Source organism: Adiantum capillus-veneris, chromosome 27, assembly GCF_014529385.1.
Source record: "Adiantum capillus-veneris isolate H3 chromosome 27, ASM1452938v2, whole genome shotgun sequence".
Classification (NCBI taxonomy): Eukaryota; Viridiplantae; Streptophyta; class Polypodiopsida; order Polypodiales; family Pteridaceae; genus Adiantum; species Adiantum capillus-veneris.
In genome coordinates, this window is record NC_140957.1 from 114035308 (window position 1) to 114323665 (window position 288358).

Sequence of the window (288358 nt, forward strand, 5' to 3'; positions counted from 1 at the left end):
ACTATGGTCATGCTATTTTCCACTAGACACAAGTTACTAGACCATTAAATGTTACATCAACTTTTTCACATAACCACATGAGATAACTAATTTTTATGTATGTATGTGTTTCTTACATGGAGTACCAATAAGGTAATAAGATAACCTAAAAATGACATTGTTTGGCCTTAAGTTCATTGGATAGTATCGGTAATGGGTCTGCTACTTTTTTGATACATGAAATATTTGTTGCGTATTTTAGTAAAGCCTCAAACCTTTTGTGGAGGATCTAAGTAAGAGATGGCATATACTAAATGTTTTGAAAAATTTTCCAAATTATGAGAGATTCTGCTAGATTTTGGTTATATACTTCAATCAAACGATTTTTGGTAAGGTATGGATGTTCATACCCTAAGAATTGGAGAGCTTAATTTCTACTATACTTAATCCTAAATTGATAATCCAATTTATCCAAAGTTTAATCAAATGATTTTTGTCAGAATATGGATTTTAGAACCCTAAAAATGGGACTATAGTTAGGGTTACCTATCCCTTGATTAATAAGAGCCCTAAAATATTGGGCTACTCTCCATTTGACAAGTCAGTACAATAAATAAAGTTTGATGGGTTAGAATGATGTACATGAGACATTCTACCCCTACGGACAAGGGTGTGCCTTAAACGTACCCTTGACTTGTAGGATCAGAGTATATTACAGTGACCAACATGATATATGGTCTAAAACTAGCTTGATAGATCAACCAAAAACATGAAAATCCAAGTACATCTAATCCATACTCAATTCATATTGCCATATTTTCCTCCTACAAGGACCCCTTTATCGGACAATATTTTGATACTCTCATATCAAACCCCTTCACCACATAACATATGACTGATGTATAATCAGTGAATCTCTTTCTACAAGCAACATGATATTTTTTGGCAAGTAGCACGAAATTTTTAACGAAGATGTTAGTAAAGCTTTGCAATTTCTAACCATACTTTCCTACAATTGGTGTGGATAGGTCCAATTAGTGGACTGTCCTCCACCAAGCGGATCTCTCCTCTAGGATGGGGAGGGCCACACAGACACACACACACACACACATACACACATATTTAAACTAGAAAATCCTTCAAATTCTCTGGTTGGATAAACATTTTTGGTGAGCCTTGCTCTACATATATGGGCTTTGCCACATGTAACCCCTTAAATAACTCCACTTTTTCTCTCTTTTGACCCTTCAAAAAATGTTGTTCTTTTTTGTATGTGCACGCGTGCACAAACACCCACACACAAACAAACACACACACACACTTACATGGATGTTCTTTAGTGTGGATTACTTGCATGCCTACATGGCAGTCTACCATCTCAGATGTTTTCTCCTATTTCAAGAGCTATTCTTTAATGCCCATAATATGGTTACTTGGATGATGCAAAGCTAGAAGCATAGACTTACATGATTACATATACATGCATGGAGGCTTGACATTTAACACAAATTTTGTGTCTCTTTCTCTTTTTGGTTATGAAAAGATTCTCTCTCTCTCTCTCTCTCTCTCTCTCTCTCTCTCTCTCTCTCTCTCATTGAGAGAAACATAAGAATTCCTCTTCCCTGGCCATTGCACAAATTTTAAATCCTCACCTACATGGTACACACAATCTCAGGCACATGGTAGGGCCTAGCAGCATGGATATGGTCTTTAACATTGCATAAGAAATGAAGGGAGGGAAGGTGTGCCAAATCTACTCACTTAACTACTTACAATTAAATCAAAGCTTTGTTCCACTTTCTCTTAAACTCTATGAAGAATGCTTGTTGATGGGGGCTTTCCCTATTTGGATAACCATCAGATTGTCTCCCTGTCTCACTCTAGCTTGTGTGTTCTTGTTCACAAGGTGTCATAACCAACTCTTGGTCCACATTATGGCAACACAAATCACCCTCTCTTCCTGCAGATAATAGTGAACCCTAAGTACTTCACTTCGTGGGATTACACATAGTATTATCAGATGTTGCAATGGCAAACAACAACAAAGATGCACGATCTCATGGAGGAAACCCGACAACACACAAGAAAAATGTAAACGACAATAGGTAGATGCATTGGCACCTATTTAGAGTTTTTTTAGTGATTATGCATGTTGTATTATGATACAAAGTTTTTTTTAGTGCTTTCATGTATACTCTGGACGACAAGCTCTTCTCACTAGAAATGCCTAATGTATTTTTACTATTTAAACTTGTAATTGAAACTTTACTCCCATACATAAATTTCAAATCTCACTCTCAAATTTGTGAAGAAGTTTTAATCAACTTGATGTCTAGCAAAAATTGAATAAAAATGATACTGTGGATGGATAACATAAAAATGATACCTTTTGGCCTTGGTTTCATTGGATCGTACTAGTGATGGGTCCACTTCTTTGACACATAGCTATTTTTTACATATGTTATTTGTTGTTTATGTTAATAAATCCTTAAATCTCGCATAGAGGCTCTCATGGAGAGATGGCATAAAAATTGGTCGGAATTACAAATAAGACTCTGTCCAATTTTGGTCAGAATGCCTACATTGGTCTTGCATCAATGCTTTCATTGCACAACACATTGTCTCACCTCTCTCACATAACCACACAAGATAACTAACTTGTATGTATATATGTTCCACTTATGTATCCATACATGTACCAATAAGGTACTAAGGTAACCTAAAAATGATTTTGTTTGGCCTTGACTTCATTGGATAGCGAGCTTTTGGTTTAAATTTCACTCAAGCAACATTATACCATTTTCTTGTTAAAACTAGAGAGCTCTCAAGTGTGGAAGCTCCCTGACCATTGACTCTCTCTCTCTCTCTCTCTCTCTCTCTCTCTCTCTCTCTCTCTCTCTCTCTCTCTCTCTCTCTCTCTCTCTCTCTCTCTCATGCAATCGTTCTTGACCTAGTAGACAACAGTTCACTCTTTTAATCATAACTTCTTCATCCAAACTCCAATTTGGGTGATTTATAGCCTCAATCAAATAACACAACACCCTCTCCACGTTGATGTAAGAGCAAAAAGTTTTAGAGTTATGAAAGGATTTTTTGTAGAAATTTTTTTGAAGTGAATAGGTTTGGGAAAGTTGACTTTCATCTCTTATTTTATATACAATGTCTTTTGGCACTCACAAGGGTTTTTCTTGTTTAACAAGATCCACAACCATTGTTGAAAATGGTCCAAAAACTCCTAAGTGTGGAGATAGAAACACAACCACTCAACCAACAACATCAAAAATCATGATCATGGCATACTTGGTTTCATTGCAAGAGACCATAAACAAGAAATGTGAAGACTTACGAGCACTTGCAATGGCGAATGGCACATAAGGGTTCTTGTGGTTGAGGATGAGAATTTGAAGAGGACACTTGAGATGCAAACAATATGTTCGATGCAACCTGAAGAGGAACCCAAGGATAGCAAATGTTCTCGTGTGGACTTGAATGCTTTGAAGAAGCACATGAGTAAAGTGGAGCATGATCATGTAATGAAATATGAGAAATTGACACCATGATCCAGGATGTATGCGGCATTAAAATTGTATTCACACGCAACTCTTGGACTGATGTATATAGTAACAATGTGGCTCCTAATTCCTCCCTCATGTAAGCTATGGCTCAAACAAAGAATGTTGAGAGTTGAAGGAATGGGAGAGATGTTCCAAGAACATTGTTATTTGTGGCACGGGATGAGAGTGCCCACACTTCTCACTTTCATTATTTGAATCCTAGAAAGCTCAAACACATACCCTATAACCAAAAGAATCCACTTGGCACCACATCTAAGGCTTTGACACCTTGTCCAAGCATGTACATGTACGCGACTGTCCACATGCAACATGACCTTTTTACATATGTACATTGTCCATTATACTTGAAACCCAATATTACATAGTCAAGTCTTCCAAATACATGTATTTAAATTTGTATGTACACATGCACATGCATTTAATTTACTATTTCCATGCAAAAAGAGGTTTATCACCACAAAGAGACCATGACTAATACAATATGGAAATAAGCATTGCAGTCTGAGTATGATTGCATAGCAAAGAACAAAACAAAGAAAATCGTGGATTGAACACCAAAAAATAAGGTCATTGACAACAAATACGTTTAAAAAGTCAAACACAAGGCCAATTGTTCATTAGAAAAGTTAGTAGGACAAGGTGTTTCAAAAATTGAAGGGTTTGATGTGAAATCTTTGCTCCCACACGTAAAATGACCACTATTTGCCTTATACTTGCTCTTGCTGCTATCTTTTATTGGGTTTTTTTTTCAAATGGATATAACATCAATTTTTATGAACGGACTTCTCAAACCTTCTCAAAGAGAAGGTTTATGTAGAACAGTCAACCAAGGTTTGAGTTTCCCCATCCAAAAGGGAAGGTTTGCACATTGAGAAAATATTTATATGGCCTATATCAATCACCAAAAGCATGTTATGTCAAGACTGATAGGTTTTCTATAAATCAACAAGTCATTGTTATCTTGTATATAGATGACTTATTATCACAGGTGATCATGAAGAGCTCATTCAACAAACTCAAAAGAGTTTGAGTTTTGAGTTTGAAATGATAGACTTGGGACTTTTACATTATGTTGGCAATCCACAAAGGGCATCTTTATCTCTCACCAAAAGTATACAACATAAATTTTAAAAGCATTTGGGATGATGGATTGTAAACCTCTGAGCACTCTAATGGAGGTGAATGTGAAACTCCCCATGGATATTTCTTCTCCCTCAGTCAACATCAAGAATTACATGAAGCTTGTGGGAAGTTTGATTTTGTTATGTAATACTAGACCAGACACTTGTTTTGCAATTGGTGTTTTGAGTAATTTTTCCAACTAGCATAGGACTATCATTAGAAGGTAGGCATACATGTTGTAACGTATATCAAAGTTACTTTGGAGTATTTGCACAAATACCCTAAATGGGTATTGTGACTTTGATTGGGCAAGAGATTGTGATTCTATAAAGTCAATTTTTGGATATTGTTTCTCACTTGGTGTTGGAGAGTTTTCTTGGATTAACAAGAAGCATCCAATCATCATTATTTCTTCAATAGAAGTGGAGTATAGAGCTGCTTATTTTGTAGCTTGTGAAGTAGTTTGGCTTAGAAGAGTTCTCATGGATTTGGGTGTTCTTGTTGATTCAACCAAAACAATTCCATGTGACAACCAGAGTTGCATGGTGATTTCCATAACCCTATCTTCCATACCCACAAATCATTGAAGTTCAATATCATCACGTCCAAGAGCTTATTGAGGATGAGATTATGGAGCTAGATTATTTTCCTACTACAAATAACTGTGCAGATATCTTTATCAAAGATCTAGGAAAAGACCAACTATTGTGACACCTTCATTGACTTGAAGCTAGAGCACAATCAACATAAAGCATCTTTGGTTGTTCATTGAGGGAGGATGTTAGTATACATGAAATGTCCACCTATTAGTTTTTTCCATTAGCATGTATGTTGCATAGTTTGTAAGACTCCTATATGGAGAGAAACAAATAGTACACATATATTTGGTGGATTCGAGCTTGCATATTGATGAGTTCTTTACTTGTGTTTGTGGATGGTACTGAGCTCATTCAAGATCCAAACCTTGAAGGAATATACTTAAATATTCTTGGGATATTAGGTCCTTTATACATGCCATTAGTAATATGGTGAATGGTCAATGATTCTTGGGATATTAGGTCCTTTATACATTCCATTAGTAATATGGTGAATGGTCAAGGACCATAGACTGTGGGCTACCATAGTCAATACCACACATGCACACACTTATCTACCATCCACCCATAGCACTATATAAGGAGTCCATCTCCATGAATCATGGTGTCTTACATTGAAGAATAAATAGCCCCTTATATTACTGTCTACTAGATCTATCACTATAATAAATTGAAAGCGCATGGGTGGATGACGCCATCAATTTATAATAGTGCTAATCTAATCTTTGATTTTCTGCTAGTCTACTTTACATCATATCTCTCTCTTCTCTCCTTGCTATAAGATCCTGTTTTGTTCTATATTTCTTACATTTTGCACTTTTAGGTATCCATGTATAGCAACATGTGGGCCTATGGACAACATATTCGGGTCAACAAAATTGATTATGACTCATAATTCAAGCTTCTTTCATTGGTTCATCTTTTAGGAAGAAATCATATGCAAGTGCAAGAGACACAAACCCTATCAATGATGAACTTGGGTAAGTGGAAACCATAGTTGATATTTTTGGACTAAAGTTTGGTATTAACAAGCAGTAATATTAATTTATAGATATACAAAAATGTTTGTCACTACTAACTAAAAAGGTTTTTCCAAGGAAGTTTTTATATCGTATTGGAAATTGATTAGTTTTATGTGGAGTATAAAGGGGCTAGATCCACAATGAGACAAGAGTTATCTAGTTTTTGGTCAGTCAATTCTTTGAAATCACTATGAACAACACAAGAACCATAAATTTTATCAAAACATTGTGCACATGATTTCTTCTATACTTTTCCGAATTCTCTTAGTCCTTGGAGGCAAGTTGTGTTTGTCAATCCTCAAGGATGTGAGATGCTTTACACCGCCAACAAATCTTGGATCTAAAAAATATTTCTCTCTCTCTCTCTCTCTCTCTCTCTCTCTCTATATATATATATATATATATATATATATATATATATGGATATTTGATACATGAAGAGCTGCAAGAATCAATGAAGGACAATGAAGAGATTGAATTAATCATTGATCTCTTTCCAAGTTTGATTGAACCCTAAAGGCTAAAGCACTACAAAGCTAGGTTGCATGATACATTATTTGCAAAAACAATTATATGCAAATAGTAGGCATAATAATACGTTTATCCATATTATTTGATGACACATAATATTTTTTAAAATCTTTGTATATTTACTTACATGTCAATATGTACAGATATAGATGGTTGAAAGCATGGTTTGGTGGTACAAGAATTGTACCCATTTGGATGTTTGCCATTTTGGTAGTTGTAGGGTTCTTGGAGGAGGGAACTTGCATTTGGACTTTTTAAAGGTTACATTTTAAAAGGTACAATTCAAAGATTATAAGACTGAGTGCAATCATGGTTTAGCAAGGTATAGTACGTGATAGTGGTCACACGTTTGGGACTGATTTGAACTCTCTCTCTCCCTACCACGCCCACGAGCACTCTGCAGGTTGTTCACAAACACCTTTGCCATAGCCCCCCTTGTGACCTTTCCTTCCTCCATTTCCCTCTGCCAGCATGAGGACACTAGCCCGCAAATGTGCACCTAGAGCCACACCCAAAGCTTCTGAAGAGAAGCAGTCTAGGATGAACGGGAGTTCATTCAAAACATTTAGTAGCAGCCTCAATGAGTGCAATTATGTGCAATCAAACAAGCTAGATGAAGACAAGGTCACCACCACAGGGGCCCATGAGGGAGTAAATGACCACAAGGAAGAGTCGGACCATGAGGTGCTACCAGACCAGCAGGATGTTGTGGGACGCATGTCTAACCTCACCATCCTATCTTATTGCAGTATTAGTGAGAACCACGATTAATTTGTCAAACCATGGGACGAAGCTGACTCGACAAGTGCATAGAGGCTACAAGAGGTTGTCAAGCTCTTGGAAAACAACTAACAACTCGCATCTAACTCAAGCTACACTCAAGAGACTGAAATCACCAAAAGCCAATCGCTCATCGGCAAGCAAATCACATCCGTTACAACATCAAATGACATCCAAATGTAACGAAACTTCTAGGACAAGTTTATAAGACCTAAGCACGCATGCCTATGGCCTCAAACCCCACTTTAGGTCAAGTTCCAAAATTGCGATTATTAACAGCAGTGGATTTTTGACCTACTCGTTTTCGACCCAGAATGCATCTAAATGCTTAGCAATGATGCCCCAATACCCCGCCTATGCTTAGTTTTTGATTTGAAAGTGTAAATTCCTAGTTATGATGAAATTAGGTCGCAGGTCAGCGATGCCAAAAGCTACGAAATACTGTGAATGGCTTACATCAATGCGTAGAGCTCTTACCTACGGTTGCAATGCAACAAACGCATTCGCAATGTGACAACCGGGAAGGGAGTAGGAAGCGCGAGAAGGAGAGAAGTGAGCGCCGTTAGCTCACGCTGTGTGTTTCTTATCCAAAAAACTTACAAAAATTGGCTTTTATACCTTAGCCAAGGTTTTTGGGTGGTCAAAATTGATAATCTAGAGTTCTACCAAAGCTGGGAATTGAATGGCTGATACAATTTGGAAGCTTGTAGCCCCGGCTCATTAATTACAAGGTCTATCAAGAAAACAGGAGTTACAATATTCCCGATTTATCAAAATAATAATTGTTTTTACAAGGAGAACTCCAAAAAATGGTGTCCACGTTAGCTTGCTGCTAACATTCCCCCCCTCCTCGCCTGTGTCGTCCCTTGACACAACTTTATGGGCTGAGGTAATCTTCGGGTTGACGGCGGGCGAGGCGGTCCTTCAATGCTTCTAGTACTTTTTCATATTTGATTTTGCGTTCTTTGTCTGGCACCTGCAAAAACTGGATGGTGACTTTGTTTTTGAGTTCTACTTCCGAGTAGCCGACAAACTTGGCTGTGAGGTTACTTATCACCAGCGCAAATATTTGCGTTCGCCAGGTGAAAAATCCAGTGTAGAAGGCCTCCTCAAAAGCTAGCATATTGTGCGATGGCAGAAACATACATCGGGCGTAAAAGCCATAAAGAAATTCCTCTGAGGGCTGCCCACTTAGATCATAGCATAGGCCTTTGTTTCCTTCAAAAAATGAGAGCCATGGGACTCCTGTCTGCTCAGGATCATTGAAGACTTGTACGCAAGTAAGTAGCATCCTGCAGATTTTGTAAAGCATTGTGCAGGAGAGATCTGGCAGACTTTTGAATAATGTCATGGCACCCGTTAGGGTTTTCACCATGTATTGTTCTGTCGCTTGACCTCTCTCGGGAGCTAGCAGCCTGGGAAATTTCATCCACGTTGGTCTCTTCTTCTGCAGTGCTTCGTGTGCTTGTCATGTCCTTACTCGAGGTACAAGACAAAATGTTGGATCTTTCTGTATGGCCGCAGGTGCTCTCGTGAACAGAATCAAGTATCTTGGATTCTTGTTCAACCAGCTTAGCCGACACTTTGGGTGGTCTTGATCTGCACCATCTTCTTGCATATCTCGGTATAATCTTTCCTTTACCTTCAAGAGTTCAACCTTGATGAGAGGGTATGGCAAGGATTGTTGGTGCCATTGGGCATTGATTTGATTGGGAGTGAGCTGTGTGACGTTGACAAAGTGTAAAACTCTCAACTCCCAATCCATAGCTGCTTTCCACTGCTCATCTACCTCCAAGGCAATCTTCTCCTTTAGTGCATCTTCTTCAGCCTTTGACAGCTGGGATTTGAAAATCTTCTTCCCCACTCGGCTCTACTATAGATTGTGTCTCAAAGTCATCAAAATAAACCGAGGGAATTTCCACTTGGGGCAGCTCTAAAGTGCCTTCCTCCTCCAGTGTGTCTGGCTTTCCATCTCTAAGGAGTTGGTTTACTCTTTTCAATTCTGCAATCTCTTTAAGGAGCTCCTCCTCTCTTTGGACCCGCATGAGCGCTAGGTATCTGCGTTGTGACTGCTCTAGCTTCAACTCTAGCTCTAAATCTTTGTCTTTCTTTTCAAGTGCTTTATACACCTCATATGTTCCCTTGATTGAGGCCACGGCTGGATTTTCTCTTAATTGCCGCAAGAAATTCGCCTGATCATTAATCCTTTGTTCCGAATACTGCAATGATGCGTTGGCTACATCTAATTGTACTTGAATCTTTTGAGTGGACAGAGAAGTGGTGAGAAGTTCATTTGTCACTTCTGTCAACTGTTCATCTTTCATTATCAGATAGCTTAGTCAGGAGGTCACCCAACTCCTCCATTTCCTTTTGTTCTGTCTCGTGCTATTTGATGTTGTTCTGCTTCAGTCTTGATCTCTTGTACTTGCCTTTGGAGATCTGTAATTGTAGCCATTCTGTCGTCGAGCTCGCCTTGAAGAGCATCGATGACCATTTCTAATTCTTTGGGCTTTAGTACTGCGGTTAAAGGCTTCTGAGTGAAGTTTCTCCGTCATGATTTGCATATGCCTTGCATACTTGTTCACTTGTACAGTGACTTCATCATTGGACTGCCACTCCTCTTGTCTTGCTAGTTCGGATGTGCCGATAGCCTCTTGTGTTGCTTCTTGCTGTGTTGTTATTGCTGGCGTTTCTATAGAGGTGGTTGCTTCTCTTTTGCCATCCTGAGGTTTTGAAACCTCGACAGCAATTTCTGGCTGAGTGGAGACATGTTGTGTAATCTCAACCCTTATAGTTTCTTCAGTTGTAGGCCTTCCTACCTTCGCAATGTCGGTTTTTTCCTCATGTATAGTGGTTTGCTCCTTTTCTTTATCTTCCTCTTTATCAATTTCTTCTTCCGGCTTGTGAGTTTCCTCGGCTATCTGTTCTGGCTCTGGTTCAGCTTCCTTTTCTTTATGTTGTGCGGCGTGGTCATTTTGTTGTTGATCTTCTGTTTTGTGGGTGAACTCAGACTCTGTTGCCCTATCAGTCTCAGCCTCTTCAATGGTCTCTTGGCCTAGCGGTGATGATGGTGGAGTGGGCATGGGTTGATCCTGTTGCTCCGGCGGCAGTGAGGCGGGTTGGGGAGATTCTTGGCTTTGCTCTTGAGTAGCCGGTTCTTCATCTTTCTTAGCCGCTTCTTCAGCTTTCTTCACCGCTTCTTTCGCCTCTTTCAGCTTCAAGGCCTCTGCCTCTTCGTAGATTCTTTCTAAATGATCCTTGGGATCCTCGACCTCTTTCCTTGAATGATGTTTCGTTTGCGGTCTCTTCAAGCCGGTAGGTACCCACTTTTCTGGGTCTTTTTCTTGCGCTTGTCTGGTGCGCTGATATGCCTTTTTTTCCCTTTCAAATCTCGCTTGCTTTTGATCTGGCTCCTCTTAATGAGCAGCCACAGCTTTTCGCTTCATTTCTTCCCTCCTAGCTCTTTTTTCTTCGTTGTCAGAGCTTTCACTGCTATGCTGCTCGAATGAACTGTCATCGGATTCATCACCTAATTTAAATGATCGCTTACCAGATCTTGTAGATGGTGGAGCTGCCAAGATCCATGTGTTCTGATCCGGGGTAGGCGCAAGGTTGTCGGTCATGCCGATGGCATGATAGGCTATTCTGGTCAAGACTTCAAGTGCACCCAAGTAGGTTATCTTCCCCTCCTTCTTGGTGGTCTTCAATGTTGTTAACACACTGCGTGTGGTTGACTTCAGAACTTGTGTAAAAGTCGTAGCCACGGCATGATTTGGTGTAGTGTACCTTGGTGGCCTTTTCGCCAGGAAATGGAAATGTTGATGGTACAGACGGGCTGGCTCTTCCACCTGCTTGTGGATGAGATCGGCAAATGTAGCCGCAGCTGTTTCCTTTGTAAATGTGCCCCCGCTGCTTTCCTATCTCTTGCCCGCATAGTCATCCCTTCAGTGGGCAATCTGAGTGCCTCTACCACTATTTTCTTTGTAATCACAACCTCTACCTTATTTCCTTGGTTGTCTGAGATTTGAGCAGTTCCGTCTTCCTTGATGGTGGACAGAAGCTCATAAGCCTTCTGAAAATCTACTCCGCAGGGCTCCTATTCATAGAAGTGTCGGAGTCCCAACCTGCGATTAGCCTCTTTGGTTTCTGGCTTTGCTGCGATGTCATAAACCTCTTTGGGCAAGATCTGCAACTCCATCGGATGCCCTTCTTCACTCTTAAATCTGCCTGTGAAGACCGTGGTGTGGTGTTCTTCTAACTGCAAAGATAAGATGCCTTTGTTGCCTTTACTGACGCGGGGTCCAGTTGATACGGTGGCAGTTCTTGCAGTTTTTTCTTCTGGTTTAACTTCTTCTTGGCCTTCTCTGTGGCTTGCATTGCTCCTGTTCAGTGAATAGAGTGCAAAGTTAGCGGAGTTGTCTGATTTTTCTCCGGAATGTGCTTTTAGACTGAAATGTTGATAATTTGGTCCAAATTGCTTCAAATCAATTTTTGAACAAGCACAGATGCATAAAATCATGCACGAAACAAAACTGTATGGTCAAAACAAAAATTTGTATCCAAAGTAAATAATCGTGATTATTTACAGCTGAAAAAATTTCTTTTTTTTTTGCAATTTTGGCTTTATAGGCTTGAAGTAAGTGCCAATCACATGCTCTGAGGGAAATTTGGGCTCATTTGGATGTACAGGGTGAAAATGGTACCAGATTTTGTCTTTAGGTCTCTGAAACAGTAGATATAAAGGAAGAAATCCAAATTAAATCAAAATTGGTTAGTGGGCTTATCGACACAACATGTACTTTGGATGTATGATGACAAATTTTCAAAATTGCCCCATTTTGGCCAAAAAGTAAATAATCGCGATTATTAACTTTTCTTCCCAAAATGACATTTTTTGGCATAGACTGGTTCTAGGCATGGTATAGACCTTGGGTATGAATTATGAGGTGATTTGGATCAAGAAAAGTTGTTCATAACCCAAATTTTTGGCTTTCACAGACTTCTTTGCGTTTTTTGGCATTTTTGCAAGTAATGGGTGGTCATTTTGGCTCATACTTTATTTTTGGCATGTGATAGGTGTATACAAATGATAGGTGAGGTGAATTGATAATTTCCATGCAAAAATGTTGCAAAAGTAAATAATTGTGATTATTTACAACAGTGACAAAAACTTTGCAATTTACATAAATTTTGACCTAAACATGTTTCATACACCTAATACAAGTCAAAAATTGAATTTAGTCAAGTTTGGTCATGCCAGCATCACTTTATGCTCTGTTGACTCTAAAAACCGTCTTTTGTGACTACTCTGTCTGTTGGATTGGTCGGTCAACTTTGAGGCTTTGGACTTGTCCGTAACATCATCATGAAGCTACCTGTCCAATACTGGCTCATTTGGAGTCAGTTTGGCTTCGTATGTCAAATTTGACGCTTTGTAACCTTCGAGCTATTTTCCACTTTTCGAGGGCTTTACTCGATGGATTTCTCCAAACCAATCATATACATTGTATATGAGTCTCATTAGCAAGCCATCTGTGGGGTCAGGTCGGAACTCTGGCATTTCTCAAAAAACCCTAATTCTCTACTGAGGACCCCCTTGACCCCAGTCGAATGATCATCTGATGGTATGGAATAGTTCTATTATGTTAGGGCATGTTGTGGTTCAAATTCCATCCGATTTGGTCAAGCTGGCAGGTCGCCATGGTCACTTTTAGGTCGTAGGTCTTCGTACACTGCTCGGCTTCTAGGGTTTTTTCTAGGGCTTTAGACTAGCTACCGGCCGTACAAAATGGATCATTGATTAGTAAGGAACTTACCCCTCATGTCTCGTGTGAGACGGCGCTGCAAAAGGTCAACTGTGGGCTCCGAAAATGACGCGCGAAAGAAGCCGAAATGCCCTCTCTAGAAAGCTCCAAGTGGAAATGAAGTGGTTTTAGCCTAAGCTGGATATCTATACCTGGACTTCCCGAACCAAATTTCCCCAAATTCCTCCGTTAGTCCTATTAGGCCATGAAATCTATGTTAGGCTCAAAAATTTTCCAAATCGGATTCCTGTAGCTCATTCTGCAAAAATTTTGCAGAAATAGGTCTGGCCACCTAATTTAGGCTTCCCACTTCCATCTTCTAATTTCGTTGAAAATTTTTGTGCTTGTCCACCTTGTCTTTCTGATCACTAACGTGTCTTCCATTTTTCCATCTGAGCTTTCCTGTTATTTATTATTAATTTTTGACCTTTTTATTTAAAAAATCAAAGAAAATAGAGAAATGCTCTAAAAGAGCAAGGTGACAATCCAGTAATTAAGAAAATCCTTTGAAAAACACAGCTTTGTTGGATTTCTCCATTTTTAAACCTCCTTTTCAACAAAAATGATGAAAAATACGCAAAAAATGACTATTTTTATGATTTTCTGATAGTATATACACTATTTACACTCATCGGAAAGATATTATCAGTGAATCTTCCCTTGTTGATGAGTTATAAGGGCATTATTAGGTAGTTTTGCAAAGTTAACATGAAACTTTTTTCCTCCCTCTTCAAACATTGCCCTTAATTACTTAGTATCTAGTAGTATCCTTCCACCCCTCCTAGATGGCCTTCTTCGGGACGACTTGTGTGCATGGGTTGAACAATTGTGTCTATGCATAGCTGTGATTGGCTCTACCATGATATGTAGATCAATGAAATTCAACTCAACATGTTGTGCAAGAGTTGGGTCTTGAGTAAGTAACTCAAGGGTTTCCGATGTCGAGGTTTGTTGTTGATGTCTTCCAAAGAGCAAATCGTGTAGCCTTTGTGCTCTCTGTTTGATAGTACCATCAGGGTGTTTAAGCTCGCTTATTGCTTGAGCTATGGGGACCATTTTAGACGGTTGTTGAGCTTTTTCTCACCACTGGTAGCTCGATCTGCTTGGTGCATGGTTCTTGAGAGTCTGTTTAGACTTAACTCGCCTCTATTTGATTGGTTTCACGTTGTGTGGAGAAGATAAGTGCTCCTTTTTCTTCCAAACATTTTTCATGTTAGGTTCCTTGTTCATAGATGGTCGATTCTGTGCTTGAATCCTTGGAACCGTCTTCTGTTTCTCTTTTGAAATTTTAGACACCCATATCTGATTTGGTTTATCCACAAGTTCTGCTTTTGGTACCCAAATTTGCCTGACTCCTTGCATGCTACGTGTAGCATTTGTTTGTCGAGGGGATGGAGAAGATTTACTTCATGGATTGGGACTCGGATTGTATCTTTTCCATTCCTCTTTGCTGGGTGCAATAGGAACAATGAGTTGCCCTCCTTTAAGTGATAGCTTTAGTTTATTTGTATCCCAATCTGGTACTGCTTTGTATGTACGCATCCAAGGAATGCCAAGAATCATCGCCTCATTCATGTGTTCATCTGGCAAGCATACAAACTGATGCGGACATGAGCATCCATGTACTACCACGTTCAAGTTGACTACTCCCAACGTTGGAGTTGGGTTCTTGTTGCATCCTTTGATTGTCGTTATTCCTGCGGTCAATGCTTGACTTGTTGCTTTCTTGTATGTGGAATAACTGACTGCATTCACTCTAGCTCGTGTGTCTACCAAAGCATTGGTGTTATGATTGTTGAGTTGTACTTTGATGCGGAGATCCATTCCATCTAACCAGTCGTCATTTGTTGAAACTACATCTTTAGGTAATTCCCATTGTCGACCATCTATTTCCAAAGTGTTGATGGGAATCGGTATCTGTCGATTCTTGAGAGCAGCTTTACGTTTGAGTGCTCGAAGTCTAGCTTCCTCTTGGGCTTCATCAATACCCTGATGTCGCTTCATCTTCCTTTGTTTGGCTGCATGCATTCTCTCTAGCAATTCATTGGTTAGTGGCAAATTGTATTTCTTTAAATGACATCCACTAATCCAATTAGCCATTGGTTCACCATCGATGGTTGACAATTTTACTGCTCCACTTGGAGATACATCTTCAATAATAAATGGTCCATTTTCCTTTTTCTTAAACTTGGGAATGTGTTACTTAAGGGAATAGACTAGAACTAAGTCCCCTTTCTTGAAAATTTTGGTAATTAAGTGGGAATCAAAAAACTATTTTTGTTTCCTCTTTTGTGCATAGATATGAGCTACAGCAGTTAGCCTTTGCTCATCTAGATTTTCCAAATCTTCAAGTCTTTCTGACAATTCATGTCTAGTCCACTCAAGAGTCTGTGCTACCCTTAAGGTCGGCAATAGAAATTCTATTGGCAGTATGGCATCAAGACCATAAACAAGTTTAAAGGGTGTAGCAATTAAAGCAGTTTTGAATGAAACTCGATAAGCCCATAGAGCTGCAGGGAGATTCATTTCCCAGTTGGTCCCATTAGGTGAAATTTGGACTCACAAAGGGGCCCTTTAAGGAGTTTGAATTTACCTCTCTCTACCAAAATGGGTGCATGGATAAATTTTTGCAAACAAACTCCAAAGTTGGCGAAGGTTTGACAGTTAGAATGTCCTCTTCAAACTCTATCTACTGATATACAGCACGACATGCGATTCCTCATATTTTAGAAGATTCTTTTTTTATTCACTTAGATTCCGACAGAGTTGTCACATCATAGGTGAATCAAAAAAAGAATCTTCTAAAATATGAGGAATCTCATGGCGTGCTATATATCAGTAGATAGAGCTTGAAGAGGACATTCTAACTGTCAACCCTCCGCCAACTTTGGAGTTTGTTTGCAATAATGTATCCATGCGCCCATTTTGGTAGAGAGAGGTAAAGTCAAACTCCTTAAAGGGCCCCTTTGTGAGTCCAAATTTCACCTAATGTTCCTGAACTAACCACTTTGGTCAGTACCGAGCTAAGAATTTTATTCGTATACTCAGCCTGTCCGTTTGCTTGTGGGTGATAGGGAGCTGATTTGTTATGGATAACCATAAACTCATTAAGTAAATACTTTATTACCTCGTTGAGGAAATGAGTTCCCTGATCAGTGACAATCTCTATTGGTAGTCCATACCTTACGAATACATACTCATATAAGAATGCAGCAGTGGTTCTAGCATCATTCCTTTGAGTCTCTTTAGCCTCAGCCCATTTGGTCAAATAGTCCGTAGCTACAATGATATATTGAGCTTGGGTTCTATAAGTAGGCGGTGAGGTGGTCCGGGGCGGGCAACAAGAAGAGCGGCCTCTAAACACCCTTCGAGGCTCCCGTGCTGCTCAAATGGGGCTGGGACAAGCACAATCAGAGACAACAACAACCCACAGCCAGAAACCAAACAAGAAAAGGGGCACCACCTAGTTGTAGATGCGAACAAGGACGCACGTGATATCTCCTTGTACTCAAACGCACAAAGAGAGGGGAATGCAAGATAGCCACACACACCAAACACAAACATTCACTACGCCAGAGAGAGGTAAAGCGCACAAATCAACTTGAGCAACTCAGTCTTAGCCTTAAAGACTAGATGCACACAAAGCTTGATGAGAAATAGAGAGACAACACAAAACTTGACCTTGTTGCCAATACACAAATTGTCTTAGGGTCACGGGAGCCCTCTCACCGAGCACCCTCTTACAATTGAAAGTTTTGGCTAACAATTCAACAAGCCCTCAAACCACCAAGCATGAAATGGCACAACAAACTTCAAGGACAATATACCTTCAACCACCTGATGAGCCAACTTATCAAGTCAATTTGGAGAGAAGAGTCGTAGTTGAAGCATACAATTGCACCCAAAACTATGAATCTTATTTATGGACAGGAGTAGGCTACAAGTGTGATTGCAGAGTATAGTATCACTCCACTCCTCTAGATGGCATAACTAACTTCAAGCTTCTCCATGCACCTATGTGTAGTGATGGAATAGAGCACTCACAATGCACACACTCTACACAACTAGGCTTGAAGAGTGGTGTGTTATGTGTTGAGAATGGTGTCGTGTAGTGTGATCATGTGATGATTTACAAGAGAGACAAGGGCTCTATTTATAGGTTTTAGAAGCCCCGATTAGGATTAGGCCTAATCAAGTTTATTTGAAGGAAAAAAAGATTATACATATTTTATTTATTTTTTTAATGAGGGTGGGTCTCTCTTGTCCTTTGAGTCATATGGATATGGGCTCAAGGGAAGAGAATTATTTAGGATGAAAGGAGAGAGGATTGAGTGAATAATTTGGGAGTGCCTACTCTAGTAGAGGGTGCATTTTACAATAAGGTTAGTGGTTAGTAGTTAGTAATTATCACTAAAAAAATATTTACAAAATCATTCACCAAATGGTGAGATATATGATGAGAAAAGTTAGAGAAGGGATGAGCTTGTAAAGAGAGGTTGAAGCTTTGGAGAAGTTGACATTCACCTCTTTACAACACCGGAAGAAGAAGCAGTCAGCATGGCGAAGCAGCGCGTGTCGATGAAGCTATGTTATCTTCAAACCTTGGAAAATTCATGATAAAAGCCTTCGTTTGCAGAGGTTATCCTTGGATTTTTGCTGATTTTTTGAAGTTCTTTACAAAGCTGAAGAGAGTATGGTAATATGGACATATATGTAAAGAGAAAGGGGGGCACATAGGGTGTAGAAATGGAGGATAAAGGCTATGGAGGTGTGAGAGATGTGGCAATGGTGAAGAGGGTCAATTAGGACATGGGAGTTACAGGTTTGGGAGTGGGAAGGAGAGGGAGGAGTGTGTGTGAAAGAGGAAAATGATAAAGTGGAAGAGGGAGTGTGGCTGCATAGCATGGGCAAACTGGGGTCCACCAATAAAATCATAGCTCACAGCTCGAAGCTCAAAAAAATATGAAAAAATTTGAGGCAAAATTTTAGCTCATGAGCTATAACTTTTGTTTCTATCACCTTTTCAAATTCGGGGAGCATGTGATCTTTAAAAATTCAGCAAAACCGACTATTTTTTCCACTGCACAAGGTCCTTGTGAGGTCCTTCTTTGGATGATTCTTTTAAATACCTCCAAGAGTGAGCTCCCCATGGTGCATGCATGCATGCCACATACCCTTGACCTTATTTGGTAGGTCTATAATTGAAGATATTGTTGAGATCATGATATAAGTGAATAGTACAACTAAGAAAATCAAATATTGAGGGGTCTAAAAAAATATGTACATGTCAAATATAAATAATATAGGTGGAAAAAATATAAAGGGGTCAAAATAAATCTCTCTCATTATAAGTCTACCATAAAAATATGAATATTTTTTATGGTCTAATTTATGAGAGTAATAGAGAATAGATGTAGGATGGAAAAAATCACAATAGTGAAAAAATATACACATAAATAGAACTAGTTTTTTTGGATTTTTGTTAGGATGGAGTTACACCAAAAATAAGATAAGCTTGCATAAAATTATTTTTATATGGAATAAAGAGTATGCAAAATGGTAAGAAAAAATATGGTAATGGTGAGTCAATGTACATAGTATAAATAACACACACCTAAGTATAAATATTTAAATAAATACCAAAATAATTTTGAAAATTCCTGATATTTAGGCCCTATATACAATGAAATATTTACACACAAATGGGCCATAATATACTTATTTTTTTATTTTATTTTATTTTTTTGGCTCAACTAGCTCAGTGACTAGCTAATTAAGGGTTTTTAAGAAGATATGGGAAAATTCCCCTAACTCGCACACACCTATATACAGTGAAATGGTAGGGATAACCACAGTGTTTGGATGATTTTGGTAGGGTGGGTTAACTCACTATGGCAATTACTGTTAGGAAATAAAACGTAGCTATATAGATTTTTGAGTAGATTACTTAATGGAGAGAGATAGATTTCACACACAAGAGATTATAGAGTAGAGATAGAGAGAGAGAGAGAGAGAGAGAGAGAGTACACACGATATACGTGGTTCACCCAATGTGGGCTACATCCACGGGAAAGTAGCCACTCAATGGCTTTAGCACTTCAAAAGAAGAAGTAGTTTACAAAGGGATTAAACCCTTGATAGAGCTCCCGCCTTGCTTCACTCTCACCACCTCACAATCACCTTGTTGCATCAACTTCACACTATGAAATGTGTGTAGAAATGGCCTCCTTTTATAGGCCAAAAGGGCTGCCCTCTCTTATGAGAGACAGCCATGTGTAGCCGCCCTTGTGCGAATAAGTCCAAATCGGACCCTCCAATCCACCCATGTGTGACCGCCCTTGAGAAGACAAGTTCGCTTTTGAATTCGGCCACCGGCCACCGGCCATTGACTTCCGACCACCGCCACCGGCCATTGACTTCCAACCACCGGCCATCGGCCATTGACTACCGGCGACCGGCCAACCAACCGGTTGTTTTCCGACCACTTTCCGGCCACCGTCCGGCCATAATATTCCGGCGAAAAAAAAAGTCTCGGGGGCCTCCGTCCCCGAGGCCTCTAAAGTTGCCCCCGATTCTTGTCCGTGAAAATTTTGGTTTCCGGTGAGTGATTTTCCTTCACGCACGATGGCTTCTCCTCATAATGGGGGCCTTACAAATGTGCGCTTTTACCACAGAAAATTACAAGGGTAAATCAGGCTCCATACTTAACAATCTCCCACTTGGAGACTGATCTCCAAACCAAACCTGTGACTTCTTTCCATTTTGGCTTCTTATCCTTGAATGCCGATTGAAGATGAGCAAAAGCTCAACTTCTCCTTGTTGACCACCTTTGTAAACATGTCTGCAGGATTTTCACTTGTATGCACCTTTCCTAGCTTTAGTTGTCCCTCTTCCAAAAGAGTGCGTATGAAGTGATATCTCACCTCAATGTGCTTTGTCCTTGAATGAAAGGCTGAGTTCTTCGCAAGATGGATAGCACTTTGGCTATCACTGTACAACACACAATTGTCTTGTTTGAATCCAAGCTCTTCTAAGAATCTGTGGAGCCACAGAATTTCTTTGCTTGCCTCCGTCATTGCTACATACTCTGCTTCCGTGGTAGAAAGTGAAACCACTTTCTGCAGCTTTGAAGCCCAGCTTACTGCTGTGCCTCCAACCGTGAACACATAGCCAGTAGTGCTCCTTCGAGTATCTTTGTCACCTGCCATATCTGCATCAGCATACCCTTCTAGAAAAATATCAGTTCCTCCAAAATACAAAGCATTTGTTGTTGTCCCTTTTAGATACCTAAGTATCCACTTCACAGCTTGCCAATGCTCTTTACCCGGGTTGTCCATGAACCTACTCACAACTCCCACTGCATGTGCAATGTCTAGCCTTTTCCAGACCATAGCATACATTAGAGAACCTACCGCTGCAGCATATGGAACTTTAGACATATAGGCTATCTCCTCTTGTGTCTTTGGACACATATCCTTCGTTAGTTTAAAATGACTAGCCAAAGGTGTAGAAACTGGTTTTGCATTTTGCATTGCAAACCTTTCTAGTACCTTCTTGATGTAATCTTCTTGAGATAGCTTTATTGTCTTCTTCGTCTTGTCCCTTGATATTTTCATACCAAGTATCCTCTTTGCAGCACCTAAATCTTTCATTGAAAAAGATTTAGACAGCTCCTCTTTTAGGTCTTTGATGTCTTGCATGTTAGCACTTGCAATCAACATGTCATCAATATACAACATTAGGATGATGAATTTCCCATCTCCCGAATTCTTCGTGTAGACGCAGTGATCGGAGCTGCATCTTGTGAATCCATGATCCAACATCCATCGATCAAACTTCAAGTACCATTGTCTTGATGCTTGCTTTAAACTATACAAGCACTTCTTTAATCTACAAACCATTTTCTCCTTACCTTTTACTTCATACCCCTTTGGTTGAAGCATGTAGATTTTCCTCCTCTAATTCACCGTGAGGGAATGCCGTATTTACATCCATTTGCTCGAGATTTAGATCATGAGCAGCCACAAGGCTTAAGACAAGCCTAATTGAGTTCATTTTTACAACAGGAGAAAATATTTCATTGAAGTCAATACCTTTCTTTTGAGAAAAACCTTTTACCACAAGCCTAGACTTGTACCTTTTCTTCCCACCTTCTTCTTCCTTCAGCTTGTACACCCATTTGTTTTGAAGTGCCCGCTTACCTTTAGGCAACTCAACCAACTCCCATGTTTGGTTGCGATGTAGTGAGTCCATCTCCACTTGCATGCTCTTTGTCCATTCTTCTTTGGATTCATGTTGCATAGCTTCTTCATATGATTCCGGCTCTCTAGAATCTGAGATCAAGAGATGGTTGAAGGAAGGAACAAACCTTTCTGGAGGTCTACTTGCTCTTGTAGATCTTCGGGGAATAGGTTGAGGCTCCTCATTTGGTTGACGTTGTTGCACATTGTCACCGTTTGCAGTCCTTGCGTCTTCACCGTCCTCAAGCTCCATGTACTCATCACCTGTTTCTTTTGTTTGTTTCCTTTCCAAGTAATCTTTGTACATATTTTGTTCGTTAAAAATTACATCCCTACTCCTTAAGATTTTACCATCTTTAGGATTCCATCTTTAGGATTCCATAGGCGATACCCAAAGTCTCCTTCTCCATAGCCAATGAAGAAACACTTTTTGGACTTTGCATCTAACTTTGATCTTAGGCTTCTATCTATGTGCATGAAAGCCTCACACCCAAACACTTTGAGAAATACATAATTCACCGGTTTACCTGTCCATGCCTCTTCTGGAACTCCCCCATCCAATGCCGTTGAGGGTGACCGATTGATTAAGTACACAGACGTACTTACAGCTTCCGCCCAAAGCTCAAGCGGTAGGCCTGCATGTAGCCGCATGCTTCGTGCTCGTTCCATGATTGTCCTGTTCATCATTTCTGAAATCCCATTTTGTTGAGGTGTCCTTGGGATTGTCCTTTGCCTCCGAATGCCATTGCTAGCACAAAAGCTTTCAAAAGCTTGGCTGCAATATTCGCCTCCATTGTCGGATCTGAGGCATTTAACCTTGGTACCTGTTTCATTCTCCACAAAGGCTTTCCACCTTTGAAATATGGAAAATACATCGGATTTATTCTTCATGATATAAAACCATGTTTTTCAAGTCGCATCGTCTATGAATGTTACATAGTACAATGAGCCACCAAGTGATGGTGTACTTGCAGGACCCCAAACATCAGAATGAACCAACTCAAGTTTTTTATTTTTTCTTTCATTTCCTGATTTTTGAAATTTTACCCTCTTTTGTTTACCATAAACACAATCTTCACAGAACTCTAAGTCCACTTCTTTCAAACCTGGTAGAAGCTTCTTTGTTTGAAGGATTTGCATTCCTTTGGCACTCATATGCCCAAGTCGATAGTGCCACACCGCACTGTCAACTTCTGTAGTTGCTGCACAAGCTGAAGGTTGCGTGCCAATAGTACACAAGTAAAGTGTACTGACTTTTTCTCCCTTGGAAACCACCAAAGATCCCTTTGAGATCCTCCACCGTTTGTTTCCGAATCCAATGTTGTGACCTTCATCATCCAATTGTCCTGTAGAGATCAATTTTTTGCGAAGAGAAGGAACATGCCTAACATCTTTAAGCTTCCATTCATTTCCATTAGCAGTTTTGACAGAAACTGTACCTTTGCCAACAATCTCACAAGCTTCATCATCTCCCAAGTATACATACCCAAAATTACCTTTGGTGTAGTCTTGGAAATGTTGCTTGTGTGGTGTCGCATGGAATGAAGCCCCGGAATCTACTATCCAGGAATTAGACACATTGTCTAATGAGAGATTTAGAGCATCTTGCTCTACTTTACCTGCCACATTGGCCTCCGATGTTGGCTTGTTGTCTTGAGACTCTGTCTCCTTTTTCTTCTTGGACCAGCAATCCTTCTTGACGTGGCCCTTCTTGTCGCAGTTCCAACATTCAAGAACTGACTTTGTGCGTGACTTGCTCCGCCTTGAGCGATCACGACCCTTTTGGTTTTTGAACCTCTCCTTAGGCCTTCCTCTTGTTTCCACTGATAGTGCAGCACTTGATGATTCTCCTATGCTTATCCTTCGCATTTCCTCACTTAGGAGAACACCCACAACATCATCAAACTTAAGAGTATTTGTTCCAGAGATAGAATTACTTACAGCCATCACAAGGCTGTCCCAACTATCCGGTAGAGATGATAGTATAAGGAGAGCTCGCACTTCGTCATCGAAATTGATTTTCACTGATCGAAGTTGACTTATGTTTGTGTTAAAGTCATTTAGGTGTTCTGCAACTGAACCATTCTCTGCCATCTTTAGATTGAACAAGCACTTCATAAGAAATACCTTATTGGATGCCGATGGTTTCTCGTAGAAGTCGTCAAGTGACTTCATCAAGTCCTCCGTGGTCTTCATCTCCGAAACATTGAAGGCCACCGTTGACGCCAAGCTTAACCGGATTGTTCCCAGTGCCTTTCGATCAAGGACAATCCATGCTTCATCTGCCATTGTTGCGGGCTTCTTTGCAAGACCGCCTAGTGGAAAATAGAGGTCCTTCTGGTAGAGATAGTTTTCAATCTGCATCTTCCAATGTTGGTATTTTTTGCCGTTGAACTTCTCAATCTTGAGCTTCTCTTCCTCCGCCATAACTCCCACTCAATTCAAGGAATCCTTTCCTTGAGATAATTTAGCTACGAGCAAACCTTGCTCTGATACCAGTTGTTAGGAAATAAGACGTAGCTATATAGATTTTTGAGTAGATTACTTAATGGAGAGAGACAGATTTCATGCACAAGAGATTATAGAGTAGAGAGAGAGAGAGAGTACACACGATATATGTGGTTCACCCAATGTGGGCTACGTCCACGGGAAAGCAGCCACTCAATGGCTTTAGCACTCCAAAAGAAGAAGTAGTTTACAAAGGGATTAAACCCTTGATAGAGCTCCCGCCTTGCTTCACTCTCACCACCTCACACTCACCTTGTTGCATCAACTTCACACTATGAAATGTGTGTAGAAATGGCCTCCTTTTATAGGCCAAAAGGGCTTCCCTCTCTTATGAGAGGCAGCCATGTGTAGCCGCCCTTGTGCGAATAAGTCCAAATCGGACCCTCCAATCCGCCCATGTGTGGCCGCCCTTGAGAAGACAAGTCCGCTTTTGAATTCGGCCACCGGCCACCGGCCATTGACTTCCGACCACCGTCCACCGGCCATTGACTTCCGACCACCGACCATCGGCCATTGACTATCGACCACTGGCCAACCAACCGGTTGTTTTCCGACCACTTTCCGGCCGCCGTCCGGCCATAATATTCCGGCGAAAAAAAAGTCTCGGGGGCCTCCTCCCCCGAGGCCTCTAAAGTTGCCCTTGATTCTTGTCCGTGAAAATTTTGGTTTCCGGTGAGTGATTTTCCTTCACGCATGATGGCTTCTCCTCATAATGGGGGCCTTACAAATGTGCGCTTTTACCACAGAAAATTACAAGGGTAAATCAGGCTCCATACTTAACAATTACGGAAAGCCGAAAAACGGCTATCATTAGCCCTCCCCTAGGATGATGGTATCTTCATGTACCATCATAGAGCATCTTTTCCAAAGAGAATGCTTCAGAGTCCTTGACGAGATCTTCATTGTTTGGCCCCTCAGAATTTTGGCTAGAGTTACACTCATGCTTCATGTAACAATACTTACATGAGACAGCTGCCCTTTGACAGATCTTTGGTAGATCCTTTGGTAGAAGGCGACTCAAATAAGGCTTCAAGCGATACCCGTTTACCTTCCTGGAGTGCTCTTTCCCATTCAAGTCCATAAGTTAATAGTAACTTGAATTGAAAGTCTTCTTAACTATTTATGGCCCTTGCCATCTAGTTTCAAATTTGGCATCAAAACGATTATCGAGTCAATTGTCATACCTTAGCACAAGATCTCCTTCATTGATGTGTTTGTCCTTTAGTTTCTTGTCAAGCTTCTCCTTCGCCTACGTAGCTTTCCTCTTGTAGCACTCGTATGCTGCTTCTCTTTTCCACTCAAGCTCAGCTAAGGTAAGAAGTCGATCCATCCATGCTTCTTGATCATCTTGTGCTGCTTTGCCATGAAGTCGCATTGTTGGAATGTTGAGCTCAATTGGTTGTAAATCCTCTTGACCATAGACCATGTGAAATGGTGTAAACTCTGTGGCTTCCCTATATGTGGTTTGATACGCCCACAAGGCACCATCCAAGAAGTCATCCCACAACTTTGTCTTGTTTCTCACCATCTTTCTAATGATGCCTGCAATGACACCATTAGCTTTTTCTACCAGACCATTGGATTGGGGATAGTAGGGTGTACTATGACGATGTAGAATGTGAAGTTCTTCACAGACTTCTGTGAGCAAGCCCTTTCTAAACCCTGGACCATTATCAGAAACAATCTCCAAAGGTGTGCCAATTCTACAACAAATGTGAGTGTAGACAAATTTGCTCACTGTCCTCTCATTTACCTTTGCCACACTTTGTGCTTCCACCCACCTAGTCATATAGTCTACAGCCACTAGAATGTAGAGTTTACCATTTTTTGTCCTAGGGAGAGGACCCATAGCATCAATGCCCCACTTTTCAAAGGGTCCATTTTCAAGCACGATTTGCCTTGGACCATAAACCAATCTTCTATTCCCATTTACCTGACAATTGTGACAACTTTTACACCAATGTTGGACATCCACATGCAGACTTGGCCAAACATACCCCGCAAGCAAAATCTTCTTCACAGTTAACTCTTGGGCAAAATGACCACCACATGCCTCTTCATGCAAACCTTTTAGAATGGCTGGAATTTCCTTGATAGTTGGTACTCTTCTGCACACTTGATCCTTCCCTCTTTGATAGAGAGATCCTTCTAGAAAGAGATACGCGCTTGCCTTTTTCATGAGTCTCCTCTTCTGAACCTTCGTGAAGTCTTGTGGAAACTCACCCTCCAAAATGTAGCTAATAATGGGAGTCAATGACTCCAATCCCTGGTATCTCAGTTGCTTGACAGTTGCTGCCACCATGATGACCTGCACTTCTTTCTCAACACATGTGACTGCTTGTTGTGCAAGTAAATCGGCATCTTCATTTTGTTTCCTAGGAATATGATATAGTTGCACTTCTTCAAACTGATTAAACAATCTACGAATGGCATGAACTTTTGTCCTTAGGCTTTCATTCTTGCATGCCCAAATGCCTAAAATTTGCTTCACAATGAGAAGTGCATCCCCTTTTACCATGAGATGTTGTATACCTTGGCCAATGCATATCTTTAAACCATGAAGTAGTGTGTCGTATTCTGCTTCATTGTTGCTAGTTGAACCTGGTAGATTGACCTTCTCTTTCATGACCACCTCCCCACTTGGGTTGAGCAACACTAGCCCTCCCTCTGCTTTTCCTATGGCTCATCGAAAAGCTCCATCAAAGAACAAGGTAAAAGCATTAGGAATACTTTTAGGTGGTGGCAATGGTAGGGTCTTTACTTCAAGCACCTTAATCTCCTTCTCATGTACCCTATAAGTAAGGATCCCTGACAATTGTGCACGCACACTATCTTCTACCTTGAAAGAGTATTGGAACTCTTGCAATTCCATAATCCACTTTGAGATCCTAGTGCTAAGATTCATTTGAGATGACACCCAAGGAAACAAATTTTCTGCAGTGAGAATTACAAAAGGTTTTGGTAGCAAGTAGGATCTAAACTTTCTCACCGCAAACATGAGAGAAAGCATCATGAGTTCTGCCTCCATGTAGCCTCTCTCCAAAGCATATCAAAGTAGATGGGTCGCATCCGGGTACTATGGGGATCTTATTGTAGCAAAACCGCTCCAATTGTTTCTTTCCCAACACTAGAGCTAACAAAGAATGTGTACTCCCAACAAGGGGGCATGAGTGTTGGTAGCTCTGACAGGATGACTTTAATGTTACAAAAGTACTCTTCAAGCTCATAAGACCATGCAAATTCTACTTGTTGTGTCAACTTTTGCAAAGGATGAAGCAACTCCGAAGCTAAGTGAATAAAGCGTGACATATACTTCACCTTTTGAATGAATGAGATGACCTCTTTGAGATTCTTGGGTGATGGGAGCTCAATAAGAGCCTTTGCCTTTGAAGGATCCACCTCAATTCCTTTATAGGAAACCTTGTGACCAAGCAAGATCACTTCATTCTCACCTATGTGACACTTGTCGGGGTTGAGTTGACCTCCCATGTCGTAAAGCTTCTTTAAACCTTCTTCTACCCTTTGTAGATGCAATGATTTTGAGCTATAAATGCAGAAATCATCAATGAACACCCTGATTGACTTTCCAAAGAATGCTTGAAACACCATGTTCATAAAACGTTGGAAATTTGCAGGAGCATTTGTCAGTCCAAATGGCATGACTCTAAAAGCATAACAACCCCAAGGAGTGATGAAGGTTGTTTTTAACTGATCTTCCAATGCGATACCTATTTGAAAGTAACCTGAGTAGCCATCACACACAGTGTACTTCTCATGACCAGCTACCTCATTTAGCATCTCGTCATGAAATGGGAGGGGAAAGTGATCTCTTTTTGTTGCCTCATTGAGTGGACGGTAATCCACACACACCCTCCACTTGCCGTTTTTCTTAGGAGTGACACAATGGGAGAGACCACTCTGAATTCTCCACTGGATAAATGAAACCTACTGCTAGAAGCTTTCTTACCTCCTTGAGTAGAGCCTGCTCCTTGATGACTCCTAGCCTTCGTAGCTTCTGAGCCTTAGGTGTGGCCTCTGGCTTCAACTCAATTTTGTGTTGAACAGCATCTACTCCACGCACATCGGTGTAGTCTTTAGCAAAAATCCTAGGAAATTTCCTTAACACACCTTTGAGATCCTCTCTTTCATCCTTTGTAAGTATTGTAGATAACATACCTTCTAGCATTCTTTCATCTTCCACTTTTTGGTTCTCTTGGGAACCTACCTCTTCCAAACCTGGGCAAGAGGTCTCTTGGTTGTTTGTCTTAAACCTTACCCCCATGACTTCAATGGAAGACTCCTCTTCAGTAATGCTGCCGCTACTTTCTCCTTCTGAAGTGCTATCGGTACAACCTTCCTCCGTGTCACTTTGAGATGATTCTTCATGGAGCTCCTCTTGGCGTTGCTCCTTCATGTCAAAGACAACCTTCTTATGATTGTCATTCCTGCAAATTAGCTTTCCACTCTCCCAATCTTGCAAAGCTCGCATTTTCATTAGCCATGGTCTCCCTAGGATAAATGGATAACCATTTTCTTTCGTAGACATGACATAGAAATCCACTGCCTTCTTAATGCCAAAGGCCTCCACAGAGACATTTTTACAAATGCCTACGCACCTAGCCTTGCTATTGTTTTCCATTTTGACTTTAATTTCAGGTGTCTCATGGATGTGCATGCCTAGTCTTTGCATGAGTCCTTCTGTCATGATGCAAATTTGTGCACCCCCATCCACTAGACCTTTCCTAATCAATCTTCCTTTGATGTAGCAATCTAGCACAGGTGTAATATCCTCATTCATTTCAGCATGTGCAATTTTTACAACAGGCACACTCTCTTTTACCTTTCTCCTAGTGCTAACTGCCTTTGTTAAATCCCTCCTAACTTGTGGGCATAATGCAAGAAACTGAGGCCATGAAATATCAGGACCCTTACCTCTCATGTCTTCCAATAGGTTGTATGGAGCCATACCATGTCCAAGAGGGAAGTCTTGGAGGTTGATACGACGTCGAGTCCTCTTAGCTTCCTTGGTCTCCTTTGCCTTCTTTTCTCGTCCATGGTCACTTTGTGATGTAACCCCTTCTTTCTCCTTACCTTTTCCTCGGCCATGCTTAATTCCATTTGCTTCCATGTCAACCTCTCTTGAATTTGTCACCTCTATCACATGCACATTTGGGTCTGGCAAAGGTGGAACTCCTTCTACCCCTTGTGGAGGTGGTCTTGCTCCATTTGGCCTTTGTAGAAGCCTTGGTTGTTGACCAGTTCCTTCACCTGCATTCATCACTGGGTAATTCAAGTTAGGTCTCCCTAGCTCCCCACGGGGCCAAGGACAATTATACATCCCATGTCCAGACTCTCCGCAATTCCAACATTGCAAGACTCTCCTAGGTCGTGGATCTCGCTCTTCAGACTTCTTTGCTTGTCCCTTTGGACCTACAGCTTGTGCAAGGTGAATTGACAAGCTGCTTAAAGATTCATTTAACTTCTCGATCACTTCCGCCGTTACCTCTGAAAGCTCCCTAGATGTTGATCTTGTGACTTACCTTTGGGTCTAAGACCTTCTATTGGAACCTCTCCCCTTAGGTACTTGAGTTTTCTATATTTCTCAACAGCCCTAGTTTCAGTTGCATCAAAGGTAGAAGGTGCACCCGCCTCAACTTTTATCTTAAGGTCAGGAAAGAGTCCGGCTATGAACCTCTCCTTCTTTAGGAACTCTGCACCATCACCAGGGTTAGCAACATTTCTCACCCATACAGCCCAAAGACGTAGAAACTCTTGCTTGTACAAGTAGTAGTCATCTATGTCTTTTTTCTTATGAGAAACAATGTCTTGCCATAGTTTTTGAGTGTTTTGGGGATCAAAGAAGTATTTCTTGAAACGATTCAAAACTTCTGTGTAATTCCCCTTAACTTCCTCACGCAAAGAGTCAAACCAAGTGCTAGCATCTTTCCTAAGGACCACCTCAAACATTTCTACACGTTCTTGATCAGTTACTATCCTCTTGATAAGGCAAGACATCTTGAAATTTGCCAAAAATAATTATGCATCCTCTCCAGGCTCTCCAAAGAAAAGAGGATATCCAGACATTTGGCATTGGCTCTCCATTGAATTGATTCCAAAATGACGCACGTTTTTGTTTTTTCAATAATATTTTCTAAATTGCAATCTATTCTACAACAAAATAAAAATATTCACATCAAATGACCTATGATAATCAATTAGAGGTAGGATGACAAGGTTTGGTGACGCGAGAATTCCTCCTACTCTTTGGGCACCAAACATGAACACCATACGTTGTTAAAAATGGATTTTTCTACTAATTGCAATGTTTATTCTAATGTGTGGAGTGAAATGAAAGGGGAAAACTTCTATTCTTGGGCCATTATCCATTGTCTATGCATGACCTAATGCTTTAAAAAAAACAAAAATATAAACGTCCAAACTAAGGTCGTACCTATGAGAGGCAAAATAAAAGGATTTACTGAAGCGTTTATCTCGGCCAACCTAAGAGGGCCCAAAATTCTACGAATTACTCGCTTAAATTGCAACTTAGTAATAACAATTATGTGTACCTTTTGCCTTGCAATAGGAATGAAAGGATCATACAAATTTTCGTGATTCATGCAAACTACTTGACTATGCTAAATGTTGAATCTACACAAAAAAATACACAAGCCGTCCTCAGTGGGGGCACCAATTTGAGGCGGTCCGGGGCGGGCAACAAGAAGAGCGGCCTCTAAACACCCTTCGAGGCTCCCGTGCTGCTCAAATGGGGTTGGGGCAAGCACAATCAGAGACAACAACAACCCACAGCCAGAAACCAAACAAGAAAAGGGGCACCACCTAGTTGTAGATGCGAACAAGGACGCACGTGATATCTCCTTGTACTCAAACGCACAAAGAGAGAGGAATGCAAGATAGCCACACACACGAAACACAAACATTCACTACGCCAGAGAGAGGTACAGCGCAAAAATCAACTTAAGTAACTCAGTCTTAGCCTTAAAGACTAGATGCACACAAAGCTTGATGAGAAATAGAGAGACAACACAAAACTTGACCTTGTTGCCAATACACAAATTGTCTTAGGGTCACGGGAGCCCTCTCACCGAGCACCCTCTTACAATTGAAAGTTTTGGCTAACAATTCAACAAGCCCTCAAACCACCAAGCATGAAATGGCACAACAAACTTCAAGGACAATATACCTTCAACCACCTGATGAGCCAACTTATCAAGTCAATTTGGAGAGAAGAGTCGTAGTTGCAGCATACAATTGCACCCAAAACTATGAATCTTATTTATGGACAAGAGTAGGCTACAAGTGTGATTGCAGAGTATAGTATCACTCCACTCCTCTAGATGGCATAACTAACTTCAAGCTTCTCCATGCACCTATGTGTAGTGATGGAATAGAGCATTCACAATGCACACACTCTACACAACTAGGCTTGAAGATTGGTGTATTATGTGTTGAGAATGGTTGGTGTAGTGTGATCATGTGATGATTTACAAGGGAGAGAAGGGCTCTATTTATAGGTTTTAGAAGCCCCGATTAGGATTAGGCCTAATCAAGTTTATTTGAAGGAATACAAGATTATACATATTTTTATTTTTTTTTAATGAGGGTGGGTCTCTCTTGTCCTTTGAGTCACATGGATGTGGGCTCAAGGGAAGAGAATTATTGAGGATGAAAGGAGAGAGGATTGAGTGAATAATTTGGGAGTGCCTACTCTAGTAGAGGGTGCATTTTACAATAAGGTTAGTGGTTAGTAGTTAGTAATTATCACTAAAAAAATATTTACAAAATCATTCACCAAATGGTGAGATATATGATGAGAAAAGTTAGAGAAGGGATGAGCTTGTAAAGAGAGGTTGAAGCTTTGGAGAAGTTGACATTCACCTCTTTACAACACCGGAAGAAGAAGCAGTCAGCATGGCGAAGCAGCGCGTGTCGATGAAGCTATGTTGTCTTCAAACCTTGGAAAATTCATGATAAAAGCCTTCGTTTGCAGAGGTTATCCTTGGATTTTTGCTGATTTTTTGAAGTTCTTTACAAAGCTGAAGAGAGTATGGTAATATGGACATATATGTAGAGAGAAAGGGGGACACATAGGGTGTAGAAATGGAGGATGAAGGCTATTGAGGTGTGAGAGATGTGGCAATGGTGAAGAGGGAGAATTAGGACATGGGAGTTGCAGGTTTGGGAGTGGGAAGGAGAGGGAGGAGTGTGTGTGAAAGAGGAAAATCATAAAGTAGAAGAGGGAGTGTGGCTGCATAGCATGGGCAAACTGGGGTTCACCAATAAAATCATAGCTCACAGCTCGAAGCTCAAAAAAATATGAAAAACTTTGAGGTGAAATTTCAGCTCATGAGCTACAACTTTTGTTTGTATCACCTTTTCAAATTCGGGGAGCATGTGATCTTTAAAAATTCAGCAAAACCGACTGTTTTTTCCACTGCACAAGGTCTTTGTGAGGTCCTTCTTTGGATGATTCTTTTGAATACCTCCAAGAGTGAGCTCCCCATGGTGCATGCATGCATGCCACATACCCTTGACCTTATTTGGTAGGTCTATAATTGAAGATATTGTTGAGATCATGATATAAGTGAATACTACAACTAAGAAAATCAAATATTGAGGGGTCTAAAAAAATATGTACATGTCAAATATAAATAATATAGGTGGAAAAAATATAAAGGGGTCAAAATAAATCTCTCTCATTATAAGTACCATAAAAATATGAATATTTTTTGTGGTCTAATTTATGAGAGTAATAGAGAATAGATGTAGGATGGAAAAAATCACAATAGTGAAATAATATACACATAAATAGAACTAGTTTTTTTGGATTTTTGTTGGGATGGAGTTACACCATAAATAAGAGAATCTTGCATGAAATTATTTTTATATGGAATAAAGAGTATGCAAAATGGTAAGAAGAAATATGGTAATGGTGAGTCAATGTACATAGCATAAATAACACACACCTAAGTATAAATATTTAAATAAATACCAAAATAATTATGAAAAATCCTTATATTTAGGCTCTATATACAATGAAATATTTACACACAAATGGGTCATAATATACTTTTTTTTTCTATTTTTTTGGCTCAACTAGCCCAGTGACTAGGTAATTAAGGGTTTTTAAGAAGATTTGGGAAAAGTCCCCTAACTCACACACACCTATATACAGTGAAATGGTAGGGATAACCACATTGTTTGGATGATTTTGGTAGGGTGGGTTAACTCACTATGGCAATTACGGAAAGCCGAAAAACGGCTATCAGCGGCTATATCAGTCCAACAAAATCTATAGCCCATTTTGAGAAGGCTCTAGCCCCCATCATTGGTCTTAAGGGCATACTGTCTACCCGTGTTGGCATTTTTGCTCGTTGACAAGCATCACACCTTCGAACATATTCTTTGGCATCTGCAAAAAGTGTTGGCCACCATATGCCTGCCATCAAGATTGCTCTTGCGGTGGTCTCACTAAAAAAGTGACCTCCAGCTAATCCAGCATGTACTTGTTCTATAATCGGAATATACTCGTTCTCATTTGCACAAAGATGCAAATGTTGATCCTTATCTCTCCGATACAATTGGTTCCCAATAAGAGCATAGTCTCTTGCTTCCGTTTCAATTTCTCTTTGACGGCGTTTACTCATATCCTCGGGAAATGTTCGGCTCGATAAGTAAGTAACCAGATAGTTACTCCATTTAGGAACAGGTGACATTTGAAACAATGTTACATGAGGAATGGGTTGTTGTTCCTGACATTGAGGGCAATTTCTTACAAAAGATCAAACATCTCTCCTCATAGTCGGCCAAAATACTCCAAGTCTTAAGATTCGTTGCATAGTTTGGTCTTCTTCAAAGTGAAGTCCTACTATGGTAACATGTGCTTGACTTAAGTATTGATCTCTTTCTTCAGGATTAATGCATAAAAGCAATATTCCTTCCCAATTTCTTTTATTTAGCCTCCCAGCTAGTAATTGATACGTAGCCGATTGCTCAATTAGTTCAATTGTGATAGGAAGTGGTGAATCCACTTGATCTATTATCATTAATGACACGATTTTTTCCGCCCATCTAGGTATCATTTCCACGGAGAACAAACAGGCATCTGGTAGATCATCTTCTACCCCTTGAGGTGATTCCCCTGAAACAATCCTAGACAAATGATATGCTCGTTGATGTGTAGTGCCTTTTTTAACAACCACAGTAAAATCAAATTCGAGAAGAATGATGAACCATCTCACTATTCTTCATGTGTTGCATGGCTTGTTGACCAAATATAACAAGGCTTGGTGGTCCACAAAGAACACAAACTTGTTGGCCAATAGGTAATGTCTATACTTTTTAACGGCATAGATCATTCCTAGTCCTTCTCCTTCATTGGTGGTGTAATTCTTTTCTGCCATATTCAATTGTCGGCTAGCATAAGAAATGGGAAAGACAATTTTTCCATCTCCTGGTTGGGATAGTATACAACCAATAGCAAAGTTGGAAGCATCTACATGTACGTGGAATACCTTATCCCAATCGGGTGCTTTCAATATTGGAGCTGAGGTGAGAGCTTGCTTAAGTTTCAGGAAGGATTCTTCACATGCCTCGGTCCATTCAATGTGCATAATCAAGCTATACATGGGTTTTGCAATTATAGCATACATGTAGATGAACCGTCGGTAATATCCACAATGCTCCATGAAGGCTTGTACCCCTTTGACTGTTGTTGGTCTAGGCAAATCAGCAATGACATGAATCTTTTCAATATCGGTGGCTATGCCATTTGTAGACACTATATGTCCAAGAATTTTCCCTTGTCTTCCCATGAATGTGCACTTTTTCGGGTTTAAGAAAATCCTGTAAAGCCTGCATTTTTCGAATACCTTTTTGAGGTGTTCAAAATGATCAGATCGGATTGATGGATGTACGCATAAATCATCCATGTATACTTCCAAAAATTTCCAAAGATACTCTTTGAAAGCATGGCTCATCAATATTTGAAATGTGGCTGGAGCATTAGTTAACCCAAACGGCATAACCCGATAGACAAATATACCCCATTCTGTTGCAAAAGCAGTTTTGTGCTGATCTTTTGGGTCAACCAAAAGTTGATTGTATCCCGAAAAGCCATCTAAAAAGCTGTAAGCTTCTTTTCCTGCCACTCGTTCTAAAACGTGCTCAGTTATCGGAAGAGGAAAGTTGTCTCTAATGGTAGCTGCATTCACTTTTTTTATATTAACACACACTCGTAATTTCCCATTCTTCTTAGGTACTACCACAATTGGGGACACCCAATCAGTGTGTTCAATTTCGTAAATGAATTCAGCTTCCTTTAGTTTTTCAATTTCTTCTTTGATATTCCTGGAAAATGTATCATTATAAGTGTATGGTCTTTGTCTACTTGGTTTCGCGTCATCTCTCATGGGTATGGTATGTTGGCAGATTTTTGGATCAACACCCTTGAGATCTTTGTAAGACCAAGCAAAGATATCTCGATATTCCTTTAGCAAACTTAACAAAAGCTTTTCTTCTTCTTCCGTTAAGTCATTTGCAATGTAGTCCGGCCTAGGCTCTTCTCCTGGTTCAGCCAAGTCTACCCTTTTAGCGTTTTCAAGTCCTTCATAAGACTCGCCTTGTTTCCATATTTCCCTAACAGGTTGTTCAATTATGATTTTCCGATCTTGGAGAGTATACTTTTTGTAATGGGATGGAACGTGCATTACATCCTTCCCATCTTCTTCCGTGGTTTCCATCTCTGTGGTGTATATCTCCTTTAGAGCTTTTTTCAACTGTTGATATTTCTTTTTCTGTTCGACTCTGGTGATGAGTGTTTTTTTATTCTGATGTTCTTCTTGAGTACCCTTCCTTATTTTTCTCGATGTCTGAGACATTTTTGAGTTTTCGTTCAAAGGATATCTGCCAATTATTTTGTCTTTGACACAATCTTTAGCATCTATCTGCATCAAGAATTGTGTTTTTCTGGAGACTGATGGCATAGGTCGTGCTTTCACAATTTTAGTGTCCCTCTTTCTTCTATACCATTTTTGTCTTCTTGATTTCTGGTTTGGAAAGTCAAAAACCTTTTCCTTCCTTCCCCTTAAGAGTAGTTGAGCTCTCGTATGTTCTTCTTCGGATCCCGAATCTTTAGAGGTAACTGAGTGTTCATCCAACCCATCAGTTGCATCGTAATAGAGGTCAGAAAAGACTTGTTGAGCTTTCATCAAGTCCTTAGTTTCCTCATCCTTGTTTGTCTCGATGTTAAGGACTGACATCATTTGGATGGGAATTATGTTGTAGCCATCCTCATTGCAAAATTGAGTAGGCATAGACGTATTCACACATACATCCATTGTCGCTAAGATTTGAGTCCACTCGAATGGTTTGAATAAATGCTCTAGGAAGGGTTCAGGTATGTAGGCTTCGTTTGTACAATCTCTTTCTAGGATACATTCCTCTCGTCTTAAGCTTCCATTTTCTGAAGCTCCGCACATCCAAATAGGAGTGTCTTTGTTTAGCCATGATGGAAGTTTAGTTTCAACCGAAGAGACTGAATCAAACTCTTGAATGGGTGTTTTCAAGATGTCTCTATTGGTGTGGTCCTTTAGATTGACTCTTGTTATAGATCCCACTTGCTATAAGTACAGATAGTCGTTTTCCCAATCTTGGATAAGCTGTACGTGTCGCATGAAAGGTCTTCCCAATATGATTTCATATAGTTGAGTTTTTTCCCAAAGTCTACTATGGCAAAAGTGTGTTGATATTCAATTCTACATGAGTTGACTATCACTTTTTCTAGTAGCCCTAGTAGTCTTTCAATGTGTTCGTCAGCCAACGGCAATTTCATTCGCGTCTGCCTAATGGCTGGCTGTCCCCTGGATTCCCATCCTGCTTTAGTGGCTATGGTTATGCCAGCTTCACTATCCAATATTGCCATGGTTTCAATGTCATTATATTTCACTGGGAGGGTAGTTTTTCCTTCTTACCCTTCATAATATTCTCCGACCTTGTTCATAGGAACTGATCGAATCTCCTTGTATTCCATTTCATTTTTCGAGTTTCCCAAATTCTTAGAGATTAACCCCGTTATCCCCACCTTTTCTAGGGTTTTCTGTAAATCATTCCATAAGTATGGCCTGAGTTTCAAGAGTTCCCCCAAAGTGAGAGTGCATTGGATAGATGTAGACACGATTGAATGAATGTTTTCTACTTCTAGGGTCAATTTGGCTCTTTTGACTTGAGTGGTTTTGCAAATGATAGATTCATCTTTGTTATCTCCTAATTAAGAAGGTAATGTTTTTCATGTCATTGGTTTAGATATCCTTGAAGCCTCTGATCCGCAATCCCCGTATAAGGATTGTATATCCAGGTTTATATCATATGGTAGGTTATCCAACCAGACTTCCTCTATAGGAGCTGACTTTAAAGTTAGGCTCCCATCATTAATCTCCCTTACCTTTTCCCATAAGTGTCCTGGCCAATCTGCTTCTATGAATGGAATTCCTTCTAAGGCATCTTCACTGCCCAGCACCAAGAGCTTTGGTTCATTTGTTTCAAGGTGGGGTTCTGCCACCACATCGGATTTTGCTTTCGTTTCTTCTACCGCAAGCTTTTCCGGTTTTGCAATACTTTCAAGCTTGGGTTTTTGTTTATCCAGAATTTCCTGGGTGATTCTTACCAAATTTTGATAAGCTTCCAGCTTAGCTGCTTCCATGTTTGGAGATGGATAGTTTTTCCATCTGTTTTCCATGTTTTGGCCTGCTTCTAGTCCGGCTTGGTAGGCTTCCAAGGCAGCATTGATAGGCTCAAAAATTTTATCAACCAGAATGGATCCTCCAGATTTCACGGTTGTTTCCTTAAATTCACTGCCCGTTTCTTTCAACTTGTCCTGGGCTAGAATTTTTGCTTTCTCTTCGTTTTCAACCCATTGTTTTTTTTTTCTCATCTCATATATTTTTCTTCTACTTCTTTTGATTTTTTGAGAAGAAACTTTTGTATTCTCCGAATCATCAGAGGAATTGTGTTTCTTTTTCCTTGCCTGAGCTCTAGTGATTACCTTGATTGGAACAATCGATTCGCTCTCTGATGAGATACTAGGCATCACTTGGACTACGTTGACTATAGTTTTTCCCTTGTTCAAAGGATTCTTAGGACAATCTTCCCGAACGTGTCCTCCCTTTTTGCAACATTGTATGCAATAGCCTTCAATTGGTTTGAGGTTTTTGTCAGGCTCTGGACATTCATTTTTCCAATGGTCATCAGCACCACAGTTATGACAGGTTCTTGTTTTGGGCTTCATCATGGGTCTTCCCATAGGAGGTCTGACACCTTGATTAGTTACATAATACATTGGTGCAAGCTCTGGTGGAGCATAAGTCATGGTTTCCTCCATTGGTGGTGGTTGTGGACTATACCTATCTCCCTCTACCATTACGGTAGATGGACTAGGCTCTGCATAGGGTGTAACAGGCACTAATGCTTGTTCATCTATGACCCTTCTGAGTGCATATATTTTACAGGCACCGCATTATGTCCTGGATGAGGAGGTTGTTGTCCCAACACCGGTTGAGGTCTCTCCATACCCATTGGTGGTCTTTGAACTTGAGCCATATTAGGCTGATATATGTACATGGGTTGTCCTTGTGGCCTCATGGGCACGTACTGAACATTCCCATCATACTTTGGTCTGAAGTAGCACTTGTGGGTCTCGTGGTTTTTCCATTTCCCCTTGATTGCACACCATTTTTGTGGCCTAATTGGTTGTCCCTATGGGGATATCCCCTGTCGTGGTCCTCTCATAGGTGCCTTTTGCATATTGTTCATCATGTCATTCTTTCTTTTTAGCATATCTTCTATGGCAAAGAGTGGTGCCGCAGCAGCCGTTCCCACTTGTGCCGGTTTTGTGGATGCAATCTTGTCGCTTTGGTTATCCTTCGGGATGTCCTCTTCATTAAAAATCTCACAATTGTCTCCTAGGTTGATAGCATCAGACACACACGCCTCTAGGGTTATATGCTTTTTACTATAGAGTATAACATGAAGTTCTTTGTTTAGCAGTCCCTCCAGAAATAATGAAGCAAGTCGCTCCTCTGCAAGTATCTCCATCTCTGGGCATCTGGCAATGTATTGTTTCATTCGAGTTGCACAATCCCTAACAGACTCACCATGTTTCTGTTTAAAGCTATAGATTTGAGCTACCGTATTATGTTTAATCCCCGTTTTAGAACAAGCAGCTACAAATCCTTGAGCTAATGTATTCAAATCCATGATTGACCTTGGTGGAATGTTTTGGAACCATGTCAAAGCTTTTCCTTCTAATGTCATTCCAAACCCTTCGAATTGAGTATGGAAATCGAATATACGCTCCGCTCTTAGCACTTGCTTGAAGCTTGCTAAGTGGTCATATGGATCCCCTGATCCACTGTATTTTCTGACTCATTTTTGGAAATCATATGGTCTGACACGTCTATTTGGTTCAACTCCAGGTCTTCTAGGAGTTGGTCCTGTTCCGAGTCCTTCAAACCAGTCTGTCGGAAATAGTGACTCATGTAGCCCTGGGCTGGCCTTAGTGTCACCCGTTTTTCTTCGTGATGAGGTGGTTTCTGGTTTCTTCACATTACTCTCAAATGATCTCTCACGATATTCGTCTCTTGGAGTGGTTTCTGGTCCTTGACCCAATATCCAATCCCGTATGGAATACCCCTGGTATTTGGTTTGTTCTACCTCCTCAGGAGTGATCATAACAAAGTTGTTGTTATAACAATCCCTAAACAAGTAAGTTGGTAGATCCGCAGATCCCTTATCTTTGATTTTGAAGATATAGATGATCTTCATGGCCGTTAATTGTCCTGGTCTAGCATGAGAAGTCCACAAGAGATCTTTTATGTTTCTATCTTCCCAACAATAGACTCCGATCCTAGGATTATCTATACTAAGCCGTTTCAAGGGCTTCAAATCTACTTGATCGTATCCCTCGAATTCCAAAGTTGGTGGTCCTTCTTTTGTTGACATATCTGGGATTATAGTGTTTACTTCTAAGCCCCATTTGTCTACCATATCAAGATTTTCAACTTGTACATATTGAGTTCCGTTTCGATCCATGTACATTTTTCCTTGTTTATTGGCCCTAACTTCTTCTTCGAACTCAATACCATGATCATCAATGCGAATAGCATACTCTTTGTTATGATCCAAGTAAACCTGGGCTCCATGACGATTAGTCTTGTAAAAAGAGAGTATATGCTTATAGCGCATTGTCGTTCCAGTTTCAGAGTGAGTCGAGTAAGAAGACATTTCGGATGTTGAATCTGAAAAAGTGTCCGAGACTTCTTCAAGAATTGTGTGTAAGGAGTTGCCTTGATTTACGCTTTCTTCAGTGGATACTCTTCTGGTGTTTTCTCCAAATAGGCCGTGATTTCCAATTACAAGATCGGATCTAAGGTTTATAGAGACTTATGAAGCCCTGGATAGAGTACTCACCTTAGGTTGACTTGTCGTCAATTTCCACTTGACTCAATTGCAACTTTTTTTCAAGCCATTGACTTCTCGTCTGCAACCTGATTCCTGTACAAAATTTATCAAATTAGTTATTTTTCTATAAGGACAGTCGAGCTCTTGAGAACTCCAATGATTGGTCTCTATATTTCACTTCAATTCGTGCTATGAAAGTCAAAACTTTGACTTTTAAATTTAGCTTAGCAAAATCAAAGGTTTAATCTACAATCTGTAAACTCAGTGTATCTGTACCAATTTTGATCCGATTAACACCAAATTTCTAGTGGCCTTATTTTATGCTGGTCTAACACTGTTTAATCTACAATCTGTAAACTGAGTGTATCTGTACCAATTTTGATCCGATTAACACCAAAATTTTCTAGTGGCCTTATTTTATGCTGGTCTAACACTGTATAAGCCCAAAAGTCAAATTTGAAGTCTCTGGGTAGCAGAAGTAAATAATCGCATTTATTTATTTTTGTCACTTTTTTGCATTTTCTGGATTGGTTTGGCAAGTATACAACTTGTTAAAGCCCTTGGGCAAGTTTCAACAAGTTTGGACAAAATTTGATCAAGTTTACCCACTGTTCCGTGTACGCAGACTCTGATTTCGAGAATCTGGCTTAGGTTTCACTTTTGGGGTCCAAATTTCACCAAAATTGATTTGTGGGGTCCAATTGATGTGCTTGGCTTTGTGGTATACTCAAATTTTCAAAATCACCAAGTTTGGAAGCAAAAGTAAATAATCGCAATTATTTACCTTTAACAAATTTTTGCAAATTTTTGTCCCAACTTTGACACAGATCTATTAAGCACCTTATGTTAAGGTCGCTAGCCAATTCTCATCAAGTTTGGACAATTTTTGGTCAAATGGTCATTAATTATCTGTCCGCAGACTAACTTTGCAATTTTTGTCACAGTTTTCACTCCAGTGATTCAAATCTTACCAAATTTGGTTTGTAAGCTTATTACAACATGGTAAAGCCACTATATGCCAACTTGGTCAAAAAAGTTCAAAAACAAGGTAGATGTAAATAATCGCAATTATTTACTTTTGTCAAGTTTTTGCAAGTTTTTGGTCAACTGAGCATATACACATGTTTATCACCTCAATATAAGCCTATGAATCAATTTTCACCAAGTTTGGATAAAAAAAATTTCTATTCACACTCAAGATTTAAAAAGTCATTACAAACTTTAGTTTCACCCAATTTTTTACCAGTTTAGTGATCCAAATCTCTTGGGCCTTTACAAAAGTTGTTTGTACACATGAAATGAGTCAATGATATGAGCCTTGGCCAATTTAGAGCAAAAAGTTAATAATCGCGATTATTAACTTGAGGCTTGAAATGAGCTTTTTTTTTTGAAATTTTCTCAAGGACAGTCCTTTTATGATGTGTTTTAGACCTATTAATCAAGTCAAAACTTAGTTTGGCCTAAAAAGTCAAGAAAAAGTAAATAATCTAAGTTTTGGTCAGCTTCTTGAAATTTTTACCTCGAAGTATCCTTGAGCTTACCCACTGGTTCATACAGCTTTTAGGCTTACTCCCTAGTTGGATTGAGTGAATTCGAGTCTTTCCGTGCTATTTCTAGCCGTAGACCTAAAATTCTGCAACCTTACATAACAACTCACACTTGATTCTTTCAAAGAGAGCAATGCTATGAAATCCACCTCGGATCCTACTTACCCTACTCCTACTTTCTTATGCAATGAGGTTGTGGAAAGTGTCCACCAACACTCATTTTCTTGTGTTTTTTATGTTTTTCAGAGTCTTGATCTTAAGACTTTTTTCGTCTACCAATCATTCTCCAAATCCTAATCTAAATCTACAATCCTACAATCCTAAAGGTACTCAGCAAGTACGATTACTTCCAAGCTATCTCTACACAGCAAAAGACGACAATCTTAAGCTATGCGGTTTCTAAAAAGAGAGTTTTACTCTAGGGGAACCTAAAGGAAGTTAAAGGACAATTACACAAGACGCTCGTGTTTTTCCCTAGTTTAGGTCTCTTCGATCCCCGGCAGCGGCGCCAAATGTGGGACGCATGTCTAACGTCACCATCCTATCTTATTGCAGTATTAGTGAGAACCACAATTAATTTGTCAAACCATGGGACGAAGCTGACTCGACTAGTGCATCGAGGCTACAAGAGGTTTTCAAGCTCTTGGAATACAACTAACAACGCGCATCTAACTCAAGATACACTCAAGTGATTGAAATCACCAAAAGCCAATCGCTCATCGGCAAGCAAATCACATCCATTACAGCATCAAATGACATCCAAATGTAATGAAACTTCTAGGACAAGTTTATAAGACCTAAGCATGCATGCCTATGGCCTCAAACCCCACTTTAGGTCAAGTTCCAAAATCGCGATTATTAACAGCAGTGGATTTTTGACCTAGTCGTTTTTTACTCAGAATGCATCTAAATGCTTAGCAATGATGCCCCAATACCCCACCTATGCTTAGTTTTTTTTTTGAAAGTGTAAATTCCTAGTTATGATGAAATTACTGTGAATGGCTTACTTCAATGCCTAGAGCTCTTACCTGCGGTTGCAATGCAACAAACGCATTCGCAATGTGACAACCGGGGAGGGAGTAGGAAGCACGAGAAGGAGAGAAGTGAGCACCGTTAGCTCACGCTGTGTATTTCTTATCCAAAAAACTTACAAAAATTGGCTTTTATACCTTAGCCAAGGTTTTTGGGTGGTCAAAAGTGATAATCTGGAGTTCTACCAAAGCTGGGAATTGAATGGCTGATACAATCTGGAAGCTTGTAGCCCTGGCTCATTAATTACAAGGTTTATCAAGAAAACAGGAGTTACAATATTCCCGATTTATCAAAACAATAATTGTTTTTACAAGGAGAGCTTCGAAAAATGTGTCCACGTTAGCTTACTGCTAATAGATGTAGACAAGGACCACCTTGACAAGGACCAGCAGGATATAGACAAGGACCAGCAGGTTGGAGACAAGGACCAGCAGAATGGGGGCAAGGACCAAAAGGGGGAAGTAGATGATGACAAGTCGCTATCGGAGAAGAAGGATGGAGACAAGGATCCCATTATAGAGGTGGATGATAGTGGTGTGAGCAAGGAGCTGCTTGAGGAATGCTTACCTCCTGATGATGCAGTGCACAAGGCCCAGTTTCTGGGAGACAAGGACCCCTCTATAGGGGTTGATGTTAATGAGCATACAACAGGTGATGATGACGCTCCTCTAACAAATATATTTTGTATCAAAAAGTAGCTCTCTTGAGTGCGTGTTCCTAAGACCCATGCGTGCAAGATGTAATGCAAGTGTTGTGCCACATTGTATTATCGACATTATTTCATCCATTTGTTCTGAGCCAAATATGCCTATTACTTTTTAATGTTTAATGAGAACTTATATGTTTTTTGTCTCTTTTTTCTATTCTTGTTTGTTAGGGTTCAAAGCTTGGTGGTTAGATGAGCCTACTGTTATAGGCATAATGCTCCAAAAGATCTTCTTGCATCAAAGGGCAGACTGATTATTCTTGATGTCAATGGGGTGGTCTTAAAGAGTTGGTCTAGGTTACCAAAAGATGAATGGGAACTCAAGCAAGTGTTACAAGGAACACGTGTCAATAATTTATGTTTTTGTAAGTTGAGGTCAGCAGGTGCCCAAGATTTCTTGTACGTATTGGCAGCTCGAGCAAGCGTTATGATTTGGAGTTGTTGCATGAAGCCTAAGCTGATGCAAATCTTGAATACTTGCTTCCCAAAAGTTATGAAGAACCCAAAATGCATAAAAGGTAATGTAACTTGCAATAAGTGAGTAATAATCTGATGTGCAGCCTTGCTTTGATTACGTTTTATATGATTTCTTTTGTATGAGCAGACATATTTTCTCAGGAGGATTGTGATATTTGGCGGGATAGTTTAAAATGTGTTCCGTGTGTTGACAAGAAATTCTGGCAGAAGCCTGTTTTCTTGAAGAAGTTGCGAATAGTGTGGGAAAAATGCCCACAATTCAACGCTAGCAACACGTTCCTTCTTGAAGACACCCGCTACAAGTCTTTGAAGAATGATTATGACAATTGCTTACCGATCCGTTCTTTTGAGCCAGGAGTGGATCCCAAGGGTTCCTCGTATCTCACCGATATAGTAGAGCCTTGGTTAGTTGAGTGGATCAGAGATCCCTACCCACTTGCCTATTGCAAGAAAGACCCATTGTTTGATGTTGAAGATGATTTGTCCCCACTGGTTGCTAATTATTTTGTAGAGATGGAAGGCTATTCGTATCTGTTTGACCCCCCAAATATAGTCCCAATTGGCTACTAATGTTCAGTATCCAACTGTTAATATTACTATTATTTGTGGTAATTTTGTTATTTTCAACTACTTGCAATGTGTATTTTTTAACTTGTTAACTTCAATTTGGTCTTCTTGGGTACGTTTTTGGTACTATACATGTTAGGCACTGCAACATTTGGTTCTTTAAATGTTTGGTACTATACAGTAGCAATATACAGTACCAAGTTTGGTACTGTGGACATTAGCCATCAAGAGAGGATGCACTAAAATATCATGCAGGTGGGTTAGAGTTGGTGCAGTACTAGTTTTGGTACTAGGTACTATTTATCTTTGGTACTCCCACATTTGGTTCAGTAACTATTCTAAGTTATTGGGATAGGATGATTAACCCAAGTTATTCTTTGGTACCTGCTATCAGAACACAAAAATAGAAAGAGAGGAAACTCAAGAGAAACAAAAAGACATTAGGCTATCAAAAGAAGTACATGGTTGAGTTTTTGGTAATAAACCCAAGTACTGTAAGAGATCGTAATGGAAATCTATTGGTGCTTTCTGCCTCTATGTTTGGTATTGTTTGCTACATGATTAGTTCATCTTGATCACTCTCATCATCATATGACATGCTATTGTATATGTTTTCATAAATTTCAGTAGATAACCTGAATCTATTTTGGCATCCAGGGATAGGCTCCATGGGAAACCGTATTGCTCTTACAAGGTGTGAGTAGATCATAACTAGAGGTGTATGATCTAGAAGGCTGTATGTATCAAAACTGCCTTCAACTTGTCCATAGTACAAGCCTTCAACTACTTCCCCCCTCCTAAAAATTTTGTTGTGCCATGCATCCGTTTTTCCTTCACTGTCTAGTACATCTTTTTGGTGCATTTGATCAAATAGAAATCATGTCCTTTCTATGTTGCCTTGACTGCAAAATTGTCACTAATTGACAACAATTCACACAAAAAGTCAGGGTTCCCTTCATACATCGGGAGGTTAGAGACATTTTGCATTGGCAAATTGAAATCAGAACTGTTATTTTCTTCGACATCATCATCTTCATCACTGCAATGATCGTTGGGTTCCAATAATGGTTGGACTATCAAATATTTCCATTCTTCTACATGTTGTCTGTTCTTGCATCTTCTCCATTGTCCACAGGTACATGAATCAGAAAAACATGAGAATGTCCAATATCATAGAGCACATGGATTATCTTGTGAATATCCATCAATGCAATGAAATGATCGTGAGCCTGTAATACACTGACAATCCCATTGGACATCGCATCGCACATCATTCTTGGAAACTAGCCAAAAAACTCTTTGTGTACTAGATCTATGTTGAAATGTTCCACTTAGATAGTTGACTACATCGGCTACAGATTTCATAGGCCAGCCATCTGGTTTCAACTCCTCATGAGTGAGGGTTCTCTTTATGACTGCCCCTGCTCCATCGTGCTTGCCTTTTCCATGTCTTGATGCTGAAAAGTTATGCATCATCTGCAGACCTGTCAATCGATAATACCTAGCCACAAAGTAGAAAGTCTTCGTGCTTTAAACTCAGATGCTGCACCATTTGACCACACCCAATGACATTTTAAATAATGGCCTTTCTATTTTAACCACTTGTCATGAAGAATAAAACAATGCTACACAAATAGAGTGTCATGCAACATATCATCAGATATGTAAAAATGTAGTGTCTTTTCAACACCACCTCCTATGTTTCTCACATAAGTAATGTGAACAAGTATCGTAACCTGATTAGACCACCAGTGCATGGACTGTATCTCATTTTGTATTTTAAATCAATAATTCTTGTCAAAGTTGATGATTGAAACAACAACATCTGATGGAAACTTGAGTAAGCACTCTTTAAATTGTTGTGCCTGCCATCGAAAAATGTAGTTATGCTTGATGAATCTCTTAAGATGAGATGAGAATAGGTCAATAAAAGTAGAGCTTCTAATTCATTGCACTACCAAGTCCTTTCTTTTCTTCTCAGACCCACCTGCATCAACTTGCCCAATTGAAACATCTGTGAAGATCTTCACAATGACCTCCCCACTATCCACTGAACCTTGAGGCAATTGTCTTTGACATGCACTCAATGGCAAAACTTCCTCATCATCTTTAATCTCAAGACGCTAACTAGCTACAGCAAGGTTTCTCCAATGAACACCCAAAATACATGTTATCCTGTATGGTTCATTTGTGTTGTGCCATCAGTATTATTCATTACCATCGTCAAAGAAGATCTCTTCAAGAAGAGCTCACCTGTTGAGCGGGGCACCTTGAGTTGGCTGAGGGTGTTACAAATGTTAGATAGAAGAGTGCTTTCAACATTAGTTGTTGATGTTTGCAGATCCTTAAAAGTAGGATGAAGCAAGATTTGTTAGAATAAGTCTGTTTGGATACTTCTTGTAAGCGCTAGTGTCTGCATGTGTCAAAACTTTGCCATAGCTGAACAATTTTCTTTCTTGATTTGGCTTCATCCATTAAAGATGGATCTTGCAACCTACTGCTTTCTTTTTCTTTCCTTCTCTGTTCTCGTTTCTTAACAGCCCAATACTCACGCATAGAAGCGGTGTCCATACTGTGAACACTGGCATTCCTCTTCTCCATAGTCCAATCCCTATTTAGGCAGTCTTGCACAGTAGTCCAATCCCTGTTTGGACAGCCTTTCTCATTCACCATGCCAAGAGGAAGTAGTTGTGAATTCCATGCCTTGAGGATTATCCATGTTTATGCAGCCCTGCATATTCTCCATGCTAGGATAACCATTTGTATTCTCTGGTCAATCTGTGAAATTCATGCTGGAAAGAGTGTGGGTAGTGTAGAGAGGTAAAGAGCTACAACTACAAAATCGGCTATGTTGTGAACGAGGAAAAAAGACACACACACACACACACACACACACACACACAGAGACCATGACTCGTCTATAATCATTACACACGACTATGCTGTTACAAACCAAACATTTTTTCTTTTACATAAATGAATTCCCCAAAAAAAGATAAAAATGAATTTCACAATAAAGTAGATAAAAAGTTTCCCAAAAAAGGCTAATTTTCTACCCAAAAAAAGTAGTCTACTTGACAGTTCATTTGTACCACCAAACCATGCTTTCAACCATATCAATAAGGTATGAATCATTATGTATACGAATTGATACCTTATTGATTGATATAAAAATACTATAGAATTAGAAGTTTTTCCCTTTGAAATACAACTCACCCAATTAGTGCAATGTAGAGGAAAAAAGTAAAAGTTTCTAATTTTGATGCTTTGAAAGTATCAAGAGTAGTTATTAAATGTTTACCTCCAAGCTTACCTGTATTACAAATGGAAAAGAGCTTGAGTTCTTTCTATTTTTAATATTCATAAAAATAGTGATAGATTATGATGAAAATTTCATCATAATCTATGTCTATTTTTGTGTAGGTTTTAGAATAAGTCTACATATATCAAAAATAGAAAAGAGCTTTAGATCTCTCTAAAATAATAGTGATAGATTACGATAAAAAATTTATCATAATCTATCTATATTTTTGTGTAGGATTTAAAATAAGCCTTCATATATATATAAAATAGAAAGATCTCAATCTCTATTTTTGTGTAATGTTTAGACATATCAGATAACCTACTAAGTGTTGTTATTATAAAGTGATTTTAAGAGGCATTTTTTTGTACATAGAATTAACTTTTATATGGTAGATTTAGAAATAAAAAGTGCATATACTCTTATTTCTAAATAGGCTAAAAATTATTTGATTGTTAAGTACATAGAGTTTATGGAAAAAATTTAATTTAAAATGTATTGATCAATAAGTTTATCAATCAATATACAATAATATTATGTGAAACTCATGGATGTTTCAAGTATTTGTGAATAATATCATATTATTCGTATTATTTTTATTATTCAAAACATTTTATGTAGCACAATTGCAAAGAAGAGAATGAGCATTATGATTTTCAAAAGAATGAGCACTTGGATCCATCGATAAGAACAAACTTTCCTAATTTAAATTTTTTCATTGATACATTTGAAAATTCCTAAGACCAGGTGGACTGAGTGGGGAGTCTTGTGGTGATACCATTGTATGGCTACTTGAGGTTTGACTCCCCATAGACTCGGTTTTTTCTTTTAGAATAGTTCTTATCATGAGTGCTCTTCTTTGGATCTCAATTTGTTCTCCATATGTGGTTAATGTAGTTCTTTTCCTCTTATAATAGTTGGCCAATCATCCACTCACAAACATAATAGTTTAGGCTTAGTCTAGCAATATGCCAATATTGCTCAACCTACTGTTGGAGAAGCATATGCTTCAAACCATAGCTTGATACTTTATTGGTTAAACCATAGATAATACTCAATGATCATAAATATGTTAAAGTTTAGGCATCTCAAGTGAACTGCCCAATGTGATCCCATTATTTAGTTTGGCTTTTAGGTATTTATTTTACATATTCAAAGTCTTGGGTAGGGAAATTTATTGGGATTTCTAGATTAGAAACCCCTTGCCTCCATTGTATACACATTGAATTATTCATTTCCAAGGATGATTAATTCAAGAGACTCTCTCTCTCTCTCTCTCTCTCTCTCTCTCTCTCTCTCTCTCTCTCTCTCTCTCTCTCTCTCTCTCTCTCTCTCTCTCTCTCTCTCTCTCTCTCTCTCTCTCTCTCTCTCTCTCTCTCTCTCTCTCTCTCTCTCTCGTGCTCACTCCCTTGGTCTCTACATTTCCGCATCCTTGACTTTGACATGGTATCAGAGCTTCTTTGTGATCCCTGAAGGCCTTGGAGTAGAGGAGCAGAGAAGAGTAGAACGCCGTTGACACCCCTTCCCTGATGGCATTCTAAAACGTTGGTTGTTTGCAAGTACCCCAAGCCGGCGTCGGTCTCCCCCCACAGTGCTCCTGCGAGCGTTTCAAAATGCTCAATCGTCAGCCCCTATTGTCCCCTCTCCTGTGTACTGAGACGCTGCGTGCCTAGTTGTGTGTTCCTACTCAGCCAGGTAGGCCAACTACCCTCCATTGCCCATGCGTTTCAAAACGTGCACTACAAGGCAGCAAGAGCCAACAGTGATACCATGACCCTCCCTTACTCCTTGCGTTTTGAGATGCCATCGTGTTCAAGGTGCCCATCGTTTTTTTTTTTTCAGCGTTCTAAAACGCTATTGGCCAGCAAGTAAGGGGCATCAAGGTGTGTAGAAGGTTGAAGCAGGGCCCATCCTTTGAGATTTTGGCTCCTTGTTTTGGTTACTTGGAGCCCAAGAGAGGGGCATTAGAGCAGCCCAGTTTTGAAGATGAAGGAGGCAAGACTTTGGAGGGGTAGCAGAGGGAGTGGAGCGGCATGGCAGAGGTGAGGCAAGTGGGGATTTTATTGGCTTGGTTTGTGCGGCCAGCTGTGGAGTGCGAGAAGGTTCCCAGAGTTCTAGATCTTGCAGCTTCACCATGGCCCCACCTTGCTCAAGTGCCAGTGACAAATCCAACGGGAATAACTACGCTCATTGGAATTTGATTATCTGGCTTTGGTTCTCATAGAAAGGGTTATGGGATGTTGTCGAGGGCTTGAAGCCTCGTCCCACACAGGATTCCCACAATAGTCTAAGTGTCCCAGGAGATGAATCATTAAATATCAAAGGGAAAACATAAGAGCATTTTGACTAAGACCAAATAAAAAATTATTCTCCCCTAAACCATGTAAGGTCAAAGTAAACAAATATATCCAAACAATATCCTCTTGGGCACAATTTAATGCAGGCAAACAGTGCCACCACCATCATGAAATTATCAAAAACCCTCCTTTTTCAATTCCAAACAAAGCATTGCTTGCTAACAAACTAAGGGGACGGTCAGCAATGTCAAGGCCACAACCTAAAATTATTTAAAAAAAACCTTCTTCGTTTTTTATATAAAAAACTTGTAAAACAAAACATAGCTTGCTGAGAGACCAAGGGGAAGGGGTAGCATTCGCTCAATCAATCCCCTGTATTTATACTTCTCCAAAAAAAAACCAAAAAACTATTTGCACAGCAGTACATTAATCGACAAGCAACAAATTTTTGCTTTTAAAAAGAACATTTTTATGCAGCAAGTGCGGCACCAACGTGAGTGGTGGTTGCATTTCAACTAGTTCCATAGTATGTGATAAGTCAAGCGACAGTGCAGCAATAAGGAACCACCATTCACTCACGCTCTCTCTTTACAGAACAAACACACAACTGAACACAAAAAGGATAATGAGGGGAAAGGCATCTCACCTACTTTTTTAGCATTTGGAGGTAGTGGTCCAATAGCAATTAAGAGGGCAAAGAATGTCCTCCAAAAATTGGTTCAGCATCCAACTTCTAAGGCATAAGACTACACAGGGTAAGGTGAGTAGATTAAAGTAGCTAAGATGCTTAATACCTTAGAGACAGGTAGATTGTACCAAGTAAGCAAACCCAACATAGTCAACGCAGGTGCTTGTAGGGATCCCCCTGATGAGCCACGAAAAGCGTCATAGGCTTATGGGATACACAGTGAATGAGGTGAGGTTGATGCCAGATATGCATCAAATTTTTAGGTACAAAGTCTGAAAGAGTGAAGGAGTGGGCACTCTACTCAGTGGCTCGAGAGGGGGGAATGGCATTAAAGACCATGGTACATATTTATATCTAATTCCCAAAATTACCACATTGTTTTTTACTAAACCCTAAGGGCATGTGCCCACAGGGTAAAAAAACTAGCCAAAGTGTATCTTTCCATTGCCCGTTAAATAGAGAAATCTGCTTTTACCTAGTGCCTTAGGACACATGCCCGGGGGAGGTTGGGTTGTGGTTAGGATTGGGGTTGGTGGTGGGTTGTGAGGGGTTGGGGGTGCTGGTTGTGTGGCCCGGTTTTGTTATGGTTTAGGGTTGTCATTTGAGGGAGAGTTTTTTTTTCCAACTAATAAAAAGACCCTTTTAGATTTTTTGGAGAAGGGTTTAATTTTAGTCTAGCCCAGGGAGTTTTTGGAGAGGCATTCTTTAGCTAAATTTATGAAGTGTCAAGTTCTAGTTAGATATCCATAGTAGTGGTTACTTAAGGGTATTTATTCTTAAGATACAATGACCAATAGTCAACTTTGTAAGTGTTGGTTATAGTAAATCTAGATGCATCTCTTTCAAGTTATATGACAAGGTTTCCACCCATAGGTCAGGATATATAGTAACCAAGGTGCTTTTTTGTAGCTAGATGGATGAAGTGAGTAGGTTATTTAAGTGTCAGTTGTGTGGCAGGAGGCATCATTTTTAGTTATATGAAGGGAGAGAGAGAGAGAGAGAGAGAGAGAGAGAGAGAGAGAGAGAGAGAGAGAGAGAGAGAGAGAGAGAGAGAGAGAGTGTTGTTGTTGTTGTATTAAACTTAATACATATACACAAAATAACATAACGTTCAAAAGACAACTAGCTTTAGATAACTGGACAATTATTTGTACCAAATGACTCAGTATTAGATTCATTTTGTACAATACAGTAAGAATGAGGTATCATTCCAATAATTCTATACAAAAGAAATGGATTTGTGGAGGTCATCCAGGTAAAAAATAGAAGGGGTCTTCAAAGTCGGATAGCACCTAAGCTAAACCAATTTTCAGTAAAGATCTTATTCTCACCCACATCCATATAAACAAGACAACAAATTTGTTAGCCTTGAATACATATGACACCTGCATCCATATAAACAACACAACAAATTCGTTAGCCTTGAATACATATGACATGTGTCAAAGCACCTAATATTTTTTATCCTTGTCTTAATTTTAAATTAAAATAACTTAAACTGTTATCCAAAAAGTTTTATTTGTGACTAGATTTAGAGTATATAATAATGTAAATCATCAAAAGTCCATCACCCCTTCTGATGCAAGTGGCTATACTTGTCTTTAATGTGTACTAAAGCAGTAAGTTTTGTTTACAAAATATGAACCAATCATAAGTAAGTTTGCTTATTTCAATTTTGAAGTATCCAAGTTAAACCACATTCTCCAAGAGACATCTTCAAGATTTTTGCCAGTCAAGTTCATCTTGCATAATTTTCCAGTATTTTATGATTATAGAAACAAGGTTTCACTGTCTTTCTAAGAATTGAATCATATAGATGCGGTGTAGTTATTTTAAAAATTAAATCCATATCCTTCTCCCAAGAAAATCCGTTTTGAACTCGAAGGTGCTAAAAAGGATCATGCTTTATATCATGAACAGTTAGTGTGATAAATGTATTTCAAGCACATCTAGGACAATATAGATCATAAGAATTACACAAGCCAATCTTCTCCAATGTTTCACAAATCATATCTAGAAGAAAAATAAATGTCAAAGTCAAATATTCATAAGAGAAACAGTTCAAAAATATAGCCATATGAAGCAAAAGCTCCTCCCATAATAACCATAATGTAAATCAGAGAAAGGAACACAATTAGTTGAGATTCCTAGAAGCAAAGGGTCAGAATCAAGCAAAGACCTCAAATCTCAAATTCCTTAGCAAAAAAGTACCAGATACCCAGGACCAATTAAAAAGGTATGTCCCAACCAAGCCAAAATCACAAAGTATGAGACAGTCTCAAGTAATTGTCCTTATTTCAAGTTTTAAGCTAAACCCACATTCTCCAAGTAGTATCCTCAAGATCTTTACAAGATCTTTTCAAAAGCATCCTCAAGATTAAGAAAAATTATTCCCAACCAATTAAACAAAATGGATTTGAGGCAGCTGGGAAAACGAAAAACCGATCATCTTTTGTGCCTAAGACAACAAGCCCCAGCTAATAGCCAAATAAAACCTTTCTTGACCATAAGGCACATCAATATTATGCCAATTGCACAATATAGACAAAGTTTGAAGGGCAACAAACCATTAGATAAGTAAGCTAAATTAAGAGGGACTCAACCATCAAAACTCAGCCTAGACTACTCTGTAAGAAAAACCAAAAACCAGCGTCAGAATCCACTTGACTCTTCACCCAATGCAAGTCCAACATATGCACTTTACTATCCTCAAAAAATTCAATCATATGCACTCACTTCCCATCAAAACAGAAGGATCAATCACATGTGAGAGAACAAAACCAGTAGAATAAAGAATAATGTGGAAAAAACTAGCAAATCAAAACAGAGGGATCAAATGCGAGAGAACAAAACCAGCAGAATAAAGAGTAATATGGAAAAAAGTCATTAGATAGCACATCATCTATATAAATTTAATACCAAAATACCATATCAAAGTCAGAAAGGTCAAGATCCAATAGACTATATTTTATAGAGTTTCCTTCTCTAAACAAATCAGTAACTAGTTAGGCATTAGACCTATAATCAAAGAAACATAGAGAAGCGTCACAACCCGCCTTGCTAGTTCGGAGCAAAAGCCCAATCAAGTGGGGATGAGAAAGATTTTTCATGTAAAGAATAGTCCAGAGATTAGTCACCCAATTATCCAAAGCATATTTTTTAGAAACATGAGATGTAGGACCAAAAAGAACACCAATATTTAGAGAAGTCGGGTCAAGCCTAGTATTGAGTATAGTCTAGGTGAGAAAACATCGATGATTCTACCACATTCTAAACAGGTTAGGTACCAAGATCACATACATTTTTTTAAGCACAAATAATCCCATCAGTAAAACCCACCATAAGAGACAAAGTTCATACTATTCTACCCAGATAAGATTGATCATATGTAAAGCCAAATTCCAAGAATCATCTAGTCAAAATCTAGATGTTGAAATAAAATGAGAACCGTGCAGGCTAACTTTCATAATTTGTTTAGAATAATACCCAACTAGTAGAGTAAGATGAGTAAGGCCATCCTTCTTATCATTTTGGCCAATACCCAAGAACTTCTTCTTCTATATCATTCAATCTTTCCCAATCATCATAGGTTCAAAAAAAATCAAAAAGGTAAAAAATTACTCAATTCATATTAGCAAAGCACAAAGTAATTATTACAGTAGATTGCTAGCAGGTTTATCAAGCAAAAAAGACACATCAAAACCATAAATTTGAACTACCCCAAATCAAATATATATGCTATAGAGGAAAACTTATGAGAAGAAGAGGTGCCAAAGTGCTCATCAAGAAAATATAATGAACCTTCTCTATCTCTCATTCTCATGTAAACCAAAGAATTCAAAGGCTAAGTGAGGGATAAAAATACCTCACCTTAAGTAGAGGTTGAGATCCATGTCAAGACCTGACTGCCCACTATAAGAGTGCCCATCTCTAAGCAAGGTACATAGCATTAAGTGGTACCCACCAGGGAAGGTATGGTCCTATAAAAAAAATAGGACAGGAATCGTGTGTGTGTGTGTGTGTGTGTGTGTGTGTGTGTGTGTGTGTGTGTGTGTGTGTGTGTGTGTGTGTGTGTGTGTGTGTGTTGGATTAAATTTAATACATATACACAAAAGAACATAACATTCAAATGACAACTAGCTTTAGATAACTGGGTAGAGATTTGTACAGAACAACTCAGTCTTAGATTCACTTCTGTACAACATAATAAGAATGAAGCATCATTCCGTGATTCTATACAAAATAAAAAGAGTTGTGGAGGTCATTCATGTTGAATCAATAGGGATTTTTGAAGTCCCCCTAACAAATTAAGCCAAAAAACTCTTAAGTAAAGATGGAATTCTCAAATGCATCCATATAAACAAGACAAAAAATTCATTAGCCTTGAATACGTATTACAAGTGTCGACGAACCTATCAGTTGTTATCCTTGTCCTTCTTAAAACTTAACTATTGTCTGAAATATATATTGTTTTTTTACAGTTATGTGGATTAGAAGTTCATCACCCCCTTCTGATTCAAGTGGCATAAGAGTTATTAAAAAAAAAAGAATGAATAAAATTGGGTTACCAGATTTTATTTTTAAAGTATCTAGATAAGCATGAAAAATAATTTTTACTGTTAAATGGAATAGAAGTCCACTACCCCCTTCTGATTCAAGTGGAAAACTTAGGACAAAAGCAAATTAGCTATCCAATCAAACAATAGTACCATGGGAGGTCAATTAGCAGCCATCATTTCCATAAAAGTAGATTATCAACATATAATATAATGTATGTTAATCCTTTAAACATCTATGGTGAAAATCTAGAATATCAACCAAAAAAGTAGATTTTGTATCCAACATACAAATCAATATCTGCTTGAGAGGATGATCCATGTCAGTAGTTCAACATCACAAATATCCAAGCCGGGTCCAAGCCAAGCTTAAACCTAAAGCAGTACCAAATAATCCAAATGACTATGCATATAAAATCAAAGAAACTGCTTGCATTCTTCACCCGCTCTTCAAACCTTAGTAAAGGCATGAGAGATAAGGTTATGAACCACGTTGAAATTAAGGTTTAAGCTAGTAATAATATAAAAGACCAAAACTAATGAGAGAAAATATGTGCAATAAGTTCCATAGCAGTCACCCATAGCAGGTATTGATCATATCCATGGTGAAATAGTTCACACTGGATACAACATCCATATCCTCACATCAACTCAAGCCAAGCAAAACCCACATCGGGCCATTTGAAAGTGTAGTTGCACTCCTTATCAAACAAAATATGCCCATGCCAAAAAGATAACATGTATAGCTATTTGAATGAGTATTTTTAACAAACTGCAAAAGCGTATCAGTAATCATCCAAGGTTTTAGTTCTAGTTTTTGAAAAAACCAACAACTTAATTGTAGATTAAACATCCATTTCAGCTATACATTTTATTTTGACATCCTTCCAAGCAAAATATTCATTATCCTCACACCAGGTACTGGGGACTTATTGCAGCAGTCATTAGGTAATAATTATCACACTTATCAAATCATCAAGGCCTAGCATTCACCCATAAGATTTTGCCTAGGTATTTTAAAATATAAAAAAGAATCTAATTCTCAATTAGACATTGACTTATTTGTGTTTCTTCAAAAACTATTTAATCAATCATATTTAACAGTATAAATAGTAATGTAGCATATTCAAAAGTCCAAAAAAAATTTAACACCAATTAAACACATCAGTAGGATACCTTGCAAGACAAAAAGTTAATTGCAAAACAACCTAAGCAATAGTAGTTTTTTGCATGATGTCCATGCCGACAAACTTGTTAACCAACAAAAAGGCACACCGACCATCTTTCTCAAAAGAAATTCATGACAATCATCAGGAATGCCCCACCCTTTTTTTTTAAGTGTTCAGCCATTAAACAAAGTGAAACACGTCAAGTAACTAGGCTAAAAACCTTAGAAGTTGCAACAGTTTGCTTGACAATTTCTAAAATTCAACTTTTAATCCACCAGAGAAGCACACGGCAACTCTTACTCTCGTATAAATTTTTGAAAAACAGCAAAAAATCAAGGCTAAGTAAGGGAGTTAAACCCCTCACCTAGTTAAATAGGAGGTGAGTCTACATATGAAGTGGCCTCTTCCCTGCAGAACATTCAACCATGCCCGGCTACAAAATCTCCACCAGATCTTGATATGAAGTCTTCAAGGTATGCTCAATAGGTAAGGACTCATGTCGGTACAGGTACTCACAATGGGAAGGGCCTTATGTTGGTACAAGGGAGAGAGAGAGAGAGAGAGAGAGAGAGAGAGAGAGAGAGAGAGAGAGAGAGAGAGAGAGAGAGAGAGAGAGAGAGAGAGAGAGAGAGAGAGAGAGAGAGAGAGAGAGAGGTGACTAGGTAGGGAGGGATCAGCAAACGAAGCTGGGGGTGTAGAGGGAGATGACAAAGGGAGTCAAGAGGGCTGACAGAGTAAGGGCCTACTAGCGCAGGATATGCCAGGAACAAAATATGAAAAGCAAGAATGTTTTGGGGCAGAGTCAGAAAAACACTTGGCTCGATGTAGCTTGTAGAAAAAATTATCAATACAATTAGTACATTATATTTACAGTGGTGGTGGGTGGTAGTAGGAGTTCTCACAAAAAGAGCCCCAATCCAATATCTTAGTCCTAGTAAGGTGGGTTTCCACCAGCAGGTCATGGTACACACCCAAAAACCATATGCTAATCAGCTTCACTAGGCAGATTTTCCCATCAAGACACTACGAGTTAAATGCTCAAGATGAGCATCCACGAGACATTATAATCGTCTTCTCCATCCATAAATTATAAGCCAACTATAGTAGTTATAAGATAGTAGGCAGAAGCAAGTATTTAGTATAATCATATTGATTGATACAAACAGCTGGCAGATTGTAGTTGGATGTAGCAATCAAAGTCAAGTGAAGCAATCATATCCATCAACTCCATCATGCATAAAAAAGCCAAATTCTCTCATAGAAGCAATAGCAAATTAAATACACATGGTAATCACCCAGAAAATTGTATCTATATAAACCATTAATTCATGCACTTAGGTCAGGACTAGAAAATAGTTTACCATTAGCGAGCAATTGAGTCCTACTTAACAGGGGTAAATCAAGCTCGTGTGTTTGTGTGTGTCAAGGATGATGCAATCATAGCCAAGTATTGTGTGCGTGCGTGCGTGTGTGTGTGTGTGTGTGTGTGTGTGTGTGTGTGTGTGTGTGTGTGTGTGTGTGTGTGTGTGTGTGTGTGTGTGTGTGTGTGTGTGTGTGTGTGTGCGTGCGTGCGTGCGTGCGTGCGTGCGTGCGTGCGTGCGTGCGTGCGTGCGTGCGTGTGTGTGTGTGTGTGTGTGTGTGTGTGAGAGAGAGAGAGAGAGAGAGAGAGAGAGAGAGAGAGTATCTTTGAATCACAAACCAAATATGCAAAGGATACTGTGATTACATCAAGATACTAGCTGGTCAGCAGAGGGGAAGGGAGACAATAAAGCTATTCGAAGGGGGAGGCCAGTTATCAAAGGGGCACGAACCCTTGTCTAAGCATGATGGATGGGTTGAAGACCATCATGACGAGGGCAGGGCGCAGAGTCAAAGTAGAGGCCTGATTCTTGTTGAGCAAAAATGGGAGCCTCTCATTAATTGAGTGAGAGTTTTATTAAGGGAATAATCCCACTAGACATGCAACACATAGGGTTTAGAGTATAAAATAATCCTAATGCTTTAAAATCAAGGAGACCACATGTCCTACTATGATCAGAGCATCTGAAGACCCCTTCAACCAAAGGTAGAAAGTGCAAGGTAAAAACTCATGGTAATCTCTCACAAGACAGTATAACTATCAACTCCAATAAGCATAGCATAAGCCAGGTTTACCCCAAAGTCTATCCTCAAGGTATCAAACAAAGGACATGTATGTACAACCCCACACCACCAAACCTCATGTGGAGGAATGAAGTATACTTAGATGGATCTAAGAAAAAGTACACATTCACCATTGAGGAAAGTGCAAGGTGGTGAAGATTCTTAGTGATCATCCCCAAGACAATATAACCAAAAGGTTACTTCTAAGGTTCTTCACATGCTTAATCTAGGGCTTGATTTTAAAAAAACTTATGACAATTCATTTTTTGGGTTTAAGGACTTGATAGTTTGAAAGTTGATAAGGTTCATATAATCTAGGCTTTAATTGAGTTATTTTGACTTACATATTGCTCTATTGAAGGGGGTTGTAAAAGTTGCACAAACCCTGTCTAACTAAGCTTTGATCTTCAAAAAAAGTTCCTATGCTTCGGGAAAAGCTCCACATCATGCTAGTTGCATCAATTAACCCTTCTAAAGTTGAACTTTTCTTGATCCGACCTTTCAAGTCTCAATTTTTTCTAGGTAGCCCTTTCTTTGACCGCATTGCTGATTTGTACTTGGGGATTGAAGTAATTGCCTCGTCACACACTCTAGCAAGTTGTTGAGCCTTTCTTGAGCTCATACTGCATGGTCACTTATTAGGTCATACCCAATTAGATAGTCATAGTGTACTATCAAAGAAAGCTTGCACTCAAATAATTCTTTCTATGGTCGACAAGTACCAAGAGAACTTCCATCTACATGCTAGTAGGATTTTGGACATTCAGAGCAAAGATTTTTTCAACATTTCAATATCAAGGAAACTCTCTCAAGGCACCGAGGAGAAGATTTTTTTCTCGTATTTTCTTCGTTTTTCTTAAGGGGTTACAATTACTACAACTATCACAAATACTACAAGGCAATACAAGTGGAATATGTTACATGTTTTTGTGTAATTCTCATTGATTGTCCTTGTCGGTTGGTGCTTTTCCTATCATTTCAAACCAAACTGAGTTCTTTTTATTGAGAAAATTATAACTCCTTATGTCATTGTCATGTGTCGTAGTTATCTATAGCTATGTACATGATACTCATGATCTATGGTGATGATCTTCTATCAATTGCCTTCTTGTAAAGGATTAAGACATCGTCCAATGTATTCTAACTTGTGGCAGGACCTCTTCTCACTCACCATTTTTTTCCCTTACAAAGATGGGAAGGATATATTAGATAAGCTTAATGGCTATGGATTCCAAACATGGAAAGTCCAAGTCAAAGGGTGTGTATATATGTATATATTACCTAATGTAGGAGGGGATTTGGGGATCCAACACCACAAGAGGGAAATACCCTTGCACCTCATGCATCTTCAGCCCTATTTCAAGCCAAGAATGAAAAATATTTGGGCATCCTTGTCACATACCTTGATATTAATTGTGTGCATTTTTTTAATGAGGTCTCTTCGCCATATCATGATATACCACAGAACAATTTTTGAGCTAAAGTCAACCACTCTATAGTGTCCTTGAAGACGAAACTCTACAAACTTAGCAATGAGAAGACATCTCAAACCTCATCAATCAGCTTAAGAGCTTATGTATTCATAGGCTGTCTCTAACCAAACTCAAGCGGTGAATGACGACAAAGTTGTTCTTTTCCAAAGTGCCCTACCAAAGGAGTTTGACAAGATTGTCACTATGTGCAAGGAAAAAACCCATCCCTAATCTTGGAAGAAGTCACCATTCATTGCATCAAGAAAAGATAAATATTGACAAAAGGAATGGCCAGACCCAAGGAAACCAAAAACTTGTCATTTCAAGGTCAAAATTCAAAAAAGGCTGTCTTCATTGTGGTAAAACCAATCAACAAAGTAAAGATTGCTTTCAAGTCAAGCCTTGCCCTCACTATGGAAAGACTAAACATCCACTTATGGACACGATTTCAAAATTAAAGGGAAAGATTTGAATAAAGCCAAAGATTAAGTGAAATTCAACCACATTGACAAAGAAGAAGGTACCACCTCCTATGTAAAGGGCGATCAACATCCAAACATATTGTGAGCACTTTTGCTTTATTGGATCCACTTTGTTGTGCCAACTCGTCTTTTAAGGGTTAGTTTCTAAGTTTTTCTACCGGTTGCTTTGAATTGGAGCTATTCGAAAATTTCAATGAAGTATGTAACCATGTAGGATTTGTACTAGTGTATGAAAGGGAACTTTATCGTTTTTCTTCCTTTGTTGAACCGTAGAACATGTAAAACACCTTGTCTAGGGTCCCTTGTCTTGCTATGTGTCATTCCATGCCCCTAGGTTTAAGGGGAACATTGTTGGCACTAAACCTAGAGTTATGTTCTTTACTTCCTAGTCACTATGTTTAGGAAACAAGCATGGTTGTAAGCTTTCTAAAAGTTAAGTCTTGAGTCCACAAGCATCAATCTAAGCACCCAACTCAACCCACAATTAACTGCCTAAATCAAAGACAACATGCCTATAAAAGAAATATATGCAACTCTGTTTATGGATGTGTAGGTTAGTCCTTTTGTTTACAAAATGATCAGTATTGTATTTCCCTCCATAATCTACTTCATTTATCAAGGGGGGTATTAGCATTCACAAGAGGTGATGATTTCCACATCCTCATGAGTACATATGTGGGTGGGACACTCTGTCTTTGCTTTGCACTTCAAAGTTTGTATATCCTAAATGAGTTGCTGGGTTGATTCAAATACATGCAAAGTCAAAATGAGTAAATACATTGATGTTTACATCACATTATTTTGGCCAAGAAAATAAGAGATGTAGAACAAATAGGATCAAGTACCAAGGAGAGTAGGGAGAGATACGATGCAAAGTAGATTAGCGGAAAACTAAAATTTAGATTAGCACTATTAAAAAGTGATGGCATCATCCACCCATGCACTTTCAAGATAGAGCTTAAAGGTGACATAGACAACTAGAGCTAGTAGGTAAGAATACAAGGGGATAGTTATCCTTCAGCATAAGATGCCATGGTTCATGGAGATGGCCTCCTTATATAGTGCCCCGGACCCCAAGGTGGGGCTCCCGAATTAGTTCCATACCATCCACATTCACAAATAAAGACCTCCTCAACATGCACGCTGGAATCCACCAAATATATGTGCACTATTAGATTCTCCTCATATGGGGGCCTCACAAACTATGCAACATACATGATGGTGGAAAAAATTAATAGATGGGCATTGCAGGTATACTAATAGAGAAATTGATGCGCTTCCTTGTTTATCTTTGCACATGTGATCAAGGTCAATGGAAAATGACATCGATAAATGTGGCTTGCAATCTATCAAAAGTGTGATTTGCTAATGCTTGCATGGGAATATCAAAGCATTTGGCATATCTCTACCAAATGAGATATGCAAAATTCTCTCTAAAACTCATTCAAGCAAACGAAAACCTTGTCACCCAAATACTTTATTTGTAATTTTGTGATCTTTTTCATCAATGGAGGGATGATAGTTTAAATCCATGCAAAATTGTCAAGAAAGTAAGGCAATATGTCTATTGTCAAAATCATACACCCACAACCACAACCACAATCAATGACCTGTAGCTTACAAGCACTATTCATTCATATATCAAAGAAGAGTAATAATTAAACACAAGACAAAAATGTGGAGAAGAATGCACACTTTGGAAACATTGCACATGCTTTTCACATGGCATAAATTTAAATATTAGATTAAAACAATGTCACTAGACCAAATGTCATTTTTTTGAAATACAATTGTGCAATTAGAAAAGCTTGGAGTGTCAGTACAAGCCTTTCGTCACACACAAATATTTTGAATTACCTAAAACTCAATTCATGCAAAGATATTGATAGCAATTTTAATGCATTGTTGGCTTTTGATAACCAGCCTCACATACAAGAATACTCTACAAATAATTTTGTCTTATGGAGAAGGAAAAACCAAGCAAGCTCGCAAAGAATAGTGTTAGTGGTAGTGACTGATTAAACAAAGCGACCATGGAGTGTGCGAAAAAGAATCAAACACGTAGAAAGATAATCATAAATCCAACAACAACAAATAATATTTTATGTAACAAGGTAATACATCACACAATCATGATCGCAATGTTATCGCTTAATATGAAAATCAAAGTATTACTAGAGTGTGGGTATCAGCTTCTAACACATGCAAAGAATCCTCTCCACAACTTGCTGATGGGAAGTTACATGATGGAGTGAGAGTATCTAGAACTCACGCAAACACATTCTTCATATCATTTTGGTTACTCATGTAGTGTGAGTACGTGCCACTAGCACAAACAAGAGCAATCTTATTCTTGATCATTCCAAATCTAATCTCAATGTGAGATAATTTCTCTTAACACGCTATAACCAATAGTCGTAAGCATTGAATGCCACCAACCCAGTTTGGAAGTATGAGTCCGATCCTTGAAAGCGACCAAAATAAGGACTATATCCCTAACTCTACTCCGAAATTGTGAGTACATTCCAACATACATAGAAGCAAATTCTACACTCCCTGAACTATTCCTAGAACACACACACAAACAATGCTGATTTTCCTTTATGTCTCAAGCACAGCAAAAGCAATGTGTTGAACATACATCAACAACTACAAGAAAAATACTAATACGAATAGAAATTTTCCTGCATTGCTACTATGTTACTCTTTGCTCTTGAAAGATAAAGCTCCAAACTATCAACCAATTGCAAAATCAATAAAAAGGCTTTCAAAAGCACCATAAAAATTAAACCCTTGATCGAAAGACTTTCAAAAAAAAAAGGCGTTTTGAGTGAAAGCACCTTTTCATTAGGGAGGAAAGATGCAATACATTTTATAAAAAAATTGATTAGTCTTGAATAACACGGATGAATATTCCAAAGTTGGTTATTCATCCAAAAATATGATACTTAGAAGTGGCATGGATACCGTCTTCACGTGGCATTAGAGTAGTTTCGTAGGCTCAATGAGAAACATTTTTGTTCATAAAGGCAGCCATGGATTATCTACATTATTTGCGCCACAAATCATCTTCATCGTCTCACTTGCACCAACTAAGTGAAAGTCACAAATGACCTACAAAAGAGGATCACAAAGACTATGTGTGAACCACTAATTCGTGTCCCTCTTTATAGAAATGAAAAAGCAAATGTCAACCACCTCTCTTGGTGGCCTACATGAACAAACACAATGCTAAGCTAAAGCTTCTCTTTAAAGAAATAGGAAGAAGGAAAGTTTTCCATTGTTTACTTGTTAATTGAGAAGCTTTATCCAATGGTCCATAGTTTATCCCGGGATTTCAATGCTTTATGAAGAGGCCAACAAGGATGATGGGGCGGGAGGGGGGGTATCTAACTCTACTAAAATTGGTCAATTTGAGGCTCATGGGTAGGGTTTTTGCTACAAGACAAAGGAATGTCTCCCCTAGCAAGACCTTGCCATAGACAAGGTAAGAAAGGCACCTCAAGTATTAGTGATAGTTTCATACATGTTGAGTGGACCTTACTTATTGTAGAAGAAGGGATTTGACTACTATATCTAGGACCGATCCCAAGTTTGTCCAAGAAACCATGGTTTCGTACATGGTGAGTGGACCTTACTTATTATAGAAGAAGGGGTTTGACTACTAAATCCAAGACCAATCTCAAGTGTGTCCAAGAAACTAATTGTGGTTTCCTATGAATGCTTGCTACTTAGGCACATTGTGTGTAACTCACTTCTCAGAAATTCCTTGAGGATCCAATATTTATGCTTGCTCACAAATGCTACCTTCCACAAATCATAATGTTCTATACAACAATCAATACATATTACAATGTACCCAAGATCTTGGTCAATTTTGCATGTTGAGCAATGAGTTTGCCACCACTATCGATTTGCGATAGTTTGTTCATCGGTCATTTGTTTTTAATAGATTCTTTAAGATGCCTTTTAGGGAAGATGAGTAGAAAGAATTATGTTTTGTCAATTTTTGGAATCAATCTTCATGTCCCTTGGCTTCATTGGTATTGCTTCCCACTATAGTGATGTATGCACATTCCTCCCATCGAAGGAGATGCTTGCCACTCTATGTATGGGTTTTAAACATCATACTATATTAGCGAGTTAAGCCAAAAAATTGCTTTCAATATTTTTTATTGCACAGAATCATGTATATACCGTACAAAATATTACAAGTTTTTATATGGTGGAGGCTGACACTCAATGTTTATAATGTCAACTTATGATTCAAGCCAATAGAGCGTTTCACGCTTATACATACATAAAACAAGTGGTAAATCACGAGGTCTAGCTGATGGTAATATAGTGGCGGTTAAAGTAGCTCAAGATGCTTATAATGATAGTTTGTCTTCATTTAATTAGTGTTATCCTAAGCACGAGACAAGAAAAGGGGGGACCTTAGAATTCAAGACACTTTGTCAAGAACCATTAGGCTACCCTATATTTTTAGCGCACTCTCATTCTCTCTTTATGGAATAAATTGATTATGATACCACTTATAAATTCACAATTTGGTAATGTTCTTGTTTCCCATTAACTGGGACATCCATACAATACGGGGGTATGTTATGTAGAAAATGTTGGAAGGGCAAGGTGCAATAGCATGGAGCCAAAGAAGAGCCTAGTGGAGCTAAATATTAAGAGTTACGAGTCTAAACTCCCAAATGGCACAACTACTCCTTCCATGCCTATGTGCAAAATTCCTCTAGATCTTAATGGCAATGTGGTGATAGTGGTGGCTCAAGGTAGGAGATTGAATGAAATTCATGAGGGCCAACGAACATCTACATTAATTATGGCCTTCAACAAATGAAGAGGTAAAAAACAAATATTCTATATCTTGAATCATTCCAAATGTGCATCTTGAAAGTGGTAGGGAGAGGTCCGTTAGCGATCTTTCCCTACAATATTTGCAACCATGTGTCAAAAAGTGCATGCTTCTAATATGGAAACTCATGCATTTGAGCAATAGCTTGCACTAGAGGTGTTATCAAACATCTCTAGGTTTGAGAGAGAGCACAACTTGCGTGTGAAAAAGGCAACATGCACTAAAATCCATGAGGAAAGGGGAAGAAAGCATACAAGCAGTATAAAGGTATTTGGGGACCTTATAAATTTCACATTGCATATACCTTGGGTTCAAGGTGCAAAGCACTTATAGATGACTTGAACCTAGACAATATCTGGAGTACAATTTTTGCACAATAGGAAAACCTTAAAATTTGAGTTACCACCATGATCATGATTTCAAGCATTGACAACTGAGGGAAAATTGCTGAGATTTACAGCCAAAGAATAGGCTTGTGCTTTTCAAAGATAGGTTGACTCTAGAATTGCTTCAATACTATCATGCCAGGTGGTATGCTTATGTTATGTACATATCCACTAATTGTAAGGTTGTCTCAAAAGCACAATGTGAGCTTGCTAGCAATCCAAAGGGCATCATCTCCTAGAATGTGTTGGTTACAACTTAAAATGAGGCATGGCTTGTGCATGCTTGGGATGTGTTGCTATCCATTGATGCTATAGAGGCATACTTGGTGCTTCAAGAAGTCTCTTGTCTTAAAGAAACTCTTTCCTAACGCATCAATTGGTCTCTCAGAGTAGAAGATGTTAGATCTAGGATTACAGATGGTATTGTGGGCTTGCAAGTCAAAAAGACATTCTCTTTTGTCAAAAAGAGTACCATCCAAAAACGATGCGAGGGTGTATGGGGAATTTTTGGAACATGGGAGGTATTTGGGAGAATCCACAAATTTCAGGGGTATTTTGGCAATTTTCCCTCCTTCAAATAGATGTAGCATAAAGACATCATTCATGCATGTAGTGATTGGTCATGGCTTGGGCTTCAATTTCACGTGAGTTGATTGTGCTTGGCCTTTCCCAGTATGCTATACACTAAATAGCCTCCATCATCTTCCACACCTTCCTCAACCTACCCCCTTCCCAATACTCACTCTTGGACACTCCTCCATGTCTTGCTTCATGCCTTCACATACTCGGAGTAGAGAGAGAGAGAGAGAGAGAGAGAGAGAGAGAGAGAGAGAGAGAGAGTAGTAATGAGTGAGATTGCTGGCCTAGATACTGAAAAAAAGGCAAGCATTTAAGTTTGGTGATGAGCTGGGCAAAAGCTCAGGCCCAAGCAGTGGACCTTAAGAACCAAAGCCTGGTTGCCAGGTTGGTGATGACCAGTTCCATCTCCAGCATGGAGATGAGGCCTCGTGTAAAAGCTGAGCAGCTGTTCTCCCATCATTAGCAGCTATCCAATGCGAGCTACACCAGATTCAGCAGCAGGGAAAGCTGCCCGGTTCGCCTTGTTGAGTCACCCAATTGCTGCCCCTCATGGTCTGCGTACAAGCAATTACTAAACTTCTTAGGCCCAAAGAGCAGCTCAAGGTAGCAAATACAGAAAGCAAGGCTCGCAAAGCATGAGGATGCATAGTGATCAAAGATTTGTGTGAATATAAATTGTGCTGATTCAAGTTTGCACTTCAAAGAGATTCGTCAAAACAGAAGAGCTCTCATGGTTCGATGATGTAATCTCCTGCCCTTCACTTGCATTCAAACCTTCACTAGCATACTGTCCTCCATCCTTAAACCAATCCTCCGAGGCCCTCTGTTTCAGTCGCCGCATCTCTGCAACCATTTCTGGGGTCTCCATGCAAATAACACGCTGTTGTTGCCTCGAAGGTCGATCTGCAACATTAAATTTGTGACCATCTCGAGATCTCTCAGGAAAGCCTGCCCATACTGTCACCAAAACCTAGTTAAGTATCTCTCTCTCTCTCTCTCTCTCTCTCTCTCTCTCTCTCTCTCTCTCTCCACACCCCACATTGCACACACTATTCTTGATTTTCTAGATAACACTCGCATCCCGAGAGGCTCCCAACATTGAGACCGTACCTCCCCAAGATTTTGCAACTGCGATGATTCAAGAGGGACAGCTCTTGGGACACTAACGCATCAACAAACCAGGAAGAGCACATAACTACGATGGCCAACATGAGGCCAAGCTCAACAATTTAGAGAAGAAGCTCATGAAGATGATCACCAAAATCCAAAAAAATGGCCAATAGCAACCTCAACACCACTAAATGAGAGTTCATCACCCACATCACCAAGCTGAAGGGCGAGGCAGAGACAAGGTTGAAGGAAAGAGCCACCTTGCAAGACGAGATTGACCTCCACAAAGGATCTATGTCCCATCCCTATGTGATGGACCAGCGAGGAAGGGGAAATTACCGAAGTCAACAAAACATACCATCAAACAAGAATTGACTGTGGTCTTCTCTGCAAGCGTTGAAGATAAGGTGGAAGCCAAGAAGGATGGATGAGCAGAGGTGGTTTAAAAAAACACCCGCAAAGAGGTAAGAGGACTAGCCAAGGACCCTATCTTCCTAGATGATGACCTCACACGGATGCAGACAGAGCATAGACCGTTATGTATGCCAAGAGTCTTGCATGCCTTAAAGAGGGCAAGAGAGCTCTATATCGCGAAGGCTGTCATGATTGATGGCAAGGCGGTCTAATAGAGGCTCACAGTCTATGAGACACGACACGCAGAGCTACACATGGTGTGGAACTGCGATGGAGCACTATTGACACACTCGGAGATTGGAGGAGGCGATGGAGGGCCAGACATAATACTACTTGCAGAGACAGGCGGGAGCCCAGAGAGGGGGTTATCTAGAGCACACGGCTACCAGTGGAGTTATACACCTAGAGTATCCAGCATAAGCCCAGATTCACCCTCAAAGGAAAGTGCAAGGTATAGACTCATGGTAGTCACCCACAAGAAAATATAACCATCAGCTCCATCATGCCTAGTATTGACTCAATACTACGACATCCCCACTAATGTTGTCAGTGCCCAATAGCGAGTGGAGAACTAGGTACCAATATATGCTCGCACACCACACACTTTTTTTTGTTTTTTGTGTAACACTTAATTTGAATTATCGAACTTTGTTGAATGCACTGCTCGCTACTGCTGCTCGCCCCCCCCCCCCCCCCCCCTTGCTGTTGCGCCATCGCTCTCCTCCCCCCCCCCTCCCTCCCCTCTTCAGCTTGAGGAGCTGCACACGGCTCTTAGGGCCCTCCCTCGTGGTAGCTGTCCAGGTGAGGATGGGCTGACTTTCAGCTTCTTCTTGGAGTACTGGGACCTGCTTGGCCCAAATCTTTGTAGTGCCTTTCAGTACATTCTGCACACAGGAGTGATGCCGGATAGCATGAGTGAGGGCCTGATTTACCTCATTCCAAAGGAGGGTGGCTCCTTGGATGAGATTCGACAGTGGCGTCCCATCACCATTCTCAACTCAGCCTACAAAATTCTTGCCAAGGCTCTGAGTTTGAGGATTCAGCCACTTTTGGAGAGCCTTATACATGGGACTCAGACAGGTTTTGTCAAGGAACGCAGTATCCTTGACAACATCTTCACTTTTTGGGAGGCTTCTGCCCTTGCACGGCTCCGTGGGGAGGACCTTGTGATTCTTCTTCTCGATTTTGAGAAGGCATACGACAGAGTTGACTGGGACTTTCTAGAGGGCACGCTACGCAGGATGGGCTTCTCAGAGGCTTGGATCAGAGGGGTGTCAGCTTTGTACAGACAGGCCCACAGTCAGGTGCTTTTGGCAGGAGGTAGAGGTGAGCGCTTCATGCTCACACGATCGGTCAGACAGGGTTGTCCTCTTGCCCCCTTTCTCTTTCTGTTCTATGCGGAGGCGATGAGCAGATTTTTGGTGTCACAGCAGGTTGGTTTGAGGGGCTTAGCACTCCCTATACGGGGAGATGAGCTTCTGGACGCTGAGTTTGCCGATGACTCAGCCTTGTACTTAGAGGGCCAGGAGGCCAATTTACACAGATGTGGGCAGGCTTTGGAGACCTTCTGCTGTGCATCGGGCACACTGATCAACTGGAGAAAGACAGTGGCTTTCTCAGTTGGTAGTGCTCCTGTGCCAGATTGGATGCCAGGAGAGGGTTTCAGGTGGATTCCTCCAGGGACTGCAGTTCGGTACTTGGGTTGTCATTGGTTTGGATTTGTCCCCCGAGCAGCAGATTGCTCCTCTTCTCCTGTCCATCAGGAGAAAGCTGTTACATTGGAGCTCAGCACGACTTTCGCTGGCTGGTAGAGTAGTAGTTGCCAACCAGGTGTTGTTGGCGACTATGTGGTACATCACTTCTTGTTGGATCTTCTCGAGTTCTTGCATCAGCCAAGTAGAGAGGCTGATCAGGAACTTCCTTTGGTCTGGTCGCGACACTCAGATTGCCCGAGCCAAGGTGGCTTGGTCGGTCATCACACTTCCTTGTTCTCAGGGAGGGCTTGGGATCATTGATCCAGCACAGCAGAGCAGAGCCCTTCTTGGGAAGTTCGTCGTCAGAGGACTTCTTCCAGGCGAGGAGCCCAGGAAGGAGTTCTTGTTGCAGAGGCTTCGTGCCAGGGTGCCTCAGGCAGGAGGCCCTTGGCAACCTTCGACCAGATGGATCTTTACAGAGTTGTGGCGAGTTGGTTTGAGCAGGAGAGTGGAGGACCGATTCGCTGTGAGTTTGCTTCGGTCTTGGGAGGAGCTATTGCGGCGTGGCCTAGAGCAGCGACAGCCGACGTGCACGGAGGAGCGCCTACGGCAGCCCCTCGTCTGGAACCCCATGGTTAGCACTCAGAGAGGCCACTTGGTTGGGAGTAGGCCTCATGTTTCTTGGGGTCCCATGGCAGCAGGTCCAGCGCGCTCTCTAGGTGACTGGCTAGAGTTCACGGGTTTGTCAGAGGAGGTGCAGGTTGTCCAGCTACAGGGCATGAGAGGGGTTCAGAGCATGTGTCAGGACATCTCAGAGTCAGTTCCAGCTGATTGGCTCACGCCTCTCGAGCCAGTAGCACCCCGGTGGATGGGAGCCTTCACACGACTGGAGGTTCTCATTTCAGTCAGGGCTTGCTCAGAGACTGTCCCAGCCCTGTTCTTCGAGCTTCAGGGTGGGGGACGATTACAGAGAGTTGCAGTAGAGGCCCCGCAGGTAGCAGAGTGTTGTTTCCAGAGGATCCGAGTGGTGGGCATCTGTGGGAGGACTTGCGTCATAGACCCTGACCCAGCAGCTCTTGAGATAGGACACTGGAGGCTATGGGCTTGGGAGTGCTGTCCACTGGCACGAGTACAGTGGGATCCTGGTGAGTGGCTATGGAGGGACCCATTCTCTTCTGCAGACCGCCCAAGAGTCCCTTTCTTTCAGTACACTGTTCGGCTTGGACGTCATATACTTGCAGCACAGAGAGAGGCCCGCCCCGCTGCAGCACGTCATTGGCAGGAGGAGGGTCTCACAGTTGAGTTCTTGGCAGCTTTTTGGCAGAGGCTGTGGGACTCCAGACAGCCGAGGCGCGTCACCTTGTTCCTGTGGTTGTTTGCACACAGAGCCACAGCAGTAGGGAGCTGGCTTGTACATAGTGGTCTCTCGGCCGCATGTACAGCCTGTGACCAGTTGGTGGAGAGTCAGCGACACTGTCTTTGGGACTATCCCTCGGCCCAGCAGGTGTGGCTATGAGTTCTTCGGCTGATGCCTGCCCTCTCCACGGCTCGACAGTACACTTGGGGGGCAGCGGCTTGGTCCACCCAGTGTTACCAGGGAACGGACATTTCGGGCCTTGGAACGCCGGAACGGAGTTCCGGCCGGCCGGGATTTTCTGGAACGCGTCAGAACGGAACGGCGTTCCGGCTGGAAACTGTCACCGGAACGGGACGACCGGAACGGGACGACCGGAACGGGACGACCGGAACGGGACGGAACGGACCGGAACGGCCGGAACGGCCCCAACGGCCATAAACGGCAGTTTTTGAAACTGAAAAAAATGACTGTTAGGCAGCCAACGGCCATTTTCAGCAGTCAAAAAAGTATATAATGCCCCCCTCCTCCCCCATTCTTCACACACTCATCAAGCCTCAAGGCCCATTCTCCCTTGCTTGAGCCTTGCTCTCAACTCTCAAGCCAAGCTCATTCTCCCTAGCTTGCTCTCAACTCTCAAGCCATAGTGTGGCGCCGCGGCATGCCTCAAGGCTCAAGCTCTCAACCTCTCTCTCTCTTGGGCTAACTTCTAAGTTCTAACCCTCAACTTTCACGGCTCAAGGCTCAAGCTCTCACGGAATCAAGCGGCAAGCCTCTCTCTCTCAATCCCTCTCTCCCTCTCTCAAAGTTCAAGATCAAGCTCTCTCTTTCACGGATAATCCATCATCCATGGCCTCTTCTTCTCGTTCAACCCCCTCCGTTCATGCGGGCAACACTCAAAAGGCGAAGGAATGGTCGTGGTGGGATGAAGTGACCTCGGAGGGCACCTTGTCGGCGGCGGGAGGTTCTCGTGCATGGGGATGCAAGCTATGCTCTTACACGCGGAAAGGGGGGCATGACAAAGTGAGGGCACACTTTCTTCGAGTGCCGGGACACGAGGTGAAATTTTGTGCCAACGTAACCATCGAGAAGAGGAAGGAGCTCGAGGAAAAGGATCGGCAATTCAATCATAAAGCCAAGCCGGCACGCAAAGGTATTGATCCAAAGACCTTCATTTTCCCTTCTTCCTCTCTACCCGGTGTAGGTGTTGGTGCATCTTCAAAAGGTCCAATTCGTCGCCAAAAGACCCTTACCACCTCTTGGGACCCAAAGAAGAAAGAAGAGGTGGATGCGGCCGTGGCCCGATTCTTCTATCACGACCATATCCCATTTGTCGCAGCGAGGTATGTACATTGTTTTATGATTCATCAATCTTCTCTCTCATTTCTTCCGTTATCGTCGTTTCCACTTTTTTGATACTAACCTCTTCTATGTTTGATCGAAATAGGTCGGAGTATTGGAAAGTCATGGTGCAACAGATAGGAGAGTATGGCACCGGCTATGTGCCGCCATCTTCAGAGGCTCTCCGAACCACCTTGCTCGATCGAGAGAAGGCTATCGTGGAGCAAGCAACCCTCAACATTCAGTGTCTTTGGGCAAAACATGGCGTTTCCCTCATTGCTGACGGGTGGAGCGATACAAGGAAGAGATCTATCCATGGTCTCGTCGCATACTCCAGTCGAGAGATGTACTTTGTGCACTCTCATGATGCCACTGAGAGTGGCAAGTCCGCCGATGTCCTCTTTGCAGAGTGGACAGCGGCCATAGAAACCATCGGTGAGCAACACGTGGTGGCCTTTGTCACAGATGGGGAGGCATCAAACAGGGCAGCAGCAGCTATCATAGAGGGCCACTATCCGCATGTGACAGTGTGCTTTTGCATGGCACACTGCTTGAACAACCTTCTGAAAGACATCGGCAAGCTAGACTGGATTGCTCCAGTCATTGCTGATGCAGTGAAGATGGTTACTTTCATCAACAATCACAACTTGGTTCGGAGTGAGTACCTCAAGAGGTCGGGCGGCAAAGTGCTTCTAAAGTATTCAGATACCCGCTTCGCATTCAACTTTCTTCTTGTACGCAGGCTGTCTGAATGTCAAAATGCGGTCCGACAGGTCTTCATCAGTGATGAGTTCACCACCTCCCCCTATGCAAAGACAGTTGCAGGGATTTTGTGCAAGGATAAGGCAGAGGATCTTGAGTTCTGGAAGGAGCTCAAGAGTCTAGATGCACAGGTAAAACCGGTGGTTCATTTGCTTCGAGTTCTGGATGGCATGGATCCTTGCATTGGCAAGATTTATGAGGCAATGGACCGCATGATTGAGCAGCTTGCACAGCTTGAGCCGAACGCAGAGCGATATGAGGAGATCCATGCGCTTTGCAGCTCGAGGTGGAATTCATATGCCTCTCCTTTACACGGGGCAGCGTACATGGTGGATCCAGAGTTCCAAGGTGCAGGGCAAGAGACAAATAGGGAAGTCATGAACCAATTTACAGAGATCTTAAACAAGATGGTTCTAGACAGAGATGGGCGATGCATTGTCAGAGATCAGCTGAGACAGTACAGAGAGATGCGGGGGTCATTTGGCAGTCCAGATGCTCAGATTGATCGCAGGAAAATAGGTTCAGTGCTTTGGTGGGAGGACTATGGCTATGATGGCCCTGAGCTTCAGAGATTGGCGATCCGTATTCTCAGCCAGTCAGTTAGTACCTCATGCTTGGAGCAATTGTGGAGTACCTTTAGCCACATTGCTTCCAAGAAGAGGAATCGGCTTGGAGTGGAGAAGGCTAATGATCTTGTCTTCGTCAGCGCAAATTTGAAAATGCTTTGCAAGAGTACAGACAAACAGACAGATCCTTTTACACAGTGGGAGATGGAGCAAGAGGCTTCTCAGGCGGGTGGAGATGCACATCCACCAACACCAGGTACTTCATCTGTGGCTGAGATCGAGCCGGACCTAGACCTCGATGATGAGGAATGGGAGGATGTGCATGATTTACAGCCGGCTACTACGGATTGGGAGGCATCTCAGGCTAGTGGCTCTTGAGTCTTGAGTCTTTGCCATTTATCCACCTTTTTGTATGGCTGCTTGAGCCTTGCCCTCTTTGCCATTTGTAGCTACTAGCATCTTTATGGTATTTGTCACCTTCAGTCTTTTGGTATTGTGGTCACTGAAGTCTGGTTTGAACTTTGCCCCCCTTTGGTTTTTTTGTAGCACCTTGGCCGCTGGCGGCCCTTGAAGCTTGTTACTATGTTAGCCATAATTAATTCCAAAGTGTTATCTCTGACTACTACTCTTGCAATTATTTGAGAGCATTGTGTATGTACTATGGGCATTGTGTTTGCTCATTGTTGTTCATCTGGCTATGTTGTTCATCTGGCTATGTACTCTGGGCGCCTCACATCCCAATCAAGTCATAATAAGGTTAAATGGTCTTCGAATCGTGTTTTTTGTGGGTATTAGAGTCAAAGGACTCTAATACTACTTGTATTCAAACACATAACGCTAAAAAAAATAATATTTGGGTGTTTTTTTAGCCTGCCGTTCCGCGCCGTTCTCGTTCCGGGCCCATTCCCGTTCCCCCGTTCCGCAGGGAGGCCCGTCGCCGTTCCCGTTCCGCGTTCCGGGTAACTCTGGGTCCACCCTCACGGGCCCGGCACTTCCGTTTGGGCTATCTTCCACCAGCAGGATGATAGTGATACAGGGGGGTCGACCTACACTCCAGCATGCTACAGACCTTACTCCACAAGAGTGGAGCTGTTAGGGAATAAAGGCCTAAGTGCCTTGTACTTATAACTTATAAGTTAAAAGGACTTATAAGTGAGGGGGCCCAAGTGTGAATGGCCCCCTAGTCACTTACTCATATACTCAAATGTGAAGCCCAAAAAGACTAGCGTGACTTCTCCCAATTTTTTGACGATCTCTCTCTCTCTCTCTCTCTCACGTCCTTCTCTGCGTGTGCTTCTACAGCGCCTCTCTCCTCTTCTCCTTCACTCTCATTGCATAGGACAGCAAGTGGGCTCTCTCTCCTGCTCCCCCACACATGGTATCAGAGCTTTAGGGTTTCCAAGAGAGCCATCTTCGCAACACAGATCAGAATTCTGTTCTTGCTCGCTGCGGGAAGGATATTCAACCGTTTTCGATCAACTCTGTCGCGAAGGGATCCTCTCACCGTGTAGAATCGACCTCCGGTGACAGTTTCCCCAAAATTAGGGTTTCAAAAACTGGCGAACAGCAGCCTATTTCTGCTGAAATTGACCAATTTCGGGGTCAATTTGATGCAATTTCATTAGGGCAAGTCTCACAGGTCAATCTTACAGGTGTTTCCACCAACGAGGTTCTGAAAATTCAGCAAAACAGGTGTTTACAGGTCTGATTTTTGCCCTAAAACAGGGAATTTCAGCAAGCAAATGATGTATACACCTTGTGGAAACCTTTGGTAAGGGTTTGGCAGTGAATGTACGCTGTTTTGGGGTGATTTCGCGTGAAATTTGCTCGCTGTTTTTCTGTAACAGCAAGCTGTTTTTTGCCCGATTGCGCACATTTGGGCGTGTTTAGGTCGGCAAAACAGGGTTTCAGTGTTTGCAATCACTCAGAATGGCTTCTAGCAGTGAAAGTGGCAATTTGTTGCACATTCGCAAGCTTGAAGGTGCCCATAACTTTGCTATATGGAAGAAGCAATGTTATAATGTGATGTTGCAGAAAAAACAGGCGAAACCTATTAAGTTACAGGGTGTGAAACCGGTTGATATGGAGGTTGAAGAATGGGAAGAAGTGGACGAGTTGGCTCGCTCCACGATCATGCTTTCGGTGTCTGACAATTTACTCTTCAATGTAGAGAATGAACAGACAGCATGGGGCATGTGGAAGCGTTTAGACGAGTTGTATGCACAGCAGAGTGCTGCCAGTAAAGTGTATTGGCTTAAGAAGCTTATGGATCTCCGCATGAAGGAGGGCACGCACATGTCAGTGCACCTCAATGAATTCAATTCTATTTTCAGCCAACTGACAGAGCTGAAATTCACGATTGATGAGGAGTTCAAAGCTACTTTTCTGCTATGCACATTGCCCGAGAGTTGGGATGTATTCCGGACAGCTCTTAGTAACTCAAGTGCGTCACTTAAGTATGCAGATGTAGAGAGTTCTCTCTTGATGGAAGAGATGAACAGGAAGAACACCACAGGTGGGTCTTCTAATGCATTGCACTTGAGAGGCAGGTCTCAACAGAGGGAGAAATCTGACAGTAAGGACAGGGCACGCAACAAATCTCGTAGGAAAGATGTTGTGTGTCATCATTGTGGAAAGAAAGGGCATTATAAACGGGAATGCTATGAGTGGAAGAAAGAGAAGAACAAGGGTGCTAAAACTGATGCAAAGGACAAGGGAAATGCCAAGAAGAGCACTGTGTTGATTGAGGAAATCAATGTTGCTAGTAGCTGTGACAGTGACAGCAGCACTGATGTACTCAATGCCTCTTCTGTGGATGCACATACCCTTGCTATGGGTTCTGATGTGGACATGCATACTTGGATTCTTGATTCAGGTGCCTCCTTTCATGTAACACCTCATAGGGATTGGTTTACACAGTACTCAGGTGAGGTGCAGGGCACTGTTTATTTGGGAGATAACTATGCATGTGACATTGCAGGTATTGGCAGTGTCCAATTTTCTTTTGCTGATGGTATGACTTTTGTTTTGCACAAAGTGCGTCATGTGCCACAACTCAAGAAGAGTTTGATTAGTACAGGGCAGCTAGATGATGCAGGCTATCACACCACTTTTGGTGATAGCAAGTGGAAAATTTGTAAAGGGGCCCGGATTGTAGCCAAGGGTTGTAAATCGGACACTTTGTATCCTTTGCATGTATCTAGTGTGCATGACCATGTTGTCGCCGTAACCGAGCAGCCAAGTGTCTCTTTGTGGCATGGCCGGTTGGGACACATGAGTAAAAGAGGAATGGAAACTCTGTCTCGTTGTGGTTATTTGCCGTGTTTGAGGTATGCTGATTTTTCTCATTGTGAGCACTGTATTTATGGTAAGCACAGTCAAACACCGCACAAAAGGTCACTTTCTTTAAAGTCTGACAGGTTAGACTTAGTGCATTCCGATGTATGTGAAATGCCACAGTTGTCCTTAGGGGGAAAGAAATATTTTGTCTCGTTTATCGATGATGCTACACGTAAGGTGTGGGTGTATCCAATACGTGCTAAAAGCGATGTTTTGGATACTTTCAAGAAGTTTCTTGCGTTTGTTGAGAATCAAACTGACAAGAAGCTTAGGTCTTTGCGCTCAGACAATGGGGGGGAGTATGTATCAAAAGCATTTATTGACTTTTGTGCTACTAAAGGTATTAAAAGAGAGCTCACGGCTCCTTTTAATCCCTCTCAGAATGGAGTTGCAGAGAGGTTGAACCGGACTATCCAAGAGAAAGTTCGGAGTATGCTGTCACATGCTGCATTACCTCATGGTTTTTGGGCAGAAGCTGTACAAACAGCTATTCACTTGATTAATCGCTCACCTAGCAAGGCTTTGGGTGGAAAGGTGCCTGAGGAGGTGTGGTCTGGCAAGCCACCCTCATATGCACATTTAAGAGTGTTTGGTTGTGAGGCCTATGTTCACATCCGGAGTGAACTGCGCACCAAACTAGAACCAAAGTCTCATAAATGCATTTTCCTAGGATATGGTGAGGATGGTGAAATGGGGTATAGATTATGGGATCCCGCATTACGGAAAATCATACGCAGCAATGATGTCATCTTCAATGAGAATTGCATGCACAAACAGCCCACAAAGGTCGAGGAAGTGCGCCGGGTTGTTTTTCGTGAAGATGTTACATATGGACAGCCAAGAAGGCCCAATGTTCAGCAGCCTTTACATGCTGAAAATGGTGCTGAAAATCAGCCATTAGCTGCTGAAAATCAGCCCCAACAAGTTGCCATTGATGCACCACAGGTAGGGGAACAGGTTGATGCTCCTAGACCGCCCGTTGTTGCGATGCAACCGGCTGAACAGCCTGCTGTTTTTGATGGTTTACAGACTGAAAATCCACCTGTTATGGATCATTGGGTGCGTAGATCTACTCGGGTGACAAGGCCCCCCGATAGATATGAACCGTCTTTGGACTATGTCATGCTTACTGATTGTGGTGAGCCCTCTTGCTATAAAGAGGCTATGCAACGGGAAGACAGTAAGAAATGGTTCAAAGCAATGGTCTCGGAAATGCAGTCTTTGGAGAAAAACCATACATGGGACTTGGTTGATTTGCCTAAAGGGCATAAGGCTCTGCCATGTAAATGGGTTTACAAGACCAAGGTCACATCTGATGCTTCTTCTAAGTACAAGGCACGTTTGGTTGCTGAAGGATACAAGCAAAAGCATGGTGTGGATTTTGATGAGATTTTTTCTCCTGTTGTAAAGCTTGCCACATTACGTCTTGTTTTAGGCCTGGTTGCTTCTGAAGATATGGAGTTAAAGCAAATGGATGTCAAAACAGCGTTTTTGCATGGCGATTTGCTTGAGATGATCTATATGATGCAGCCAGAAGGTTTTGTGTCAAAGGGGCAAGAGAAGAAAGTATGTAGACTCTTGAAGAGCTTGTATGGTTTGAAACAGTCTCCCCGTGCATGGTATCACAAGTTTGATACATTCATGAGGTCTCAAGGATACAAAAGAAGTAATTCTGATCACTGTTTGTATATCAAAACGGCAAGTGATGGATCTCTTCTATTGCTGATTTTGTATGTTGATGACATGCTTATTGCGGGTAACAATGTCACGGAGTTGGATGCATTACAGCAAAGCTTAAAGAATCGCTTTGACATGAAGGATCTTGGTGATGCTAATCATATTTTGGGCATGCGTATCTCTCGAGATAGAACCAACAGGCGTCTGTATCTATCTCAACGAGATTATGTTAATAAGGTGCTACATCGTTTTCATATGGATGGGGGAAAGGCACTTGGTACTCCGCTGCCTCCATATGTACAACTGACTGCACATGACTGCCCAAACACAGATGATATGCGGGCTGAAATGGCCAAGATTCCTTATGCATCAACCGTTGGCAGTTTGATGTATGCTATGGTTGCTACACGTCCGGACATTGCATTTGCGGTGGGAGTGGTAAGCAGGTACATGAGCAATCCTGGCAAAAAGCATTGGGAAGCAATGAAGTGTATCTTGAGATACTTGAAAGGCACTAAAGACTTGTGCATTTGTTTTGGGAAGAGTGAGACATCTGTGCATGGCTTTACACATGCAGATTTTGCTGGACATCCAGATTGCAGGAAGTCTACCTCTGGATATGTGTTTACATTCACAGGAGGTGCAGTTTCTTGGATTTCTAGACTGCAAAAATGTGTTGCTTTGTCTACCACTGAGGCTGAGTATGTGGCTGCCACTGAGGCATGCAAAGAAGCTTTGTGGCTCATGCGTTTGGTAGAAGAGCTTGGCATTAAGTCACCGGTTCCTGTGCTACACTGTGATAGTCAGAGTGCTATTATGCTTGCAAGGAATCCTGTCTTTCATGCCAAGACAAAGCACATAGAGGTGAAGTATCATTTTATCAGGAGTGTGCTTGATGACAAGAGCATTACACTTGTCAAGGTGCACACAGATGACAATCCTGCAGATCTTTTGACCAAGAGTCTTCCAGCAGAGCGGTTTGCATATTGCCGACAGATGATGGGTGTTGGATGAGTAAGTGCATGATCAGCTGATGTATTATAGTTAGTTGATTCTTTGATCTCCCAAGGTACATTGCCTTTAGGTGGGAGGTTGTTAGGGAATAAAGGCCTAAGTGCCTTGTACTTATAACTTATAAGTTAAAAGGACTTATAAGTGAGGGGGCCCAAGTGTGAATGGCCCCCTAGTCACTTACTCATATACTCAAATGTGAAGCCCAAAAAGACTAGCGTGACTTCTCCCAATTTTTTGACGAGCTCTCTCTCTCTCTCTCACGTCCTTCTCTGCGTGTGCTTCTACAACGCCTCTCTCCTCTTCTCCTTCACTCTCATTGCATAGGACAGCAAGTGGGCTCTCTCTCCTGCTCCCCCACAGGAGCAGTGAGAGCGGAGTGTTGGGAGCTCATCAGCGGCCTAGCTCTCTGGTTCATCTGGCGGGCCCGTTGTTTCCGCATCTTTGAGGCTCGCCTTGTACCACCAGCAGAGACTGTTCGTGACTTTTGGCTAGAGCTGATCCATACTCTCAGAGGACAGCTTGAGGGACTACAGGGCAGCTCCGACCGCATGCGGGAGCGCCCCGAGGCTTTCCTTCGTCTCTGGCGCCCTGGGCCGTTTTACTCCATGGTCTAGGGGGTGCTCAGATGGCACTACTGTCCACCTGTGTGGCTTTTCCCTCCTCCCATCTCTTGATTTAGCCCCATTGTATATATGCTGTTTTTTCATTGGGAGAGTCTCCCCATCATTTTGTTGTAGCCCTCTCTTGCAGAGGTGGATGTAGCCCTATGGGCAGCTTTCATTAACTAATAGAAGGATCTTTTTCTCGGAAAAAAAAAAAACACTTAATTTGAATTCACCACAGCATACAAGCACAATTTAGCATTCACCTTATCTCAGACGCAGGCATTCAAATAGGATTGCATACACATCTTTACTGAACTTCTTTGAGACCAATCGTTCAAGTTTCGACTACGTTATGTCAATTCACATAACGAGTAGCTCCGACATTCAAAATCCTTTCAACACACACACGCGCGCGCGCACATACATCAATACAAAGATTTGCATACTGAGTTTCCTCCAGAGGAAGTGTATGCGTCACAATATTTCCTGAGCCTCAGGATCCTTTACAAACGAGAGCTACAAGGGAGAATACAGATCGTACCACAGGATCAAGATGCCCGCTTAATGTGGATGAGCAACTTGTTTGTCGGAAAGCAACCACAAAATTCCTTAAAGCTGGTAGAACCCAACTTCACCCATATGCTGGCCCTAGCGCACAAAACTCTTACCTCAATTTGAAATCTACTCTGACTATAAAATATTCCCCACTTGGAGTACCCACTCGGTGACGCACTAGGAATGCCCATCACTTAGTTTCTCTCTCTCTCCTGCGCGCTGCCTCCCCTGCGCGCTGCTCCCTCCTGCGCGCTGCCCACCCCTGTGCGCTGCTCCCTCCTGCGCGCTGCCCCTCCCCTCTGCGCCGCTCCCTGCACGCCAAGACGGCCAGCGCGCTACCTCCAGCCCATCCACTGAACACACACACCCCATCCCCATCCCCTGCCCGCTGCCCCCTGCTCTCTGACCGCCTTTGCTTACTGCCGTACCCGTAGCCATCTCTCTCTCTCTCTCACACACACACACACACACGGATACATACCCACACACACACTACACACATACACACATACACACACGTTGAGTGCTCTCTTCCCCTTCTCCCCTCTTCTTCACAATATGAAGAGAGGGTAGCTACGAAGACAACCATGTCTTCCCCCATCATCAAGACGCCGACACCGACAACGAAGACAACGTCCTTCATGCTCACGAACAAGAGGCTTGCACAACTGGAGAAGGACATGAAAGAATGGCGGATGGGGAGAGAGATATGGAAGGAGGAGAAAGCCACCTTCATCAAGCTATGGAACGAAGAGAAGGAGGACATGAGAGCGGAAATCCAAAATCTCAAAGAGGAGAAGGAGAGAAGGGAACGGGAGAACGAGAAGGAGAGGGAGAGATGGAGGAAAGAGCAAGAAGAGATGAAGGCACAAATCGATCTCCTTCATGCTTCCATCACATCCCTCACCCCCGAGGAAGGAGAGATTAAAGAGGAGGCTAAGGAAGCCCTCAAGGAGGAGATCACCAAAATCTCAGCGCAAGCATTGAGGACAAATTAGAGGCCACCAAAGAAGGATGGGTCGAAGTGGTCAAAAAGAACATCAAGAAGGTAGCAAGAGAGGAAGCCCAAAAAGATGAGGTACTCATCGTACACACAACCATCGAAGAGGAGAAGATGCGACAAGCTCGCCGTCTCAATGTGCGAGTGACCGGCATCAAAGAAGAAGGGTCTACACCCGAGAGCGATGGGAAAGCTTTATGCAAGAAAGTGGGATACAAGGAAGAAGAGATCCCTTTCTCCAAAGTTTGGAGAGCCGGCAAAGATCCAAAGAAGAGAGCTCTCATCCTCCAATTCGCCTCCGAGGAGTCTCGAACTTCCTTCCTCCGAAAGAGGGTCATCTTGAGAGGGATAGAAGGCCCCCCGATTTAACTTGATGATGACCTCACAAAGATGCAACAAGATCACCGTCGCGCGTGCATGCCTCGAGTCCACCAAGCCCGCAAAGAAGGGAAGAAGGCAGTATATCGAGATGGTAGGGTTATCATTGATGGCAAGACCATCGCATAGGGACTCGCGGCCTGTGGGACACACGAGGAGATTCATGTCACGGTTTGGAATTGCAATGGAGACCTATGGACACACCCAGAGAGACTTGAGGAGGTGATGAGAGGTCGAGACATCATTCTACTTACAGAGACACACGAGAGCCCGGAGAGAGGGTTACCACGGATACATGGATTCCAGTGGGAGTCTCTACATCGAGGATGTATGCACCAGCACACCACTCGCGGCTCAGGAGGAGTGGCCATACTCTTTAGACAGGGGCTTCACAGCAGACTACAGATTGTTGCCCGGGACCCACAGGCCCGCTACATGTGGATTCGCCTCGAGCTCTCACGAGACAGGATCGTCTACATTGCCCTTTGCTACTTTGCTCCCACAGGCTCCAGATTCGCCCCTATTGAGCAGGAGTCACCGTACGCATGCCTCACGGAGGAGATTATGGAGTACTCCACACTGGGTGAAGTCTTCCTTATGGGAGACTTCAATGCTCGTACGCGCAGTGAGCAATGTGAGGCATATGACCATGAGGACCCAGAGGCACTACACACTCTAGATGAGGAGGCTACTATGAGAGATACAGCAGACAGAGCTCCAGTCACAGCCTACGGACGACATCTACTTCGACTTGGCTCCCAGCACCGTCTCGTTATTTATAACGGGATGGTCCAGTGGCCCACCTCAGGGGGCCTGACTTGTATGCCACATGGAGTTGCAGAAGGAGGGGGGAGTACAGTCGACTATATTCTGGGACCCAGGGAGGCTACACACCTTATCACATCCTTCACCATTCCACCCATACCCATCGGAGCCGACCACACATACCTCTCTTTCTCCATCACCGGAGATACCATCCCACAAAGCTCCACAGCACACACTCCACACACCACCATCCATTTCACACATGAGCTAGCCTCTCTTTACTCGGCCAAGGTCGAACATGGCCTATGCCTCCTCCGCCCATCCACACCACTCTCAGTTCTCACATCACATATCTCTTCCGTTCTCCACACTTCAGCTATTAGCTCTTTTCCACACACCACTCACACAGGACGCACTCCCCCCCCCGGGACTATGCCTCAGAACCGCTGGTATGATGATGAGTGCAGAGAGCTATACCGACGCCTCCGTGCACGGCGAGCCTTAGGAGAGATCACAGAGAGAGAGGCCAGACGGCATATGAAGACGCTGACACGCCAAAAGCGGCGAGCATTCGAAGAGGCACAGGAGCTTGAGCTATACCGCCTATTCATGAGCATGGATAGCGCGAGGGCATGGCGCACCCTGCGCGAGCCACGTCCGACTACAGCTATTGAGGATCCACAGATATGGCATGATTATGCAGAGCGACTTTATGAGGTGCCAGGGCAGCCTCCTATCCCACAGCCACACGAGCCACGCCCCACGTGCTCCTCCTTCTTTACAGCAGCGATGGTAGAGAGGGCCATACGCCGCATGCAGCACAGACGATCAGCTGACCATACTGGATTACAGAGTGAGCACATCATTTATGCGGCCTCCACTATAGCCCCGTTGATTGCACATGTCTTCAACCGGGCTATAGGGGAGGGCTTCCCAGAGGAGTGGACACAGCACACCATAGTGCCTATCCACAAATCTAGCGACACCCTGGACCCAGGTAACTACAGGACTATCATGATTGGCCACACGATGGCCAAGCTATATGGAGCAGTACTTGAGGCACAGCTCAGCTGCTACGCAGAGATCGAGGGTTTACGAGCTCCAGGCCAGGCAGGTTTCAGACGAGCTTTCTCCACCACTGACCACATCTTCGTTCTGCGCTGCCTCATTGATGGGGCAAAGGCGCGGAAGAAGAGGCTTTACTGCTGCTTTGTGGACTTCCGCAAGGCCTTTGACACAGTCCCACGCGAGAGACTCTTCCAGCACCTTCACAGCATTGGGGTACCAACAGAGATGATTTGGGCCATATATGCTCTCTATGAGAGGGTGACGGGTCGGGTTCGTTGCCCAGGCGGTTTTTCAAAGACCATTGCTAGCACCATTGGTGTTAAGCAAGGATGCCCACTCTCCCCGACACTCTTTGGGCTCTACATCGACGAGATCTCCGACTACATACTGCGAGCAGGGGGAGAGGGGAGCGACTTGGCAGGTACTCCGGTCCACATCATGTTATATGCTGATGATATTGTGTTGATTTCAGAGTCACCCGAGGGCTTGCAACGCCATCTTGAGGCCTTGGACGAATTCAGCACACACAGGGGGTTGACTGTGAACCTTGGCAAAACCAAGGTTATGATCTTTCACACATCCAGTGCAGTGAGGAGCGCCGCCACCTTCACAGCAGCAGGAGGACAGGTTGATGTAGTCACCTCCTATGTCTACCTTGGCATCACATTCACCAGCCTACCAGGACCCTTCACTATGAGGCAGGCTGCTGTTGACAGGCTCACCCGAGGATATGCAGCTCTGGCCATGCTAGAGCGGAGATGCCACCAGGCACACTTTCAGGAGCCCCGCACGAAGGGGTGGCTTTTCGACACCTTAGTCACCCCGGCCTTGATGTACTCAGCGGCAGTATGGGCACCAGGATTGACAGCTGACCAGTGGACACACCTTGAGAGACCACAGGTATGTATGATCTCACGCTTGCTCCGCAGCAAGAAGACAGTGCCACATGACATTATTAGAGCCGAGCTCGCCACACCACCTATGGTTGTAGAGGCACTATTCCAGACAGTTTGCTTCATCCAGAGGATGAGAGAGCTACCTCCTGACAGACTTACCCATAGAGCATTTGAGGCAGCTATACAGCTATCAGAGAATGGACATGAGAGAGCATGGTACTCACAGGTCAGAGCATGGTTTGAGGGACACGGTCTTGACATGGAGAGCCTACCACCATTCCAGTACGACCCCCACTCACCATATGTTCACCTCTCTCGCAGTGAGAGGAACTTGGTATTGAGACAGGATCTGTGGCAGCTATACACTAGGAGAGTCTGGGAGGCACCTAGCTTGGGGACGAGGATGTCAGATTACAGAGACCAGTTTCTCACCATATTGTCTGGGGGGTTCCTACAGAGACCACGCTACATGGACACATATATGCCACATAGCTCACGGGTGGCGATTGGTCAGCTGAGAGTGGCTTCACACAGGTTAGAGATTGAGATCGGGAGACATACTGGTGTTCCCAGGGAGGAGCGAATCTGCAGAGCCTGCACAGAGGAGGTGGAGAGTGAGGAGCACTTTGTATGTAGATGCAGAGCATACACTGAGATCAGAGGCAGGTATGAGGCCTTATTCAGAGGACAGCCCACTCTTCGAAAGATCATGGAATCTCGAGATCAGAGACAGCTCGGACGTTTCTTACTAGAGATACAGAGCCATCGGGACACACTACTACAGCCACACACAGCCACACAGACAGAGGGGAGACAATCGCAGCTCACAGACTTCTTTCAGAGGATTTCCGCCCCTCCCTCACCAGACACTCAGAGAGGAGTGACACTCCCACAGGCGGAGGTGAACCGAGCTAGACGACGACCATGAGTCACAGGCTACAGGGGCGCGAGCTCCCACCACCGACAGATCGAGGAGATCCGAGCCCGGGAGCGCCGTGCCACTGAGGAGCGAGTGGCTCAGATGAGGGCCGACCCGACAGCTTTCATCCGGGTAGCCTTGGCACCAGACCCGCCCATGTACCACATATTACATCCCCCCATTAGTACAGGATGGAGCTAGATAGCTTGATGCATTCTCACGATTGTACTACCTTGAGCATATAGACATGCATATACCCCTAGAGATAGAGCTCCATCCCTCCTCAGATACTCCACTACCTACATTCAGTTCAGTTTTGTATCAGTTTTGTTTCATTTGTCTTTCCGATAGACGGATGACATACACACCATGTACATTTGATTTGTCTCATAGGCCGATTTCGGCCTGACATAGACGTTAAAAATCTTTCTTTCTTTCTCACCAAACTTATGGAACAAATATAAGTGATGCCATATGTTATCCATCCTATGATGCATAAGAATGTCCGCTCCGAATGGTTAAATACTCCTCAAGGCTCTAGTCACTCATCTGCTGGTGCGACACATCACAAGTATTCTTTCCTGGTGGCCTAGCAGATATTTCCTTCAGAGTGCTCTAATCATTCCCCTAGAGTGACGCACTAGAAATATCTATACTCGGATCTCTCAAGAGAGATTCTGTCCGTGATGCTCTTTGTCATCCTTCTGATGACTCATCCAAAAAATTCTCTGCTCATATCTACAACTCTAACTAAACAGTTCTAATGTGCACATAGAAAGGAACAACCTTAATTTTAAGAAATTTACCCTAAAAGTAGCCGATTAGCAACCACTCTTCCAACATGATCGGGATGCCCCGCACATAAACCTCTCATCTAGTGAGACGAGCAGAGTATTGAGGCACGATCTTTGGTCGCTCTACCCATGAGACATGGATATCACATGGTCGGCCTCTAGCGTTGAAGATGATATATTACCGAGATTACTTTATGAGCATCTCAAAGGATGGATTCATACAGAGACCCAGGGAGGGATTCCTTCCACATGGTGCTAAAGTAGTGATTGGTCAGCTCAAAGTATCCTCACACCACCTTGAGGTAAAGATGGATAAAGTAGTTGGGATCCTCAAGACAAAGAGGCCATGCAGACTCTTGGGAGGAGGTGGAGTGTGAGGAGCAATCTGCATGCACATGTAGAGCGCATCGCATGACATCATTTAAAAAATCATATCTTATTTCAAGAGCCACAATGTCTACGACAGCTACTTGAGTCAGGTTTATACTAGAGACAAAGAGGTTTCCTTACAGGCTTAGACCATTGGGGGGGAGGCAGCGACTGCTGCACATCACAGAATCATTTACTTGGCCAAATTTTATGGGTCTAAAATGAGGCATGAGCTGAGTTGGTCGGCTGGGACTGAGAGGTGTGGACATAGACAATGGGACAAAACCTGGTTCAAGCAGGGCTACACCACCTTGGATCATATAATCACTCTAAGAACCCTTATTGAGGAGGGCCATGCACAAGGAGAATATATTGCTGTTCTGTGGGTTTTCGCAAAGAATTGACATTGTGCCACTATAAGACATATGAGAGGCTGTAGGATATTGGCGTACCTCCAGAGATGTAATTGGGAATAGACACATTCTGTAAGCTAGTGAGACAGGAAGAGTACGTGCTCCAAGAGGTCTTTTCAATGTAGTGAAGAGTTCGCATTTTAGACACATTAAGGAGGTCTCATATTATAAAGACACAATGGCCGGCTCAGGGACGAGCCTAGCTGGGATAATCATACTTCTGATCTGCCCTTTTGATGTCCAGAGAGGCACTATGATATTATTTTAAGATTGCTTGTGCCAACTTGATTTGTCCATTTGATGTCCACAGAGACATTATAATATCTATCAAGATTTTTTAATGACCATTTGTCGTGCTCATTTGATGTCTATTGAGATTTGTCACATAACACGAGGGTCATTTTGACCTTTGGATGACATTTACATAATCTTTCTTCCTTTTTCTGTTGCTCTTCACAGATAGCCTCATCATCCGGCTGAATTATATGACCAAGCTATCACACAGATTACGCACAGCTTTTCTACGTCATTAAATTAGTTAAGATGGGGACAGGCAGATGGGAGAGTATAGAGACGGAGGACTGGATCTGCTAGGCATGTGAGAGGAAGCTGGAGATGGGCACAAAAATAAGCAATTCGCAATGAACAAACCAAAAGAGCTTACCTGCAAAATGGTGCAGAACTATAGAAGCTGCAACAGCGACATTTAGAGATGCAGTTCCACCTCCATACTGTGCAATGTAAATAAAATAGTCACAAATTGCCATCTCCTTATCAGACAGGCCAGTTCCCTGTAGATAAAACAACACAAGTGTTTACGCATGTCAACACAACTAGGAACCTTCAATCATCAATAGACATTTTTGCTGGACATATTCCATTCAGCAAGTGCTTCCAAATACATGTGATAAAGGTTGTATGATGCTTTATGTGAATAAAAGCAATGTGTGAAGCTATTGAGAAACATACAGTACAAATCTGTAAAATAGGGGAAGAGCACAGGTCACTGCTCGCCTCATCCCCTCCCGCAATGCCTCCCCCTGCCCTCGCACTGCCCCTCTAAACACGTCTATGCATGTCTCAGGAGCTCCAACATGCAATGGGACACTTCCCCTTTTATTTGCACGAGTTTTCACAAGAGAAAACTCTCGTGTTTCACAATCTTTCACGATGGAACTGTGCGTACCTGTGGGGGATAAGCAATTATTCAATCCGGTTTATGTTTAGAAGGCTCTTGCCTTGGCAAACGCGCATAAAACCCACAAGACACTACATAGTCACTTGCACCTTTTCAAGGGTTCCGGGGGAAAACAAGCAAAAATAAAACAAATAAAAATATATAACAAATATCTAAAGAAGGCAATAGGCGACAGCGACCAAGCCGAGTTGTATACTCGGAAAAAGGGGTCCCTGGGTGATCAGTTGGAGTAAAGAGATCCCGCCAAAACCACTCCCCCAGGTCCCATTGTACTCGCATCAAAGGACAGCTTTCCCAAGCCTAAAGCCACCAATGTCTTGACTCAAGGTCTGCCGAGTCCGGGTCAATGACACAAGACCTCCCTTTAATGCCCACAACTCCGATCCATTCACACCTACACTCGGCCACCTCTCGTGACTCTACAGTGACTCTGTGGAGGCGGCCCTCCCTATAAACCTCTAAGAACATACAAGACCCAGTGCCTAAGCAGGCCCTAGCTGAGATGAGGACTTCCACTCGTGTGAAAGCCCCCTTTGAGCAGGGAACTGCTGGCTCCATAGTGGTGTGTCACTCTGCAGGTAAAGCCTCTACAATATCTTAACACATGCTCTGCACCCCCCTCGTGTCTCAGCTGAGTAGTTCCAAAAAGTGCGGGTTAGACCCTCTGCCATGGGACCCCAAGAGACAACCAACCATGTGGCCTCGTTACGTGCTCACCATAGGGTTCCAGACACGTGGCTACCTCAAACGCTCCTCAATACATGTGGGTTGGTGCTGCTCAAGGCCCTCATGCAGCTGCTCTCAAGACCGAAGCAGGTTCGCGGTAAAGCGATCCTCCCATCTCCTGCTCAAGCCTACTCTGTGCATCTCTGTGAAGATCCAACGGGTGAAAGGGCTCCATGTGCCTCCCGTCTGTGGGACCCTCGCCCAAATCCAGTGTCACAATAGCTCCTTCCAAGGCTCCTCCCCTAGAAGAAGTCCTCTGACCAGAAGTTTATCAAGGAGGGCTCTACTCTGTCATGTTGGGTCTATGATCCCAACCCTCCCTAACAACAAGGTAAAGTAATGACATCCCGGGAAATTTTGGCTCAAGCAGACTGTGTATCTTGGCTTACCACAAACAGTTCTTGATCAGTCTCTCCAGCTGCTGGAGAAAATCCAGCAAGACATGATCTACCACATAGTAGCCGACAGCACCTGCTTGGCCACTACAACCCTACCAGCCAGAGAAAGCCGTGTCGAACTCCAATGGAGTAGTTTCCTCCTAATGGAGAGGAGGGGAGCAATTTGCTGCTCAGGAGACGGATCCAAACCAACCTGATAGCCCAAGTAGCGTATTGGTGTCCTTGGAAGAATCCACCTAAAGCCCTCTTTAGGCGACCAATCAGGCATGGAAGCACTACCAGCCTAAAAAGCCACGGTCTTTTGCCAGTTGATCAATGCTCCCGACGCACAATAGAACACTTCAAGAGACTGCTCACACATGTGCAAGTTGGCAACCTGACCCTCCAAAAACGTGTCTTGGGTCATCAGCAAACGCAGAGTTCAAAAGCTCCCCAGGCTGAATAGGCGGTTGTAGTCTAAGCAGACCAACCTCCTGTGAGGTCAAAAACCTGCTTATCGCCTCAACATAGAAGAGAAATAGGAAGGGGACAAGAGGACAGCCCTGTCGAACTGAGCGTGTGAGCATCAACCGTTCTCCTCTTCCCCCTGCCAACAACACCCTACTATGTGCACATCTGTAGAGAGTTGAAACTCCCCTAATCCATGTATCTAAAAACCACATCCGGTGTATAGTGCCCTCAAGGAAACCCAGTCAACTCTGTCATACGCCTTCTCAAAATCGAGAAGAAATATCACAAGATCCTCTCCTCGGAGGCGTGCGAGGGCAGTCCCCTCCCAAAAGGTGAAAATGCTGTCAAGGTCCAAGGATGTTGCGCTCCTTGACAAAGCCCATCTGTGTCTCATGTATAACGCTCTCAAGTAGTGGCTAAATTCTCAACCTCATAGCCTTTGCTAAATTTTGTAGGCTGAGTTGAGAATAGTGATGGGTCGCCACTCCCGAATCTCATCCAAGGAGCCTCTCTCCTTGGGGATAAGATAGACCAAACCCTCACTCATGCAATATGCAGAATGTGTTGGTAAGCACTACAAAGGTCTCCACTAAGCAACTCCCAGTACTTCAAGAAGAAACTGGGAGTCAGACCATCCTCCCCTGGGCAGCTACCCCTCAGAAGTGCCTTGAGGGCCTCTTGAAACTCCTCTGGTTGGAGAGGACTCTCAAGCCTCTGGCGCATCTCCTCAGTGACTAAACAAGGCAATTGGGCCCACACCTGCTCTCTCCATGCATCTCGACCCTCTGATTGCGGCTCGGCTAAAAGCAACTCATGGTAAAATCCAGTAGCAACAGACCCATTGGGTCTCCTCAGTTGGCAAACAGTGGTCTGTGCATGGCGAGGACCCACGGTCTCAACGAACTCACCAGTAACTCTATCACCTACCTGAGTTCACTAAGATGCCTAACGATGGAAGGCGAACTCATGGCCCCGCTCCTCTACGATAATCAGCTCTCACCCAGCCTGCTACATCTGCTCCTCCATCCAAGGGCTCCTTGGGTGACGCTCCTGTATCCTCTGCAAGAAAGCAATGCCCCGCTGAAGCCGCTTCTCCTCCTCCTTGGTCGTGGACAAATGCAGAAGAGGGTTAGGGATCCTATCTCCAAATCCTTCCATATCCGCAGACAAGGCAAGAAAATCTTTGTACTCAAGATCTCAATCTTCGTGTATCCGATGCCGGTCTTCGTTCATGATGAAGTGGTTACGCCTTAATGATATCCAAGACATAGCGATGAAGACGGGAGCGCGCCTAATGCACAATAGACTAAGGGTGGGAGTGGCTAATAAATCGAGGGTAGGGCCACAAAACATTTTTGAGAAAAGCAAACAATCTGAGAGAGGTTCATTGGGTTCTTGGTTCTTCTTGGGTTCTTGATTCTTTCCTTGAGTTCGTGAAGCAGAAGCACATCCAGAGCTCTGATACCAATGCCAGGTGCAAGGGAAGGGTTCAAGATTTTAGCTCAAATGTAGTACTTCGCACAAACACAACTTCACTTGAGAGAGGTGAACACAATGAGAGAGAGAGAGAGAGAGAGAGAGAGAGAGAGAGAGAGAGAGAATTATCGTCCACGGAGATCATATATGACCCATGGGACCAAAAACACAACATTACAACAATTCCTTCTCAGTGCAAGCTGATACATATCAATTAAGGACTGAGGGTCCATCAAGAGGGTAGAGTAGAGAAAAAGAGAGAATAAAAACCTAAGAAGGGTCGGCTAAGGGGAGAGCCGGTTTGGGATTTCGAAACTCCTGGATGATCGCTTTGCCACCTCCGTAGACTGCCCATTTGCCTTGCTTACGTGCTTCATGCATCTTCTTGAGCTCGCTCGCTTTACTCTTGAGTTGATTCATGGTCAATACTTCAGCAATCCAAAGCATTTTTCCCTTTAGAAGTAGAGATTGACATAGCAACTTCATACGCTCATCTTTGTCCTTGAAAGTGACTATGCAATGTTCGTGTGGCACATGTCCCCATGTGTATCGTTGATCCAAGCAACAGTTTCGGGCTTGATGTAAACAGGTTGAAGAATGTCATTGAGCTCGGTGATTGCTTCCTCAAGGGTATCCTCCGTGGTACACCACGGTGAGTGTAGCCCCCCAATCCTGACCTTGAGGCCTAGAGATTCTTGTAGCCGGCATTCTTGTAGGGCCGCCTATATCTTGGTGTCAATCTTCTTATGTGTTGCTTCATGTTCTTCGCATCTTCAAGCTTGCGTAAACGTTCTTTAAGATCTCATTCTCCCTGATGAGTTCTTGAATATGAGCCTCAAGGACTGTGATTCGTGCTTCTTGGCGAGCGGCGGGGTCCTTCCTTGGTGCCGCTGCCACCGCAAGAAAGCTCTTGCGTGCAATAGGGGTACCAAAAGACGACATTAAGCTACGAAAGGGAATGTCTGTTGAAACACACAGTGGTGCGTGAGATCAAGGGCTTATTTTGATTTAAATTTTTGGAGTGGAAGCATTAAGCCATGCTCTCTGTAGGCGCGATAACAGGGAATGCAGGTTTCAACTGAGGGGGAGAGAGACAACACTGCATGTCGGGTCCCAACCACTCTCAAGGGCCGATGATGCTTTATGCGGATGAACTGCAAAATGCTAGGGCTGATCTGATGCAAAATGCTAGGGCTGAAATGATGCAAAAACGTTGGCTAATCTGATGCAAAATGCTTGGCTGAACTGATGCAAAAACGTTGAGCTAAACTTATGCAAAATGCCGATGATGTTGGGGTCCTAGCGATGGAAACGCTAAGTATTGAGATGCTATGGGCGCCGGATGTCCCTGCCGGTACTAGGTTCTGATATCCTAAAAACTGAAGACCAAGTGACTCTTTTATAGGTCTTTTAACCATTTTCCCTACCTACTTTTTTATGAATGTCATGTCAAAGTCATTTATAAATGAATGAATTGACTATTTAGTGTTCATATGTCTGTATGCTTAAGTGATTGTACTGTGCAAGTGAGGGTATGCAACTATGACCTGCTTGATCATGCACATCCTTCTAGAGGCTCACAAAATTGCCAGGCTAGATCCTAAGCTAACTAAGACTGATGTTGACCTATAGCAGTAGCTTGTCCAAGTGGCTCAAGTGAATGTACACATGACATTGAAGCACGTGGTGAACGGTTTGGCATTCTGTCTATTGTTTCGTCTACATTGCATACACAGTCTTTAGAGAAGACAATATTTTTTTCCTTCAACTTTACATGGAATGGGTATGTTCATAGTTTTGTGTTGGAGATGGTTTCAAGAATTTTCAGCCAAGGAGATTCTTGAAGACGGAAGAAGCAGGACTCTAGACGAAGTTGAAGCATTGAAGGAGCCACAGAAGACTTTGTGTCGCTTTCGGCACGGCCCAAAAAAGCAAGCGTTGCAGACCTTTATGAAGTTCAAGTACCGCACTACCCACACAGCAGAGTGGGCCGACGAAGAGCCCCTTCCAGGATTCCGGATGCTGTTGGCGATCTCCCTCGACGCCATACATCTCACTTTCTGGCAACTTCTCAGCAGTAAACCCCCCCCCCCCCCCCCCCCCCCGCACCCCTAGCGTTTCCAAGCACTAGACCAACCTCCCCTTCCTGGCGTTTCCACCTCCCATCGCCATCAAGCATCCCTCTCCCTTTGGCGTCTCTTTTCACTCATTGAGAGCGGACCGTGCACTTAGCGGCCGGCCAATCGACGTGAGGTGGGAAAAAGCAACCTTGGTGTGAGCGCAAGGCCGCCAAGGGGTGCGCCCGTAGAAAGGAGTAGAACTCGGGTGAAGAGAAGATCCTTCTCCAACGCGATTTGCAAGCGAAAGAAAACCTCAAGAACCTCAAGATCTTCAAGAACCCAAGACCCTCAAGAACCAAGTTCCTCGTGAACTTAAGAACCAAACATCATAGTGCATGGTCGTCACCCAAAGCGGAATGGATACTTCGCATATAGGTGATGAGCATGAGAGAGGCGACGAAGGATTCTCCGCACCAGGAGATTTTTCCAACCCTCCCCCTTCGCCATCTACACCACGAGTTGTTCTAACTCCTATGGAGATGATGGCCAAGTGAATGATGGACATGATGCTGGCACAACAAGAAGCGACTCGCGTCACTTTGGAAGCGAATCGCATTGTTTTGCACAACAAGAAACCAATCACCTTGCTTTCGACCGCGAGCGCGATGAACGAAATGAACGAAAAGCAGAAAGGGACGCCGAGCGTGAAGCTCAAAGGGAGCTACACACTCAAGAATTTATTTCCCACATGCTAGCCAAGACAGGAAATAGCAAAGTTTTGACGACAGCTATATACCTTGCCGGTGATGCCATCAATTGGTACCACGCACGGGTTACGGGTGCCCCTAATGCGTCACATGATGGGTGACGGGTGCATCAGAAAGGGGGCATTCCGTAGGTCAAGGAGGAAATCCGAGCTAAGTAAGAAGAATACGCGTAAGAATGCAAGCACAAGAATAAATATGGGTTCAAAGAAGCTTTTTACGAAAAGCAGGACATTCGCGGGAGGGTAGATGCTTTCCCGCGAGGAATCTGTGTCTGCATTGCATCTGTGCCCGTGTATTGCACCCAGGGACGCCTGGAATGTGTTTGTGTAGCATCGATTTTAATTCACTGAGTGGATTTTAAGTTTGAACAGGGTCACACTTTATTTTAAAGTTTGGCCGCCCACTTAAACGGCCCTTTATTAATAAAATAAAGCAGGCCCTAAAATCCTACGCAAAAGCATGGTACGGACAGGCTGAAACAACGATCTCTCTCTCTCCTCTCTCTAGAAGCGCCAGAGCTTTTGATTTTGTGCCTTATTTCCGCCGGGTGCAAGGGCCTATAAAAAGACAGCTAGCGTTACAGTTTTCTACATCGCAAGGAGTAGCAGAAGTGCCAGCGCTGAGGTTTTGGAGCAAAGTGTGGCGACAGGAATCTGCGAGTGTTCGTGTGACGACGGAGTACGGAGGTCACTTTTCCGAGCGAGGAGCGACAGGTATAATTTGTCGATACGCATTGCGAGTTGTTGCTTTGTGTGGTTGTTTTGCAGGAATTCTCCCTCACGGGAAGTCCCTCACGGGAAGTACGACCTTTGCGTCTAAGTCCCTCACGGGAAGTGCAGCCTTTGTGCCTAAGTCCCTCACGGGAAGGAACAACCCTTCGGGTCTAAGACTAAAGAACGGAGGGGTTTTCTCCGGTTCTTGTGCTTGTATACGAACTCTCCGTGAATAAAGATACTCTTGACGGGGGGGGACCAGCCCATCTTCTGGTCCCCAATACTGTGTCGATCTTCTCCCTTCTCTCACATTTGCAAAGTATTTTATTTTTCAGATTTCTAAGTGCTCGTGTACGCTCCCATTTTGTGACAGTGGTATCAGAGCCCGGACTCCTCTCTTTCTCTGCAAAGAAGGACAATTCCGGGAAGAACGGGAAGAAGCATGTTGAACCAAGGGAGAAGCGTTGAAGAGGAGCTTCAACAAGTGCGAGCTCAGCTTGCGGATTTGCAACAAGTCCTACTGTTGCCAGATGTCCAAAAGCTCTTGGACGGAATGAAGAGAACAAATAGAACCGATGCCGCCGGGCATCAAGACCACATTGTTGGCGTGAGACCACAGGAGGAAAGAGAAGAAGAACATGTCGATATGCACAAAGGATCTTCGGATCGGGAACGTGCCGAGGTGCACAAAGGATCTTCGGATCGGAATGAACGGCCTACTCCAAGGAAAGGCCAGGAAAAAGCGCTCTCTTTGCTAGACGAGAGCAAGGACCTCTCTATCTCATCTCCATCTTACTCTCCTGATTATACTTCTACTTCTCAATCTTCTCGCAAAAAGAAGGAAGCCGCTACTACTACTACCCTACATCAATCTAAAGATAAGCCTCGATTCAAGAAGCATGGTCACAAGTCTCATCATCGCATGAGAGTCTTCAAATCGGGCGACAAGGACATCAAGTTCGAAACCGACAACGGATGGAGAGATATCTCCAAAGCACTGTCCTTCATCAGGCAGTTTGAAGTCGCCTTTACCAATGGGCACTTCACAGAAAGATCCAAATTGCGCCGTGTGGGGAAGCACCTCAAGGAAACGGCAAGTAATTGGTGGTTAGCCAAGATTTTGGAAGGTTCTCAGGCCAGAACTTGGGAGAGATTCAAATCTGAATTTTATGAACAGTTTCTTCCACCTGACTTCGAGCAGGACATACGGAAGGAATGGGACTGGCTCGCCCAGAAGGAACATGAGAGAGTAACGACTGTTGGGGTATAAAGCCCAATGTGGTCGCCCAGGTAAGTGGGCGGGCCGCCAGGTATGTAAACATATTCTTTTGTAAAAACCTAATAAGAACTCACTATGCTCTACACATTACAGTAGAGCGAGTTCACCATATCGTCGTGCTCTTCTTCTAGCACTCTCTCTCGCGTCGCACTTCCGCTCGTACTCCTTCAATTGGTATCAGAGCTCAGATCGAGGCTCGGGGCAGCACTGCAGGAGGCTAGAGTCACCAACTCAGATTGGAGTGAAATTCGACAGGCGAAGACACGGCCCGAAATCTCGTGGGAGCGCCCAAAGGGCTTGGTGTTGTCAGAATTTCATTCTGAGGTCATCTCGGCCACCGTTCGGCTTCGACAAAGGTCTGCGCAAGCCATTTTCGACTACGTGGTCTCGACGGGTGGAGATCCGACTCTGCAAATTTGGGGTTTTTCGGCCTACGACTGCAGGTGGCTGTCTACACATCGAAGGACGGCTCACAGTTCTTGGAGGCGTGTCACATACGACACGGGCGCATCTACACACAGACTATAGGCGACATCCACTAGTTCATCAGGTAGCTTGTGTTTGCTGCTTGATATTCCAAATTTCATCCTGACATTGCAGGTGCTTCCACATGGGATGTATTGTCAGAGATGATGCATGTCTGTTGAGGGTTTGTTGGCTGTGAGTCACGCAGCAAACAACCGCAGCAGCGGTTACAGCATATAGTGGGAAATTTGTGGATGTATGACTTTGTGGGAAGTCTATGTACTATCAGATTTACTGCAGCCTTTGTTGAGGGTCGAGTGAGGTTTTATTGAGCTGGGGGATTCTCGAATGTTGAGATCATTTCGGTGATACAGGTCTTGGAGCGATCCCTCGAGCACCCTTAGATAGGCAGCTAGGATGTATTGACTGTGAAGTTAGACAGTTGGGATTGCATCTTTGCTTTACTGCCGTTGAGGCATTGTCGCAGTCTATGCTTATAGGACAGTGACAGACAGTACACGTGCAGGACAGGTTTACCCACAGCTTACAGTGTTAGAGAGACAGTGGTTTTTGGAGCTGTTTTTTGGTCTGTTTTTAGTACACCAGAGCCATTTTACAAAGAAGACTCTGCCAAAATTTCTGCAAAATCTGAAGCTTTCTTGGTTCATTTCACAGGTTGATATTGGTTCAGAGGTCAGTTTACAGGGAAAACTCTTCCGAATTTTTCCCAGGAAAGTAAACTACTGTGAATCGTAGCTATGGCTGGATCACAGGACACTGCTCTTTACAATATCAAGAAGCTGGATGGAACCAATTTCCCATTGTGGAAGAAGCAGATTTGGCACGTGTTGGTACAAAAGAAGCAGATAAAACCTATAAAGCTCAAGGGGATAAAACCAGAAGATATGGACGAAGATGAATGGAGCGAAATGGATGAATTGGCACTTTCTACCATTATGCTGACTTTGGCAGAAAGCGTTTACTTCAATGTAGCAGACGAGATGTCCGCTTATCAAGCATGGTTAAAGCTGAGTGATCTTTATGAGAAGCAGAGTGCAGCTTCACAGGTATACTGGCTTAAGAAGCTTGTTGACTTGAAGATGAAAGAAGGGACACCTATGTCCAATCATCTGAATGAATTCAACACAATCTATAGTCAGTTGTCAGCTCAAGGTGTCAAGTTTGATGAACCTGTTAGAGCTATGTTCTTGTTGATCACATTGCCGGAAAGTTGGGACACTTTTCGCACAGCTTTGAGTAATTCTGCACCTCCAGATAGTTTGAACATAGCAGATGTAGAAGGAAGTCTGCTTACTGAAGAAACCAATAGAAAGACAATGGACAAAGGCAAAGGAACAGCCTTAGTTGTCAGGGGAAGGACCAAAGAAAAGTACAAAGGTGGAAAGAGGAATCAATCTCGTAGCAAGTCCCGCGGTGCTAAAGGCAAGAGTGACATAGAATGCTACCATTGTGGCAAGAAGGGTCACATGAAAAGAGACTGCAGAGAATGGAAAGCAGAAAAAGGCAAAGAGAAAGCTGAAGACCATGGTGAGAAGAACAAGTCCTCAGTGAAGATTCAAGAAATAAATGTGACAAACACTGTTGCAGAGGATGACAGTCTAGTGTAGGAGACATCTACTTCTTGAAGAATACAATGGACTCAGCTCTTCTTACAGCATCTGATGGAAATGCACTGAGTGACTGGATTATAGACTCAGGGGCATCACTTCATGTGTCTCCAAACAAGGAGTGGTTTACCTCTTATGTGACCACTAAAGATCATGTTCGGCTAGGCAATGGGCAGACATGTGAGATCTTAGGTGTTGGAGATGTTCAATTGAAGCTTCAGAATGGCTCTTCTTTCACGCTGAAGAATGTGAGACATGTTCCCGCAATTACCAAGAGCTTGATCAGCACAGGTTTACTTGATGATGCTGGCTACGTCACCACTTTTGGACAGAACATGTGGAAGATATCCAAGGGTTCTATGATAGTAGCACATGGAGTAAAGTCTGGAGTACTTTACATGATTTATGTATCAAATGTCTCTAAAAATATAATCAACGTAACCGAGCAGCCGAACGTTTCTTTGTGGCATAGCCGGTTAGGACATATGTCCAAGAAGGGAATGGAAATCTTGTCTCGTTCTGGTTATTTGCCTGGCTTTTAATTTAATGATTTTGAATTCTGTGAACATTGTCTGTATGGTAAGCAAACACAGCAGCCACATAAACATAGAAGCAGTAGAAGAGATACACAGTTGGCACTTGTTCATAGTGATTTGTGTGGACCTATGCCTAACCTATCTCTAGGGGGAGCTTCTTACTTTATGACATTTATAGATGATTACTCGAGGAAAGTATGGGTTTACTTTCTCAAGCACAAGGATGAAGCGTTTAGTTTTTTCAAAACTTTTGTGACACTTGTGGAGAATCAAAGTGGCAAGAAGCTTAAATGCTTACGCACTGACAATGGTGGAGAGTATGTTTCAAAGGCCTTTCAAGACTTTTGTGAATCAAAAGGTATAAAACGTGAACTTCCTGCTCCTTACAATCCTCCTCAAAATGGTGTTGCTGAGAGGATGAATAGGACCATACAAGAGAAGGTCAGAAGTATGTTGTCTAATGCACAGCTACCAAATGGGTTTTGGGCTGAAGCTGTATCAACAGCTGTTCATCTTGTAAATACATCTCCTAGCAAAGTTTTGCAGAAGGATTCAGTGCCAGAGATGGTATGGTCAGGCAAAATTTCCTCATACAAGCATCTCAGAGTCTTTGGCTGTGAGGCATATACTCACGCTCCAAAGGAATTTAGGAACAAACTTGAGCCAAAGAGTAGAAAGTGCATCTTTCTAGGGTATGGTAATTCTGGTGAGATGGGGTACAGACTTTGGGATCCCGAATCCAGAAAGGTTGTCCGCAGCAATGATGTTCACTTTAATGAATCTAAATATCATTCTAAACCAGAGAGGGTTGAGGAGATTAGAAGAGTTGTCTTCCAAGAAGATGGACCTGCACGTGCAAGACAAAATGTTAGGGCTGAAGAGCAGCAAGGACAGGATAGAGTGGAACCACAGGTTGTGGCTGAGCCTGAGCCACCTATTGTGCGTAGATCTGGACGTGTCACGCGACCTCCTGATAGGTTTGTTCCATCTATGAACTATGTCATGTTGACTGATTGCAATGAGCCTTCATGTTACAAGGAAGCATTGCAAATGAAGGACTCCGGGAATTGGCAATTGGCCATGCAGTCAGAGATGACAGCTCTGCATAAAAACAAGACATGGAAGCTAGTTAAATTACCACAGGGCAAAAAGGCTCTACCTTGTAAATGGGTTTACAGGTATAAGATCACCGCTCATGATAGTCAGCCAAAGTACAAAGCAAGGCTTGTTGCCAAGGGCTTTAAGCAAGAACAAGGCATTGACTTTGATGAAGTCTTCTCTCCGGTGGTCAAGATGACTACATTGAGATGCTTTCTTGCATTGGTTGCCATATTAGATTTGGTGTTGCACCAAATGGATGTCAAGACAGCGTTCTTGCATGGTGATTTAGATGTGGAAATTTACATGCAGCAGCCAGAAGGGTTTGTTGAGAAAGGCAAGGAAGATTGGGTATGCCAGCTGTTAAAGAGTCTTTATGGCTTAAAACAATCACCGAGGGCATGGTACCATAAATTCCACAAGTTTATGCTTTCTCAAGGCTACAAACGTAGTGAGTTCGATCACTGTCTATATACAAAGAAGGCTAAGGATGGTAGTTGGCTGATCCTTATTTTGTATGTGGATGACATGTTGATTGCTGGCAAGCACTTGGAAGAAATTTCAGCTTTGAAGTCAAAGATGGCAAAATCGTTTAACATGAAAGACATGGGTGAGGCAAGTCATATACTTGGTATGCGCATTGAGAGAGACAGATCAAAGAAGTTGATTTGGTTATCTCAAACAGAGTATATTGACAAGGTTTTGCAACGTTTCAATATGGAGAAGGGAAAGGCACTGAGTGTTCCATTGCCACCATATGTGAAACTTAGCAAACAAGATTGTCCTGTGTCTGAGGAAGAACAGACTGAAATGGATAAGATTCCATATGCGTCTGCAGTGGGTAGTTTGATGTATGCAATGATTGCTACTCGCCCAGACATTGCATTTGCAGTGGGAGTAGTAAGCCGATACATGTCAAACCCAGGCAAGAAACATTGGGAGGCAGTGAAAGGAATATTGAGATACCTGAAAGCTACAAAGAGTATGCGTATATGCTATGGGAGTCAGGAGCTAAGTGTAAAGGGTTTTACAGACTCAGATTATGCAGGTGACTTAGACAACCGAAGGTCTACGTAAGGGTATGTCTTTACATTGGCTGGTGGAGCAGTATCATGGCGTTCTAGATTACAAGATTGTGTTACTCAGTCTACTACAGAGGCTGAATATGTTGCAGCATCAGAGGCATGCAAAGAATCAATTTGGCTTAATCGACTAGTAACAGATTTGGGAATGAAAGAAGAGATGCCTGTGTTATATTGTGATAGTCAAAGTGCTATACAATTGGCTCGCAATCCAGTTTATCACTCAAAGACAAAGCATGTGGATGTGAAGTATCATTTCATCAGGGAAATGCTCGAGGATAAGCAACTTCAGCTTGTCAAAGTTCACACCACAGAAAATCCTGCTGATCTACTTACAAAAGGACTTCCCTCAGAGAGCTTTGCGCATTTTCGCAAGCAGTTAGGTGTAGGGTAGTACATCACTTCTCTACATCTCTTGTATATTAGCTTGTATAGTAGCTTCTCTCACACTTAAAGTACCACATTGGACTTTAAGTGGGAGGTTGTTGGGGTATAAAGCCCAATGTGGTCGCCCAGGTAAGTGGGCGGGCCGCCAGGTATGTAAACATATTCTTTTGTAAAAACCTAATAAGAACTCACTATGCTCTACACATTACAGTAGAGCGAGTTCACCATATCGTCGTGCTCTTCTTCTAGCACTCTCTCTCGCGTCGCACTTCCGCTCGTACTCCTTCAACGACCTATGTGCACAAGTATTGGTCGGTTCTTCTAAAGGTCACTCTCTTCATGAAGATTGCCGACGAGGAAAAGAAACGAAAGTTTGAAGCGGGTCTCCAACCGCAGCTTCGAAAGAGTATGAAAGTGTATCCGCATGACACTCTTCAGAGGATGATGGAGTCAGCAATCATTGCTGAGGATTTGCACTCCACTGGGATGCCCAGAAAAATGTAGCATAGCACTTACCGTGCGAGACAAAGAGGGGTCTACGATGACCAAGGGGGCCAAGGAAGAAAACGTCCTCCATCTAGGGACTATGATCATTCTAAGAAGCCAGAGGGCAATGGCAAGCGAACTAAGTATCTCTCTCCTACTCAACTTCAAACCTTCAGAGAGGAAGGAAGATGCTTCTACTATGGCGAGAAAGGACATATGAAACCGGATTGCCCGTTAAAGCAGCAACCGCAAGAACACGCCCCTACGAGGCAAGATAAAGCAAGGAAGGAACCCCCTCCACCAAGCTCGAACTCTATTCCAAATATTCAAGGAAACACAGAAACGGAGAAAGGGAAGCGTCAGCTTCTGAAGGGCTGGGGGTCTTTGAACAACCAGCGAGTACTGATTCTTTATGATCCAGGATCCACGGATAACTTCATCTCCCTAGATACTACAGAACGTTTGTGCCTCGCACCGGCTCAGCTTGGCACACCGGTTACATCCGGATCGGCATTCGAGGGGTTGACAACCAATGCAACTCCCGTGCAAGGACCGCTCAATCTTCGGATTGGCGAGTACAAGGACCGCGAATCATTTTTTATGGCACCCATCGAGGGATGTGATATCATCTTGGGTATGCCATGGAACTTCCACATGACACCTGTCCCCGATTATGTGGAAAAGACCCTCACTTTTGATCATGGGGGAAAGAAAATAAAGATTCATGCTGATGTAGGAGATTGGCAGTTCCCAATTGTAAGTCATATCTCCATTAAGAAAGAAATGAAGAAGTGTGTTTCTGCTTACTTGATTTTTGCACGTGAGAAGGATAAAACTAGTGGGGATTCACTCTCTAGTTTGGAAATTAAGCGTTTTCAATTCATTGAAAAGTACAAAGATTGTTTCACGGAAACACTCCCTGATGAACTACCTCCGGTACGCCCGGAGATCACCGCATAGATCTCATACCGGGTAGCTCGCCTCCCAATCAACCCCCTTATCGGGTAAGTCTTGCTCATTAAGAGGAAATTTTGAAGCAAGTCAACGAGCTTCTAGAGAAAGGGTTAGTACGGCCAAGTACTTCACCCTACTGCTCTCCAGTTCTACTGGTGCAGAAGAAAGATGGCACGTTTCGAATGTGCATAGACTATAGGTCTTTAAACAAGATCACGGTCAAGAACCGCTTTTCGATCCCTCGGATTGCTGATATACTTGATAAGTTGCAGGGTGCAAGTGTCTTTAGTCGCATAGACTTAAAGAGTGGGTATCATCAGATACGGATTGCCCCTGAGGATGTCCATAAGACTGCTTTCCGCACAACCTTTGGACTATATGAATTTTTGGTAATGCCTTTCGGGTTGACCAATGCTCCTGCGACGTTCATTCGCATGATGGACCGCATTTTCAGCCCGTATCCAGCTTTTACGGGAGTATTCTTTGACGACATACTCATCTTCTCTAAGTCAGAAGAGGAACATCGCAAGCACTTGGACCTGGTGTTTCAAGAATTGCGAAAGCATGAGTTGCATGTTAATGCAAAGAAGAGCGAGTTCTTTCTCTCAGAGATACACTATCTCGGCCATATAGTCTCTCACAATCAAGTGAGTATGGATCCTGCCAAGATCCGAGTGGTAGAAGATTGGCCTATTCCCACTATGGTACATGATGTACGTAGCTTCCTGGGATTATGTTCGTATTACCGAAGGTTTGTCCGAGGATTTGCCCATGTAGCAGGACCACTTCATGATTTGACAAAGAAGAAGATCCCTTTCAAATGGGGATTGAGACAACAAGGAGCTTTTGATCGGCTCAAGTACTTGCTAAGCCATGGACCTGTTTTGATAGTGCCTGACTTAAGGAAACCATTTGAGGTTCACTGCGATGCTTCAGGCGATCGCATCGGAGCAGTGTTAAACCAAGAAGGCCATGCAGTGGCTTATGAAAGCAGACGGCTTAAGGATGCAGAGTTGCATGCATCAATCTACGAAAAGGAACTCACGGCTGTGATTCACGCCTTATCCAACTGGAAGCACTATCTTCTAGGAGCGGATTTTGTGATCAAGACTGATCACCAGAGTTTGCGGTATTTTCTTACGCAAAGGAAACTATCTGAGAAGCAGATGAGATGGGCAAACTTTTTGTCTATGTTTCACTTCCAAATCCTTCACACGGCTGGGAGTAAGAATGTGGTTGCAAACGCACTGTCTCGGCGACCAAGGGTGAACGCTATCACTTCGGTGTATCACCAAGAATTAGAATCACTACCGGATTTGTATCCGAATGATCCAAACTTCTCCACCATCTCGGGAAAGCTACCGCGTGGAGAGAATGAGTTCCCTTATTCCATTCGGGATGGTTATCTCTACCACCATCAGGCCATTTGTGTTGCAGAACCATTCAGAAAGAAGATCATGGATGAAGCACACGCTTCGCCTTATGCGGGTCATCGGGGTATTCTCCCTACGACCTTAGCAATGGAAAGATATTTCTTTTGGCCTAGCCTTAAAGCAGACATTGATAAGTATGTCAGGGAATGCTTGGTTTGCCAAAAAGTGAAGTATGATCGGCATAAGACGCCTGGGTTGCTACAACCTTTGCCTGTGCCTAATGAACCTTGGGAAAGTATTGCCATGGACTTCATCATGGACCTTCCTAGAACTCGGACTGGAAATGACGCGATCCAGACCATTGTGGACAGGTTTAGCAAACAAGCACACTTTATACAAGTCAAGAAAACGATCAAAGCAGATCATATGGCTAGGGTCTTTCTAGCATAGATCTTTAAGCATCATGGAATGCCTAAGTCTATTGTGAGTGATCGAGATCCTCGCATGACAGGAAATTTTTGGCGTGCCTTGATGGATAATCTTGGTACGAAGTTGAATTTTTCGTCTGTCTACCATCCTCAAACGGACGGGCAAAGTGAGATAGCCAATTCCACAGTATTGGATATGTTAAAAGCTTATGTGTCAATCTGACTGGGAGAAGTATTTGCCCCTTGTCGAGTATGCGTATAACAATACCATACACTCATCGACGGGGAAAGCACCTTTTGAGATTCTCTATGGTAAGCCTTTGCTTCCACCGATCCTTTTAACTAAGGATAAGATCTTTGCAGCAGATGAATTTGTCCGAGATTTGGACACAGCCTACGGGCAAGTTAGGAGAGCTATTCTACGCTCTCAGAAAAAGCATAAGAAAGCTGCAAACAAGCACAGGAGGAATCTAGACTTAACAGTCGGACAATTAGTCTTACTCAAGTTTTAGAAGGCAAGACTTAAGAAACAAGCGTCTCATAAGGGGAAGGTGGTAAAACTTTCTACCCGTTATTATGGACCGTTTAAGATCACTAAGAAAGTGAATGATGTCACATTCAGATTAGAGCTACCGCCTAATTGGAGGATCCATAATGCTTTCCATGTCAGTTTACTCCAGCCGTATGTGGGACCGCCTCCGAGTCAGCCTAGTGCTGAGGAACCTCCTGAGGTTGAGGAAACAGAAGAAATACTCCAACCGGAGCAGATAGTAAGTCATCAGGAGCGGCCCCTCAAGTCCGGAAAGATAACACGGAAGTATTTGGTTAAGTTTAAGAACTATTCGAATTTAGATGCTCAGTGGATGACTCAGGAGGAATTAGCAGCTTATCCCAAGATACTGGAGGTATACGTCCAAGCACTACAGTTGAGGTCAACTGTTTAGAAGCCAAAGGGATGTTGCTAATTGGACTATTTCTTTATTTTTAATGACTGATTAATTTATTTTAATGAAATTAGGACATTTTAATGTGTACACTAGAACTGTTAAAAGTTGGAATATTGTAGCTACAAGAAAAGCCATCAAGAACGGACAACTCTGATGTGTCATTTGATGGGTGACGGGAAAACATCGCGAAGGAGTTTCCATAAGTCGGTGGAAGAGACCGGGTTACGGGTGCCCCTAATGCGTCACATGATGGGTGACGGGTGCATCAGAAAGGGGGCATTCCGTAGGTCAAGGAGGAAATTCGAGCTAAGTAAGAAGAATACGCGTAAGAACGCAAGCACAAGAATAAAGATGGGTTCAAAGAAGCTTTTTACGAAAAGCAGGACATTCGCAGGAGGGTAGATGCTTTCCCGCGAGGATGTTAGAGTTACATCTCCGGTTGCTTCACACTTCATGTTGTACGGCTAGTATGGTCCGGGTTGGCCACCTATGTCATGCACTTAGCCTAGGGTCACATGTGCACATTGCACATGGTCATTCCTTTTTCCATTCACCACACCCACATTGGATGGGTTTATACCTTAGGGTATTTTTCCCATGAGGGTCGTGGGGCCTTTTATCTGATGAGGTCGTGGGGGCCTTGGGGCCTAGTATATATGCTAGGCCCACCCCACATGTATTCATGATCTTTGTACACTTACGATAGTAGAGAGGTTCCATTGGGAACCCGTTTACCCACTCTCTCTCCATTCCAGCATTGGGACTTTCTCTCTCTCTCTCCATCGCCATTCTCACATGGTATCATCGCCTATGCTGGGAGCATCTCTACATCAGCGTTTGAGGCATCAGTAGCGAGCGCTCATCCCCCCCTTGTGTTTCATCGCCAAGGATCTGCAACAGGAGTGCTTGCGTTTTTTTCCAAAGGCAGCTGCGTTTTCTACTTGCTGCGTTTTCAGCACCTACCCCTTGCGTTTTATCTTGGGATTAACTCTTGTGTTTTTTCCTCATCATCGCTTTGTGGGCAGAGAGATAAACTCCAGCGTTTTTTTCTCTATTGGTCTGACTTTTCCCTCATAGCTCAATTGGTGCTTGTGTTATCTCATCAACCCAGTTGAAGGGTCCCTCGTCTGTTGCAGTTGACTTCAGAGTTCCCCTTCATTCCCTATCTTTACCCCTCATTGCCCCTCATTGGCCGGGCATTAACCTCAGCGGACAGCGATTTTCAGCTTGCTATTTTTTACAGGTTTGCTGAGTTTTTTCGCACACACGAGGTGAGGTTCAGCGATCTTGTTGGTTCCCTGGTACCCTCTACTTCGGATGTTTTTACCCCTCTTCCGGTGCAGTTTCTCGACCAGTTTCCTTGCTGTTTTTCTCTCATTTCAGCGCCTTCATAGGCTGAGATACACAGAGTTACTCAACATCCGCTTCTGCAGCGTTTCCATCTTGTTCGGAGACGTACAAGCTTGCTGTTTTTTACTGTTCAGCAGTGATTTTCAGCACCTTAGCAGTTGCTCTTGGGTAGACAGCTTGCCTAGCACTTATCCTCTAGCACGGTTGCTCACGGTACCCTCACATCGACTTGATCTCTCTGCTTTATGGGCATACGCTTCCGCACGGAGATTGACGAGACATGGCTGCTCCTGCAGCATATGGTTTTACGGTCTTTGCAGAGACCTCCAAGCTGGATAATTCCAACTACAGTGTTTGGAAGACGAAGGTGAAGACCCTGATCACCTACAATGGATTCTGGGATTGGCTTCAGGACAGCACATTGGCTACGAAGTCGGTTCTTACTCCAAGATCTGTTTCACAGGTAGATATTGATTCATGGGTCGACACTAACCGTCGGGTGTACACTTTTCTCCTTATGAACCTCTCTGACACGGTTCTACAGGAAGTTAAAGCGGAGGAGCACGCACACAAGCTTTGGCAACGCATTACGGAATTGTTTTGAGGACAAACCAGTCACCAAGTGTCTTCGGCTAGAGCGGGAGCTTTACCTCCTGCAGTTCAGCAAGTTCAACTCACTTCTGGGGTTGACTCGCACGATGCGGGAGATCTGGGACGACCTCGTTGCCTCTGGAGGCAGCATGACCACACAGCAGATGGCCAAGCACTTGCTCTTCAAACTCCCTCCTCGATTTGATTCCATCTACCAGGGGATCATACGCTCACGCCCCGCAGCCCCGCCTACCTGGGAAGAGGTTCTTCCCGAGCTCATGCAGACTGAGAGCCACTCCGAGTTTCGGGCCGGAGGAGCTGTTGGCGCAGATGGTGCATTGCTGGCTAAGGGCAAGGACAAGGGAAAGAAGGCCCAGACATCAGATTCGGGCGAACCTTCTACTTCGGACGACAAGAAGAAGCGAAGAACAACAACAAAGACATCGAGTGCCATTATTGCAAGAAAAAAGGGCACAAGCAAGCGGAGTGTCGGAAGAAGCAGAGGGACGAGGCTGACAAAGCTAAGAAGAACATAGCTTCCACGGCGGTGACGACTGCCAAGCCATCTGAGGGGATTTCTCTTGTTGCTGCTACCGGTGCGGCATTGACTTCTACTCAGTCTAGAGCATGGATTGTGGACAGCGGTGCTACCGCCCACATGACTCCTATGAGGGACTGGTTCAGTTCCCTTACAGCTACGTCAGATCAGACTATCACTCTTAATGATTCCCACACGGTACCGGTCTCTAGTACAGGCCACATACCCATTTTCAGATCTTCGACTGACCCACGATACAATGCTTTGGAGGCTTTGTATGTACCTGACTTAGCCTTCAACCTCCTTTCAGTGGCTTCACTTGATTCACAGGGGGCACAAGTACTATTTGGAGGAGGTAAGGTTGTTATCTCCGACTCTGCTACTGGCACAGTGCTAGCCCATGGTGAGCGAGACGGCGCCCTCTTCAAGCTCACAGCACTACTATCACATGGCTCGGTATCTTCTTCATTGTGGCATGCCAGATATGGCCACTTGAACTATTCCTACATGCAGCAGGCATCCAGGGAGTCCTTGGTTGATGGGCTTCCTCTCCTACAGGTGTTTGCACAGCTTGCCAGATGGGCAAGCAACATTGTGACGCCTTTCCGAAGCAGGCTGAAACCAGAGCTTTGAGACCACTAGCCTTCATCCACACCGACATTTGTGGCCCTCAAGCCACTCCTTCCTTCAGCGGAGCCCTCTACATGTTGGTGCTAGTGGATGATTTTACGAGGTACACTTGGGTTTACTTCTTGAAACTCAAGTCGGAGTGCCTATCCTACTTCAAGGATTGGAAGACTATGGTAGAGAAGGAGAAGGACTGAAAGATTGTCTCTCTTCGCTCAGACAACGGAGGTGAGTTCACTTCCAAGGAGTTCGCGCAGTTCTGCAAGTCGGAGGGCATACAGCGCCAGCTGACTACTCCTTACACTCCATCTCAGAATGGAGTGGTCGAGCGGAAGAATCGGACTATTGTTGAGATGGCTCGGACGATGCTAGAGCATGCTTCTCTGGCTCGGGTTTTCTGGGCAGAAGCTTGTTCCACGGCGGTCTACCTTCAGAACAGGTCGCCTACATCAGCAGTAGCATCTATGACCCCTTCTCAGTCTTACTATGGACGCAAGCCCTCTGTGGCACACCTACGCGTGTTTGGGTGTCTGGCCTTCGTGCATGTGCCGAAGGAGAAGCGGACGAAGCTGGATCCCAAGTCCAAGAAGATGATCTTCCTTGGATACAGTCAGGAGTCCGGTGGATTTCGCCTTCATGATCCGGTCACCAGGGCCATTACAATGAGTCGTGATGTTGTCTTTGATGAGCAGTTCATCGGCTCTTCAGAGGGGGCGTCTACTTCGGAGCCTTCTACATCGACACCTCTCTCTCTTCCGGCACCAGTCAGGCCTCCACCTCCACCTCCACCACTACCTAGACCTCTACCACAGCAGCCAGTACCTACCTTGGATCATGCTGATTCTGACACCGACTCTTTCCAGTCTGCAGATGATGTTGAGGACCCTCCAGAGGATGTAGCGGCAGCACCTCGGGAGCGACTTGTCCCTGGTTGGCTTTATTCGACAGTTTCTTCTTCTGGATTGACGGAGTTACCACAGCCGCAGGAGCTTGGGCAACCTAGACGCTCAGCACACCTTCAGCAGTGAAGGCAGGTATACAAGGGCAACGAGTTCGTGAACTTTGCTCTCATGACGCGGATTTCTTATGCGGCCCCAGAGCCCTCTTCAGTGAAAGAGGCCCTTGAGTCTAACTCTTGGAAGCGTGCGATGCTTATGGAGCTCGACGCTATTGAGCGGAATGGTACTTGGAAGCTTGTTCCTCAACCTAAGAAGCGGAAGATTGTTGGGACGTGCTGGATCTTCAAGACGAAGTTCAAAGCCGACGGTTCCATCGAGAAGCACAAGGCGAGACTTGTGGCCAAGGGCTATGCACAGCACCCTGGCGTTGACTTCGACGAGACTTTCGCTCCGACCGCTCGGATGACTACTATACGGATGTTACTCTCATTAGCAGCCCACTACGGCTGGCCTATCTATCAGATGGACGTCAAGAGTGCCTTCCTCAACGGTACTCTTACAAGGGAGATTTGTGTTGAGCAGCCGCCGGGTTTTGCGAAACCTGGCTTCGAGGACTACGTCTGTCGACTGTACAAAGCGCTATACGGCCTGAAGCAGGCTTCCAAGGCCTGGTATCAGAGGATTGATGAGTTTTTCATTAGTCTCGGGCTGCAGCGTACACATGGTGACGCGAACTGCTATGTAGCATCAGAGGGCAGTTTGGTTGCTATTGTTATTGTATATGTTGATGACTTGACCTTTTCAGGTTCTTGGCCAGTCAGGATCCGCTCCATCATGCAGTCTTTGGAAAAGACATTTCGGATGACGGATCTGGGCTTGCTACACTTCTTCCTGGGTTTTGAGATTTACCAGACACCTCACAGCATCTCCTTCTCTCAGCGGAAGTATGCTACGGATATACTTGACCGACACAGAATGGGACAGTGCAGACCTATAGGCACTCCACTTGAGCCCGGGGAGAACCTTTCTATCCATGATCCCTCAACTCGGGTTGACCAGACTCAGTACCGCAATGTTGTAGGCTGTTTAGTGTGGCTTACCTATTTACGCCCAAACATCTGCTATGTTGTTTCTATTCTCAATTCCTTTTCCTCCAAGCCTCTGGAAGTGTGCTCTTCATACGATGAGGTACATTTCTGGCACGGTTCATCTGGGGATCTTCTATCGTCGCTCAGGCGGTTCCACACTTCGTGGATAGTGCGATTCAGATTGGGCTGGCAATCCGGACACTCGGCGCACGACTACAGGAGTCGTTTTCACACTTGGCTTAGGACCCATCTCATGGAGCAGCAAGAGGCAACCTACCGTTGCACTCTCATCTACAGAGGCGGAGTACCGCGCAGCTTGCTACGCTACGTGCGAGGGCATTTGTCTACGGAGACTTGAGGGAGCTAGGGTTCCCAGAGACTGCAGCGACACTTCTTTCCTGCGACAACCAGAGTTGCATCGCCATCGCCAAGAATCCGGTCTTCCATGCGAGGACCAAGCACATTGAGGTGCAGTATCACTACGTACCCGAGAGGATTCTGGCTGGAGATTTGCGATTGGAGTACGTCCGTACGGCGAACAATGCTGCAGACATCTTCACCAAGGCTGTTTCCCAGCAGACTTTGGCTTCTATTCACCGCATTCTTTCTGTTTGCTCAGCATCCGGTGCTGACAGGGGGTGTTAGAGTTACATCTCCGGCTGCTTCACACTTCATGTTGTACGGCTAGTATGGTCCGGGTTGGCCACCTATGTCATGCACTTAGCCTAGGGTCACATGTGCACATTGCACATGGTCATTCCTTTTTCCATTCACCACACCCACATTGGATGGTTTTATACCTTACGGTATTTTTCCCATGAGGGTCGTGGGGCCTTTTATCTCATGAGGTCGTGGGGGCCTTGGGGCCTAGTATATATGCTAGGCCCACCCTACATGTATTCATGATCTTTGTACACTTACGATAGTAGAGAGGTTCCATTGGGAACCCGTTTACCCACTCTCTCTCCATTCCAACGTTGGGACGTTCTCTCTCTCTCCATCGCCATTCTCACACAGGAATCTGTGTCTGCATTGCATCTGTGCCCGTGTACTGCACCCGGGGACGCCTGGAATGTGTTTGTGTAGCATCGATTTTAAATCACTGAGTGGATTTTTAAGTTTGAACAGGTTCACACTTTATTTTAAAGTTTGGCCGCCCACTTTTAAGTGGGCAGCCCTTTATTAATAAAATAGAGCAGAGACCCTAAAATCCTACGCAAAAGCATGGTACGGACAGGCTGAAACAGCGATCCCTCTCTCTCCTCTCTCTAGAAGCGCCAGAGCTTTTGATTTTGTCCCTTATTTTCGCCGGGTGCAAGGGCCTATAAAAAGGCAGCTAGCGTTACAGTTTTCTACATCGCAAGGAGTAGCAAAAGTGCCAGCGCTGAGGTTTTGGAGCAAAGTGTGGCGAAGGGAATCTGTGAGTGTTCATGTGACGACGGAGTACGGAGGTCGCTTTTCCGAGCGAGGAGCGACAGGTTTAATTTGTCGATACGCATTGCGGGTTGTTGCTTTGTGTGGTTCTTTTGCAGGAATTCTCCCTCACGGAAAGTCCCTCACGGGAAGTACGACCTTTGCATCTAAGTCCCTCACAGGAAGTTGGCCTTTGTGCCTAAGTCCCTCACGGGAAGGAACGACCCTTCGGGTCTAGGACTAAAGAACGGAGGGGTTTTCTCCGGTTCTTGTGCTTGTATACGAACTCTCCCTAAATAAAGATACTCTTGACGGGAGGGGGACCTTCTCTGACATTTGCAAAGTATTTTATTTTTCAGATTTCTAAGTGCTCGTGTACGCTCGCGTTTTGTGACACACAGAGAAGTTGACTTTCAGTAAGTATGACGGTAAGATGGATGCTACGGTTATTCATTCTTGGTTGCATCAATTTAATGCTTATTTTGCGACAACTAAGAAGACAGGACATACCAAAGTTTTGACGACAGCTATGTACCTGGCTGGTGATGCCATCAATTGGTACCACGCATGGCAAGAGGCACAGCTAGCCGCGCACCTACAGGCAGTCGCACGCATTTTTCGAATGTTTCATTTCCGATCGTTTCCTGTATTTTAGTCAGCATCGTTATGTGATCCCTTTTTCTAAGCATGACATATTGTATGTTGAGCACGTTTCTCTCATGGATGAGCATGAATATATGCGAATTTTTCGTGAAAAGCTGAAAAGTATGTATGTCAGGAAGTCACATTCCATGTCTCTTCATTGGCATGACACAGTTTCCGAACGCGCAGATAAACGTATGAGCACCAAGCATGGGCATTTCCATTGTGTTTTGCCACAGTTGATAGCTCTAGATCATACGAGAAAGATTCGATCTCATTGTCTGCATGTATGTGGTGAACGGTTTGGTATTCCGTCTATTGGTTCATCTACATTGTATACACATTCTTTAGAGAAGACAATATTTTTTTCCTTCAACTTTACATAGAATGGGTATGTTCATGGTTTTGTGTTGGAGATGGTTTCAAGAATTTTCAGCCAAGGAGATTCTTGAAGACGGAAGAAGCAGGACTCTAGACGAAGTTGAAGCATTGAAGGAGCCACAGAAGACTTTGTGTCGCTTTCGGCGCGGCCCAAAGAAGCAAGCGTTGCAGACCTTTATGAAGTTCAAGTACCGCACGACCCACACAGCAGAGTGGGCCGACGAAGAGTCCCTTCAAGGATTCCGGATACTGTTGGTGATCTCCCTCGGCGCCATACATTTCGGTACCAGTACCGCACTTTGAAAAGGAGGGGATGTCACGTGACACATCCCAACCCTATGTGTCCTTGGACAAGCTACACCACAACAGGGTTCAGTCAATCCAGTCAGTTTAGATTAGCAGTGATCCGCCACTTTTGTGAGTCTATTCGTAGACTGTGCATACCCAGTCACTTAGCATAGATGCATATCCTCCAGTTGCACACAGCATGATCATCAGTATTCCCTTCAGAATCGAACAGATTCAATCAGGGGAATTTTCCAGTGCATTTAGCCTATTTTTCCTATTTTTGGTTATTTTCACTTATTATTTTTAAGTGACTTTCCAACAAAAGTAGATAGGGCAATTTTGCTAAGTTAATATATAAGCAAACCCAAGTTAGCACTTTCTGGCAGAAGAGGCAACGGGAGCTTCCCGCTCAACAGGCAACTTCTCAGCAGTAAACCCCCCCCCCCCCCCCCCCCCCCAGCACCCCTAGCGTTTCCAAGCACTAGACCAACCTCCCCTTCCCTACGTTTCCACCTCCCATCGCCATCAAGCATTCCTCTCCCTTTGGCGTTTTTCCCAAGCTTCAGCCATCGCTATAAAGGCTCTTTTCCCTGGCGTTTTCCCCCCCTTCAAGCAGCCCAAAAGCCGAGCGTTTTGGATCGCCAACAGTCAGCAAAGATCAGCGTTTTTTCATCAGATTTTCAGCACGAAAAAACGCAGCCTTTGATAGCGTTTTTTCAGCAGGTATTCAGCCCTAAACCACAGCCTTGGCATCACAGTTCATCAGCATTTCCAGCCTACGATCTTAGCAATAAAAACGCAACCAAGCTTTGCATGTTCAGCGTTTTTATTCAGCCTAAACACCTTGACAAAGCAGGGATTTTCAGCCATACGAATCAGCCCCAAGATCACCTAGAACCTCAACAGTTTCCCCTTTGTGGACAGCAGATAGAAGAAGACCAAATTCAGCCCTAAAGTCTACATCGTCGTCATCGACATAGCCCCCTTTTGCATCAATCCATGCATCATCATTGTACACCTTTGTGCAATCAAAGTTAGACCACTCTCGCCGACGAGAGTGGGGCCTTCGGAGGAGGGTTATACAACCTCTCGGGTGTCGTATCTCTTTTCTCTCCTTCTCTCAGTCTCATTCACTTGCACGCACAATATCCATTCACTTTCTTCGTGATCATAGCACTCTCCCTAGAGACGGAAGGCTCTCTCCTTCCTTACGAACTAAAAGGAACCTTGAGCAAATAAAGATCACTAATCTTGAGAAAATACAACATTCATTCCGTTGCACCTTACATTGGTATCAGAGCTTTGGAAGTGTTCTGCATTACTCAAGGGAAGAACCACAAGAATTTTTTTTGCTTGTTGCGGTCGCACGAACCCAAGTTCGCTTCGGCGTGTCGATTCCTAATCGTGTTTTGTTGAAAAGTGACAAAAATCGCAAGAAAGAAAGGCTTGTCCAACCTCCCCTAGCGTCTCTTTTCACTCATTGAGAGCGGACCGTGCACTTAGCGGCCGGCCAATCGACGTGAGATGGGAAAAAGCAACCTTGCTCTGAGCGCAAGGCCGCCAAGGGATGCGCCCGTAGAAAGAAGTAGAACTCGCGTGAAGAGAAGATCCTTCTTCAACGCGATTTGCAAGCGAAAGAAAACCTTAAGATCCTCAAGAACCCAAGAGCCCAAGACCCTCAAGAACCAAGTTCCTCGTGAACTTAAGAACAAATCATAGTGCATGGTCGTCACCCAAAGCGGAATGGATACTTCGCATACAGGTGATGAGCATGAGAGGCGACGAAGGATTCTCCCCACCAGGAGATCTTTCCAACCCTCCCCCTTCGCCATCTACACCACGAGTTGTTCTAACTCCTATGGAGATGATAATCAAGTCAATGATGCACATGATGCTGGCACAACAAGAAGCCACTCGCGTCACTTTGGAAGCGAATCGCGTTGCGTTGGCACAAGAAACCAATGGCCTTGCTTTCGAACGCGAGCACGATGAACGAAATGAACGAAAAGCAGAAAGAGACGCCGACGTGAAGCTCAAAGAGAGGTACACACTCAAGAATTTATTTCCCACTTGCTAGCCTCGAAGTCCGAACCACCCAAAGATCGTGGGAGTGGATCAAGTGGCGCAAGCCACGATGCGGATTCCAACCATCCAATCACAGAGAAGTTGACTTGCAGTAAGTATGACGGTAAGATGGATACTACGGTTATTCATTCTTAGTTGCATCAATTTAATGCTTATTTTGCGACAACTAAGAAGACAGGAAATAGCAAAGTTTTCACGACAGCTATATACCTGGCCGGTGATGCCATCAATTGGTACCACGCATGGCAAGAGGCACAGCTAGCCACGCACCTAGAGGCAGCCGACGATCTCAAGCCCCTCTCTTTTAGATGGGCTGATTTCCAAGACAAGCTCAAGGTGCGGTTTATGCCATCTCAGTACCTTGCACGATTGAAGGACGATTGGCGCACTCTCAAGCAAAATGGTATGCCGGTTATGTCTTTTTCTAATCGTGTTTTGCAGCTAGGCACTCAATTACGAAAATCGGATGATGAGCGCAAAGAGGCTTTTCTCTGTGGATTGGACGAATACATCAACTTTGATGTTGAAGTCTTTGACCCCGTGGATCTCAACAAGGCGGTAGCAATCTCTCTCGCCCAAGAGATGAAGCACAACAAGGGAAAGCCTAAGGAGAACAAGACTTCCACAAGTACCTTGCAGACTTCTCAGAACCGTAAAAACGGTAAGAATGGTAAGAATGATAACTCTTCTAACAAATCTTCCAACAGTCTCTCAACAAAGAATTCTTCCAATGAATCTAAGGGTAAGGCTAACACAATTGCTAAACCTAAGCTTACTCCAGATGAAAAGGTAGCACAAGGAATTGTAGGAGGATACATCACTTCGGAAGAACAAAGTACTTATTCTAAGGCAGGTCGTTGTTTTCATTGTCACATTAAGGGTCACATAAAACGAACATGTCCTAAGCTTGAATGGAATGAATCTAAAGAACCCACAGCACCCACTTCCTCTGTCAATGCAATGAATGATAACACGAGTGTGCCCCAAGTTTCTCAGGACCCTCCCATTGATAAATCTCTCATTAAATGTTATGGTCGTACGTCGGGGCACCGTTTTGTCATATTTGTTTAACCCAGGTAGTATGCATGATGTGATCAGTTCCTCTATTGTTGAGAGAGCCCGCCTCGAAGTTAGTCCGAGATCTCCTATCGAGGTCTCTGGCTTTCGTCCCGGTATGGACGCTCTCATCACAGAGGAGTACCTTGATGTGTTGTTTGCAATTCAAGAGACTGCCTTCACTAGAAGATTTGTTGTTTCTCCTCTCTCAGGATGTGATATGATTTTGGGCATTCGATGGTTTTATGAGACTAACGCTCTCATTGATTTTGAGGCTAACACTTTAACTCTCAATGTCAAAATTGATTCTCCTACTGTCTTTCATGGAGAGGACATTTCTCATTCTCCCTCTCTAATTGCTAATATGCATGACAAGATTGAAAGGATACGGGATAAGGAGATTCTCTCTATCTCTTTTTCTCCACAGCATGACACACAGGATTTGCATGATTATGAGAACCATGATGATTTGAATGATAATGATTTACATGATAGTTTGGATGACAATGACAAGCATGATGCTTTGAATGACAATGACAAGCATGATGAGTTACATGAAGATGATGTGATTGTTCACAAGGATGAGGTATTAGTCAATTCCTTTTCTAGCGAAGCTAACCTCGTTACAGATTCGATCAATCACGAAGGATCGATCTTGGCTCTCGAGCCTAGGTCCAAAGAACCCTCACAGGAAGTATTATGTGTTTGCATGATTGATACGCACGCATTTTTTGAATGTTTCATTCATGATCGTTTCCTGTATTTTAGTAAGCATCGTTATGTGATCACTTTTTCTAGGCATGACATATTGTATGTTGAGCACGTTTCTCTCATGGATAAGCACGAATGTATGCGGATTTTTCGTGAAAAGCTGAAAAGTATGTATGTCAGGAAGTCACATTCCATGTCTCTTCCTTGGCATGACACAGTTTCCGAACGCGCACATAAAAGTACGAGCACCAAGCATGGGCATTTCCATTGTGTTTTGCCACAGTTGATACCTCTAGATCATACGAGAAAGATTCAATCTCATTGTCTGCATGTATGTGGTGAATGGTTTGGCATTCCGTCTATTGGTTCATTTACATTGCGTACACAGTCTTTAGAGAAGACAATATTTTTTTCCTTCAACTTTACATGGAATGGGTATGTTCATGGTTTTGTGTTGGAGATGGTTTCAAGAATTTTCAGCCAAGGAGATTCTTGAACACGGAAGAAGCAGGACTCTAGACGAAGTTGAAGCATTGAAGGAGCCACAGAAGACTTTGTGTCGCTTTCGGCGCGGCCCAAAGAGACATGCGTTGCAGACCTTTATGAAGTTCAAGTACCGCACGACCCACACAGCAGAGTGGGCCGACGAAGAGTCCCTTCCAGGATTCCGGATGCTGTTGGCGATCTCCCTCGACGCCATACATTTCGGTACCAGTACCGCACTTTGAAAAGGAGGGGATGTCATGTGACACATCCCAACCCTATGTATCCTTGGACAAGCTACACCACAGTAGGGTTCAGTCAATCCAGTCAGTTTAGATTGGCAGTGATCTGCCACTTTTGTGAGTCTATTCGTAGACTGTGCATACCCAGTCACTTAGCATAGATGCATATCCTCGGGTTGCACACAGCATGATCATCAGTAGTCCCTTCGGAATCCAACAGATTCAGTCAGGGGAATTTTCCATTGGATTTAGCCTATTTTCCCTATTTTTGGTTATTTTCACTTATTATTTTTAAGTGACTTTCCAACAAGAGTAGGTAGGGCAATTTTGCTAAGTTAATATATAAGCAAACCCAAGTTAGCACTTTCTGGCAGAAGAGGCAGCAGGACCTTCCCGCTCAACAGGCAACTTCTCAGCAGTACCCCCCCCCCCCCCCCCCCCCTTCAGCAGCCCTAGCGTTTCCAAGCACTAGACCAACCTCCCCTTCCCTACGTTTCCACCTCCCATCGCCATCAAGCATCCCTCTCCCTTTGGCGTTTTTCCCAAGCTTCAGCCATCGCCATAAAGGCTCTTTTCCCTGGCGTTTTCCCCCCCTTCAAGCAACCCAAAAGCCCAGCGTTTTGGATGGCCAAGAGTCAGCAGAGATCAGCGTTTTTTCATCAGATTTTCAGCAAGGAAAAACGCAGCCTTTGAGAGCGTTTTTGCAGCAGGTATTCAGCCCTAAACCACAGCCTTGGCATCACATTCATCAGCATTTCCAGCCTACGATCTTAGCAGTAAAAATGCAGCCAAGCTTTGCATGTTCAGCGTTTTTATTCAGCCTAAACCCCTTGACAAAGCAGGGATTTTCAGCCATACGAATCAGCCCCAAGATCACCTACAACCTCAGCAGTTTCCCCTTTGTGGACAGCAGATAGAAGAAGACCAAATTCAGCCCTAAAGTCATCATCGTCGTCATCGACATAGCCCCCATTTGCATCAGTCCATGCATCATCATTGTACACCTTTGTGCAATCAAAGTTAGACCACTCTCGCCAACGAGAGTGGGGCCTTCAGAGGAGGGTTTTACAACCTCTCGGGTGTCCTATCTCTTTTCTCTCCTTCTCTTAGTCTCATTCACTTGCACGCACATTATCCACTCACTTTGTTCATGATCATAGCACTCTCCCTAAAGACGGAAGGCTCTCTCCTTCCTTAAGAACTAAAAGAAACCTTGAGCAAATAAAGATCACTAATCTTGAGAAAATACAACATTCATTCCCCTGCACCTAACATGTGGTGTGTTTGGCACTGTTTAATTGATAAGTATGTCAAATGTGGTGTGCTTTGGAAAGCACAAACATTCTAAGAAGCATTGATTGCGAGATTATGCCAAATAGGGCAATAAGTGGTCAAGCAACATCTTGTCCGGAATGTCATCTCTTGCAGTGCATTGATAGCTGGGTATGCTCGGTTGTAATTGAGCTCCGCACTAGTTTCGTCGATATACATGCCAAATAGGGGAATGGCAAGAGAGTTTTGGATGCCTTTGCACTCGATCCGGGCCAAATGTGGTGCTTGGAGGATGCTTTGACGGATAAGTATGCCGAATACAGTGCTTTAGCGTGACTTGGTTGATATGCCATGCTCAACAATGCTTTGGCTAATACATATGTCAATTGTAGTGCCAAGTTATTGATGAACTCTGTTCAAAACATCGTGTATTGGAAATTGTTGATTACAAGATATGCCCATTACGGCTGTGGCAAGGTTTTTGTGGGTAATTTTAACCTAACGTGAAGCGAAGGCCTCTCGTCAAATGTAATCACCTATACTTGCATCTTGAAAACATGTGGCACAATCGAAGACATTGAAATGGGCAACAAAATTCACGATGATATTGTCAGTCAATGATTGTTGAAGATAAAAATTATGTGAGGCAATGCCTTGGTCAATTATATGTCCAATGTGATGCCCATTGGGAGGTGTGGTGGCCGCCCATAATGTAAGGTGCAGCGGAAGTGAAAGTTGAACTTTGCTCAAGATGAGTGCTCCGAACTGTGCTCAAGGGTTCCTTTTACTTACGGAAGGGAGAGCCTTCCGTTCCTTTAGTGAGAGAGTGCAAATGATCACAAACAAAGTGGTAAACACTGTGAATGAAGGTACTGAGACTGAGAGATAGAGAGAGAAGAATACAATACCAAAATGTAGTCAAACCCTCCTCCGAAGGCCCCACTCTCTATGGCGAGAGCAGTCTACTATTGATTGCACAAATCTCTACAATGCAATGGACTTGCCGACGATAAGGACGCCGACAAGACGGGCTGAAATCTGAAAACGCTAATGGCTGAAATCTGCAAATCTTTATTTGCTGAATTCTGACTTTATGTCGGTGACGACGGCAATGACGACGACGTGTTGAAAAAGCAGATGCTGAAATCTGCGTTTTCCGGACTGAAACTGCAAACTTCAATGGATCTGACCATGCGGGGAGGATCTGCTGCAGGAAGGTTAGATCTGCGAGGTTCGAGACTTGCTCTACTGTGTCTAAATGCTGAAAACTGAAAAACGCTGGTGCTTGTGGTGGTTCCGTCGCGGTAAATTTGCAAAACGTTGAGAGGCCAGGCTTATGCAAAAAACGCTAGGGCTGATTTTGGCTCTGATGCAAAAACGCTATGGATCTGCTGCTGCAAACTGCTAATGCTAGGGCTGATCTGTGATGTTCTGTTGCCAAGTTGCTGCAAATGCAAAAACGTTGGGCTTGTCTGCAATGCTGAAAACGCTAGGTTGCTGATGTAGAAGACGCTAGGTGTCCTACTCCAAAGACACTAGATGCCCTGTGGGGATCCTGCTGAGAAGGTGTCTGTTGAACACGAGGTTCCTGCTGCCTCTTCTGCCAAAAAGTGCTAGCGCTAGGTTTTCTTATATACGTGGCTTGCTAATTTGCCCTACCCAGTTCCCAACAAAAGTCACGTAAAAATAAGAAGTGAAAAATGTCAAAAATAGGGAAATAGGTCTATGCTCTATAAAAATGCTCTTGATGGGTTCTGATGGAAATCTGATGATCATGTTGTGTGCAACCAGAGGATATGCATCTACTCTAAGTGCCTGGACATGCACGGTCTGCAAACACTCACAAAAGTGCCAGAACACTTCCTAATCTAACTGAACTGAACCCATGTCATGAAGTAGCTTGTCCACGTACACAAAGGGTTAGATGTGCACATGACACGTAAACTCAAGGCCGCCCAATGAGCCAAAGTAAAGACCGCACAAAGAAGCCAACCACCCAATTAATTAGGAGTGGTGGTTAATGGGTGTAAAAGGGAGGGAAAAAGGGGGGGCATGGCGTGGACAGCAGGGGCGAGCAGTGCAAGGAAAGAGGAGGCGCTTGTGGCAGCCGCTACAAGCGTCGGATCGACTCGACGAAGTGACAAAAGCCGCTCAGCAACCCCTGGAGCGACCTTCCGGCCCTATTCCCGCGAAGTTTGGTGCACCTCCAATGCCGACTTGCCACGTCATCAAGAGGTTGTGCCCGCCCTGCACGAGCGCTAGCGCTAGTGGTAGGGAGGGGGCAATTTTGGCTTAAGTTAGCAAGTGGCAGTCATTGCACGAAAATGGGAGGGGAAGATGGGAGGCAAAGTTCATTTTTGAAGGCACTCTCAAATTTCGGAGCCATACGCTTTTCATATCTCTCTCTCACCCTCGTTAAACCCAAGTTTATTATATCTACTCTATCTCTCTCGAAGTGCATCAAGCTCCCATAATTAAGCACCCATAAGCTTCATGCTTGAGCTAACCGTAGCTCTTGTTCTCCCTCCTGCCAAGACACCAAGCTTTTATTGATCTCGTTATTTCCCATGCTGAAGAGATTCAACTATCTTAAGCATAATCTTGATAAAGTGCCAACATAAGCTTCAAGTTATTGTTCTCTAAAGGGCACCATAATCAAGCCGTGATAAGTTAAACTCTCGGCATTGGAGGGACATTAAGAAGGCAGCAAGAGAAGAGTTTTTCAACAATTAAGGCAGAGTGAAGAGCAAAAGAGGAGAACAAAGGAAGCGATCCCGCTCGTTACCGGCATCAGCGCTCTTTTTCTCAGTTAATCCAACCTCCATCACCATCATCAGCAAAATCATCGAAGTTTGATTTTTTATTATTAACAATGCTAAATCGAGTTAACCCATTGTAAGGAGCTTAAACTCCTTAACCCTAATGTAATCCCAGTTATGGTGCTATTAACGGCCCGCTTTGATTATTGTGAAAGGTTTACTTGAGGTCTATTTATGCTCATGGTGATTGTTGGAGCTATCTGCGTCTGTTGTTCTCTATCTCACACATCTCTCACAACCAGAGGCCCTGTGTCTTCCCGACTCACTTTGCGAACACATATCCCCCGACAAATTTGGTGAACTCGATGCCAAACGAGCCGGGGTGGGAGGTGCAGATGGAGGATTCAAAGCAGATGATGAATTTTATTGAAGAGTTCAACTTCAAAAGTTTTGATGGGAATTTAGCAATTCCAGATTTGGCAAAGATGCTAGAGCAGGTACACGGGTTTCTACAAGAGATGGAAACCAAGAAAACACAGCAAAAGAGGATAGACGCAATTGTTGACATAGAACGGAATTTTTTTTTAGGATATGATCCCCAAGGTTATCTTGCATGCTACGATAGGAGATGACAAGCCGAGGTGTACCCGAGGACCAAATGAATTTGGCTTTTGGACAGTTTGTGGATTTGAATTTGAAACAAGTGTACCAAGAGGTAGCAGAGTGTTCTTTCCAACGGTGGAGTGAATTTGCAGACGCTTTGATCCATGCAAGCTTTGCGGTACTAGACCTTGAGATTGAACAACTTACATCCAAAAAACAAAGGCAATGTGAAGATGATTTAAGCGATAAATCGAGGGCTTTTACATCGGTATGTACCCAGCAAGAGGCTCTTCTAAATTTGAGTGATTTGAAGGATAACGCATTATTGGATATTGAAGACGTGGACATAGTTGAAACTGGATAAGCTAGTTTCCGATTGTATGATGGAAAAAGTGAGCCTGAGAGTTTTCAAAGTAGTGATCAGGATTCTTTTAAGAAACCTACGGAGATTTCCACGGATGAATCGTGTGAGTATAAATTAATTTGGTTATTTGAAGCTCACGATGAAGCTGATATCGAGGATCTACAAGATGATGCCAACATAGTTGAAGCAGTTTATGCTAACTTGGGTCTTTCATATTTTTTCTCACAGGATAGTGCACTTTGGAAGATTAAGTGGGATGAAGGGCCATTAAAAGTAGAAGAAGAAGCGGGTGAAAATTTTTCAAAATTACCTAAAGCTAATATACCTAGATGAATCCAGGATAAGCCCAGATTCACCCTTGAAGGAAAGTGCAAGGTATAGACCCATGGTAGTCACCCACAAGACAATATAACCATCAGCTCCACCATGCATAGTATTGACTAAATAACACAACATCCCCACTAACGTCGTCAGATGCCATTAGTAATCCAAGTGAAGTTGTTAATGAAGATGTTGATTGTTTCGTGATCAACTCACAGAGGGACACTGTGCACACAGACTATCTATAGGTATGTGATGATTCTTTGAGTCTGAAAGAAGATGCTTGTCATGATGTAGAAACTGGGAAGTATCTTCTAATGCATATGAACAGGAACACGAGCCTGTGTGCACTGTGAAAGAAGTGCATGCATATGGTGATGTTGCTGAACAAGATGAGAATGGCATCATTAATGCTTTCCTAAGTGACTCACATGTATATGGTCCAACATGTGATGATACCCCTTATGACGGGAATGCCTATTTAGGGGGGGTGCAAGTTTTACACATGATGGGTTTCCAGTAGACACTAACATCTTTGAAGAAGATCAGGTTCCAATCACTTTTGACTCGCTTTTGGCCGTCCGTTCCAGTCACTTTTGACTCGCTCGGTCAGTCAAATGCTTGATGCCAATGCTGAAAATCAGTCATTGGATGAGATTTCTGAGAGTGTGAAGCTTCGGCTAAGCAGGGCTCAGGCATCTTATTCACGGCAAACTAATAAGCATCATCAGGATGTTTCGATCAAGGAAGGGGATTGTGTATATTTAAGAATCATGACGCAACGTCTTAAGCAAGTTGGAAATAAGTGTCCCAAGTTGTCTTTTCGAATGTATGGTTCATTTCCTGTCATTAGAAAGATAAATGAGGTTTCAATGAAATTGCAATTGCCTAACTCATGATCAATGCACAACGTTTTCCATGTTTCTTGGTTGAAAGTGTTTCAGGGAACGCCTCCAAAGGACATTTTGGAAGAAGAAGAACCGGAGATCATCGATGAAGCTGAAGTCATGGAGCCGGAGTAAGTGTTGTTGCATCGGTTTCGCCATGGTTCGAAGAACCAAGTGAGACAATACTTTCTGAAGTTCAAAGATCGCGGAACCCACGTAGCAGTGTGGGTAGATGAAGAGTTTTTCAAAGAACACCCAGAGTTGTTGACAAACTACAAGGAAGCCATGCAACTAGGTACCAGTACCTCACTTTAAAAAGGAGGGGATGTCAGGTGACACATCCAACCCTATGTGTCCGTGGACAAGCTACAGCATGACAAGGGTTCTAGCACTTTTGTGAGTCTGTTCGCAGACCGTGCATGTCCAGACACTTAGATTAGATGCATATCCTCTGGTTGCACACAGCATGATCATTAGCATTCCCATGAGATTCCATCAAGATCATTTTACAGAGCAGAAAACCTATTTTCTTATTTTTGACATTTTTCACTTATTTACTAAATGATTTTTGTTGGGAAACTGGGTAGAGCAAAATGAGTAAGATAATATATAAGAAAACGAGAGCTAGCATTATGTGGCAGAAGAGCAGGCAGTGCATAGGCAAGAGTCTTGCAGCAGGCACCTCCCTCTCTCTCAAGCAAGAACCCTTGGCGTTTTCCACCAAGCAACCTCAGTGTTTTGTCAGCCACCAACCTCAGCGTTTTCAGCATTTATGCATCAGCGTTTTTCAGCCTTGGACAGCGCTATTGCAGCCCCTGTACTAGCGTTTTGAAGCAAGCCATTTCAGCGTTTTCAAGACAGCAAGACCAGCGTTTTAAGGACAACAATGGCAACGTTTTGCGACAACAGATCAATCCCGTCATAGTCGACAGTTGCAGATTTGCAAAGCATTTCCAAGCATTCAGTTTTCAGCCTTAGCACCATCGGCCTCGACATAGCATCACTTAGATTTGCATCGGCATCTTGTACCAGATTGTACAATCAATAGCATAGACCGCTCTCGCCATTGAGAGTGAGGCCTTGGGGGAGGGTTTGACAACTTGTCTAGTGTCGTATTCTTCTCTCTCTATCTCTTAGTCTCAACACCTTCATTCACAGTGTTTATCCACTTTGTTTGTGATCCCTTGCACTCTCTCATTAAAGGACGGAAGGCTCTCTCTTCCCTAAGTAAAAGGAACCTTGAGCACAGTTCGGAGCACTCATCTTGAGCAAAGTTCAACATTCACTTCCGCTGCACCTTACATTGGTGTCAGAGCTTTGGTAGTGGTTTGTATCACTCAAAAAAAGAACCACAAGAACCACAAAATTTTTTTTGCTTGTTGCGGTCGCAAGTAACCCAAGTCCTCTTGGGCGTGTCGATTCCTAATCGTGTTTTTGAAGAGTGACAGGAAACCCAAGAAAGAAGGGCTTGTCCAGCCTCCCCTTGTGCCCCTTTTCACTCATTGAGAGTGGACCATGCACTTAGCGGCCGGCCAATCGACGTGAGGTGGGAAAAAGCAACCTTGGTGTGAGCGCAAGGCCGCCAAGGGGTGCGCCCGCGGAAAAGAGCAAAAATCGAGTGAAGAGAAGATCCTTCTCTTACACAGATTGCAAGCGAACGAAGAACCTCAAGAACCTCAAGACCCTTGAGAATTTCAAGAACTCAAGAACCTCAAGAACCTCAAGAACCAAGACCCACAAAAACACAAGTTCTTCGTGAACTTAAGAACCCAAGACTTCAAGTGTATGGTCATCACCCAAAGCGGAATGGATACTTCGCATAGAGGTGGTGAGCATGGGAGTGGTGAAGAAGAGTTATCCCGACCAGGAGGTTTTTCCGACCCTCCCCCTTCCCCATCTACGCCACGGTTTGTAGCGAATCCTATGGAGGCTTTGGTCAAATCAATGATGGACATGATGGCATGACAAGAAGCAACTTGCATTGCCTTGGAATGCGAGCGCGATGAACGAAAAGAAAGAAAAGCAGAAAGAAAGGCGGCTATTGAGCAAACGCACTTGGAAGCCAAAGACAGACGCGAGGTGCAAAGAGACCTGCGCATGCAAGAACTGGTCCAACGAGCTCTCACCTCAAAATCCGAGTTGGCCAAAGATGTTGGTAGTTCATCAAGTGGCGCAAGCCGAGATTCGAACTCCAACAACCCAATCATCCAGAAGTTGACTTTCAGTAAGTATGATGGTAAGATGGATGCTAATGTTATTCATTCTTGGTTACCTCAATTTAATGCTTATTTTGCGACAACTAAGAAGACAGGCAATAGCAAGGTTTTGACGGCAGCCATGTACCTTGCTGGTGATGCCATTAATTGGTACCACCCATGGCAAGAGGCACAGTTAGCCGCGCACCTAGAGGAAGCCGAGGATGGCACGTCCCTTTCTTTCAATTGGGCCGACTTCCAAGACAAGCTCAAGGCGCGGTTTATGCCACCTCAATACCTCGCACGATTGAAGGACGATTGGCACGCTCTCAAGCAAAATGGTATGCCAGTTATGTCTTTCTCTAATCGTGTTTTGCAACTCAGCATTCAATTACGCAAATCGGATGCGGAGCGCAAGGAGGCATTCCTTTATGGATTGGACGAGTATATCAAGTTTTATGTGGAGGTACTTGATCCAATCGATCTCAACATTGCTCTCGCACAAGAGATGAAGCACAATAAGGGAAAGCCTAAGGAGAACAAGACTTTTCAAGGGACCTCTCAAACTTCTTAGAACCCGCAGAATGGTAAGAATGGTAAGAACGGTAAGAATGGTAAGAATGGTAACTCTTCTAGCCCATCTTCCTCTATCCTTCGGAAAAGAACTCTAACAATGAATCTAAGGGTAAAGCTAAAGCACCTGCAAAACCTAAGCTAACCCCGGATGAAAAGGTTGCAGAAGGAATTATAGGAGGATACATAAGGGCTGAAGAACAAGTGATTTATGCTAACGAAGGTAGATGTTATCAATGTCATGTCGAGGGTCACATCAAGAAGGCTTGTCCTAAGATAGCCCCACCTAAAGAACCTAAGGCACCCGTCCAGAATAGAAAGTGATCCGGCACTTTTTTGAGTCTGTTCGCAAACCGTGCATGTCCAGACACTTAGATTAGATGCATATCCTCTGGTTGCACACAGCATAATCATCAAATTTCCATCAGAACCCATCAGGAGCATTTTTACAATGCATAGACCTATTTTCCCTATTTTTGATATTTTTCACTTATTATTTAAAGTGACTTTTGTTGGAAAGTAGGTACGGCAATTTTGCCAAGTTCGTATATAAGCAAACCTAGAGCTGGCACTTTCTGGCAGAAGAGGCAACAGGAGCACCTTGCTCAACACGCAACTTCTCAGCAGGACCAGAACAGCATGGCCTAGCGTTTTTGCAATAGCATCAAGCTAGCGTTTTTCGCAAGACAGATCAGCCTTGGCGTTTTTGCATTGCAGAGCAACTTCAGCATTAGCAGACACAACAGATCCACTTGACGGCGGCAGATCAGCCCTAGCATTAGTGGATTTCCTCCAGCAGCACATTTTCAGCCCTAGCGTTTTTGCATCAGCATCACACTTCAGCGTTTTGCAGATTCACCGCGACGGAACATCAAGAAACACGGGCATTTTCAGTTTTCAGCCCTTAGACACAGTAGAACAAGCCCCGAACTTCGTAGATCTCACCTTCCCGCAGCAGATCCTCGCCGCACAGTCAGATCCATCGAAGTTTGCAGTTTCAGCCCAAAAAACGCAAATTTCAGCATCTGCGTTTTCACCGCGTCGTCGTCGCATCGTCGTCATCAACATCGTCACCGACATAGAGTCGGAATTCAGCAGATAAAGTTTTGCAGATTTCAGCCATTAGAGTTCTCAGATTTCAGCCCGTCTCAGCGTCGTCCTCATCGTCGACGACATCGTTGGCAAGTCCAAGCATAGAGATTTGTGCAATCATAAGTAGACCGCTCTCGCCATAGAGAGTGGGGCCCTTGGAGGAGGGTTTGACAACTTCCCTGGTGTCGTATTCTCTTCTCTCTCTATCTCTCAGTCTCAGCACCTTCACTCACAATGTCCATTCACTTTGTTTGTGTTCCATTGCACTCTCTCATTCAGGAACGGAAGGCTCTCCCTTCCCTACCTAAAAGGAACCTTGAGCATAGTTCGGAGCACTCATCTTGAGCAAAGTTCAACATTCACTTCCGTTGCACCTTACATTGGTATCAGAGCTTTGGCAGTGTTCTGTATCACTCAAGGAAAGAACCACAGAATTTGTTTTGCTTGTTGCGATCGCACGACCCAAGTTCACTTGGGCATGTGGATTCGTAATCGTGTTTTTGAAGAGTAACAGGAAACCCAAGAAAGAAGGGCTTGTCCAACCTCCCCATGTGCCTCTTTTCACTCATTGAGAGCGGACCGTCCACTTAACGGTCGGTCAATCGACGTGAGGTGGGAAAAAGCAACCTTGGTGTGAGCGCAAGGCCGCCAAGGGGTGCGCCCGCGGAAAAGAGCAGAACTCGGGTGAAGAGAAGATCCTTCTCTAACACAAATTGCAAGCGAAAGAAGAACCGCAAGAACCTCAAGATCCTCAAGAACCCCAAGAACCAAGATCCCAAAGAACCCAAGTTCCTCGTGAACTTAAGAACCCAAGACCACAAGAACCCACGACTTCAGTGGATGGTCATCACTCAAAGCGGAATGGATACTTCGCTTGGAGGTGATGAGCATGAGAGAGGCGAAGAAGAATTTTCCCCACCAGGAGGTTTTTCGGACCGTCCCCCTTCCCCATCTACGTCAAGGATTGCATTGACTCCTATAAAGGCTTTGGACCAGATGTTTATGGAAAGGAAGTTAGAACGAGTAGCAAGACAAGCAGAAAGAATGGCAGAATTTAATCATGAATACAAATAAAGAGAAGCAAAAATGGATCGCGAACACGCAGTAAGAAAAGCAGAAAGAAAGGCAGCCATAGAGCGTGAGCATGAGCAAGCGCGACACATGCAAGAGTTGTTGCGACTCTTTTCTCAAGTGCAGGCACAGATGCAAGAGATTCAGGAAAAGGAGACTCTCTCAGTATCTTCTTCTCCAAAGCATGACAGACATGAAGATTTGCCTGATGATTTGAATGATAATGATAAGCATGATGAATTGCATGATGATGATAAGCATGATGATTTGCATTATCAAGATGTGATTTCTCACAAGCATGATGATTTGCATGAAGATGATGTGTTAGTGGATACTTTCTCCAGTGAAGCTAACCTCATTGCAGAGACGATTAATCACGAAGCACCGATCTTGGCTCTCAAGCCTAGGTCCAAAGAACCCCCTCAGGAAGAACTTGGCTCTCGAGCCTAGGTCCACAGAACCCCCCCCCCCCCCCCCCCCCCCCCCCCCCCCCCCCCCCCCCCCCCCCCCCCCCCAGGAAGCATTATGTGTTCGAATGATTAGTTAGCTCGCATTGTTCGAGTGTTGCATTCGTGATGCTTTCCTGTATTTTAGTCACCGTCCTTATGTGATCCCTTTTCACACGCATGCCATATTGTATGATAAGCACGATTCACTCATGAATGAGCACGGATGTATGTGGAATTCTCATGAAAAGACGAAATGTTTGCATTCAAGGAATCCACATTCCATGTCTCTTCCTTGGCACGACACAGTTGTAGAAAGAGCCCAAGAAAGTATGAGCACCAAGCATGGGCATTTCCATTGTGTTTTGCCACAGTTGATCGATTTAGATCAGCACGACAAGATTCGATCTCATTGTTTGCGCGTGTGTGGTGAACGGTTTGGCACTCCGTCTCTTTGTTCATCTACATTGCATGCACAGTCTTTGAGGAAAACAAGATTTTTTCCAGTCACTTTACATGGTATAGGTATGTTCATGTTTTTGTGTTGGAAGTGGTTTCAGGAATTTTCAGCCATGGAGATTCTTGAAGAAGAAAGAAGCATGACTCTAGCCGAAGTTGAAGCATCGAAGATGCCACAGAAGACTTTGTGTCTCTTTCGATCCGGCCCATAGAAGCAAGCGTTGCAAACCTTTATGAAGTTCAAGTACCGCACGACCCACACATCAGAGTGGGCCGACGAAGAGTCCCTTCCAGGATTCCGAATGCTATTGGCGATCTCCCTCGACGCCATACAGTTCGGTACCAGTACCTCACTTTGAAAAGGAGGGGATGTCACGTGACACATCCAACCCTATATGTCCGTGGACAAGCTACAGCAGTTCAGTCAAGTCAGTCTAGAATAGGAAGTGATCTGGCACTTTTGTGAGTCTGTTCGCAGACTGTGCATGTCCAGACACTTAGATTAGATACATATCCTCTGGTTGCACACAGCATGATCATCAGATTTCCATCACAACCCATCAGAAGCATTTTTACAGTGCATAGACCTACTTTCCCTATTTTTGACATTTTTCACTTATTATCTAAAGTGACTTTTGTTGGAAAGTAGGTAGGGCAATTTTGCTAAGTTTGTATATAAGCAAACCTAGCGCTAGCACTTTCTAGCAGAAGAGGCAGCAAGAGCACCTTGCTCAATAAGCAACTTCTCAGCAGGACTAGAACAGCATGGCCTAGCGTTTTTGCAACAACATCAAGCTAGCGTTTTTCGCAAGACAGATCAGCCTTGGCGTTCTTGCATTGCAGAGCAGCTTCGGCATTAGCAGACAGAGCAGATCCACTTGACGACAGAAGATCAGCCCTAGCGTTAGTGGATTTCCTCCAGCGGCAGATTTTCAGCCCTAGCGTTTGTGCATCAGCATCAGATTTCAGTGTTTTGCAGATTCACCGCGACGGAACATCAAGAAACATGAGCGTTTTCAGTTTTCAGCCTTTAGACACACAGAACAAGCCCCAAACTTCGCAGATCTCACCTTCCCGCAACAGATCCTCGCCGTACGGTCAGATCTATTGAAGTTTGCAGTTTCAGCTCGGAAAACGCAGATTTCAGCATCTGTGTTTTCAACGCGTCGTTGACGCATCGTCCTCATCGACATCGTCACCAACATAGAGTTAGAATTCAACAGATAAAGATTTGCAGATTTCAGCCATTAGAGTTCTCACATTTCAGCCAGTCTCGTCGTCGTCCTCATCGTCGGCAAGTTCAAGCATTGTAGAGATTTGTGCAATCATAAGTAGACCGCTCTCGCCATAGAGAGAGGGGCCCTTGGAGGAGGGTTTGACAACTTCCCTGGTGTCGTATTCTCTTCTCTCTCTATCTCTCAGTCTTAGCACCTTGACTCACAATGTCCATTCACTTTGTTTGTGTCCATTGCACTCTCTCATTAAGGAACGGAAGGCTCTGCTTTCCCTAAGTAAAAGTAACCTTGAGCACAGTACGGAGCACTCATCTTCAGCAAAGTTTTAACATTCACTTCCGCTGCACCTTACACGTTAACCAAGTTTAAGCATCTCTTTTTGAAAGATGATCTTCCACCCCATCTCCCACCCGAGCGGCCAAAGGACCATCGCATCGAGCTTGTGGAGGGGGCACAGCCTGTCAGTAAGGCTCCCTACCGTTTGAACAAGACACAGGAGGAAGAATTAGAGCGGCAACTCATGGAGTTGGTGGCCAAAGGATTCGTACGTCCTAGAGTAAGTCCTTTTGTTGCTCCTATTTTGTTTGTTCGCAAGAAGGATGGTTCTTCTCGTTTGTGTGTTGATTACAGGACTTTGAACAAGATGACCGTCAAGAACAAGTTTCCGATGCCTCGCATTGAGTATATCCTTGATAGGCTCAATGGGGCAAAGGTTTTCAGCAAGGTCGATCTCAAGAGTGGATACCATCAAGTACGGGTAATTAAAGGCGACATCTTCAAGACCGCTTTTCACACCGAGCGAAGGCAATGGGAGTATGTTGTTATGCCTTTTGGATTGACACGTGCCATGGGTACATTTAATCGTCTCATGGTAGGCCGTTTCGGCGATATGGTTGGTGTATGCGTGTTCATCTTTCTTGATGATATTCTCATTCTCCAGGGTGGGAACACCATGAAAAGAGTGTTGAAAGGATACTAACCCGTTTGGATGAGTGTCAGTTAAACATTGCAGCTAAGAAATCTGAGTTTTTTCTCACTGATGTTACTTATTTGGGTTATATCATTTCTACAGAAGTCGTCAAGCTAGACCCCACACAGGTGGAACAAGTACAAGGATTTGCCCAAAACTGCATATGATGTGCGTTCTTTTCTTGGGTTATGTCAAGCATATAGTTCGCACATAGAGAATTTAGCACGCATTGCCGCACCTATGACTGATGTTTTGAAGGGGGTAAAGACTCGCCGTCAGCACGTAGACTTGCCCGAAGCAGCCATTGAGGCTTTCGCGGCTCTCAAGGTTGCGGTGACAGGACCACCGTGTCTTATCCTTGCCTCTTGGGATGACCTCTTTGAGGTATGGACGGATGCGAGCAATGTCGCCATAGGCGTTGTACTTCAACAGCATGGTCGTCCTGTAGCTTTCCTTAGCTGGAAGCTCAATAGTGCCGAAAAGAACTATTCAGTTTATGATAAAGAACTTTTGTCTGTCATTCACTCTCTTAAGCATTGGAAGCATTTTCTTTATGGTAGAGAGTTCACAGTTCGCACAGATCACCAAGCCCTCAAGTGGCTCCAGTCTATGCCTAGTGCACATTGGAGTAATCGCCAAGCACGCTGGTCACAATTTTTTGAGCAATTTGGAGATTTGATTATGTGCCTAGAAAAGCTAACCCTGTTGCGAATGCGTTGCGTCGCAAAGGACAGATTTTGGCTCTTGAGTCAAGATCCACAGTTTCTATTCAGGGTGTGTCTTTCGACAGCATGAAGAACCAATATGCGGATTCCGAGTTTGGTAAGCAATGGTTGCAGGCTCTTGCTTCCCAAGGACCAAGCAACTATCTCATTGGTGATGGTTTGTTGTATTTTCGTCAACATTCATGTGTGTTGCCCTCTCTCAGGCCAACCATATTGCATGATGCACATGATTCTCTCACGAGTAGGCACAGGGGAATAAACACCATCTTGGAAAAAATAGAAAGATTCTTTTATTGGCTTAAAATGCGAAAGGATGTGTTTCGTTATATCACACAGTGCACTATATGTCAAAAGGTAAAAGCACCTCGGGGTAAGCAGCAAGGCCTCTTGCTTCCGCTGCCTATTCCCGATGGACCTTTTCAAGATATTTCCATGGATTTTGTGACTAACCTTCCACCTAGTTTGCATTCAAGGAACACTCAATGTTTAACAATTGTTGATCGTTTCAGCAAGTTTTGCATTCCTTGTAAATCCACAGTCATTGCACAAGATGTGGCACGGTTATTCATAAAGCATTGGTACCCCCTCTGTGGTTTGCCAAAATCGATTGTTTCAGAAAGGGATGCTAAGTTCACGTCCAATTTTTGGTGCGCACTCTTTGAAAATTTTGGCACTAAGTTGAATTTTTCATCTGCTTTTCATTCACAGTCAGATGGTCAGACAGAGATTTACAATTAGTTTGCTTTAATGTTTTAAAGTCATATGTATATGATCAACAGTCTCAGTGGGAGCTCTATCTTCCCTTGGTCCATGCTATTTTGAATGACTCTTTTTCCTCTTCCATTGGTCGAACTCCATATGAGGCAGCTTTTAACCGTCCGTTCCAGTCACTTTTGACTCGCTCGGTCAGTCAAATGCCTGATGCAAATGCTGAAAGTCAATCATTGGATGAGATTTCTAAGAGTGTGAAGCTTCGGGTAAGCAAGGCTCAGGAATCTTATTCACGGCAAACTAATAAGCATCGTCAGGATGTTTCGATCAAGGAAGGGGATTGGGTATATCTAAGAATCATGAAGCAACGTCTTAAGTAAGTTGGAAAGAAGTGTCCCAAGTTGTCTTTTCAAATGTATGGTCCATTTCCTGTCATTAAAAAGATAAATGAGGTTTCAATGAAATTGCAATTGCCTAACTCATGGTCAATGCACAACGTTTTCCATGTTTCTTGGTTGAAAGTGTTTCAGAGAACGCCTCCAAAGGACATTTCGGAAGAAGAAGAACCGGGGATCATAGCTGAAGCTGAAGTCATGGAGCCGGAGTAGTGTTGTTGCATCGGTTTTGCCTTGGTTCGAAGAACCAAGTGAAACAATACTTTTTGAAGTTCAAAGATCGCGGAACCCACGAAGCAGTGTGGGTAGATGAAGAGTTTTCCAAAGATTACCCAAAGTTGTTGGCAGACTACAAGGAAGCCATGCAACTTGGTACCAGTACCTCACTTTAAAAAGAAGGGGATGTCACGTGACACATCCAACCCTATGTGTCTGTGGACAAGCTACAGCATGACAAGGGTTCAATTTAATCCAGCCAGTCTAGCTTAGGAAGTGTTATGGCACTTTTGTGAGTTTGTTCGCAGACCATGCATGTCCAGACACTTAGATTAGATGCAAATCCTCTGGTTGCATACAGCATGATCATCAGCATTCCCATCAGATTCCATCAGAATCATTTTACAGGACAGAAAACCTATTTTTGACATTTTTCACTTATTTATTAAGTGACTTTTGTTGGGAAACTGGGTAGGGCAAAATGAGTAAGATAATATATAAGAAAACCAACGCTAACATTATCTGGCAGAAGAGCAGGCACTGCATAGGCAAGAGTCTTGCAGCACGCACCTCTCTCTCTCTCTCAAGCAAGAACCCTTGGCGTTCTCAACCAAGCAACCTTAGCGTTTTGTCAGCCACCAGCCTCTCTCAAGCAAGAACCCTTGGCGTTTTTTGCATTTGTGCATCAGCGTTTTTCAGCCTTGGACAACGCTAATGCAGCCCCTGTACCAGCGTTTTCAAGCAAGCCATTTCAGTGTTTTCAAGACACCAAGACCAGCGTTTTAAGGACAGCAACGAGAGCGTTTTGCGGCAACAGATCAACCCCATCATCATTGAAAGTTGCAGATTCGCAAAGCATTTCCAAGCATTCAGTTTTCAGCCTTAGCATCGTCGACCTCCACATAGCATCACTTACATTTGCATCACCATCTTGTACCAGATTGTGCAATTAATAGCATAGACCGCTCTCGCCATCGAGATTGGGGCCTTGGGAGAGGGTTTGACAACTTGTCTGGTGTCGTATTCTTCTCTCTCTGTAACCGGCCTGTTAACTTCAAAAAGGGCGGTAGACTTTACTTCAAACCTTGATTTAGCTTTCACCCATTATTAGTCGTCTATTCTACCTGTGCTATAATGACACAAGAGAGGGAAATGGGATACAGATGCTAGAATGCATTTGTATGCGAGTCAGACACTAGATTGGCTCCTAAATAGGCGCGCCTTTCGGTATTTCTTTATTCTTCAACAGAGGGAATAAAAGCTGTGGTTCCCTACAAGCTGCCCCGCACAACCTTGGCTGAATTTCAACTGTTCTGGCCCGATTTCGGCAACATAACTGTACTAGGACCCTTCACAGTCAGTATTCACACGCATTAGATGACTTTCCCAACGCATACGGACACTTTACAAAACCTGGCGAGAATTTGCAGCACGCTGAATTCTCTATTTTCTGCCCCGAAAATGCGCCAGATCACTTGTACAATGGTCCCCTCCCATCCCCGAACCTCCTGGGGGTATTAGGGTCCATTTAGGGCCAAAACCCTAAACCTGCAAAAATACACAGCAGGCTGTAATTCACTGTTTCGGGCTCCAATTCGCGTGCCGGTCGCATCCGTAGCAAGTCCTCGAGCTCCCGCACCTGTAGGGCTACTTGCCCTTTGAATCGGACGAGATTTCGCACGTGAAACCTCTCCGAATCACCTGTACCTGCGGGGGATTAGCCGCTAGCTACTCCAGTACCTGTGCAAGAGGCTCTTGCCTCGGCAATCGCGCATGAACCCACACAATTGTACATTGGTCAATCTGATGAGCCAACTAGAGGGGCATAACCATAAAGAATAGAGGAGAGAGAGAGCAGTGAGAGGTGTGCAGGTCATGACATCCTGCACCTCACTGTACATAGAGGGTAAGCCAGCACTCCATTGAAGCTCTCCCACCTGTGACAGCATTCAAAAACGAGCTCGCAGCTGAAAATCACGTTTTTGCCTTCTCTTTAAGTAGTAAATTGGCATCAGAGTGCCAAGTGTCACTCATTTGTGCACTTTCCTGCTTTAGACCCTCGGGTCTAAAAATATCTCACCTGCAACCTCTGTTGACTTGGCCACAGAGTAACAAAATGATCCCCATGTCAAACTGCACGTAATGACGCGAAGACATTTTGCCGTCCAAAAATAGCAGTCCCTAAAATTTAGGAGTTTCTACCATTACATTCTTCTAGTTCATCTGACCCTCTTTGTACATTGCAGCCACACCCAGAACTGAAATGTAGCCTATGTAGCAAAGGATTCCGCTTTGGCTCGCCAATGAACCCACTTTGGCTAACCATAGTCCTTGTCCAACCTTACTGCTCTTCAGCCCTGAGGCCTGGACTCTCTCTGAACAGTTCCACACTGGCTATGCAATGCAGGGCAGTTAGATTTCCAAAGGGCTGTTTCCAAAAGGTAAAACAAACGAAATTCCCCAAAGAAAGAGAAAATAAACAAAAATGGAATTGGCACTGGTTGGTGACACTCTCTCTTTCTCAGTCTCAGCAACTTCATTCACAGTGTTTATCCATTTTGTTTGTGATCACTTGTACTCTCTCATTAAAGGACGGAAGGCTCTCCCTTCCCTAAGTAAAAGGAACCTTGAGCACAGTTCGGATGTCACGTGACACATCCAACCCTATGTGTCCGTGGACAAGCTACAGCATGATCAGGGTTCAGTCAAGTCCAGTCAGTCTAGATTAGAAGTGATCTGGCACTTTTGTGAGTCTATTCGTAGACCGTGCATGCCCAGTCACTTAGCATAGATGCATATCCTCTGGTTGCACACAGCATGATTATCAGATTCCCATTAGAATCAGTTAGGAGAATTTTCCAGTGCATTTAGCCTATTTTCCCTATTTTCGATATTTTTCACTTATTATTTTTAAGTGACTTTCCAACAAAAGTAGGTAGGGCAATTTGGGTAAGAAAATATATAAGCAAACCAAAGCTAGCACTATTTGGCAGAAGAGGCAACAGGAGCCAAGCTCAACAGGCAACTTCTCAAGCAAGAACTTGGTGGATTTTCCTCCAAGCAAAGACCAACCCTCACCATAGCCTCCCAAAGCATTGGCGTTTTCAATAAGCACCCTCGCCAGACAACCTCAGCTAGCGTTTTTGCATCAAGGCACCATCGCCAAGAAGATCCCATCAACTAGTGTTTTTGAAGAAGCCAGCATCTAGCGTTTTTTATCCCTTCAGTTTGGCGTTTTTGCATGTCACAGCGTTAGCAAATTTCAGCATTAGAAAGACCAACAAGACAGTCCCAGAATTGGCGAGCGTTTTTACTAACGCAACCACAGTCATCAGCGTTTTTGGTTTTCAGCCCTTACCGCTCAGATGGTCAGCGTTTTCAAGCCTATTGGACAGCAGCAGATTCAGCCTTAGTTGGTTGCAAAAGATAGCCATTTTCAGCCCTCGAAAACGCAGCCAAAACAGTCATTTTCAGTCACCGAAACAGCCCGAAATTCAGCAGTTAGAAGACCACAGATTTCAGCCCTAAAGTCGTCGTCGTCGTCACCGTCGTCGTCATCGGCATAGTCCCAAGTTACATCAATCCATTGCATCCGCATTGTACCACTTTGTGCAATCAATAAGTAGACCGCTCTCACCGACGAGAGTGGGGCCTTCGGAGGAGGGTTTTACAACGTCTCTGGTGTCGTATCTCTCTTCTCTCTCTATCTCTCAGTCTCATACACTTGCACGCATTGTGTCCATTCACTTTGTTTGTGATCATAGCACTTTCCATTAAGAACGGAAGGCTCTCCCTTCCATAAGAACTAAAGGAACCTTGAGCACAGTTCGGAGCACTCATCTTGAGCAAAGCGCAAACAATCATTCCGCTGCACCTAACATTGGTATCAGAGCTTTGGCAGTGTTCTGTATCACTCAAGGAAAGAACCACAAGAATTTTTTTGCTTGTTGAGGTCGCACGAACCCAAGTTCGCTCGGGCGTGTCGATTCCTAATCGTGTTTTGTTGAAGAGTGACAGGAATCCCAAGAAAGAAGGGCTTGTCCAACCTCCCCTTGTGTCTCTTTTCACTCATTGAGAGCGGACCGTGCACTTAGCGGCCGGCCAATCGACATGAGGTGGGAAAAAGCAACCTTGGTGTGAGCACAAGGCCGCCAAGGGGTGCACCCACGGAAAAGAGTAGTACTCGGGTGAAGAGAAGATCCTTCTCAAACGCGATTTGCAAGCAAAAGAAAACCTCAAGAATCTCAAGACCCTCAAGAACCCAAGTTCCTCGTGAACTTAAAAACCCACAAGAACCCAGGACTTCAGAATGATCATCACTCGAAGCGGAATGGATACTTCGCTTGGAGGTGATGAGCATGAGAGGAAGAAGAAGAATTTTCCCCACCAGGAGGTTTTTCGGACCCTCACCCTTCCCTATCTACGACACAGATTGCACTAACTCCAATGGAGGAGTTGGAGCTGTTGTTTATGGAACAGAATTTACAACGCAAAGCAAGAAATGCCACAAGAATAGCAGCCATAGAGCGCACATACCAAGAAAGAATGGAAGCCATAGCGCATGAGAGCGAGGAAGCACGCTTGGAAGCCAAAGAACGACAAGCCAAATTGGATCGTGAATTCAAAGAAAGAAAAGCAGAAATGGAACGCAGACGCGCAGAAGACGAAGCAGAAAGACAAGCACAGAACAAAGAAAGACAAGCACAATTTGATCGCGAGATCAAAGCAAGAAGGGAAGAGTTCTTGCGACTCTTTTCTCAAGCTCAGGCACAGATGCAAGAGATTCGGAAAAAGGAGACTCTCTCAGTCTCTTCTTCTCCAAAGCATGATACACAGGACTTGCATGATTGTGTGAAGCATGATGATGATTTAATTGACAATGATTTGGATGACAAAGACAAGCATGATGATTTGCATGATCAAGATGTGATTTCTCACAAGCATGATGAGTTGCATGAAGATGATGTGATTGTTCACAAGGACGATGTGTTAGTGGATGCTTTTTCTAGCGAAGCTAACCTCGTTGTAGATTCGATCAATAACGAAGAACCAATCTTGGCTTTTGAGTCGAGGTCCAAAGAACCCCCACAGGACAATTCGATCATTCAGGAAGAACCGATCTTGGCTCTCGAGCCTAGGTCCAAAGAACCCTCACAGGAAGTATTATGTGTTCACATGATTGATACGCACGCATTGTTCAAATGTTTCATTCGTGATCGTTTCCTGTATTTTAGTCAGCGTCGTTATGTGATCCCTTTTCCTAGGCATGACATATTGTATGTTGAGCACGTTTCTCTCATGGATGAGCACGAATCATACAGATTTTTCATGAAAAGCTGAAAAGTATGTATGTAAGGAAGTCACATTCCACGTCTCTTCCTTGGCATGACACATTTGTAGAAAGAGCACATGAAAGTATGAGCACCAAGCATGGGCATTTCCGTTGTGAATTGCCACAGTTGATTGCTCTAGATCATAAGAGAAAGATTCGATCTCATTGTTTGCGTGTATGTGGTGAACGGTTTGGCATTCCATCTATTGGTTCATCTACATTGCATGCACAGTCTTTGAGGAAGACAAGATTTTTTCCACTCACTTTACATGGAATAGGTATGTTCATGGTTTTGTGTTGGAAATGGTTTCAGGAATATTCAGCCATGGAGATTCTTGAAGAAGAAAGATGCATGACTCTAGACGAAGTTGAAGTAAGAAAGGAGCCACAAAAGACTTTGTGTTGCTTTCGGCGCGGCCCAAAGAAGCAAGCGTTGCAGACCTTTATGAAGTTCAAGTACCGCACGACCCACACATCAGAGTGGTCCGGCGAAGAGTCCCTTCCAGGATTCCGGATGCTATTGGCGATCTCCCTCGACGCCATACAGTTCGGTACCAATACCTCACTTTGAAAAGGATGGGATGTCACGTGACACATCCAACCCTATGTGTCCGTGGACAAGCTACAGCATGATCAGGGTTCAGTCAAGTCCAGTTAGTCTAGATTAGAAGTGATCTGGCACTTTTGTGAGTCTATTCGTAGACCGTGCATGGCCAGTCACTTAGCATAGATGCAAATCCTCTTGTTGCACACAACATGATCATCATAATTCCCATCAAAATCCATTAGAATCAGTTAGGGGAATTTTCCAGTATATTTAGCCTATTTTTCCTATTTTCGACATTTTTCACTTATCATTTTTAAGTGGCTTTCCAACAAAAGTAGGTAGAGCAATTCGGGTAAGAAAATATATAAGCAAACCAAAGCTAGCACTATTTGACTGAAGAGACAACAGGAGGCAAGCTCAACAGGCAACTTCTCAAGCAAGAACTTGGTGGATTTTCCTCCAAGCAAAGACCAACCCTCGCCATAGCTCCCAAAGCATTGGCGTTTTCAGTATGCACCCTTGTCAGACAGCCTCAGCTAGCGTTTTTGCATTAGGACACCATCGCCAAGGAGATCCCATCAACTAGCATTTTTGAAGAAGCCTGCATCTAGCGTTTTTTATCCCTTCAGTTTGGCGTTTTTGCATGTCCCAGCGTTAGCAAATTTCAGCATTAGAAAGACCAACAATACAGTCCCAGAATTGACAAGCGTTTTTACTAACGCTACCATAGCCATCAGCGTTTTTGGTTTTCAGCCCTTACTGCATCATATAGTCAGCGTTTTCAAGCCTATTGGACAGCAGCAGATTCAACCCTAGTTAATTGCAAAAGATAGCCATTTTCAGCCCTCGAAAACGCAGCCAAAACAGTCATTTTCAGCCACCAAAACAGCCCCGAAATTCAGCGGTTAGAAGACCACAGATCTCAGCCCTAAAGTCGTCGTAGTCATCACCATCGTCGTCATCGGCATAGTGCCAGGTTGGATCAGTCCATTGCATCCGCATTGTACCACTTTGTGCAATCAATAAGTAGACCACTCTCGCCGACGAGAGTGGGGCCTTCGGAGGAGGGTTTTACGTCTCTGGTGTCGTATCTCTCTTCTTTCTCTATCTCTCAGTCTCATACACTTGCACGCACTGTGTCCATTCACTTTGTTTGTGATCATAGCACTTTCCATTAGGAACGGAAGGCTCTCCCTTCCATAAGAACTAAAGGAACCTTGAGCACAGTTCGGAGCACTCATCTTGAGCAAAGCGCAAACAATCATTCCGCTGCACCTAACATCGGAGCACTCATCTTGAGCAAAGTTCAACATTCACTTCCATTGCACCTTACAATCTTTTTAGAGGATATGTGCGATATGGACCCCGTATTACTCATCGTGATAGGGATCTTATGTTTGCCAACAGAAGGAAGAAGTTTCTCTTGTGTGCATACCAAAATGCAAATTTTGTTCCCAATTAACAACAGGGTCTGGATGTTTTCTCTTGAATCAAGACAAGTTTCCATGTTTTGCAAAGAATACAGGTGTTATGTGCTCAACATGGAGCTTAAAATAAGTGGTCCAGAAATTTTTTGAAGCAGATTCAACATGGCTCCATGGAATTGGGTCCGAGTTATGATGTTATGTTGTGCAAAGCTTGCAAAATGTGCACACATTATGGGTTTTTGCAACCACCTATGTCAGAAGGGTTTTATGTTACTCCAGTGCTGGAGCAATTCCTTCTTATCCCATTTGATCCCGGGGGCCACTCAAGTGCAGCTTGCAGATTCAACGGATATCAGTTATTTCTTGTAGAAGGTTACTTGGTAATAGGTTTTGTTTTTTGGATTTATGCTATGAACGAAAGAGTTTTGGTTTTGTGGTCTATAAGTTTACATAGCTATCTTCCATTGGACTTTTTTGGACAATTGATGAAGTATCTTCTCATCTTTTGGATTGGTTCGTTGCCGAAACTTGAAGTGAAGGACTTGACAACCATTGCGTGTGCAAACAGACTAAGGCATACTTGAGCTTGACAGAGTTTCCTAAATCGGGCTTGATGGTCAAGACGTAAGCACAACTAACTAGAACATACTTAAGTTTGGCAAAGTCACTATACAGGATTTTCCGTAATTGAGTGTGTTGGAGATATGGAAAATATGGTTCAAAGATTTTTGATGAGCAGCTACCAAATAATAAAGTTAGACAATAGTTAGACCTTATATTGTTTTGCATGTACTTACCAGTTATGTGAGCTTGATAGCAAAGAGCTCAAGGTGGTTATAGCAAGTGAAAATTGAAGACCGGTTGGCACAGATCGGAGGCTGTGCAAGTTCAGAGGGGGTGGATGTCGTGCAGCTCCGCTTCCATGATGAGAAAAATGACAAGAGGATGTAGAGTAAGCTTATTTGATGTCTACATGTTTGTTGAGCAGTGACCGGGGCTCGAGAACAGGCAAGGTTCAATGCTAAATGTATGCCAAATGTGGTGTGTTTGGTAGTGTTTGATTGATAAGTATGCCAAATGTGGTGTGTTTGGCAGTGTTTGATTGATAAGTATGTCAAATGTGGTGTGCTTTGGAAAGCACAAACGTTCTAAGGAGCATTGATTGCGAGGTTATGCCAAATACGGTAATAAGTGGTCAAGCTGATCCGCACAGATTTGGCTATCTAGCTACAAGAGGGGCGCCGGCGCCCTACTCAACGACCCATGCAGAATCTCTCTTCAAGAGACATGTACCCAAGAAAGCGACCTTTGATGGAAGCTGATCAGTAGCAGCTAGCCTTGCCATCTGGCTTATTTGGAGGGATCAGTGCCTCCAAGTTTTCAAGGGCCCACTACCATCATCGTGACCTTTTGGCTCGAATTGAACCATGCATTCATTCAGAGGACAGTGTGATCACATCATACGAGGCAGCTCCACAACAGACAGACGGCACCACGCCTTCATTAGCCTCTGAGTATTCAGGACCTTTCTTTACGCTGGAGCGTGGCCTCCACTAGCAGTACAGGCCACCTGTTTGTCTTTTTTCCCTCCTTTGTGTTGTTCTGAGTTTATTTTTCAAAATCTCCCTGAAGGTACAAGTTGCTGCTTGCCAGGGGTTAATGTAGCCCGCTGAGAAGATTTCAACTAATCAAAACAGACATTAAGTTGCAAGCAAAGAAGACACGATTTCCAAAAGATGAACAAATACCTCATTTCCGAGCAAAAATGCAGCACTCCGAGTAAATGGGTGTGAGTGGACAGGCATGGCACCCTCAGTAATTTCAACCCCAATTATATCGCAGCCAATTTTCTGAAAAACACTAAGATAACGCATGATTCTTACAACAAATTACTGGTTTAAATGAACCATTAAGACTGTCCAAACCCCAATTTTCACCTTAAAACATTTAATCCTCTACAAAACATAATTTAAAAATTAAAACATACACATGGATGAGACTGAAGCCATTCATACACTAATTGCTTCAACAAAAGAAGCACATCACAACAAATGTTTTGCAACATATAAATGACTCTGTCATTACCAGAAACAAGGTTGATAAAACATCATTTTTTATCACCCACCAAATCAAACCTACTCAGTTTCAAACAGATTCACTCCAATATGCCTTCAGTTGGTCCAAAAAGTGGTGTGTTTCAAGAGACATGGCCCTGAAAGAGTTGAAGAGATTTTAAGCACGCCACCGATTCATACCTCACATTTTGAGAGCAGATAATCACTTTATTGTGAACAAGATGAGATGTAGATTCGAGACACCCCTCACTTCACATATTCATCTTAGCCACTCTATTTTCTTGAGACATGGTAAATGAGCTCAAGACAAATAGTGATTTTAGCATGGGAAAGTGAAATACCAAATTAAGAAGAGCTAAAAGCACTTTTCATCACATTACACCTCTTTAACATGGCCCCCATCCTATTGGACAATAATCCTTCGAATATAGGCAACAAAGGGCTGTCAAAATGGACTTCATTCCGTTCCAAGAATTGGTTCCAAGAATTGACTAGCAACGAGAGGGATTAGGAAACAACCAAAAAAGAGTGCTTGATGCAGCCACTCTGCTTTTTGGATGAGCCTCATTGAAAAGGGCAAGAGTCAATGTGAGACACATGGATAATGATTGTATATTACTACATAATTTTATATCACTCGATAGAGCTTCAAAACAGATTTGGCATGATGACCAAGTATATAAGATGAAAACACAATGGCATGATAACCCAATACATAAGATGCAGGCTACATGTGTGCCATGTTGTGATAATCACACCTACATATGACACAATAGTGGGTCAAGTTAGTCCCCAAGACTCAAGATCGTGACGAGCCTGGTAGCACCATTGATGTTAAGCAAGCATGTCCCACACTTTTTGTGTGTATAGATAGGTTTTATGTGGGTGAACTCCGCTATACGGCCATTTCAGCCAGCTCTTCCTTCTCACTCATGTGCCTGTTATTGAGGAAGGAGCGAGGAATGCAAGCCAAACGCTCCGGATACTTGAGAGTATGCTTCTTGATGAGAGCCTCGCTGGGCCTATAGAGGAGTGAAAGCAATCTTTGATGAGTGCCAAGAGTGAGGCTGCACAGCTGGCAGCTCATGGGATTGCAGAATTGAGCAAATCATTTCATGAGGCTCCACATTCCCAGCTTTTGGACATGCGGGAACGTGAGTGGCGCCAAGCCTTGCCTCGCTTCAAAGGATGCGGGAGAGGGAAAAGACCTCTTGGATAGAGACTCTGAAACATATCGGTACTTCAAACACAAGCCATGAATGACTAATATGCCTTCCTTGTAGGCTGCCAACATTTTGGGATAATCTTTGAAAAACTCTTCATCTGCTTCGTAGGTTCCTCGATCCTGGAACTTCAAAAAGTACCGTCTCACTTGCTTCTTTGAACCATAGCGAAACCAATGCAACAACACTTGCTCCGGCTCCATGACTTCAGCTTCATCGATGATCTCGGGTTCTTCTTCTTCTGAAATGTCCTTTGGAGGTGTTCCCTAAAACACTTTCAACCAAGAAACATGGAAAACATTGTGCATTGACCATGAGTTAGGCAAGTGCAATTTCATTGAAACCTCGTTTATCTTTTGAATGACAGAAAATGGACCATCCGTCCATTAGAGTCTTTGTTGACTCAATCGGTTAGTCGGTTGCCTGATGCCAATGCTAAAATCCAGTCTTTGGACGAGATTACTGAGAATGTGTAGCTTCGACTAAGCAAGGCTCAGGAATCTTATTTACAGCAAGCTAATAAGCATCATCACGATGTTACTATCAAAGGAAGGGCATTGGGTCTATCTTAGTATCATGAAGCACCGTCTTAAGCAAGTAGGAAAGAAGCGTCCAAAGTTGTCTTTTTGAATGTATGGTCCATTTCCAATCATTAAAAAGATAAATGATGTGTCTATGAAATTGAGGCTATCAACCTCATGGTCAATGCACAACGTTTTCCATGTTTCTTGGTTGAAGTTGTTTCAAGGAGATCCCCCAAAGGCCTTTTCTGTAGAGAACAAACTCAAGATCATAGACGAAGCTAAAGTCATGGAGCCGGAGCAGATTTTGTTGCATCATTTTCGCCATGGCTCAAAGAAACAAGCACGACAATACTTTTTGAAGTTCAAGGATCGAGGCACCCATGAGGCAGCGTGGATCGACAAAAAAAATTGCACAGATTATCCTAAGTTGTTGGCAGACTACAAGTAAGCCATACATCTCGATACCAGTACCTCACCTTGAAAAGGGAGGGATGTCACGTGCACATCTAACCCTATGTGCATGTGGATAACCTGTAACTCCTATTTCTAGGCTTTACGACAGCCTAGAAAGTGTTATGGCACCCTATTGAGCCTGTACGCAGAACGTGCATGTCCACGCACTTTAGAGTAGCTACATACCCTCTGATTGCCCATCAACACAACCGGTGTCTACTAGGTGAGGTATTAGGGAGTGTTCCCATAAAGTTGCATTAGTACCAAGCCTAGGTTTTGTCTGCATGTGAATCGCCTCTTATTAGTAGCGTGTAGGTCCTCCACTTATTAATAAGTGATATTTGGTCAAGGTCGTGGGGTCTAAGCTGACACTGCTCGACCCAGCTTCAATTGCATATATAAGTGACCTAGGGGGGCACTTCGAAAAGTCAAGTCAGTACCCTCAAGTACCAGCAACCAGGACCCGCAACACCATCAGCCTTTAGTGTTTTCCAGCCTCAGCCCTCGGCATTTTTCAGCAGCAACATTTAGCGTTTTTCAGCCTCACCAACAAGCGTTTTCACCTTCGGCCTCAACATCAGCATTTCAATCTTCCGCATCAGCGATTCAGGCCTCAGCATCAGCGATTTCAGCCATAGCATCAACGTTTTCAGCCCTCATCAATTCAGCCTCTACACTCCCAGATCATGCCTTGTGTTAGCAATTCCCTGCCTGCTAGCACCCTTTTCAAATTTCAATCTGTAGCCTCTCAAGTACCATCAATATCAAGCATCCAGTACAAGTTCCTGCCAGCATCTCACCATCTAATACCATTGTATCAACATTTGTGCAATCTAAAGCAAATACCTCTCTAGCGATAGAGAGGGGGGCCCTTGGAAGGGGGTTTGGGACCCCATCTGGTGTCAGTCCTCTCTCTCTCTCTCTCTCTCTCTCACAGGACCTTCACTCACAATCTCATTCTTTATTCTCTCTAGTCTAATGTACGACTCTCAATCAGTAAAAGAATCTTGAGTACGCATTGAGCACTCATCTTGAGCATACACCGTCATTCACTTCCGTTGCACATAATAGTGGTATTGGAGCACCAAACAATATCTTTACAGAGACTTGTAGAGAGAGGCCATGCTCAATACCACGAGTCGAGAGCCAGTCAACAAGCCATGCAGGGTCATTAGTATGATAGTCCGGACGTTTGACAAAGGGAGAAAGAATCAGCGCGAGGCATGATAGGGACAAAGCGAGGAGATGGTGGAAACAAGGATTGGTTTTGAGGATTAAAAGTTAATAGACTATCAAAGTTGGTAGGTGAACTGCAAGGATCAAGTTCCACCGTTGGGGTATAATTACAAGTAAAAACATCAATAGCCATCCATCATAACAAGGCACCTATGGCATCCACCATTAGGTGTGAGGTTCCCATGGCCTCCTTATGAAGCAGCCAGTATGTGTAGTCCAAAGTTATTGAGAACAAACAAGTAAAAATTGGACAAGTCTTCCTAGTGAGATCACAACAAAAATGTTAAAGAAATTAGGGTAATTTTTTTAGAAAAAAACAATAGAATTACATTCAAAAACAGTAGCATGTGTGTGTGTGTGTGTGTGTGTGTGTGTTAAAGAGATACGCTCAAAGAGAGAATTTACACTAGTTAGTGTCACTGTCCAAGGTGGTTTATTACTTTTCAAAGCGGACAAGTCAAAAGGTGGTGATGGTTGGAAAATCTTATCGACGCACACCCTTTTTTCAGTCACATAATGCTAGCACAACAGAGGCGTATGTGACATAAGTGATTATGTCAATTGTAAGATTTTGCCTTGCTTGGATAAGCAATGGTATCATCCCACCCTACCCTTAAAATGAGTCGGCTCTTCATGTCATCGGTGGGCGAGATCGACGTTTGCCTTGATCTGATAATTTCTTCTCCTTGTTTTTATATTTTTGCTTTTTCCATAATGTGCTTCTTTTAGCCAGATAGGGATCTGTTGAGCTTTGAGTTGCAGCTTCATTTTGGATGGCCACATTGGTCAAGTTGAATTATTGTACATATACATTTGGCCAGTCATGTGAAGGAATGGTATATTAAATTTGACGTAGAATAGGGGAAAATCTATTTGTTTCCTTCTATTTGAATTGGAAATGACCATCGTTAAATGTAATGGGCTGCAATCTAAAAAACAAACAAACTTCTCAAGAAAATTTTGGAGCAAAACGCTCTAGTTCTAGAGATTCCTGTGACACTTTAACTTCACTTGCATGACCTCGACTTACTACTCGTCAATGAGAGACTCCAACAAGAAGGCAAGTGTTTCAAATGTTTCTAGACTATACACACTTTCCATGATTGTCCACACAAAAGGGACAAAACTCTTGAGCAACATCCTGCTAAGGAGGCCAAAAACATAGTGGGACTTGTTTCGGACAGCTTTAGAATTATTACACCCAATACTACTAAAGAATTATGCAAAGCTTATGGAAAGATTCGTCGCAACAAAGCACTTATCTTCTTTGATCCAAGAGCCATTGAAAATTTCATCCAGCCATAATTTTTAAAAACCATGGATTTTAAGTACAACCAGTTTGCTAGAGGCATTGAAGCAGAGCTAGCTACAAGAGATACGAGTACAGTTGTTCCCTTTATTGGTACTCTTCCCATCACCATTCAGGAGTACCATGACAAAGTCGGACTTCCACATCATGAAGTTGGGAGACTGTGGGCACTTTTGGTGATGCCTTAGCATCATACTACCATTCATACCTCCAACCGAACCATTACCTTAAATCAGAATGGCAAGACAATCGCCTCCTTCGAGTCTGACTTATGGAAACCAACTCAGAATGATTTATCTACAGTTTTTGTATTTAGACATTGTTTAACTTCTTTTTGAGAATACTCTTTGGATATTATTTGAACTAGATTCAATCTTGTTTGAACTTGCCAACTACAATTGCCTGCTACTACAGGTTGGAATACTGGTTTCAATGGTTTTTAATGAACCTCTAAACGGCGCAAGCTACGGTCTCGGATCGTTTAGTTGTAAATGGAAGCCTCTAATGTTACAGGTTGCGGTCCGGGGTTCGTTTAGTTGTGCTTGGAACCTCTAAACGGGGAAGCAGGTTGTGATCTAGGCATCGTTCAGTTGTGCTAAACGCTATCCAGATGGGCTAAGTTTGCGTCTTTCTATTTTGTGATTGCATCTGTTTCATTTGTGTGAGAGTGCACGTGTGCGGAAGCGTGAGAGGAGAGAGAGACAGAGTGTCACAAACTGGTGACATGGCGTGCCACACACACATACTCTGCTGGCTGCTGCCCGCTAGACCCACACCCCCAAAAAAATGACTGGCGTGGCTGAATCTCCCGGAAACTGCACAAAAATGCTAACGTGGCAGCCCACGAATTGTGGCGCGAATTACATAGGTGACGTGGCAGCGCTGGCAGCTTTTGGGCGATGCTTTTGCTACCAAAATTGTGGCTGCTTTATTTCCTACGCAAGGAATTAGAGAGAGAGAGAGAGAGAGAGAGAGAGAGAGAGAGAGAGCTTTTACTTAAAAAGCTTGCTTTATTTTGCTAAGGCTTGAGAGAGGAAAAGTTTGAACTCCTTTATTTTCCAAAGCTTTTGATTTCAGCTTTTGGGGCTCTGCTTTTGGCATCCCTTGTACTCTTTAAATATGCGGATTGGCCTCTCACAACTCTGAGCATTTGGACGCAGAGTCTGAGTGTGAGAGCCTGCCCACACTCTTGTACTTTGAACTCAGATTAATACAAAAAGAAATACCGAAAGGGGCGCCAGTCTTTGGGGCCAATATCTCTATGCACGGAACTCTGCCGGGCCAATGTCGAATAAATTGTGAGCTGTGAACTGTTTTGAAGTGGTTACTTGGTGCTGTCGCGGTAGATTCTTGACTTGGAGAGTCCAAGTCTGTTAGAGTCGTATCAGAGCACGGTCGATTTCTCTTCTACGGGAAATCCGATCCCAAAATTTGTTTCCGCGGCACCTATGGCTTCAGGCAAAGATCAATCGACTCCCTCTGCATCCGGAGATGCGAGAAGGGATCACAACCAAGATTCATGCAAGGAGTATGGGAACAGAACCACCCCGAAAACCCGCTCTCAAGAAACCTCCTACTTCCAAGAAGTATACAAATAAGGAATTAGAAGAAGTGGTTGATGCACAAATTGCTCAGCTTTTTGACGCGCAAAGCAAAGCTGAAAAGCACGGCAAAAAGCAGAAGAAAGGCACTGACTTCCGGGCTATTTGGGTCGTCAGTCGACATTTGAAAAGACAAAGAAACAGAAGAAGCGTGTTCGATTTGAAGGAGTACCCAGTTCTTCTTCTTCTTCTTCTGACAGTTCTTCTAGCTCATCTGACTCGAGCGAAGAAGACCGAAAAGGCAAAAAGCGAAGCAAGAAGCAACGCTTCGGAAAGGGCAAGAAAAAGACAAAGAAGTCTAAATCTCACCCCGTGAGTGACAGTTCCACAGAGGACTCGTCTATAGACAATTCAGACTCTGACGACAGCGACTTTTATGCAAAGAAGAAGAATTTTTATAAAGCCAACCAGTATGACTTTCTCAGAGACAAAAGCAAGAAAGTCCGAGAGTTCAAGGAAGGTGGACAGTCAATTAAATTTGACACTTTTTTTGGTTATAGAGATGCTTCAAGGCTTTGTCTTTTGTACAGCAGTTTGACATCGCTTTCGCGGGAGGGCGTTACTCAGAGCACTGTAAGATTCGGAGAGCTGCCTCTTACTTTAAGGGGAATGCTCAATCTTGGTGGTCCACGCTTCTATTAAGCAAGACTGCGCTAGTTAAATGGCTGAAATTCAAGAGGCTTTTTATTTCTTCTTGGTTGACTCAAGAGTATGAACGCGATATACGAACTGCTTGGAACCATCTTCGGATGACCAAGAAGGATACAGTGGACGCTTATTGCGAGAGACTGTGGAGCTCTTTTCTACCCGCCTCTTCATTTAAGAAGATCTCGTTCAAGGAACAGATTGAGCGGTTTACCTTGGGTCTACCTACAGAGATCCCAGATCACTGCTTGGAACAAAAGTCAGCTTCCATTCAGGAGTTGATGAGTCATGCGAAACGGGGTTTTGCCATTCACTCTAGCAGTTTGACCTACCCCACCGATGAGATCATGACACAACGAGCCGAACAGACTTCGACAAATGAAAGTAGAAAGAGAAAGAGCAACCTAGAAAAGAAAGATGCACAACCCAAGCTCACCCCTCAGGAGAGAGCTCCCTACATCAAGGAAGGGAAGTGCTGATGCGGGGAAACTGGACATACCTCCGCGAAGTGCCCTAAAAATGCATAGAAAGAACAGAATGGCAAGGACGACGAGAGGCTTGAGAGTTCGAGAGCAGCTGAGGAACGTGGAAGAAAAGGCAAGATGAAAACATGATTGGTTCCAGATTGCGTGGGTACCGATCCCAGCACGGTGGACGAGAGTACAGAACTTTGTCGAGCTTGGGGCAAAGTGAAAGCTCAAGAAGCCCCGATCTTCTTTGATGGAGAAGCCAAGGCCAACTTCATTTCACCAGAATTGGCGGCGCAGCTCGAGATCACTCCCAATCGGATGAGGTCATTTGAAGTATATTGTGATGCTTGTGGTCGTAGTCTGGGTGCGATCGTAATGCAAGAAGGCCATGTCATTGCTTACGAGAGCCGATTGTTCTCAAGGTCGGAATTGACAACACAGATTTATGAGAAAGAGCTTTCGGCAGTTATCCATGCTCTTACTTAGTGGCGGCACTACCTACTCGGAGCGGATTTTACTGTCTTTACACACCATCACAGTTTACGCTACTTCTTGTCACAAAAGCAGCTATCGAAAAAGTAGATGCGGTGGGCGAACAACTTGTCACAGTTTCACTTCCAAATTGTCCATGTCCAGGGACAGAAGAATTTGGTGACAGATGCTTTGTCACGAAAGCTGTTGGTTCTGGCTATTTCCGCGACACACCATAGGAGCTTCGATAATATGGTCGATCAATATGTCACAGACCCAGATTTTGCAGACATTTTCACACGGATACAGGATGGGGAGACAGTAGCGGAATATTCCATTCGGGATGGCTACTTGATGAGAAAAACCATGTTGTGCGTTACACAGCCGTTGAGGGAAAAGGTTATGACTAAATGCCACTGTCCGCCTTTTACTGGTCACCGCGGCATTGCTACCACCATGAAAGGGGTAGAGAGATACTTCTTTTGGCTGAGACTCAGGAAGGATGAGGACGAGTTTGTGCGCAGGTGCTTGGTATGCCAGAAGGTCAAGTTTGACAAGCATAAAGCACAGGGATTGTTACAGCCTTTGCCCATACCCACCCGCCCATGGGAAAGTATTGCAATGGATTTCATTTTTTATCTCCCGAGAACACAGAGTGGTCACGATGGTATCTGGACATTATTGACAGATTTAGCAAGCAGGCTCATTTCATTCCAGTAAAGAAAACAGTCAAGCCGGATCACTTAGCGAGATTGTTTGTGGCCCAGATTTTCAAATTACATGGCATGCCTGAGGCGATTGTCTCCGACAGGGACCCCAGATTTACGAGTTTGTTTTGGAAGGCAATTTGGGAGAACATTGGCACGTGGTTGCAGTTCTCGTCGTCTTTCCACCCACAGACTGACGGGCAATCTGAGATTGCCAATTCAGTGGTTTTAGATTTATTGAAGTCTTATATCTCAGATCAGAAGACTCAATGGGAAAAGTACCTACCTTTGGTGGAATTTGCCTACAACAACACGTTACATTCTTCGACGGGGAAGGCCCCATTTGAGATTGTTGAAGGTGCTGCGAAGGTTCCACCCTTCCTAAGCACAAAAGATAGGATTTTTGAAGCTGATGAGTATACGCGCGACTTAGACACGGCTTTTGCCAAGGTCCGCGAGGCTTTGCAGAAATCTCAAGAACGACAGAAAAAGGCAGCGGATCGCCATCGTCGCGATTTGAAATTGAAGGAGGATGATTGGGTGCTCTTACGTTTTGAGAAGGCACGCCTGAGAAAGAAAAGGGAAAGGAGAGACTTTTTCCAAAGCTTAGTATGAGATACTATGGACCTTTCTAGATCTCGGGAAAGATCAATGATGTCTCCTTCTGACTGAAACTGCCTGACACTTGGAGGATTCACAATGCATTCTATATGAGTCTCTTGAAACCTTTCAAAGGTGATGTGGCTGAAGATGGGGAGCCTGATGAGCAGACTGAAGTGGAGGAAAACGAGGAGATCCTTGTTCCTGAACAGATTTTGGCACATAAGGACACAAAGAATAAGGGTAAAGTAAGAAGGCGGTTCTTGGTTAAGTTCAAGAACTATCCTGCATTGGATGCGAAGTGGATGGAGGAGGACCTAGCAGATACTCCTCAGATTGTGAACCTTTACCTTGAAGCTTTTGGTTTAGCATAGCCTATTCCAAATGGAACCCAGAATTCAACTTGGTCGCAGATCTGGGCAGTGGGATGCACAAGAGGGGAGTTACCCCGCTCCTTTGTCAACAGATGCCTTGATTTTTAGAATACTAGAGTCACTGATGTCTCTTTGAGCTTCAGGGATACTGAGAGCTGACAGTATTCTGTTGTATGACTTTATAAAATGGAATTCCGGAATATGAAACTGATTTGTTCTTGACTTTTTTTAAGTGCAGGAATTGATGGACGAAATGACTGTAGCATTTTGGTCTAAATGATCTCGAATAGACATGGTTGCAATCGGGGTTAGTCAATCGGACATCTATGAGGTCCCAACTAGATCTAGATGCGATTGCTAGCTACATTGCCGATAAATCATGGTCTAAGATCCGAATGAATGTTGAATGTCATGTGATGTCCATTGATGTCAAGTGATGTCCTGTGATGTCGTGTGATGTGACTGTCGACTGGTACATGTGCTGGATGTGTGTTCCTAGTGCGTCGGTACTAACAGTCAGTGTTTGCTAAGACAGTTTATGGCTTCTGTCTGTTTTGCAGGCATAATTGAGGGCGATTACAATGCTTTCAAGAGGGAGGTATGTCACAAACTGGTGACATGGCGTGCCACACACATACTCTGCTGGCTGTTGCCCGCTAGACCCACACACACACCCGAAAATGACTGGCATGGCTGAAACTCCTAGAAACTACACAAAAATGCTGATGTGGCAGCCCGCGAATCGTGGCGCGGATTGCGGAGATGACGTGGCAGCGTTGGCAGCTTTTGGGGAATGCTTTTGCTACGCAAATTGTGGCTGCTTTATTTCCTACGCAAGGAATGAGAGAGAGAGAGAGAGAGAGAGAGAGAGAGAGAGAGCAAGCTTTTATTTAAAAAGCTTCTTGCTTTATTTTGCTAAGGCTTGAGAGAGGAAAAGTTTGGATTGCTTTATTTTCCACGGCTTTTGATTTCAGCTTTTGGGGCTCTGCTTTCGGCATCCCTTGTACTCTTTAAATATGTCGGTTGGCCTCTCACAACTCAGAGCATCCGGACGCAGAGTCTTGAGTGTGAGCGCCTGCCCGCACTCTTGTACTTTGAACTCAGATTAATACAAAAAGAAATACCGAAAGGGGCACCAGTCTTTGGGGCCAATATCTCTAGGCACAGAACTCCGTCGGGCCAGTGTCGAATAAATTGTGAATTGTGAACTGTTTTGAAGTGGTTATTTGGTGTTGTCGCGGTAGATTCTTGACTTGGAGTGTCCAAGTCTGTTACAGAGAGAGACCCTAGACACAAACGCAGGAGATGGTGAAGAGGGGGCGATCAACCCCCCATGACTAACATGAGAAGAAGACCCAATACAATCAGATGTGTGATCTCTGTGAGATGAGAGATATGGAAGTGGATACCCCCCTTGGCACCATAAATAGGTGCCCAAGGGGAGGTAGGGCAAGGCTTGATAAAAATCCCCACGACCCAATAGAAAAATGATATATGGAAATATATGAGGGAGACTGGACAAAAGTGGCCAGCCGGACCAGGTACAACCTAGACTATAGGTGGCCAGCCCGGAGGCTAGTACGGAGACATACTAGCCGTACAAGTATGCCCTAGACCTGTGAAGCAGCAGAGTGGTGTAAGTCTAACACCCCTCTCAACAGTTGATGCTAAACAAACCGCATGAAGCCGAAGATGTGAGGCAAATGATGAAGATGTCTGTCGCAATGTCCACTGAAGGACAACACTCCGGCGAACTCCGCGAGTGTAGCAGAAATCTGGGGTGTCGTGACCTCCGAGAGATCTCCATGGTGTGATGCCGTCACAAGAAGTGTAGCAAACTGCTATGCTCCGCTAATGCAAGGTGAAGATATTGCGTGAAGGTCCCGAACTGAGTGTGAAAACAACTCCTTATTGTAAAAGAAGTGCCAATAGACCTGCAAGTGTCCTGCCCAATAGGATCTGTAGTGTCTGTAGTCAAACCGTCTGGAGAAAATGGAGAAGCCCAGGAACCGTCATGAGAATGACCGGAAGCCTATCAAATCATCAACCTATAACCCAGGGTGGCCAGGAGGCTAAGCTGTAAAACTCCAGGAAGGCCAGATATAGTAATCTACACCATAAACTCCTAGGAATGAAGGAAAGCCAAACTAAGCAGTCTGCACTGTAGAAGCTACCGTAAGCCGCATGGACCACCACTGGATGGTGTCCTATCAATAGATAGGGTAATCCAAGATGAGGGGAAAGCCAGACTAAGCAGTCTACGCTGAGAAGGGCCTCTGAGAAGAGGTGTGGTCACCAAGCTGTCTACACCATAATCCTCATGTAGAAGTAGGGAAGCCAAACTAAGCAGTCTGTGCTGTGAAGATCCTCTGAGAAGAGGAAAGGCCAGACCAATCTGTCTGCGTCGTCTTGCCTGTATCTCCTGCCTCCAATCCTTCGGTGTCAACCAAAACAGAATCCGCGCCAACAACGCCACCAAACCGCAACTCGGTGTGGCTCTCAAGGTGAATGAGCTGGGAGTGGCCTACTGCCCAGGTCGGGGGATAAGTCTGTTGTAAGGTTACCGAGGGTGAGTGTAAGCGACACTGAAGGTAGCAATCCAAATGATCAGGAGTGTAGAAGAGCAGTTGCACTAACATTCAAGCCAAGCTCCGGGTGACTCTGGATGTAGTCGCGGAATGATCTAGAGTCACGGAATGATGCTTGATCTCCCGCATCTCGCGGGTAAGCATTGAAGTTCCACTCCAGTCCGTGGATCCAAGCAATGAACTTGTCCAGGAAGAGATCCAAGATCCTCTCCCTAAGTCCATGTAGATGCTCCTGTGTAAGCAAGTTATCTGACATGTCGAGGTCAAGTGGTAAGTGTCTGTCCACCCAAGATGGTGGTGTCTTCTTTGGGAATGTCCGAATCCCATATGCCATGAGCATGGCCATATCTCGTGTGAACTCCTCTGATGAATGCATAGGTGTGTCCAAAAGCAACCACAAGTCACCACCCCCTCTGGAGTGTGCAACCGCCGAATGATGACTGGAATGAATGGATCTCCCAAGGATCGTACGCCCGTAAATGATCAAGCCGATGTCTAAGATACGGTGTACTACAGCAGTCACTGAGAGACCGCACGGACCACCATCGGATGCTGTCCTGGCAGGAGGTAACTTCATCCTCTGTGAAAAACACAAGCCAAGTGTCTGCTGTCCACCCAAAAATGCAACTGCAAGGTGATGAAAACGCTGCTGTCCAGCAAATTTCAGCATGCTCGTGTGCACCCGGCATAGCCCGGAGCATTGTAGAGGGTGTAGGGAGGGTGGGGAATCAAAGTAGCCGCCCCAGATGGGCTGAAAACAGAGAAAACAGCAAGCAACACAAAGCTGAAATCTGGTCTGAATGATGAGGATTGTGCCGGCGATGCACCGGATGCAAGGCCGGAGGGTAGAGGCAAGACCAAGGGTGTCCTTCGTGCCACAAACAGCCCCATGCCCAGAAAACGCAGCTTCTTCCAAAAAACGCAGGCCCCCCCAAAAACGCAGGTGGCTGCCTTGAAAAACGCAGATGGAGGAAGGGTTGTTCCGGCAAGGAAAGGGCTCTAGAGGCCAGTGCTGGCAGCCAGCAGTAAAACGCAAGCCATGGTGATGAAATCTTGCAAAAATGCAAGTTGCGGGGCATTCCTTTTTCTGTACTAGCAAGACAAGTGAACAATATGGAGAAGTAATAGGCCTTATTAAGCCCTTCTCCAAACGTTGTCCATATGATGGCGCCACCCCCTCTTGCAGAGATCTGTACTAGCAAGACAGGTGAACAACATGGAGAAGTACTAGGCCTTATTAAGCCCACGCTGTCCATATGATGGCGCCACCCCCTCTTGCAGAGATCGTTGGCTGTTTTGCAGAAACGCCGGCTGTTGTGATTGCTTGGGAAGAGGAACCTCATGCTGAAAAGCGCCTTGGAACATGGCAAAGCTTGAAGCTGCTGATACCATGTGCCCTGTCAACTGATACCATGTGAGAGTGCGCGTGTGCGGAAGCGTGAGAGGAGAGAGAGACAATAGACACAAACGCAAGAGATGGTGAAGAGGGGGCAATCAGCCCCCCATGACTACCATGAGCAAAAGACCCAATACAATCATATGTGTGATCTCTGTGAGATAAGAGATATGGAAGTGGGTACCCCCCTGGCACCATAAATAGGTGCCCAAGAGGAGGTAGGGCAAGGCCTCATAAAAATCCCCACGACCCAACAGAAAAATGATATATGGAAATATATGAGGGCGCCGGGACAAAAGTGGGCGGCCAGACCAGGTACAACCTAGACTATGGGTGGCCAGCCCAGAGACATACTAGCCGTACAAGTATGCCCTAGACCTGTGAAGCAGCAGAGTGGTGTAAGTCTAACGATTTGCATAGCATTTTGTGAAGCATATGAATCTAGTGCATCAATAGTTCCAACTTGGATGAGATAGACTAGCAATGTGGTCTTAGTGCATCAAGACATCTCTAAAGGACCGGTATGATCTGGGGGTGATGATTAACATCGATATGCTGGGATATCGACAGATCTGATACGGATGAGATGGCTCGATAGAAATTTGATCCTGAAAAAAATTTTGTTATGCATCCTAGAGAATGTACTGTGTGGTGTTTGTTGGTCATGGGTATGTATGCATGAAGACAGTGTCTCCTAAAGAATCAGATTGCCTCTTTGCAGGAGTAATCGGGGCGATTTGTAAGGATTCTAGGTACTAATCCTTAATTAAGTACTTAAATTCATGACTAAGACTTAATTAAGTACTTAAATTCATGACTAAGACTTAAGAAACTTGAACTGAACTCAGAAACAAGACTTAGAAGACTCTATGTTTGGTTGATTGAATGTGTGATACAAGGGCTCCTTATATAGGAGACGAAGAGACATAAATGAAAAGACATGTCTCTTGGTGAAGAGACATGACTTTAGACGTAAAGACACATCCTTTCGGCGAAGAGTTGCAACCATTGGACGAAGAGTCGCAACCGTAGAGCGAAGAGGTGTGGCCAGTCGTCGAAGGAGTGTGGCTTTTGGCGAAGAGGCACGTCTCTTGGGCGAAGAGGTGTGACCATCCAAGCGCAGGGGTCCTCCTTGGCATGGCACTTCGCGTATCTGCAACTAGGAGTAGATGTATTGTTGTTAACATAGTCACAATCGTGACATTCCCATTTAAAATGAGAGCCCGTATCAAAGAATGACTTCTCATATTGATAGAACTCTGGAAAAGCATTGAATCTTCGACAAACCTTCAATCTTTGAGTTATCGAAAACCTTTGTCTTGAACCTTTGCTTCTTGCGAAACCTTTTTGCTTTGACTGCTAAATCCCATATCATTGCATTATTCCAAGACTTTTTAGAAGAATCTGGCATAATCAGGTTGACTCCAACAAGAGATTGATCTTCAAAATTCTTCATGCGATGTAAGACTTCTAGTTCAAAATCTTCCAGTAACTGCGAATTGGGGAAGAGGAAATCTTCTCAAGGTACTCTTCAGATCATTGCATTATTCCAAGACTTTTTAGAGGAATCTGGAATAATCAGGTTGACTGCAACAAGAGATTGATCTTCAAAATTCTTCATGCGATGTAAGACTTCTGGTTCAAAATCTTCCAGTAACTGCGAAATATTTGGGGAAGAGGAAATCTTCTCAAGGTACTCTTCAGATTGGATAACTTCAACTTTAGTAATCACCAGAGAGGGTTTTGGCTTGAGAGTGTAGTCATCGTCCAATAATGAATCCCAAAATTCTTCGGAATCATCTTCTGAAAGTGTCACTTCATGACTTGCAATTGGTATATCATCATCCAACAAAGAATAAAAGAAAGCATAGTCGTCTTCGGACTCAGAATCTGCAACTATCTCCTTATCTTTGTCTGGTAACGAAGTATCACTTGGAAAAACTTCTTGCTTGAAATCATCTTTGTCTTCAGCAATTGATTCAGGAGAAGTTAATAAATTCAAAATTCATCAATAATAATATATGCATCTGCATCAGAAATCATATTCTCTTCATAATCCACTGTATCATGTCGTTTGACTAGTACACGTGAGGCTTGAAACACTCTTTCCACGTGAGAAAGCTCGTGTAAAGTCAATTCACGTCCATCTTTGAACAACTTGATAGTATGTCCTCGAAAGCTAATTGCTCGATCATATTGGAATAACCAATGCTGACCAAGAATCATGTCGTAATAAGATAACGACATGATTGCAAAATCCAATTGATCTACATAAGTTTGAATCTCAAACTGCAACTGTTGAACTGTCTGATCACAAGTCAAAACTGATCCATCTGCTAATTCCACATCATATAAGTGAGATGTCTTCTGAGTTGGTAAGCCAAGCTGTTGAACTATCTGAGTGCTAACGAAATTATTAGAACATCCGCTGTCCACCAAAACATTGATGGAGCGACCATTGAGTGTTCCAAGGAGGCTCAAAACTTGCTTTGAGAGAAGCTCCAAAACTGAAGAATTGCACTGAGCATGCTTCATAAGAATAGTCGTATCCTCTGAGACACGAATCGTACTGACTACAAATTTTCCTTTATCCTTAGCTCAGAATTCGATGATGTTTCCGCGTTGAAATTTCTTTTCAAATTAGACGGATTTGGTTTCTTTGGACATTGATACCATCTATGGTCACCACCGCAAATTGTACATAATCCTTCCTTCTTTGAAGTCGAAGATCCATTTGACGAAGAGCCTTGCTGAGAATTGGAATGCCGATCTTGAGAAAAATCACGTCTCTTACCAGGATCAAGTGGAGGAACATGTGAAGAAGATCTGCTTTGAAATTGTCGATCTTGAGAATAGAACCTTGAGGCTAAATAAGGTTGCGTTGCTTGTTGTCTGAACTAAGACTGATGTTGCTAACTTTAGCTATAGCTGTCTCTACGATCGCGCTGTGAAAAGCGAGCACTGTTTGAAGATCTATCACCAGGGAGAAAATTCCATGTAGGGCGTCGATTATAGCCAAGATGCTCTGTCACCAAGAGGTGTATTTTTCTTGTTGCCTTCCGTAAATAAGTACTAGATATTTTTATTTATTTTTATTTATTTTTATTTTTACTTGTTTTCCCTCGAACCCTTGAAAAGGTGCAAGTGGACATGGCATGGCCAGTGTGAAACGGCTGTGGCCAAATAGGTTTCTCACAGCGGGAGTCTGGGTTGGTCAGTCTGGGACTGGTCGAGCTAGTTAGCACTGAATTCTGATGAGTATGGAAGCCTGTGTGCGCCAAATGAAGTCTGGGCCACTCGAAAAGTCACTTATAACTTTATAAGTCAGTGGGAACTAGAGAATTAACTCAAAAGGGGCAAACTGGACACATGGCGACTCCTGGAGCAGTTTTCCACTTCCATCAGCAAGAGGGGCCACCCAATTTGAGAGAGGAGGCTGTTTGACTCATAAGTGAGCTACAGTGTGTGTGTGTGTGAGTAGTGGGTGCAGGTTTACAGCTTTAATGGAAAGCTTGCCTTCTCCTCTGTCTCATGTAGCGCGATGATTTGCTCTCGTGCATCTCTCACTCCCCTTTGGCACATATGGTAATGCCCCACTAGTTGGGCTACTCAGATGAACATGTACAGTTCTGGGGGTTTATGCGCGTTTGCCAAGGCAAGAGCCTTCTGAACAGGAATCAGATTAGCTAATTGCTAATCCCCCACAAGTACACACAGTTCCATCACGAAAGATTGCGAGTTCGGAGGGTTTTCTCGCGTGAAAACTCGTCCAATTCACAGGGGAACTGTCCCATTGTGTGCGGGAGCCCTTGGGACATGCATAGGCGTGTTCGCTCCGCTAAAAACGATCCGAAACAGCAAATTACAGCTTGCTGTGTTTTTCTGCAGGTTTAGGGTTTCTCACCAAAACTGCAAAGGAACCCCGGGGGAGCCTTGTGAGAGCCTTAGTATGCGTGTAAAGGCTTTTGGGCACCCGGCAGTGAAAAACAGAGAATTACAGCCCGCTGAATTTCTGTGACAGTTCACCAGAAAGCTTCCAGATAGCAAGGGAATCCGTCCTAGACAGGTGCTTTTGACCTACAGGGGTTTTTGCACCGTTATGCTGCCGAAATCCGGTCGAAAACCTGAGTTTTCAGCCCTCGCCAGGTTTGGACAGCTTTGTGAAAGCTTGTGCTAAGTGGTCGGATCGTCTACCTTAATTTGAATAAAGAAATACCGAAAGGGGCGCCAGTCTTTGGGGCCTACAAGGTGTCAGTCTCGTGTGCGCAGTGACATTCTAGTCGTTGGACGCAACTGTGTTCTCTTCCCTTCTTAGTGCTCTGTGTAAAGTTAACAGGTAATTCAAATAGTACCGCCCTCTACGTTGTATAGGCCGGTTATATGGTTCCCGTCGGCCGTTTATATGGTTCCATCGACGGGATAGTCGCTTTTTCTTCAAAAAGTGCAACGTGGATTGTTGTGGGTGAAAGTGATGAGCGCGCGGCGGTGTGTGCAAGTGAAAGAGCACGCGAGGAAGTGCAGTGTGTGTGCAGAGAGGAGAGGCGAAGAGCAGCAGGAGAGGAAGCGCTAGCAGAAGAAGAGGGAGAGAGAGAGAGAGAGCTCACGTTTTTGGGGAAAACTCAATAAGTGAGTTTTGGGTTTTCCCACTTTTATTATAAGTGACCTTTAAAAAATGTGTCCAGGTTTGAACCTGGACAAAGTATAAAAATGTACAAAAAGGGGTTATTTAGGCCTTTAACCCAACAACCTCCCACTTAAAGGCATAAATGGCGCCTTTAAGCTACGTGACTCCCACCATCTCTATGCATAGATGATGATGTGCTTTGGGTAAGCACTTAGTGAGAGCATCGGCTGGATTTTGTGATGTATGGACCTTAACCAATGTAATAAAGCCATCCTCAAGCACTTCTCGTATGAAGTGATAACGCACATCAATATGCTTGTGCGTGCATGAAACATGGCATTCTTTGCCAGACATATAGCACTCTGGCTATCACAACCAAGCATAGGTGCCTTGGCAGGCAAGGCAAACTCACTACATAGACGTGCTAACCAAATAGCTTCTTTGGAAGCCTCAGTGGCTGAAATATATTCAGCCTCTGTAGTAGACAATGCAACAATCTTTTGCAATCTAGAACACCATGAAACAGCACCTCCCGCAAGAGTAAATACATAGCCATTTGTGGATTTTCGTGTATCCACATCACGAGCCATGTCAGAGTCACAAAATCCCTTCAACTCCATTGGTCCTTTACCATAGCAAAGGCATTTGTTATTAGTCCCTTTCAAGTACCTCATCTTCACTGCATCCCAATGCAACCTGCCTGGATTAGCCATAAACCGGCTCACAACTCCCACTGCATGGGCTATGTCACGCCTAGTAGCAACCATAGCATACATAAGTGAACCACAAGCTGAAGCATAAGGCACACTTTGCATGTCATTGGCTTCTTCCTTTGACTTGGGACAATCATCCTTGGAGATTTTAACATATGGCTGTAATGGCACACCAAGAGGCTTTGCTTCAGCCATGTTAAATCTGTCCAACACCTTTTCAATGCACTTTTCTTGCGACAAATACAATAGGCGCTTGTCTCTTTGCCGTGTAACACGCACTCCAAGTATATGTTCAAATACCCAAGATCTTTCATTGAAAACGCAGATTTCAACTGCCCTTTAAGAGCATCAACAGTGCTTCTTTTCTTTGCAGCTATCAACATATCGTCTACATAGAGCACAAGAACAATCGGACTGCCATCCTCATCACGTTTGGTATACAAACAATGGTCTGCATGGCTTCTTTTGTAACCATGTTTAAGCATGAAGCGATCAAACTTCTTGTACCACTGTCTACATGATTGTTTCAGCCCATACAAGCTTCTATTGAGCATACATACCAAATGTTCCTTGCCAGGGATAACAAAACCCTCGGGTTGCTTCATGTAAAGCTCTTCTTCCACATCACCATGCAAGAAAGCGGTATGTACATCCATTTGGTCCATTTCCAAATCAAGAGCAGCCATAATGGCAAACAATACACGCAATGTAACAAACTGCTGACGTGTCAAAGCCTAAAGAATGGAGCCAACTTATAGATGTGGCTGAGGAGCCTAAACCCTAAGAAGAACAAGTAACAGAAGAAGTGTCACGAAGTGATGACGTGGTTGCCCGAGAGCAGTAACCCTAACCCTAAAACCTGCAAACCCTAACTGCTGAAACCCTACTTCTGGAAACCCTAACCCTAAAACCTGCAAACCCTAATTTCTGCCAGAAACCCTAACTGCTGAAACCCTAATTCTGAAAACCCTAATCCTAAGAGCTGAAAACCCTAATTCTGTTGTGCCAGAAACCCTAAAACTGTGGAAACCCTAACCCTAACCCTAAGGGCAGATTTCTGCGTTTTGCGCTTGCTGATGACGTGGCAGGCTGTACGGATTTCAATGATTTACGTTAGCAGCTTTTGGCATTGCTTTTTGAACGAGAAGCTTTTGAGTTTGAAAGCTTTTCATGTAAACTGCTTTTTGGACCAAAAGCTTTTGAGTTTGAAAGCTTTTCATGTAAACTGCTTTTTAGGCCAAGGGCCTTTAAATATGAGGCTAGGGCTCATTCTCTGGCATGCTTCAGTACGAAGGTGCAGAGTCTGGAGTACCGGCTTGTACTGTGTTGATGCAACATAAAGAAATACAGAAAGGGGCGCCAAGGTTTGGGGCCAATACTCTCTGGGGTGGAATTCCGCCACTCCGTGTCACGTGTCGTCTCTCTCTCTCCATTTCAGTTCAGTTGTTATTTGAAGTGCTTAAAGTTGTTCACTCTGTTCTTTTCTATTGGCACGTGGTGCCCGCCTTGTGACACGCAAAGTGGTCATCTTCACAACAAGAGAGAACACTTCCTGAAAGTCAATGCCCTTGGTTTGAACATATCCCTTTGCCACAAGCCTTGCCTTATACTTGGGTTTTGCATCAACAGTTTTGATTTTATACACCCATTTGTTAGGAATAGCCTTCCTTCCTTTGGGCAATTCAACCAAATCCCAAGTATGATTAGCATGCAAAGCTTTAATCTCTTCCTGCATAGCAAGCTCCCACTTGTCGCTGTGCTCACATGTCTTTGCCTCTTTATACGTAAGAGGCTCTCCCTCATCTGTCAACATAATGTAATGCAAAGAGGGGTCATATCGACTCACAGGCCGTCTTTGACGAGTAGACCGCCTCACCCAATGATCCACATTATCCGGCAATGGGTTTACATCAGGTGGCACTACAAAATCATCAACAATGGGCTGCTGTACATCATTTTCAGCACCATTTTCAGCATTGTTTCTTGGCTGCAAATGCCCTTCAGGAGCCTCAATTTGCTGTCCAACATCATCTGGCTCAAACACCAATGGATCATCTACATTTTCAGCCATTTGTGGTGCATCCTGAGGGTCGAAAATAGGCCTAACAAGTGGCTGGTCATGCTGAAATTTCACCCTTTTATGGTCATGCTTTGAGGCACAATTGTTTTGAAGCAGCCTTGCCTCATTAAAAACAACATCCCGACTGCGTACAACCCTTTTGAGCTGAGGTAACCAAATCCTGTAACCCATTTCGCCTTCTTCACCATATCCCATGAAGAGGCCTTTAATGGACTTCGCATCTAGTTTACTCCTAAACTCAGGTCTAACATGCACAAAAGCTTCGCAACCAAAAATGCGTAAGTGATCATATGAAGCACGCTTGCCAGACCAAACCTCTTCAGGGATGTCACCTTTCAAAGACATGTGAGGGGATCGATAGCATATATGCACTGCAGTTTTCAAAGCTTCTACCCAAAATCCATGAGAGAGATTAGCTGTGGACAGCATGCATCTCACCCTCTCACAAAGTGTCCTATTGAATCTTTCAGCCACACCATTAGAAGAGGGACTGTATGGCACAGTAAGCTCCCTCTTAATGCCCAAATTTTCACAAAACTTGTTAAATTCAGCACTTGTGTACTCCCCCCCATTGTCTGTACGCAAAGCATTTTAGCTTTCTACCTGTTTGGGTGGTCACAAATCCATGAAATCTCTTAAAAGCAGCAAAGGCTTCATCCTTAGACTTAAGCAAATAAACCCAAATTTTCCTAGAATGATCATCAACAAAGGAGACAAATAACATGCACCACCCATAGACTTAGTAGGCATGCTACATACATCGGAATGTACAAGATCAAGCACACAAGATTTACGAGAGACACCAAAGTAATAAGAACGCTTTACTTGCTTGCCATATTGACATTCATTACAAAAGTCAAGCTTTGTGCCTTTAGCATCAAGCTTGTTCAAAGTACAAAGCTTAGAAAGGCCCTTTTGGCTCATATGGCCAAGCCTCTTGTGCCACAACTCCATGTGAGAGTTAATTTCAGCCAATGCAATAAACTTGTCCAACACGGCCTTTCCATGCATGCAGTAAAGTGTCCCTTTCTTTGTGCCCTTTACAATCAGCCTTGAGCCTTTGGTCATTTTCCATGATCCTCTCTCAAACAAGATGCTGTAACCATGCATATCCATCTGACCAACTAAAAGCAGACTCTTCTTGATTCCCAGCACATATCTAACATCATGCAAGACAAGCTCATTCGTGCCATCTATGGAGAGATGCACTGTGCCAATACCCTCAATGGAACATGCATGATTGTTTCCAAGGTATACATGGCGACGCTTGCCTACATCAAAAGTAGAGAAACACTCCTTGATAGGAGTCACATGAAATGAAGCACCGGAATCAACAATCCAAGTCTGGGACAATGCATCATTGACAGTCAACAAAGCATCAATAAGATCACTCTTGGTGATCTGCATGTCCTGTGAATGAACATTTAGAGAGGCATCAAAGTCATAAGCATCATCATCTGACAAAGTGGCACACAAGATGTCCTCTACATTTGACAGCTCCTCGATCACGACACTAGAAGCCACATTGGCCTTCTCTTTGTCTTTTGAGCTATCGTGTGCATCTGCCTTGACTTCCTTCTTCTCTTTCTTTTTGTCTCCGCCATTCTTTTTCCTTTCTAACTCAGCTTTATAGTACCTGCAATCGGGTTTCTTGTGACCTTTCCTGCCACATTGATAGCAAGTCACATCACCCTTGTCTTTGCTTGCATTTCCCCTTTCTTTACTCTTACTCTTACTCCTTTGTGCATAAGCATTCTTCTTTTCTGTCCTGCCTCTAACCATGTTGGCAGAGCTACCTCCCTCTCCACTTGCTTTCCTCCTGATTTCTTCATTCAAGATAGAACCCCTAACACCATCAAAGGTCAAATTGGGATTATTGAACAACAAAACCACCAAAGTTTCCTATGACTCAGGTAAGGTCATAAGCAAGAAGATAGCTTTCAGCTTATCATCAAAAGGGGACAAGCCAGAATCCTGTAACTGCGACAAAGTACCTGCGAATAATGACAAGTGCTCTGCCGCGCTCTTGGACTCATCTAGTTGCATGCCAACAAGTTTTCGCATCAAGTGCACCTGGTTGACAGGCATTGTATTTTCATACATTCCCTTTAACTTCTCCCACACATCAAAAGCAATCGTGAGACCTTTCACATCAATGACGGTCTCATCTGTCATGGCCATTTTAATGTATGTAACGGCTTTCCTATTCATGCTAACCCATGCTTCATCTGTCATATTTTGTGGCTTCACCTGTTCAAGTGCCCCTTCGCAATCCTTAAGAAATAGGATTCCCTGAATCCTGTCTTTCCAAAGATCAAAACCTGTACCATCAAACCTCCTAATCTCGAAGAGGTTCTTCACATCCGAAGAAGACGAGGCCATAGTTGCACGAAATAAGAGAGATAATACGCTGAATTTTTGGGCAAAATGTGTAAAAATCGGAGTATAGCCTCACAAAGATGTGCACTACAACTCCAAATGGTCACAGGAGAAATTTGAGGCAAAATAGGTCGATTTGGGCACAAAATTCAATTTTTGAAATTTATGCGCAGAAAATTTCAGCGAGCGAATTTGTGCTCGAAAACAACAAATTTAGTTGTTTTTAGCCTCAGAAGACATACATAAGGCTAATACACAGCCTTTAGCAGCATGAAAGCACCAAAGCCCCAATTTGTAGCATCAAAATTGCATGAAATTGAGCCACAAATGGTCATACATCGACAAAATTTGTCAAATAAGCGTAGATTGACTCAATTTGCACTTTCCCGAATGTAATCGTACCATAAAAACACTTGCAAAAACCTGCGTAAATCTGAAATTTGCTTAAAACACCTGTTTTAAGGCTTGTTTTTCTGCAATTTCAGGGTTTTCGGGTAGCGAGGACTTAGCAAAAGTATTCCCACACCTTAATACATCATTTGCAAAACCTGTATTTTGCTGTCATAACCTGTAATTTCCTGTTTTTGACCTAATTTCAGCCTGTTTTAGTTCAATTTTGGTTGCCGGGAGCTCTCTAGTGTCCGGGGACGAGTCCTTCGGCAACGAAATTGCAAAATCTCGCGTGAAAGTTGACCTTCTTGGCTGAAATTCAGCGTTTGCAGGTTTGGGAGCAAACCCTTATCGGGCTCTGATACCAGTTGATGAGCGCGCGGCGGTGTGTGCAAGTGAAAGAGCACGCGAGGAAGTGTAGTGTGTGTGCAGAGAGGGGAGGCGAAGAGCAACAAGAGAGGAAGCGCTAGCAGAAGAAGAGGGCGAGAGAGAGAGAGCTCACGTTTTTGGGGAAAACTCAATAAGTGAGTTTTGGGTTTTTCCACGTTTATTATAAGTGACCTTTAAAAAATGTGTCCAGGTTTGAACCTGGACAAAGTATAAAAATGTACAAAAAGGGGTTATTTAGGCCTTTAACCCAACAGAAAGCAACACAGAGCTTGTCGATATAGCAGAGAAGAGAGACCAAGTACCTGAAGAGGGATCTTCCTCACATGGCACAGAGAAAATTCCTTCAACTCTTCAAGAAGAGGACAGGTTGTTTAGAACTCAACTGCGTTGTTGCATGGACATGTTTCAGCAGTTGGCTAACAACCCAAGGATGCAGGAGTTCTTACAGGCTCCGACACAGGGTTTTCAGCCTCCTACACAGGGCATGACTGAGCCGTTGCAGGAAAAGGAGATTTCCAATGCGCAGAGGACTCATGGTGCTCGAGGGAAAGCCCATGTGGTTGAGCAACTAGCAGTATCCAATGATCCACAGCAGCTTGCTTTAGCTGGACAGGAACCGTTTGTGAATGGTCAAGGGAGTAATGAACACGCTATGCGTCAGACCCTTCCATTACCTAATACTTATCGTTGTTATTTTGGAGGTGGTTCAGTGTTTCAAGCTACGGCTGGACCTTCCACAGGTTATATGCCAGGGAATGTATTCGGGACAATGCAAATAGGCATGGGTAACCCTATGTACGCGAACATGGATGTCCAACCAGGTTTTCAGGGTGCCTACGGCCAGTTTCGAGTGCCTGGAACACAATTTGGTATGGTTGGTTTTTCGCAGCCATACGTACAAAATGCAGATATGACAGATAAAACAGTTGATGCGAGTGCTAGAATGAACAATCATGGAGCACCGCTGTTACAGGCACCTGTTTATGATAATGTGGCTCCTTTGAGCCAGCTTAAGGATTACAAGGAAGGTGGGCAGGGAGTGAAGTTTGAAACTTTTAGAGGAACTGAGGACCAATTGAAGGCTTTGACCTTCATACAGCAGTTCGGTGCAGCTTATGCTGGAGGAAACTTCACGGAATCTTCAAAGATACGCAAGGCTGCCACTTTCTTGAAAGGGAATGTGCTTCAATGGTGGACCGCATTGTTGAACCAGGGTCAAGCCCCTACAACGTGGGTCCAATTCAAACAACTTTTTGCGCCTGCATGGTTGACAAACACTTGAAAGAGAAGCTGACTTCAGATCCAGTAATCATTTTACCTGATCTTTCCAAACCTTTTGTGGTTCAGTGTGATGCATGTGGCCATAGTCTTGGTGCAGTTCTAATGCAGAACGGTCAAGTAGTCGCATATGAGAGCAGAATTCTTTTGAAGATTTAAAGAAACTTGCAAGTCTATGAGAAAGAATTGCTGGCAGTAATTCATGCTCTCACTAGTTGGAAACACTATCTGCTAGGGACTGATTTTGTTGTCCAAACGGATCATCAAACCTTGAGATATTTTCTCATACAGACGAAGTTGTCTAAGAAGCACATGCGATGGGCAAACATCTTGTCAATGTTCCATTTTCAGATTGTGCATGTGCAAGGGAAAAAGAACGTGGTGGCTGATGCCTTGTCACAAAAGCCCCAAATTTCAGCAGTGTCAATTCCGTACCATTGTGAACTAGACGAAATGAAGACACAATATGCTGAAGATTCAGATTTTGCAAGGATCTATGACCAGCTTGTTGATGGGCAACATCATGAGCACTATATGCTTAAGAATGACTTTCTCATGATGCATGGAAAGTTATGCGTTACCAAACAGTTACGGCCAAAGATTTTGATGGAAAGTCATGCTCCACCTTATGCTCGGCATCGTGGAATTGATGCGACAGTGAAAGGGGTTGAGGCATTCTTCTATTGGCCAGCTTTGCGTCAAGATGTTGACACATTTGTAAGATCATGCTTAGTATGCCAAAAAGTCAAAATTTGACAGACAAAAGCAACCGGGATTGTTGCAGTCATTGCCGATCCCAAATAGGCCATGGGAAAGCATAGCAATGGACTTTATCTTTGATCTTCCAAGAACACAAACAGGCAATGATGGGATTTGGACTATCATTCGTAGGTTCAATAAACAGGCCCATTTCATTCCTGTGAGGAAGAAGATAAAGCCAGAACACATGGTCAAGATATTCATGAGCAATATCTTTAAATACCACGGGATGCCTCAATCAATTGTCAGTGACAGGGATCCACGTATGACGAGTCTTTTCTGGAAGGCATTGTTTGAGAACATGGGCACTACGCTAAAGTTCTCTTCTTCGTTTCATCCGCAAACTGATGGACAGTCAGAAGAGGCAAATTCTACTATTCTGGACCTGCTCAAATGTTATGTGTCAGAGCACAAGGCAGCTTGGGAACACCATCTTCCATTGGTTGAATATGCTTACAATAACACTGTGCATACGTCAACAGGTAAGGCACCATTTGAGATAGTGGAAGGAGGGAAGAAAGTCCCGCCCGTTTTGCAGACTAAGGACAAGATTTTTGAGGCAAACAAGTATGTGCAAGATATGGATGAAACATACAGGAAGATAAAGATTGCTCTTGAGAAGACTCAGGCTAAGCAAAAGAAAGCTGTTGATCGTCACCGTCGTGAACTTTTATTTTCACTTGGTGATTGGGTGCTTTTGCGCTTTGAAAAGGCCAGGTTAAAGAAAAGGAAAGGCAAGGAACACTTGTTTCCTAAGCTCAGTATGCGATATTATGGTCCTTTTCAGATTTCAGAAAAGATCAGCGATGTAGCTTACAGGTTAAAGCTACCAGAAGGCTGGAAAATACATAATGCTTTTCATGTTAGCCTTCTAACTTCTAAGACCCTTTGTTGGTAATATGCCAGAGATATGCTTGATGAGGAACAACCCGAAGTGGAAGAATTGGATGAGATCCTTGTTCCTGAACAGATATTGGCACATAAGGAAAGAAAGGTTAGAGAAAAGGTTGCAAGACGCTATTTGGTGAAGTTCAAGAACTATCCATCATTGGATGGCAAATGGATGGAAGAGTCTGAATTGGTTGATTCACCTCAGCTATTGCAATTGTATCTTGAAGCCTTTCAGATGGAACCCATAGTGACTTGATGTACCCTTCTCTGGAGCAAGGCAAGAGCATGGTTCATGATACTCAAGAGAGTAGTTAAGCAATTGTATCTACTCTTTCCATACAGAATTTAGCTAGAGAAGTTTGTGCTTGAGAGTATACTAGAAGACTTCTATGCTTGATATATGTGTCGTAGCCACGTTGGTGGGATTGTTTAATCGTCCAACGCTACATTTTCGGAAGCATGTATATCTTGGATTCCCATCATAGAATATATGTGATATCAGGAGATACCGCATGTATTATTGGCATGCAACCGAGGTCGCTTGCAGTATTTCAAGGGTGGGGTGTGTCACCAGGTGTTATTTTCCTGTTGCCTTCCGTAAATAAGTACTAGATATTTTTATTTATTTTTATTTTTACTTGTTTTCCCCCGAACCCTTGAAAAGGTGCAAGTGGACATTGCATGGCCAGTGTGAAACGGCTGTAGCCGAATAGGTTTCTCACAGCGGGAGTCTGGGTCGGTCGGTCTAGGACTGGTCGAGCCAGTTAGCACTGAATTCTGATGAGTATGGAAGCCTGTGTGCGCCAAATAAAGTCTGGGCCACTTGGAAAGTCACTTATAACTTTATAAGTCAGTGGGAACTAGAGAATTAACTCAAAAGGGGCAAACTGGACACATGGCGGCTCCTAGTGCAGTTTTCCACTTCCATCAGCAAGAGGGGCCGCCCAATTTGAGAGAGGAGGCTGATTTGACTCATAAGTGAGCTACAGTGTGTGTGTGAGTAGTGGGTGCAGGTTTACAGCTTTAATGGAAAGCTTGCCTTCTCCTCTGTCTCATTTAGCGTGATGATTTGCTCTCATGCATCTCTCTCCCCTTTGGCACATATGGTAATGCCCACTAGTTGGGCTACTCAGAGGAACATGTACAGTTCTGGGGGTTTATGCGCGTTTGCCAAGGCAAGCCCACAGGTACGCACAGTTCCATCGCGAAAGATTGCGAGTTCGGAGAGTTTTCTCGCGTGAAACTCGTCCAATTCACAGGGGAACTGTCCCATTGTGTGCGGGAGCCCTTGGGACACGCAAAGACGTGTTCGCTCCGCTAAAAACGATCCGAAACAGCGAATTACAGCCTGCTGTGTTTTTCTGCAGGTTTAAGGTTTCGCACCTAAACTGCAAGGGAACCCCGGGGGAGCCTTGTGAGAGCCTTGGGATGCGTGTACAGGCTTTTGGGCACCCGGCAATGAAAAACAGAGAATTACAGCCCGCTGAATTTCTGTGACAGCTCACCAGAAAGCTTCCAGATAGCGAGGGAATCCGTCCTAGACAGGTGCTTTTGACATACACGGGTTTTTGCGCCGTTATCCTACCGAAATCCGGTCAAAAACCTGCGTTTTCAGCCCTCGCCAGGTTTGGACAGCTTTGTGAAAGCTTGTGCTAAGTGGTCGGATCGTCTACCTTAATTTGAATAAGGAAATACCGAAAGGGGCGCCAATCTTTGGGGCCTACAGGGTGTCGGTCTCGTGTGCGCAGTGACATTCTAGTCGCTGGACGCAACTGTGTTCTCTTCCCTTCTCAGTGCTCTGCGTAAAGTTAACAGGTAATTCAAATAGTACCGCCCTCGATGTTGTATAGGCCAGTTATACCATCCACATAGGCAATTGCAGTATCCAAGGTGATAGGGTTGTATTTATGCACATCGTCCTTCAGGTTGGGTTGGGGTCCGTCGATAAAGCTGTGAAGTTTATCAGAGGGACTAAGGGTCTCTATCTCCAGAGTTAGTGTCACCAGCGTGTGACTACTATCTATCCTTTTTGTTGATTTCTTTCTTATTATCTATTTACTTTCACTTTTTGGAAACACCCCTCGGGAAATCTAACTGCCCTGCATTGCATAGCTAGTGTGGAACTGTCCAGAGGGAGTCCAGGCCTAAGGGCAAGAGAGCACTAAGGTTGGACAAGGACTATGGTTAGCCAAGTGGGGTCATTGACTAGCCAAAGTGGAATCCTTTGCTACAGAGGCTACATTTCAGTTTTGGGATGTGGCCGCAGTGTACAAAGAGGGTCGGATGACCTAGAAAGATACAATGGCAGCATCTCCTAAAATTTAGGGAACTGCTATTTTGGGACCTGAAAATGTGTTGGCGTCATTACCTCCGGAATGACAAAGGGAACATTTTCTTACTCTGCCGTGAAGTCAACTGGGCAACCGGTTGGGATATTTTTAGGCGGCAACCCCGAAACGGGAAAATGCTTGTAAATGTGCCAAGTGGCACATTCTGGTGCAGTTTCCAATGCAAGAAGGAGTTGGCGCTGAATTTGAAGGGAAGAAGGGCTCATTTGCTGATTTTGTCACAGGTTAAGAGCTATGGAGTGCTTGCTTTCCCTCTTATGCACAATGCGGTGCCAGGAGTGATGCCCTGCACGCTACGCACTGCCCTCTCTCTCCCCTTTGGCAGTATGTTATGCCCCTCTAGTGGGCTCTTCATTTGACCAATGTACAGTTGTGTGGGTTCATGCGCGATTGCCGAGGCAAGAGCCTCTTGCACAGGTACTGGATTAGCTAGCGGCTAATCCCCCCGCAGGTACAGGTGAATTCGGAGAGGTTTCACGCCAGAAATCTCGTCCGATTCAAAGGGCAAGTAGCCCTACAGGTGCGGGAGCTCGAGGACTTGCTAGGGATGCGACCGGCACGCGGAACGGAGCCCGAAACAGTGAATTACAGTCTGCTGTGTATTTTTGCAGGTTTAGGGTTTTGGCCCTAAACGGACCCTAATACCCCCAAGAGGTTCGGGGACGCAAGGGGACCACTGTACAGGCGATCTGGCGCATTTTCAGGGCTGAAAACAGAGAATTCAGCGTGCTGCAGATTCTCGCCAGGTTTTGCAAAGTGCCCGTATGCGTCGGGAAAGTCAGTCAATGCGTGGGAATACTGACCGTGAAGGGTTCTAGTACAGTTATGCTGCCGAAATCGGGCTGGAACAGTGGAAATTCAGCCGAGTTTGTGCGGGGCAGCTTGTAGGAACCACAGCGTTTATTCCCTCTTTTGAACAATAAAGAAATACCGAAAGGGGCGCCTAAGTTAGGGGCCAATCTAGTGTCCGTCTACTCATACAGGTGCAATCTAGCAACCTGTATCCCTCTCCCCTTTGTTGTGTCTTGAAAATACAAGTAAAATAGACGACTAATAATGGGTGAAAGCTAAATCAAGGTTTAAAGTAAAGTCTACCGCCCTTTTTGGATCATACAGGCCGGTTACATGGTTCCATCGACGGGATTAAATCACTTTTTCCCATAGAAGTGAGCCTTGGTCAGTTTTGGGCTTGAAGACACAGGGGATCATAGACCAGACACAGGGAGTTGTAATTATGGCTGACAGACCAGATGATGTGACTGAAGAGGTTTCCTCTTCACAGGGTCAACAGACACATGAAGTGGGTGAGTCCTCAAGACCACCACAGACTGATGATGATATATTCAGGACCCAGTTAGCTACTGCTGTGGCTATGTTCACACAAGTAATGCAGAACCCAAGGTTTTTAGCCTTTCTGCAACCTCCTGTTCCGTCTCAGCAAGTTGGGTCACTGGATCATATTCAAAAGCCTGTTAAGGCTCGAGCACAGGTGATTCATACCGCACAGTCAATGGAAACACCTGTACACTTGACGGAGAACATGCAGTCTCCACAACGTATACCTAAGGTGCAAGAACAGGTGGCTGAGATGCCAGTTTTTCAAGCTGTACCAATTCAGCCCGCCACCTTTCAGCAGCCTATAGCTGGTTCTAATGGGCAGGGAAGCAACCTACAGGCTATGCAACAGGTCTTCCCACCACCTTCAGTACACCCTGGCTATTTTGGAGGTGGATCGGTATTTCAGAGCATGGCTGGTCATGCACCTGGAAATCAGTTTTATACGCCAGGAACAGTGTTTGGGGGTGCTCAAACGATGATGCCTAACCCCATGTACAGTCTCATGGGTATGCAACCAGGGTTTCAAAGCACTCAGGGACAATTTGGGATGCCACAAGCAAATTTTGGTATGGCTGGAATTACAAATCAGCAGCCAAATATGGCATTTCCAGGTCAAGTTAATAGCGGCCAAGGAACACAGATGAACCCTATTAGTGTTCCCATGTTTCAGTCACTTCCATATGACAATTTAACGCCGCTGGAGAGGCCAACTCCGTACAAAGAAGGTGGCAAAGGAGTGTCATTCACGACCTTTACAGGGTTTGATGACAGGAAGAAGGCTCTTTCATTCCTCCAGCAGTTTGACAAGGCCTATGCAGGGGGAAACTTTACAGAGGCTTCAAAGGTCCGCAAGGCAGCCACTTTCTTGACAGGGAATGCGGGACAATGGTGGACAACTTTATTGTTTCAAGGGCAAGCTCCGTCCACATGGATTTACTTCAAGCAGATTTTTGCAGCAGCATGGTTATCTGATGATTTCGAAGCAGATGTCATGACAGAATGGCACCAGCTTAATGCTGCCACTTGCAGAAATCTGGATGATTACAATCGGAAGTTTTGGAAAGCTCTACTTCCAGTAACTTCCTATAGGTTTGTGCCATTGACAAAACAGATTGAAAAATACTGTTGTGGCCTACCTAAAGGATTGAGAAAGTACTGTACGAAGACAAAAGTCACTACTTTGACGCAGCTCATCGAGGTAGCAAACACTGGCAATGGTTTGCTCAAGGGAGAAGATTGTGAATTTAACACTGGCGTCAAGGCAGGATCAGGCAAGAAAAATTCAGCCAAGAAGCACGTTCCCAATGAGGCTCCTAAAGGGACTCAGGAGTCAGCCAACGCAGGGAAAGACAAAGCTACGGCTGAATCAGAAAAAGGACCAGCAAAGAAATGGAAAAGACGTTTTCCTCGCAAGTCAGAAGAGCAAAAGAAGGTCCTGAGGACAGAGAACAAATGCTTTATATGTGAGCAGCCTGGCCACATTGCTTACAACTGTCCTACAAAGAAAAGGCTAGCTGATTCTGAAGACAAGGAGGACAGGAAGGGAAAGAAGCCCATGGCTGGTCTAGTGCCAGATATGGTGGGCGACAAGCCAAATTCAGATGCAAGTGAGCTTTGCAGAGCATGGGGAAAGGATAGGGATCAAACAGTGCTTATCTTCTTTGATCCAGGTGCCAAAGCCAACTTTATTTCCCCAGAATTGGCTTCAAAGTTGGGAATCAAACCTAAAGAGATGGGGTATACAGCAGAGGCAGGTTTGGCATGTCCTGGCCATACAGAGGCTGTGACACCCATAATTGGAAAGTTACGTCTACATATCCAGTCCTATGTAGATGCTGAAGAATTTTACATCATGCCACTGGACGGATGTGATGTGTTGTTAGGTATTCCTTGGTTATTTCGTGTACAGGGAATCATGGATGCCTACAACAAAAAGATCACTGTACAGAGCAGGGGAAAGACTCACATTCTGGATGTAAAGCTTAGAGGGGAGTCTATTCCTACTGTATCAGCTTCTGCTATTACTTCTGTAATGAAAAAGCATCTTTCTGCGTACTTGGTTTTTGCACGTGAAGTGTCAGATTGTGATGAATCAAATTTATCTGTGCTAGATAAAGAAAGGTCAATGTTTTTACAACAGTATAGTGACTGTTTTTCCGATTCATTACCGTCTCAATTACCGCCAGAGAGACCCGAGGACCATGCGATAGATTTGGTGCCAGGCAGTAGCCCACCAAATAAGCCTCCGTACAGGGTTAGTGCGGCTCAGCAGAAAGAGATAATGGGCCAAGTACAGGAGTTGTTAGAAAAAGGACTGATTCAGCCCAGTTCATCTCCATTCTGTTCTCCAGTGTTGTTGGTGCAGAAAAAGGATGGCTCATGGCGTATGTGCATCGACTACCGTGCACTGAACAAGAATACCATCAAGAATAGGTTTCCTATACCTAGAATTGATGATATTATGGACAAATTAGGAGCAGCAGCTATGTTTAGCAAGATAGATCTAAAGAGTGGGTACCATCAGATCCGCATTAGATCAGAGGATGTGTACAAGACTGCTTTTAGAACAACGTTTGGCCTTTACGAATTTTTAGTGATGCCCTTTGGTCTCACAAATGCTCCTGCTACGTTCAATAGGATGATGGACAGAATTTTCCGTCCACACCAGCAGTTTGTTGGTACGTTCTTTGATGACATGATAGTCTATTCAAAGAATGAAGAGGAGCATAGGCATCACTTGGCCATTGTCTTCAAAGAGCTACACAGTCATAGGTTGCTCATCAATGCAAAGAAAAGTGAGTTTTTTCTGGAAGAGATTCACTTTCTGGGACACATTGTCTCAAAGGACGGTGTCAGAATGGATCCTGCAAAAGTCGAAGCGATCAAGTCATGGCCAAATTTGAAGACGGTGCATGATGTCCGAAGCTTTTTGGGACTATGCTCCTATTACAGAAGGTTTATCCGAAATTTTGCTGAGATTGCTTCACCTTTACATGCTCTTCAAAAGAAGGCAGTCACCTTTAGATGGACACAAAAAGAGATTTCAGCTTTTAATCTCTTAAAGGAAAAGATGACTTCAGATCCAGTCATTGTGTTGCCAGATCTTAGGAAGTCATTTGTGGTCCAGTGTGACGCCTGCGGTAGTAGCATTGGTGCTGTGCTAATGCAAGATGGCAGGGTAGTAGCCTATGAGAGCAGAATTTTGCAAGGGCCAGAGATGACCATGCAGGTCTATGAGAAAGAGTTACTGGCTGTGATTCATGCGCTCTTAAGTTGGAAACACTACCTGCTAGGTGCAGATTTCGTTGTCCAAACGGATCATCAGACCTTGCGATACTTCTTGACACAGACAAAGTTATCTGAGAAGCATATGCGATGGGCAAATATCTTGTCCATGTTCCATTTTCAGATTGTGCATGTGGAAGGCAAGAAGAACGTTGTGGCTGATGCCTTGTCAAGGAAGCCACAAATTTCAGCTGTGTCGATTCCTTATCATCATGAACTTGATGATATGAGAGAACAGTATGCAAATGATGAAGATTTTGCAAGGGTCTTCGAGCAACTAATGGATGGACAACGTCATGAACACTATCTTCTTAAAGACGGGTTCATGATGATGCATGGCAGATTGTGTGTCACAAAGCCATTGCGACGCAAAGTTATGGAAGAGAGTCATGTCCCACCATATGCAGGGCATCGTGGTATCGATGCTACAGTTAAAGCGGTTGAGACATTCTTCTATTGGCCTACATTGAGAAGGGATGTGGATGCCTTTGTGCGAGAATGCCTAATATGCCAAAAGGTCAAGTTTGACAGGCAAAAGGCACCAGGGTTATTGCAACCACTACCTATTCCAGATAAACCATGGCAAAGTATTGCTATGGATTTTATCTTTGATCTTCCAAGAACGCAGACAGGAAATGATGGTATTTGGACCATTATTTGCAGATTCAGCAAACAGGCTCATTTTATTCCTGTCAGGAAGAAGATAAAGCCAGATCAGATGGCACGCTTGTTTATGAGCAATATTTTCAAGTATCATGGCATGCCACAGTCGATTATTAGCGACCGTGATCCACGCATGACTAGTTTGTTCTGGAGAGGCTTGTTTGAGAATATGGGTACCACGCTCAAATTCTCTTCGTCATTTCATCCTCAAACAGATGGGCAGTCAGAAGAGGCAAATTCTACTGTCCTAGATCTGCTGAAGTGCTATGTGTCAGAGCATAAAGGAAAGTGGGAGCAGTATTTGCCATTGGTGGAGTATGCATACAATAATACAGTGCATTCATCAACTGGCAAGGCACCTTTTGAGATAGTTGAAGGTGGCAAGAAAGTTCCTCCCATACTGCATACAAAGGACAAGATATTTGAAGCAGATAAGTATGTTCAAGACATGGATGAAATGTACAAGAAGGTCAAAGTGGCCTTAGAAAGGACTCAGGCAAAGCAAAAGAAAGCAGCTGATCGTCACCGTCGTGAAGTGGTATATTCACTTGGTGATTGGGTGCTTCTACGGTTTGAAAAGGCAAGGTTAAAGAAGATGAAGGGCAAGGAAAGACTGTTTCCAAAGCTCAGCATGCGTTACTATGGGCCTTTTCAAGTGTGCGACATAATCAGTGATGTTGCATATAGGCTGAAATTGCCTGACAGTTGGAAGATTCACAATGCGTTTCATGTGAGTCTTCTCAGACCCTATGTGGGTGATGTGCCAGAAGATATGCCAGCTGAAGATCAGCCGGAAGTCGAGGAACTTGACGAGATCTTGCTCCCTGAACAGATTTTGGCACACAAAGAAAGGAAAGTGAAAGGCAAGGTTGCGAGGCGTTACTTGGTAAAGTTCAGAAACTATCCAACAATGGATGCTAAGTGGATGGAAGAAGGTGAACTTGCAGAGTCACCAACTGTGTTATCACTCTACCTGGAAGCCTTCGATTTGCAACCTACCTTGACCCCTTGAGTTTCAAAGCTACATGGATTGTCAGTGTGACAATGGCTTCTGAAACCAATGATGTACATGGTATTTAAAGTGAGCTCAAATGAAATACCTGTTACATGAATGTTAGAGCTGTACAGATTGTCAGTTTGGCAATTGCTCTTATGGAATGTCCAAAAGTTTGGTTAGTGCTATAGAAGTGAGTATTTCTTGTCAGTTTGTCAAGGATACAGTGATTGCTTCTATTGAAGAGTACATGTGTAACTGCATTCTTAAACTGTCGGTTTGGGTATGCTCGAAAGTGTTACGGGATCCAATGTGTACGATAAGACAGTGGCAAAATGTGCAGCTATCATTTTGTCATTGGAAAGTTAGTGACTCAAAGCAATGGCAGAGTGCGAAGCTACCACTATGTCATTGGGACAGGGTTCACACGCAGGCAATACATGAGTCGACGAGGTGTTGAATACACCAGGGTTGACAATGAGCATGTATGTGTCGTACATGTGGCGACAGGTGTTGAATACATCAATGTTGACTAGGAGCTTGTACGACATAGATGCAAACGAGGACGTTTGAGATTTCAAGAGGGGGGTATGTCACCAGCGTGTGACTACTATCTATCCTTTTTGTTGATTTCTTTCTTATTATCTATTTACTTTCACTTTTTGGAAACACCCCTCGGGAAATCTAACTGCCCTGCATTGCATAGCTAGTGTGGAACTGTCCAGAGGGAGTCCAGGCCTGAGGGCAAGAGAGCACTAAGGTTGGACAAGGACTATGGTTAGCCAAGTGGGGTCATTGACTAGCCAAAGTGGAATCCTTTGCTACAGAGGCTACATTTCAGTTTTGGGATGTGGCCGCAGTGTACAAAGAGGGTCGGATGACCTAGAAAGATACAATGGCAGCATCTCCTAAAATTTAGGGAACTGCTATTTTGGGACCTGAAAATGTGTTGGCGTCATTACCTCCGGAATGACAAAGGAAACATTTTCTTACTCTGCCGTGAAGTCAACTGGGCAACCGGTTGGGATATTTTTAGGCGGCAACCCCGAAACGGGAAAATGCCTGTAAATGTGCCAAGTGGCACATTCTGGTGCAGTTTCCAATGCAAGAAGGAGTTGGCGCTGAATTTGAAGGGAAGAAGGGCTCATTTGCTGATTTTGTCACAGGTTAAGAGCTATGGAGTGCTTGCTTTCCCTCTTATGCACAATGCGGTGCCAGGAGTGATGCCCTGCACGCTACGCACTGCCCTCTCTCTCCCCTTTGGCAGTATGTTATGCCCCTCTAGTGGGCTCTTCATTTGACCAATGTACAGTTGTGTGGGTTCATGCGCGATTGCCGAGGCAAGAGCCTCTTGCACAGGTACTGGATTAGCTAGCGGCTAATCCCCCCGCAGGTACAGGTGAATTCGGAGAGGTTTCACGCCAGAAATCTCGTCCGATTCAAAGGGCAAGTAGCCCTACAGGTGCGGGAGCTCGAGGACTTGCTAGGGATGCGACCGGCACGCGGAACGGAGCCCGAAACAGTGAATTACAGCCTGCTGTGTATTTTTGCAGGTTTAGGGTTTTGGCCCTAAACGGACCCTAATACCCCCAGGAGGTTCGGGGACGCAAGGGGACCACTGTACAGGCGATCTGGCGCATTTTCAGGGCTGAAAACAGAGAATTCAGCGTGCTGCAGATTCTCGCCAGGTTTTGCAAAGTGCCCGTATGCGTCGGGAAAGTCAGTCAATGCGTGGGAATACTGACCGTGAAGGGTTCTAGTACAGTTATGCTGCCGAAATCGGGCTGGAACAGTGGAAATTCAGCCGAGTTTGTGCGGGGCAGCTTGTAGGAACCACAGCGTTTATTCCCTCTTTTGAACAATAAAGAAATACCGAAAGGGGCGCCTAAGTTAGGGGCCAATCTGGTGCCCGTCTACTCATACAGGTGCAATCTAGCAACTTGTATCCCTCTCCCCTTTGTTGTGTCTTGAAAATACAAGTAAAATAGACGACTAATAATGGGTGAAAGCTAAATCAAGGTTTAAAGTAAAGTCTACCGCCCTTTTTGGATCATACAGGCCGGTTACAGTTAGCCTTTGGAACTTTGTGATGTACGCAGCCAAGGAACTTGTCTGGCTCAGGCGGCGAAGAGAGGACCGGGCATGAAAATCTACATTGGCAGGTTCGAACGCGTTGCGAATAGCACGCCAGAATTTATCCCAAGGTGTGTGTTTACCATCAGCAACCCGTCGTTGCCACCAAAGAAATGCTGTGTCCTTGAGCAGAGAACTAGCAAGTGCAACTTTTTTACTCTCGACCAAGTCTGTGTTCAATAAGTAAATCTCCATTTTAAACAGCCATTGGTCCAGCATGCGGTTGTCGCGGCGACCAGTGTATGGTTCCGACAGTTTAACATCAAGCTTCTTCTTCTGTGCAGCATTAAAAAATTTGTAAAGGAATTGAAGTTTGCGATTGTCTACCTCTTCAGTTGGATCTGGTTCGTTTGGTTCATCCACTGAAGCTTCGGAGGAAGGTGTTGAAGATGCTTCATTAATAGTCCGAGAAGTAGCACGACGACTTCGAGAAGTGTTTTGCGTGTGCATCTCATCCAAGCGAGTGTGAAGTGATGCGAGGCTTATGGAAAGTGTGGCCATCTGCTCCTTGATAAGAGTAAGAGCATCGTCAGATTGACCACCTCCATCCTGAGAATTCAGCAGGGTTATGTCTCAAAGTAACTCGAATAAGTGCAGGTTTTGGGTCAGGAACAGGAACAGGTCATGGGACGGGTGCTTCGTGAGAGCGGAAAATCTATCTGGAATAAGTTCGCGCTCTGGAGTCGAGAAAGCGGGAATAATTATCACTTCCGGCTCTAAGTAGAGAAATTCACCCGCAAAATTTCATCGAGGAATTTCGTGTACTGATTCGCGTCGGCCATCTGTGCGAAATGTCTTGCGTAGAGAAGGTGCACACAGAGCAGAGCAAGGAAGAGGTAGCGTAAGGTTTTTTTACTTTTTTAATGTAGGCTCATGGGAGTTTTTTTTTAAATTTATAAGATATGTTCGCATTGGTTTTTTTTTAACATTGGGTGTTTTCACATGGGTTTCAAAATTTGGGTTAATTTGGGAGAGGCCGGTCAAGTGTGGCCGGCCACTTGAGGTTTTAATAAATTTGGGTCATCTTTTGAAAGGTCACGCTGCCTAATTTTTTTATGTAAGAAATTTCAGTAGCGCAGCCCAGCCACCGATTTGGGAAATTCCAGCTAGCGTGGAAAATATGCTGTCGCTTGAAGGTTGCAACGCTTGGGAAATATGTTGCCGCTTCGTGAATTTGCTGGCGCTTGGCAGATGATGCCTTTTGGGGAAAGTGTATGGGCTTGAAAAGGTGCGAGCAAGACTTGCTATGCTCCAGCAAAAAACTGCAGCCCAGACAGCGTTTTAGAAAATGTGAGGGAATTCAGCAAAGCGTTTCAAAATTTCAGCAATTCAGCATTTCAGCCCTTCTCTCAAACCCAGCGATGCAGGGAAAGTGTCTGAGCAAGGGGGGGGAGACGGAGTGGGAGCACTTGGAGACAAGGTGCTTCTTGCCGTCTTGTGTCCTCCCACGGGAAGGGGTGCGAAAGTGGGTTCGATAAGGCACATCCACTCGAACCTCCTCATGAAGAGTCACAATCATCGGTACGCCCGCACACATCTGCATCTCTGTCCTTTATGTAGATAATTGGAAATGAATAAATTTAAGAGGATTCTAAGTACTAATCCTTAATTTAGTACTTAAACTCATGATCAAGACTTAAGAAAGCTGAAAATTCAAAAGATTCCGGTTCTTGTGTGACAACAGACAAGCACATAACCCCTTCTTTGGCCGTGATCCAGGCAGAAAAATTCGCTTCGTCACCGCCCTTGCAAAACAAAGTCTTCGTCTCTAAACAGATACCAGATGCTATGGTGAATGATAATTTTTCAAACTTGAAGATACTAGTTCTTACCTCCAGCGATGCAAAGGATAAATCAGATGCAGACTCTTGTAGCACGACTTCAGTCGCTGCAATTGAATCTTTGGACACAACTTGTTCCACAAGTAAACTTTTACAAATGGATATACCTCCAAACGCTACTCTGTTTCAGTCTACGACATCCCTTCAAGAGGATTTTACTGTTCCAGACAAACCAATGGAATGCCTTACAGATTTCCAACCAATGATCATAACTCGACAGAAAACTCAAGTCAGTTTACTAACAATTTCACTTGAAGACTTGAATTGAACTCAGAAACAAAACTTAGAAGACTCTATGTTTGGTTGATTGAATGTGTGATACAAGCGCCCCTTATATAGGAGACGAAGAGACATAAATGAAAAGACATGTCTCTTGGTGAAGAGACATGACTTTAGACGTAAAAACACATCCTTTCGGCGAAGAGTTGCAACCATTGAACAAAGAGTCGCAACCGTAAAACGAAGGGGTGTGACCAATCGTCGAAGGAGTGTGGCTTTTGGCAAAGAGGCACGTCTCTTGGGCAAAGAGGTGTGACCATCCAAGCGTAGGGATCCTCCTTGGCATGGCACTTCGCGTATTTGCAACTAGGAGTAGATGTATTGCTATTAACATAGTCACAAACGTGACACGATTACTCTTTTTAAAAGGGAGGTATGTCACAAAAGTGATGACCTCCTAGAAGACGAGAGAGGGGGAAAATCCTACAAGTGAAAGTGATCTCATCTTAAGCACACCACTTGAGAGGCAGGCATGTATTTCATCTCTCTCTATGACCACAAAGAATGGCCACTTTTGGGTCCCCATTCCCCAATCCGGCACCCTTTCTAAGTGACGATTGTAAGTGTGTTATCACAAGGAATAGCAACTTCCCAATTCCACTTTGCATTCCCCTCGTCTTTCTCAGCATACTATTCTCCTTGTTCATTTATTGTTGTAAGTATTTACTATTGCTCCACAGCAGCTTTCAACACCAAAAGAGCCACATGATTAGTTAGATGGCTTTAATCAACTAGGATGTCCAAATGTCTACAAAATGGCTAATGTGGTCCGTCGCTTAGGAGGAAGCTCTAGACCTCATTTGTTTGATGACCGCAACTAGCCGAGAGTGATAGTGGAGAGACCTAAGCCCAATAGAGTGTGATGTCTCCCCAAGGTCAAGTCAAACCATAGACAATGGTCTCATTCAGCACGCTTCAAGAGCTTTGCAGAAAAGGGTCCTCCATAAAGCTAAGGTACACTAACTCTCCTATCTTGGCTCAGATTCTTCCAACCAAAGGATGGCACCAAGTAGATGTCATGACTATTAAACAAATTTAGTTAGACCAATGAACGTAAATACTAACTGTAAGCAGGATCTTAAGCCATTGATAAAGGTAGAATGTTGTGGACATTCAGTCAGCTAGTGCTGAAAAATAGGAGACCATGCTTTCCTCACAAAAGTACTACATTAGTGGTGTGTATATTACCTTGAGATAGGAGCGGGCATCACCGAGGGCATAAAAATGGCGGTATTGGAGGTGGGCAGCAGCACCGTGGCTACCAAAAGCATTAAAGCCCTTGTGCTTACCCACTAGAATCATCTCCGACACCCCAAAAGCAGTGGCACATCTTGCCAGTGTGCCTACGTTATGTCTCTTGGCAAGATTGTACACGATGACAAAGCTCTGTGCAGGGCCATCCTGATCATTGCCTCCTTGTAGGTGAGTATCATCCAAGCTCTTTCCATCCCCACTCTGCTCTTCAGGGACCTTTGTAAGCGGGTCCCGCGACCCATCGACAGAGTCTGCTACCTCCGGGCAACTGGAGAATTCGACCATGTTGTTGAAACACGCATCTACTTTCAAGGACAGAATACTAGGAGGAGACGGAAATTTGACACCGTTCACTTTGTGCCGGGAGGGTGCCGTCTCTATTTGACACGGGCTTGAGCGGGAGGGGATTAATGGCGGGCATGAGATCGGCGTTGCTCGGATAATGCAATGCATGTCCTTTGAGGGTAAGAAAAGAAAACCAAGCTCAACATGGGAGAGACAAGGTATTAACATTCATTGATGATTAAGGCATTCTACTCTCGAGGTTTGAACAAGAGGCTTGAAAACAAGGATCATACATTCCGGTGTGTTTGCATGAAGTTTTCCATCAATTTTGTCTTTTTTCAAAAATTAACAACAATGTTTGCAAAGCATTTCTGCACCTATCTGGCAACAAGATTCAAAAGCAAATGCTAGGTCAAAGCTATGCTTGTGTTATTTCTTTATCTATTAAGATGGAGTTCTAACTACTCCAAAGTTGAGAAAAAAACGTTGTAGCCAAGCTTGGCAAAAGCAATCAAGTGGACACCTTCATTGTGTACCAAACTCTTGATGGCCGTGGCATCTCTTGAGAATAATTTTCCACACAATGAAAGATACACTCAACAAGGAAAAGATTAAAATCAATATGTTGCCTAAGCTTCCATAGAGGGAAGAGCGTAAAGGCCTTAAGAATCAAGTTGTTATTCTTTTGAGGAGCCATATCATGTTACTAGAGGAAGGGATGTATTATTCAACAATACAAATAATTTTTTCTTTCATCTTTCAATAGTGCAGAAATTGATGGTTCAATAGTATGAAATCATTATAACTGAGAAAAGGAAATTTCTTATAATCGTCATGAAACGAGACGAAAGTGAGCTCCTCAAAATGGAAAAAATGAAGCACATCACGATAGGCATTTGGAATAGGACGTTGTCTCTAAAATTGGATGAGCAAGGATATGTAAACTAGAAGGGTGCTTCCCACTTCATGTTCAAAGCCAAAAAAACACATGTGGTGGCTTGATTTCTTCAAGATAAATCTCGTCCATCCTACAAGAAAACTAGTTTATGTTCTCTTTGAAAGGTGGACAAAGTGGATCATGACATTTTGTCTCTGGACTTTAATCAAATAGAAATTCTTGAGTCGTAAGGTACTAATCAAACAAACATTTATTGCATGTAGACGGTATTGGTGAATTTAAAATGGAGAGGCACACCATAGAGGATTCAAGACAATGAAATGCGCGTTCACCATTTCCAAAGATGCAAATAGCATAACATTATCCATATGCGGAATGGATTTTGCTAGTATCAATCTACAATAGGCGAGAAAATGGTAGCCTTCCAAGATGATAAAACATGCCATACAAGAGGAAACCAATGAGTATACATACTTGAAGACTTCTGTGTACACACCATCTAACGAGGGACACAAGCGCGCACACACACACGCGCACACACACACACACACACACACACGGGGGGGGGGAGGGAGGCAAGGAGAGAGAGTTGCAGCATGCACACCTTCTAAATGACTAAAGTGCTATACATGCATGCGAGAGAGGAGATGAGAGTTAGAGAGCAAAGAGGAGTGACACAAGACCCGAGTCAAGCTACTTTCTTCCACATGAGTCTCTCAATGGACCAGTGTGGTGAGCCCATACATTAGTTTTGAGAGGAGTTGCATAGATACATACACACAAACGCGCGCGCACACACACACACACACATAGAGAGAGAGAGAGAGAGAGAGAGAGAGAGAGAGAGAGAAGAAGAAGAAGAAGAAGAGAATTTTAAGATTGGAGGAAACTATCTCAAGAGACCTCAAAGATCTATTTGACAAGTCTTGAACTCAAAACCTGTTATCAAGAGATATATGGCATAACCAATCTACCAACTTGGGTTATAGAAAGGTTATACCATTTTCCTTTTCCTATCAACACACCCCCACACACACACCTGAGAAGAAGAGAATTTTAACGTCCCAGGAAACTATTCCAAAAGACCTCAGAGATTATATGACAAGTCCTGAACTCAAGACCTCTTATTCAAGAGGGAAATGGAATAACTAATCTACCACACTTGGGTGATAGAAAGGTTACACCATTTTCCTCTTCTGATTAACACACACACACACACACACACACACACACACACACACGAGACGTAGAGAATTTTAACTTCATCGAAAACTACCCCAACAGACCTCAAAGATCTATACAACGAGTCTTAAACTTAAAAAATTGCTATTCAAGAAAGAAATTTCATAACCAATCCACCACACTTGGTGATAGAAAGGTTATACCATTTTTCTCTTCACACCCGCAGACACCCGAGAAGAAGAGAATTTTAATGTCTTAGGAAAATATCCCAAGAGACCTCATGATCTATCTCACGAGTCTCGGTACTCAAGACCTATTATTCAAGAGGGAATAACATAACCAATCCACCACACTTGAGTGATAGAAAGGTTACACCATTTCCCTCTTCTTAGAGAGAGAGAGAGAGAGAGGAAAAGGTGTCTTCATTTTTAAACACAAATCCTTATCCATGTGCATCTAACATCTCTTGAGAGGCAATTCAAGGATAAGATTGCTTTCTACCACACAATAAATATACACTAGTGTACTGAGAGTGTACCATAAATAAACACCATAATATACTCCCCCTTTAAGAAAGCAATTTCAGTCAGTTGTTGTGTTTTTAACCTGCAAGTCATAGCTTGTGAAATGTGAGTTTAAACTTGTCTTTATGCATCAGGATGTGACACATATTGCTCAACCTATTGGTGTGGGACAATGGAATATGTAGTGTGTGGGTGGCTTAAAACATAAGGCAATATTATTTAAGTTTTTGGAAATTTTTTGATATGTTATATAAGAGTGTCTGTCATCATGAAACATATCATTGTAAATGTATTATCAATATAAACCAAATCCAAGTACACTTCAATATAACTAAAAGAGTTCCATAACATACCCCAAGACAACAAACCACATTAACAGTAGTGATGGCCAACCACATGTAGTATGATTTTGTGATTGGTGTTGCACACTAGATAAATGTATTTCTTCAACCAATAAATATGCACCGAGGTCATGTTGTCTGAATCATTGAATTTACCCCAAGATTGTAGTGCCTAAAGTGATGAATCTATAAAGTTTATGTTGCCTAAACTTGTGAATCAACATCATGATAAAAATTGTACACTGCCTAAACCAAGAAATCTACGCAACTGTGATCAATGGACTATACACAACATAAGCTATAGTACATTTGTTACTAATGTGATGTAAGGATTTCTTGAGCAAGTTTGAGCGATGTAATACCTACATTGGGTTTTCCTTTGTTCCAGGTGATTATTCCTTGTTTGCTTAGCTTTTTCTAGCAAGAATATAACTTGACATGTAAGGCCAAGGGAAAACCCAAGTGCGTCACGAACTCAGGCCAAGGCCAACCGTTAGGTGTGGACAAGGGTATTCTATAGAAGATGGCCAAGGGCCTATATAATGGGCGACAGGGCGGAAAATCTCTCAAGGCAGTCCTTGGGTTCTCACATTGGTATCAAAGCTTAGGACTCTTTTAGGGAAAGGGTGTGGCCTCTCAAGCTTGCATGCTTTTCCATGCTCATGCAAGTGAGGAAGCCATGGAGGAGAGGTCAAAGCCAACCATGTGCAAAGGAGATTAGCAGGCATAGGCGAGCAACTCTCGGTCGTTTATGCAACACCTCTTATGAGGGGAAGAGTGGCCAGTTGACCACCACAAAACACATCGTAATTGGCCTCCTTGGGCTCCTGCTACAGGAGGGAAGATCTTTCGCAACACTGGACTACGCCCTTGCGGCTGGTGCTATACGAGGGAAGATTTTTTTAACACTAGCCTACACCCTCATGGCTTGTTATGAATGCTACAAGCAAGGTGGGGCGGAGCTTGTTGCTACCATCATTGGCTGCTACTAAGGGTTTTCTTTTTCATACGGTGGCCACCCAAGGCAGGCCACCTTTGGTTGCCACTTAAGTTTCAAGGGAGGGTACCCACGCCCCCCTTCCCTGCTCTCTTGTTACCCTCCTTCGAGATTCTGTACGGGTTTCAAGAAAGCACATTGAGATCATATGGTGTTGTCGAGGCATCCAAGGCAAATCCATTTAATTGATTTTTTGAACAATTTAAAAATCTACTGAGAATCAAGTACGGTCCATCTTTTTGCAAGGTTGAAGTTTCGCTTTGGCAACAACTACAAATGACTTGGAGATTCAAATGATGGATCTATCCAACTCGCAGCAAGTCTGAGGGGAAGCTCGTGCTACAGCAGATTCTTCCAAAATCTTTCGGGTTTTAACTGTCGGAATACACAAGGTCTTTTTCGACGAATGTTTAAAATCGATGAAGTAAGTAGCAAGGCTAATTAGTGGCGATTGTGGTGATTTCAATGAATACAATCACCTTTCATCTGGCATCTTAGAGCCAAGGTATTTTTGCTTTTCTTGCTAGCACAACACATAGTCACCATGGATTCAGACATCAACATGACTCACACGTTCGATTTTGAGCATCATACACCCAACCCTCCCAATGATGGCCCGCGGCGGGATACTTTCATGGAGAGTACCCTCGCGGCTACGTAAGGGGATGATAGTTATGAAATGCTTGATATTCATGAGTTTCGAGCACTTCAAGCACGCACGCCTATGATGGAGAAAAACTTTGCATCTTTGAATGATAATGTTACTAAATTATCTAACTTAGTAGTGCAATATATGCAACAACATGCCAAGGGCTCTACTGATACACACATGCAAGAGCAAGGCTCTAATCAGGGAGAGGGTCCCCCTCCAGATTCTCTGCACTCTCTCACCCACAAGGAGGTGGACAATTTGTTGAAAAATACAAAGCTGTCGACTTTAAGGGAGACGAAATAGAATATAATAAAGATGCGCTGAATATCTTTCTGGATGGGATTCACGATCTGCGACATACTCCGGATGCAGTGAAGGCACTACAGACAAGTATGACATTAGAAGGCAAGGCCTATAAATGGTGGATTTCTCTCAAGGAGAAGCGAATCACACCACATACTTGGCCAGCCTTTGAAGCCGTATTCAGAAAGGAATTTTTGCCCACAAATGAAGCAAAGAGAAGTTGGTCAGCTTGGGATAAGTCCCGGGGGATTCACCATGGAAAACTTACCGCACCACGTAAGTACAGGGGAGGGGTTTTTTATTACAAGCTACATAAGCGTATAAGTTAGGGGCAGGCCCCCAATAATTTATCTCCCAAGCTTAAAAATAATGGAGGGGGTATCATATTTGGGGGGGGGGGGGGGGGGGGGGGGGGGGGTAAGAAAAGGGAAAAATGAGAGGAAGTTTTTGTTTTTCAAAATCATGGCTTCCCAAAAGAGACTGCCCTCAAACTTGTGAGTCAATAACTACAAAGATAGATGCAAGAACTAACAGTACTTTGTATCAATTGCTTGTTTTGTGATTATAGTTCATTTGTTGAGGAATGAAAGCTATAAAGAGTTTGTATAGATGCAAATGTACACGGAGAACCTAAGACAACTTTATAACCATGTTTTTTGAGTAATTTAGATGGGTCAGAAATTGGACGAGTAGCCAGAATGTAGGTTGATCAAGCACATAGTTTGAAAGTCAAACTAAGACACACTCACTATACATCTAGTTATCAATAGAAGTGGTCCCTTAGTACGTTTCCAGTCACTATGCTACACACTCTTTGACTAGTTTTAGTCAATTAGATCATGTGAGACCTAAAGTTTATATGTAAGATAGAGATATGATAGCAATTTTCTTCATTGATTGTTGTATAAGCGTAGAAAGGGGGGTCATATTTCCTATTATGAGTTGTATATAGGGGTTTTATCAAAGTTGTCCGCTCACAGGTGGCGTCCCGTTTTGTATATCGAGTGAATCCCCTAGGGGATAAGTATTCCTTGCGACAACATAAAACACTATTGGAATATATCTCGCACTATCAAGATGTCATTCTCAAGTTGTAGGGGTTAGATACCTTTCAGCAAGTGTTTGGGTATATTCGTGGTTTGACACCAGAGCTTAAGAAGCATGTCAAGACTCAGGATCCCAAGATGCTTGAGGAGGCCATAGTGCAAGCTCACATCCACGATGATCGTGATGATAAGACAAAGCACAATCCTCACATGCCTGACACTACACATGGTAATAGTACATAATATGGGCACAATAAAAGAAAGTTTATAGCAACAACTCAAAGTCGTCCAAGGGGTCTAGAGGGCCTCTCTTTATAGAAGAGTTTGAAAAGGCAAAAAAGAAAAATTATGTTTGCAATGTTTAGGAAGTGGCCATGGCAAAAAGGATTGTCCCAAGGGGAAATCTGATGCCGAAGGCAAAGAGAGAGCAGTGCACATGCATTTGTTGCCTCTTGAGTCTTCCTTCCGTTTCTCCAATGTAGAGGTAATACATATTAAGGTGGTGCATGAATGCAGTATAACGGCTTCCATGTGGAAGCAGACCTTCGATCCACCTGAGCTAGTGCGTATGTACGGATCTATTCAAGGGCACATGATGCGTACCTTGGTAGATGACAGTGCCTTGCACAAGTTCATTAACTATGGGTTAGTGAAATGCCTCAAGCTGCCCCAAACTCCAAGTTTCCATTGTTACAAGGTAGCCATGACGAACAACCATGGCGTTGAGATGTGGGACACTCAAGCAAGAGATGTACCGTTGGAAATTCAAGGGTATGACACATCCTTGGATTTCCAGGTCATGAATATGGAGCGATCGGATGTGGTACTTGGCCGAGAATGGTTGCATAGCCTAGGACCATCACTCAAACGTAGCTATAAGCACAAAAGTCTGATGTTTGAATCCCATGGCGCACATGTGTTTTTGTTAGGAGATAAGGATGTGCCTTTCTCACCACTCATATGTACAATAGAGCTTATGAAGCTCACTCCTGATAATGAGATAGAAGATGTTTTCTTGTGTTACTCTTTGTGTCATTTTCTTTCGAATGTTGATTTTGTTTCCACTAAAAATTCCTCAAAGCCACATGCTTCTCTCTCTTCTCTCCCTATAATGGCTACTACTCTCTCTCCTCAATAAGCAAATGTTGCTAATCAATCAATTATCAACATGTATTCCCCAATGATTTACCACCAGGGTTACAACCGCCATGATTTGTGCAACATGGCATAGACATGGTTGCATGCAATAAACCGGTTAGTAAACCAACCTATAGAATGAGCCATTCTGGGGCTACTGAGGTGGAATGACAACTTGCTAACTATCTCAGTACATGGTTTATTCAACCTCGTTCTTCTTTATGGGCTTCTCCAATCCTAGTGGTGAAGAAAAAGGACAGTGGCATGTGCATGTGCATTGACTACCATGGTTTGAATGCGATAATTGTTAAGAACAAGTACCCATGACCAGGAGTTGATGAGTTGTTTGACAAGCGTACCCATGCTTGCATTTTTGCTAAGATCAACTTGCGATCAGCATATCACCAAGTACGCATTCAACTTACTGATATGCCAAAAACTATGTTTAAAACAAGGTTTGGACATTACAAGTTTCTAGTTATGCCCTTTGGGTTAACCAATGCGCCCGCAACTTTCATGATGTTATGGATAGTGTCCTGAGACCATGTTTGGGCAAGTTTTTTATCGTCTTTCTTAATGAAATTCTCGTGTATAGTGCCTCTGAAGATTAGCACCAGCAACATCTAAAGTGGGTGTTTGAAATGCTAAGAGAAAATAAGTTATCTGCCAAAGAGTTCAAGTGTGATTTTCTCAAGGAGGAAATTCACTATCTCGTGCATGTCATCTAAGTTGATGAGTTGCACATGGATCAATCCAAAGTGGATGCCATTTGGAGGTGACCTTCTCCAAGAAATCTAAAAGAGTTATAGATTTTCTTGGGATTCGCAGGTTTTTATTTAAGGTCTGTTAAAAACTATGCTCACATTGTTGTGTCGATGATGGACCAACTGAATGCCAAGGGAAAAACCATCCAGTAAGAGCAAAGTTTTGATGCTCTCATCAAGGATGCATTAGCTAAAACTCCTATTCTCACAATTATGGATCCTTTGAAGGCATTTGTTTTAGAAACGTATGCCAATAATCGTGCTATTGGAGTAGTCCTTCTGCAAAAGGGAAGGCCAATTGCATTTGAAAGCAAGAAGCTTGATTCAACACAGCAGAATTACTCTACTTATGAATAAGAACTCTATGCAATAGTGTCTGGTTAGAAGACATGGCGGCATTATTTATATGGAGCTCAATTCCAGAGTGTGTTTGACCATAAAAGCATAAAAATGGTTTACACAACAAGCTAATTTGAAGGGTCGAAAGGTCAGAGATGCTTCAGGAGTATGACGCAAAGCTCCGGTATTGTAAAGCACAATACAACATGGTATGCTTGAGATCAACTCTCTTCTTTTCATGGAAATTAGAAGTGGATTTTTTTGCTCTCTTAAGAGAAAATATGAGCATGACAATGCATACTCCAAAGTGTGGAGCCATGTAAAAATTAGGGATCCTTCTCACTCCAATGATGGTAGTGTGTCCACAAGGGGAGAGTTTGCGTATTGATGCACACAGACATTCGGCGCCAAATTCTTTAGGAGTGTCACGATAGTCCAAGTGTAGGGCACCCAAGCATTAAGAAGACTTATGCTCTCGTAAGACAATAGTTTTTTTGGCCAGGTTTATATGGCTATGTCCGGGACTATGTCTTGCATTGCCAAAAATATCAAGTCAATAAAGCAGAGTGCCTAAAGGCAGGAGGTCTCTTGCATCCATTAGAGATTCCTAATGGTAAATGGGAAAGTATATACTTCATTGTGGGTTTACCAACCACTATACAAGGTCATGAATTGGTATGGGTGGTCATAGACCACCGACTGACTAAACTATGAAGTTTATATCCAACCAATTCAACAATTGAGACTCCAGAGTTAGCTAAGTTATTTGTGGACAATTTGTATAGGTTGTATGGATTGCCAAGTAACATTGTGAGTGATCATGATCCCAAGTTCAAAAGTCATTTTGGAGGGATGTGTTTAAATGATAGGGTACACAACTCAACCTAAGTACAACAAATCATCATGAAACGGATGGTGAAATTGAAAGAGTCAATCAAGTGCTAGAGGATATGCTACAAGCATACTTTAGCAAGAAGCAATCAGACTGGGAAGATTATCTACCTAATCTTGAGTTTGCTACAACAATCCTAAGCATGTAACAAGTGGATTTAGTCTTTTCATGCTAATCTATGGTTTCAACCTATGTCACCACTTACGGTGGGGTTGGCAATTGAAAAGCTCCAACAGGTCAAGGATTTTATCCAAGACCATATGGATATGCTGAAATTGGCTTGTCAAGTTGTCCGCCAAGCATTGGATCGGTATAAGAAGGACACTGATGAGAAAAGTTGGCAGGTTACCTTCACCAAAGGGGAAGAGGTATGTTTGTGTGTGCCAAAGCATTTAGAAAGTCTGAAGACCCGGCCAACACCTATATTATCTCTACGATATTGTGGGCCTTTCAAGATACTCAAGCGAGTCAGTGACCGAACCTACAAACTCTCGCTACCTACACACTCTCGTATTCATCCGCATGACAAGAAACAAGCTAAGCTAAAATTTATTATATTCATTTGAAAAACATTTCTATGTTTTAAGATATGGCTTATGAGGGTGGCCCCCTTGGATACTTCACAAATGCACAAAATTTTTACAATAAGCATGTATGTGTATACATATTTACAAAGAAAAATATCAAACAAATATTAGTTTAGATGAAGATCAGCTACTTTTGATTAACAAATCAAAGTACTTGATCTTCACTTCTCCAAGATATCATAAAAGAAACAACTTAAAGACATATAAAGCATTTATCATCATGTTCTAATGTACAAGTGATGAGTTCAAATGTATGAGCTAGCCCAATTGTGGAGTGCACGGTGCGTGCAAAGTGTCAGAGAGGAGAGGAGCAGACACAAAGTTGGGTGGAGCTACTCACCACAATATCATCATGTTCTTATGTACAAGTGATAAGTTCAAATGTATGAGCTAGTCCAATTGTGGAGTGCACGGTGCATGCAAAGTGTGAGATAGGAGAGGAGCAGACACAAAGTTGGGTGGAGCTACTCACCACAATATCATCATGTTCTTATGTACAAGCGATGAGTTCAAATGTATGAGCTAGTCCAATTGTGGAGTGTGTGGTGCGTGCAAAGTGTGAGAGAGGAGAGGAGCAGACACAAAGTTGGGTGGAGCTACTCACCACAATATCTGTGAGAGAGCCCCTTATTCTTCTATCTAGTAAAGAATAAGGTGTGTACAAATGATTGGCGGTCAGACACCTTTGGTGCATCCGATCGGGGTAAGAGGTCGCCTTTACTCCAACAACCTCCCACTTAAGGTATTGGGAAGAATCTTGTCTCAACTATGCCCATTGGCTCGCTTGAAGTTGATGCATGCCACTATATAGACTCTAGTGGTGTACATAAGTGTATAGCCCTGCTAGAATTAGCATGCATACCCTGCAGGTATCGCGTAATGATTGGCCGGGGTAAGAGGCACATCGCCTTTACCGAAACAATCTCCCAATTAAAGGCACACAACCTTTACCCCAAAAAATCTCCCACTTAAATGCAAATGTGTTGATAAGTCGTACTACTATAGGATCTAATAGTATGTCCATGAGGTATTGGGAGGAATCTCATCTCAACTATGCCCATTGGCTCGCTCAAAGAAAGCTGATGCATGCCACTATATAAGCTCTAGTGGTGTGCAAAAGTGTATAGCCTTGCTAGAATGAGCATGCATACCCTGCAGGTATCATGTAATGACCTGCACTACTCCACAATGCATCATGCTAGTGTCAACCATCGCTCAATTGAGAACCCCAACTACAAACCCTCCCACTGCAGTTGTTATTTTGAATCTCAACACTAGAAGATTATACATGAGACTCTCGAAGGCCGATGAAATTTGTGCAACACTGGCTATCCTAGACACCTTAACACTATCAAATGCATCATCACCATCAAGACTAGTTGCGTATGGGGGTGTCGATACTAACTCTTGGAGGATAACCTCCCCTTCATCCATAGGGACTGAATCCAGATGTTATGATGTAATCATATCAACCTCTAGCATAAGCATATAAAAAAACTCCATATCATCCATCTCTATAGTAGGAGGCATCTTCATCCTAAGAGGGTAAACATGTTGTGTCTCGCTAGAGCATGGCCGCTCTAACTCTGTAGTTACATACACGTCATGCACAAAAATCTAGAGATCTACGAAAGAGACTCGTTTTGTCTCTTGCTACCACGTCTTTAACACAACCGAGACTATGTCATTTTGTACACCTCAAATACATGCATAGGGTAACCAAGCCACTTTGGGGTCTCTATACAATCACTAGCAATCCACAATGCATTTGAAAATGCTCTTCTCTAGGCAATACGTGAAATCCATTGTCTCTCAAATGTCTCATCGAGATCAAACTCCATCTCAGTTGAAGAATGTATCGCACATGTTGAAGTTGTATGATGTGCTATTGGGCAATGACAAACATATGCCTCCTATGTCCTCTATGACACGTTGAACCATCAGTGGGTCACACACAACCAAGTCTCCGGTGACTAGAAAAACTACTAAACCATTCACAATAGGGTGTGACATGCAGGCAATGTCCCCATCTAGTAACCATTGTGAAGAAAGTGTGTTATCTATAGACATATTTGCAAGAGAGATACTCAAGGCAAGTGTAACATCACCATCACTGGCATTTACCACCATTGCAACTACCTCTCTAACATGTGTCAAAGTCACATTTGCGTCTTGCATACATCTCCTCTACTGCCTCATGCATCTCAAGCAATGTCATCTAATGTGTCCTGTCTCAAGCAATGTCATCTAATGTGTCCTGTGAGACCACAATGCCAACATCTCAAGCATTACACAAACGAACTTGATGTCTCATAGGAGTCGTCGTCCTAGAATCAAAATTGTCACACATATCAACTACCATAAGTGAATGTCAAAGTGGGAGATCAACTCAACCACTATCACCAAAACAATGTTCAATCTTGGGGAAAATATGACAGATCCTCCATTGTATTTGGAGAAAAATCTCAATAGAAACAATGATATCAAAGCATAAACAAGATCTATGGCTCTACAACATGTATACGGGCAACGTGCATAAACCAATGTTGAAGACACGTGCACCAAACCTTGACCAAAAGGAGCTTCCTATAGGGAGAAAATTCTCTCAAGAGAGCTCACCAACACTCGTAGCGCTCAAGCACATCAACACATAAAATCTCCGGCAATAGTGTAACCACATTGTGCTCTATAATTGTCACATTGATGCAAGTCTTAACTGCCAAATGTACCTGGAACCTGTGACTAGAACTTGTAGAGCAAGTGGGAGAGTGAGTCAACCACTACCAAAGCTCAAGTTCGGCTATCTATAACTCACCACATGAGCATACATCTCATACACACTCCTAGGAGTGGGGACAATTAGTTCATATCAGGCAAGCAAAATCAAATAGAGACTTTAGATATCAAAATAGACAAATTGGAACTGAAATGGAAATTGGAATGGGATGAACTAAAATATGCATTCAAATTGGTATAACTGGAGTAGAATAGCATGAGCCAAAGTCTGCTTTGAGCTTAATGACAAAAGAGTACAAGAGCAGAAGAGCATAATGAGCTCCAAGACACTAGACTCCGTGGTGGTGAGAAAAAAAGTAGCTCGCAAAATGAATAGTGGGTTCTATTTATAGCCACCAACTAGGGGAATATTTTGTTGACGAACACTTTTTTGGAATTCGGCAAGCAGATTCCAAAAAGATTCTATCTCTCTCTCTCTCTCTCTCAACTTTTGATAGTTGATGATCCGCTCTTCTCTCTCTCTCTCTCTCTCTCTCTCTCACACACACACACACACACACACACACACACATACACACACACACACACACACAAAGACACACACACACACACACACACACACACACACACACACACACACACACACACACAAGGACAAGTATGCACCCAAATCATTTTACACCAAGATAAATGTTAACAAGTGGAGAGATAAAATGATTAATCCAAAACATCGTTGCGAGTGGTCCGATATCAAAATGATCCAAACCAACTTCATCAGATTCAATACATGGCGGAAAAGGTGTCACAAAATTATCCAATCATGGGGCTTTACTCTAAGTTTGGGTATGTGTGTTCATGGCTAAGAGCAGTGTTGACATCTACTTTACCTAGCATAGGTTGATGTATGAGCATGTTTTCATTTTGGCTCAAATTAAGCACTCTCAAGAAAATGAAGTACAAGAGCTTGCAAGCCAAATAAGTTTTATTCTCGGCCTCCCTGTCGATGAAATCAGAGCATGCGCAGTAGGGCTCATCCTTGATGTGCACCTCATACACCCCCACATGTCCGTCTCTTGCTTGAGTCTCCACCATGTAAATTGTCTACGATGGACTTCTCTTCAATCACCTTAGCCTTTAAACAAAGAGACAAACCAATTTTCTTTGTTGCCTTCTCTGAGATGGAAGTACAAAATTTGGCTCTTATGACATTTCTTAGTATTGAACCACTACTACCTATTTTTGTTGAAGGTGAAGAGGAATCACCTCCACCCTTAAGAGGAGTCCGCATTGTAGTTGCACCCACTTGTTCTTTTGCAACTATCTCCACTTGAAATCCTCCTTCAAGCAATATCTCAACTTCTTCATCTGTAAGACCATTGCATGAGTAGCCCATTTGGATGTTTTCTATACCCCTCAAAAGATGGAGTAGGAGTCCCTTTACTACATGCCAATATATTTTGTCCACATCTTTTTCCACCACTAGGGGTGCCACTATATGTTACACGGCTATCGAGAGGAGTTCTTCTAATTGCCCGCATAACTTCATTGACCTTTCATTCCAAAACACAAACCTTTGCCTTGTCTTTAGAATTCTCACTTCCCATCTATAGCCCTTGAATTCTCCTTGAAAATGATCTTCTTGGGCTTTCACGTGATGTACAATCGTGCGTTTTTGCATTGTACTCTAGTCTATGTGTGTATTCATCCTCAACATCGATCACAATCGATGGCCCTCGCTTTTGTCGAACGATTTCTTTGTCTTATTGAAGAGGTGTGCAAGCTTTATACATGGGTGTTCCAGATGCAGCCTCATTTACTACTGTTATCACTTACACTAAACTAGAGGAAACTCTCTCCTTGCATCTCTCCAATGAAGGACCCTTTCCAATGTCTTTACCTTGAAAGTAAGAAACTACCTTCATGCTTTGTAATATTGCATTTTCCATATCTGAAGTACATGCATCATACAATGAGATTTGTTTTTCTAATCCCTCGCCTGCAAGCCAGCTCCATGTCCCATCACTAATTCTCTCTACTCCAATCGTGATGCTTCCCCCCACCAACTCAATCGAGAGTGTATCATGGGGATGTTCTTATCTATGCAATGTCCATTGTGCCACCATTGTCGAAGGAGACGAGGCTGTGATGCTGATCCCTCTTTAGACAGGACTAAATGCCACTTTTTTTGCACATCTTTAAGTTTGTTGACCTGAAGGAACAATGTACTGGTGCAATTTGGAGGTCTGGTGTGGCCGATGTTAGTCGTTTCGATGCTTAAAATTCCCAGATTGGTTTGTGAATATGTGCCTCCTACTGCTCGTGTGGTTGTTGACAATGTGATATCCAAAATGCTTCTAGACATAGTTAGGAACTTACCCATCATGGCTCAAGTCGGAAAGAGACGAGAAATACGATGTAGGAGAGCATACAAGGTCACCGAAATCCACAACTTTGAGCGCTCCTCTAAATGTCTTCCTACTCGGTGAGTTTAATAGGCCTTACAATGTACTCTCATATCAAAAATCTTTGAAAACTGTCATCCATGGACCTTTTTGTCACATTTTACTCTAGATGACTAGTGAGAAAAATTTGGTTGTTCCATTGAGCTACGGGATTTGGCATTCGAAGTCAAAATCCAATTTTGACATTCTTGCTAATTATTTTTTATTTTCTTGGCTTTTATTAGCTTTTATTAGCAAAATTAAAGGAAAATTACCCTAAATGCTCAACAAATTCCACCCTATATGTAAAAAATTCTAAAACACTCCTAAATTTATTGTTTGGCCATATTTTTGTGGACTACTCCATTTTCATAATGATTTTGGCCAAAACACACAATATACGTAAAACCTGCACTACTTATGGCTTTTGGCAGTTATGTACAATATATACACATATCAAGGGATTAACTTATTGCATTCCCTAGTTATTGTGTTACACGGACAATCTGTTAATTTATTCAAGAAAGATTGTACATTAGCACACAATTACTTCAAAACATTGCCCGCATCTTTTTCAATTTGATAAAGATATACAGATGGGTGCAGGTGCATGCAATTTTATGCCAGAGTGAAGTATATGCGAATCTGGTAATATGGATGGAGTTGGATAGCTTTTGGACACTTGTGGTGAGAATTGTGCACAAATTTGTGTCCGCTTTATCGCTTTCATAGCTTTTGGTGACTGATAGGGTTTTAATGTGCCAAACTTGATGAAACTTGTTAGGTTGTTTTATTTGACCCTTTTAGACATATCTATGTCATCAAACTGCAAGTATGGCCTTCCCTATAGTAATTCTATCTTAGACATGACTAATTTGGGTAGGTTTTCAGCTTTCTGGTTGGTATTTGGTGCTGTAAAATTCATTTGAGAGTAGTTTTGCATGAAATGAGTGTACCAGTGTGATGTAGGCTCTGTGAGAGGTAGGGGAATCATGTCAATGTGAATGTGTGTGTAAAATGTGCTTCCATCCTAGCAGATTATCTTTGACACGCCTGAGATAATTTTTACAAATTAGTGCAATTTAGGCCCTAACCTTGCCCCATATATCTTCTACCAGGTTAGTTATGGAGGGTGAAGCCCGTGGTTGCGTTTCCTTGCACTTGTTGGTGTCCCCGACTAGGTTGACAGATCCCTTTTGATCTGAGCTTGACTTGGTGTCTTTAGTCACTAGCTGTCTACCCACTAAAGGTTGGTAAGATTCCATTGTAAGGTGTAGAGTGCCCCCTTTAAGTTTGAGGTTAAACGGATCAATATTTTGCATTGTGGTGCAAAATGTCGCCTTGTAGTAAGGATATGGTCATCTTGGTGTTCAATGATGATTGGACTTTCATTGCACCCCTACCTCTCTGGTGTGGCTGGTGTTAGTGGTTTCGATCCTAAAAATTCCCAGATTGGTTTGTGTATATGTGCCTCCTACTGCTTGTGTGGTTGACAATGTGACATCCAAAATGATTCTAGACATAGTTAGGAACCTATCCCTCATGGCTCGAGTGAGCAACACCTAAAAAATAGGGTGTAGGAGAGCGTGGAATGTCGCGAATATCCACAACTCAGAGCTCTCCCTCTAAAGTCTAGAATGCAAATGAGAGGAAATATGGCCCAAGGGACTATAAATACTTGGGCTATTCTGATACCTCGTGTGTTATGCCTACCCGGTGAGTCTAATAGGCCTTACAATGTACTCCCAAGTCGAAAATCTCTGAAAACTGACATCCATGGACCTGTTTGTCGCATTTTGTGCCATGACTAGTGAGTTGGAGTGGCCACCGAGTTTTTTGATATGATTTGCTTCAAAAAAAAAAGGCTATTCCATTGAGCTTCCAGATTTGGCGTTTAAAGTGGGAATCCTATTCTGACATTCTTGCTCGTTATTTTTTATTTTCTTTGCTTTTATTATTAGCAAAATTTAAGGGAAATTAACCTAACTGCTCAAAAACTTCCATCCTATACGCAAAAATACTAAAACACTCCTAAATTTATTGTTTGGCCATATTTTTGTGAACTACTCCATTTTCATAATGATTTTGGCCAAAAACACACATATAAGTAAAAACTGCACTACTTATGGCTTTTGGTCGTTATGTACAATATATACACATATCAAGGAATTAACTTATTCCATTCCCCAATTATTGTGTTACGGGGGCAATCGACTAATTTATTTAAGAAAGATCGTACATTAACACACACTTACTTAAAAACATTGCCCGTATCTTTTTCAGATTGATAAAGATACACATGGGTGCAGGTGCATGCAATTTTGTGCTAGAGTGAATGATTAGGAAGTGTATGGGTTGTTGGTGATATGCATGGAGTTGGATAGCTTTTGGACACTTGTGGTGCGAATTGTGCACAAATTTGTGTCCGCTTTATCCCTTTCAGAGCTTTTGCTAATTGATAGTGTTTTATTGTGCCACACTTGATGAAACTTGTCAGGTTTCTTTATGACCCTTGTAGATATATATGTGTCATTAAACTGCAAGTCAAGCCTTCCCTATAACAATTCTATCTTACGCGTGCCTAAGAAAAAAATGACTAATTTGGATAGGTTTTGTGCTTCTTGCACCTTGATTGGTTGTGGTGGGTAGAACCTTGATGTCATGTAAAGTTGGGTTCTGAATTGATAGGCTAAAAGGCAGTTTCGGAGTACTTGAGTCTATTTGGTGCGGTAAACGCATTCGAGAGTAGTTGTGCATGAAATGAGTGTACCAGTGTGATGTAGGCTCTGTGAGGGGTAGGGGAATCATGCCAATATGAATGTCTTTGCAAAATGTGCTTTCATCCTAGCAGATTATCTTCGGCACGCCTAAGATAATTTTTACAAACTAGTGCAATTGAGGCCCTAATCTTGCCCCATATAGCTTCTACTAGGTTAATTATGTAGGGTGAAGCCCTTGGTTGTGTTTCTTGCACGTGTTGGTGTCCTTGATTAGATTAACAGTTTCCTTTTGAGCCGAGCTTGACTTGGAGTCTTTAGTTACTACCTGTCTGTCCACTGAAGGTAGGTAAGGTTCCATTGTAAGGTATAGAGTGCGCCCTTTGAGTTTGAGGTTAAACGGATCAATATTTTGCATTGTGGTGCAAAATGTCGCTTTGTAGTAAGGATATGGTCCAGTGGTTGTTCACTGTTGACAGGACCAGCATTACACCCCTAAGTCTCTAGTGTAAGATCCCCAATTTTTGGGTCTCTTTTAAAAATAAGCAAAATAGTTTTCAATATATGTTTTGCCAAATTTTGACTTAAGATGCTTGATTGACAATATTGAAGGTTCTAAAGTAAAAAGCAAGGCCGTTTCCATGTTTTAGTAGGTTAGACAGACGTTTGGTTCCGTTTAGAAAAATCCACTATTTTGGCTTTTTATGCTTTTAGGTGCTTTTTTACAAAAAGCAAGGTCTGACCCTTGATCTACGTGTTACGAGGAAGCTATGGTTCAATTTTGTAAAAAATTGCTTTTTGAGTGCTTTTCACAGTATTTTTTAGCTTTTCATGGTTTTTAGTGCTTTTTAGTGAAAAGCGAGTTTGCTTTCTTATTCTAGTGGACGAAGGAAACCCGTGGTTTAATTTTAGATTTTTTTTTTGCTTTTTATGCTATTTTTAGCTTTTCGTGATTTTCAGCGTTCTTGAAAAGCAATGTGCTTTTTATGATGACCTAAACCTAAAAATATTAATTTTAGTCTCCGTCGAATTTAAAAATGATCACCAGGAGCAAAAACAAGACCAAACGGGATTTTTACGAGAATGATTTTTATAAAAGGTGGTACCATGAATACGTCGGGGCAGTACAGGAAAGTCATAATTATGTCGGGACATCATGGTACGGCATAGTCTAGCTAAGGTTTCCATTAGTTGCAAGATACTATTCAATTGGCCAATTTTGCTGTACAAATTGAATGGTAAGTGGGAAAGTTGACCACCAAAAGCAAAGGCATGTTTTTAGCAAAGGTGCCAAAAGCAGGTAGCTATTCTTGGGCCAAAAACTAGCACTAGATTTTTGCCTGGGAGTTATTCCAGCCAGTTTGCAGAGCCTATAAATTCACCTACAAGCCTCAGTTTTCAGCGTCGTCTGTTGCGTCTACTACCGCAAGGCTATGGATATCTATTATATGGAGTGGTGCAAGCTCTTCATCACCATCTCCATAAGATCTTCTCTCTTGGGAAGAAGAAGAAGAAGGATATTCTCTCTCTACTTGCTTACTATCTTCTCTCTCATTTTACGGTGTACGCGCTCTCCGGAAGCTTTCGTGACAGATACCTCTACGTAGCTCTCACCACCGCTCTCTTGTGGCAAAGCAAGAAGCCTTTCCACAGCCCCTAATCGATTCTAAAGCACGGTGAGAAGCTCTAAACTCCATACCCATCATCGTCTCTCATTCTATGTCGTTTTTCTGAGTAGTCACCCTCTCGATGATTGTTTTTCCGTATACGAGTGCATGTATAGATTAACCGAGTACGTATAAAGTTGTCCCATGATTATTTCATCATGTTTAACACGCTGATTTATGCACATGAGTGTTTATGATCATGTGCGTGCATAAAAAACGCTTATTGTTTCAAGTCATAGAGGCGGTAGGAACACTGTTTTGGTCATAACTCACAAACCATTATGAATCAGCCCGAATCCTTATGAGCACAGTTAAAACACATCATTTAGAACATTTTCTCTCGTTGGTGTCATGTGAAAATCACGCATGAGTTAAGAGATATGGTCAAAAAACAGCTTGTTGCCCACTGCACACACCAATTTTTTCGACTCTAAGGTCCTTGGAGAACCACTAGATAGATTCACCGGATGGGCAAACCCACTTAACCAATTGAAAATCTTGATAAAACTTGATGATAAATGTATTAAGGTCTCCGTTATCCTCTCGAGAATGCGAGTTATTAATCGTTCCATAACCGGTTTTACCTACACAAATAGGGGTGCTACCAAGGGGGAGTACCATATGACGTCGTGAGTTAACCAAGCCACTTATGTATGATTTATGGTTTGTTTTGGTGAGTTGATTTCAGCTATTAGATGCCCATAAATTTATGTGAGAGAATATGATTAGACATCCCAAACCGCATAGGTAGATATGATTAAAGTGGCTTCCTTTTTGGGTTATTTGTTGTGTAAGTACCATATGGGTAAAGTGATGTGATAGAGTGCTAGTCTACATTATGGAGCTGAGCTTGATGCATTGTTTTGAGGTCAAATACTTTCATTTTCATGTTATGCATGCTCCCGAAAATGTCAAAAAGTTGTTTTTTGCATATGTGTGGAGTTATGGTTTATGGTTGACCTAAAGGTCCGAGATGTTTTGCATCATGTTTATGGTGATGGAATGTTATCATATGACGTATGAAAACTTATGGATTGATGTGGATGCCTCATATGCATGGTTATGATTGCTTTCCACCTTCTAGGTCAAAAACTAGCTCTATGTGCTAGGGAGGTGAAGTGCAGATGTGATGCATGAACTTTGCATGGTTGGATGTTGTCAAACTTGGACATTTATATCATGATTAGTTTCTGGTTGGACTCTTTTTATGCATGAAAGAATCTTGTCTTAAGAGTCCTTTATAGATTTCGATTGACTGGAGGGCATATGTCAAACTCCAAGTGTGGGAGTTGGTTAAGTGTGACTATGATTTATGGTTAAGGGCTAAGATTCCCTCATGGATTATGGTTGTAATTTTATGGTGGAAGCCGGTGTGGCTCATGGTTTTTTTTTTGGATATGGTTATGCTTCCGAACTTTTTGCAGCCATGTATGTTCTTAAGTGGTTATGTAGGATTGGTTGTGCCTCAACCAAGTTGGGTGGAGTGCTCGCCTGTGTGATGTGATTGGATTATGGTTTATGGTTTTGGGATTGGATCATGAAGTGATCTAGATGGTTTATGGTTGGTGGACGTGTAAGGGTAGAGACCCTGTACTGTCGAACTACTTGGAAACGATTGTTTGTACATATGGAAAGTGCTATTGTGATTGGACTCACATGTTATGTTTCTCATGGTAGCATCGCTACAAGACTAGGATCACCTACATCGCTTAGCCTTAGACTAAAAGGTCTTTGACCGAGGGCTTTGCTGAATCGGGGGTGTTTCCTAGGTCTTCTTCTTTTTGTTAGGCTCATCTACACGATTAGTGCGTCGGGGGTTGAATGACCTACCTGCGTTGGGGATTTTGCCTTGGCTTTGCATAAACACCCGGTGTTGGGCATCGAAGAGACGTGGCACCTAAACTGGTATGGTTGGTGTTGATACCCTACCACCTACTGGTACTTGGGATCCTTTCAGAGCTCGGGTTCGTGGAAAGAGGCAAAGCGGTGTCAGCTTATGTCTGGCTCAGGTAAGTTGGAGGTGTTCAGGCTCGCTCTCGGCGAAGTGAAATTCTCTCTATCCATAGTAGAGCGGATGTGGATGCGTGGACTACTCGATCCCTACATAGGGTCCCATCCTTTACGAGTTATTTTGTCATAAACTTTTTGATGTTATGATATACCCATATTTTTGTCATTGGATTAATATAGGGTTGCATGTTTCATTTAGACGGGGTATTTAAAGATTCTCTATTGTCATTTTCTCGCATCTCTATGCACTCTATTTCACCCTTCACTGTACTCTCTCTCTCTCTCTCTCTCTCTCTCTCTCTCTCTCTCTCTCTCTCTCTCTCTCTCTCTCTCTCTCTCTTCCCGCAAAACAGTGTACACATATATTCACCCTCCACAATGTTATATGTTTCTTGAGTACGCTTTCATTCATAACACCCATTCAGGGGTAGCACTAGTCGCTAGGTACCTCTGGATGCAGCCCTACTCATGGCCTACACTCCATGCTTGGTTAGGCGTTGAGAACTCCTCCCCTATGCAAAAGCTTCCGCAACTTCGATGTATATTGAAAATTGTATCGAGGTGTAAATTGTATATTTTGTGCATAGACTACCGAGGAGGGGTATCTCTCACTAGAAATCCTTAACGTTATAGTCGCAAAAGATCTGCGAAATTTGGTCCCCATCTAGGTCTTCTATCTTCGGCATGCCAAAGATACTTGTTTATGTTTTCTGGGACTTTTTGCATCTCTGACCCTAGAAGTGTGTTGCCCCAGTAGTGAAGAGCCTCTGGTTTACTTTGCTGCAATTTTGAGGTCTAGTGTAGCCAATGTTAGTTACATTCCCCAATTATTGTGTTACGAGGGCAATCCACTAATTTATTCAAGAAAGATCGTACATTAGCACAATTACTTGAAAACATTGGCCGTATCTTTCCAGATTGATATGCTTTGTCCATTTTTGGATTGTCTCCACCCCCTCCCCCCCCTTGCTTCAGCGTGCTGGAATAACTTAGTATTCTGGTTGTGGAGTGCTTAGGTCAGAAAGTCGTGCAAGAGGTGGGTCTTGAGTATAGTACTCAAGGGTTTTTGCTGGCGAGGTATGTTGTGGTTGAAATCTCTCTAAGAGTAAACTCTGTAGCACTTGAGCCCATTCTTTTATGGTGCAATGTGTACCTTCTATTGTGTTCTGACTGGAACCTGTGGGCCCAATCGTGATTGGTGGTTTGTTGACTTTAGGTATCCAATTGTACCTGATGGAGGTTGGCTTGAGTTTTGGTGGGGTCTTTGGTACCCATAGTTTGACTTGTCTACTTTCGGCAGTGAGTCTTCTACTCTGAACTGCACATTTCTCCTTTGGTTGCCATATCCATTTCATCTTTAGTAGCGGTGGTTCTTGTTGAGAAGATTTTGTCTTAGGGTTGTTGGCAGTGCATAGCAGTCTTTTGGGCACCCAGATTTATCAAGATCGGTTGACCAGTTGACTATTGGGTATCCAAACTTTCATGGCTCCCTGCATTGATGGAGTAGTAGAAGTCTTTATTGGAGCTGTACTTGTAATTTTCGTTGATGACTCATGCTTGTTTGATTGGAATCACTTAGAGCTTCCTTCCATTCCTCTTTACTATAGGCAATTAAATGGTACTTTTAGTTGTCCTCCTTTGAGTGTGAGCTCTAGAATTCTGGCAGGTTCTCATGCACCGAACACCTAATATTACGTTCTCAGTCATGTGTTCATCCACTATACATATGAAAGTATGTGGGCAAGAGAATGCATGAACCATAATATTCAAGTTGATTTTCCCTAAATTTGGAGTGACGCTCTTGTTGCATCTCTTGACAATGGCTCAACAGTACTCAAGTGGTTGAGTAGTTGCTTTGTACTAAGTGGAATAGTTGAGTGCATTGACTCGGGATCTTGTATCTACTAAAGCTTTAACTTTGTAGTTGTTGTTCAAATTCACATTGATTTTCATATCAAGACCATCTAGCTACTCGTCTCATCAATCTCGACCTCATCCTCTGCTAAGGGTTGAATGTGGAGGGTACTAAGTGTTACAACTTGGAGAACTGGTTGTCTTGCAAATTTTTGTTTTAGAACTCGAATGCGAGCTTCTTCTTGAGCCTCCTCAATAACCTGTTGTTGTATAAGCTTCCTTTTCTTTAATGCATGCATTCTCTACAAAAGTTCATCAGTTAAGGGAAGGTTGTATTTACGGAGTCGACATCCACTAATCCAATTTTCCATGATTTCTCCATCTGCCGTGGCTAACTTGATCCCACTTGATGAAACATCTTCAATGACAAAAGGACCATGTCCTTTTTTCTTGAACTTAGGTATATGTTGTTTCAACGAGTATACTAGGACTAAATCCCCTGGTTTAAAAACTTTAGTCAGCAAATGCGAGTCAAAGAATTGCTTTTGTTTTTGTTTTTGTGCATATATGTGAGCAATGGCCACTAAACATTGTTCATCTAGGCGTTCTAAGTCCTCGAGTCATTCTAACAACTCATGTCCTTTCCATTCCAACTTAGTTGCAACTCTGAGTGCGGGTACTAAGAATTTTAGTGGCAATATTGCATCCAGGCCATAAACCAAGTTAAATGGAGTCGTATTCAAAGCCATTTTAAAGGAATCTCGATAAGTCCATAAGGCAGAGTGAAGACGCATTTCCCAGTCCGTTCTACCTTAACTAACATTTTTGGCTAGTACAGAGCTCAAAATTTTGTTTGTGTGTTCTGCTTGACTATTTGCCTAGGGAGTGGTAGGGTGCAGAATTGTTATGGATTACCATAAACTCATTTTGTAGATATTCTATCAATTCATTCAGTAAATGCAATCCACCGCGATTCCTCACAAGCTCAATAGGAAGTCCATATCTAGCAAAGACGCACTCATACATGACTACAATAGTGATTCTAGCATCATTCTTTCGAACGGGTCGTGCCTCAACCCACTTGGTTAAGTAATCTACTGCCACAATAATTTATTATGACTAAGTTTTGTAAGTTGGTGGTTGTATTGGACTTACAAAGTCTATAGCCCATTTAGCAAATGCGCGTGCTCCCATCATAGTTCGCAATGGCATGTTATTCATTCTCGTTGGCCTCTTTGCTCGTTGACATGCAGCGCATTGTTGAACAAACTCTTTCATGTCAGCAAATAAAGTTGGCCACCAAATGCCTGCCCCATCAATATAGCCTTAGTTGTGATCTTGTAAGAGAAGTGACCCCCTGCTAGGCTTGCATGAGCTTGTTCCATGATAGGAAGGTATTCCTCTTCATTGGCACACAGTCTGAGCTTTTGATCTTTTCCGCGTCGATAGAGCTGGTTTCCAATCATTGTGTAGTTGGCTACCTCAGTTTCTATAGCTCTTTTTTATCTTTTACTCATGTCTTTTGGGAATATCCTATTAGCCAAATACTCAACCAGTTATCTGCTCCACTGAGTGTGACTGAAATATGGAATAACGTGGCATGGGTATGATGGCCGTTTCTTTACATTGAGAGCAATTATTCACATAGTGATGAACATCTCTCTTCATGGTAGGCCAGTAAACACCCAACCAGGTTAATATTTGCAGGGTTTGATCTTGTGCAAAGTGTAGACCTATGATTGTGGTATGAGCTTGACTCAAGTAGGTGTCTTGCTCCTCAAGATTGATACACAAGAGCAAGATTCCATCCTTAGTTTTATGATACAATATTCCCGCCAAAAATTGATATAGAGTCAATTGCTCAATGGATCGTGGTGTAATAGGAATTGATATTTGAGAATCCACATGTACTATAGTCATTTAAGACACAAGCTCTTCTGACCATCTTGGAATCATTTCCACAGAGAACATATATGCATCGGGTAAGTCATCATTTACCCTTTTATGTGCTTTCCCCGTGGTGAGTCTTGACAGGTGATCTGCCCATTGGTGTGTCGTTCCTTTTTTTACCACAACTGTGAAGTCGAATTCAAGTAGGATGATAAACCATATTACTATCCTACCTGTATTGCATGGCTTATTCAGCAAGGAGAGTAAGTCTTGATGGTCTACGAAGAAGAGAAACTTGTTAGCTAACTAGTAGTGTCGGAATTTCTTGATTGAATACACCATACTGAGACCTTCTCTTTTTGTGGTTGTATAGTTCTTTTTAGCCATGTTTAACTGTCTCCTAGGATAGGAAATATGAAAATCTATTGTTCCTTCTCCCGACTGGGCTAAGATGCAACCAATGGCATAACTCAAAGCATCAACATGTACATGGAACACTTTGTTCGCCCAGTCTTGAGCTTTTAGTATTGGAGCTGAGCTCAGAGCTTATTTAAGCTTTTGGAAGGATTCTTCACATTCATCAGACCATTCAAAGTGAGTATAAGGCTATATATGGGCTGAGCAATTACTGCATATATGTAGATAAATCTACAATAGTAACCATAATGTCCCATAAATGCCTCCATTTCTTTGATAGTTATTGGCCTAGCCATTTTCTTTGATAGTTATTGGCCTAGCCATTTTCGCGATCATTGTCACCTCTTCCATGTCTGTGGCTATACCATTTTTTGACACAATATGTCCAAGAATTTTGCCTCGTCTAACCATAAAAACACATTTTTCAAGATTTAAGCAAATCCTATATAGACGGAATTTCTCAAAGACACATCGTAAATGTTCAAAATGACTTTCTTATTCTGTGGAGTGTACATCAAGATAATCCATGTATACTTCCAAGAACTTCCAGAGATACTCCTGAAAGACATTAACCTCTGGAATGTTGGCGGTGCATTGGCCAAAAGGCATTACTCAAAAAGCAAAAATTCCCCACTCCGTGGTGAAGGCTGTTTTATGTTGGTCCTTGGGATTGATAGTCAATTGGTTGTATCTAGAGAAGCCATCCAAAAAGCTATAGGCTTCCTTACCAGCTACTTGTTCTAGCATGTGATCGATGATGGGAAGAGGATAGTTATTGCGTATGGTGGTGGCGTTCACCTTTTTGATATTTACACACACTCTAAGCTTTACATTCTTTTTAAGCACCACTACAATTGGTGATACCCAATCGATGTGTTCTATTTCGTAGATATACTCAGCCTCCTTGAGTTTCTCTATCTTTTCCTTGATTTTCTTGGCACTGGTCTCATTATAGGTGTATGGTCTTTGTCTAAGTGGCTTAGCACCATCCTCATAGGGATAGTGTATTGACATATGGCCAAGAATTGAGTCTCAATTTCCAATGACCGTTCTGTAGTTTTCTTTCTTAAGTTATGGTCTCATTTTTTTGGTATCTTTGTTGGCATCTTTGGTGTTGGTTTGGAAACTCAAAAAATCTTTCTTCCCCTCCTCTAAGTAGAAGCTTGGCTCTTACGTGCTCCTTCTCAGAGTCCAATCTCTTTGTTTTAATTGGTTTTTCTTCCCACTTGTCTGTGGCATCATAATAGTGATAAAGAAGACCTATTTCTCCTCGATCATCTCAATAGATACCATTTGATGGGGACTATATCATAGCCCTCCTCGTCACAAAAATGTGTAGGTGTAGACTCATTAATACATACATCCATGGTGGTCAGGATTTGAGTCCATTCAAAGGGTTCAAACAAATGTTCAAGGAATGCTTCTGGTATGTAATCTGTGTCATTTACATTTTTGTCTAGAACACGGTATTTTTCTGGTAAGCTTATGGATTGAGAAGCACCACATATCCAAATTGGAGTGTTTATATGCACCCATGATGGAATTTCACCTCGCACAATTTTCAAAGTCCAATTTCTGTATTGGTTTCCTCATGACATCCTTGTAAGAATGGTCTTCCAAGTTCACTCAAGTGACTGCCCCTACTTGTTTCAAGTAGAGACAGTCATTGCCCCAATCTTGGATTAATTGTAGTTGTCTCATGAACGGTCTTCCCAAGATGATTTCATAAATGCAATCTCCTACAACGCTTGTTCATCTAGTGTCATGGGTGATCTGTCAAACTGACCTTCTTCTATTGGTGCTGATTTCAAAGTCAAGCTCCCATCTTGACCTTCCCTAAATTGTTTCCACAAATAGTTTGGCCAATCATCTTTAACTATTGGCACCTCGTCCCATCCTTCTTCATATACGGAACTTCCAGTTTAGGTGGTTGTACTGATGATTTGGTATAGCTACAAGTCTTTGAATGCAACAGAACTTTATGCCTAGCATGAGCAGAGTATCCTTAACGCTCCTATGTACTCAAATGTCATTTTTGACACTCGTACAAAATTGCACCTAACATGGTTTCAAGTGAATGAACTCTGTCATGGTATGTCTGTCTTGAGTCCATTGTCAGTGGTTGGGGCTTGAGGGGGGGGTTGTTGGGTATGCAAGCCCAGGTTTAGTGGTGTCTTAGCCTGTGGGCACAGCCTTATATAATGCAGTGTAGGTTCAATGGCAAGTCAAGTGTTGCATGGCAAGTTTGGTTACACATATGTAAGGTTATTTACACAAAAGAACTATCAATCAAAGCATGTGGTGTACTTGCTGTCGACTCTCTTTCTCTCTTCTCCCTCTCATTTCTCTCTGCCCTGCACCTCACCATGGCCCTTCTCACGCTTCACCCCCCTTAGGCCTGCAACCCCTTTAGATTCTAACAAATTGAACCCTAAGGGAACAGCTCAAATGGGGGCAGGTCCTTCTCAACCTGCATCTGATGTAAAACTGTTGTATTTGAAGTTTCAATTTGAAAATGTGCTTAAGGCCAAAATCTATAAGGATGGAATGGACCGCTATTGTGTTAAGTTGGAAATAAACCGAGTGAGTTTAGAGACCTTGTAGCTGTTGATTATGATGGGGATAGATATTTTGATAGAGAGGAAATGATGTACCTAGTGGTTCATAACCTCTTTATTGTGGATAAATGGGGGATGACTGGCACCAACAAGGACAAGGTAGATCACAAGCTGGCAGATGAGCCACCCAAGATAGATAAGCAAAACGCAGTGCTCAGACACACCAATGAGACAAAGCGTCTTAATATAGACAACACATATGTGGGGCTATATAAGTTTAATAATGGAGAACAAACACTCTATTATAGATGTGACGAACCCCGCATAAAGGAATTGACTGGCCGTAAAAAACTATATGTTTTTATGTACACGGAAGGGAAAAGTATTCAGGTGTTCATAATAGACAAGTATGGCCAAAAGTACTCTCCTATGGATCGTAAGGAGTTAGAGAGATATACATATTTTGGGGGACCACTCCACCAATACTATGTAAATTTGAAAGAGGTGAAAACCACGATTACTCACACGAGACTGGAGACTGCACATGTGAGTCCTGTGAGAACCAGGGTGGAAGATTCTTTTGGATATGAACGAGTCCCAAACACAGGGCCTTTAGGGTCAACAGGGTTTAGGGCTTCCATGAACACACATAGGGGTAGTAGTACTCCTGACGTGACTTACACCAGTAGAATCCCTACGACTATTACACGAGATCGACTTGATGAACGTATAGCAGATAGGATACCACTGGTAGTGCCAAGAGGAGATTATGGACCTAGAGAAACCACACCAAGAGGACTAGGTGTTGTAAGAATGGTTGCGTAGTCCAGACGTATGCGACCATCTCAAGTGGCAAAATGCGTACCCAAAAAGTATAGTGGATCAGGAGATCCGTATGCCCATGTTTCAATCTTCAAACAAGTGTTGAGAGCGAAACATGTAACTAATTTCCATACTCAATATGAAGGATTTGCATTAACGTTAGAAGGGACTGCTTTGACCTGGTTCCAACCATTAAACAGCTTGGAATTACCAAGTATTGAGCAACTTCTTTGAGAGTTCGCTCATGAATTCTCAAAGAGAAAAATCAAGCATAGCACAGTCTCCCAGATCTATGCATTTAGACAAAAGGAGAAAGAAAAGATGAAGGAAGCATCACTTCATTTCAAACAATACATAGAAAGATTCCCTGCTCAAGAACTAGCTCACGATGAAATACTGTCAATCCTTTTCATAGAAGGATTGCGAAATGACATGCTCAAAAAGGATTTGCACTTAAAGGCATGTGTAACTTTTGAGCAAGTCATGAAAGAGGCGTTGTATCTGGTAGATAATTGCAAGGCATATGGAGAGGTGACTGAAGACACAGATCTAGGAACAAGTAGTACCTCTTCAACCACTAGTGAGTCCACGATGAAATTGGGCGGGCAAAACCCAATTGTGTTGGACGTTGATCAAATGATTGAGGAAGTGATCAGAAGGATAAACCAAGGAAACAGGATGAACCCAAACACACGACAACTGCCCACCCAAAAAATGTGATAGTTGTGGAGGAGATCATCCAACCCAATGGTGCAACATCCAACAAAGGCCATGAGTAAACATACCGTGAGTACTCAAGTGGTGTGCTACCGAACAAAAATGGACAAACCATGAGACCCACGAATGTTTCTATAGTCGGAACTATGTTAGAGAGAGACAATACGAACTACATGGAGGGCAACAATTTCCACCCCCCAAGATACCAAGTATGGCCAAATAACGCAATCAAAGGGTAGGAAAAACCTCAATCTGTGTTGGGGCATAAACCTCCTTTACCCCAGGAAAATAGGGCCATGGTAACCCATAGAAACACCTTCTGATCAGAGTATGGTCCAAATAGTTTCATATCGAGAGGATTTAGACAATACCTATGAGAGGGTTTTGACGGGAATGCATATGCTCCAAAGGGAAAAATTCCATGGATAATTCATGAAGAGATGTCCGAGCCAGCATACATAGCAGAACCAACAAAAAACCATTACTTGGTCGATGAAAATATGCTTTTGTTCATGGCAAACCAGAACTACAAACCTAGGGGGTATCCTCCTAGAGAAAAACAACCAATAGGGGCTCCACAAGCTTCTCCACCACTTATAGGACCATGCTATGAATGCGGCGGTGATCATTGGGCAAGGATTTGTCCAAACAAAGGAGAACGGGTTAAACTTTTTGGGTTCTGTGAAGGATGGGCAACTGACCATCTCATTTCACTATGTCCAAAAAACCCTGACAACAAAGGGAAAGCAACCATGAACAAGTTTGGGATTGTGCCAAGCTCAAGTGGATCAGAAACAGAACCAACCATTCTAATAAACGCGGCAACTAGAGCCCAAGCACATGAGGCTGCAAGGAATAGCCCAGCCAGTCAAACAGAGATAGAAAATTTGTCTGTCCGAACCCCTAGGAAATCTTGGAAGGCAAAACAAGACAAGATAAAAGCCAAACGAAGGAAAGAAAAAATGGATTTGGAAACCAAATTACTACAAACAGAGGAACAATTGAGAAGGGAAAGAGACCTTAAGAAAAAGAACGAGGTAGAAAAACCATCGGCTATACCATCGGGAGGATCTGTCTTGGTGGAAAAGGTTTTTGAACCCTTGTACGCGATTTCAAAGCTTATGATGCGAGGCTAAAGTCTAACCGAAACCAAGAGGATAGGTGGCTAATGTATCCTCATCCGGGCTATGAAAAAGAGAGGTTACAGATGTACAAAGAGCTCATCCAAGCCGCTCAAGCGCTTATGGAACCACCAGTTTTGACTGCTCCAAAAACTGAGGTATTAATCTGTGAAAAAATTCAAGAGTTAAAGGAGCGGGGAATTGGAAAGGAAGACCAACCAGATTCTGTAAACGAAACACCATTGGATACAAGGGTGGCAGCCAATACGACTGATGGAATGTATTTGCAAGCACCACTACCAATTCCGGAAGTGGAATAACAATGGCTTCAGGAGCTATGGGAGCAGATCAAGAATAGAAAAGACGGAAGTGCTACACTTCTGTCAGCCCCTATCATGGAGATCCACCTACGATTACTATATGATGATGCAAGCACAGTGATATCAAAAGACAGCAAACCACAGTCATTGAATACTTTACCTTCATTTATTGGTAACCATGAAACCCGATCGGAGGTAAAGAAAGTACCATCTCATTGAAAGGCCAACCCTAAGATGATGGATACCAAAACTCTTCATGAGCTGATGTCATCCCCTATCCGTTGTACTAACTCTGTTAGAGTTACTGCAAATAAGACCGCATCTTTGGGAGGAGGCCAGGAAAAATTAGGGCTGGTAATTCCGCCACCCAATGCTTCTCCAAAAACACTGAAGACACAACCCTCAAAACAAGCTAAACACGAGCCAGTACTAGTGAACAAGGTAGGAGATTATTATTGTGAAGGTGAAGAAGGAAATACTACCCTGTCGGTGGAGTACAAAGAGGTTAAGTCGGAAGCAATATTGGATCGTGGGGCCAGAATAGCCATAGCCACCAAATCAATGTGGGCAAAATAGGGGAGACCAGCTCCCTGAAAGACTAGAATGAAACTTCAATTAGCAGATGGGTATCTAGAGAGACCAATTGGCATCATGGAGCAAATTGTGGTAACCTCTTGTGGAATTGCATATGAACATACGTTTGCGATTATGAATTTTAATGAGAGCATTAATTTCGATATCATATTGGGCAGACCGTTCATGCGTCAGCTCAAAATGGTACAAGATTGGAGATACGACTATATTTATCTAAGGAACAAGGATGTCAATACAAAAATTAGTGTCACAGATCATAGTTATAGAGATGTAGAATGAACCCTAGGAGAAGAACTAAGATCCACAATTGACCAAGAAGGGGAAATACACGCTTGACTGTAGAGCAAAGCTCACCATTGGACAGGAGAAGCTTCCGAAGGTGGTAGTTTAAAAAAGGAAGATTGCATTCTTGATAGGACTACACAAGACGAGGCATATGTACTAGAGCCTTTTCCAGAGGATATGTTTGAACCTTTTGGATGGCAACAGATACTAGCCACTCTTGATGTTTGTGTAAACGAGGTGAACCTCACCAAATTCTGCAATGAGGAAGGATATGATATCATTCCATTCCAGATGTTGGGTGTCAGCCTAGATTCGAAACTAGAGTTGGAAGTCCCTGATGAGGAAGGGGTTGCCGATTGCCGATGCATAGTGGATGAGATCTCAGTAAGAAACCTTGACCAAACAGACGAAGAAGCTTTCCAGGACTTGATGTATAAGCTGTTAGAGGACAACGCACACGACAAGCTTTCTAGTAGCTAAAGTCAGAACATCAAACGGAAGGATCGATAGGTGATCTACTGTAATTTTCCGAAGCAAAATCCTCGAAGACAGTGTAGATATCGGGATAAACGCATAAACAAATGAAAAAAGACAAGAGAAGACTCGATACCTCCGTTAACCAACAAAACGCAGTACTGAAGGTTAATACAAGCAACTGATTGCCTCAAAGATGGGATATCAAAGAGGTACATGAAACCTGATTCGACCAAAACAAAAACGAAAAAGAAGAATATAGAAAAACCAAAAAAGGAGAGCAATTCCGAGAAATCGACGAAGTTGTCCAAAATGGAGCGCAAAAACAAATACAATGAACTAAACCGAGCTTTGAAGGAAGTTTGGACAACAGAAATGGAAATTGACAAGGAATCAAACAATGATAAATTCGATGCACCTTCTCAGTTTAAAAAGTATACTATTCAAGTGCTAGAGTCTTTAAATGCTCCTATTGTAGAGACTCTTCTAGCGGTTGTTATGCCACTTACCTCTGACGTATTGGTCTTCACAGCAGATCTATCTGTCGAGGCTCTTGTTACAGAAGATGCACAGTATGCACAGAATTGGATAGTAGATTTGGGTGCGAGTTTCCATGTGATACCACATAGAGAGCGGTTCTCTACTTATTCTCACTCTTGTGGCAGAGTGAGACTTGGTGATGCTTATGAACTAGATATTAAGGGTGTCAAAGACGTCAAATGGATCGAAGGAATGGCACACACTTTACTTTATATAATATCAAACATGTGCCCAAGTTGACTAAAAGCTTGATTTCTGTTGGTCAGCTTGATGATTTGGGCTACAACACCACATTTGGCAATGGTTCGTGGATAGTACGCAAAGGTAATCTTGTTGTACTCAGAGGTCAGAAGCATGGTACCTTGTATTCCATGCATGTGCTAGATGTTGGTCATGATTACATACCTATAGCCGAGTTGCCGTCTATTGAGTTGTGGCATTGTTGGCTAGGTCATATTAGCCAAAAAGGAATGAGAACTCTGACTCGTTTTGGCTACTTACCTATCTTATCTTATGTTGACTTTTCTGTTTGTGAGCATTGTATCTATGGCAAACAGACTAGGTCCGTTCACTTACCATTGGGTCAAAAGCGAGCTGAACCTCTAGATTTAGTACATAGTGATGTTTGTGGTCCTATGTCAACCAAATCTTTAGGGGGGGCCAACTATTTTGTGACATTCATAGATGACTCTACTCTAAAGGTGTGGGCATATCCTTTGAAACATAAGGATCAAGTTCTTCCTGTGTTCCAAAAATTCTTAGCACTTGCTGAGAATCAGTCTAATAGGAAACTCAAGAGGTTGCAGGCTGACAACGGTGGAGAGTATGTCTCCAAGGAGTTTGACAATTTCTATGCTAAAAGGGGGATTAAAAGGTAGTTTACTACACCATACACACCAGCTCAGAATGTAGTTGCTGAGCACATGAATCGTACAATTCAAAAAAGAGTCACATCCATGCTTTCTAGGGCAAATCTCACACAAGGCTTTTGGGCAGAAGCCGTCTTGATCGCATTGCACATTATAAATCGTTCGGGTAGTACGCCATTGAATTATGAGATTCTAGAAGAGTTATGGTCTAAAAGTAAGCCCCACTATGACCATCTACGTGTTTTTGGTTGTGAAGCTTATGCTCACGTGCCTAAACAACTTCGACAAAAGTTAGAGCCAAAGTCACACAAATGTATTTTCATTGGATATGGTGCAGATGGAGAGATGGGATATCGTCTCTGGCACCCAGAATCTCGTCGAGTCATCCGTAGTTCAGATGTGATCTTCAATGAGTCAATGGTGCATAAAAAACCTATCAAGGAAATAGAGATTCGGAGAGTCACTTTTGAGGATCTTGCCTCAAAGACAATGAAATCAACTCAGCGAGCTAGTGATGTACCTTCCACTAGCAATGCTCCAGAGGGAGCGGATAGCAATGGTGAAGGTGTGAGACGGTCTACTAGAGTCTCTTGTCCACCTATGCGTTTCGAGCCAGGTCTTGATTACATCATGTTGACTGATTGCAATGAGCCAAGCTGCTACCAAGAAGCCATGATGACGGATGATGTGGTGAAGTGGGAGCAGGCTATGCAATCTGAGTATAACTTGATACTGGCAAATGACACTTGGGACTTGGTAGAATTGCCAAATGATGCAAAAGCTTTACCTTGCAAATGGGTTTACAAGAAGAAATTTACCTTAGGTGATCCAAATCCAAAGTACAAGGCTAGACTTGTAGCCAAAGGGTTCAAACAGCAAAAGGGAGTCGATTTTGATGAAATCTTCTTGCATGTGGTCAATATGACAACACTTAGAACCGTACTTGGTCTTGTAGCAATTGAGGACATGGAACTTGTCCAAATGGATGTGAAGACAACATTTCTTCACGGGGATCTCGATGAGGATATTTACATGCAGCAGCCTAAAGGGTTTGTTTAGGAGAACGCATCTCGTGAGGAGCTAGTATGTAAGCTTAAAAAGGCATTTTATGGCTTAAAGCAGGGTTCAAAGCAGTGGTATCATAAATTTGATGCATGTATGAGGTATCGAGGATATAAAAGGAGCGAAGAGGATCACTGCTTGTACACAAGAAAGCTAGATGATGGCTCAATGATCATTCTAGTTTTGTATGCTGATGACATGCTTATAGCTAGGAAATCCGTTACGGAGATTGCCAACTTGAAGAAAGTTATTGTATATTTTGGTCAACATCAAGTATGATTTCAAGTGTTGATCAACTCGACTCACCTTGTAGTGTCTGTGGGCAAGAAAGGGCTTGTAGGTCGAGGTGTTTGGAGTTTGAATTGAGTTTTTATTGAGCTCTTGAGTGGTGGTATGTGGGGATTGGAATTTAAGTATATTCCTTGTGTGGTGTTGAGTTGTCTAGGTGTGGACTGTGCGCATGGCGTCTTTTGCTCCATCAGCGTACTCAAGAAAAATATAACATTGTGGAGGATGAATATACGTGTACACCGCGTTGCGGGAAGAGAGAGAGAGAGAGAGAGAGAGAGAGAGAGAGAGAGAGAGAGAGAGAGAGAGAGACAGACAGAGAGAGAGAGAATATAGTGGAGGGTGAAATAGAGTGCACAGAGACATGAGAAAATGACAATAGAGAATCTTTAAATACCCCATCTAAGTGAAACAGGCAACCATGTATTAATGCAATGACAAAATTTAGGTATACCATAACATCACAAAGTTTATAAAACAATAACTAGCAGAGCACTGAACCCTGTGTAGGGATCGACCGGTCCACCCATCCACATCCGCTCTATTATGTACAGAGAGAATTTCACTTTGACGGGAGCGAGCCAGAACACCTCCAACCTACCTGAGCCAGACATAAGCTGAGGCCGCTTCGCCTCCCTCCATGAATCGGAGCTCTGAAAGGATCCCAAGTACCAGTAGGTGGTAGGATATCATCACCAACCATACCAGTTTAGGTGCCACACCTCTTTGATGCCTACCATCGTGTGTTTAGTCAAAGCCAAGGCAAAATCCCCAACGTGTTAGCCGTGTAGGTCATTCAACCCCCAACGCACTAACCACGTAGATGAGCCTAACAAAAAGAAGAAGACCTAGGCAACACCCCCGATCCAACAAAGCCCCAGGTCAACGACCCTTTAGTCTAAAGCTAAGTGATGTAGGTGATCCTAGTCTTGTAGACGCTGCCATGAGAAACATAACACGTGATTCAATCACAATAGCACTTTCCATATGCACAAACAATCTTTTCCAAGCAGTTAGATTGTACAGGGTCTCTGCCCTTACACGTCTACCATAAAGTACTTAGATTACTTTATGATTCAATCCCAAAACGATAAACCATAATCTAATCACATCACACAGGTGAGCACTCCACCCAACTTGGGTGAGGCACAACCAATTCTGCATAACCACTTTAGAACATAACATGGCTACAAAAATTTCGGTAGCATAACCATATCTAGAAAAAAAACCATGCTCCACACCGCCTTCCATCATAAAATCACAACCATATTCCATGACGGAATCTCAGCCCTCTACCACAAATTATAATCACACTGAACAAATTCTCACACTTGGACTTTAACATATTTCCTGCAATCAATCGAAGTTCATACAGATATGACTCTTAAGATAAGATTCTTTCATGCATAAAAAGAGTCCGACCAAAAACTAATCATCATATAAAAATCCAATTTTGACAACATCCAACCATGCAAAGTTAATGCATCACATATGCACTTCACCTCCCTAGCACATAGAGCTAGTTTTGATCTAGAAAGGTGGAAAGCAATCATAACCATGCATATAAGGCATCCACATCATCCATAAGTTTCCATAAATCATATGATAACATTCCATCACCATAAACATGATGCAAAACAGCTCCGACCTTTAGGTCAACCATAAACCATAACTTCACACATGCAAAAACAACTTTTTGACATTTTCGGGAGCATGCATAACATGCAAATGAAAGTATTTGACCTCAAATCAATGCATCAAGCTCATCCCAAAAATATAGACTAGCACTCTATCACATCACTTTACCCATATGGTACTTACACAACAAACCGTAATCCAAAAAGAAAGCCACTTTAATAATATCTGCCTATGCGGTTCGGGATATCTAACCATATACCTTCACGTAAGTTTATGGGCATCTATTAGCTGAAATCAAATCACCGAAACAAACCATAAATCATACATAAATAGCTCAGTTAACTCATGACGTCATATGGCACTCCCCCTAGGTAGCACCCCTACACGCGTAGGTAAAACCGGTTATGGAACGATTAATAACTCGCATTCTAGAGGTGATAACGGAGAACTAAATACTTTATCATCAAGTTTAATCAAGATTTTCAATTGGCTAAGTGGGTTTGCCCATCCGGTGAATCTATATACTGGTTCTCCAAGGAGCCTAGAGTAAAAAAAATTGGTTCTGCAGTGGGCAACAAGCTGTTTTTTGACCATATCTCTTAGCTCTCGCATGATTTTTACATGACACCAAAGAGAGAAAATGTTCTAAATTATGTTTTTATCTCTAGTATGAAGGGTTCAGGCTGATTCATATCGGTTTATGAGTTATGACCAAAACAATGTTCCAACTACATCTATGACGTGAAACGAAAAGCGCTTTTTATGCACGCACGTGACCATAAACGCATCATGTGCATAATTCAGCGTGTTAAACATGATGAAATAATCATGGTACAAATTCATACGTACTTAGTTAATCCATACATGCACTCGTATACAAAAAAACAATCACCGAGAGGGTGACTACTCAGAAAAACGACATAGAGAGAGAGATGATGATGGCTATGGAGTTTAGAGCTTCTCACCATGTCTTAGAATCAATTAGGGGCTATCAAAAGGCTTCTTGCTTTTTCGCAAGAGAGAGGTGGTGAGAGCTACGTAGAGGTATCCGCCACGAGAGCTTTCGGAGGGCGCGCACACCGTGAAATGAGAGAGGAGATAGTAAGCAAGTAGAGAGAGAATATCCTTCTTCTTCTTCTCCTCGAGAGAAGATCTTATTTGACATGGTGATGATTGATGAGCTTGCACCACTCCGTATAATAGATATGTATAGCCTTGCGATAATGGACGCAACAAACGGCACTGAAAATTGATCACTAACTTGCAATTTATAGGCAAGTGTAGTAGGCCAGAGTGATGGCCAAGCCAGAAGGTAGCGCTAGTTTTTGAGACAAGAATAGCTTACTGCTTTTGGAAACTTCGCTAAAAACAGGCTTTTGTTTTTTGTGGTCAACTTTCCCACTTACCATTCAATTTTTACAACAAAATTGACCAATTGAATAGTATCCGGCCAACTAATGGAACCTTAGCTAGATTATGCCGCACCGTAATGTCCCGACATAATTATGACTTTCCCGTACTACCTCGGCGTATTTACGGTGCCGCTTTTTATAAAAATAATTTTTGTAAAATCCCATTTGGTCCCGTTTTTGCTCCGAGTGATCATTTTTAAATCGGACGGAGACTAAAATTAATATTTTTATGTTTAGGTCATTCTCAAAAGCACATTGCTTTTTAAAAACACCGAAAAGCACGAAAAGCTAAAAATAGCGTAAAGGGAAAAAAAAAATCTAAAATTGAACCACGGGTTTTCCTCGTCCACTGGAATAAGAAAGCGGATTCGCTTTTCACTGAAAAGCACTAAAAATCATGAAAAGCTAAAAATAGTGTGAAAAACACTCGAAAAACAAATATTTAAAAAACTGAACCATAGCTTCCCTGGAACACGTAGATCAAGGATCCGACCTTGCTTTTTACAAAAAAGCACCTAAAAGGCATGAAAAAACTAAAAATAGCAGAATTTTTGAAAACTAAACCAAACGTACATCTAACCTACTGGAACATGGAAACGACCTGGCTTTTACTTTAGAACCTTACAATACTGTCAATCAAGCATCTTAAGTCAAAATTTGGTAAAATAGAGATTGAAAGCTAATTTTGTTATTTTTATAAGAGATCCAAAAATTGGGGATCTTTCATCCTAAGATAGGCTGTGGCCTTGAAACTCCTACTGGACCTGATGCATTCCCCGTAATGTATCTAGGTGGATGAGGTGCTAATAAAACAGGTTGTACATACCTATCCCCATCATATTCCATGCTATAGTAGCACTCTTCCCTTGTATGGTTTGTCCATTTTTCCATAATTGTGCATCATTTAGGCTCCCTAGAAGCAGACTTTACAAGAGAAATTAACCTCGACCATTTCGTCGATAAACTTTTCTTGATTGATAAGTGCCGCTAGTTTTTCTATGGACTCACTCATCTATGAACCATTGTGCTAAGAGGATGTGTCGTCCTCTTGACTCTTACAATCGTTTTCTTTATATTCCTCATAGTTATCCACCAAATAAAGAGCTTCTTTGATCAATTTGTTTAGTGTCGTACTCCTTATCATATGCATATCCTTCTAAAGACTTGCATGTCTCATTCCCTGGATAAAGATCGACATCAATCATGCTTGCATAGGTAGTTCGACTCTTGGACAAAACTTGACATATCTTTTGAGCCGTAATGTTGCTTTGCATAAAGATCCATCCTCTTTTTGTTTGAATCTCTAAATTTGCGAGATCGTATTGTCAGCTATGCCTTTTTGCGAGAATTCTTTGATGAGTTCCTCAAAGAGCTCGTCTAGAGTCTCAAAATCACATCTTTCCACTGAGTCGAACCATGTAGCCGTGTCATCTTTTAGAGTAAGTCCAAATCTTGTAAATTGTGTTGCAAAATCAAAAACTTCCTCTGCTCTAATTACTCTTTGAAAGCCGTTACGTGATCTCTCGAATCTTTATCTCCGGCGTATTTCTTATTTATCCATTTTTGAATCTGGGATGATCTAACTCGTCGATTGTCTACAAGTCTATTTATAGACTCTCCCAATCCTTCTCTCGCTATAGGCCTTCTAATATGCCTAGGTTCTTCCTCAAAGGGATTGGTCGTTCTCTTGGAGATTGGTCCTTGAGAATCCATCTCTGTGATCAGTTCATCTCTCGTTATGCTCTCGAAGGGTATCCAGGTGGCTCCCTTTTTGGAATTCTCATAGGAATCCTCGTGTTTTGTGGGGGTATTTGTGGTTCTTCATTGACCAATATCCACCTATTTCTAATGCAGTCTCTGGATTTGCGCTTTGTACAACTTTGTATTCTCGTCCATACTTGTCAAAAACTATAGATTTCCATTGACAGTCGACTCCATAGTATAGATTTATAAGACATAGAAGACCGAGATGTCATATCCACCACCCTACCACCCTGTATATAGGCCGGCTCCTAGCCCTAGCCATAATACGGATCCCCAGTCCACACTGGTCCAATTTGAGTCCCTGGCTCAAGTACCTAACCCCTTAGGTCAAGCCTTGCTCCTTAGGATCCTTTTCCTGATGTCACTCCCCCCTTGGAGAAGCATTTTCGTCCTCCAAAACAAGAGTGGTGATAGACTAATGTTTTTCACCGTGGCATCCTTCATGGATCCAGTTGTTCAGTTGACCGGAACACGATTCAGTAGGAGGTTCCATGAAATCAAGAGTAACATCATGATTGTCCACATTGTTGTCCATTTGCAACCGTCATGTGTTACCGGCTCCTATCCAACATAGTGTGTAGACTCCATTTAGAACACATACGAGCATACTAAACGAGTTAACACAACAAAGATGTACCCAAAAGAGTACCTCTATTCACTTTCCATAAAAGTAACTGGTTGACGTAACTTATCAACAAAATATAAGTCCTTGACTTGTTCTTAATTTTCATCAGTAAAAAACCACACCATAACTAGTGTTCAAGGTTGATAACATGACTTAAACATGAAGAGACTAAACCTACTCGCAAACATGCTTTAACTTATGGTAAGCAAAGTCTAACTAGAGCAATAAATGCTTTCTAATTGGATTGCTTGGTGCTAACATATGCACTTCACATATCCTTTAGCACGAGATTACACTTTTTCATGTGCCTATCCCCTTGGATACTGACAGTATTGAGATGTGTTTCCCCACACTTTACAGACAGTCTTTCAAAATGAATGGTAAACGGGGATCACAATGTCGTGCAATATTACTGAGGAATCAACAATGACATGCATAACCATCTTGGCTAGCTTGAAAGATCCACAAGCACCCAAACCGAGCTATGATGTCTATTGTTGTTTGGTAGATCCAAAAGTAATCTCATAGAGATACTGCACATCGAGTGCAGAATGCTTCATAAGCAGCCAATGTGATGAATATGCATGCCACTCCAAATCAATCTTTGCTAAACACTAGGACCAATAACACCTAGTGTGCATGCATTTAGCAAAAATGGATCCGAACCTGCATATCCATGATCATAATTGCCAATACTTATGGCGAATGTGATGCTCCTAGCACACATGAAAAAGGAGTGGAAATAGTTTTGAAAAGAAACTAAATACGTTCTACTGCAATCATTTGCAAGCCTTGTTGAAACGTTTGAACCATAATAGAAGGTGAAACATAAGTCACTTCTAGGTACAAACAATGAAACTTTTTCATGAACAACACATAGCCTAGCTATAAGCATGAACAACCATTCGGGAGAGTTATTGTCGAATATTTAGAATCACTTGTAACTTAACAAGTGATTCTAAGTATTCGACAATTTCTAGTCACTAAAATTGTTGATACATTGTGCTGAAAATGGTCTAGAAAACAAATTCGACTAGCACCTAGGGACTTTGTTGCGACACATAATTGAAATAGCGATGCCTGTGTCAGTCGTCGCAAAGACTCATATTCTCCACATGTGAAATATATCTCAGATAAGGATGTTAGAAAAAGGAACATCCTTCAAGTACGAGATGTACTCGTGTGTGGAGGTAACTGCAAACAATCTATTGCATGAGTGAGAGGGACCCTCATATCCTTACTCCACACTTGCTAAACTGAACTCCTTGAGTTCCTAGACCATGTTGTATCCCATGTGACAACATGTGCCAAATCAAACACTACAAGTGGGTCCATAATTGCGTAATGCATAAATTTATTTTGAACACTACATCCCAAATTTTGTGGCTCTTACATAACCTTGTCATCTCTCTGAAAAGCAAAAATGGATGAAAACCGAGAAGTTTATGCATCCTACTTGGAAAAGTAAATGAAAACATATTTAAAAAACAAAACCAAATCAGATGCGTACCTGGAGATTGAGCATAGTGTTTACTTATTCGTAGTGAAAGGCACCTGCCCAAATTTCTTGTTGCAAAGGCCTAGGAACACTAATTCAAAATTAGTAAAATGCAAGTAGTATTGCACATGTAACCTTGGGTGTTGCCTTTGCAATCCAAACCCCTTGGTTAAAATCAACATTGTCAAACCCATTGGTTAAACTTTGCAAGAAAACTGCTCAACTAGGAACCGGCCCTTGGCATGTGTTCGTGACCCCCTTTGGCATTACATTACTCTGGAAGTTGAAATTGTCCACGTTCCCTTGGCAGCTTGTGGACTTCTTTCCTTGAGAGTGCAAGTGTGAACGTTCTAAAATTGACCATCAATACTTGATAAGTGATTTAGTAATCACGAGCTAGGTATTATCCCAAAACTGTACTCACATAAACACTCTTAGTGCTACAGATAAAATAGGAGATCCACTAAAGTTGCAATCATATTCTTAAATGGATCTTTTCCAGACCCAAAAATCCATAATCTTGGGTTTTTGTGAACAACCGTGATGTCTGAAATGCTAGCTTCATCTATACACCTTGGTAGAGATAATCCCTACAAGTTTAAGGCGTTCAAAAACTCAACTTGATCTTCACACTTAAAATGTGTAGTGCTAAAATAATGCCCAAAAAATCACTAATGGCAAGACTCTTGCTTGTCCATTAGAATCAATGGGTACTCAACTGAATAGAATTATTCAATCTTAAAGCAATCACTAATGGATTACAAACAAATGTCTCTTAGCCATTCCAAAATAGGTGGCAATAAATGGCTCTTAGCCCTTCCTATTGTCTTATGTAAATTGTGAGCTTATATCCGCACGTTGCGGAATGCCCAGGACTATGTGCCAATGTCATTGATTTGAAGTCAACGGTAGGATCTTGGCATGGGTTAGAGAAGCCTTGCTTCTCATAAATGTAGTCAAAGCACTTTGTTTTGTACAATAGGCAATCTTTGCCAACTTAAAAGTTAAAATGTAGAAAAACAAGAAAACTTGAAATTGTCTAACCTGGTGGCTTTGTTGTGGTGAGTTGTCTTGAGTTTTCAAAATAAAAACTCGCTTAAATATGGCTCATAGCCATATTTGCTACTCGAGTGAGATAGCATATGTATCATAGACGCCCTCGTGTGATTTAAAAACCTGTAGACATCTTGACAAGTTTCCCTAAGTTCATATGCTATTAGCATATTCCAAACTATGCCAAATGTCGAAAGGGAAGCCTTGCTTCTCCTAAGTACTCATGGAATTGTGGTACTCATAGTAAACAGATACTCTTGCCAATTTACAATTTCATAGCAAAGAAACTCAACCTTGTCAACCCACTAAGGTGGTTAAAAGCTTGCATGAATATGTTGTGCTTGCTCGTAGCTACACTAGACATGAGGATACCTTTCTATTCACCTTGATTTCGATGCTTGACTATTATCACTATGGATAGACTCACCCGTCAACAAAAATATCATGCTTCTCTTACTTTGCATCTCATAAAACTGATAATATACAGGCCGTAAAAATCTGGCATGCATGTAGCTTGCAATCGTGCCGATTTTCTTGCTAAAGCTCAAGCCTTGCTCAACTTGCTCGACCCGATCACTATGATTTTCAAACTCATAAAAGCTTGACACTATTCGTGTGCCTATCATCCACATCACTGTTGCAATATGAATGAGGTTTGCCAATGTCGAGGCTCAATTCCCCTTTATGGATTTTGTGTTTCCTTGGCCTCACCATGCCATAGCAACGGCCCCACCTTGCAAAGTTGTGCATGACATGGTTGCATGCCATACTACTATGGCCTCTTTAACCATTGTTGGCTCCCGTCCACGGACTGTTGTGTATGCTTGCTTGCATAGCACATCCACCATGGGCCACAGCCCTTAGCGAGAGTGAGTGCTTAAAAATAGGATGCTCAAAATAAAGCTTGACCTGTAAAAGTGTGAACTTCATGCCCTTAGCCATGGCGGCTTCTGCAGCCAACACACGCAGAGAAAAATCGTTCACGCTGTCTTCTGCCGAATTTGAGTGGCATCAGCAAGGGCGTGAAACTTGCAGGATTCCACAGGGTGCTCCAATTTGGTTACGCTTGTGCCACCAATTGTGTAGGTCCACCAACATCTTATCTTGCATGCAAGGGGGGTTTCCCCTGTGGCCTTTCTCCCTGTCAAACCCACCACATCCATGCAAGAGATCGCTCCCGCGTCCGCTGTTCTCTGTTAATCCTGCCATAGGACTCCTCACGAGAGAGAGAGAGAGAGAGAGAGAGAGAGAGAGAGAGAGAGTACATGCAAAAATCCATGCAATGCCATCTTCCCCCCTCCTCCATAGCTCCCCTCCCCTGAGCTCTGATAACAATATAAGACCTAGGAGACTGAGATGCCGGATCCATTGTACCACCCTACATATAGGCCAGATCCTAGCCCTAGCCATAATACGGATCCTCAGTCCACACTACTCTAGTCTGAGCCCCTGGCTCATGTCCGTGACTCCCTATGTTCAGCCTTGCTCCTTAGGATCCTTGTCCTGTGACAGTATGGCTCTGAGCATTTATAAAGGTTGACCTCATTGCCGTCAATGTATTTATATAGTCCTTCACTCTCATTATCATTCATCCAAACTCTCTCAACAAAATTGATCTTTATCAATTGCAAGTTTGGAAGATCCATTATGGGCGGATGCTCCTCTTTCACTAGGATTTGGAAGCTTGTGTAAGCTAAGTTTGATTCTAAAGAAGACATGATCTCTGGGCTTAGTAGCTCTAGCTTGATGTAAAAAGACTTATTCCAATCTGTTCAAGTACTTGGATTAAGGAAAAATCAAAACTATCTCCAAAACCGTGACCATTTTCTCACAATTCTCTCAAATTGTCAGTTTTAGACACCCCTAACTTCTAGATGTATTTTGAGGCCTTAAACGATGTTTTTCCGGACGGTGACCATCAATGAATGACTCAAAGGGTCTTACATTTCTTTTAAGGGGTCTCACAAAATCTTGTAGAGCTACTTTGGAGCTTCATTTTGATAAAAAAAAGTTTTTGAACCCAGTACTAGAAGCTCAAGTTATGGCCAAAATAGTCAGTGTGTGTCTAGAGATTTTATACGCGTATGATGTCTACTGGCTCAGATTTGCTCCAAAATTCACCCGTAGACTCTCCTTGTACTCTAACCAGTCCAAGTCTCAGTTTGTGATTTTAACACTTTTAGTCAGGTATGTCAGTCCTTTTTCTGTCTGGTTACTTGAACCTTCCCTGGGAGGTTAACTAAGCCAAAAGTGATCCAAATTGGATGAAACTTGGTCTCTAGGCCTATTTTGTGATGGCAAACACTTCTCTAAGCTCATATGCAAGCTTTGGCTTCAAATTGGGGCTTGAGACATCATACGAGTACGATGTCTTTCGTGCTAGAATGAAGCGACTTTTATTCCGTACACTCTTTATCACTCAAGCAACTCTTAGCAACTTTCAAAATTCAATTTGAGCACTTTTTTGTACAAGTTATGGTCAATACAAGCATGAATCTTGCCCAGTTTCTATCTTTTGGCACTTTTGAACCCAAATGTGCTCCAAATGCAATGAAAATTTGGCTAGCGACTTCTTTTATGCTCTAGGACACTAGGGTATGCTCTGATGTCTGATTTGACCCAGATCTAGCCTATGAGACATTATACGTGTATGATGTCTTTTGGCTCAAATTTTACTAATATTTCTACCCAAGGTACTCCTTGATGCATACAATAAGAATATGTGATCACAACAAATTTTGGATGTCAAAATTGCTCAAAATCAGTACGTTTCTACCTTTACCTTCTTGTATCTGCAAAAATCTCCTTGAATTAAAAGTTATGAGTCCAAATGAGATGAAATTTTGCAAGAAAGCTTAAAGCATCATTTCCAAACCCCCTGTGTGGTCAAAAGTGCAATTGGACCTTCATATCTTGCCTTGAAACACCATACATGTATGATGTCTATGTGCTCAAAATCGAATGAAATTTGGTCTGTAAGCTTGTTTTGTGGTGCTTAGTACCCTCGTATGCTCAGATTTCAACTTTAGTCCCTAAAATTGCCCTTTAGCATCATACGTATATGCTGTCGAACTGGTCAGAATTAGGTGAAACTCACTCCACAGGTTCCTCACTACATTGGCAACTCATAGCAACTTCCAGAATTCAATTTGAACACTTTTTGAGAAAGATAAGGTCAATACAAGCAGTCGCTTTGTCTAGATGCATCTTATGGCCCCAAAAATACTTCAAATTCAATGGAATTTGGCCTATTTGGTTCCTAAATGCTCTAGATCACAAGGGTGCACTCAATTGTAACTTTTGACCTTAGTTATGGCCTCTAAGACATCATACATGTATGATGTTCACGTCGTCAGAATGGAATTTTGTTTCTACCCAAGGTGCCCTTGATGTGTACAACAAGAATATGTGCTCACAACGAATTTTGGAACTCAAAAATGCACAAATTACCACTTTTTGACAAGGAAATCTCCTAGAAAAGTAAAATTCCCTTAACTCTCAATCTATAAGCCCAAATGAAATGAAATTTGGTGTATGTACTCAATACAACATGGAAAAGATGGGTATAATGTCAAAACTTCATTTTTGCTACCAGAATCGCCCTTCATACGCGTATGATGTTTGCTGATGAATTTTTGCTCAAAATTCATTCACTAGCATCCCCAAGTCTCTAGCACTAGTTTTCAAGAACCTCTACCAATTTTCATGCAAAAATAAGCTCAAAATCACAATTTTTTGTTTTTTCTGTTTTTGGCACTCCGTCTTTTGCCTTTGGTTATTAAGAGTTGGTCAAAACTCTAGTCTCAATGTGTACTTAGGGTAAAACCCCCCTTCTAAGCAATTAGATTTTTCAAATTTGGTCTTCAAATGCCTCTTGAGACATCATACACGTATGATGTCCAAGTTTACAGAGTTTCAGTTTTTCTTCACATAACCCTTGCACATGCTCTCTTATATGCACAACACTAACCAGTCATGCAAAAATGTCAACAAAAACTTGTTTACTGCATTTTTTCCTCAAAAACAAACTTTTCAGAGATTTCTTCCTTCAAAGGCTTCCTATGTCTTGACTTGGCCGAGAGATCATGGTGCATGCACAATGATATAATGTGGTTAAAGGGCAAAGATGCTTAGAGCTCTATAATGTGGTTTTAGAACACAAATGCTCAATGCTCGCTGCCCTATAACAGTGCAAGCAAAACAAATTGAAATTTGAGCCTTGAGGCAATATTGAGATGAGGGTCCAAGATTGGGCCATAGGGCCCTTAGGCTAGTCTGCACAGTGTGTTTCAGCCTTCACCTGGAAAATAGGCGAGAATAAGGATAAGAATTAAAAAAGGGGTGGGAGCCTTGAATGTTAATACTAAGAGCCGAGTCCCCCTATGCTCTAAGAGCATTAGTGAACTTAAAGGCTGGGATATGGTCCCGTTGAGGCTTGTGCAAAAACCTTTTCATAAATCTTTCTCTAAATATAACAAAAGAGAGAACATGGCTTCCCTACAATCATGGAGAAAAGAGAGGGGTGAATTCTCATTCGTTAGGTGTATTTGCAACTCCTAAATACAAGGAAAATTGAACGCATTAATAGCTTTACTAAGGAAGTCGTCTCCTTAATATTCTTATATTGTTTTACTTTTTGTGTGTCTACTAAATAAAAATATGTTCTAAATCACATAGGTGGGAATCAAGATGAGAACTCAAACTTAAAGGTTGGGATATGGTCCCGTTGAGGCTTGTGAATTTTTTTTTTCATAAATATTCTTCTAAATATAACAAAAGAAAGAACGTGGCTTTCCTACAATCATGGAGAAAAGAGAGGGGTGAACTCATTCATTAGGTGTATTTGCAACTCCTAAATACAAGGAAAAATGAACACATTAGTAGCTTTACTAAGGAAGATGTCTCCTTGATATTCTTATATTGTTTTACTTTTTGTGTGACTACTAAATAAAAATATGTTTTAAACCACATAAATCTTCTTAGTGTATAGCATAACCCGCTCTAAGCTAAAGTCAAATGTTTATTTGAATATTTAAGCGACTTTTAGCACGAGTGAGGGTTAACCCTTGCTTTATGAGCTCAACAAACACTGCCAATGGGGTTGTAATTCTACCAATTTTGGAAGAGTTACAAATGGCTCTCTCTACCCCACCACTCCGCCAGGTGAATGAACCTACAAAGTCACAAAAAAGGTAGCATGGTAACAAAAAAACCACCGTCAACTCAACGCTGCCATAATAGACGTGCAAAACCTTTGTAAAATAAACGTTAGGATCTAATAGATGTGTCATGAAAACTAATCTAAGCATTCATAATCCAGTTTTGAATCATTGTCCCACACTCCTAGGGCCAGTCTCCTTGCATCAAGTACCCCAATTTAATACAATGCATATGTGGCTACGATTCTATGATATATCGTTGCGGGAGCAAATCACACCACCTATAAAGTGCATGCAACGCTACCTAGATCAACATAATGTCAATTAAGGACACACACATGACAAGTTGAGGTCATCCCACACATGCAACACTCTAGAAGTCCAACTTAACCACAATCAGGAATCTTATTGCTCTTAACTACAGCACCAAACCCACATACACACAAACGGAAAGAAACTCACCAAATCATACCAGAATTGTAAGAAACTTAAGAAACACCATCCCCTCACTAGGATACACCTGTCCCAAAGCCTCTACACTCAAAATCCTCACTCCCAACCCATAAGTAAAAAACACATATGAAGATAGAGTCGGATCTTGGAAGTGCGCGAAATTGAAATCTATGAGTACTCATGTGTAGCTTATGTCGCCATAATTCTAATTACTACTTGCAAGCAAAAAATAGACATCGTTTGATACACTTACAACCACAAATGGCTCGTAGATGCGTGAAGATGCATGCTCCATCTCGTGTGGAATGCTTGGTGTTGATGTGTAGCTCTTGTCGAGCCTATTGTGATGGTGCAGTCGGATCTTCAATGTGATGAGGGAGCAAGGAGTTGCACCAGGATGAAGTTCATAGTCTCTCTCTTTCTCTCTCACACACAGTCGACGATAGCGTAAAACTTGACTACGGTAAAAGTTCTCCTACAAAATGACCTAGGTACCTTATATACTAAGGCTACCATAGGTTAAACCTAAAATAGAGTTTAATGGGTCAAATGTCTTTGTATTTACAATCTGGAGGTGCCATTGCACCCCGGCTTCCACAATTAGACTAGCTACTCATAAAAAATGATGTTTTTAACCATAATCCATAGCATTTCATAACTCTGAAAAAGTAAGACTTTGTTGACTTATGCCGTACTATTGACCCATGGGTCAACAGAGCCGTATGCATGATTGGCACTTGTGGTGTTGTTGTGCCATTTGAAAGTTGTTTTCACTCCCAACAGGGAGAAGTATTGGCTCAAACTTTCTTGCACTCTTTTGGTGCCTATTTGTGCACATATCCTGCTACACTTGTAGAGACTACCATTACATGTACGTTGAGTTGCACATACTACCATTGTATGACGTTGTGGAGCCGTTTTTTGGCATCCCCAATTATTTCTGAGACTCGGTCCAGAAGAGACTTTTGTGAGACTACGACTAGTCTTTGAGTCTGCATAGCCTTTTGTGAGGGTTGTTGTGTGAGGTTTTTGTAAGTCGAGCACTGGGGGCCGAGTTACCTAGTGTGAGGTGGATTAGGTTGTTGGAGATCCCCTTTTGTGGCCTCACCATAGGTTATGTATAGACAGGTTTAAGTGCTTTTGACGCCAAGTTGACAGTCATTTGATAGTTTATTTGAGCAATACGTGTCAGTCTATGCATAGTGATTACACTTTTTTGGTTTATGCACTATTTTGGCTTAGTTCTGCTTGAGATTTTGATCTCCAAATAGAGGAAACTTGTCCACATGCATTCTTGGCACACTAAACTATTCACACAATGATTTTGCTACATATTGTTTTGAAATTTTTCTCTTGTTATAGGGGGAACTCTATTGAAATTCTCTCAAAAAAAAAATCCATGAGTCTTTTGTCACATTCTCTTGAAATATGGCTGCTAGTTGTGCTTTGGACAAGGACGAGTACTACGTTAAGAAGTTTGATGGCACAAACTTTGCAATCTGGAAGTAGTGTATGAAGGACGTGTTGATCAATAAGGGTTTGAATATCACCATTGCATGAAAGAAAAGAGAATGCATACATGTTAAGAAATAGGACGTAGCTAAGTAGACATTAGAGTAGTTTGCTTAATGAAGAGAGATAATTTTCACACAGGAGAGATTATAGAGTAGAGAGAGAGAGAGAGAGCACATGATATACATGGTTCACCCAATGTGGGCTACATATGTACCACGGGAAAGCAACTCAATGGCTTTAGTACTTCAAACTAGAAGTAGGTTACAAAGGGATTATACCCTTAATGGAGCTCTCGCCTTGCTTCACTCTCACCACCTAGCATACACCTTGTTTTGTCAACTTCACAATGCATTTTGTGTGTAGAAGAGGACTCCTTTTATGGGCCAAAAGGGTTGCCCTCGCTCATGAGAGGTAGTCGTGTGTAGCCGCCCTTGTGTAGACAAGTCTGAGTTGAATTCTCCCATGCACCCATGTATGGCTGCCCTTGAGAAGACAAGTCCACCTACTAGCAATCACGCCACCGTCCATAGAATTTTGCCCATCGGCCATCGGCCATTGACTATCAGCCAATCGGCCAATCAAACTGCCATTTTTTGACCACTTTTTGACTATAATATTCTAGCAAAAAGAGAATATTCCGGTGCACGATGGCTTCTCCTCATAATGGTGGCCTTATGAATGTGTGTTTTTGAGACTAAAAGGTACAAGGGGTAAATTAGGCTCCATACTTAACAATACATTGATGATCAATAGGAAGTTTTGAAAGAGCATGCTATGGCAGTCATTCATGAATACATTTACTTCACAATAATGGACAAGACTAATACCAAAGATTTATGGGATGCCTTATGTACAACATAGGATGGTAATAGGGCCTCAAAGAAGGTTTTTCTCATGAAGAAACTTATGCACATTAACATGAAAGAAGGCAGCAATGTTACCTCTCATTTGAATGAGTTCTATAGTGTCTTTTTGTAGCTTGCTTTCAAAGGTCTTAACTTTGATGATGAGATAAAGGCCATCTTCTTGATATGTTCCCTGCCATCATCATGGGATACGCTCAATACTGCCTTTAGTAACTCTGTCCCTAAGGGAAAGCTTGTCTTTAGTGACGTTACTAGCGCATTGCTCACTGAGGAGATTAGACGTCAATCTCTTGATGCGAGTGGGCATGGTGATGTGTATATGGCTAGTGGTAGTCATAACAAGACAAGGTAGCATGGTCGTTCTCAAAATAGCAAGAACAATCATAGCACGAGTGGTGGAAGAGACATGAAGAATGTTAAATGTTATCACTGCCATAAAACAGGCCACATGAAGAAGGAATGTTGTGCATTACAACGTGAAAAGGGCAAAGAAAAATTGAAGTCTGACACACCTAAGAGCACTATGAAGATGGAAGAACTTAATATTGTTGAGCCTCTAGCTATTGAGACTGATCTTGATGTGTCGATCTTCACCGCAAATTTGAGTCATGATGCATTGTTAGCTCTTAAAGAGTGATGTGCCCAGAATTGGATAGTGGACTTAGGTGCTAGCTTTCATGTGACTCCTCATAAGGAGTGGTTCTCCGCATATACTCCTACTAGTACAATGAAGCTGCGTAATTCTTATGAGCTCAATATATACAATATTGGGGCCATAAAAATTTGCATGCATAATGGCATTGAATTTATGCTCCAAAATGTCGTACATGGACCCAAACTGACAAAGAGTTTGATGTTTGTTGGGCAATTAGATGATTTTGGGTTACACTACTATTTTTGCACATGGTTCTTGGATAATCAAGAAAGGAAACATGGTAATGCTTAAAGGCCAGAAGTTTGGCTCATTGTATTCACTCTATCTCTCTTTAGTGAAAGAGAATTCTATTTGTGTAGACGAGCTACCATCTACAGAGTTGTGGCATAGCCGATTGGGACATATGAGTCAAAAAGGAATGAAGATATTACAATGTTTTGGTTATATCCCCGTGTTAGATTACTCCAACCTTTTGTTATGTGAGCATTGCATTTATGGAAAACAAACTAGGTTGACCTCAATGCCTTTAGACAAGGAGTTAGGAAGCCCTCTAGATCTTTTTCATAGCAACTTATGTATACATATGCCTATTAAGTCTCTAGGGAGGCATTATAATTCCTAACATTCATAGATGAATCTACTAGAAAGGTGTGGGTTTATCTCTTGAGAAAAAGAGAGAAGTCTTTAGTCTCTTTCAAAAGTTCTTAGCAGTAGTCAAAAACCAATCAAGTAGAAAGCTTAAAGCTCCTCTAAGTTCAAGGACTTTTGCAGTAAATGAGGCAATAGAAGACAATTCACCACGCCTTACACACTCGCTCAAAATGGTGTGGCAGAAAGGATGAATAGGACTATCTAGGAACACATCACTTCTATGTTGTCTAGGTCAACTTTGTTTACTTTATAAACCGATCACCTAGTACACTAATGAAGTATAAGATTCCACAAAAGATGTGGACGGGCAAACAACCCAATTTCGATAGATCACTTGTGTTTGGGTGTGAGGCATTCTCACACGTGCCAAAAGAGCTGAGGCAAATGTTGGATCCCAAATCACACGTGCACCTTCATTGGATATGTTGTGGATGGAGAGATGGGATATCATTTGTGGCAACCAAAAGCTAAGAAGGTCATATGTAGCTCACAAGTGATATTCAATGAGTCTAAGATGCATAGACAGCCAATGAAAGAAGTAGAACATTGCAAAGTAAGGTTTGAGGATGTTACCTCACCAGTAGTTACATAGAATGGTGCACATGCTAATGATGCACCTTCCACTAATCCACAATAAAAATTTGTTAAAGAGAGAGTGGAATCTAGCAAATAGGCACTTAGAATATCTACTCGTGCACTTGAGCATTTTCAGCCAAGATTGGACTATTTGTTAGTCATTGACTGCACTGAGCCCACTTGTTAGGTGGAAGATAGTGTGAAGTGGAAGTAGGCTATGCAATCTAAGTATAACTCGATCTTAGCCAATGAGACTTAGGAATTGACATAGTTACCAGAAGGTAAATAAGAATTGCCTTGCAAATGGGTGTACAAGGAGAAGTATGCAGTAGAAGATCCCGAGCCTAAGTATAAGGCTGGTTACTAAAGGATTCAAGCAGATAAAAGACGTAGATTTTGATGAGATCTTTCCTCTAATGGTCAAGATGACTATATTGTTTCTTGTGCTTGGTTTAGTAGCCATAGAGGACATGGAATTGGTCGAGCTGGATGTGAAGACAACATTTCTTCATGGGAATCGTGAAGAATATGTCTACATGATGCAACCAGAATGTTTTGAAATACATCATGAGAAGCCCACGAGGACAGAACTAGTGTGTAGACTCAAGAAAGCTTTATATGGACTAAAGCAAGTCTCAATGCAATGCTACATCAAGTTTGATAAGTACATTCAATCCGAAGGTTATGTATGGAGCCAAGAGGATCACTTCTTGTATACAAGGAGGTTGAATGATGGTTCCCTCATCATTTGTACATGGATGATATTCTTATAGCCGAGAAGTCAAAAGATGAGATTGCACTTCTCAAGGATGCCTTAAGTAAGTAGTTTTCCATGAAAGATTTGGGCGATGCACATCACTTTCTTGGTATGCGCATCAAGAGAGATCGTAAGCATGTATTACTTGAACTATCATAGGAAGAGTATATTCACAAGGTCTTGCAACTTTGTAACATGCATGGGAGGACTGCATTGAGTACCCCAATGGCTGTATATGTAAAACTTAGCAAGAATGATTGTCCCAAATTGGATGCTGAAAAGGCAGAGATGGAAAAAGTGCCATATTCTTCGACAGTTGGCAGTCTCATGTTTGCCATGGTTAGCATGCGGCCAATCATTGCATATGTAATGGGAGTGGTCAGCACGTATCTGGAAAACCTGCGCAAAAAGCGTTAGGAAGCAGTGAAGCATATCTTGATATATAGCAAGTGCTTGCGTTTTTCAAATAGTGATGCATTCATAGCCAGATACACTAATTCTAATTATGCGAGTTGTGTGGACACTAGGAGATCCACATCTGGATACATTTTCTTGTTTGCTAGAGCAACACTCTCTTGGAGACCGTGTCTCCAATATTGCACTTTGTCTTCCATCACTGAGACTCAGTATCTTGCAGTTCAAGTGCTAGCAAGGAAGCTGTGTGGATGTCTCATCTAGTGGGAGACATTAGTATACACCAGACTCCAGTGTTACATTGTGACAACCAAAGTGCAATTATGTTAGCAAAGAACCTTGTGTTTTATTCCAAATCAAAACACATCGAGGTCACGTATCATGTGATATGGGATATTTTGGCTAGCAAACACGTTGAGCTAGCCAAAGTCCACACGAATGATAACTCAACAGATGCTCTAACAAAGAGTCTATCTTCACAGAGGTTTGCACATTGCATAGACATGTTGTCTGTAGTGTGAAGCTATGGTCATGCTTCATACTTGCATATTCGTACACAGTAACCCTTACACTTATAGTCACTTGGGCCACATTGGAATTCAAGTGGGAGATTGTTAGGGTTCAAGCCATGTGACTGATCGCCCGTCACTAATCACACTAACTTATTCTTTGGATATAATGAAAGAATAAGGAGTTGTGAGTGCACCAAGATCTCCACCACATCTGGTCTCCTGCTACACTACACTGCACTCACATGCACGCGCTATTGTAGTGCCTCACAGCTTGTGGTCGTGGCTGATCCACTTTATGAATTGGCATCATCACTTGTGACTTTGAGTCGTCTATGGTATTAGCCACTACCCTATTTTCCAATGGTGTTTCTAACTCTAGTCTCATGTGATCATTCGTCCCATTTTCTTTCTGCTCAAGTTCCCCGTCCCTTCATGGATTCTTACTTCTTTCTTAGGGATGTTTTGTTTCTCTAGCTCCATCAGAGCTTGAGATGTCTCTCTGAATCATTTTCACATTTCAAGTCTTTGTTTGTTGATTTCCAAATGCAAATATGTCAACCATCTTTGTTTTAGTGTTTGATTACTTTTAAGTCTAGCCTCGTAAGCTTGTAATAGAGCCTGTAAATGTTCTATGACCTTATCAACCAGGACTAAACCTCCCAATGTTGGCTTGGATGACACTTCTCCTCCTATTTGTTCCTTGTTTTTCCTTTGTTTTTTTAGTTACTCTTTGGCTTGTTGCAGCTCAGTTTCCAAGGCAATTTTCTAGTTTAGCCTTTTTTCTTTCATTTTGTTTAGATTTTCCACGATTTTCTTTGAGTACTCATTGATATGCTCTCAATTTTTTTTTGAATGGGCAATTTATGTTCGTCCTCGACAGGTTTATTTTTGGTAGCTTCTTGTGCTTGAGCTCTAGTTGCCACATTCATAGGAACCGTGGGTTCTACCTCAAATCTACTTGAAGAAGTGTAATCGAAGAAGGTTACACTCCTACAATGTTCATTGTTGCTTTCCCCTTGTTCTTTGGGTGTTTTGGACAATTAGGAATGACAAGTGTGACAATACATTCTAGACACCATTCAAATTTCTTTATGTTCTTTACACGATAAGAACAATTTCTTGCCCAATGGTTGCCTCCATGCTCATAGCATGGTCCTACTTGTTGTGTAGCTGGCGGTGCAACCAATGGTTGTTCTTGCCTATTAAGAATGGTCTTTGATCCATACTCTTGATTGGTTGAACATTAAGGTGTTCATGTTTATGTAATAATGGTTTCTCATGGGTTCTTGCCCATACAATGGTTGTGCAATCCTATGTTACCCATTGGGAATCTTGAAGTGGCAATTGATGCCCTGCTTGAGGTCCTTTTGATCTCTCCCACACATAGTTTTGATTATAATAGCACTCGCTTATCTTGTGATTGGTTCATTTATTGTCTATGATACACCACTTCAATGGGTATTCTATGTTAACTACTGCTAGTTTTGGATGTGTATTACATAAGTGAGTAGGATGTTCCCTTGCACATGTGTCACACTTTCTTATTTTTGGCTATCTCATATTTATGTTTTTTCCAAGTTTAGTCTCAATCATCGTGCTACTTCTTCTGCTAGCTCATCTAGATTGGGCATTGGTTGAGGTTGAGCATCTCATATCATGTTGGTTTCACTAGAAGACAAGGAGACAGTGCTTGTTGTAGGTTTTGCATCCTCTATAACCTCATTGTAAGCTTTACAGTTATCCACAAGGTACAAATATTATTTCATGACTTGCTCAAAGGTGGTGCATCCTTTTAAGTGTAGATCTTTTTTGAGAGTTTCATTTTTTAAGCCCTCTATAAAGAGAACTGACAATCTTTCCTCTTGAGGTAGCTCTTGTGTGGAAAATCTCTCAAGGTATTGTTTGAATTGAAGCAATGCTTCCTTAACCTTTTCATTATCCTTTTGCTTCAAAGCATAGACCTGTGATACTGTGTTGTGTGTGATCCCCCTTTTAGGGAACACCTCTGCACATTCTTGCATGAGTTATTCAATGTTTCAAAAAGCCTCTATGTTGAATGGTTGGAACCAAGTCAACGTTATCCCCCCTTCCAAAGTTAAGCCGAATCCCTCATATTGTGTATGGAAATCAGATACTTGTTCAACATTTAATGCTTGTTTAAATAGAGACACATGTGCATACTAATCCCTTGACTCATTGTAATTTGTCTTTCTACATGTGGCCAATTGACATGGTCACATTTATTGTGGTTGAGTCACCAATCTGACTAATTTGGGGTCTCTTGCAAAGACATCTCTCGCTCTCTCTTCTTATCTTGGAGAAAGTCCAGGTGGAATCTTCTCTCATATATGCTCTCACATTTTTTTCCAAAATCTATGTCTAAATTGTGGTCCTATTGACCCCATAGCTTGAGTCTTAAAACATGAGTATATTCAAGAGACTCATCGAATCCCATTCTTCCCATAGATTGAGTTTCAACTCCTTGTGTTTTGGTCTCAAAGATCACTGGTGCACTCAAACTCAACTGAATGTATGTAGAGATTTGAATATCCTTGTATGTATATATTTCTAGGTCAATTGGATCAACAATTTTATACTCTCGTCCATACTTATATGCCATCAAAACTTGCACTGCCTAGACATTTGTATACGTGAATGCATAGAGGTTCTTATGATCTATCAAGTCTCTAGCATTGGGTTCTACACACTTACAAAAGTTATGTTGATCCCTGCTTGTGAACTTATACAAGCCCTCATGAGAATAATCCATTAGAACTCTCATGGCTTTGTTTTTTTTTTAATGAATCTCAGGTTGGTTTGTTGATCAATCCTCTAGGTCTTCATCGATTTCCTCTCTCGTATGTCGAGGCACACATATTTGAGTTGAGGAGTATAATGATTGGTGTGGTCCTCAATGAGGTGTATAATCGCTTGGCAAATATCCAGGAGCTATGCCTTGAGGTGTGGTATTGTATGTTTCATATGTATCCACATTTTCTCTCAATCGCACTATCAAAGGTGTTGCAACATTTCTTGTGGTTTGTATATAGAAAACCCTAATGGTGGAAGATTTGTCATGGCTAAGACTCACTCAATACCCTTAAGATAGTCTTTGACAAACCCACCTCGGCTTAGTGCAACTTATCCCTTTTTGTCCCTGGTCAAGTCTCTCAAAAGTTAAGTCTTTGTGACCCTTTGGTCTATGGAAACTGGTTTTGGGTACCCTAAAAGTTTGGAATTAGGAAACCTACCAAATTTTGGCTCTAAAAAAGAAACCAATTGATTCGTGTGTCCTATTTATGATAAACTCTTATCTTGGCTTTACGTGACTCAATTTGGAGTTGTGTAGCAAAAATTAGAGCAATTTTGGTGAATTGTACTTGAAAACATTCTCGAGACCAGGACACAAGAACTTTTGCTTGTATCTTGGTCTCCAAAGGGTCTTTTAAACTCAGAACTTGAGATATAAAATGTACTCAAGTATATCTATAGGCTCATCAAGTCAAATACCCCCACTATGAAGAGGTACATGGATCGCGATACATGACCCCCTGTCAAGTTTTGACTTCAAATTTTGGCAGTAGCTAGACAAGATCATCTATAGGCTCAATACCAATTTTCACCAATTTTTGAGGTTGGGGGATGTGGATTGCGATCCATGTTCCACCACATCTGGATTGACTCTAGAGAGCTTGTTACGCTCTATGTCTACAAGCTATATCTCAAATCTTTTTGAATTTGGAATTGTTTTGATAGGTCAAACGCCAAAACCTTAAGTCTAATCTATGGTTTTGAGTGTGTCTTCTGCTTTGATGCCTTTTGACCCTCACTTGCTCATTGTTTTCCAAAATTGGACTCAAGAACATGTTTCCTTATATACACACTATAGTCTGGGAAAATTTCAAAAGTTGTCATCGTGGGGACATAGATCGCGATCTATGTTTGGAGGCCAAATTGATTTTTCTTGGTACCATTAGAATCAACATGATTACTAGATGTTATGGTATCAAACTTTTTGGCTTTGGACCTCTGGATTGGAAATTATGTCAAATTTTGCACTTTCTCAGAGTAGTTGGATCATTTTTCAGATTTTGACTTGGGTTTTGATGTTCAAATGAGATGAATTTTTGGGATCAGGCTGTAAATAGCATGTAGATCAAAGTGGCTAGGTTTTGGCCCAAAGATTTGTGAAAAGTACATGGATCACAATTCATGTTTGGAGAGCTTCTGACCCCCAAATTGAACCACTTATAGATGAAGGTATTTCTTAGCTATCCCAAAATCTTTTTGGATTTGGACAAGAAAAAGTCAGTCAAAAGTGAAATCTTAGGTGTGTTTTAGCGATTTTTGGTTATCTTCTATTTTAGGCCCTTTTGGTCACTTTTTGCAACTCTTTTTGCAAATTTGACTTTGAAAATATGTTTCTATATATCTCTGGCTACTCTCACTTTTAAATTTTCAATTAAAATGTCAAATGAGGTACATGGATCGCGATCCATGTTTTACCTCCCTTTGACATGAAACTTTGTCAGCTTGTTGTCTCCACTATCTGGAAACTATTCCCAAAATCTCTTTTTAATATGGATAAGGAAAAAATGAAAAACTCCCAAATTTGTTCTAATGGACTAGTTTCTAGGTTTTTTTCACCAATTTCCTAATTTTGAGTGTCTTTTTGAGCTCAATCTAATCCCAAACTTTGGTTTTGATCAGATGGAGTCAATATCTATTAATTGGTCTCTATTATGCCTAATTTTGTCTCAAGGGTACATAGATCGCGATCCATGTTCCACCCCAAATGAATCTACAATTTTCACAATTGCTAAACATTGATTTTCCCTACATGGTCCACTTGTTCTTTTATGATTTGTATCTCGGAATCTCAAAATATGCCCAATTTTGTGTCTGAAACCCCTACTTCTGGGGTTTTTTCCCTATCAATCAGTTTTGATGTTATTTTTTGCAGCCAAAACTTCTTAGAGCAATGTTCTACTGATACGGAGTGTCACTCGTAACTTTCCTACAAAAATGGCCTTTGGGGTACATGCATCACGATCCATGTTCCACCCCAGAATTTGTTGGAAATTTTTAGTTTGCTTTTGATGAGTTTTCTGAGGTTCCTTGGCACCCTCTGTTTGGTTTTGGATCAACTTTTAGTTCTCTCCCATCAAATTTTCACAATTTTAGAGCTATAGTCTTTTTGCCCAATTTTAGCCCTTTGTGTTGTGATATTCTCGGTCCAATTTGATGGTGATGGTTTCTACTTACCCTGCTCCTATGTGCTGGAAAGAAGCTTGAAACAAAAAGGAGCTAAACAATGTAAATAAAAGTGATAATGACAAATAGAACAACACTCTCAAAGCATAGAGAAGATTTGAAGAATGAAATGTTGATATCTCACTCATAACTCTCTTTACCTCTCAAGAATAAATCTAGCAAGTCCCCCATTTCTAAACTTTTTCAAGTACTAAATCCCCATTTAACTACTTTGTTGCTAGTATAAATGGAGTGGAAAGACTAATTTCTAGAAATGAAACTCAGATTACACACTAGGTCACTCACCACTTAAGGATCATTCACCAACAACAACGATGCCAATGTTAGCGTGTTGCTACGATGGATGGCCATAGCATAGCTTTCTGGCACTAGCATACTCATGTCAATACTCAGGGAAGTGACTCATCAGATGGGGCATGGAGACTCTTTGAGGGTGTCAATCCTCAAGAAGTGAACCTAGCAAGCAAGCATATCAGTCTCTACAAGCTAATCATCACCTCAATGATCAAAAAATCTGAGTATGTCCTATCCCACGACTTTCAATGGTCACAAGGTTTCATTAACTAAACAGACTTGGATAGCCACGAAACTTTAGGGAAAGCTATACTGGCTCTTAGGAGACAAGCCTACACAATTTGACAGCATTATGACAAGGTACAAAAATCACAATCCATCATGAACCAAGTCATAAAAATTACAAGAAAAGTGTTCAAACAGGTCATGCTAAGGTCTAATGTCACTCTTCCATCATCAAAACGACGACAATTGAAGTTTTAGGCACTCAAATTTGAAGATAAGGGCGAGAAACACTTCGCAATAAAATTCAACAGAATTACCAATGCTTACACTCAAATGAAAGTACAAGAGACAAGGAACACAATGCAAGTTTCAAAATCAAAATCAGATTACCCAATCATTAGAAAAGTGGATTACAAGCTAGAGTTGCTTGGCTGCTTGAGTACACGTACACATAGCTCCTTTTGTTCTCCAAAAATAAGCGTGTTTATCATACTAAGGCTATTATCTTTTATATCTAGGGCTTTCTAAATGGCCAATGGCTAGGCTTATATGGGCCTTTACAAACACGATGAAATAATTACAACTCATAGAATAAATCTGCTACTATGGAATCAAGATTTACGCAAGGTATAACTACACTAGCTCAAAATTTGTTTGCGTACATGTGATTGCTTCGTATATTATGTCATGCCAAGGGATGAGAGCATGAGTAGATTGATGGTCCATCAAGAAACTCACCAACATGACATGAGGGATGGTTCGCCGAAAGGGCTCACCGATAAAACCAAACAAATGATTGCACGAGTTCTCGGTGTGGATAGACATGCAGGCGCAAGAAAGATACAAATGTGTGTGGCAAAGGAAATTGTGACAACAACTTTGATGCAAGAGGGGGGCTCTAGCCATATACTTGGTGGAGCAAGAATTTCTAAATGTTGTTGACGTAATGGGTACCTTAGTGGAGGACAATTGGTGAGGATGCTTACATGTTTCTCTTATTTGGACATAATATTTCAAAGTAATGTCACTCTTAAATACAGATTTTGAAGGTCCGTGGCTGCAACTAGAAATGGGCCAACAAAGGAGAGCTTTGGTGTGGACTCCTTGCTGATGCTAAAAAGAGATTGCACATATGATTTTTTTCACAGAAGCAGGTGTCCCGATCAAGGAGCGGAAGGGGAGCAATGCTTTGTGTTCAAGATGTCTACAGTTGGTCCTGCATCTGGATTGGATTTGGTTAATCGAATGCGACGAAGTGGACTTGGAGATCTTCGACACGCTTGGGTGCAGTTTGATCACACTCATTGAGTGGCGGACTAGGTAACCATGGCATGCCACGTTTACGATACAGGGTTTGTTGTCTTAGGAACATATTTATGAAGTTTGGCATATCTTAAGAAACAACCAACAACATGTTTACTAATGTGCTTGTATTATGTTGTAGCATGCAAGATCTCCTCACTATTGCAACTTGTGAAATAAAAGAGGAAGAAATGGAAGCACAAATTCTTTTTTAGCAGTGCATAAATGAAGTTATGGAGGGTCATGGATGTGAGAGAGCGGATTTCCATGGATTCATGGCGGACGAAGCTCAAGCCAACTGAAATGTAGTACGCACCGTGCTCAATGGTGGCAAAGACAATGTTCTACAACATCGAGAGCGATCTTGCCTTTTTCATTGGAAACAAAGCATGGTGGCATGCACCACAAAGTACATTGTTTCTTCATCTCAACAAACTCACAAAGACATGTGTGAAAAGTGGCGTTTAGTCCCCTCTAAAGGGGCAGCTGCAGCGGAATCCCGTCTCCTTCGACAATGGTGGTGAAATGGAAATTTCATGGATAAAAACATCCCTACAATGGACTCTTGGTTGAGTTGGTGGGAGGTGCGTCTTGCACATTGAGGAAGCATCATGACAGCAATAGAGAGAAGTGTTGATGAGGCAAACACTCCAAGAACCAACCTATGGTAGCTGGCTTGCAGCAAAGGGTTTTTTTTATAAAAATCATTGTATGATGCATGTACTTCAGATATGGCAAATGCAATGCTACAAAGCACGAAGGCAGTTTCTTACTCTCAAGGTAAACATATTGGAAAGGTCCAACACAAGTGATAAGAGTGGTAAATGAGGCTGCATCTGGAACACCCATGTATAAGGCTTGCACCCCTTTTGAAGGAGACAAAGAAACCGTTCGGCAAAAGCAAGGGCCATCGATTGTGATTGATGTTGAGGATAAATCGACACATAGGCAAGAGTACAATGCAAAAACACAAAACCCAACAACACACGAAGTCCAAGGAAGATCATTTTCACGAAACATTCAAGGGTAGAAAATGGGAGTGAGAATTCCAAAGAGAAGATGAAGGTTTGTGTTTTGGAAAACTAAAGGTCAATGAAGCTATGTGGGAAATCAAAAGAACCCCTCTTGGCAGTCGTGTGACATGAAGTGGCACCCCCGGTGGTGGAAAAATATGTGGGTAAAATATAGTGGCATGTAGTAAAGGCACTCCTGCACCATCCTTTGAGGGGTATAGAAAACATGCAAATGGGTTGAATTAAACAATGGTTTTGGTTATGTCCGAGACATGTTATTCATTGCTATGTGGTGGATCATAATATAGAACCAAGGCCAGCTCCTCCTCCAACAATTTGGTTGGTTGATCTAGGAACAAATCTCACTGATGAAGAAGTTGAGGTACTACTTGAAGGAGGGTTTCAAGTGGAAATAGTTGGAAAAGATCAAGAGAGTGCAACAACAATACGAACTCCTCCCAAGGGTGGAGATGATTCTTCTTTCGCTTCAACAAAAGTAGGTAGCAGTTGTTCAATACTAAGAAATGGCATAAGAGTCAAATTTTGGACTTCCATTTTAGAGGAGGTAGATAAGAAAATTGGTCTCGCTCTTTGTTTAAAGCTAAGGTGATTGAAGAGAAATGCATTGTAGACAAAGCACATGAAGTCTTCAAGGTTGAGCATCACGCAGTAGAGACGAACATGTGGGGGTGTATGAGGTGCACATCAAGGATGACCCCTACTGCACATGCCCTGATTTCACTGATAGGGAGGCCAATAAAAAATCTTATTCGGCTTGCAAGCACTTGTACTTCATTTTCTTGAGAGTTCTTGGATTGAGCCAAAATGAAAACATGTTCATACATCAACCCATGCTAAGAAGAGTACATGTCCACAATGCTTTTAGCTGTGAACGTACATATCCAAACTTAGAGTAAAGCCCCATGACTGGACAATTTTGTGATACATTTTTCGCCATGTATTGTAGCTGGAGAAGTAGATATGGATAAGAATTGGACCTTAGGCAAAGATGTTTTGGATTATATTGGTTTATAAATCATTTTGTCTCTCTTTTTGTTAGCATTAATCTTGATGTAAGTTGATTTAGGTGTATACTTCTCCTTGTGTGTGTGTGTGTGTGTGTGTGTGTGTGTGTGTGAGTGAGTGAGTGAGTGAGTGAGTGAGTGAGAGAGAGAGAGAGAGAGAGAGAGAGAGAGAGAGAGAGAGAGAGAGAGAGTATGAAGCTATTGAGGTGTCACATCAATAAGAAGGTAATGATTATTAAATCTACTCTACTTGAAAAAATCAGAGAGAGAGAGAGAGAGAGAGAGAGAGAGAGAGAGAGAGAGAGAGATTGAATTATCGTCCATGGAGGTCAGATATGACCTATGGGACCAAAGACAAACATTACAACGGGTGCATTTTGTGGTAAATAGCACCGATACATATCAATTAAGGATTGAGGGTCCATTGGGAAGATGTAAAAGAAAAAAGGGGGGAAGACAAAAACCTAGGGGGGGTCATCTGTGGGGGGAGCCGATTTGGGATTTTGAAACTCCTGGATTATAGCTTTACCACCTCAGTAGACTGCCCATTTACCTTGTTTGCGAGCTTCATGTACCTTCTTGAGCTCTTCACATTTGCATTTGAGTTGCAGCGGAGTGAGTTCTTCTGCGATCCAAAACATGGTACCTTTGAGAAGACATGATTGCTGGAGAAGCTTGAGCCGACCTTCCCTACTCCCAAATTCCAGGATGGCATGCCCATGTGGTATAGTCTTGTCAGGGCCTCTCAAGGTGATGCAACCTATTGTATTGTAATTGAGCTTGATCGGCTTGAGAGTCTCGTTGAGGAAATTGATGCGCTGCGAGAACTCATTCTTGATTGTTTCCCATGCCTAGGGTATCCCGCCAATGCGGATCTTGAGGACGTTTTCTTCTTGAAGTCGTTGTTCTCAAAGCTCTACTATCACACATGTCTTCATTTTTGCAATTGTTGCCGCGTGGGTTTCGATGGCCTTGGCTTCGACTTCTTTCACTTTGTTGGTTGTAAGATCGGCCATGGACTCAAATCGCGCCTCACGCTTGCTAAGGCGAGCTTTGTGATCGCGATTCTCCTCCATGACCCGATCGAGATCTGCTTGGAGATGCTTGATTCGATCTAATTTGTTCGGTGCCGCTAAGACGACAGCAAAGCTCGGTCGTGTTCGCCCAACGGTATTCAGGGTTTTTTCGCTGGTCATCATGCTTCCAAAGGAAAGCTTCTCTTTCGTCGAGGAACCTCTTGTGGGAACCCCTGCTTATGTGTAGGGTTTGATTATTATGAGGTATGTATTCTCTTACTCGGCCGGCGGCGGCTGCACGGGCCGACGAGGGTGTTGTTGGACAATACCGACTGCAAGGCGGCGGCATCATCGGGCAGTGCTAACAGGGTCGACAATACCGACTTCACGGGGCTTCACGAGGGTGCTGTTGGATAGTACCGACATGCGGCGGTTTCATGGGGCTTCACGAGGGTGCTGCTAGACAGTAGCGACAGGGCCGACTTGGGGCCGACACGGACAATGCTTGCACAAACCAAGCAGGCATGGCGTTTGTTGGCGCGGAGCAGGGTTTGCAGGGCGTTGGCTTGCACGGGGGAGGGTTGGGAGTTAACGCCCCCCATAGGGCCGCCCTCACCCAGGGGGAGATAGGGAGGGAAGAGGGCTAGGGTTAGGGCTCGCGCACACACACACACACACACACACACACACACACACACACAGAGAACTTTGCTCAAGATGAGTGCTTCGAACTGTGCTCAAGGGTTCCTTTTACTTACGGAAGGGAGAGGCTTCCGTTCCTTTAGTGAGAGAGTGCAAATGATCACAAACAAAGTGGAAGACACTGTGAATGAAGGTGCTGAGACTGAGAGATAGAGAGAGAAGAATACGACACTAGAATGTTGCCAAACCCTCCTCCAAAGGCCCCACTCTATATGGCAAGAGCGGTCTACTATTAATTGCACAAATCTCTACAATGCAATGGACTTGCTGACAATGTTGACGATGATGAGGACAATGACGAGATGGGTTGAAATCTGAAAACGCTAAGGGCTGAAATCTGCAAATCTTGTATCTGCTGAATTCTGACTCTATGTCAGGGATGACAACGATGACGACAATGCGACAACGACACGCTAAAAGCGTAGATGCTGAAATCTCCGCTTTCCAGACTGAATCTGCAAACACTAAGTAATCTGACCGTCCGGCAAGGATCTGCTATGGGTCTGCAGGGCGTTGGCTTGCACGGGGCAGGGCTGGGAGTTAACGCCCCCCCACAGGTCCGCCCTTGCCCAGGGGGAGACAAACACACACACACACAGAGGAAAATATTCTTTTTTGAATCTGCTTGTCGGATTTCCAAAAAGCGCTCGCCAAAAAATATTCCCCACCTCATGTCTATGAAATCCCACTAAGCCAAATAGATATCCCGCATGACATAAAGGTTAAAGACCTCAAATGTGATATAAGGAAAAGGAGGAGATCACAAGCTAGAGAAGTCCTTGTATTTGCCTATTTATAAAGCCTTTCTACAAATGAAATACATAAATTTTGTTTATTCTATGGTGCAAGCTGTGCATTATCTTCCCTCTCTTTACTCCATCTCTCCCAACGTATCACTGTAGCTATGGAGCAACCCCCAATCCTTCGTAGCTAAAAGTTATGGTGACAAAATGGATCATGCAAGTATTGGAAGGAGTACTTTTGATGCAAATTTGTGTGTAATAGACAAAGAACTCTTTGTCTAGCACACTTTAATAGAGTCATCAAGGCACCGTGCATCTACCACATCTAACATACATGAGTTGAGCTCTATCCAAATTTGAGATTCGGTCCTAGTCATTGACAATGTAGCATAATTTAGATACAAAAATTGGCCAATCATGCTTCCAACTTCAAGAAAATTACCATTGAGATATCCATCTTCTCCTTTTTGTTCCCTTTTGGACATGGACATTACGATGGCCTGATTTGCTTTAATGACGGTATAAAAAATGAGAACCTATACTTCTTGTTATACACTTTTCACAAGTCATCACCAACTACACATCCATCATTGTCTTGCAATAGGAGATCAACTAAGACAACTTAATACACAAGACATGAAGATAAGGCCATTACCTAGGGGGTCCACCATCCAAAATTCACCTATAGCACGTGCATTCAAGAGGTATTTTTAAAAATCCCTCCACCCACACTTCACTATGAATTACAAGACCAATTTTCCTTCATAAACATCTATCTTTTTATTTGAACTCCATTTTTTAAAGGTCTCTAGTATATGTAATTTTGTGACTCTTTGAATAAGAAAAAAGAAAACCCCTCCTACTAAACACATGGGCTACATGTACTCATTTTAAGGAGGACCCCTCAAGGGCCATCTGCATCATAGTTTGCTTTAACTTGTCGATAATACTTCTAGTCACACCTTTGTAACGTCACAAAATATTAGAGCATTTAACTACTATGATTGATACACGGAGCTTGGCAAACATTTCCATCATTTACACACACATTGGATGCACAATACAAACAAAAAAGGCCGCCGTATAGAACGTGTGTTGTTCTTTCACAATTGATTTCATCAATTAACAGATTGCTAATTTTTCATGGTAGGAAATTATAGCCATGTTGAACATGACCTTATCTAGTACAAAATTCAAACTAGGGGTTGTATACATGCCCATGTCATTCTTTGGGTGTGAAAGATGATAAAGAGAAAATATACATTGAAATTGCTATACATATACTTGTAACCAACATTGTTGTGATGGGTACATATAAACATTACGAGATCTTGTTCTAAAGAAGTAAATCCACGTTTGTTATGTTACATATCGTTTCCATAGTAACGGTTGCATCTATTGACCAAGATATGATTATCAAAACTTGCCATCCAACCATTTTTTTTTAATGGGGGCACACATGAACATTCAATGTGTCACTAATTCTTTGATATGCTACAATGAATCCGAGCAAGTTGGACCTCTTAAATAATTTGCAAATGGTACTATAAAATTGGGTCTACATGTGCTTGACACGATAAAGTTGAAGTCATTGCAGAGGCATTGCGACACTCAATTGTTTGCAAATACCCATCTTTGCAAAAAGTGAGGCAATTTTATTACATGGATTTCTCACCACAAGAGCTTAGACAACATTCTATCTAGATTACAAAGCGTTTCCATGCACCCTTTTGATATATATTTTGACCCTAGAGATCAAGACATTCTTTGACTAATTACGTTATTTGAAAGTGTACACCAATTGATAATATTTGATGCCATATTCACTAACATGTACAAGAATAACATGAAATGGAGCAAAAGGCTTGTGTCATTCAAAAAGTACCATCCAACATAGAATGCAAAGGCCTTCTTCCTCAACAACTTTCTATAGCATACATGCTTTGAAATTGAGGTTGAGCTATTCTATAGCATACTTATAGTCAGATTACGTTGAATGCAAGATACAGTATACATGCTTCAAATTTGAGGTAGAGCTATTCTCCATAGAGAGCACTTCTTAGTCATATTATGTTGGTTCTAATGAAGATCTAGAGATGCACATCAATGAGTACACACGATGGAACATGCTAATCTTTGAAAAAATTGACCAACTGCTCAATTTGTCAATCCAAAAGACAACACCCAGATGATGCAATACAACAATGGCAAATGTAGATGACAAAAATTCATCTATGGATCATAATAGACAAAGGACATCGACTATGATATAAGAGTTTTCTAGTGTCATTGATTTTCCACTCAAGCAAAACAAAGTCTATTTTTATCTAATGCATATCCATAAATGGTTTGCATGTAATAATGGCACTCCTAGCAATGGGAAAGTGCACCTTATGAAATTCTTGACTTATCATAAGTGAAACAAATAAGGGTAGGATTCTCATTGAATCAATTGGTGAAGCTTCTACATGACTAAGCAACATAGCAAGAACAACCCAATATCAATTCACGAGGACAAAAATATCGGCTACTCATTCACAAGATATATGAGAGATTCTTGGACATAAAGGAGGCAAATCTCATCATCATCAATGAGATTTCAATAATCACACAATTAGTTTCGAGCTTATTATCCACTTGGGCAGCGTCACCAATATCATAGTACAAAATCCATTCAAAGGGAAACTTGTCATTTCGATTGAAAATCGAGCACAATAAATTATCCCTAGTGTGCCAACACACAAGTAAAATTGGACCCATTTTCCAATTTACAAGCTGTGTGAGTTGGCTCCATGGAATATTTTTACTAGCTTTCGTACTCAGTTCAATATGCTACAAACATAGGATTGATCAATTTCCTCTCTATCATCCATGAACATCAACGTACCACTAATGAAATAGAAAGTTCACTGAGTATGTGCCTACGATTTGAAAAAATGTTAATTAATGCGGAATCCAGGGAGATGCTTTGCAATGAATACACTCCGATGCTTGGCAACGAGCACTCCCATGCAAATCTCTCTCTCTCTCTCTCTCTCTCTCTCTCTCTCTCTCTCTCATGCAGATGGCTCCATGCATGAGGTCAACGTGATCATGCAGGTGGCTCCATGCATGAGGTCAACGTGTTCCATGCAGGTCTCTCTCTCTCTCTCTCTCTCTCTCTCTCTCTCTCTCTCTCTCTCATATGCAGATGTCTCCATGCATGAGGTGAGCATCGATGCAGACTGTGTGTTCAGAGAATTCCAGAGGAGATCGAGGTCAGGGCCGTCAATGTGCAAGGAGGAGGAGGCGCAATCTATTTTCTCCCCCCCTCGTCTCTCTCTCTCTCTCTCTCTCTCTCTCTCTCTCTCTCAACCCTTGTTGCTCTACTGTTGTTGCGGACCATCACCCTTCTTTGTCATGGTCTTTGTCTCATAGCCCTTGATGTTTAGGTTATTTGTGGTCGAGGCTAGGGAGGAGTAGAGCAAGGGGAAGATGGGGACGAGGGTAGAGGCAGAGGGTGGGGGGACAGCAATGCAAAATTTGAGTGAGTGGCAGATTCTAAAGCATCTTCGAAAAATGTCTTTTTCTTTTTAAAGTTGCTAGTATGCATAAAAAACACTTGCATATTAGTAAAAAGGACGTAAAACACTAAATCAACACATCTACAATAAGTTTTTGCATGCACACATTAGATTTTCAGCATTACAACCATCTTCCCATGATAAATTGCATAAGCTAGATCAAATCATCCCCATCCGCATAAAGTCTAACCTTGTTCTACATCATTGGCTACATGAATCCAAATTCCATGAGCTTGATGCCATTGCCACTAACGTTAATTGCATGACAAATGGGGCAGCATGCATAGTATTAGACATGACAAACACATTGGACGATTAGATCAATTCTATTGGTGCGCTGATTTGTTGTATTAACAAGTGGATTAGACTTGAAGAGCCATCAACTGGAGGTGGTACCACAAGTCCACATTCCATGTGACATAATCTTTTGCCCTAAGCATAGCATGCACCATGCTTTCAAAGACCACAAAATTTCATAACCTTAAAACCATTGGCATGCCATCCCTTGAATTTTTTTTGACCAATTCTAATAGAACTTCCCCACAAAGAACTGGGATAAATAGACTTTATATATAGTGAATAAGAATGAGAATGAAAATGGGTAGTAAATAAGACTTTTTGGTTCCAACATCTTTTACCTCATCACACCAAAGAAAAATCCTTGGATTTTTTAATTCATTATTGCACCATGACTATGTTTGTCTCCAACATCCAATGCATAAAGTCAAGCTTCTCTTTCGAGAAAATATTTAGTTCCACTTTTCACCTATGTATGAAACATTCTTAGGAAGTCCACACAAAAGATACATTGTTTGTGAATTTCACGCTATTTTATCCAAACAGACCTGCTCATTCTTCTTCAAATAATTTTAGTCTCGGATATTTCTAAGAGAGAGAGAGAGAGAGAGTTTATTTGAAGAGAATTAAAAACTACATTCCTACAAAATCACAGATGAATCGCACTTGCTACAACCTACGGGATTCCCATTGTAAGGAAACGTCGTAGACATTCATCTCTGTTTTGATTATATTTACATTTAATTGAGAAATTCTCAGCTCTTGCACCAACACCCTCAATTCCATGTGGCACATTGCAAGGTTTTCGTAGGAGGTTACTCCCCGTTATAAGAGTTAATACCACTTGCAGACACTTTCAAAACTTTTTGAAGGCCATCCCGCCCAATGTAAGCATCATACTATTTTGAAAGCACACCTTAAAATCAACTAGTACGGCCGGCCGTCTTCGGCGGTCTCTCTCTCTCTCTCTCTCTCTCTCTCTCTCTCTCTCCCTCTTTATCGCGTGCAAAGGGGCTTGTTTTTGTTTTGGACTTTAGCCTTCAGGTCGCATATTACGACACGTGTAAAGGGCTCCCCCTTCCGCCATATTATGTTAGTAGATAGTGTGTTTCCCCATGATGTTCAGTTTACTGTGTGTTTCTTTTTTGCCATTATCTGATATTCAATTTACCACACCTACGATTGTTATTAACGTTTCGACCCTCTGTATGTTAGGGCCTAGGCTAGATTAGAGGCCATTTTAAGTTTTGAGCTCGATGGACTCGAAGGCATCTGCGCGGGCAAAGCATGCATCGTCTCAACGCGGTCGAGCACGCCATTCCACCCGCAAGCATCCACCTCAAGCACCGCAACAACAGCAAGCCACCAGTGATCATCAGCAGCCTCGAGAGAAGAAGGATTTGCAGTTGCCTTCTAACTGGAGTCGCTATGAAGAAGAAGAAGAAGAGGAAGTCAGTCATTTTGACATTCCACCTGTTAAGAGCAAAGGCGCCAACTACAAAGACCTCCTAGCTGAGAAGTCCATGATTCAGGGTCCTGGTAAGCTCCTGACGATCTTGTTGTTACTCTCCTCTCTCTCTCTCTCTCTCTCTCTCTCTCTCTCTCTCTCACACACACACACACACACACACACACACACACACACACACACGTGCACAAAGATTTGAGAAGGAGAATGCCAAGAGGTGGGTTTTGGATTAATCTGGAGGTCTTTACCCCGGTGGCACCTCATGTTCATCCAGGTTCAATCATATCTTGATTAATGGAAAGATGATTAACCTCAAGCAGTAGAGCAGTCCACACGTGTCCTTGAACCTTGCATCAATGTATTTTTTGAGAGTGCAGCATCTTACCGGTATGCCTACCCATGTGCGATCAAACAATGGAAGCATTCAAACAATCATATTATCAAACACCTGCACAACACCAGAAAGTAAAACAAGTGGCTCAGCTAGTCATGGGAACCACCATGAGGGTGCCATAGGGCAATACTCAACACAAGCCCAAGAGGTGACAAGGAGGACGCTTATAGAAGAGCAAAAGGTGATAAGTTTCACACAGAAGGATGCATTAAGCTTTCATCTAGTAGCATTCTATGATGTCAGCAGACATTGCCTTTCCAACATTATGAGGCAATATCAGAAACTGCTTTCCAAACGAAAACCTTTCTCCACTACGTTTTTTTAAGTCTTATGGGTAGCTACTGTGAGGACCCATTGTAAGAGCCCATATAGGCAAAAAAATTGGACAAAATAGGCTAAAATGCATATGCAGGCCAATGTGACCATACAACCATGAAATGCAGCCTAAGTACCACCTTCTTCTCATGACCGAAACTCCAACGTCTCCTCTTGAGTGCAAGATATACAGATGGTCTAGTGCAACATTTTGAAGACGATAATTCAAAAGAGTTCGGAAGAGACTTGGTGAAAAGATCTGCTAGAATATTTTTGATAGGCCAATAATATTCAGGATAATTACTAATAAAATGGTAGTGAACATCAATATGCTTGGCAAGTCATTCGACAAGGTTGTAAATCATTGTAACAGTACCGACCTTGAACGAAAAACTAACTTGAACAAAAAAAGCACTGGAAACAAGAGACATAGAGTGTCAAAGTTCCACTCTCAAAAGCATCGGCTGCTAAACTAGGCATTTTCGGCGGTATTCCTTTATTTTATTTATCAATTGTTGAAGTTACAACTGTCGAAGTGCACACACACGTCCTCAGAGTCACAATTTGAGCAGCCTCTCTTTTAGAGGCACTGATACCAAAAGGCATAAAAGCGACTTCAAAAATCACAAGTTACTTCTCAGAATACTAAAGCACATAAACCATATGAGATATTTTACCTCTCACTCAAAAATGACCAAAATCATCCGCTTGCCATAAGTGCACCAAAAATCAAGTCTTCGTGCAGATTTGCCATGCTAGCCCCGATCCGTCCATGTGAAGTATCTCCTATCGCAATGCTTGCATCTTGTTGATATGGGTCCTCATGGAAGAAGCACGGGTTGCATCCAGGTTGAACAAGTGTGCTTGCAAAGCAGCACGCTTCATATGAGTGGATAGATGCCAAATGATCTTAAAATTTATTGATATTTGTCATGGCCTTCACATGTTTCAAGATTTGTGGGGTACAATTCAAGATGATTAAGGACCTCACTCGAGCATTGTCACGCTCCCAAAGTGCCCCCTCTTTGGTTTAAGATGGCTTCTCAACCTTCTCGGTCAGAAAGAATGTGAGATTATACAAAGCAAACACTGCCAACATTGTCATCCTCCAAGGCTCTAGGTGCTGTAGTTGGAACCATCAAACCAACGATCAGCCATAATAGTTGGTAGAGTTAGTATCTTCACCGTTTTGTCACCCATCTCGATTGTGTTTTGCTCCCACATGGTACTTGGGTTAGAGTAGAGGTCATCTTGTGGGTTTTACCATCTAGATCTAGGGAGTGAGGGGCGATAGCCGGTCTTATGAGGTATTTCAGATTCTAAGCATGTGGGGGGATTTTTTAGATTTTGTCCGGGTTGGTCACCTGTTGGCCTTTGTGCTAGGCGCCCCATTTTTTGCACTATTTTTATATTTTTTACACATTTTTGAGTCGTGGGGTATTTGGAGGTGGGCCACCCATTTTGGTTAGCCCCCTATTCTCTCCATCCATCATCTCTTTTTAGCGTTTTCACTCGGATGCGACAAAATTGAGAGAATAGGTGAAATCGAGTAGTCACACTTTCATAATCCTTTGTTCTTTCCTTGTGTTAACGATGGTTTCTTTTAGTTACCAGAGAGAGAGAGAGAGAGAGAGAGAGAGAGAGAGGATGCATCAATGGCGTATCAATTTGTTACAAGCTTGGCCTCCTTGCATAAAATCAACAACACACGAACAGAAACTGCAAAATCACTGAAATGAGAGAGAGAGAGAGAGAGAGAGAGAGAGAGAGAGAGAGAGAGAGAGAGAGAGAGGGCACAATGGAGTTCCAAGCCAAGATGCACTGGCCCCAAAGATTGGTGCTAGTGTATCTTAGCTTATTATTGCTCTTTGCAAAGTACAACTCTCGAGGGTCCAACTCTCTTTGAGACTCTGCGTCGAGACGCTCTGCGGAAGAGTGGTCCTCTGGGCACTTATAAACGTACAAGGGTTGCTCAAAAGCACAACCCCAAAGCACTTGATCTAAAAGCACTGCACCCAAAAACATTTGCACCCAAAGCCCAGGTAAAACTGCCGAAGACCAGCAGCGCAAAAAGTGAAAATCCATAGAGCTGTGCCAGGTCTGCAGTCCCGAGCGTAAATCACAATATTTCCTCACAGTTTGCCATGTCAACCCACCCTTTGGAGGCCCCCCCCGCACATACTAGTGTGTGGTATTTGCTTTATATTGCGAATATAGAATGTACACCGATGCAATAAGAATCAACCCAACTCAACTCGACTTGATGGATGATGTAGTTGTGGCAATCCTTCAAAATAAAGCACCTCCAGGGCTGATTTGATGCACCTATGTAATCGCGGCTCAATGTGGGTTGCAAATGGCCATTACAAGGCTGATTTGCACACCGACGTGATAGGATTTAAGGGCTGAATGCTGGCTGCAAAAATGCAGATCTACAATACAATAATGCAACAAATCTTGCACTTTGTGTAATGTGCAGCGGAAGTGAATGATGGTGAATGCTCAGGATGAGTGCTCAGTTCGTGCCCAAGGTTCCTTTTATTGAAGGGGAGAGAGAGCCCCCCTTTACTTCATGAGAGTTGTGCAAAAGACCAAACCAAGAGAGAATGAAAATTGTTGAGAGAGAGAGAGAGAGAGAGAGAGAGAGAGAGAGAGAGAGAGAGAGCAGATGAGGTCCCAAACTCCAAGGGCCCCCTCTCTATTGCTAGAGAGGTATTTGCTTTAGATTGCACAAATCTGGTACAATTGTTCTAAAATGCTGAGATGCTTGACGATGCTTGGTACTGCGACTGCGTGGAGGCTATGGCTGGTGTGCTATCGCGAGGGATGGTGATGGCTTCAAAACTGAAAACGTTTAACTGTTGAGGCTATGGGCTAAATCTGAAAAACGCTGAAATGTTCTAGGGCTGAAATCTGAGATCGCTGAAAACGCTTTGTATCTGGGTACACAAAACGCTGATGGTCTGCTGGAAGAAACGCGAATGCTGATGGGCTGAGGGATGAAATTGGCGACGAAGCAAGGCTGAATGCTGAAAATGCTGCTGGTGAAGGGCTGGCGATCTGGCTGAAAAACGCTGAGAGGATGGCTGAGGGGTCCTTGTGCTGCGGGTGCTACTAGTTCTTTTGCTTCCTGTGCCTCCTATGCTTCGTAGTGCTGACCCATGGCTGCTCTTATAGTGTCTAAATGCTGGGTCGAGGAGTCCATATGAGCCCCCATGGTTTGCTTTTAATTGCCCAAGTCACTTATTAATTAAGTGCACTATAAGAGTGGCTTCACAAGCGGACAAGAGGTGGTTCCTATGCGGTGAGTTGCTTATGCTGGGTTAAATGCTTATGCTAGGGTACTAATGGCTTGTGTAATTAGAGGGTATGCAACTACTCTAAGTGCTTGGACATGCATGTCCTGAGGCTCATAGGGGCAAGACGGGGGTGCTAGAGGAAGAGGGAGATGGCTGCAAAACGTTGGCCCTAGGCGCCAGAGGAAGGGCAACAAGGCGATTTCGACTCTCCTTGTGCAACAATACCTCCTTTCTACGGGACACATTCCTCGCCGGCTTCGCCTTTGTACTCTCTTTAAGCCTTTACCATGCCAAACTCACAAGAGGGCGAAGAATGGAATGCAGATCCTCTCGCAGTTCTCCTAGAGCAAATAGAGGCTCTTCAACAGGCTTTCTCGACAGGCTTAGCCTCGATGAATTCTCGCTTGGATCAGATGCAGTCACACACATCCTCCCGGTCCCAGAGATGATCTTCGCTAGCACATTCATCAACTGCTTCGGTGGAAGACAAGGAAACAGATGCTTTCACGGAGGTAGATAACCAAGAATTGAAATTGCTTTATGAAATCTTAAACATTGCACAAAAGAAGAAATTGGACGCCAAGCTGTTGGAACCTTATGGTGGTCGCCGCGACAACCGCGTGCTTGACCAACGGCTATCCAAGTTGGAGGTTTACTTTTCAAACACAGATTTGATTAAGATCAAAACATGGCATTGGCTAGCGAAGAGGGTTGATGTAAAAGGCAAAAACTTGGATTTTTGTAATGGTTGTCTTTATGGAAAGCAAAAGAAATCTTCTTATTACTCTGGTGTCTCTCGCAAAGCTAATCCTCTCGATCTTATTCACTCCGATGTATGCCCTATGTCTATTAAGTCTTGGTGGTGCATTGTATTTTGTTATATCCATTGATGACTGTACTAGGAAAGGATGGGTGCATTTGTTGAAAAGTAAGAGTGAGACTTTTAATGCTTTTAAGAAGTTTCATGCTTTTGTCACTACTCAAAAGAGTACTAAGCTTAAATGTCTCAGGTCAGACAATGGAGGAGAGTATGTATTTGCCGAATTTCAACGTTTTTGTGATGATAATGGGATCAAAAGGGAGTTGACAGCCCCTTATAATCCGTCTTCTAATGGTGTGGCTAAGAGGTACAACTCTTCTTTATGTGAGAGTGCGTTGCATGTTGTCCACCGCTAATCTTTCCCAAGCGTTTTTGGGGAGAGGCATTAAAAATTGCAGTTCATATTTGCAATCGCTCTCCGAATAGTACGCTGAAAAATGACATTCGAGAGGAGGTTTGGTCTGGCAAACGTGCCTCTTATGATCATTTGAGAGTATTTGGTTGCTGAGCTTTTGTTCATGTACGCAATGACTTGAGAACAAAGCTTGATATGAAATCCATTAAGGGAGTCTTCCTAGGTTATGGGGAAGAAGGTGAAATGGGCTATAAGAGTGTGGTTACCACAATTTAGAAAGGTAATTCGTAAGAATGCTACAAAATCTGATTCTGACAAGAAAACATTCAGATTTCAACCTTTCGTGCCACCCATTGATGTTGAAAAAGAGCCTCATGATGCATTACCGCAAGCTGAAATTGATAATCAGCCGGTTAACCTTGAGCTAGAATAGGTAGGACATGATATCGATGCTCCTAATGAGGATGGACAACCACCTGAATTGGCTGAAAATGATTTTCAGCAGCATGATAGAGCTGAAATGAGTTGCCTCATGATGTAGAACCGTTGCCTGAGAATGTAGATCATTGGGTACGCAGGTCAACTCGTTTGAGAAGGCAACCGTAGAGATTTAATCCCTCTTTGCATCATGTAATGTTGTCAGATGAGGGTGAACCTCTTACTTATAAATAGGCTAAGTCATGTGAGTCAAGCAGTAAGTGGGAGCTTTGCAATGCAAGAGGAAATGAAATCCTTGTATGCAATTGATACTTGGGATCTTGTGCCATTGCCTAAAGGGAGAAAGGCTCTTCTTAACAAATGGGTGTACAAGATTAAGATTGTGGATGAAAAACCCAAGTACAAGGCAAAATTGGTTGTAAAAGGATATGCACAGAAAGAAGGAATTGATTTTCAAGAAATCTTTTTCCCTGTTGTAAAGCTGACAACGTTTTGCTCTCGTTGCGGTGCTTGATTCAAAGGCATAAATGATACCTTTAAGTTAACCAACTCCCACCAACTATTTGCAATGCTCATGTTGCGCCATAGCAAGACTCTTGGTGAGAACTTCTGCAAGGTTATCCTGTGTATTGATCTTAGTCAGGTGACTAGACCATCCTCCAAACCTGACGTATGAAGTGGTATTGCACATCTATGTGTTTGGTACGCGCATGAAACATGGCATTTTTGGCTAAATATTGGCTAAATAGACAGCACTCTGGCTATCACATCGCAACACTGGAGTATGAGTAGGCATGCTAAGTTCTTTTGCAAGTCTGCCCAACCAAATGGCCTCCTTTGAAGCCTCTGTGGCTGAAATGTATTCAGCCTCAGTAGTACTCAGCACCACAATTTTCTGTAACCGAGAAGTTAGAACACTAAGAGACTGCACCACCAGCAATAGCAAATACATATCCATTGGTAGATTTCCTGGTATCCATGTCACCTGCCATGTCTGCATCACAATATCCCTGCAACTTTAAGTCACCTTTGCCATAACAAATACACTTTGATTGTGTACCTTGCAAATATCTCAAAATGCATTTGACAGCTTCCCAATGCGCTTTGCCAGAATTCGACATGTATCGACTAACAACTCCCACTACATAAGCAATGTCGGGACGAGTGGCAACCATATATATACCTTTATAAGTTCAGAATAGTATGAACTCGCGAATTATAAGAGGGAATAAAGCACTCATAAAACTATAAAAGCAAGGGACACAAAAAAGAAAAGAAAAAACAAAAACAAACAAATAAACAAACTTTCCTTCATTGCTTTCAATGCCACCTCATCCTTTGGGCAATCTGCTTTGCTAATCTTAGTGTATGGAGGTAAAGGTATTCCAAGAGGCTTAGCATCAGCCATAATAAATCTGTCAAGTACTTTTGCAATGTACTTTTCTTGAGATAAAAACAACAATTTCAGCTTTCTATCTCTTTTAATACGCATGCCCAAAATATGTTCTGCATCACCCAAATCCTTCATAGCAAAAGCTGAATTTAGCTTACGCTTCAAAGCATCGAGACTAGTTTTATGTCTCCCGGTAAGCAGCATGTCATCAACATAGAGGAGAAGTATGATGTGACTACCATCTTCATCCCTTTTCGTATACAAACAGTGATCTGCATGGCTACGTTTAAAGCCTTGAGACAACATAAAAGTGTCAAACTTCTTATACCACTGGCGTGATGATTGTCTCAAACCATACAAAGCTCTTTTCAGTTTGCATACTAGTTCCTCGCGTGTAGGAACTACAAAACCCTCAGGTTGTTTCATGTATATGTCCTCCTCAATATCACCATGCAAAAACGCTGTCTTTACATCCATTTGATTCAATTCCAAATCAAGTGGTGAACCTGTAACAGACTGCTGACGTGTCAAAGCCTAAAGAATGGAGCCAACTGACAGATGCCGACCGAGGGGCCTAAACCTAAGAAGAACAAGTAACAAAAGAAGTGTCACAAAGTGATGACGTGGTTGCCCGAGAGCAGAAAACCCTAATTCTAATTTCTGTTAGAAACCCTAATTGTTGAAACCCTAATTTTGAAAACCCTAACCCTAAAACCTACAAACCCTAATTTTGGAAACCCTAACCCTAAAACCTGCAAACCCTAATTCTAGAAACCCTAACCCTAAAACTGCAAAAACCCTAACCCTAATCCTAAGGGCAACATGGCAGATTTTTGAAAATTGCGCTGGCATGATGACATGGCAGGCTGTACGGATTTTCGTAATTTACGCGGGCAGCTTTTTGGCTTTGCTTTTGAACTAGATGCTTTTGAGTTTTAAGGCTTTCACTGTAATTGCTTTTTAGGCCAAGGGCCTTTAAATATGAGGTTAGGGCTCATTCTCTAGCATGCTTCTTGGCGAAGGTGCAGAGTCTGGAGTACCGGCTTGTACTATGTTGATGCAATATAAAGAAATATTGAAAGGGGCGCCAAGGTTTGGGGCCAATACTCTTTGGGGTGGAATTCCGCCACTCCGTGTCGTGTGTCGTCTCTCTCTCTCAATTCAGTTGTTATTGAAGTGCTAAGAGTCTGTTCTTTTCTACAGGCACGTGGTGCTCGTCTTGTGACAGAACCTTCGGAGCACATTCGATGATCTCAAATGGCGCCTTCCCCGTTGAAGAGTGGATCGTGTTATTGTAGGCAAATTCCGTTGTAAGGTGCGGCGGAAGTGAGTGTTGAACTTTACTCAAGATGAGTGCTCCGAACTATGCTCAAGGGTTCCTTTTACTTACGGAAGGGAGAGCCTTCCGTTCCTTTAGTGAGAGAGTGCAATGGACACAAAGAAAGCGGTGAACACTGTGAATGAAGGTGCTGAGACTCAGAGATAGAGAGAGAAGAATACGACACCAAAATGTTGTCAAACCCTCCTCCGAAGGCCCCACTCTCTATGGCGAGAGTGGTCTACTTATGATTGCACAAATCTCTACAATGCTTGGACTTGTCGATGATGTCGACGACGATGAGGACAATGACGAGACGGGCTGAAATCTGAAAATGCTAAGGGCTGAAATCTGCAAATCTTTATCTGCTGAATTCTGACTCTATGTCGATGACGATAGTACGACGACGACGCGCTGAAAACGTTTATGCTGCAATCTGTGTTTTCCGGGCTGAATCTGCAAACTTCGTGGGATCTGATCGTGCGGTGAGGATCCGCTGCGGGAGGTGAGATCTGCGAGGTTCGGGGGTTCTACTGCGGGTACTGACTGCTGAAAACTGAAGACGCTGAGTCTAGGGCTGATTCCGTCGCGAAGATCTGCAAAAACACTGCGGTGTCTTGCAGATGCAAAAACTCTAGGGCTGAAAATCTTCTGCTGCGGTGGAAATCTGCTAATTGCTGTAGAATCTGCTAACGCTAGTGGATCTGCTGTCTGCTGTGGTCGCCGGGGCTGATCTGCTGTGCAAAAACGCCAGTGTTGATGCTGTGTTGCAAAAACGCTAGGCCTTGTTGGGGGGGTCTTGCTGAGAAGTTTTCTGTTGAGCAAGGTGCTCCTGCTGCCTCTTCTGCTGTTGCTAAATTGGCTTTATCTTACAGAAAAATAATTCTAAATGAATTATTGGATTTATAAGTGAGAGGGTTTGCTCGCTTGGAACACCAAGGAATAATAATTCTAAATGAATTATTGGAATTTTAAGTGAGAGGGCTTTTCTCACTGGACACATCCGAGTACAGAGTATTCCTAAGTGCGTCATTCAAAGTAATGACGGGAGCACTGAGAACGGGAATATCTGTAAGGCCACCAAGAACGGGTACTTCTGATGCGTCACATCGGATGGGTGACAGGGAGCATCGGAAAGAAGTATCCGACCATCCGGGAACGGACATCTCTGATGCGTCATAGGATGGGTGACATAGAGCATCGTGAAGGAGATTGTACCGTAAGTTCGATAGGAAAGGACTAGGTGATGGGTATTCTTGATGCGTCACAAGGTGGGTGACGGGTGCATCGGAAAGGGAATATCCATAGTCGGGAGGAAATTCCGAACTGTGTTAGAATTGTGCACAAGGAAAAAGCAAGCACTTGAATGAAGATGGGTTCAGAGGAAACTTTGAGGAAAAACAGATGCTTTCTGAGAAAGCGGGATTGCTTTTCGGGAAAGCAGATGCTTTCCCGCGAGGAAGTCTATGTCTGCATTGCAACTGTGCGTGTGATTGCATCCAAGGACGCTTGGGAAGTGCTGTGAAAGCATTGTTTTTAACTTATAAGGTTTTATTGAGTTTTTGGGCAGGTTCAGACTACTTTTAAAATACGCCGGCCGCCCACTTAATAAGTGGGCAGCCATCTGATAAATAAGGCAACAGATCAGCTAGCGTTTTCTCTCTCTTTTTCTGGCAAAAAAAAAAAAGAAAAAAGAAAAAAAAAAGAAAAAAAAACGGCCGCGATCTCTACGCGAGCAGCTATTCGTGCCCATGGCTAGGAGCTATAAAAGCATCACATGCCCTCAGTCAGGGGAGAGGACCAATCTTTGCAAGGAGGAGATGCTGCTGCAGATTTCAGCCGTAAAGAAGACGTTGCCGGTGATGCCCATGGCTGCCCCAAGTGTACCCGATGTCGCCAAGACCCAGTGCGCGAGTTCCCTCGCGAAGAAGTGCCTACGAAGCGTGTTTCCATCGCGACAAGTTGCTGTTTTTCTCTGTTTTCAGCCCATAAACGTCGTAGACGGGGCTGATTTACGAGAAGGAACCCGAGAACACACCTCTTTTGTGTGTAGGATTGGAAGAGAGGATTTTCTATGGAGAGATCTCTTTCGAGGAATTGCTTTTCGAGAATCGAGTTGCGTTTCGAGCGTCAAGACTTTGAACGTAACGATTTTCATGTTCTGATCTTTGAGTATTTGATTGCAGGTGTACTTCCTCTTCGTGAGGGAGTAGGAGCAGAGGAAGGCATGAGCCTCTGCAGGAGAAAAGCGCTCTGAGGAACTAGAGCCAGATCAGCCCAAGGGTTTCGTACCGAGTTTGGGAAGTAGATCCACGGATCGGAGAGAGGTAGTCTCTCAAGTTGTGATCCGGAAGTTGGGATTCCCAAGTAAGGACTTCGTGTCCGGGAAAGCAGAGTTGTTCTGCGGGAAGAGGACTCTGGAAAGAGAGTTGGAAAAGAGTTGCAGGGATGCCATGCCTTGAGTTTGGAAGGTGAGATCCAGAGGCGAGAACCTTGATTCTCTAGGAATTGGAATAAGGAACGGAAGTTCCTTGGAATAGGGTTTTGCCCTAGGAATCGGAAGCTGAGGCTTCCGGGAACCATCGAGTCTTATTCTAGAACGAACGTGGTAATACGTTCGGTTCAAGTGCTTGTATAGACTTCTCCTCAGTAATAAAGATACTATTACGGGGGGGGACCAGCCCATCTTCTGGTCCCCAGTACTATGTCGATCTTCTCACTCTCTCTCTCTCTCTCTATTTATTTCTCTCTATATCCTCTGGCTTCAGTAATAAGTGATAAATCCTATTTATCCGAATGTATTTTATATTGTTATGCGCTCCTGTTTGTGACATCTGCCAAAAAGTGCTAGCGCTAGGTTTTCTTATATACAAACTTAGTAAATTTGCCCTACCTAGTTTCCAACAAAAGTCACTTAATAAATAAGTGAAAAAAGTCAAAAATAGGGAAAATAGGTCTATGCACTGTAAAAATGCTACCGATGGTTTCTGACTGGAATCTGATGGTCATGCTGTGTGCAACCAGAGGATATGCATCTAATCCTAGTGTCTGGACATGCACGGTCTGTGCTTCCTATTCTAGACCAACTTGACTGAACTGAACCCTTGTCATGCTGTAGCTTGTCCACGGACACATAGGGTTCGATGTGTCACGTGACATCCCCTCCTTTTCAAAGTGAGGTATTGGTACCGAACTGTATGGCATCGAGGGAGATCGCCAATAATATCTGGAATCCTGGAAAGGACTCTTCGTCGGCCCACTCTGATGCGTGGGTCATGCGATACTTGAACTTCATAAAGGTCTGCAATGCCTTCTTCTTTGGGCCGTGCTGAAAGCGACACAAAGTCATCTTCAATGCTTCCACTGCGTCTATAGTCATGCGTCTACCTTCTTCAAGAATCTCCGAGGCTGAAAATTCTTGAAACCACTTCCAATACAAAAACATGAACATACCCATTCCATGTAAAGTGAGTGGAGAAAATCTAATCTTCCTAAAAGACTGTGCATGCAATGTAGATGAACAAATAGACGGAGTGCCAAACCGTTCACCACACACACGCAAACAATGAGATCGAATCTTGTCTTGCTGATCGAAATCAATCGACTGTGGCAAAACACAATGGAAATGCCGATGCTTGATGCTTAAAATCTTTCTTGTGCTCTTTTTGATACTGTGTCATGCCAATGAAGAGACATGGAATGTAAATTCTTCGAATGCAAACATTTCATTTTTTCATGAATCATCCGCATACATCCGTGCTCATTCATTAGTGAATCTGTTCATCGTACAATATGTCATGCCTGTGAAAAGGGATCACATAAAAACGGTGACTAAAATACAGGAAAGCATCACGAATGAAACACTCAAACAATGCGTGCTGACTAATCATTCGTACACATAATACTTTCTGTGGGGGTTCTTTGGACCTCGATTCGAGAGCCAAGATTGGTTCTTCGTGACTGATCAAACCTTTCTGTGGGGGTTCTGTGGACCTTGACTCGAAAGCCAAGATCGGTTCTTCGTGATTGATTGAATCTGCAACGAGGTTAGCTTCGCTAGAAAAAGCATCAACTAAACCATCATCCTTGTGAACAATCACATCTTTTCCCTGCAAATCATCATGCTCGTGCAAAATCACATCGTGATCATGCAAATCATCATGCTTGTGATTGTCATCCAAATCATCATGCTCATCATTATCAGGCAATTCATCATACTTGTCATTATCATGCAAATCGTGTGTGTCATGCTTTGGAGAAGAAGAGACTGAGAGAGTCTCCTTTTCCCGAATCTCTTGCATCTGTGCCAACATTTCTTGCATTCTTGCTTTGTTCTCGCGACCAAATTTTACTTCTCTTTATTCGTGTTCACGTGCTATGGCTGCCATTCTTTCTACATACTTACGATCAATTTCAGCTTTTCTTGCTTCGCGTTCTAACTTGCTGTTCATAAACATCTGCTCCAACTCCTCCATAGGATCTGGTGCAATCCTTGGCGTAGATGGGGAAGGGGCAGGGCCGGAAAAACCTCCTGGTGGGGAAAATTCTTCTTCGCCAAGTCCATGCTCATCACCTTCATGCAAAGTATCCATTCCACTTCGGGTGATGACCATCCACTGAAGTCTTGGGTTCTTAAGTTCACGAGGAACTTGGGTTCTTGTGGGTCTTGGGTTCTTGACGTTAGTGGGGATGTCGTGGTATTTAGTCAATACTATGCATGATGGAGCTGATGGTTATATTGTCTCGTGGGTGACTACCATGAGGCTATACCTTGCACTTTCCTTCAAGGGTGAATCTAGGTATATTTTTTAGTCGTATAGCGGACATGCAGACCTCACATTGTGAAGTTTTCGTCCGAGTTACGACCAGTTGATATTGTGCTAATTCTTTCTATCTTTTGTGGTGTGTATGCCCTATCAACTACCTTTTCTTTTGTGCTAATTTTTCCAATTTAACGCTTCTCTTAGTGCTAGGCTTCATTATGGCTGAGTCTGCCCTTGATCTCTGGAGTCATGACAAAAACTCAGCACGCTGAACTTTGTGTTGATGTATGCTCATGTGTGTGTGCGTGTGGTGTGTGTTGTGTTTGGGAGCATATGTTTGTACCTTGTTCTACACCCACTATTGGGCATTGACGACGTTAGTGGGGATGTCGTGGTATTTAGTCAATACTATGCATGATGGAGCTGATGGTTATATTGTCTCGTGGGTGACTACCATGAGGCTATACCTTGCACTTTCCTTCAAGGGTGAATCTAGGTATATCTTGGATTCATCTAGGTATATCTTGGGTTCTTGAGGTTCTTGAGGTCTTGGGGTTCTTCTTTCGCTTGCAATCCGTGTTAGAGAAGGATCTTCTCTTCACCCCAGTTCTGCTCTTTTTTGCGGGTGCACCCCTTGGCGGCCTTGCGCTCACACCAAGGTTACTTTTTCCCACCTCACGTCGATTGGCCAGCCGTCAAGTGTAGTGTCCGCTCTCAATGAGTGAAAAGAGGCACAAGGGGAGGCTGGACAAGCCCTTCTTTCCTGGGATTCCTGTCACTCTGCAAAAACACGATTAGGAATCGACACGCCCAGGTGGACTTGGGTTACGTGCGACCGTAACAAGCAAAAAAAATATGTGGTTCTTGTGGTTCTTTCCTTGAGTGATACAGAACACTGCCAAAGCTCTGATACCAATGTAAGGTGCAGCGGAAGTGAATGTTGAACTTTGCTCAAGCTGAGTGCTCCAAATTGTGCTCAAGGGTTCCTTTTACTTACGGAAGGGGGAGCCTTCCGTTCCTTTAGTGAGAGACTGCAATGGACACAAACAAAGTGGTGAACGTTGTGAATGAAGGTGTTGAGACTGAGAGATAGAGAGAGAAGAATATGACACCAGAATGTTGTCAAATCCTCCTCCGAAGGCCCCACTCTCTATGGCGAGAGCGGTCTACTTATGATTGCACAAATCTCTACAATGCTTGGACTTGCCGACGATGTCGACGACGATGAGGAGGACGATGAGACGGGCTGAAATCTGAAAATGCTAAGGGCTGAAATCTGCAAATCTTTATGTGCTGAATTTTGACTCTATGTCGGAGACGGCGCGCTGAAAACGCAGATGCTGAAATTTGCGTTTCCTGGGCTGAATCTGCAAACTCTAGGGCTGATTCCGTCGTGAAGATCTGCAAAAACGCTGAGGTGTCTTGCAGATGCAAAAACGCTAGGGCTGAAAATCTTCTACTGTGGTGGAAATCTGCTAACACTAGTGGATCTGCTGTCTGCTGTGGTCGCCGGGACTGATCTGCTATGCAAAAATGCCAGGGCTCGTCTATGGTGCAAAAACGCCAGTGTTGTTGCTGTGTTGCAAAAACGCTAGGCCTTGCTGGGGGGTCTTGCTGAGAAGTTGCCCGTTGAGCAAGGTGCTCCTGCTGCCTCTTCTGCCAGAAAGTGCTAGCGCTAGGTTTTCTTATATACAAATTTAGTAAATTTGCCCTACCTAGTTTCCAACAAAAGTCACTTAATAAATAAGTGAAAAATGTCAAAAATAGGGAAATAGGTCTATGCACTGTAAAAATGCTACCGATGGTTTCTAACTGAAATTGGATGGTCATGCTGTGTGCAACCAGAGGAGATGCATCTAATCTAAGTGTCTGGACATGCACGGTGGAGAGGGGGAATAGGGAACACACCAAGCACACAATGTTTGCCTCTCTATAGCCCAGGGATTCCACAGCACCCCTAACCTCTCTAATAACACCTTCGAATTGGCTAATTTGCACTAACAATTCCACTTTAGCATATCGAACAACCGCTTCACACCTTGCAAAAAAAACACCTTTCAGCACAAACACACCCACACTAATCAACTCACCCTTTCCGGCTTAGAAGGCACCCCAATTTTGCCCTCTTAGTGACACCCTTCAAGCTGCAGGCAAACCCTCTGCAAGCACTGACAAGTACACAAAGAGCGAGAGAAAAGGAGGGGGATGGGGAGAAGCAACACAAGAAGTAGGGGCAAATGTTTGGTATTATTACATAGGGAGATAGTAGAGTCAAGTATGCAGCTCCAATGGCAAGCTTGCAATACACAGGCTTGAAAAAACTCCAATCACTTTCTCTGGCAAAAAAGTCCTCAAAAAATCACTTCTACCCCCTTTTATAAGGCTTGGCTAAGACTAAAAAGGAAGAAAAAGCAAGAGCTATCTAGCTCGTACAATTAACTGGAGCTTTCTTTAGAAATTTCCTTGCATGGCCACCACTTGGCATTTTCTTGGTCTTTGGTATCTGCATGGTGTACATCTCTTGACTCCTCGTCCGCTCAATTTTGGCCTCCTTTGCATTTGCACGTGCATTATGGTCTCCTCTCGGATGGGTTCCTTTTCTCTCTTCATTTGCTCCCTTTTTTACATGCTCCCTTGCTTGCTTGTCTTGGACGTTTGGGCCGCCTTGGACTCGCTTTATCTCCCTCTCCTGCTAGTTGTCCATTTGCCGTGAGACCCTTCCCTTGACTGGGCTCGGGCTCATGCTCTCCCTCTATCTCTTGTGGGACCCCTCCCCTCCATGAGCAATAGCGATATCGCTATTGGGGGGGGGGGGGGGGGGGGGGGGGGGGGGGGGGCATTTTGCCTTCAAAACAGTTGGGAGCCAGCGGGCGCGGGCACAAGTCCTTACGGATTGCCACGCAATTGATCTCTGTGAGCGCCGCCGGCAAACCACTTCTAAATCGTAACACCAGCGCTCGCTCAGAGTCGCCGGCTAAAACCGCCGCATCGCCGCCACACGAGCGCGCATCACCACACACAGCGCCCCCTCAGGGCACGCCATCGCCAACAATAAAGCAAGGTCTCTCGCTCGCTTCGATACCCACTGAGTCATGCAACATGCTTTATACTAGTGACTTCTCGCCCGTGTCCGCGCATGTGGGTTTTTTCTTAGCGCCACGTGGAAGCCTCTTTTGGTTCAAGCCTTCTAAGGCTTTTGAAAAAGCCAAAAACCACCTTCTAAAAAAAACTTTGTTTTCCCCAACTTGTCCTGCTTGTCCATTGGCCCTTGATGATCCATTTGGCGAGCTGCAACGCTGTGCTGAGTCTCCACCATGTCGACCACAAGTCGTGACAACCTTACTCCCTTTGGTTTGTTATTTGAAGCTGCCAAAACCTGACAAAACCATCTGTCTCCCGGCCTGCAAAGCACCTCCCAACTTTAGCCATCATTATCTTCACCACCGCTTCTCCGTTTGGCGAGCGGTCAATTCCTGCCGAGTCCTTATGATGCATACCCTGCTCTAGAACCTCATCGAGGCTCAAAAGACGCCAGATTGCACGATTCCCCATGTGGTCAGGTAGGCACCAATCTAGCCCCCGACAAAACTTCAACTGGCCATAACTTGCTATCCGTGGCTCCTATCTGCAATCTAAAAAGACAAGTAGGCTTCATAAATAGAGTACTACACGCCTGTAACTTGACTTCCACTTGGACCACTTGTCCCCAGTTGCCCTATCCGGCTAGAATCTGCAACACATTGAACCTTCAACCTTTAATAACTTGAGCTCCGTAGCTCGGTTTGATGAGCTGTTTGGACCTGCTCCTTCAGCACTTGAAGCTCTTCATTCTTGGACTCAAAAGCTGCACTTTGCACCTCCTTCATCTGCTCCCCAAATTAGCCTCTCATGGAGCCTACCTTGGCCTATAAACCGCAGCAGTCATACACCTCCGCTGCTACTTGTGAGCCCATGATCTTCTTAGCTGCTCCAGCCTTTTGCCATACTTCTACTAGCCCGCATATACCTGTCCATGCCACCTTCTAGAGTCGACACGGCTGTACCATCATTGCCCACCCCCTAGTTGAGCATTTATGCTCAACCACATAAGAGCTGGATCACCCTACAAACTGCAAACACTGAGCACACTATGAGAAAACCCAAAAAACTCGACTGTATGTACATAGTTTTATTCCTAACATATGAGAATACTGCTTAGGTTGGTTGCCCAACCCTCTCCATTAGAACCTGATGCACTGCTGGCACCAACTCTCTTTCAAAATAGAGCTTGAGACCCAAACCATTAACCATGTTCTTGAGAAAACGACCATCCATTCTCATTAATGCATAAGTACCATTGGGAAAAGCTTGATGGACTTTGTAAGGCCTTGTCCACTTTTTTTTGAACTTCTTTTGAAAGGTGAAGTCAAGATAGCTTTCGTACTTCATGACTAGATCGCCCTTCTCAATCAGCTTTTCTGGCAAATGTTGGTTGAACTTTGCTACTCTTTTCTCTCGCTGCTTCACATAAAAATCTGCTGCTGCCTCGTGATCCGTCTTCAAATTTTCAAGACTTGTAATTCTATCTTGCAAAACATCTTGACGAGTCTTATCGATTAGCCATAAACCTTTGAGAGCCCCTAACTGCACATGTACAGGTAATACTGCTTTCTTGAAAGCATATACCAACTCATAAGGAGTAAAGCTGGTAGCCACCTTATATGAAGTCCTATAAGCCCACAAACATTTGTGAAGGTTAGATTCCCACCCTTCAACCTGCTGGTAGATGTACTTAGTAAGCATCTTGACTATCTGTCCATTGGTACTCTCCACCAAACCATTACACTGTGGATGATATGGAGATGAAAATCGGTGTTGAATCCTCAACTTTTCCACTAGGGCACACACCAACTTACTTCTGAACCCTTGTCCGCGATCCGATATAAGCACCCAAGGTACTCCAAAACGATAGCATATGCAATCAAAAACAAATTGAGCAACAATATGTGCATTTACCTCTTTGACCGCTTTAGCCTTGACCCACCTGGTAAGGTAGTCTATGGCCACCACAACATACTTCTTACCGCTTGCTGACTTGGGCAATGGACCAATAGCATCCAAACCCTACTTCTCAAAAGCATCATGTGCTATGATAGCCCCTTGCTGCTCGGCTACTAGTCGTCATTCACCCATCACTTGGCATTGATGACACGTCTTGCACCAATAATGCACATCTCGCACAACAAAAGGCCACCAAAACCCACTTCTTAAGATACGAAACAAGACTTGATCCTTACCCTGATGACCGCTTTCTTCGTGGCAGTGCTCCAATACCATACCGATCTCCTCCTTGTAAAGGATTCGACGTAGCACCCCATCTCTACCCTGCATCATAAGATCCTCTCCTATCAGAGTGAACTTTCGAGCTCTTTGAACAACTGTCCTCTTTTGTAGCTTGGAAAGCCCTTCAGAACATTGACCTGTACTTAGGAAATCATCAATATCTTTCAAAGTTTCTCTACTTGCATAAGTAGTCAGTGCCACATACAAACTCGACACATGAGTCTGAACCTGACTCCTAGCCAGCCGATGTGCTTCCTGGTTTTGCTCTCTTCTCACATGTTTGAATTGCACCTCTTCAAAAAACTTCAACAGCTTCTTTTTAGAGAAAAACCAATTCTTGAGAGAATCCCTCTTTACCTGCCATTGGCCCAAAAGTTGTTTGATAACCAGTAGAGCATCACCTTTTACTACTAACCTTGATATGCCAAACTCAATACACTGCTTGAGTCCCAGATGTAGAGTAAGATACTCCACCTCATTGTTGGTATGCACCTCTTTTAAGTCGTAAGCTTTGGAAAAAATGACTGTGCCGTGCGGATCTTGAATGACCACACCTCCACCTGCTTTTTGTGTTACCCTTCTGTAAGCGCCATCAAACCATATAGTGAAGGCCGCTTCCAAGTCAGGTTCCTCCTTATTCTCCTCTCGCACTACTCTTGGATAAATTGGTAATTCGACCTCCGTGTTGACTAGGATATCCGCCAAATGAGACCGACTCGTGTGATCCACTTTGAACTCAAACTCAAATTCTTGAAGCTCTATCACCCATTTCATGATTTGCTTCCCTGGCTTCAAGTGTTGCACCACTTCAGGCAAAAGATTGTTAGCAGTCAACACATAAAATTTTCAAACAATCAAATACACTTTGAACTTTCTGCAGGCAAAGACTAAAGCCATCACCCACTGTTCCGCCTCCGTATAAGTAGTTTCTCCTGGACTAATGACCCTGCTTTCGAAGTAGATAGGCTTATAACTTCTCCCCACCTTTTGTAGCAATACTACTCCAATAGCCACCGTACCCACCGTCATAGCATTATAGAAATCATCCTCTTGGTTAGGAGGGCACACTGTAGGTAGCTGACATAGAATACCTTTCACTTTGTCAAATGCCTCTTGAGCTTCCTCATCCCATTGAAATCCATGAACCTGTTGAGCCCTTTTCTGAAGAGGGTACACATATTGAGACAACATCCAAAAGAAGCTGGATAATACTTTAACTTATGCACGAACGATGCCAATCCTGTTGCACTGGTGGGAGGCTCCACAAGAACCAATGCCTTCACCTTCTCTGGATCTGCTTCTATTCCATTCTGTGATACCACATGACCCAACAGCTGAGCCCTTGGCTGTGCCAGCTTGCACTTCTTTGGATTCAATTGACCTCCTTCTTCATCTAGCCTTTGAAAACATAGCCTCAACTTGGACAAATGTTTTGCCCTGGAACTATAACAACCAATATCATCCATAAAAACTATGATGAACTTACCCAAGTATGGCCCAAACACCTTGTTCATCCAATCTTGAAATGTAGCATACGCATTCACCAGTCCAAAAGGCATCCTGCGGTAGGCAAGGCACTCCCATGGAGAAATGAAGGTAGTCTTTAGCTGGTCCCCAAAGCAATACCAATATGAAAATATCCTGAAAAACCATCCATAATAGAATAGCGTTCGTGTCCGGCAACCTGGTTTAAAATCTCATCCTGAAATGGCAGAGGGTAATGATTCCGCTTGGTCGCAGCATTCAAAGGCTTAGAGTCTACACATACTCGCGATTTTCCATTTTTCTTTTGGGTAATGACAACAGGAGAGATCCACTCAGACTCTTTCACTGGATATATAATACCTGCCTCGAGCAACTTGTTGATCTCTTGCCATAGAGCCTCCTTCTGAATATCTCCCAACCTTCTCAGCTTCTGTGCTTTTGGCCTGTATCCTTCTTTAAGTAGGATCTGATGCTCCACTCCTTTAGCTCCCCTCAAATCTTTATAATCTATCGCAAATAGGTCGGGATAGGATGCACATAGGTCCATATACAATCTGTCCACCATTTTCTCAATCCGGCAAAGTAAACACCCCTGTCTTCCAATCTTGCTTGGCCCCAATTGCCAACAACCATGGCCTCCTCTGTCACGTGACACATCCAACCCTATGTGTCCGTGGCCAAGCTACAGCATGATCAGGGTTCAATCAGTTCAGTCAGTCTAGATTAGAAGTGATCTGGCACTTTTTGTGAGTCTATTCGTAGACCGTGCATGCCCAATCACTTAGTGTAGATGCATATCCTCTGGTTGCACACAACATGATCATCAGTACTCCCATCAGAATCCATTAGAATCAGTTAGGGAATTTTTCCAGTGCATTTAGCCTATTTTTCCTATTTTTGATATTTTTCACTTATTATTTTTAAGTGACTTCCCAACAAAAGTAGGAAGGGCAATTTTGCTAAGAAAATATATAAGCAAACTAAAGCTAGCATTCTTGGGCAGATGAGCAAGGAGCACAACAGGCCCTCAGGCAGCAGGTACTCCCTCTCTCTCAGCAAGAACCCCTCAGCACCCACAAGCATTTGGCGTTTTCAGCTTTGCCGTCATCGCCAACATCAAGCCTAGCGTTTTGTCATCGCCACAGTTCCCTAGCCCTGACGTTTTCAGTTCCTTCATCGCCAGCTTACCCACAGACCCAGCGTTTTTACTAACGCTACTAGCCAGCCAGCGTGTTCTATTTTCAGCCCATTTCTGCAGCAGATAGTTAGCGTTTTTAGCATTCATGGATAGCAGCAGATTCAGGCCTAGACATTGCAGAAGATCATCATTTTCAGCCCTCAAAAATGCAGCCAAAACAAGCGTTTTCAGCAGCTCGACACAGTCCTAGATTTTCAGCCATAGCGTTTTTATGGACAGTAGATAGAAGACCATAGATTTCAGCCCTTAAGTCGTCGTCGTCATCCCCGTCGTTGTCACCGGCATAGTCACAAGTTGAATCAGTTTCCATGCATTGTCATTGTACCACTTTGTGCCATCGATAGTAGACCACTCTCGTCGACGAGAGTGGGGCCTTCGGAGGAGGGTTTTACAATGTCTCTGGTGTCGTATTTCTCTTCTCTCTTTCTCTCAGTCTCATACACTTGCACGCACAATATCCACTCACTTTGTTTGTGGTCATAGCACTCTCCATAAGAACGGAAGGCTCTCCCTTCCATAAGAACTAAAAGGAAACCTTGAGCATAGTTCGGAGCACTCATCTTGAGCAAAGCGCAAACATTCATTCCGCTGCACCTAACATTGGTATCTGAGCTTTGGCAGAGTTCTGTATCACTCAAGGAAAGAACCACAAGAATCACAAGAATTTTTTTTTGCTTGTTGCGGTCGCACGAACCCAAGTTCGCTTGGGCGTGTCGATTCCTAATCGTGTTTTTTGAAGAGCGATAGGAATCCCGGTGATGCCATCAATTGGTACCACGCATGGCAAGGGCACAGCTAGCCGCGCACCTAGAGGAAGCCGACGAATTCATGCCCCTCTCTTTTAGTTGGGCTGATTTCAAAGACAAGCTCAAGGCGCGGTTTATGCCACCTCAGTACTTTGAAGTTTGTACGATTGAAGGACGATTGGCGTGCTCTCAAGCAAAATGGTATGCCGGTTATGTCTTTTTCTAATCGTGTTTTGCAGCTAGGTACACAATTACGCAAGTCGGATGATGAACGCAAAGAGGCATTCCTTTATGGATTGGACGAGTATATCAAGTACGATGTCGAGGTGCTCGATGCAATCGATCTCAACAAGGCGGTAGCGATTGCTCTCGCACAGGAGATGAAGCACAACAAGGGAAAGCCTAAGGAGAACAAGACTTCCATAAGTACCTTGCGGACTTCTCAGAACCCTCAGAACGGTAAGAATGGTAAGAATGATAACTCTTCTAACGAATCTTCCAACAGTCTCTCATAAAAGAATTCTTCCAATGAATCTAAGGGTAAGGCTAACACAATTGCTAAACCTAAGCTTACTCCAGATGAAAAGGTAGCACAAGGAATTGTAGGAGGATACACCACGTCGGAAGCGCAAAGCACTTATTCTAAGGAAGGTCGTCGTTTTCATTGTCACATTAAGGGTCACATAAAAAGAACATGTCCTAAGCTTGAATCGAATGAATCTAAAGAATCCAGTTCCTCTGTCAATGCAATTAATGATAACACGAGTGTGCCCAAGTTTCTTATGACCCTCCCATTGATGATTCTCTCATTAAATGTTATGGTCGTACGTCGGGGCAGCGTTTTGTCATATTGTTTGACCTAGGTAGTATGTATGATGTGATCAGTCCCTTTCTTGTTGAGAGAGCCCGCCTCGAAGTTAGTCAGAGATCTCCTATCGAGGTCTCTGGTTTTCTTCCCGGTATGGACCCTCTCATCACGGAGAAGTGCCTTGATGTGTTGTTTGCAATTCAACAAGTTGCCTTCACTAGAAGATTTGTTCTCTCCCCTCTCTCAGGATGTGATATGATTTTGGGCATTCGATGGTTTCGTGATGCTAACCCTCTTATTGATTGGGAGGCTAACACTTTCACTCTCAATGCCAAAAGTGATTCCCCCATTGTCATTCATGGAGAGTACATTGTTCATTCTCCATCTCTCATTGCTAATATGCAGGACAAGATTGAATGGATTCATGAGAAGGAGACTCTCTCAGTCTCTTTTTCTTCAAAGCATGACACACAGGATTTGCATGATTACGAGAAGCATGATGAGTTGAATGATGATGATATGCATGATGATTTGATTGACAATGATCAGCATGATGATTTGGATGATAAAGACAAGCATGATGATTTGCATGATCAAGATGTGATTTCTCACGAGCATAATGAGTTGCATGAAGAAGATGTGATTGTTCACAAGGATGATGTGTTAGTTGATGCTTTTGCTAGCGAAGCTAACCTCGTTGCAGATTCGATCAATCACGAAAAATCGATCTTGGCTCTCGAGCTTAGGTCCAAAGAACCCTCACAGGAAGTATTATGTGTTCACATGATTGATACGCACGCATTGTTCGAATGTTTCATTCGTGATCGTTTCTTGTATTTTAGTCAGCATCATTATGTGATCCCTTTTCCTAGGCATGACATATTGTATGTTGAGCACGTTTCACTCATGAATGAGCACGGATGTATGCGGATTGTTCGTGAAAAGCTGAAAAGTATGCATTCAAGGAAGTCACATTTCATGTCTCTTCCTTGGCATGAAACAGTACACGAAAGAGCACATAAAAGTATGAGCACCAAGCATGGGCATGTCCATTGTGAATTGCCGCAGTTGATTGCTCTAGATCAAAAGAGAGAGATTCGATCTCATTGTTTGCATGTGTTTGATGAACGGGTTGTCACTCCGTCTCTATGTTCATCTACATTGCATACACAGTCTTTAGCGAAGACAAGATTTTTTCCACTCACTTTACATGGAGTAGGTATGTCCATGATTTTGTGTTGGAAATGGTTTCAGGAATTTTCAGCCATGGAGATTCTTGAAGAAGAAAGAAGCATGACTAAAGACGAAGTTGAAGCATTGAAGGAGACACACAAGACTTTGTGTCGCTTTCGGCGCGGCCCAAAGAAGCAAGCGTTGCAGACCTTTATGAAGTTCGAGTACCGCACGACCCACACATCAGGGTGGGCCAGCGAAGAGTCCCTTCTAGGATTCCGGATGCTATTGGGGATCTCCCTCGATGCTATACAGTTCAGTATCAGTACCTCACTTTGAAAAGGAGGGGATGTCACGTGACACATCCAACCCTATGTGCCCGTGGACAAGCTACAACATGGTCAGGGTTTAGTCAGTCCAGTCAGTCTAGATTAGAAGTGATCTGGCACTTTTTGTGAGTCTATTCGTAGACCGTGCATGCCCAGTCACTTAGTGTAGATGCATATCCTCTGGTTGCACGCAGCATGATCATCAGTATTCCCATCAGAATCCATTGGAATCAGTTAGGGAATTTTTCCAATGCATTTAGCCTATTTTCCCTATTTTTGACATTTTTCACTTATTATTTTTAAGTGACTTCCCAACAAAAGTAGATAGGGCAATTTTGCTAAGAAAATATATAAGCAAACCAAAGCTAGCATTCTTGGGTAGATGAGCAAGGAGCACAACGGGCCCTCAGGCAGCAGGTACTCCCTCTCTCTCCGCAAGCCCCTCAACACCCACAAGCACTTGGTGTTTTCAGCTTTTCCGTCATCGCCAACATCAAGCCTACCATTTTGTCATCGCCACAGTTCCCTAGCCCTGGCGTTTTCTGTTCCTTCATCGCGAGCATACCCACAGACCCAACGTTTTTACTAACGCTACCAGTCAGCCAGCGTTTTCTATTTTCAGCCCATTTCTGCAGCATATAGTTAGCGTTTTCAGCATTCATGGATAGCAGCAGATTCAGCCCTAGACATTGCAGAAGATCATCATTTTCAGCCCTCAAAAGCGCAGCCAAAACCAGCGTTTTCAGTAGCCTGACAGTGTCCCAGATTTTCAGCCATAGCGTTTTTATAAACAGCAGATAGAAGACCGCAGATTTCAGCCCTTAAGTCGTCGTCGTCATCCCCGTCGTTGTCACCGGCATAGTCACAAGTTGCATCAGTTTCCATGCATCGTCATTGTACCACTTTGTGCAATCAATAGTAGACCACTCTCGCCGACGAGAGTGGGGCCTTTGGAGGAGCGTTTTACAACGTCTGTGGTGTCGTATTTCTCATTCTCATTCGCACATTAGATCTGACAACAGCTTTAATACCAATATCCCTCATAGCAGATTCAGTGATCACACAGACTTGGGCAACACCATCAATGTAGGCTTGAACATGCTTCTTCTTATCAAGCAAAACGTCCACCACTGGAAGCACATCGGTCGGACTCCCCACCCTTAAGGCTAGATTCTATACCGCATGCACATCTTCTCCTACTCGAGGAAGCCTCGTACTGACATTGGTTGACCACTGCCTTCTTAATTTAGGGTTTAATGCAAGCAACTGCCCAAAAGTGATGTTTGCCTTTTGATTTTGAACATCTCTTACCAGATCATATTCCGAATTATCGTGTCCCAACTGAAAATCCTTCTGAGTAATTCTTCATCTTCGTCTTCTTCTGCTTGGCTCTGGTTGCTCTCTACCTTCGCTCGCCTTTTCTTTCCCCTTCTTTGCTCTAGTTTCACGTTCCGTATCGGTCTCTCTTTCACCTCGTGCTCTTTTGTTGGCCATAATATCAACCTCCTTCCTGTCAACACCAATTATATTAATCCTTTGCACTTCATCATTACTTGACGGAGCCGCCTATGCTTGGTTTTCAACTGCTTGCTGCTCCCTTTGGTCATTAAATTGTGCCTGATCCTTGCCTCGACCAAACAGAGGATACATGCCGTCCCTTTCCCTCGGTGGGTGAGGGCAATCTGGAGCATAGTGGCTCTCCTCTCCGCAATTGTAACATCTGCCAGGCAATTGCCTAGCCCTGCCTCTTCCTGCCCTTGCTTGACCTCTGTCCATAACACTTAAACGCAACTCTTGCATTTGCTCAGACAAATCTTAAAATGTACGTACCCATTGTTGAGGAACGGTTGCTACCCCTCGATTAGGTTGATTCTCCATTTGAACTTCTTCTCTCGGACTTGAGGTCGGATTGGGAATCATCGCTTCGTACCCCAACGCACCTTGCTCAATCTTCTTTTTAATTTTCCGGCTCTTAGATCGTGCAATAGCAACAGCCCCGTTGTAATTCTCCGAGCCCTCAAAATCTACCTTTTCACGAACTTTGAGATGCAAACAAGCCATAAACTTTTCCAATTTAAAGTACTCACCACCATTGGCCAAATGCATGGGCACTGCAAAGTCCCTCCAGCACTCTTCGAAGCGGGCGAGGAAGACACCAAATTCCTCGTTCACATCCTGCTTCAAATTTTTCAACCTTGCATCCAAATCGACAGGAGATACCTCTTTTCGAAAATCATGTAGAAAACGTGCCCGCAACCCGGCCACATAAGTCTTGGCTCTCCTTCCAAAGCATAGAATCATGTCTTTGCTCTTCTCGGCATCAACAACGGAATCGTTTGCATTTTGCTATCTTCATTCGGCATATGCAGCGATAGCATGTACAACTCGAAATTTGCCATCCACTCTTCCGGATCTTCTTCTCCGGTGAAAATTGGTCCATAACTATGCACTGCCATCTCTCCTTGATGGAAACCACCGTCTTTGGTCAACATCGACAAGCAATCAGCTGCTCCTCAATGGGGGCACGAGAAGATGGAGAGGGGGAATAGGCACACCCAACACACAAAATGTTTGCCTCTCTATAGCCCAGGGATTCCACAGCACCCCTAACCTCTCTAATACACCTTCAAATTGGCTAATTTGCACTAACAATTCCACTTCAGCATACCGAACAACCACCTCACACCTTGCAAAAAAAACACCTTTCAGCACAAACACACCCACACTGCTCAACTCACCCTTTCCGGCTCAGAAGGCACCCCAATTCTGCCCTCTTAGTGACACCCTTCAAGCTGCAGGCAAACCCTCTACAAGCACCGGCAAGTACACAAAGAGCGAGAGAAAAGGAGGGGGATGGGTTGAAGCAACACAAGAAGTAGGGGCAAATGTTTGGTATTCTTGCATAGGGAGATAGTACAGTCAAGTATGTAGCTCCAATGGCAAGCTTGCAATACACAGACTTGAAAAAACTCCAATCACTCTCTCTGGCAAAAAAGCCCTCAAAAAATCACTTCTACCCCCTTTTATAAGGCTTGGCTAAGACTAAAAAGGAAGAAAAAGCAAGAGCTATCTAGCTCGTACAATTAGCTGGAGCTTTCTTTAGAAATTTCCTTGCATGGCCATCACTTGGCATTTTCTTGGTGTTTGGTATCTGCATAGTGCACATTTCTTGACTCCTCGTTCGCTCAATTTGGGCCTCCTTTGCATTTGCACTTACATTATGGTCTCCTCTCGGATGGGTTCCTTCTCTCTCTTCATTTGCTCCCTCTTTTACATGCTCCCCTGCTTGCTTGTCTTGGACCTTTGGGCCGCCTTGGACTCGCTTTATCTCCCTCTCCTACTAGTTGTCCACTGGCCGTGAGACCCTTCCCTTGACTGGGCTCGGGCTCATGCTCTTCCTCTATCTCTTGCGGGACCCCTCCCCTCCATGAGCAATAGCGATATATAGGGGGGGGGGGGGGATTTTGCCTTCAAAACAGTTGGGACCTAGCGGGCGCAGGCACAAGTCCTTACGGGCTGCCACGTCATCGATCTCTGTGAGCGCCGCCGGCAAATCACTTCCAAATCGTAACACCAGTGCTCGCTCAGAGCCGTCGGCTAAAACCACCGCATCGCCGCCATCACCACACACGGTGTCCCCTCATGGCATGCCATTGCCAACAATAGAGCAAGGTCTCTCGCTTGCTTCGATACCCTCTGTGAGTCACGCAACAGGCATTATACCAGTGACTTCTCGTCCACGCACGTGGGCTTTTTCTCAGCGCCACGTGGCAGCCCCTTGGTTCAAGCCTTCTAAGGCTTTTGAAAAAGCCAAAAACCACCTTCTAAAAAAAACTTTGTTTTCCCCAACTTGTCCTGCCTGTCAATCGGCCCTTGATGATCCATTTGCCGAGCCGCAACGCTGTGTTGAGTCTCCACCATGTCGACCACAAGTCGTGACAACCTTACTCCCTTTGGACTCCTTCGAGTTTGTTATTTGAAGCCGCCAAAACCTGACAAAACCATCTGTCTCCCCGCCTGCAAAGCACCTCCCAACTTTAGCCTTCAATATCTTCACCACCGCTTCTCCGTTTGGCGAGCCGTCAGCTCCTACTGAGTCCGTATGATGCATACCCTCCTCTAGAACCTCATCGAGGCTCAAAAGACACCAGATTGCACTATTCCCCTTGTGGTCAGGTAGGCACCTAGTCGCCGACAAAACTTCAACTGGCCATAACTTGCTATCCGTGGCTCCTATCTGCAATCTGAAAAGACAGGTAGGCTCCATAAATAGAGTACTACATTCATGTAACTTGACTTCCACTTGGACCACCTGTCCCAAATTGCCCTATCCGGCTAGAATCTGCAACACATTGAACCTTCAACCTTTAATAACTTGAGCTCCGTAGCTCAGTTTGATGAGCCGTTTGGACCTGCTCCTTCAGCACTTGAAGCTCTTCATTCTTGGACTCAAAAGCTGCACTTTGCACCTCCTTCATATGCTCCCCAAATTAGCCCCTCATGGAGGCTACCTTGGCCTATAAACTGCAGCAGTCATACACCTCCGCTGCTACTTGTCAGCCCATGATTTCTTAGCTGCTCCAGCCTTTTGCCATGCTTCTTGTAGCCTGCATATATCTGTCCATGCCACCTTCTAGAGTCGACACACTTTGGCTGTACCAAGAGTCTGCAAACAGACTCACAAAACTGCCAGATCACCTCCTATTCTAGACTGATTTGACTGAACTAAACCCTTGTCATGGTGTAGCTTGGCCACAGACACATAGGGTTGGATGTGTCACGTGACATCCACCAAGGGAAATTTTTTTCCCATTGAGTCTTCTGATCAGAAATGTAAGACTTCAATAAATCCAATACGACTGAATCTGCAATCTTATATTGCCCATTTGTCTGCGGGTGGAAAGGTGACAAAAATTGCAACCGTGTGCCAATGTTCTCCCAAATAGCCTTCCAAAACAAACTCGTGAACCGGGGATCTCTGTCAGAGACTATTGTCTTAAGAATGCCATGTAATTTGAAAATTTGTGCAATGAACAGTCTCGCTTATTGATCCGGCTTGATTGTTTTCTTCACTGGAATGAAGTGAGCTTGCTTGCTAAATCTGTCGATGACAGTCCAAATGCCATCATGCCCACTCTGTGTCTTCGGGAGATCAAAAATGAAATCCATAGCAATACTTTTCCAGAGGCGGGTGGGAATGGGTAAAGGCTGTAACAATCCTTGTGCTTTATGCCTGTCAAATTTGACCTTTTGGTATACCAAGCAACTGCGTACAAGGTCGTCCACATCTTTCTTGAGTCTCGGCCAAAAGAAGTAACGCTCCACACCTTTCAAGGTGGTGTCCATGCCGCGGTGACCCGTAAAAGGTGGACAATGACACTCAGTCAAAACCTTTTCCCTCAACGGTTGTGTAACGTAGAACGTCGTTTCCTTCATCAAGTAGCCATCTCATATGGAATATCCTGCTACTGCTTCCCCATTCTGTATTCGAGTGCATACATCCGAAAAGTCAAGATCTGTGGCGTACTGATCAAACATGTTCACAAAGCTTCTATGATGAATCGCGGAAATAGCCAAGACTAATGGTTTTCGAGACGAAGCATCTGCCACCAAGTTCTTGTGTCTTTAAACATGGACAATTTGGAAGTGAAACTGTGACAAGATTTTAGACCTTAGCCCACCGCATCTGCTTTTTGATCAGTAAAGACCATGAAATTGCCTCCATGTCGCCACTGAGTAAGAGCATGGATAACTGCCAAAAGCTCTTTCTCATAAATCTGTGCTGTCAATTCTGGCCTTGAAAACAATTGGCTTTCTTAGGCAATCACATGGCCTTCTTGTATCAAGACCGCTCCTAGACTACGACCACAAGCATCACAATATACTTCGAATGACTTTTGCAAATCCGGCAAAGTCAATACTGGTCTAGTAGTCAATTTCTCTTTCAGTGTCTGAAAGGCAGTCACCTCTGTGGGTCCCCATGAGAAAGGGACTCCTTTTTGTGTCAGAATGTGCAAAGGGAAAGCTATCTCTGCAAACTTTCGAATGAACCGCCGGTAGTAAGAACACAAACCCAAGAAGCCTCTAACTTCATGAACATTCTTCAAATCGGGCCAATCACGTATAGTCTCAATCTTGGCCGGGTCCATCTGTACTCTTGTTGCCGAGACTGTGTCCCAAAAAGTGTATCTCCGGCAAGAAAAATTGGCATTGATAACTAACTTGTGATCTCGCAATGCCTGAAAGACTTGTAGCAGATGGTGTCTATGTTCTGCTTCATCCTTGGAGAAGACTATAATGTCATCAAAGAAAGTGCCGACAAATGATCTATACTCTCTGAAAATCATCGCCCGATGCGATTCGGATCTAATGACATCCGCTTATCAAATCAATCTTGCTGAAACAAGAGGTTTCCTGAAGTCGGTCAATAATATCATTGATCCTTGGAGTCGAAAATTTGGTCTTGATGGTGATTTTATTGAGAGCTCCGTAATCAATGCGCATTCTCCAAGATTCGTCTTTGTTTAAAACCAACAACACCTGAGAGCAGTAGGGTGAAGTATTCGACTGGATAAGACCCTTTTCTTGAAGGTCTTTCACTTGGTTCATAATCTCTTCATTTTGGGCTCGGCTAACACGATAAGGCGCTTCGGTGGTGTGCTTCCAGGTATCAGATCAATGGTATGATCCTCTAGTCGAGATGGGGGCAACTC

General features: G+C 42.8%; 2 protein-coding genes across 5 annotated transcripts in view; one reads left to right on the forward strand and one right to left on the reverse strand.

The window, feature by feature from the left end:
• Positions 1–67165: 67165 nt before the first annotated feature.
• On the reverse strand, positions 67166–186165 carry LOC147422599 (tRNA/rRNA methyltransferase (SpoU) family protein). Of its 2 annotated transcripts, none has more exons than XM_086503518.1 (4): positions 185625–186165; positions 144128–144229; positions 88599–88725; positions 67166–67858 (listed from the first exon to the last, which is right to left on the reverse strand). In XM_086503518.1, exons 1-4 carry the CDS (start codon positions 186141–186143, stop codon positions 67587–67589), a joined length of 1020 nt encoding a protein of 339 aa, XP_086359644.1. In that variant the 5' UTR covers positions 186144–186165; the 3' UTR covers positions 67166–67586. The 2 variants fall into 2 exon arrangements, with proteins under 2 accessions (XP_086359644.1, XP_086359645.1); XM_086503519.1 differs by having other exon boundaries at positions 144128–144239; positions 185625–185746.
• A 71068-nt stretch (positions 186166–257233) lies between these two features.
• LOC147422600 (phosphorelay protein) overlaps positions 257234–288358 on the forward strand; it is a 106118-nt gene continuing 74993 nt past the window's right edge. For all 3 annotated transcript variants that reach the window (XM_086503732.1, XM_086503733.1, XM_086503734.1), the window contains exon 1: positions 257234–257560. In XM_086503732.1, coding sequence (XP_086359858.1) covers positions 257278–257560 — 283 coding nt within the window. In that variant the 5' untranslated portion in view covers positions 257234–257277. The remainder of the gene's footprint in view (positions 257561–288358) is intronic.

Excerpts from the sequence above, each read along its gene's own strand:
- LOC147422599 (XM_086503518.1), bottom strand. The coding sequence starts at position 186,143 with ATGCATTGCATTATCCGAGCAACGCCGATCTCATGCCCGCCATTAATC. Across the intron at positions 88,726-144,127 it reads CATTTTTGCTCGGAAATGAG|GGAACTGGCCTGTCTGATAA; the intron begins GTATTTGTTCAT and ends TTTTATCTACAG. Across the intron at positions 67,859-88,598 it reads AGTTCTGCACCATTTTGCAG|TATGGGCAGGCTTTCCTGAG; the intron begins GTAAGCTCTTTT and ends TTTTGGTGACAG.